We start from the raw sequence: 288,358 nt of genomic DNA, 5'->3' as shown, positions 1-288,358 counted from the left end.
AATGCTGGAATATGGGATTAGAGTAGACAGGGTTGATGGCCGGCGCGGACACGATGGGCCGAAGGGCCTCTATCCGTGCTGTATAACTCTATGACTCTATGACTCTCTATGGTACAGAGGAGAGGGGTCTACTGAGACTAGTAGAGAGGAGTGGGGTATCCTGAGACTGGTACAGAGGAGTGGGGTCTCCTGAGACTGGTACAGAGGAGTGGGGTATCCTGAGACTGGTACAGAGGAGTGGGATATCCTGAGACTAGTACAGAGGAGTGGGGTCTCCTGAGACTGGTACAGAGGAGTGGGATATCCTGAGACTGGTGCAGAGGAGTGGGGTATCCTGAGACTGGTACAGAGGAGTGGGGTATCCTGAGACTGGTACAGAGGAGTGGGGTATCCTGAGACTGGTACAGAGGAGTGGGGTCTCCTGAGACTGGTACAGAGGAGTGGGGTCTCCTGAGACTAGTACAGAGGAGTGGGGTATCCTGAGGCTCAGACAGAGAAGTGTTGTGGAGATGGAAGGAAATGGCCTTGGTAATGCAATGGCTGTGGGAAGAAAGCTGAGCTCGATGACTAGCAGTACACCAAGGTTCTACAGCTCTTTACTAAGCCTAAAATGGCAGCCTGGGAGGTTGATGGAGTCTCGGCCAGAGGCACGCAGGTGCTGACGGGAGTCAAAAAGGGTAGTTTTGATTTTACCAACACTAAGCTGGAGAAGATCTTGTCTAATCTAGGCTGTGATGTCAGACAGATAGTTGGAGAGTGTAGTAACAACTATTGGATTGATGGAAGAGGCAGAGGTGTTGAGTTGGGTGACATCAGTGGAGGGGTTCCTGAAAAAACAAGGCATTGGTGCTAACACCGAGACCCCCGTGGACTGGCTAAGATGCCCCAAAATACACAAGCAGGATTGTGCCAATAGTCCAATCATTTCAGCCTGCCCCTGTCCCACCAAACTAACTTTCTCTTATCTTGGCTCTTTTATCCCCCTTTCTCCAATCCCTACCCACTGACATCCAAGATTATTTGAACGCCCTTCTGCCACTTTGACAAATTCCAGTTTTTCAGCTCCAAACATCTTTTTACGATGGATGTACAATCACAGTGCACGTCTATCCATCACCTGGATGGCCTGCAGGACTCCACTTCTTCCTTAATCAGTTGCCAACCACCACCTCGCTGAGCTTGTTCTTCACCCTGAACAACTTCTGCTTTAACTCCATTCACTTCCTTCAGATAAAAGATGTTGCTATTGGAATCTGCATGGGTCCTAGCTAAGCCTATGTTTTGTAGGATACTTTGAACACTTTTTTTTCCCGGTCCTATTCAGGCTGCCTCCCTGACCTCTTTTTCCATTACATTGATGACTGTGTCAGTGCTGCTTCCTGCTTTTGTCCTGATTGAGTGAGTTTTATTAACTGTGCTTCAAATTTCTACTTATACCATACTTTGGTGAGATCCATCTCTGACACGATGGAAAGGACTAACTGCAGCCAAGCCCCCTCCATTGATTGAGGTCCTAAACCCAGGTACAATGAAAGCTGTGGCTGTGACTGCAGATTCCAATCTACAGCAGTCTCTCTTATCTGGTTTCACTATGCGGGTGGATTGGATTGAGAGAGCAATAATGAATGGCTTCAGCAACTTTGATACCCAATGGACTGCTCCCACACAGATTGTTGTACATGATGCTGGATAGCAGGGGAATGACAGGAATTGACTCTGATGATGGAACTATTTTATCGGGTGATGCCACATCCATCCAACCCAGTTGCCTGTTCAAATGATTCATAATCTGCCAGATACAGTTTAGGACCAGGCAGCTACTACAACATTATACACATTCCAGCAGTTGCAAGGCCATCTCATAACCTAGCACAAGGAGGTACTTGATCATCTCTATCTCCAGAGCCAGCCACCGGCACCCTGCAGACAGCCACCACACTTCCTACCCCCACTGGGGAATCATTGAGACAGAGGTTGGGAATGCAAGACACAAACCATATAATTTCACCAAGAGGCAGCACCAGGGTAAGACACAGCGCGGCACCTCATGTGCACCTCATAATTTTAAGGACAATAAAATGGGTTTAAAATGGAAATAAAATTATTTGAACTGTGTCTTGAGACTTCTCTTAAGCTGGTGCAGAGTAGGATAGCAGCAGAGCAATGGATTGATATTGATGGTATTTGATATAGGGCAATGGTGGGGATAGTATATTGGCTCATTTAATGGGGCAGAAGTGGACATCACCAATTGTACTTTGGACAGGACTGGCACTTAAGTAATGGTCTCACCAATTAGAGCTTGTCTTAAGACTCTTCCTGTCCACAACTGGGGTTCAGCAGGCATGTCTACTGGCTGCATCTCCTCTATCAATGGGTGCACCTGGCCATCCTCTTCCACTTGCTCCATGGTGATGCATCTTCGGATGGTGAGTTGTGCAATAGACTACAGTACGTGCCATCAGTAATGCCCTGCACTTTGGAGAAGCCTGAGACACAGAGGCAATGTCACTCTCTGACACTGATAGTGTTTTCTATGGGGAAATGGATGCAGAGGTTAGCCCTGGCAAACAATGCACTTGTCATCGACTTGTTGTATCAATGTATTGCTGTTTGCAAAATTTGGTATGTTGGCCCTTTGTTGCTTGAAAGAATTCAGTAGCATCGACGTTCAAGACTGTGATCATCCTGACAGGCATTGGCAGAACTTTTCTGAAGGTCAGGCTCAAGGAGACGGCATTATCCATGACTGCCTCCCGAGTGAAGCATATATGGTATAGGAAGAACCCATCAGACGTATCTAGGTCGGTGTGCTTTGATCTGCAGATCCTCCTTTTCCACTTCCAAAACCAGAAATGACAGAGTGTAGTATATTTCGCGGGATACCTAGCCTCAAAATCGTGATTGTGGCAACTTAAATAGGAAGCTGCTGAAAGATCCCCCAAAATGCAAATGCTCAGCTATAACAGATGCAGCAAATACAATGCAAAAAAAACTGAATGAAGAATGAGTGCTGCAGCAAAACAAAGTTCTCTCGTTAGTAATGACATTCCCCTTTAAGGGTTCAATCTCTGAAATGGCTGAAGGGGCTTTTAAAGAAGCACTTGTTTTAAGTGGATGCTGAATGACTGACACTGAATATGGGAAAATATGGAACTTTCCTTCTCATTGTGCTTGTGTAAAGGATCACTTGGATCAGTGCATAAAAGAAGGATGATCACACGCCCATAATGGGCCCATCCAATTTTCTGTGCATTGATTTAAATAGATGGAAAATCGGGAAGGTTCTGTTATGAATGTGCCTTCTTTCCTGCCCAATTTTCAGCCAAGCATATTAAGATGAAAATCTAGCCCCAAATGTGTTTGCATCATTTTTAAAGGAGACTGCATCATGACCCAGCTGAAGAATGGCTCTTTGTATGCATTGGGTGAGAACCAGGTCTACAATCGTTTCCACTATGATAACCCTGATCACATATGTGGCCCTGGTATTATTGGCAAAACTGTGAAAAGCTTATATAGACAATGGTGGTAAGCATCAGAAGTGCTATTTTACCACAAGTACTAGCACACTATATTCAATAGTTAATGAGCAGTCATAGTATCCTAAACAGGACAATCCAGCAGCTATTTTTATTCTCTTCAGTAACGAAAAAGTGCATGAAAATAAAAATCAGTTTTAAAGTAGGATGCTGCAGGCTGTTACAAGCGGCTGAGACCTGTAAAAAATTGTGCTTTGTAGGTAACATTTTCAGTGGTTTTCAGATAAGACACGTCTGATTTTATGTCTTATCTATTTTGATTGTTATTACATGTAGAAAACAGAAACTCAAGATTGCTGGTTGGACCTTAAAATAAGTACTTGGTACATGAAAAGAAAAGGTAAGGGAAGTATTCCCCCTTAAAAAATTATTGTGAAATTTTCTAACTGCAGGGATTGTTCCTATCTTAATTGTGTATTTTCAGCCTCATGGAAACCCACTATTGTTTTGCTACTTTTATCTTTTGGGTGATCCTGTATTTTGATTTTAATAGTTTATTGTCACAGCTATGGAGATCCACCATTTTGGATCTGCATTTCCCTCCTTCATCCTCACAGGCTGCAATGATTATTTAGTTTACACTAAAGCTTTCATAATTTTTATTGTCAACACAGGCTTTGAAAATTGTTTCTTGTTCATTTTTTGTATTGTTTTGAAAGAATTATTGAGGTATCTTTCCCCTTTCAGCTCAAGTGATTTCTCTCACCAACTACAATTTGCATTTATATAGCATCTTTAACATAGTAAAATGTTCTAAGGCGCTTCACAGTAATCAGACTAAAAACACATTTAAACCAACCCAAAAATGGAGACATCAGGACAAGTGACCAAAAGCTTGGTCAAAGAGATAGGAGTGTTTAAGGAGTGTCTTAAAGGAGGAGAGAGAGGTGGAGAGGCAGGGAGGTTTAGGGAGAGAATTCCAAAGTTTAGGGCCTGGACAGATGAAGGCAAAGCCCCCATTGGAGGGGCAAAGGAATTCAGGGATGCACAAGAGGTTAGAATTGGAGGAATGCAGAGTTCTTGGAAGGTTATGGGGCTGGAGGAGGTTACAGAGATAGAGAGGGATGAGGCCATGGAGGGATTTGAACATGATAGTGAGAATTTTAAAACTGAGGCATTGGGGGATCGAGAGCCAGGGGTGATGGGTGAATGGGATTTGGTGCGAGTTAGTATACCAGCAGCAGAATTTTGGGATGGTTGCCTTTGTAAAGTGCAGCCGTCGCACAGTCAGCTCCTTAGACATCTCCTGGAATGTCAATCGAGGTTTATACACTCTCCAGGCTGGGCACTTGCATGTGGGGTACTGTCTCTGCTGGCGGTGCATCACTATCTGGCCTCCTGTTTCTGTTTCTCTTCCTCCTGTTCCTCCTCCTCCATTATAATAGCAAGCAGAGGTAGAGACAGCAAAAGGACCATTTTTATTTCTCAAAAGGGCTGGAAATTGGCTGTATATTAATAGGATGAAAATAGCTTCAATGCTTCCAGGAGCAGCCTGCTTCAGGTGACTACGGGTGTCTGTGCACCTAAATACTGGGTGGTAATTTTAAGAGAGCCTCTGAGCAAGCGCAATTGCAAGAAATTCGCGTAGAAGGCTCTGTAACTTGGGGGCGGGGCCATTATTGTGAGCGGAGATGCATTCAGGCGGAAGGATCGATTGACGATAGGAAAAGATCAAGGAGATTTGGGCGTTTTACAATTTTGCACGTAAATAAATGACATGCCCAATTTTCAGCGATATTTTCTTTGCCCACGATTGTGTGTGTCTGGGCACAAATACGCAGGAAATTCCAGGCCTTTATCTCTATATGTTGTAATGGTTGCAACTAAAGTAGCTGGACAAAGTACAATTCACATTCAAATCATACTTGTTACCATCACTTTTACATAAACATGAATAAGAGCTGTTTTGCTGATCAAATGTACTGGTAATAAATTTGCTGCTTGGTGTGTTGTGCTGTTGCAGTGCAGTTTATGCCTATGAATCAGTGAATAAGTTGAGTGAGTAGGATGAAAAATGGACGGTACTAGCATCAAGTACACGGAAAAAGGAAGCCAATGGATAATAGTTAGCTCTTCTTGTGGCCCATCATTGTTTTCACCTATTATGAACGGTCTTTTCATGTAAGCAGGTACAAAAAACACATATGATGGAATTTAGAAGGGCAGAGAGGCTGTCATCCAAGTGTCCAGCCCACATGCCATCTTGGATGAGTCCGTGAATATATAGCACACAAGTAGCTTGTGTTGACAGTGTCCTTGGTGGTCTTAACTTGCAAGATTTACATGCAACATTGGAAATATATTTCTCTGCCAGCAACAAAGTGTGTCCTGTAACAACATGAGTATGCATGTGCATTTATCAAAGAGCTGAAAAGTTGTCTGAGTCTTTGTATGCTGTTTCAGTGAAGCTGTACCAAGTTGAGAATGAACTTTTGCTGGCATTCTTCCTAAGACCATACTAAAAGTAGACAAAGTGTGGGTAATCTTAGCTTTCCAATTGCATCAGTCCAGGAAATTTACGATCTATGGTCGTACAAGAGTGTGATTATTCTTTCTGCCATCTTTAACCAAGAATTTCTTATGTTTTCTCTGATCTAAGGGTGGCCTCCAGCTCCAAAGAGGGCTTTTAATGGACCTCCGGCAGTAGGACTTTCACAGCAGCACCCTCGAAAGAAGCAGACTTGCTCCTGTTCATCCTTGCTTCAATATTAAACTGGAAGCTCAATCCTTCAAATGTCTTCAGTTTGGAGCCCTTAAGGGCTTCTGACTCACCTGATATCCTGAGGGTTCTGCAGTGGTCACCCTCTCCATGTTGGCCTGCAATTCCGTCAAGTGGGTGTGCAACGCTACACAGATATGGGTTATGTACTCTGCTATCGATGCCCCCAAACTGTACTGGCTGTTTGAACAAATGATTGCAAGAACTGTTGATGGGTAACTACCAAACTGTTTGCAGGCAGGCCCTGTGAACTCCAAATTCCTGGGCCCAGCTGCTGCTGGAGCACTCAAGGTGATGCAGAAACACCTGCCTTTTGTTTCGGTGGCTTCAAGGTGGCTTGACTAAGATTGAAAACAGGCGCTGAAATTCTTTGGGGTCCGCTTTGCCAATGCAATGCTGTGGAGCAGAAACACCGCCCTCCTTAGCCCCAAATTGGAGACCCCATTTCAAATTCCGGAGATGAGATTATTTGCATATCCAGGGAGGGCACTGGTGTCTGCGAGGGTGCATCAGCGGCACCCTACCCAATCTTCCCTTGTAAGGTGAAGTGGCGCACATCCTGAAGTCCAATAGGGCCGAAGAAAAAAATTAACTTTCTGCAGCCTTCAGTCAAAAGGAAACATTTGGCCTCCAGACAAGGTAATTAATCCCCTCAGGGAGCAATTACTTTAGTCTACTAAAGGTTTGAAGCCTTTCAGAAGACCTCAAAAGGACTCATGGCAGCTGACTGTTGGCATGAGTTCCACCGAGGCCTTTCGAAGGCGTAAAAGGGTGGAATTTCCTGGGGAAGCCCGGGATCTTCCGCCATCACGTTCTCTTCAGGGGTGAGTGGAAGGTCTCTCTATTGGAAATTAAAGGACCACCTGAATGGAGCGGAATGCCAGAGTGACTCAGTTCTCCCCTGAATTCTTGCCCCCTCCCCGCAATCAGGCTTTCTGCCCTCTGCTGTCCCAGGAATTTCAGGGCCTGAGTGTTTGGTGCATCACTGTGCATTCAGGAGGATTTGTTAAGTGGATTCTAAGCCTGTGGTGTACATTGCCCGAAACAATGTTCCCAATTTCAGCTGGAATATCTGAGAGGCAAGTAAGCGGGGTGATGAGAGATTTCACTACAGAGGGAAATTATGAGTCCATAAACGCTCTGACTTGCACTTAGCAACCAGATACAGAGAAACGTAAAAAGGCACCTGGATTGTCTGCCTAAATTTTAAGATACACACAGTTCAATGTAAAAGGACACAATTTCAGGCAATATAGTTTGAACCAATACAATGTACACACTATGATCTCATTTTTACAATTCAGAACACGGTATATATCTTCTAAAACATTCTGTACAATACAAAGTGGGTCGGCCCTACACTGTGGCCTTTCCCCACAGGGCCTTTGCGTAGGCCGCACCTCGCTTCAGTGCGTTCCGCTGCACATACTCCCGGACCTTGGAGTGTGCCAGTCGGCAACACTCTGCCGTGGACAGCTCCTTCAGCTGGAAGACCAACAGGTTTTGGGCGGACCAAAGGGGCTTCCTTCATAGAGTTGATGGTCTCCCAGCCGCAGGTGATATCTGTCTCGGTATGCGTCCCAGGGAACAACCTGTAGAGCACTGTGTCCTGTGCTACCGAGCTGTTGGGGATGAACTGGAACAGATACCAACGCATCTCTCTCCACACCATCTGCACGAAGGTGCTGTCCATCAAGAGGTGGATGATGGCCTCCTCCCCTCCACAGCCTCGAGGGAGCTGAGATTGCGTGTTGGAAGGACTGCACTGGGAAGCCCTTTCTCACCACCATCCAAGCTACATCCTAGTGCTTGTTGGTCAGTTCTGGTGACGCGACGTTCTGCCAAATGGCATCGACCGTCTGGTCAGGGAACTGCCCGATCAGATCCACCCTCTCCTTTCCCTCATAACGTTCCATGTCAACCACTGCCAGAGCGGCATTGGGGATGATTCTCCCCCCTTTGTCGGGGGGCTTATACATGGTATCCCTGCGGTCTCGTTCTACCTTGGATCTTCAGACAAAGTGGAAGATAGCTCAGGTGACTGTGACGGCGGATTGGCGGGGAATAGGCCAGACTTGATTACATAGAGCAATGCCGCGAGTGCCTCACACCTTATCGCCGATTACGGAGAGGGAGCACCCCACCCACGTACCAAGCTTCTGCTTGGCCTTAGCGATCCGTTCCTCCCAGTTCTTGGTGCAGACCTGGGGGCCCCCGAATCAATCCCTAGCACCTTCAGGTAGTCAGACCTGATGGTGAAGGGGTCAAAGGATCGAGTCTCCCACCTGCCAAAGAAAACGGCCTCGTTCTTATTTCAGTTCACTCTGACCCCCGAGGCTAGCTCAAAATGGTCGCAGATGCCCGTCAGTCTGTGGACTGACTGTTGATCAGAGCAAAAGACGATGACGTCCTCCATGCACAGGGAAGTCTTAACCTGAGACCCTCCACTGCCTGGGATCGTTACTGCCGTCCGCACCCACCTCCCCCCCACCCCGATACCTGCGTCCTTCCTGATGGAAGTGGCAAACAGCTCGATATAACATACAAACAAGATCGCGGAGAGAGGACAGCCCCGCCTGACTCCAGATCTGATCAGAAAGCTCTCCGACTCCCACTCATTGATTAGGACTGCGCTATGGATGTCCGTGTGGAACAGTCGGATCCAATTGCGGATTCCCTCCCCAAATGGGCTAGTGAGTATAGAAATAGGAGGATAGAACAGATGAATGCGTGGCTAAAGAGTTGGTGCAGGAGGGAGGGTTTCAGTTTCCTGGATCACTGGGCCTGCTTCTGGGGAAGGTGGGACTTGTACAAGTCGGACGGGTTGCATCTGAACCAGAGCGGGACAAATATCCTTGCGGGGAGGTTTGCTAGCACTGTTGGGGGGGGTTTAAACTAACTTGGCAGGGGGATGGGATACAGAGTGGAGCTACAATAGGGGGTGATGTGCAGCCAAATATAGAGAAAAAAACAAGTCAGCTTGGAAGACAGGGCAAATATGTGAGGGCAAGGCTGGATGGCATCTATTGTAATGCAAGGAGTCTTGCGAATAAGGTGGATGAACTGAAGGTGTTGATAAACACATGGGAGTATGACATTGTTGCTGTCACAGAGACATGGTTGAGGGAGGGGCAAGACTGGCAGCTCAATATTCCGGGGTACAGAATCTTCAGGCGAGACAGAGGGGGAGGTATAAGAGGAGGGGGGGTCGCAATATTAATTAAAGAATCAATTACTGCCATAAGGAGGGATGATATATTAGCAGGTTCCTCAAATGAGGCCATATGGGTGGAGCTTAAAAACAAAAAGGGGGCAAGCACTTTGATGGGAGTGTACTATAGGCCCCCAAACAGTCAGGGGGAGATAGAGGAACAGATATGTAGGCAAATCTCAGAAAATTGTGCAAATAATAGGGTAATAATAGTGGGGGATTTCAACTTCCCCAATATTAACTGGGATACTCAGAGTGTAAAAGGCTTAGAGGGTACAAAATTCTTAACATGCATCCAGGAGAGCTTTTTGAGCCAGCATGTAGAAAGTCCTACAAGAGAGGGGGCGGTACTGGACCTAATTCTAGGGAATGTGGCCGGCCAAGTGGAAGAAGTGCTAGTAGGTGAGCACTTTGGTGACAGTGACCATAATTCAGTGAGATTTAAGGTGGTCATGGAAAAGGACAGGGAGGGGCCGGAAATAAAGGTTCTAAATTGGGGGAAGGCCGATTTTAATAGGATAAGGCAGGATCTGGCCAAAATGGACTGGGATCAGCTGCTTGTAGGAAAATCCGCATCGGAGCAATGGGAGTCTTTCAGAAGGGAGATTGAGACCATACAATGGCAACATGTTCCCGTAAAGGTCAAGGGTGGTTCCAAGAACTCCAGGGAACCTTGGATGTCAGGGGATATACGAGAATGGATTAGGAAAAAAAGGAGGGCTTTTGGCAGATACAAAAGGCTAAAGACGGAGGAAGCCCTAGAGGAGTACAAAAAGTGCAGGGGGATACTTAAAAAAAGAAATTAGGAGATCAAGGAGGGGCCATGAAATAACACTGGCGAGCAAAATAAAGGAAAATCCTAAGATGTTTTATAAGTATATTAAGGGTAAGAGCATGACTAGGGAAAAAATAGGCCCCATTAGGGACAAAAATGGCAATCTGTGTGTGGAGCCGGCAGATGTAGGAGGGGTTCTAAATGAATTTTTTGCATCTGTTTTCACTATGGAGAAGGACGATGTAGACATAGAAATACGGCAGGGGGACTGTGATATACTCGAACATATTAACATCGAGCGGGAGGAGGTATTGGCGGTTTTAGCAGGCCTAAAAATGGATAAATCCCCAGGCCTGGACGAAATGTATCCCAGGCTACTGTGTGAGGCAAAGGAGGAGATTGTGGGGGCTCTGACACATATATTCAGAACCTCTCTGGCCACAGGGGATGTGCCAGAGGACTGGAGAACCGTTAATGTAATACCATTATTCAAGAAGGGGAGTAGGGAAAAACCGGGGAACTACAGGCCAGTGAGCCTAACATCAGTGGTAGGAAAATTATTGGAAAAAATTCTGAAGGACAAAATTAGTCTCCACTTGGAGAAGCAAGGATTAATCAGGGATAGTCAACATGGCTTTGTCAAGGGAAGATCATGTCTGACTAATTTGATTGAATTTTTTGAGGGGGTGACTAGGCGTGTGGATGAGGGTAACGTAGTGGATGTGGTATACATGGATTTCAGTAAGGCCTTCGATAAAGTCCCCCACAGGAGACTGGTCAAGAAGGTACGAGCCCATGGAATCCAGGGTGCCTTGGCACTTTGGATACAAAACTGGCTTAGTGGCAGAAGGCAGAGGGTGATGGTCGAAGGTTGTTTTTGTGACTGGAAACCTGTGGCCGGTGGGGTACCACAGGGATCGGTGCTGGGTCCCTTGCTGTTTGTGGTCTACATTAATGACTTGGATATGAATGTAAAAGGTATGATCAGTAAGTTCGCTGATGATACAAAAATTGGTAGGGTGGTAAATAGCGAGGAGGATAGCCTCAGTCTGCAGGACGATATAGATGGGTTGGTCAGATGGGCGGAACAGTGGCAAATGGAATTTAACCCGGAAAAGTGCGAGGTGATGCACTTTGGAGGGACTAACAAGGCAAGGGAATACACAATGAATGGGAGGACCCTAGGCAAGACAGAGGGTCAGAGGGATCTTGGTGTGCAAGTTCACAGATCCCTGAAGGCGGCGGAACAGGTAGATAAGGTGGTAAAGAAGGCATATGGGATACTTGCCTTTATTAGCCGAGGCATAGAATATAAGAGCAAGGAGGTTATGATGGAGCTGTATAAAACACTGGTTAGGCCACAGCTGGAGTACTGTGTGCAGTTCTGGTCGCCACACTACAGGAAGGATGTGATCGCTTTGGAGAGGGTGCAGAGGAGATTCACCAGGATGTTACCAGGGCTGGAGCGCTTCAGCTATGAAGAGAGACTGGGAAGATTGGGTTTGTTTTCCTTGGAGCAGAGGAGGCTGAGGGGGGACATGATTGAGGTGTACAAAATTATGAGGGGCACAGATAGGATGGATACTAAGGAGCTTTTTCCCTTCGTTGAGGGTACTATAACAAGGGGACATAGATTCAAGGTAAAAGGCGGGAGGTTTAGAGGGGATTTGAGAAAGAACTTTTTCACCCAGAGGGTGGTTGGAGTCTGGAACTCACTGCCTGAAAGGGTTGTGGAGGCAGGAACCCTCACAACATTCAAGAAACATTTGGATGAGCACTTGAAATGCCATAGCATACAAGGCTACGGACCAAATGCTGGAATATGGGATTAGAGTAGACAGGGCTGATGGCCGGCGCGGACACGATGGGCCGAAGGGCCTCTATCCGTGCTGTATAACTCTATGACTCTATGACTCTAATCCCATTTTGGAGAGAACGTCCATTGTGTGCGTGTTGGATATTCTGTTGAAGGCCTTCTCCTGGTCCAGGCTGATGAGGCAGGTGTTCAACCCCCTGACCTTCACGTAGGCGATCGTATCCCTGAGCAGCGCAAGGCGATCAGAGATCATCCTGCCGGGTACAGTACAGGTCTGATCCGGGTGGATCACCCGCTCCAGAGCAGAGTCTGTTGCCGATGACCTTAGACAGAATCCTATAGTTGACATTTAGCAAGGAATTGGGTCACCAATTTCTGATTTCTTTCCTCTCCCCCTTCCACTTGTAGATGAGGATGATGATGCATTTCCTCATGGACTCTGACATGCTGCCAGAAGCATACCTCCCCGTACACTTCCAGTAGACTTGGGCCTATCCAGTCCCACAGAGCCGAGTACAACTCAACCGATAAGCCGTTGCTTCCGGGAGTTCTACTCTTCTCGAAGGATCGGACGACCTTTGTCAGCTCGTCCAAAGTCAGCGGCCGATCCGTGATCACCCGCTCCCTCTCCTCTAAGACCTCCGTGATGGACAGGAAGGACTGGGAGGCCGTGCTGTCTGTGGGCTTCAGGTCATACAGCACTGCCTAAAAGGATTTGCTCATCCTCAGTATGTCAGCCTGTGAAGATGTCACCGAGCCATCTTCCTCCTTCAGGCTGCTGATCACAGAGGTCTCTCTGTGCAGCTTCTGGAAAAAGAAACACGAGCACTTCTCGGCCTGCTCCGTTGAGTGGACATTGGACTGGAAAATGATCTTTGAGGCCTCGAAGGCGAAGAGCGAGGCTCGCTGGCCCTTCACCTCTCTGAGTTCCCCCCCCGACACCGACCACCATTGATTGCACGCTTTTTTGGAGCTGTGACACTTCCCTCTACATTGCCTTCTGTACACCTTTGAGGACGAAGAACCTTTTGATGTTGGCCTTGATCGCTTCCCACCAGTGCACCGTGGAGTCGAAGAGGGGCTTCACGGTCCTCCAACCTGTGTAATCCCTCTTTAGTTCCTCGATGTTCTCCAGGGTCAACAGTCTTGCGTTCAGCTTCCATATCCCCCTGCCCACCTTCTGGTCTTCCTGCGATTGACAGTCGGTCAGTAGGAGGCAGTGGTCAGAGAAGAACACCAGCCGGATGTCGGTGGATCTGACCTTGAGCACTGGGGTCACAAATAGGAAGTTTATCCTGGAACGGACGGACCCATCTGGCCTGGACCAGGTGTATCTCTGCGGCGCTCCGTCTGCAGGGATGCCGAAGACGTCGCGAAGCTTTGCGTCTTTCGCCGCTTCCATCAGGACTTTAGTTGTGGTGTCCATATTCCACTAACCCTGCTGGATCATCTAGCCACATCGGTGATGCAGTTAAAGTCTCCGGCGAGAACAACCGGCCTGGAGCTTCACGAGATGCTGGAAGACCTCCAGCCGCTCGCTCCTGAGTGTCGGGGCGTACACGTTGATCAGTCGGAGTGGGGCGTTCTTCTTCACAACGTCCGCTCCGAGCAGGCGGCCCCCCACCACCGCCTTAACCTTGGTGATGGTGAATTGGCCTCCTCGCAGCAGAATCCCCAGGTCCGAAGAACGACTATCGTTGCCTCTCGACCAGATTGACTGCCCCAGGTCCACATACGTGACCACTGCCAGTAGTTGCTGAGAACAGCAGGTCCCTCTTGATCCTGGACAGCTCGTTGAGGGTTACAGAACATTGTGTAGTTGATTTGATACTATGCATGATACGATGCAATTTTTAACGTCATTTTAAAAATACAAAAAGGCAACCATTAAGGTCTTGCAATCGCATCAATCCAGGTTCTACGTTACCGTCCATTTCGAACCCTTGGCCCAAATTCTGCATTTGTGTGGTGTGCAGGAACTTCTGGACAGTCCTTGGGCTAAGGAAGGAGGCCTGACCTCCATTGGGGGAGGGTCAGCGCTCGGGGGTCGATAGTGGTGTCTCGTGGGGTGGTATGACTGTGAGATCTGTGGCCAGGTCCGGCTCCTCGGCCTTTGCTCGTGGTTCGCTCTCCGCGACCGTCGTGCTGCTCCTGGTTTCCCGGAGTTGGGAAGCCTCGCTCTCCGCGTCACTACTCCTGGCATCCTGGAGTTGGAGTGTGCTGGGTGCGACGCTGCTCCCAGTTCCCTGGAGCTGGAGCGTGTTGTCAGTGTCATTGGTCATCGTTGAGTTTTGATGCTTCCTTTGGTGAAGGTGGGATTTCCTCCCTTTCCCTTGTTCATCTTCTGAGGAGTGGTCGCTGTTGTCCTTTGGGGACTCGAAGCTCCTCTTGTTGCTGGTCCCACCTTTGGTGTACGTACCCCTGATCCAACGGGACTTCCTCTTTTTCTTTCCCTGTGTCATCCATCCTTCTTCAGCCCCTGGGTCACTTTCCATCGACTCTGTATTCTCAGGAGAAGTCTCGGGGCTGAGAGTTGGGGTTTGGTTGCTTTCCTTGACTCTCCCTTCCTGCTTTTTGTCCTCCTTCTGGTCTTTGACTCTTCCACGGGGGACCACGGCAGGCGGAGGGGGAGGGGTCTGACCTACTTTGGGGCAGTCACGACTGCTGCTCTCTTCTCCTGCGGTTACCTCACCTCTCTCTGCCTGTGCATAGCTGTGTCTGCGGTTTGGGCAGGTCTTGCACAGGGACCAGCCTCTCCACGCAGGTTGCAGCACTTGGCCTCCTGACAGTCCAATGTCTGGTGGCCCTCCTTCCTGCAGTTTCTGCAGATCACCACTTTGCACGAGGCCACCTCGTGCCCGGGCTTGCTGCAGGATCGACACACTCTGGGCTGCCCCGGGTACACCACATACCCACAACACGTCCCAATCGCGAAACTTGACGGAAAGTGGATGATGTTTCCGTCGGCATCCGCCCTCAGCCTCGCCTTGAAGCTCCTCCTGCTGGTCCAGATCCCGTGCATGTCCTGGATGTCGATGCTCCGATCTGCTCCGTCCAAGTATCTCTTGAGGAACATCAGCACATCCATGACGGGCACACGTGGGTTGAACAAGTGGACTGTTAACGTCCGTTCCTTCTCTTGCGGGAGCATGAAGAGTGGCTTCGCAGTTAAGTGCAACAATGGCGCTTCCTTCTCCTTCTCCTTGAAGGCCTGGAGCATCTTCAGGCATTCTGCAACATCCCTGAAGATCACATTGAAGTATCCGCTCCTCGGGAAGTCCTGCAGGCAGAAGACGTCTGTGGCCTTAAATTCACAGGCTTCGAGAAGAACCTTCTTCGCAAAGATGTTCTGTTGCTACAGCGAGGTTCCTTCACCCATCCTTGCAGTCAGCCTGACGATATTGTGCACCCCATGCCCAGGTGCTCGGGAAGCTTTGGCTGCCATGTCCGCTGTGAAGAAAAAAACGTTTTCAACCTACTGTTGGACTGGTCCCCGGCCAGCATTGAGATCCACCTGTATGTCAGCAAAGCTACAAACAGGTTCTAGCTGTTTCGACTTGTTCTGGGTGATGTGGATAACAGACTTTGAACTTTGGAATGCTGTTACAATGGTAAAATTTTGTTATTGATCCAAGCTTTTTGTTCCTATAATCACAGGACCACTCCATCAACATGTGATGAGTGCGACAGCACAGAGTGCGGCAGGACAGAGTGATCTGCTGAGAGTTTAGTAAGTGTGGGAGTTTAAGGGTTAATCTCTTTAAAATCTAGTGTATATTGCTTTCAACTGTTTAAGTTCAATTTTAAAGTTTAAATTTTTAAGTTTCTGTCAGGCTTCAGCAGAGAGAGCTGCTGTAGTAAGTTAATTGGTTAGCTAGATTAAACTGGTACCTGAAGGTGGGGCAGGCCTGATTCATCTGAGTCACAAACTGTAGAAATACAGGGGCCTGTCAGTGCGACAGCACGGAGTGCGGCAGGGCAGAGTGACCTGCTGAGAGTTTGGTAAGTGTGGGAGTTCGGTGATGTGGGGGAAGGAGGTGCTGCTTTTCCTAACTTTTTCCACAGAGCGGCAGTGGACCTGAGCGTAGAAGACTGAGATTGGGGAATAAAAGCAGCAGCAGACCTGCAACAAGAGAAAATTACTGTGCGACGTCACAGGTGAGGCAGGAGAATCCGAGAGGAGAGCACAGTATAAAAGGAGAGACTGAGAGCGGGAGGAGAGTCTGAGAGTCTAAGGCAAGCCATAGCAGCACAGCTCGCACCCGTGATATGCTCCTCCTGCACTATGTGGGAAGTCATGGACACTACCAGTGTCCCTGGCGACCATGTGTGCAGGAAGTGTGTCCAGCTGCAGCTACTGGCTAACCGTCTTTCGGAGCTGGAGCTGCGGGTGGACTCACTGTGGAGCATCTGCGATGCTGAGACTATCGTGGATAGCACGTTTAGTGAGGTGGGCACACTGCAGGTAAAGATTACGCAGGCAGAAAGTAAATGGTTGACCGCCAGGCAGAGTAAAAGGAGTGGGCAGGTAGAGCAGGAGTCCCCTGGGGCCATCTCCCTCTCAAACAGATATTCTGCTTTGGCTACTGTTGGGGGAGATGGCTTATCAGGGGAAAGCAGCACCACGGGTGGCTTTGCTGCACAGGAGGAGAGGAAGAAGAGTGGCAGGGCTATAGTGATAGGGGATTCAATTGTAAGGGGAACAGATAGGCGTTTCTGCGGCCGCAAACGTGACTCCAGGATGGTATGTTGCCTCCCTGGTGCTAGGGTCAAGGATGTCGCGGAGCGGCTGCAGGGCATTCTGGAGGGGGAGGGTGAACAGTGAGTAGTCGTGGTCCATATTGGTATCAACGACATAGGTAAAAAAAAGGGATGAGGTCCTGCAAGGTGAATTTAAGGAGTTAGGAGATAAATTAAAAAGCAGGACTTCAAAGGTAGTGATCTCAGGATTACTACCAGTGCCATGTGCTAGTGAGTATAGGAACAGGAGAATAGACAGGATGAATGCGTGGCTGCAGGGATGGTGTAGGAGGGAGGGATTTAGATTCCTGGGACATTGGGACCGGTTCTGGGGAAGGTGGGACCTGTACAAGCGGGACGGGTTACACCCGAGCAGGACCGGGACCAATGTCCTCGCGGGGGTGTTTGCTAGTGCTGTTGGGGAAGGTTTAAACTAGAGTGGCAGGGGGATGGGAACCTGAGAGGGGAGTCAGAAGGGAGTAAAGTTGAGAGCAGCAACAGAGGGGAAGACCCAGGCGAAATTTACAATACAAATAGTACAAACAGTTGTTCAAGAACAAGTGAAAGGGAAAAGCGTAGAGCAGCAGAAAGAAAGTGTACTTTAGACATTACAGATAAAGTGAAAACTAGAAGGTGTAAGGCGATTAACCCAGCATCAAAGCTGAAGGTCAGGCTGGGGTGTGTGGTCCAACTAAGAGTTCTATATACAAATGCACGGAGTATAAGGAATAAATTAAATGAACTACAGGTTCAAATTCAAATTGGAGGTTATGACATGATAGCTATTACTGAGACATGGCTGCAGGATGGTCAGGATTGGGACCTAATTATACCAGGTTATAAGGTCTACAGGAGAGATAGGGAAAATGGAAGAGGGGTAGGAGTAGCCTTAATGATTAGAGATGAAATCACTTCAATGATAAAGGGGGATATAACGAGAGGTAAGCAGCCAACAGAGACCTTATGGGTTGAATTGAGAAATAGGAAAGGATCTAAGACTATAGTGGGAGTTGTATATAGGACCCCTGGCAGCAGCTCTGAAGTGCTAGATTGTATAAATGCAGAGATTAGACAAGCGTGTAAGAAAGGCATAGTGGTCTTAATGGGGGACTTTAACCTTCACATAGATTGGGAAAAGCAGACTAGCAACTGTCAGGAAGGTAGTGAATTTATTGAGTGTGTCCGGGATAGTTTTCTACAGCAGTATGTCCTAAAGGCAACAAGGGGGCAAGCCATACTAGATTTAGTAATGAGTAATGAACCAGATTTAGTTAACGGCTTAACTGTGCGTGAACATCAATCCAATAGTGATCATAACATGATCGAGTTCAATGTCGTGTTTGAAAGGGAATAAAGTGAATCAGCTGCTAAGATTCTAGACTTGGGCAAGGCCGACTTCAATGGGATGAGACAGAGACTGTCCACAGGAAACTGGGAAAACCTGTTAATGGGTAAAACGACTGATGATCAGTGGGAAATGTTTAAAGAAACATTTAATGTGATACAGAATCGGTTAATACCCCTGGGGGGCAAGAACTCTACTTGCCAAAAAAAACAGCCATGGACAACTAAAGAGGTAAGGGACAGGAGAAGACATAAGGAAAGGACATAGAAAAAGGCAAAAAATGGCACAGATCCTGGCGAATGAGAAAGATATACAGGGGCCTGTCAGTGCGAACAGCACGGTGTGCGGACAACACAGTGTGAACAGAGAGTTTGGTACGTGTGGGAGTTTAAGGGTTAATCTCTTTAAAATCTAGTGCATATTGCTTTCAACTGTTTAAGTTGAATTGCTATCAACTGTTTAAGTTCAATTTTAAAGTTTAAATTTTTAAGTTTCTGTCAGGCTTCAGCAGAGAGAGCTGCTGCAGCAAGTTAATTGGATAGCTGGATTCAACTGGTACTTGAAGGAGGGGCAGGCCTGACTCATCTGAGTCTCAACTGTAGAAATACAGGGGCCTGTCAGTGCGAACAGAGAGTTTGGTAAGTGTGGGAGTTGGGGGAAGGAGGTGCTGCTTTGCCTTGCTTTTCCTAACTTTTTCCCCAGAGCGGCAGTGGACCTGAGAGTAGAAGACTGAGATTGGGGAATAAAAGCAGCAGCAGACCTGCAAAAAGAGATAACTACTGTGCGACGTCACAGGTGAGGCAGGAGAATCCGAGAGGAGAGCACAGTATAAAAGGAGAGACCTAGAGCGGGAGGAGAGTCTGAGAGTCTAAGGCAAGTCATGGCAGCACAGCTCGCACCCGTGATATGCTCCTCCTGCACTATGTGGGAAGTCATGGACACTACCAGTGTCCCTGGCGACCATGTGTGCAGGAAGTGTGTCCAGCTGCAGCTACTGGCTAACCGTCTTTCGGAGCTGGAGCTGCGGGTGGATTCACTGTGGAGCATCCGCGATGCTGAGACTATCGTGGATAGCACGTTCAGTGAGGTGGTCACACCTCAGGTAAAGATTACGCAGGCAGAAAGTAAATGGTTGACCGCCAGGCAGAGTAAAAGGAGTGGGCAGGTAGAGCAGGAGTCCCCTGGGGCCATCTCCCTCTCAAACAGATATTCTGCTTTCGATACTGTTGGGGGAGATGGCTTATCAGGGGAAAGCAACAAGAGCCAGGTTTGTGGCACCACGGGTGGCTCTGCTGCACAGGAGGGGGGGGAAGAAGAGTGGCAGGGCTGTCGTGATAGGGGACTCAATTGTAAGGGGAACAGATAGGCGTTTCTGCGGCTGCAAACATGACTCCAGGATGGTATGTTGCCTCCCTGGTGCTAGGGTCAAGGATGTTGCGGAGCGGCTGCAGGGCATTCTGGAGGGGGAGGGTGAACAGCCAGAGGTCGTGGTCCATATTGGTACCAACAACATAGGTAAAAAAAGGGATGAGGTCCTGCAAGGTGAATTTAAGGAGTTAGGAGATAAATTAAAAAGCAGGACTTCAAAGGTAGTGATTTCAGGATTACTACCGGTGCCACGTGCAAGTGAGGATAGGAACAGAATAGACAGGATGAATGCGTGGCTGTAGGGATGGTGTAGGAGGGAGGGATTTAGATTCCTGGGACATTGGGACCGGTTCTGGGGAAGGTGGGACCTGTACAAGCGGGACGGGTTACACCCGAGCAGGACCGGGACCGATGTCCTCGCGGGGGTGTTTGCTAGTGCTGTTGGGGAAGGTTTAAACGAGAGTGGCAGGGGGATGGGAACCTGAGCGGGGAGTCAGAAGGGAGTAAAGTTGAGAGCAGCAAGAGAGGGGAAGACCCAGGGGAAATCTACAATACAAATAGTACAAACAGTTGTTCAAGAACAAGTGAAAGGGAAAAGCGTAGAGCAGCGGAAAGAAAGCGTACTTTAGGCACGACAGATAAAATAAAAACTAGAATGCGTAAGGCGATTAACACAGCATCAAAGCTGTGGCAGGGGGTTGGGATCCTGAGCAGGGAGACAGAGGAAAGCGTGTCAGGAAGGGACAGAAGGTATGGAGTAAAAGGTGAAGTGTTAAAAAAGGAAAAAGCAGGAACTAAGGGCTCGATTTTAGGGTCGGGTTTCCTGTGGGTTTCCAGCGGGGGGGCCCCGAAAATCCCGATATGCGGTCACGTGACCGGATCGCGCCGCGATCCCGACCACTTCCGGGTTCCCCGATGACGTGCAGGGCTGCGTGCGTGGCCCCCGCTGGTGGGAATCCCGCAGGCAATTAAAGCCAGCGGGGTTCCACTTGAGAGTACTTACCTTGCTTGTTGAGGTCAGTTAATGAGCTGAATCAGCTGTCAAAAGAGGAAGTGTGGGATTTTACCTGCATCGCAGAGTGTTTCACACACTGGGGGATACAGTCTCTCTCCAACCAGGCGTGTTGCAGCCAGCAGCCTGTGGCAGCTGCCAAGGTGCACTCCACGGGGGAGAGCCCTCACCCACGCAGGAGGACACCGCGTCACATAGGGCAACCCCTGCCCCCCACCACCCCCCGCCAAGCCAGAGGACAGACCGACACGAAACCGCAGCCCCAGTCCGAGGAACCACCCACCTACCCTGCACAACCCCTCAGACCAACACCTGCCAGATGGGTGGTGCGTGGACACCCTCGAAGGACGAACAGCATGACCAGCCCCAGCAGCCTCGCAGTCCACGCCGTCCGCCGCAGAGACGTGGAGCCCCCCAACACGGTGTTGTTGCACGCCCACCTGCACAGCAGGAGGGAGGGCTACCACAGAGAGAGACGCATCGCAGAGGGCACTACCCTCGCCACAGGGTCCACAGACCGAGGCGCAGCTCCCCGGACCTCTCCGAGCAGCAGTGCACACGAAGGCGCAGTTTCGCTCGACATGTAGTCGTGGAGATCTGCAGGCTCTTTCATGCCGAGCTGCTCCTGGCTGGCCCCAGCACCAACTGCTTACCTGTCGCTGTCAAAGTCACCACTGCCCTCCACAACTTCTCCTCCACATCCTTCCAGGGTGCAGCCGGCTACGCCGCCGATGTCTCTCAGTGGTCTGCGCGGAAGAGCCCTGCAAATACACCTGCACCTACTCTGCAGTAACACGATGGGTGGCATCAGTGGTGGGTCCTCATAGTGATACCCAGGAGCGGGCATTATTGGACACAACAGACAGGATTCGCGGAGACATGGCAGTGGTGGTGCCAATATAATGTGTGCTGTTTGTTGCTCTGAAATTCAATATAGGTAACACCCATGGCAAACCCTCCGACACCCTTGTGCACCCCCTTCATGCTCACGAAACATTTGCCTTACGCTGCCTACTGCACATATGTGATGCATGCCCTGTGGCTGCAGCACAGGTGGTGGCAGGTTGAGTGAGGCTGGCCGTGAGGGAGATGCACGAGAGGGTGAGTATGGGATAGAGCCATGAGATTGTATGAGGATTGGGTCGCATGTTAGTGGCAGGATGAGTACTGGCGAGGTGAGTAGGTGGAGGTAAGATGAGGATGGGGTTTGAGTGGGTATGAGGGGTGATGTGACAGAGTAGTGTTGGCGGTGCCGAAGGAGATGTGGGGTTGGGGCAGTGTTGTGGCAGATGGAGTGTAGGGGAAAGACTTCGTGTTCTCACTGTGGCTGACCTACTGAGGTCATTGCAGCGCCTCCTGCACTGTATGCAGGTGGGCGATATGTTGGTGGCGCAGGTGACCCCCTCTGCCACCTCGAGCCAGGCCTTCTTGGTGGCAGAGGCTGGCCGCTTCCTCCCGCCCGCCGGGTGGAAGATCTCTGTCTTCGCCCTCCTCCTCACCCCATCTGATGATACCTGGGGTGAGGCATCATTAAACTGGGAGCAGCCTTCCCCCTGGGCTGCTCCATGCTGTAATTTGTTCCATTGGTTGCAGCATCTGTCAGTGGAGGACTGCCCCTTTAAATAGAGCGCCTCCAGCTGACAGATCGTACTGCGCATGCGCAGCCCGCCTGACGCGCAGACCAGCAGCGCGGATCCTGGAGGAGCAGGTAATTGATTCCTATTAGTGTGTTGCCTGCTACGATCGCGCGGGCAACCCACTAATTTCACCGAGCGTGTTGACCACGCTCCCGAAACCCAACCCGCCGGAAACCCGCAGGCCTGGTAACATCGAGCCCTAAGTGTCACAAAACATATTTGAAAGTTCTTTATCTGAATGCACGTAGCATTCGTAACAAAATGGACGAGTTAACGGCACAAATAACTACGTATCGGTATGATCTTGTGGCCATTACAGAAACATGGCTGCAGGGTGACAACGACGGGAATTAAATATGCCAGGGTATTGAACAATCAGGAAGGACAGGCAGGAAGGAAGGGGAGGTGGGGTGGCTATGTTAATAAAGGAAGGAATCACTGTAATACTGAGAAATGATATTGGGACAAAGGATCAGGACAACGAAACAATTTGGGTAGAGATAAGGGGAAAAAAACACTAGTGGGCGTAGTATATAGGCCTCCTAATAGTTGTAACACTGCTGGAAGAAGTATTAATCAGGAAATAGTCGGGGCATGTAATAAGGGAACAGCTATAATTATGGGGGATTTTAACTATCATATCAACAGGACAAATCAAATTGGGCAGGGCAGCCTTGAGGAAGAGTTTATTGAGTGTATTAGGGATGGATTTCTTGAGCAGTATGTAACTGATCCTACAAGGGGGCAACCAATCTTGGACCTGGTCCTGTGTAATGAGCTAGGATCAATTAATAATGTCCTAGTTAAGGATCCCCTTGGAATGAGTGACCATAACATGGTTACATTCCATATCCAATTAGAGGGTGAGAAGGTTGGTTCTCAAACAAGCGTACTGAGCTTGAATAAAGGAGGCTATGATGATATGAGAGCAGAATTGATTAAAGTGGACTGGGAAAATAGATTAAAGGGTAAGACGGTACATGAGCAATGGTGTTCATTTTAGGAGTTATTTCACAACTTTCAAAAAATATATATTCCACTGAGGAAAAAAGGGTGTAAAAGAAATGACAGCCATCCGTGGCTAAGTAAAGAAATTAAGGATAGTATCCGACTAAAAACAAGGACATATAAGGTAGCCAAACTTAGTGGGAGGATAGAAGATTGGGAAGTCTTCAAAAGACAGCAAAAAGTAACAAAAGGATTGATTAAGAAAGGGAAGATAGATCATGAAAATAAATTAGCAAAAAATATAAAAACAGATAGCAAGAGTTTCTACAGTTATATAAAAAGAAAAAGGGTGGCTAAGGCAAACGTAGGTCCCTTAGAGAATGAGACCGGGAAATTAATGGTGGGAAACATGGAGATGACAAAAATGCTGAACAAATATTTTGTTTCAGTCTTTACGGTAGAGGACACTAAGAATATCCCAACACTGGACAAACAGGGGGCTCAAGAGGGGGAGGAGCTAAATACGATTAAAATCACTGAGGAATTGGTACTCAGTAAATTAATGGGACTCAAGGTGGATAAATCCCCTGGACCTGATGGCTTCCATCCTAGGGTCTTGAGGGAAGTAACAGTAGGGATTGTGGATGCTTTGGTAATAATTTTCCAAAATTCTCTGGACTTGGCAAAGGTTCCGGCAGATTGGAAAACTACTAATGTAACACCCTTATTTAAAAAGGGTAGTAGGCAGAAGGCTGGAAATTATAGACCAGTTAGCCTAACATCTGTGGTGGGTAAAATTTTGGAGTCCATTATTAAGGAGACAGAAGCGGAACATTTGGATAAACATAATTTAATAGGACAAAGTCAGCATGGCTTTACGAAGGGGAAGTCATGTCTGACAAATTTGCTTGAGTTCTTTGAGGACATAACGTATAGGGTGGATAAAGGGGAACCAGTGGACGTAGTGTATTTAGACTTCCAGAAGGCATTCGACAAGGTGCCACATAAAAGATTATTGCTCAAGATAAAGAATCACTGGATTGGGGGTAATATTCTGGCATGGGTGGAGGATTGGTTATCTAACAGGAAGCAGAGAGTTGGGATAAATGGTTCATTCTCGGACTGGCTAGTGGTGTTCCACAGGGGTCGGTGTTGGGTCCCCAACTCTTTACAATCTATATCAACGATTTGGAGGAGGGGACAGAGTGTAACATATCAAAGTTTGCAGATGATTCAAAGATGGGAAGTAAAGTAGAGAGTGAGGAGGACATAAAAAACCTACAAGGGGATATAGACAGGCTGGGTGAGTGGGCGGAGATTTGGCAGATGCAATACAATATTGGAAAATGTGAGGTTATGCACTTTGGCAGGAAAAATCAGAGAGCAAGTTATTATCTTAATGGCGAGAAACTGGAAAGTACTGCAGTACAAAGGGATCTGGGGGTCCTAGTGCAAGAAAATCAAAAAGTTAGTTTGCAGGTGCAGCAGGTGATCAAGAAGGCCAACGGAATGTTGGCTTTTATTGCTAGGGGGATAGAATATAAAAACAGGGAGGTATTGCTGCAGTTATATAAGGTATTGGTGAGACCGCACCTGGAATACTGCATACAGTTTTGGTCTCCATACTTAAGAAAAGACATACTTGCTCTCGAGGCAGTACAAAGAAGGTTCACTCGGTTAATCCCGGGGATGAGGGGGCGGACATATGAGGAGAAGTTCAGTCGATTGGGACTTTACTCATTGGAGTTCAGAAGAATGAGAGGCGATCTTATTGAAACATATAAGATTGTGAGGGGCTTAATCGGGTGGATGCGGTAAGGCTGTTCCCAAGGATGGGTGAAACTAGAACGAGGGGGCATAATCTTAGAATAAGGGGCTGCTCTTTCAAAACTGAGATGAGGAGAAACTTCTTCACTCAGAGGGTAGTAGGTCTGTGGAATTTGCTGCCCCAGGAAGCTGTGGAAGCTACATCATTAAATAAATTGAAAACAGAAATAGACAGTTTCCTAGAAGTGAAGGGAATTAGGGGTTACGGGGAGCGGGCAGGAAATTGGACATGAATTTAGATTTGAGGTTAGGATCAGATCAGCCATGATCTTATTGAATGGCGGAGCAGGCTCGAGGGGCCGATTGGCCTACTCCTGCTCCTATTTCTTATCTTCTTCTGTTCTTATACAAAGATCAACAAAGGGTCACAAAACAAATAGTAAGAGCTACAAAAAGAGAGTATGAAAAGAAACTTGCAAAGGATATCAAAACCAATACGAAGAACCTTTATAGTTATATTAGGAAAAAGAGGGTGGTCAGGAGCAGTGTTGGCCCCTTAAAAACTGAAAGTGGGGATATTGTCATTGACATTGGGGAAATGGCGGACATGTTGAACAATTACTTTGCGTCAGTATTTACAGTTGAAAAAGATGATAGCATGCCGGAAATCCCAAGAAAACTAATATTGAATCAGGGACAGGGACTCGATAAAATTAACATAAGTAAAACAACAGTAATGAAGAAAATAATAGCACTGAAGTGTGACAAAACCCCAGGACCAGATGGTTTCCATCCCAGTGTTTTAAAGGAAGTAGGTGAGCACATTACGGATGCCCTAAGTGTAATCTTTCAAAGTTCTCGAGATTCAGGAACTGTCCTTCTAGATTGGAAAATTGCACATGTCACTCCGCTTTTTAAGAAAGGAGAGAGAGGGAAACCAGGGAATTTTCGACCAATTAGCCTAACATCTGTTGTGGGGAAAATGCTGGAGTCTATAATTAAGGATAGGGTGACTGAACACCTCGAGAATTTTCAGTTAATCAGAGAGAGCCAGCATGGATTTGTGAAAGGTAGGTCGTGCCTGACAAACCTGATTGAATTTTTTCAAGAGGTGACTAAAGTAGTGGACAGGGGAATGTCAATGGATGTTATTTCTATGGACTTCCAGAAGGCATTTGATAAGGTTCCACATAAGAGACTGTTAGCTAAGATAGAAGCCCATGGAATCGAGGGAAAAGTACGGACTTGGTTGGGAAGTTGGCTGAGCGAAAGGCAACAGAGAGTAGGGATAATGGGAAGGTACTCACATTGGCAGGATGTGACTAGTGGAGTCCCGCAGGGATCTGTCTTGGGGCCTCAATTATTCACAATATTTATTAACGACTTAGATGAAGGCATAGAAAGTCTCATATCTAAGTTTGCCGATGACACAAAGATTGGTGGCATTGTAAGCAGTGTAGATGAAAACATAAAATTACAAAGGGATATTGATAGATTAGGTGAATGGGCAAAACTGTGGCAAATGGAATTCAATGTGGACAAATGTGAGGTCATCCACTTTGGATCAAAAAAGGATAGAACAGGGTACTTTCTAAATGGTAAAAAGTTAAAAACAGTGGATGTCCAAAGGGACTTAGGGGTTCAGGTACATAGATCATTGAAGTGTCATGAACAGGTGCAGAAAATAATCAAGAAGGCAAATGGAATGTTGGCCTTTATATCTAAAGGACTGCAGTACAAGGGGGCAGAAGTTATGTTGCAGCTATACAAAACCCTGGTTAGACCGCACCTGGAGTACTGTGAGCAGCTCTGGGCACCGCACCTTCGGAAGGACATATTGGCCTTGGAGGGAGTGCAGCGTAGGTTTACTAGAATGATACCCGGACTTCAAGGGTTAAGTTACGAGGAGAGATTACACAAATTGGGGTTGTATTCTCTGGAATTTTGAAGGTTAAGGGGTGATCTGATCGAAGTTTATGAGATATTAAGGGGAACAGATAGTTTCTCTCTATCCACCCTATTTCCGCTGGTTGGGGATTCCAGGAGGAGGGGGCAGAATCTAAAAATTAGAGCCAGACCTTTCAGGAGTGAGATTAGAAAACATTTCTGCACACAACGGGTTGTAGAAGTTTGGAACTCTCTTCCGCAAACGGCAATTGATACTAGCTCAATTGCAAAATTTAAATGTGAGATAGATAGCTTTTTGGTAACCAAAGGTATTAAGGGATATGGGCCAAAGGCAGGTATATGGAGTTAGATCACAGATCAGCCATGATCTTATCAAATGGCGGAGCAGGCACGAGGGGCTGAATGGCCTCCTCCTTTTCCTATGTTCCTATGTTACCCGCCTTTAAAATGACATCATCCTTTCCTTTGTTTACATACACAGGAATTCATGCACCTCTGCTACCAACAGATTTTTATCACTTGTGAACACCTCCACATTAATTTTTATGATTGACTTACCTTTGCATCCAGAATGCAGTGAAAAAGAGAGAAGTACCATCTCCAGCTTGTGTGAGCGTTGTAGGAGAATGTCTTAATCAGGCAAGTAGGCCCAAATGCCCAATTTGTTGTGCATCAATTTTAGCAAGCTGCAAATTCAGCTCTTTTTTGGAGGTGTCATACAGAGCATACGTGAGCCTCATTACACCTCATAATTGTAGTCAACTGTATGTAAATTTGATATGTCCAGGAAGCCAGACTACAGCATAAAGGGTTTTCTGTTTGGCTATTGATTCTGGCTAATTTACTAAGGTATTGGGCAGGAAAAGGCACTGTTTGTAAGGATGCAAGGTCCACTTATGGCAGTGGTCAGTCTTGCTGAACACCACCACCACCACCACCACAACAACAACAACTACTCTCATTTATATAGCAAAACATCTAAAGGCGCGTCACAGGAGCATTGTCAACCCAAGCCTCATAAAAAGATATTCGGTCAGGTGACAAAAAGCTTGGTCAAAGAGGTAGGTTTTAAGGAATGTCTTAAAGAAGGAGAGAGAGGTCGAGAGGCGGAGAGGTTTAGGGAGGGAATTCCAGAGCTTAGGGCCTAGGCAGCTGAAGTCACAGTCCCCAATTAAAATTGGGGATGCGCAAGAGACAAGAATTGGAGGAGCGCAGAGATCTCGGAGGGTTGTAGAGCTGGAGGAGGTTACAGAGATAGGGAGGGACGAGGCCATGGAGGGATTTGAAAACAAGGATGAGAATTTTTTCATCGAGACGTTCCTGGACCGGGAGCCAATGTAGATCAGCAAGTACAGGAGTGATGGGTGAACCAATTTTAATATCTAGCATTAAAACCTCAAAACATAACATGGATCACTACTTTGGACAGCAGTGCATACTTTTGGTCCTCTAGAAACCTATAGCCCATTCCCGCAGCTCCATCAAGTAATGGTGACACAGCGGACTGTCACAAGATTAAGGCATTTTGGCTGCTGCCAGGATATTGTACCATTACTTTTATTATTCCATTCCTGCGATCCAATCCCTCCTGCACATGAACAGAACAAAATCTTTCCTAGTCATACATATCAGGATTTTCCAACTAGTGAATTTAATCAAGTACTGCCATGCTATCTACAGTGTAGTTGTTCAGTGACCTACCTGGCACAATGCTCCTGATCTTGCCCTGACACTATGAGTTCATTGTCCTTTGTAGTGCAATGCATTTTATAACCAATGTTAAATTTCAAAGAATGGATTTTTTCTTTTTGTCTTGAAGTCTGTGCTTTTTAAAACTTGTCCAACCAAGTCTAAATTCTGCAAGAGGTGGAATACTGAAACTATGGTGAAAGATTGCAATAAGCTTAATGTTAATTGGTAGAGCTCCCCTGAAGGGGTTTTAGTTGGTTAGCAACCTCTCCAGTTTGAATCGAACAATCCAGTTTCAGAGAGACCACCCAACAATTTTAATAACTGAAAACTAGATGGTAAAGGCCCAATTTTAACCCTGCCCGCTCCAAGGCGGGCGGGTCGTTAAATGGCAGTTGGACGCTTCCCGCAGTGTTCCCGGCGCCTTTGTGCCCACCACCATTTTAACCCTGTTGATTCTAGTCACGGGAAAGACGCTCGGCACAGGCACATACGGGCCTCATCAATATTTACATGTCGGGGTTCAATTACATCATTTGCCCCCCAACACGATTTTTACTCCAGATCGTGGCTGTGATGCCCAGTGCCAGAGTTGCCAGTGAAACTTAGCGGCAGGAAAAAGAAAGAAAAAGAAAGAACCTGCATTTAGGTTGTGCCTTTTACGACCTCAGGACATCCCAAAGCGATTTACAGCCAATGAAGTACTTTTGAAGTGTAGTCACTGTTGTAATGTAGGAAACGCAGCAGCCAATTTGCACGCAGCAAGGTCCCAGAAACAGCAGTGAGATAATGACCAGATAATCTGTTTTAGTGAGGTTGGTTAAGAGATAAATATTGGCTTCAGGGAGAACTCCCCTCCTCTTCTTCAAAATAGTGCCATGGGATCTTCACCTGCGAGGGCAGACAGGGCCTCGGTTTACCGTCCATCCATTGTGGTACTGAGCCATACAGACTGGAAATGTCCCACATTCAATTCCTGGTTTGTGCTGATTGAAGTTGGAGCAATAATTGAGTCTCTACAATTTGATTCAACACCAATCACCCAGGGTTTCTATTCATTCATTTCTGATCACTATTCATTGACCCCTGCTGGAAAGTCCTTGGTCTAGAAATTGGTTCGTGCCAAGGAGCGGGCCCGGGAGTAATGAGCTCATGCTCCTTGCCTTCCATGTTGGATGCTTAGGCTCCTGTTTTGTGCCTGAGAAAGAGGCATGCGCCATCGAATTCCTAGGCCCATATGTAGATGTCGAGTGAGGACAGGATCAAATTTGATTGTAATGCCTTCCCTTGGAAAAATAGCTGGTTGATACTCGTGTAGATTTACACATTGAGATATTGGAGTGCTGCCAGTGCACATGGAACCATACCCCAACAAGGAAGAAAAATAGTACCACTAATAATTCATTGAATTGGGAATTTTTGACACGGTGCAGAAAATTAGATGGAGAATTTATTTATACTGAGTAGTTAGCTCCCTCTCTCAGGTGACAATGAACGACTTAAAGGGAGAACGGGTCAGAGAATTTCCACTACATCATTGGCCCTTTCTGCAGTCTGGCAGCTGCAGAAGAAAAATCCACACTCAGTGTGGGTGAACCAAACAATGTCCAAATTGTTTTCTTCTGGCAGAGTCAGTGCGCTGTAATTAAGAGCCCATATCTTGATAGCAGCACTGACAGTGGTCAACAGAGAATGCTGGTCAACAAAGAATGCTGTTCTGTGTTTGGTCCCTCACTTCTTTGGCACTCCTGTGGGAGAACCTTCACCACACGGACTGCAGCGGATCAAGAAGGTGGCTCACCACCATCTTCTCAAGGGCAACTAGGGATGGGCAATAAATGCTGGCCTTGCCAGTGATGCCCACATCCCATGAATGAATTAAAAAAAAAGGTGGCTGTGAAGATATCATTCACTCCATGGTACTGTAGGTTTCAGCAAATCCCTCCTGCACCATTCCAGTGATATTCAAAATGCTCTGCTGAGTAGTCTCGGACAAGTGCTGCATGCAGCTCACAGCAAACACCAAAATAGAACCTATTGCCTTGCGCTATTGCATTGTCTCACATCTGAAGGCTGACCCAGTGGGATATCAATCCCTTACCCATGCTGCGGGGACACCGCACGAACTGGCAACCTGCTCTGATGTCTTCTGCTTCCTCCACTTGCTCCTTCTCACTTGTGAATAGTGCTTCACCCCATGCCTCTTCCTCACCCTCACTAATTGCTTGCTCTAGGGCACTGCTGACTGGGCTGGTGCTGGATGCAGGGGGCGGGCTTGACACACTGGGGGTAATTTTGACTTTGAGCGATAGCATATAACAGTTGCTATCGAATCAGCCGTCTGTTATACATCTCTCCCAATTTTTAATGGGGAGAGATGCATAACAGGTGGTTGATTTGACACCTGCCATTTTACACTATCAACCAAAGTCAAAATTACCCCCAATTTGTTGGTGCAATGTGAGAGCGTGTGGTGGCACTTTGTTCTGCGCCTTCATCTTGTAAAGAACCTACAAGAAGAGAAAAGGACAGGCTGGCACTAAGCTTCCCAAGACAATGGGGCAGAAATTGCTCAGAGCGGTGGACCAACAGTGCTCACCACTCCATGGATTTACATTAATGGTCTTTCCGTCGGCTATTTCCTCGAATAGGAAGTGGAGAAGAGCCCAGCATCAGTTTAGGTGAAGCTAAAACCCTGGGAGATGCAAGAGAAGCGATCTCATTCCTCAACCAATCAGATAGTAGCATTTTTGACGCGTTCACTATCTCTGCAGGCTTGAATTGTTAAATCAGGAAGTGAAAGGTACAACATTAAAATCAATGTAAAAACTGTTAGAGAGCAAAAAAAAAGGTAAGAAATAATTGAATTAAGTAAAAGAGACAAAAGGGAAAGGCTAAAAAAATGCTTAATTTTTTAATTTTTAAAATTTCCTTTTGAATGACCAAAAACTAGTAAAATAAAGAGCAATGAGACTCCACATTTTTAAAAGTTAATTTTTAGTTGTTTTTTTATTCGTTCATGGGATGTGGGCGTCACTGGCAAGGCCGGCATTTATTGCCCATCCCTAATTGCCCTTGAGAAGGTGGTGGTGAGCCGCCTTCTCGAACCACTACAGTCTGTATGGTGAAGGTTCCCCCACAGTGCTGATGGGTAGGGAGTTCCAGGATTTTGACCCAGCGACGATGGCATTAAGACTTACAGCACTTTTAAAATTTAGATTAGACCAGTATTTTTAAGGGTACCTGTTTTGTGGGGTAATTAGTTACTTTCTAGCTGGGTAGATAAGCAAGTTTGCACTTTTTCAATGATTTCTCTGATTGCAGTGTGCGATATCCCTTTAATTCGAGGCTGTCATGTTGCCGGTGAACCAGTAGGAGCAAGTTTCACTGTGCATGTGCGAACGCCGGAACTTGCTCCTCCATTTTGCCACTAACAATGATGAGCGCCATTGAGCTCATCGTTATTTCACAAGCGATTTCTGCCCTAATGTTTAAGTAAGAACATTAGATTTAGTGAGGTAGATCTTGACTTTGTGCACTAGTGTAAAATGGGTAATTACGAATCGGCAGCCCATTTTACATCTCTCCCGATTTTTATTTCCATTGAAGTCAACGGAAGTAAGAATTGGGAGAGATGTAAAATGGGCTGCCGACTCACTATCACCCGTTTTACGCTAACGCACAAAGTCAAGATCTACCCCCATGTATGATTAAGCTGCTTAGCAAATAAAGGTACAGATAGGAGGGAGACAGGCAATGTGGGAAAGACATTGAAGAAATGAGGTTACTTGCACAATGCAACCAAACATGGTGGCCCCCATGCCTATTCTATCAGGATTCATGGACCCAAGCGATAGAGAGCCAAATAATACAATACAATACAACTGTTTCATATTTCATAGACAACAATATGTACAACCTGTTCCTTTGATAGTTCCATGTCAAGGCAGTGGAGCAATCAGTTCCACGGCGCTTGAGGTCTTTCTTTCCTTGGACGTCCTTTGAGATGGGTCTTGGTCTTCCATCTTCCCCACCGACTGGGGAAGATGGAAGACCAAGACCCATCTCAAGTGCCGAGAGTCCGGATAAGATATATCTTTCTGATGCAGGCAGGTGTCAATTGATTGACATGTCTAGTTACAAAGTTCTTTTCCTGGTTGCAAAGCCTTTCTCTTATTGCCTACTGGATTACAATCTGCCTTCACATAGTTACCCTTAAATATATGTATACCTTGATATAATAATGATGTGGAGATGCCGATGATGGACTGGGGTGGACAAATGTAAGGAGTCTTTCAACACCAGGTTATAGTCCAACAGCTTTATTTGAAATCACAAGCTTTCGGAGCTTTCCGAAGGAGGAAAGCTCCGAAAGCTTGTGACTTGTTATAATAAGCCTACTTGATTTGAGAGCTTTACAAAAGCAATTTAGAGTATTGATTCAGGGAATATAATATTTCAACCCAAGTGTGATTAGTAAAATTGCAGACTCCTGAAGTCATGGTAAGAGCCTCACTAACAGTTAACCCAATTAACACAGTCACAGAATCAGAGCCAAGCTCCACATAGGATAATGGTCAATATAAACAATAGGGCCTCAGTGCCTGAGACCAGACCTGGATTGTGGAATGTGGAATGTGAAGGAACCAGCCTGAGAACTGCTGACTCCAGCCCTGAGCAAAGGACAAGACCAGATAAAATGAGGGAAAACAAGCATCTCCAGTACTGCAAGCCCACGATTGGCTGGGCCCAGGGGTGGGACTGCAGTGCCACCGGGCATCCATGAGAGGTGGAAGATAAGGAGCAGGACGACTCTTCTTTCTTGATCCAACAAAGAACTCGAAGCACCATTTTGGGAGACCCCAATAGGGTAGAGTTCCATGTCAATATCTGACCCTGGGTAGACCTGCAAAAGTCACATAAAAGAAGGACCCCCTTCTGAGGTTCATTTGTGGAGACCTGAACAGGAGTAAGGGCTGACCCTGGAGCAAGCCAGGCAGCAACGAACAGACATCAAGAAGATCGGATCAAATGAGGAAAACCCAGGCGGGGTGAAGCAGAGGCCGACAACTAAGAGGAAACCCCAGGCGGGGTAAGGACGATCAACTGAGGAGATCCCAGGCGGGGTAAAGAAAATCGACTGAGGAGGTCCCAGGCGGTGTAAGGACAATCAACTGAGGAGATCCCAGGCGGGGTAAGGACAATCAACTGAGGAGATCCCAGGTGGGGTAAGGACAATCAACTGAGGAGATCCCAGGCGGGGTAAGGGCAATCAACTGAGGAGATCCCAGGTGGGGTAAGGGCAATCAACTGAGGAGATCCTAGGCGGGGTAAGGACGATCAACTGAGGAGATCCCAGGCGGGGTAAAGAAAATCAACTGAGGAGGTCCCAGGCGGGGTAAGGACAATCAACTGAGGAGATCCCAGACGGGGTAAGGACGATCAACTGAGGAGGTCCCAGGCGGGGTAAGGACAATCAACTGAGGAGATCCCAGGCGGGGTAAGGACGATCAACTGAGGAGATCCGAAGCGTGGTAAGGGCAATCAACTGAGGAGATCCCAGGTGGGGTAAGGACGATCTACTAAGGAGATCCCAGGCGGGGTAAGGATAATGGACTGAGGAGCTCCCAGGTGGGGTAAGGACGATCTACTGAGGAGATCCCAGGTGGGGTAGGGACGATCGACTGAGGAGATCCCAGGTGGGGTAAGGACGATCGACTGAGGAGATCCCAGGCGGGATAAGGACCATCGATTGAGGAGATCCCAGGTGGGGTAAGGACGATCGACTGAGGAGATCCCAGGTGGGGTAAGGACGATCGACTGAGGAGATCCCAGGTGGGATAAGGATCATCGATTGAGGAGATCCCAGGTGGGGTAAGGACGATCGACTGAGGAGATCCCAGGCGGGGTAAGGACCATCGACTGAGGAGATCCCAGGCGGGGTAAGGACGATCGACTGAGGAGATCCCAGGCGGGGTAAGGACGATCGACTGAGGAGATCCCAGGTGGGGTAAGGACCATTGATTGAGGAGGTCCCAGGTGGGGTAAGGACCATCGATTGAGGAAATCCCAGGCGGGGTGGAAGCGCTTCCTTCAAGACTCCTGAAAAGTGGACACGAACTCTACCCAGCACGGAATGGGTTATATGGTTTCTTGTTCATCCTGTAAACTGCTGCTTAAGCACGTACAAGTGCCAACCCTTGTGTGAAACTTAATGAAACACCATTGTACAATATTGGAGTCAAATCGATCATTGGAAAAGGGTAAAATACTCGACACAATTTTTGGGCATGAGGTCCTGCACCCAATCTGCACCGGCGGCATAGCTGCTGCCATGTCGGTCCTTGCTGTTTTTAGGTGTCCTGAGCGGCTACCTGAAAGCAGTGCTCCTCCTGGCTCCACAGCAAAACTGCAGCCTGCTGCCGGCCTATGTTCTCCCACCTTCCATTTGCCCCCAACCCCCCCCCCCCCCCCAACACCGCCCCCCGGACTCACCTACAAGTCAGCTCGGGCAACCAAGCACACCGAAATTGGGACGGTCCAGATCGGCCTGGGGGGCACTTGATTGGTTGCTATTCTCTTGCAATCCTTGGGCCTCTGTCTTCTGTCTTTGGTGCCCAAAAGCTGACCCAAACCATTATCTACCCCACTGACCCATGTTAGGGTACAGTTCTATAAGTGCTGACAGCCCCCTAGTACCTTGTCCATTCTTTATGTGTCAGCTTAAACTGTTGGCAGGGTATCTGATCATGACTCACATCACAGCTGAATCCAATCCTATCCTCAGCCAATATCCACATTTACGCTCTTTCTGGCAGGGGTCATTGGATAGCGATCAGCAAGGGGAACAGAAGCTGACTTTTTTTTCCTCTTTCCTATGCTGGGAGCACTGTGTCCAATTGGAGCACTCAGCTAACACAGCACAAACAGCATCGACACTGGGGACTTCCAACTCTGCAAGGTTCATTTCTACATTATTAAGGAAGTGGTAACAGGGCACTTAGAACATCATAATATGATTAGAGAGAGTCAACATCGTTTTTTTTTATTCATTCATGGGATCTGGGCATAGCTAGCAAGGCCAGCATTTATTGCCCATCCCTAATTGCCCTTGAGAAGGTCGTGGTGAGCCGCCTTCTTGAACCGTTGCAGTCCGTGTGGTGAAGGTTCTCCCACAGTGCTGTTAGGAAGGGAGTTCCAGGATTTTGACCCAGCGATGATGAAGGAACGGCGATATATTTCCAAGTCGGGATGGTGTGTGACTTAGAGGGGAACGTGCAGGTGGTGTTGTTCCCATGTGCCTGCTGCTCTTGTTCTTCTAGGTGGTGGGGGTCGCAGGTTTGGGAGGTGCTGTCAAAGAAGCCTTGGCGAGTTGCTGCAGTGCATCCTGTGGATGGTACACACTGCAGCCACGGTGCCCCCGGTGGTGAAGGGAGTGAATGTTTAGGGTGGTGGATGGGGTACCAATCAAGCGGGCTGCTTTGTCCTGGATGGTGTCGAGCTTCTTGAGTGTTGTTGGAGCTGCACTCATCCAGGCAAGTGGAGAGTATTCCATCACACTCCTGACTTGTGCCTTGTAAATGGTGGAAAGGCTTTGAGGAGTCGGCACGAAGGTGGCAGATGGAGTATAATGTGGGGAATTGTGAGTTTGTTCACTTTGGTAGGAAGAATAGAATAATTGAATATTTTTTAAATGGTGAGAATCTATTAAATGTTGGTGTCCAAAGAGACTTGGGTGACCTGGTACAAGAAACACAAAAAGTTAGCATGCAGGTACAACAAGCAATTAGGAAGGCAAATAGCACGTTGGCCTTTATCGCAAGGGCATTGGAGTACAAGAGTCAGGAAATCTTACTGCAATTGGACAGGGCTTTGATGAGACCTCAACTAGAGTACTGCATACAGTTTTGGTCTCCTTTTCTAATGAAGGATATACCTGCCTTAGAGGTAGTGCCACGAAGGTTCACTAGATTAATTCCTGGGACGAGAGGGTTATCCTATGAGAAGCGTTGAGTAGAATGGGCCTATACTCTCTGGAATTTAGAAAAATGAGAGGTGATCTCATTGAAACATTTAAGATTCTGAAGGGGCTTGACAGGGTAGATTCTGAGAGGTTGTTTCCCCTGGCTGGAGAGTCTAGAACTAAAGGGCATAGTCACAGGATAAGGGGTCGGCCATTTAAGACTGAGATGAAGAGACATTTCTTCATTCAGAGGTTATGAATCTTTGGAATTCTCTACCCCAGAGGGCTGTGGATGCTGAGTTGTTGAGTATCTTCAAGGCTGAGATATATAGATTTTTGGATTCTAGGGGAATCAAGGGATATGGGGATCAGGCAGGAAAGTGGAGTTGAGGTTGAAGATCAGCCATGATCTAATTAAAGGGTGGAGCAGGCTTGAGGGGTCGAATGTCCTACTCTTGCTCCTATTTCTTATGTTCTTATGTTCTTACACTAGGCAGTGCACTAAAATGAGCCATCTGGAGAGCATGCTAATTTTCAAAATTCTCAGTACAAATACCTAGTAGAGTTACCCACTGGTATAAATGAGTAGGTCCTCTCAATTAGCACATACAAAATGAGCATGTACAGTAACCCCAGGTTATTCCATGGTGGTACCAAAGAGGCATTATCTACATGTAAAATGTATAACAAGATTTCTATCTTTGTTTCCAAATGGGCGCCACTATTATGTAAATTTTGTCAAAATGAAGCAATGTGTCTCTTTCCCATGATACTATCATGATGAAAATGGCATACAATTCTCCTGTTATATTCATCCACCCAAAAAAAGCTTGCTAAGTAATTTTCCATGAAGGCAGTGTCCCTTTTAACAGAGTTAAACATTTCTGCTTCACTTTGTTACATGAAACTTTAGATGTTTACCAAGCTATCTCTGAAGATTGATGCCAACCCTTAGAGCTCCTGGGAATATTTAGTCCTTGCTCATCATTCCCCCCACCATATCCTTAGTGAAGTATTGCGCTCATACCTGACTACGTCTTGGTTTCTTTTTATTCATTCATGGGATGTGGGCGTCGCTGGCAAGGTCAGCATTTATTGCCCATCCCTAATTGCCCTTGAAAAGATGGTGGTGAGCCGCCTTCTTGAACCGCTGCAGTCCGTGTGGTGAAGGTTCTCCCACAGTGCTGTTAGGAAGGGAGCTCCAGGATTTTGACCCAGCGACGATGAAGGAACGGCGATATATTTCCAAGTCGGGATGGTGTGTGATTGGAGGGGAATGTGCAGGTGGTGTTGTCCCCATGCGCCTGCTGCCCTTGTCCTTCTAGGTGGTAGAGGACCGGGGTTTGGGAGGTGCTGTCGAAGAAGCCTTGGCAAGCCTTGCTGACCATCATGTTAACTCTATAGGAGGAATTTTAACCAGGAGCGGATTTTGGGTGGGCTAAGTGCCAAACGAATTCAGCCTAGGTAGTGTGAGACCCAGGTAATTTTAACTCCTGGGCCTCATCTATGAGCCACCGGTCAGCTGCCCACCCAAAATGGTGAGTAGGAGCAGAGGTTCGGGTGGCCAGAGGCCACAAGCTGGCTCCAAAGGAAGGCTTGCCAGCAAGGAGGGAAGTTGCAAGGAGGGGATTTCAGGAGGGTCTCACAGGAAGGTAAGAGGGAGCTTATGGCAGGGATAGCCTAAATTCTCCTTCTAGGGCCAGGAAGAATTAAATAAAAGTGACAGTAGGGAAAAGTTTCTTAAAAATTAATTATTTAATTTAAAAAAATGTTAATGACCAAAAACTATGAAAATAAGGTGTAATAAGTAATGAGGCTCCACATTTTTAAAAGTTAATTTTTAGTTTTTTGGCAGTCATTCAGACTTACCGCGTTGTTAAAACTCAGTTTAGACCTGGTATTTTTAAGTGTGCCTGTTTTGTGGAGATATTACTTACTTTCCAGGTGGGCAGGTAAGCAAGTTGCCGCTTTTTCAATGACTTTCCTGATTGCAGCGTGCGATTTATCTCTTTAATTTGAAGCTGTCATATCACTGGAGGACCAGATCTTTTCTCACTACTGCCTTTATCCCATCCTTTATAATCAGGGCTGCAACCCCCCGCCCCCCCAATCCTTTTCCATTTCGCCTATCTTTTCTAAAAGTCAAGTACCCTGGAATATTTAGTCCCCATCCTTGGTCACCCTATAACCATGTCTCAGTAATAACGACCGGATCAAACCCATTTGGCTCTATTTGTGCCGTTAATTCATCTATCTTGTTACGAATGCTTTGTGCAATCAGACATAGCGGGCCCGGTGTTACCAGGGCTGCGGGTTCTCGACGGGGGGGCTATCGGGCGCGTGGGTAACGCGCCCGGCGAAATCAGTCAGCCACCCACCGATCGTAGCCCAATTGGATCCACTTACCTTGTCCTCCGGGTTCCCCACTGCTGATCTGCGCGTCGGGCGGGCTGCGCATGCGCAGTAAGGTCTGTCAGCTGGAGGAGCTCTATTTAAAGGGGCAGTCCTCCACTGACAGATGCTGCAACAAACAGAAAAAATTACAGCATGGAGCAGCCCAGGGGGAAGGCTGCTCCCAGTTTAATGATGCCTCACTCCAGGTATCAATACATGGGGTGAGGAGAAGGGGGAGGACAGAGATCTTCCTCCCGGCGGGCAGGAGGAAGTGGTCTGCCTCTGCCACCAGGAAGGCCTGGCTCGAGGTGGCAGAGGAGGTCACCAGCACCACCAACATAACGCCCACCTGCATACAGTGCAGGAGGCGCTCCAACGACCTAAGTAGGTCAGCCGAAGTGAGTCCGCTTACTCATTCCCCTACACTCTGTCTGCCACATCACCGCCCCCACCCCACATCTCCTTCTGCACTGCCAACACTACTCTGTCACATCACCCCTCAGACCCACTCAAACCTCATCCTCATCTTACCTGCACCTACTCACCTCGCCAGTACTCATCCCGCCACTACCACTCAACCCAATCCTCATACAATCTCATGGCTCTATCTCATACTCACCCTCTCATGTATCTCTTTCACGGCCAGCCTCACTCAACCTGTGCTGCAGCCACAGGGCATGCATCACATATGTGCAGTAGGCAGCGTAAGGCAAACGTGTCGTGAGCATGAAGGGGATGCACAAGGGTGTTTGAGGGTTTGTCATGGTTGTTACTTATATTGAATTTCTGACCAACTCACATTACATATTATATTGGCACCACTACTGCCATGTCTTCGCGAATCTTGTCTGGTTTGTGCAATAATGCCCTTTCCTGAGGATCACTATGCAGGGCTCTTTTGTGCAGACGGCTGAGAGACGTCGGCGATGTCCCCGGTGACACCCTGGAAGGATGCGGAGGAGAAGTTATTGAGGGCAGTGGTGACTTTGACAGCGACAGGTAAGAAGATGGTGCTCGGGCCAGCCAGGAGCAGCTTGGCATGAAGGAGGCTGCAGATGTCCACGACTACATGTCGAGTGAGTCTGAGCCTCCGTGTGCACTGCTGCTCAGAGAGGTCCAGGAAGCTGAGCCTGGGTCTGTGGACCCTGTGGCGAGGGTAGTGCCCTCTGCGACGCATCTCTCTCTGCGGTAGCCCTCCCTCCTGCTGTACAGGTGGATGTGTCACAGCACTGTGTTGTGGAGCTCCACGTGTCAGAGGTGGATGGCGTGGATGGCGAGGCTGGTGAGGCTGGTGATGATGTTCGCCCTCCGAGGAGGTCATGACTGCAGCTACGGCAGCCCCCATCCGGAAGATGTACATCTGAGGGGGTCCGCAAGGTAGTTACATGTCTCTGGACCCCGGGGTAAGTGTGCAAGTTGGTGACTTTGATTGTCAGGAGAAGGGTGGTGGAGGCCAAACTTTGTCCCAAGTGACAGAGTGGCCTCCTGCAATGAGTGAGGGTCTCCCCCCCCTCCCCCCACCTTTGCAGCTGCCACAGGCTGATGGCTGCAACACGTCCATTTGAACTGGGAGTGTTTCCCCCAGTGTGGGAAACGGTCCCAGTTTGCTCTGAAATCCCACCCCTCCTCACATAATCCCTTAATCAGGTCAGTTAATGACCTGAACAAGCAAAATAAATAGCTTCAAGTGGCATCCCGCTGGCTTTAATTGCCTGCGGGATTCCCGCATGCCGGCGCTTCAGTGGGGAACCCGGAAGTGGGCGGGTTGGAGTCGGGCTGCTGACCCACTCTGGAATTCTCCGATTTTCGGAGCCCCCCCCGGCAGGAACGCACCTGATAGCGGGTGCTAAAATGACGCCCAGCGTCCTTCATTTTTTACTATTTTTCCATTGGGTGCTTTTGGTGCATGCTCAGGAGCGCAGGTTAACAATCAAGATTCAAGGTCGATTTTAACTCCTCTGCTGGGCGGGTAGGTTTAAAATCGACCCTTGTACTTTTTTGTTATTTCAATTATTGTTATCTTGTGAGCTTGCAGTTTAATTTACTGTATTTTGCTCCTCTGAAGGTCAAACATTTATCTTTTTGACATGGTAAAACAGACTCAATCTAATTTATCAGTAATGCCACATATCGCAAAAATCAGAAAGGTAAGTACAGATGAGTGAAGCCATTCTGCCCATCTAGCTGTTCCTTTCATAGAAACCTCTGCAGAAAGGAATTTCTTTGAACTTCTTTCTCCACTCATTGACAATTTTAAATTGATGAACCCTTGTCAGTGAGTCCCCAATCAGCCAGTCTTCAGCCAATTCGATTCACTCCACGTGATATCAAGAAACGGCTGAGTGCACTGGATACAGCAAAGGCTATGGGCCCCGACAACATCCCAGCTGTAGTGCTGAAGACTTGTGCTCTAGAACTTGCTGCGCCTCAAGCCAAGCTGTTCCAGTACAGCTACCCGACAATGTGGAAAATTGGGCAGGTATGTCCTGTCCACAAAAAGCAGGTCAAATCCAATCCGGCCAATTACCGCCCCGTCAGTCTACTCTCAATCATCAGCAAAGAAATGGAAGGTGTCGTCGACAGTGCTATCAAGCGATAGCACTGTCAACTAATAACCTGCTCACCGATGCTCAGTTTGGGTTCCACTAGGACCACTCGGCTCCAGACCTCATTACAGCCTTGGTCCAAACATGGACAAAAGAGCTGAATGCCAGAGGTGAGGTGAGAGTGACTGCCCTTGACATCAAGGCAGCATTTGACCGAGTGTGGCACCAAGGAGCCCTAGTAAAATTGAAGTCAATGGGAATAAGGGGGAAAACTCTCCGGCTGGAGTCATACCAAGCACAAAGGAAGATGGTAGTGGTTGTTGGAGGCCAATCATCTCAGCCCCAGGACATTGCTGCAGAAGTTCCTCAGGGCAGTGTCCTAGGCCCAACTATCTTCAGCTGCTTCATCAATGACCTACCCTCCATCATAAAGGTCAGAAATGGGGATGTTCACTGATGATTGCATAGTGTTCAGTTCCATTCGCAACCCCTCAAATAATGAAGCAGTCCAAGCCCGCATGCAGTAAGACCTGGACAATCATCCATGCTTGGGCTGATAAGTGGCACGTAATATTTGCGCCAGGAAAGTGCCAGGCAATGACCATTTCCAACAAGAGAGAGTCTAACCACCTCCCCTTGACAATCAACGGCATTACCATCGCCGAATCCCCCACCATCAACATACTGGGGGTCACCATTGACCAGAAACTTAACTGGACCAGCCATATAAATACTGTGGCTACAAGAGCAGGTCAGAGGCTGGGTATTCTGTGGCGAGTGACTCACCTCCTGACTCCCCAAAGCCTTTCCACCATCTAAAAGGCACAAATCAGGTGTGTGATGGAATACTCTCCACTTGCCTGGATGAGTGCAGCTCCAACAACACTCAAGAAGCTCGACACCATCCAGGACAAAGCAGCCTGCTTAATTGGCACCCCATCCACAACCCTAAACATTCACTCCCTTCACCACCGGCGTACAGTGGCTGCAGTGTGTACCATCCACAGGATGCACTACAGCAACTCGCAAAGGCTTCTTCGACAGCACCTCCCAAACCCGCGACCTCTACCACCTAGAAGAACAAGAGCAGCAGGCACATGGGAACAACACCACCTGCACTTTCCCCTCCCGGTCACACACCATCCTGACTTGGAAATATATCGCCGTTCCTTCATCATCGCTGGGTCAAAATCCTGGCACTCGCTACCTAACAGCGCTGTGGGAGAACCTTCACCACACGGACTGCAGCGGTTCAAGAAGGCAGCTCATCACCACCTTCTCAAGGGCAATTAGGGATGGGCAATAAATGCTGGCCTCACCAGCGACGCCCACATTCCATGAATGAATAAAAAAAAAGAAATTGTCATTCCCTATTCACTCTGTCAAAGTTCTTCATAAACATAAAACCCTCTGTTAAAGCCACAATCTAATATTGGGTTGTCAAAGGTTCTGGGCACTAAATTGGGCTGTGTAGTGCCCATTGTTTCGGCGCTACACGGCCTCTCCGACATGCAAAATGGCGTTTTGGATGCACACGCACGTTTCCTGCATGACGTGTACCAGAAGCCATCTTGGTAAAGGAGTTAGTGCATAATCCCAAACGCTGGAAGCATGTAAAGTAGGGAGAAAATGGCTGCAATCAGTGTGCAATGATGATTTAAAGTGATACACACAATTTTGGACCTTAACGCTCAACTCAACGCACAGTCTTATCCCCGACCATCTAAATCTTTCTTACAGTGCCTGAAGGACCCCACCAGCGCTATTTAAAGGGCCATGCAGGTGTTGCAGGTTAGTTGCTGGATTATTGCTTCTGGCTACTGGTGGAGTAGGAAGTGTTTTTTGAAGGTCCCTATTCTTATTGAGAGTTCCTACTCTACTTTTGAGAGTGCTTTGGCAGGTATTGCCTTAAGGGTCGGAAAGTTACAATCTTGGTGGAACAACATTCCTGCCAACCATGGGCGGTGTGCTCGGGCTCCTGTTGGGCATTGAGCATGACTGGGAGGTCAAGCTGCGAAGAGACAGAGGACAAGGAGGCACAGTGCTCGGAGCAGGAGGCCCTATCCAATGAGGGCCTTCTGGGATCAATTCTCTTACCTCAACATGACCGAGGAGGATTGCATCCGACGCCTGAGGTTCGCCAAAGAAGCCGCCGCTGAGATCTGTCAACTGGTGCGGCCACAACTGCAGCCTCAGAGCAGGACGAGGACAGCATTGCCTGTGGCTGTGAAGGTCACCGTAGCACTGATTTTCTACGGCTCAGGGGCATTTCAGGCGTCTGCTGGCGACATGTGCAACATCTCGCAGTATGCAGTGCACTGCTGCATAAGGGAGGTCACAGACGCACTGTACCAGATGAGGAACAGGTTCATCACCTTCCCTCTTGACAAAGACAAAGACAATCAGAACGAGCGAGCACGGGGTTCGCCTGCATTGCTGGCTTCCCCATGGTGCAGGGTGCCATGGACTGCGCACATATTGCCCTGTGTGCCCCGCACATCAACTCGGCTCTCTTCGTCAACCGAAAGGGCTTCCACTCCCTTAACGTGAAGCTGGTGTGCGACCACACGCATCGCATCTTGAAGGTCGATGCCCGCTACCCTGGGAGCAGTCACGATGCCTTCATCATGCGGCAGTCTAATGTGCCAGCTATCCTTCAACCGACTCGGCAAGTCAAAGGCTGGCTACTGGGCGACAAGGGCTATCCCTTCACGACGTGACTCATGACACCGGTCAGGAATCCATGCACACGTGCACAGCAGGCCTATAATGAGAGCCATGCTGCCACACGCAACATCGTGGAGCACACCATAGGCCTCCTCAAACAACGCTTCTGCTGCCTAGGCCAGTCTGGAGGAGCCCTGCTTTACTCCCCTGAGCGGTGGGAAGATTTGTGGTGGTCTGCTGCATGCTGCACAACCTCGCCATCATGAGGGACCAGCCTTTGCAGAAGATCCTGAGCCAGAGGTGGAGGAGGAGGAGGCTGAGGAGGAAGAGATGGAGGAGCAGGAGGAGGAAGAGGCTGAGGAGGAGCAGGAGGAGTGGGTGGAGCCGGAAGAGGAGGTGGAGGAAGACGCAAGGGTGCAACAGGAACCACACGCCTTGTCTGCAAGGGCTGTGCGTGCTCGCCTGATCCGTGCCCACTATCAATAATTGGAACTACGTCCCCCAACTCACCAACAGTCCTACATTCACGATCTTTCCCCTCCCACAAGACAATCAAATTGGCCCCCATCAGATTACACATTGGTGTCCTTCTCAGCTCATTGCATGAATAAAAACATCACCAAATGCAAAATCAAACTCTCATTTATGGATTAATAAATGAAAAAATGCAAACATAACAGAACTATTCACCCTTGTGCATTCCCTTCGTGCCTGTTGTTCGTGTGCCTTTACCTATCCATGTGCTCCTACGAGGTGCTTCTCCAGTGGCTGGAGCATGGGTGGTGGGAGGCTGCTGGCTTTCAATGGAGGAATGTCCAGATGGCCTTGAAGGACAACCTCGAGCAGCTCTGGGCCTGGAGGGCCCGGCTTCAGACTGCACCATCTCAGCATGGGCTGTAGCAGTCTGGCCTGGCTGGCCTACAGACAACAAGAGGGGCACAGGGGGAGTGGCAGGGGTGGGTGCAGGAAGGCTGTCGTCTTGAGAGAGGACAGCAGGTCCGACTGCCATGGTGCCACTGCCACTCTCCCGGGGCGGCGCCTCAGCACTCCTGGTGATCGGCTGGAGAACGGATTGCTGGAGTGCTGTGATGCCCTGGAAGCCCCGTTCCACAGTGGTGCCCAGAGCCACGATAGCAGCAGTCTGAGCTTCCAAAGCAGCAGTCTAAGCTGCAAATGCAGCAGTCAGACCTTGGATGACAGATGTTTATGCTGCAATGGATGCTGTGACTTCAGTCATCAGACGCTGCATCATGGTGGGTTCTACAGGTGCACTGATGGAGGTGACCACCCGTTCCATGTTGGAAAGGATGGGCTCCAAGCTCTGAGCAAAGCCCTGCGCCAAGTTCGGAGCTGGACTCCTCCATGCCCCTTCTCATTATGCGCAAGCTTTCTGGCAGGCTTTCAAGTGCCCCAAGCATTTGTTGGTGTACGCCCATCAGCCGTCTTCTGTAGTCTGGCCCAGAGAAGTCCTCATCTGACTCCTCTGCAGCAGAACTAGTGAGCGACCTCGCCTGCTGATGAGTTGGCTCCTGTGGTATCCGTTCCCTCCGCCTCGGCTCCTGCGCACTTGTGCTCGGTGTCTCACCACGTGCAGATCCCTCCTCTAACCTAACCTCTAAAGGACGCACAGTGTCAGTCTCTGAGCTGGTGGAAGCAAGTGTCAGATCGAGTGACAGTGTGGCTTCAGTGTTCCCCTCCTCCTCCTCCTCCTCCTCCTCCTCCTCCTCGGGTGCCGCCACGTGTTCTTGGGTATCTGCAATGAAAAATGGAAACAGGTTGAGTTGTGGAGTGGGGAGAGGAGCAAGTAAGACGTGCGTGCTGGCAGCATGTGCAGCACGTGAGTCAGAAATGATTATGGGAGAAGGAGAGAGATGTGGAAAAGGAGAAGGAGCATTAGATATGCAGAGACCCCCTTGACTGGGACCTCCAGCGTGGTTGCAGCGACGGCCTGCCCAATGATCCGCAGCACCGTCTCCTCTAGGGGGGTTAGGACGTGTGGACGTGCCCGTCCAGCCTCAGGTCCCACCTGCTGGCGGGTGTTATACGCCACCTTCTCCTGCAAGACAGAGGACTTTGTGTCAGTGAGTGTCCTGCAAGGTGTGTGGGTGATGTGCCTGTCATGATCGAATAGCTGCCAGTTTGTGTGACTTGAGTGGCAGTTGTGTGGCCTGCAAGTGTGGTACTATGTGAAGGTGAGATGCAGCATTACTTATGAATGGGCAGAGTTTGTTGGTGGGTGGGTGGGTGAAGGGAGGTGTTGTGCATGGAGTATTGGTGCAGTTGGTGGGATGTGACGCTTGACACTTGCATTCACTCACCTTGACCATTCGTGTCAAATCATTAAATATCTTGCGGCACTGCACCAACGTGCATGGTGCAATGCTCCTGGCATTCACCTCTTGCGCCACAGCCTGCCAATGCATCTGCAGCTGTAGTCTAGACGGTCTCCGGCCACTCTGCGGGTACATGCCTGCCCTCCTTTGGTCCACGCCTTCCACCAGGGCCTTCAGAGCATTGTGGGAGAATCTTGGTGCCCATTCTCTTGCTGATGCAGCTACTCGCGATGCCATTCTCCCTTCTCCTACTGCCATTGGAAATGTGCCTGCAGCTTTAATTAGTGCAGGCTGCTGATGATGTGCTTTGTCCAGGCCCCATTTCCAACTTCCTCATTCTCCGTGCAGCCTCTCAGCAGCGAGGGCTGCGCTTGTTGCACGGAGATTTCAGGTGAGATATCAGGCAGCACGAAGTTCACATGCTACCTGCGTAGGGTCTGTCGGGCCCAGGGTGGTAGCCCAGAACGGACCCTTATCCGATTTTTCCCTTGTTAAGAGATGTTAAACTAAGTCTGCCCATTCAAGTGGTCATAAAAGATTCCATGGCACTATTTGAAGAACAGCAGGGGAGTTCACACCATTTATCCCTCAATCAACACCTCCAAAAGCAGATTAACTGGCCATTTTTCTCAATGTTGTTTGTGGGGCTTTGCTGTGAACCAATTGGCTGTTGCATTTGCTGACAAAACAACAGTGACTGAACTTCAGTGACTGTGAAGTGCTTTGGAATGTCCTGAGGATGTGAAAGGTGCGATATAAATATCAAGTTCTTTCTTTTAAATCTCCTCTTAGTCTTCCCTGCTCCCGTGTAAATAATTCCACTATCTTAAGTCTCTCCTCATAACAAGTTACTCAGCATGGTATCATTCTCGTGAATCTATATTGTACATGCTCTATGGCTATAATGCTCTTTCAATAATAGGTTTCCCAAACTGCTTGCAGTACTATGACTGTGGCTTAACCATTGTCTTGTATAAATTTGTCATAACCTATTTGCTCTTATACTCTATGTCCCTATTTATGAATGTCAAAATGCCATTATCTTTTTAATGACTTTATTAACATAAATAAGAACTTTCAATGATTTGACCATTTCGGACCCTATTCCAATCCAAGCAACAGCCATTCATCACTAACCATTTGTTTCCTGTCTGTCAATCAACTTTCTGTACCCTGCTGCTACATTTCTTCATATACCATACACCTGAATTTTGTAACAAGCCTCCTTTGAGACACCTTATCGAAAGCCTTCTGAAAATTCATATACATAACATCTACTGAATTCCCATTATCTTTCTAATTAGTCACCTCTTCAATATTTCAATTAAATTTTCCACACATGACTTGCCTTTAACAAATCCATTCTGGTTGTCCTTAATTACCCAATGCATCTCTATATGCTTGCTAATTTGATTTTGAATTATGGATTCTAAGAGTTTTCCCACAACTGATTTTAGATTTACTAATCTAGTTACCCAATTTATCCTTCTCCCCCATCTTGAACGAGGTGTTATATTGGCACCCCTCCAGTCCCCAGTACAATTCGCAAACTAAGGAAGATTGGAAAATTTTAGCCAGAGCCTCTGCTATCTCCCTTCTTACTAATTTCAACAGCCTAAGGTGCATTCAATCAGAACCCCCCCAGTGACCTGTCCACATTGAGCTCTACTATTCTTTTCAGATATTCCTTTTCTGCTTCAGCAATTGTTCCACATCCTCCAACTGTACAATGACATTCACACTTCCACCATTAGTTTTAAACATCGAGGCAAAGTATTTATTTAATATACCCACCATACCGTCATCAGTCACAACTGTTTCCCTTCATCCTCAAGCAGTCCTAACCTCTCGTTTAATGTATTTTTAAAAGCTCGAACTATTTCCTTTCAGTTATTTACTAACCTGTTTTCATGTTTCCTTTTGGCCCTTTTAATGTTTGTTTCAGCTCTTTAGTTTTATTATATGTCTCCCTTTTAAATTTCAGTTTAATTTTGACCTCTACTTAGCCACAGAACTCTAACCTTTGATATACTCTCTTTTTGCCTTGAAGGAATATATCTATTTTATAATCTATCCATCTTGTATTCAGACATATCCCACTGCTGATCTATTGTCCTGTTTGCTAACATTTTGCTCGGTTAATGTGGGTCAGATCCATTTTGCTTTTTTCCAGTCCAACACCTTTATTTTTGACTTTTCATTATCCTTTTCTATTTTCACATTGAACCTAATTACGTTATGGTTGCTATTTCCTAATTGTTCTCCAACTCTCGCATTGCTAATTTGTCCCTCTTCATTTCCCAGAACTAAATCAAGCAATGCTTCTTCCCTTGTTGGACTACAAACATACTGATCTAGGATGCAGTCTTGAATGCATTCTGAAAAGCATTCCCCACTTTGATTCCGATATTATCTTAATCTCAATCTATTTTTGCCATTATTTGCCATTAACTGCTTTTGATCAGAATGTTAAAAGGTATTCAGTGTTTCACACTTTAGTTTGTGCCTGTATTTCTCACCAATGAAAGAGCTGCTTTGTTTCAGGAAGCGGGGAGATGGTGGTTAACATAGACATGGTTATTAGCAGTGAAGAGGAATTTGCAATTGTGGAGATTTCAAAGGTCTCAGCTTGTAGGATTTTATTCCATAAAATGACATGATACCATAATGGAATTTATTTTCTCCAATTTTTCTCAAATCCCTCAATACCCCTGAGGATGGAGAGGAAGCAAGAAATCTCCAACAGTTGCCCGCAGCCAGAGCGCTTTGGCAGCAGCTCTTAAAGAGCGCTTCAGCTGAACAATCCCTGCTCCCCTGCATTGAGAGTCCTGTCTCGTATCACTCCCAGTCCTTCAACCCCCAAACCAAAAAGAACTTTCTGCACTGATTGCTTACAATTTCAGTCTGAAAAGAAATTACTGATTTTTGAATCTCAAATGAAGAAGTCATCCAACCACCCAATTAGCAGAGAAAATAAACCACTCTAGCTTCCCTCGAAGCTTTCTTTCACTTTTGCTGATTAAAAAAAATCATGATGTTACCTAGTATTCTTGCGTTGCCTTCGCCTCTGCGCCCACTTCTTTGGCCAAGAGTCTCCCCACTGCACAATGACCCCAAATTCTCGTTCTACCTGGACCCCTTCCTCTGGCCTCTTACCCTCTCTTGATCTTTTCACTGGCAACTGCTGGCGTGACATCGGCCATCTCAATTTCTCTGCTCCCCTCACTTACACTAATCTACCTCCCTCTGAACTCGCAGCACTCCGTTCTCTCAGGTCCAACTCTGACATTGCCATTAAACCTGCTGACAAGGGCGACGCTGTGGATGTTTGGCGAACAGACCTCTACCTTGCGGAGGCTGAACGCCAACTCTCCGACACCTCCTCTGACCACCCCCTGGACCATGACCCCACCGCCGATCATCAAGCCATCGTTTCCCAGACCGTCACTGACCTCAACTCCTCTGGAGGTCTTCATTCCGCGGCCTCCATCCTCACTGTTCCTCAACCCCGCACAGCCAGCTTCGACCTCCTTTCCAAGATCCACAAACAGGACTGCCCCGGTAGACCCATCGTCTCAGCCTGTTCTTGCCCCACGGAACTTATTTCTTCCTATCACAACTCTTTTTTCTCCCTTTCTCCAGTCTCTTCCGACACCCTCTGCCACTTGAACAGTTTCCAGTTCCCCGGCCTTAACTGTCTCCTTTTCAACAAAGACGTCCAGCCGCTCAACACCTCCATCCCCCATCAGGACGGCCTGCGGGCCCTCCACTTCTTCCTTGAACGGAGGCCCAACGAGTTCCCATCCACCACCACCGTCCTCTGCCTGGCTGAACTTATTCTCCCATTAAACAACTTCTCCTTTGACTCCACTCACTTCCTCCAAAGAAAAGGTGTCACTTTGGGAACCCATATGGGTCCCAGCTATGCCTGCCTTTTTGTGGGATATGTGGAACATTCCTTGTTCCAGTCCTACTCAGGTCCCCTCCCTCACCTCTTTTTCCGGTACATTGATAACTGTATCAGTGCCGTTTCCTGCTCCCGCCCCGAACTGGAAAATGTCATCAACTTTGCTTCTAATTTCCACCCTTCCTTGCCTTCATATGTTCCATCTCCGACCCTTCCCTTCTTTTCCTCGACTTCTCTATTTCCATTTTTGGGGATAGGCTGTCAACCAATATCTATCATAAGCCCACAAACTCCCACAACTGCCTTGATTACATTTCCTCCCACCCCGCTTCCCAAGAGGACTCTATTTCGTTCTCCCAGTGTCCCCATCTCTGTCGCATCTGTTCTGACAATGCCACCTTCCGCACCAATGCTTCTGATATGTCTTCCTTTATCCTCAACCGAGGATTCCCCTTCACTGTAGTTGACAGGGCCCTCGATCGTGACCGTCCTATTTCCTGCACTTCTGCCCTCACCACTTCCCTTCCCTCCCAGAACCATGCTAGAGTCTACCTTGTCCTCACCTTCCACCCCACCGGCCTCCACTTTCAACGTATCATCCTCCACCATTTCCGCCACCTCCAACGCGATGCCACCACCAAACATATCTTCCCTTCCCCTCCCATTTTACCATTCCGAAGGGTCCGCTCTCTCTGTGACACTCTGGTCCACTCTTCCTTTATCCCCAACACCCACTCTCCTCCCCAAGGCACCTTCCCGTGTGAGTGCAGGAGATGCAACACCTGCTCCTTCACCTCCTCCCTTCCCACTGTCCAGGCCCGCAAACACTCCTTTCAGGTGAAACAGAATTTACTTGTACTTCTTTCAATTTAGTATACTGTATTCGCTGCAAATAATGTGGTCTCCTCTACATTGGGGAGACCAAACGCAGACTGGGTGATCGCTTTGCTGAACATCCCTGTTCTGACTGCAAGCGGACCCTGACCTGCTGGTCGCTTGCCGTTTTAATTCCCTGTCCCACTCCCACTCTGATCTCTCTGTCCTCGGCCTCCTACACTGTTCCAATGAAGTTAAGGAGAGTATTAGATTGAAAAAAAAGGCCTATAATGTCAGAAATAAGAGTAATAAGCCTGGGAAATGGGAGAGTTTTAGAAACCAACAAAGGTAGACCAAAAAATTGATAAAAAGGGAGAAAATAGAATATGAAAGTAAACTAGCAAGAAATATAAAAATGGATTGTAAGAGCTTCTACAAGTGTGTAAAAAGGAAGAGAGTAGCAAAAGTAAACGTTAGTCCCTTAGAGGCTGAGACAGGAGAAATTATAATGGGGAATCAGGAAATGGCAGATGCGTTAAACAAATATTTTGTATCTGTCTTCACAGTAGAAGATACAAAAAGCATACCAGAAATAGTGGGGAACCAAGTGGTAAATGAGAGTGAGGAACTTAAAACAATTAATATCACTGGAGAAAAAGTACTGGACAAACTAATGGCACAAAAAAACGACAAATCCCCTGGACCTGATGGCATACATCTGAGGATTCCAAAAGAGGTGGCTGCAGAGATAGCAGATGCATTGGTTGTGATCTTCCAAAATTCCCTAGATTCTAGAATGGTCCCAGTGGATTGGAAGGTAACAAATGTTACCCCTCTCTGCAAGAAGGAGGGAAAGAAAAAACAGGGAACTACAGGCCAGTTAGCCTGACATCAGTCGTCGTGAAAATGCTGGAATCCATTATTAAGGAAGTGGTAACAAGGTACTTAGAGAATCATAATATGATTTGGCAGAGTCAACATGGTTTTGTGAAAGGGAAATCGTATTTGACAAATTTATTAGCGTTTCTTGAGGATGTAACTAGCAGGGTAGATAAAGGGGAACCAGTGGACGTCGTATACTTGGATTTTCAAAAGGCATTCGATAAGGTGCCACATAAAAGGTTGTTACACAAGGTAAGGGCTCATGGGGTTGGAGGTAATATATTATAGCATGGAAAGAGGATTGATAAACAGAGAGTAGAGATAAACTGGTCATTTTCAGGCTGGCAGGCTGTAACTAGTGGAGTGCTGCAAGGATCGCTGCTTGGGCCTCAGCTATTTACAATCTACATTAATGACGTAGATGAAGGGACCGAGTGTAATGTATCTAAGTTTGCTGATGATACAAAGCTAGGTGGGAAAGTAAGCTGTGAGGAGGACACAAAGAGTCTGCAAAGGGATATAGTCAGGTTAAGTGAGTGGGCAAGAAGGTGGCAGATGGAGTATAATGTGGGGAGATGTGAGGTTGTTAACTTTGGTAGGAAGAATAGAAAAACAGAATATCTTTTAAATGGTGAGAAACTATTAAATGTCGGTATTTGGAAAGACTTGGGTTTCCTCGTGCAAGGGTTAAAAGTTAATATGCAGGTACAGCAAGCAATTAGGAAGGCAAATGGCACGTTGGCCTTTATTGCAAGGGGGTTGGAGAAGAAGAGTAAGGAAATCTTACTACAATTGGACAGGGCTTTGGTGAGATCTCACCTGGAGTATTACGTACAATTTTGGTCTCCTTATCTAAGGAAGGATATGCTTGCCTTAGAGGTGGTGCAATCAAGGTTCACTAGATTAATTCCTGGAATGAGAGGGTTGTCCTTTGAGGAGAGGTTGAGTAGAATGGGCCTATACTCTCTGGAGTTTAGAAGAATGAGAGGTGATCTCATTGAAACATATAAGATTATGAGGGGGCTTAACAGGGTTGATGCTGAAAGATTGTTTCTCCTGGCTAGAGAGTCTAGAACTAGGGGGCATAGTCGCAGGATACGGGGTCGGCCATTAAAGACTGAGATCGGGAAGACTTTCTTCATGCAGAGGGTTGTGAATCTTTGGAATCCTCTACCCCAGAGGGTTGTGGATGCTGAGTCATTGAATATATTCAAGGCTGAGATGGATGGATTTTTGGATTCTAGGGGAATCGAGGGATATGGGGATCGGGCGGGAAAGTGAAGTTGAGGTTGAAGGTCAGTCTTGATCTGATTGAATGGTGGAGCAGGCTCGATGGGCCGTTTGGCCTACTCTTGCTCCTATTTCTTGTGTTCTTATTTCTTATGTTCTTATGAAGCTCAACGTAAGCTCAAGAAACAGCACCTCATCTTTTGTTTAGGCACTTTACAACCATCCGGACTCAACAGTGATTTCAATAACTTCAGATCACAACCACTGCTCCCATTTTTTCGGTCTGCTAGTGCTGGTAATGGTTCTGCTGCTGCCATTTACAGCTACTCCTGACCAATCTTTTGTTTCTTAACCTGTCCCATTACCACCCGCCTTGATTTGCACCATCATCCCTTTTGTCCTTTAATTTCTCTTGCCCTCTACCCTATCACAGGCCTTCCCTTTTGTTCTTTCCTCCCCTCTCCCGCTTCCCTGGCTCTGTACTTGCTTAAAACTTTACCTCTTTTAACATCTTCCAGTTCTGATGAAAGATCTTCAACCTGAAACCTTAACTCTGTTTCTTTCTCCACAAATGCTGCCTGACTTGCTGAACTTCTCCAGCATTTTCTATTTTTATTACAGCATTTCTTTTGTTTGAAGGTCTCTCTTAAAAATGTGTGTGTGTGATGTTTGTTTTCAGGGTCAGCTCCACCCTCTTTTATTTTCACAGAACTGAAAGCAGTATAACCCTCTGTAGTCTTGTCATAGAATCATAGAATGGTTACAGCACGGAAGGAGGCCATTCGGCCCATCGAGTCCGTGCCAGCTCTTCGCAAGAGCAATCCAGCTAGTTCCACTCCCCCGCCCTTTCCCTGTAGCCCTGCAAATTTTTCCCCTTCAAGTACTTATTCGATTCCCGATTGAAAGCCATGATTGAATCTGCCTCCACCACCCCCTCAGGCAGTGCATTCCAGATCATAACCACTCGCTGTGCAAAAAAGCTTTTCCTTATGTTATTTTTGGTTCTTTTGCCAATCACCTTAAATCTATGTCTTCAGGTTCTTGACCCCTCCACCAATGGGAACAGTTTCTCTCTATCTACTCTGGACAGACCCTTCATGATTTTGAATACCTCTATCAAATCTCGTCGCAACCTTCTCTGCTCTAAGGAGAACAACCCCAGCTTCTCCAGTCTATCCACATAACTGAAGTCCTTCATTCCTGGAACCATTCTGGTAATTTTTTTCTGAACCCTCTCTAAGGCCTTCACATCCTTTCTAAAGTGTGGTGCCTAAAGTTGGACACAATATTCCAGCTGTGGCCAAACCAGTGTTTTATAAAGGTTCATGATAACTTCCCTCCTTTTGTACTCTATGCCCCTATTTATAAAGCCCAGGATCCTGTATGCTTATTTAACTGATTTCTGAACCAGCCCTGCCAACTTCAAAGATTTGTGCACATATACCCCCAGATCTCTCTGATCCTGCAACCCTTTAGAATTGTACCACTTAGTTTATATTGCCTCTCCAATGTTGAAGCTAGGTATCCCGCTAAATATACTACACTCTGTCATTTCTAGTTTTGGAAGTGGAAAAGGAGGATCTGCAGATCAAAGCACACCTACATCCAATGGGTTCTTCCTATACCATATATGCTTCACTCGGGAGGCAGTCATGGGTAATGCCGTCTCCTTGAGCCTGACCTTCAGAAAAGTTCTGCCAATGCCTGTCAGGATGATCACAGTCTTGAACGTCGATGCTACTGAATTCTTTCAAGCAACAAAGGGCCAATATACCAAATTTTGCAACCAGCAATACATTGATACAACAAGTCGATGACAAGTGCATTGTTTGCCAGGGCTAACCTCTGCATCCATTTCCCCATAGAAAACACTATCAGTGTCAGAGAGTGACATTGCCTCTGTGTCTCAGGCTTCTCCAAAGTGCAGGTCACTACTGATGGCACGTACTGTAGTCTGTCACCTATTGCACAACTCACCATCCGAAGATGCATCACCATGGAGCAAGTGGAAGAGGATGCCCAGGTACACCCATTGGTAGAGGAGATCCAGCCAGTAGACATGCCTGCTGAACCCCAGTTGTGGACAGGAAGAGTCTTAAGACAAGCACTAATTGGTGAGACCATTACTTAAGTACCGGTCCTGTCCAAAGTACAATGGGCCAAGTCCACTTCTGCCCCATTAAATGAGCCAATATCCCCACCATTGCCCTATATCAAATACCATCAATATCAATCCATTGCTCTGCTGCTATCCTACTCTGCACCAGCTTAAGAGAAGTCTCAAGACACAGTTCAAATAATTTTATTTCCATTTTAAACCCATTTTATTGTCCTTAAAATTATGAGGTGCACATGAGGTGCCGCGTGACAACAGTGTGCTTCAAAATATCATTGTGGAAAGCACTTTGAGATGTTTCAATGTATAAGTTGCTTTATCAATGAAAGTAAAGTCTTCACCACTGATAGCAGCGCGCTGTGTCTTACCCCGGTGCTGCCTCTTGGTGAAATTATATGGTTTGTGTCTTGCATTCCCAACCTCTGTCTCAATGATTCCCCAGTGGGGGTAGGAAGTGTGGTGGCTGTCTGCAGGGTGCCAGTGGCTGGCTCTGGAGATAGAGATGATCAAGTACCTCCTTGTGCTAGGTTATGAGATGGCCTTGCAATTGCTGGAATGTGTATAATGTTGTAGTAGCTGCCTGGTCCTAAACTGTATCTGGCAGATTATGAATCATTTGAACAGGCAACTGGGTTGGATGGATGTGGCATCACCCGATAAAATAGTTCCATCATCAGAGTCAATTCCTGTCATTCCCCTGCTATCCAGCATTATGTACAACAATCTGTGTGGGAGCAGTCCACTGGGTATCAAAGTTGCTGAAGCCATTCATTATTGCTCTCTCAATCCAATCCACCCGCATAGTGAAACCAGATAAGAGAGACTGCTGTAGATTGGAATCTACAGTCACAGCCACAGCTTTCATTGTACCTGGGTTTAGGACCTCAATCAATGGAGGGGGCTTGGCTGCAGTTAGTCCTTTCCATGGTGGTCTGCAATTCACTTGGACAGTTAAACATTACTGCACAGACACAGCAAGTGGATTTCTCCATTGATGCCCCCAGACTTTGCAGAGTGCTTGGCACATACTAAAATAACTAATATTAACACTCATGCTCAGATGTAAGACTTCATTTCAAAGCAAGCTCCATGAAGTCCCAAACACCAGGTTCAGCAGAATTTCATTTCATGATTAATTTACTGTAAAATAAAAATACTTTTAAAAAGTGGAGAGTGAACCGCTATTACATTTACTTAGCTTCTGCTTCAAATTAGACAAGTTATGACACTGAAACAAAAACAGAAAATGATGAAAACTCTCAGCAGGTCAGTCAGCATCTGTGGAGCGAATGGACAAGTTAACAATTCAGGTATAACCCTTCATCAGAAATGGGAAAAGTTGAACTGCATTTACAAAGAAACAAACAAGGGGAGGGGAGAGGGAAAAACACACACATATAAGAGAGGAAGTAGAATGACCTGTAAAATGCTTTAATGGAAAACAGGAGATAATTAAATGGCTGAAGTGATATTAACATGAGACAATAGGAAAAATCATAACAAAAGAAATTAAAGACATTTAAGAGATACAGAGAGGAGACAGGAAGATGTGTCGTGGGATGAAGTTGGAGATGGTGGCAATGGTGGAAGATGATCTGGTGAATGCGAAGGCTGGTGGGATGTAAAATGAAAACAAGCTGGACATTATTGCGGTTGTAAAAAGGGGCAAGGGGTGAGAGCAGAAGCACAGGATAAGGGATGGACCCCGTCAAGGGTCCTGTCTACCGTGGCAGAGGGGAGTCTGCTGAGAGAAAAGGAGGAAATTTCAGAAGCCCCGGTATGGAAGGTGACATCATCAGGGCGGATGTGATGGAGAAACTGGGAGAAAGGAATGGAGCTGTGAGAGACGGTGGGTTTCTAATAGATGTCTGTGGAAAGTCCATCCCCAGAGATAGAAAAAGGGAAGGAAGGAAAGTGTCAGAGATGGATCTCACCAAAGTATGGTATAAGTAGAAATTTGAAGCACAGTTAATAAAACTCACTCAATCAGGACAAAAGCAGGAAGCAGCACTGACTCAGTCATCAATGTAATGGAAAAAGAGGTCAGGGAGGCAGCCTGAATAGGACCGGGAAAAAAAAGTGTTCAAAGTATCCTACAAAATATAGGCTTAGCTAGGACCCATGCAGATTCCAATAGGAACATAGGAATATAGGAACAGGAGTAGGCCATTCAGCCCCTCGTGCCTGCTCCGCCATTTGATAAGATCATGGCTGATCTGTGATCTAACTCGATATACCTGCCTTTGGCCCATATCTCTTAATACCTTTGGTTGCCAAAAAGCTATCTATCTCAGATTTGAATTTGGAATTGAGCTAGTATCAATTGCCGTTTGCAACACCTTTTATCTGAAGGAAGTGAATGGAGTTAAAGCAGAAGTTGTTCAGGGTGAAGAACAAGCTCAGCGAGGTGGTGGTTGGCAACTGATTAAGGAAGAAGTGGAGTCCTGCAGGCCATCCAGGTGATGGATAGACGTGCACTGTGATTGTACATCCATAGTAAAAAGATGTTTGGAGCTGAAAAACTGGAATTTGTCAAAGTGGCAGAAGGGCGTTCAAATAATCTTGGATGTAAGTGGGTAGGGATTGGAGAAAGGGGGATAAAAGAGCCAAGATAAGAGAAAGTTAGTTTGGTGGGACAGGGGCAGGCTGAAATGATTGGACTATTGGCACAATCCTGCTTGTGTATTTTGGGGCATCTTAGCCAGTCCACGGGGGTCTCGGTGTTAGCACCAATGCCTTGTTTTTTCAGGAACCCCTCCACTGATGTCACCCAACTCAACACCTCTGCCTCTTCCATCAATCCAATAGTTGTTACTACACTCTCGCACTATATGTCTGACATCACAGCCTAGATTAGACAAGATCTTCTCCAGCTTAGTGTTGGTAAAATCAAAACTACCCTTTTTGACTCCCGTCAGCACCTGCGTGCCTCTGGCCGAGACTCCATCAACCTCCCAGGCTGCCATTTTAGGCTTAGTAAAGAGCTGTAGAACCTTGGTGTACTGCTAGTCATCGAGCTCAGCTTTCTTCCCACAGCCATTGCATTACCAAGGCCATTTCCTTCCATCTCCACAACACTTCTCTGTCTGAGCCTCAGGATACCCCACTTCTCTGTACCAGTCTCAGGATACCCCACTCCTCTGTACCAGTCTCAGGAGACCCCACTCCTCTGTACCAGTCTCAGGATACCCCACTCCTCTGTACCAGTCTCAGGAGACCCCACTCCTCTGTACCAGTCTCAGGATACCCCACTCCTCTGTACCAGTCTCAGGATATCCCACTCCTCTGTACCAGTCTCAGGATACCCCACTCCTCTGTACCAGTCTCAGGAGACCCCACTCCTCTGTACCAGTCTCAGGATACCCCACTCCAGTATGCCAGTCATAGGGTCCCCCACTCCAGTGTGCCAGCCATAGGATACCCCATTCCAGTATGCCAGTCATAGGGTCCCCCACTCCAGTGTGCCAGCCATAGGATACCCCATTCCAGTGTGCCGGACATAGGGTCCCCCACTCCAGAGTGCCAGTCTCAGGATACCCGAATCTCAAAATTATAGTCTCCTTTACACCAGACTCAGGAATAACCATCATGTTGCAATCAGTCTCAAAATATTTCATTTTATTTTGTACCAATCCCAAGGCAGACTATTCCCTCCCAATCAGTCTTGGCTTTGCTATGCTTTAGCAGGGAGCATGCGCGAGGTTCAGAGAGTTGAAGAAGCAGAAGGTCTTGGTGGTAAGCAGACTGGTCCTGATCTCACGCTCTGAAATCTGTGATAGAAATGTCGTTCATCGTTATTCTCTTCCTTGTTGCTGTAGTTATTCTACTTGTAAAGCGTCTGGAAAGGAAACGCAGGTAAGAGAAGCTCTTCTCCCAATGGATCTTTGTGCCCTGTCTGTGTTGGAATTGTTCACTCAATATTGAGGTGTTTGTAAAAGAGAATTTTTGATAAAAATTGAGAGAGGAAGTGGAGACGGCTCGGAGTGAAACACTAAACCACTTTGCGGTGTAAAGTGAAGTATTCCAGACTAACAGCGGTAAACTTGAACCTTCAAAGGCTGCTTTGTGCAAATTGAATGTAGTTTCAGTTTTGTGTAAAAAAAATTAGCGTCGAGTCGCGTAGATCAAATGTTAATTTCGGAGAAGTTGGAAGGCTTCTTCCTGTTTTGAATGGTTAGAATGATACTGACATGATGTGGAGATGCCGGTGATGGACTGGGGTTGACAATTGTAAACAATTTTACAACACCAAGTTATAGTCCAGCAATTTTATTTGAAATTTACAAGCTTTCGGAGACTTCCCCCTTCCTCAGGTAAATGTCAGGAACTCCTCGAAGCCTACGCTTCTGACATTTACCTGAGGAAGGAGGAAGCCTCCGAAAGCTTGTAAATTTCAAATAAAATCGTTGGACTATAACTTGTTACTGACATGTTATGGTTGGAGCAAGTGAGTGAGGGTCAGTTATCATATCAAAGTATCATCGTCAGTTCAGCACAGGAGGAGTCCATTCCACCTTATCGCGCCTGCTCTTTGAAAGAGGTATCCAATTAGTTCCATTCCCCAGCTCTTTTCCCACAGCCCTGTAATTTTTTTCCCCTGAAAGTATTTATCCAATTCCCTTTTGAAAGTTACTTTTGAGTCTGAGCATCGCCATCAGATCTTCTCCTGAGAACGGAGAAAGTTAGGGGAACAACTCCAGTTTCTCCAATCTCTCCGCATAACTGAAGTCACTCATCTCTCGTACCATTCTAGTAAATCTCTTCTGCACCCTCCCTAAGGACTTAAGATCCTCCCTAAGGTATGGTGCCCAGAATTGGACACAATACTTCAGCTGAGCCCCAACCAGTATTTTATAAAGTGTATCTGGGGGTCAGTGGATCAACTGCAGGCTGATGAGGGTCCTGATCCATTAATAAATAAACTTTTAAGAAACCTCCCCTTTTTAAAAAAAAACCTCAACTTTTGAGAAGTAATACTGGGTGGAGACTTTTCCCCAGGCAGGTGAGAGTAAAAGGGTGAGGCACAAGAAAAACTGGGCTGAAACAGAGCCCCTGAAGAGGAAGCTGGAAGGCAACTAAGGCTGGCCTCAGCTCTGAGTCCTGAAAAAAGCTGATAAGCTGAAGAGCAGCTGAAAGATGGAAAGTGCTGTCGGCGTCGCCTGGCTCATTTCGTCTTATAAAAATGTTAGAAATGGAGGGAAAAATTGCTGTTTGACTGGGTGGGGTGGTTGGATCCGGGAGGTTATCTGAGGAAACCACCTTGGAAGGCATAAAAAAAACTAAGGGTTGGAAAGGGGAACTAAAGCCCACAATGACCAGTGAACTTTCAGAACAAGTCGCAGTGGAAAGTGTTGACAATATTTGATGCAAATATTATATTTCACTGACTGGAACTGCCAAGACATGTTGACTGTCCTAACAAACCTGCAACTGGCCAATCTCCTGCATCTCAGACATCTACTGCTCCAGGGCTTCCTCTGCAAAAGAAGTGATTGGAATGTGTATGTGATTCTTTGCCTTATTTTAGTGAATAGGATCTGCACAACTGGGTCAGTAAATCTGGGAGCTCTGTAGCCTAAAGAACCAGCTCAGACATGCTTTTCAATTGAAATGTTTTGGAAATGGCTTCCCTGGGCCTTCCTGCTGCTGCATCCACTTCAATGCTGCAACAACACTAGAGTTTCCCTTCTCTTTCTCTTCCACCCCCTCTCCCAAACATAAAGTAAGAAAACTTTGGTGGGTCACCACTGCAAGCAAAATTGCATTCCTGGCAGTCACCCTCCCACTTGAGAAAAATCTGGCTGTCATCTTTTTTGCAATTGACAGCTTTTTTGAAGCTGCTGGTCAGCATTTGCGAGCCTTCTAGGTTGGCAAGGTACAACATACGAACTAAGAGCAGGAGTAGGCCATTCGGCCCCTCAAGCCTGCTCTGCCATTTGATAAGATTATGGCTGATCTGATTGCGATCTCAACCCTACTTTCCTGTCTACTTACTATAACCTTTGACTCCCTTGTTAATCAGGAATCAATCTAACTCAGCCTTAAAAATATTCAATGACCCTTCTCTGGGGAAGGGAGCTCCACAGACTCGGGACCCTCTGAGAGAAAAAAATTCTTCTCGTCTCTGTCGTAAATGGGAGACCCCTTATTTTTAAACTGTGGCCCCTAGTTCTAGTCTCTCCCACAAGGGGAAACATCCTCTAGCATCTACCCCTTCAAGTCCCCTCAGGATCTTATACGTTTCAATAAGATCACTCTCGTTCTTTGAAACTCCAGTGTATACAGGCCCAACTTATCCAACCTTTCCTCATAAGATGACCCCCTCATCCCAGGAATCAGTTAAGTGAACCTTCTCTGAACCGCCTCCAAAGCAATGATGTCCTTTCTTAAATAAGGAGACCAAAACTGCACACAGTATTCTAGATGTGGTCTCACCAATGCCCTGTACAACTGTAGTAAAACATCTCTACTTTTATATTCCATTCCCCTTGCAATAAATGACAACATTCGATTTGCCTTCCTAATCACTTGCTGTACCTGCATACTAACTTTTTGTAATTCATGTACTAGGACACCCAGATCTCTCTCTACCTCAGAGTTCTGCAATCTCTCTCCATTTAAATAATATGCCGCTTTTCGATTCCTCTTGCCAAAGTGGACAAGTTCACATTTTCCCACATTATACTCCATCTGCCAAATTTTTGCCCACTCACTTAACCTGTCTATATCCCTTTGCAGACTCCTTATGTCCTCTTCACAACTTACTTTCCTACCTATCTTTTGTGTCATCAGCAAATTTAGCGACCATACATTCGGTCCCTTCATCCTCGTGATTGATACAGATTTTACCAAAACAACTTTGAGGAGAACTGGAACAAGAAAAGGAGAGACTAGGTTGTGACATGGGAAGGAGATTTCTGGTTAGGGCAGTTAAAGTTTTTTTTCACTGGGGAGAATGTGAAAGCAAGAGCAATCTATTTGCTATTCTTTGGCATTTCCTGCTTCAGACAACGACGCACACAATACATGTGGGAGATACAGTTCACATAAGAAAAGTTTTTTTTTATATATATAACTTTCTGACTAAATGCTGGAATATTGCAAAGATCATCCCAGGGGAGGCTGCAGGGACCACTGCTTTTCTTGATCTATATTAATGACTTGGACTTGGGTGTACAGGGCACAATTTCAAAAATTGCAGATGAGACAAAACTTGGAAGGGTAGTAAACAGTGAGGAGAATAGGTATAGACCTCAAGAGGATATCGACAGGCTGGTGGAATGGGCGGACACATGGCAGATGAAATTTAACGCAGAAAAATGCGAAGTGATACATTTCGCTAGGAAGAATGAGGAGAGGCAATATCAACTAGAGGGCACAACTCTAAAAGGGGTACAGGAACAGAGAGATCTGGGGGTGTATGTGCACAAATCGTTGAAGGTGGCAGGACAGGTTGAGAAAGCGGTTAAAAAGCATATGGGATCCTGGGCTTTATAACTAGAGGCATAGAGTACAAAAGTATGGAAGTCATGACGAACCTTTATAAAACACTAGTTCTGCCACAACTGGAGTATTGTGTCCAGTTCTGGGCATCACACTTCAGGAAAGATGTGAAGGCCTTAGAGAGGGTGCAGAAGAGATTTACTAGAATGATTCCAGGGTTGAAGGACTTCAGTTACGTGGATAGACTGGAGCACCTGGGATTGTTCTCTTTGGAACAGAGACAGTTGCGAGGAGATTTGATGGAATCGTAGAATCATAGAAGTTTACAACATGGAAACAGGCCCTTCGGCCCAACATGTCCATGTCGCCCAGTTTATACCACTAAGCTAATCCCAATTGCCTGCACTTGGCCCATATCCCTCTATACCCATCTTACCCATGGAACTGTCCAAATGCTTTTTAAAAGACAAAATTGTACCCGCCTCTACTACTGCCTCAGGCAGCTCGTTCCAGACACTCACCACCCTTTGAGTGAAACAATTGCCCCTCTGGACCCTTTTGTATCTCTCCCCTCTCACCTTAAATCTATGCCCCCTCGTTATAGACTCCCCTACCTTTGGGAAAAGATTTTGGCTATCTACCTTATCTATGCCCCTCATTATTTTATAGACTTCTATAAGATCACCCCTAATCCTCCTACTCTCCAGGGAAAAATGTCTCAGTCTATCCAACCTCTCCCTATAAGTCAAACCATCAAGTCCCGGTAGCATCCTAGTAAATCTTTTCTGCACTCTTTCTAGTTTAATAATATCCTTTCTATAATAGGGTGACCAGAACTGTACACAGTATTCCAAGTGTGGCCTTACTAATGTCTTGTACAACTTCAACAAGACATCCCAACTCCTGTATTCAATGTTCTGACCAATGAAACCAAGCATGCTGAATGCCTTCTTCACCACCCTATCCACCTGTGACTCCACTTTCAAGAAGCTATGAACCTGTTCTCCGAGATCTCTTTGTTCTATAACTCTCCCCAACGCCCTACCATTAATGGCCCGATTCGATCTACTAAAATGCATCACCTCACATTTATCTAAATTAAACTCCATCTGCCATTCATCGGCTCACTGGCCCAATTTATCAAGATCCCGTTGCAATCCTAGATAACCTTCTTCACTGTCCACAATGCCACCAATCTTGGTGTCATCTGCAAACTTACTAACCATGCCTCCTAAATTCTCATCCAAATCATTAATATAAATAACAAATAACCGCGGACCCAGCACCGATCCCTGAGGCACACCGCTGGTCACAGGCCTCCAGTTTGAAAAACAACCCTCTACAACCACCCTCTGTCTTCTGTCGTCAATCCAATTTTGTATCCAATTGGCTACCTCACCTTGGATCCCGTGAGATTTAACCTTATGTAACAACCTACCATGCGGTACCTTGTCAAAGGCTTTGCTAAAGTCCATGTAGACCACGTCTACTGCACAGCCCTCATCTATCTTCTTGGTTACCCCTTCAAAAAACTCAATCAAATTCGTGAGACATGATTTTCCTCTCACAAAACCATGCTGACTGTTCCTAATTAGTCCCTGCCTCTCCAAATGCCTGTAGATCCTGTCCCTCAGAATACCCTCTAACAACTTACCCACTACAGATGTCAGGCTCACCGGTCTGTAGTTCCCAGGCTTTTCCCTGCCGCCCTTCTTAAACAAAGGCACAACATTTGCTACCCTCCAATCTTCAGGCACCTCACCTGTAGTTGTCGATGATTCAAATATCTCTGCTAGGGGACCCGCAATTTCCTCCCTAACCTCCCATAACGTCCTGGGATACATTTCATCAGGTCCCGGAGATTTATCTACCTTGATGCGCGTTAAGACTTCCAGCACCACCCTCTCTGTAATATGTACACTCCTCAAGACATCACTATTTATTTCCCCAAGTTCCCTAACATCCATGCCTTTCTCAACCGTAAATACCGATGTGAAATATTCATTTAGGATCTCACCCATCTCTTGTGGTTCCGCACATAGATGACCTTGTTGATCCTTAAGAGGCCCTACTCTCTCCCTAGTTACTCTTTTGCCCTTTATGTATTTGTAGAAGCTCTTTGGATTCTCCTTTGCCTTATCTGCCAAAGCATTCTCATGTCCCCTTTTTGCCCTCCTGATTTCTCTCTTAACTCTACTCCGGCAATCTCTATACTCTTCAAGGGATCCACTTGATCCCAGCTGCCTATGCATGTCATATGCCTCCTTCTTCTTTTTGACTAGGGCCACAATCTCCCGAGTCATCCAAGGTTCCCTACTTCTACCAGCCTTGCCCTTCACTTTATAAGGAATGTGCTTACCCTGAACCCTGGTTAACACACTTTTGAAAGCCTCCCACTTACCAGACGTCCCTTTGCCTGCCAACTTCTGAAAGTTCCTGTCTAATACCATCAAAATTGGCCTTTCCCCAATTTAGAATTTTAACTTTTGGGCCAGACCTATCATTCTCCATAGCTATCTTAAAACTAATGGAATTATGATCACTGGTCCCAAAGTGATCCCTCACTAACTTCTGTCACCTGCCCTTCCTTATTTCCCAAGAGGAGGTCAAGTTTTGCCCCCTCGCTAGTCGGGCCATCCACATACTGAATGAGAAATTCCTCCTGAATACACTCAACAAATTTCTCTCCATCCAAGCCCCTAATGCTATGGCTGTCCCAGTCAATGTTGGGAAAGTTAAAATCCCCTACTATTACCACCCTATTTTTCTTGCAGCTGTCTGTAATCTCCTTACTTATTTGCTCCTCAATTTCCTGTTGACTATTTGGGGGTCTGTGGTACAATCCTATCAAAGTGATCTCTCCCTTCTTATTTTTCAGTTCTACCCATGTAGACTCAGTGGGCGAACCCTCGGATATATCCCCTCTCACTACTGCCATGATGTTCTCCCTAATCAAGAACGCAACTCCCCCTTCTCTCTTACCTCCTGCTCTATCTTTCCTATAGCATCTGTACCCTGGAACATTGAGCTGCCAGTCCTGCCCCTCCCTTAGCCATGTTTCAGTAATAGCTATAACATCCCAGTCCCATGTACCCATCCATGCCCTGAGTTCATCTGCCTTGCCCATCAGACTTCTTGCATTGAAATAAATGCAGTTTAATCTAGACTTCCCTTGGTCTTTGCCCTGCTTTCTCAGACCATCTGTCCAGTCATGTTTTGTACACTCTCCCTTACTGCCTTTTGTTTCTGTCACCACTTTACTTCCCACTGACTTCCTGCATCGGTTCCCATCCCCCTGCCACATTAGTTTAAATCCTCCCCAACAGCACTAGCAAACACTCCCCCTAGGACATTGGTTCCAGTCCTGCCCAGATGCAGACCGCCCGATTTGTACTGGTCCCACCTCCCCCAGAACCGGTTCCAATGGCCCAGGAATTTGAATCCCTCCCTCTTGCACCATCTCTCAAGCCACGTATTCATCCTAGCTATCCTGCCATTCCTACTCTGACTAGCCCGTGGCACTGGTAGCAATCCTGAGATTACTACCTTTTGAGGTCCTACTTTTTAGTTTAACTCCTAACTCCCTAAATTCAGCTTGTAGGACCTCATCCCGTTTTTTACCTATATCGTTGGTACCTATATGCACCACGACAACTGGCTGTTCACCCTCCCCCTCCAGAATGTCCTGCAGCTGCTCCGAGACATCCCTGACCCTTGCACCAGGGAGACAACATACCATCCTGGAGTCTCGGTTGCGTCCGCAGAAACGCCTGTCTATTCCCCTTACAATCGAGTCCCCTATCACTATAGCTCTGCCACTCTTTTTCCTGCCCTCCTGCGGTGTGCAGCAGAGCCAGCCACGGTGCCATGAACCTGGCCGCTGTCACCTTCCCCTGGTGAGCCATCTCCCCCAACAGCATCCAAAACGGTACACCTGTTCGAGAGGGGGATGGCCACAGGGGACCCCTGCACTACCTGCCTGCACCTCTTACTCTGCCCGGTGGTCACCCATTCACTTCCTGCCTGTACACCCTTTACCTGCGGTGTGACCAACTCGCTAAACGTGCTATCCACGAGTTTCTCTGCATGGCGGATGCTCCACAGTGAATCCACCCGCAGCTCCAGCTCCGAGATACGATCGGTCAGTAGCTGCAGGTGGACACACTTCCTACACACATGGTCGGCAGGGACACTGGTAGTGTCCGTGACTTCCCACATCTTGCAGGAGGGGCATATCACGGGTGCGAGGTCTGCTGCCATGACTTGCCTTAGCTTAGTTACCCCTTTTAAATTACGTTGAAATTAGAAAATGTTAACTATACTAGGGACCTAGGTTCACTAAAAAAAAACACTACCTGCTATAAAACCTGCAGACCTTAAGTTTAGTTAATTAGTTAATTATAGAATAGAATCATAGAAGTTTACAACATGGAAACAGGCCCTTCGGCCCAACATGTCCATGTCGCCCAGTTTATACCACTAAGCTAGTCCCAATTGCCTGCACTTGGCCCATATCCCTCTATACCCATCTTACCCATGTAACTGTCCAAATACTTTTTAAAAGACAAAATTGTACCCGCCTCTACTACTGCCTCTGGCAGCTTGTTCCAGACACTCACCACCCTTTGAGTGAAAAAATTGCCCCTCTGGACCCTTTTGTATCTCTCCCCTCTCACCTTAAATCTATGCCCCCTCGTTATAGACTCCCCTACCTTTGGGAAAAGAATGTGGTTATGTTACCTGGTTTTATTGTAACTTAGCCCACAGTTCTAAGAAAAAGAAATACTCACCACCAACCACCCACCTGCTTTACCTGTGACGTCACTCTTTGATTTTTTTGATCAGAACCCGGTTGGTCCGCTCTCGCTCTGCGCTGTTTTTATCCCCGCTCCTCTCTCACTGTTTCCCGCCGCTCTGGTGAGCTCTCGCTCTGCGCTGTTTTTATCCCCGCTCCTCTCTCGCTGTTTCCCGCCGCTCTGGTGAGCTCTCGCTCTGCGCTGTTTTTATCCCCGCTCCTCTCTCACTGTTTCCCGCCGCTCTGGTGAGCTCTCGCTCTGCGCTGTTTTTATCCCTGCTCCGCTCTCGCTGTTTCCCGCCGCTCTGGTGAGCTCTCTCTCTGCGCTGTTTTTATCCCCGCTCCTCTCTCACTGTTTCCCGCCGCTCTGGTGAGCTCTCGCTCTGCGCTGTTTTTATCCCCGCTCCTCTCTCACTGTTTCCCGTCGCTCTGGTGAGCTCTCGCTCTGCGCTGTTTTTATCCCCGCTCCTCTCTCGCTGTTTCCCGCCGCTCTGGTCCGCTCTCGCTCTGCGCTGTTTTTATCCCCGCTCCTCTCTCGCTGTTTCCCGCTGCTCTGGTGAGCTCTCGCTCTGCGCTGTTTTTATCCCCGCTCCGCTCTCGCTGTTTCCTGCCGCTCTGGTGAGCTCTCGCTCTGCGATATTTTTATCCCCGCTCCGCTCTCGCTGTTTCCCGCCACTCTGGTGAGCTCTCGCTCTGCGCTGTTTTTATCTCCGCTCCTCTCTCACTGTTTCCCGTCGCTCTGGTGAGCTCTCGCTCTGCGCTGTTTTTATCTCCGCTCCTCTCTCGCTGTTTCCCGCCGCTCTGGTGAGCTCTCGCTCTGCGCTGTTTTTATCCCCGCTCCTCTCTCGCTGTTTCCCGCTGCTCTGGTGAGCTCTCGCTCTGCGCTGTTTTTATCCCCGCTCCTCTCTCGCTGTTTCCCGCCGCTCTGGTGAGCTCTCGCTCTGTGCTGTTTTTATCCCCGCTCCTCTCTCGCTGTTTCCCGCCGCTCTGGTGAGCTCTCGCTCTGCGCTGTTTTTATCCCCGCTCCGCTCTCACTGTTTCCCGCCGCTCTGGTGAGCTCTCGCTCTGCGCTGTTTTTATCCCCGCTCCGCTCTCACTGTTTCCCGCCGCTCTGGTGAGCTCTCGCTCTGCGCTGTTTTTATCCCCGCTCCTCTCTCGCTGTTTCCTGCCGCTCTGGTGAGCTCTCGCTCTGCGCTGTTTTTATCCCCGCTCCGCTCTCACTGTTTCCCGCCGCTCTGCGCTGTTTTTATCCCCGCTCCGCTGGAGGTATTCAAAATCATGAAGGGTCCATACAGGGTAGATAGAGAGAAACTGTTTCCATTGGCCGAAAGGTCAAGAACCAGAGGACATAGATTTATGGTGATTGGCTAAAGAACCAAAGGTGACATGAGGTAAACTTTTTTTTACACAGTGAGTGACCAGGATCTGGAATGCACTGTCCGAGGGGGTGGTGGAGGCAGATTCAATTGTGGTTTTCAAAAAGGAACTGGATTAAAAACTTGAAAGTTAAAAAGAAAAATTGCAGGGATACAGGGAAAGGGCGGGGGAGTGGGACTAGCTGGATTGTTCTTGCATAGAGCTGGCACAGACTCGAGGGCTCCTTCCACACTGTAATCTTTCTATGATTCTATGATTTAGGAACATAGGAACAGGAGTAGGCCATTCAGCCCCTCGTGCCTGCTCCGCCATTTGATAAGATCATGGCTGATCTGTGATCTAACTCCATATACCTGCCTTTGGTCCATATCCCTTAATACCTTTGGCCAAAAAGCTATCTATCTCCAATTTAAATTTAGCAATTGAGCTCGTATCAATTGCCGTTTGCGGAAGAGAGTTCCAAACTTTTACAACCCTTTGTGTGTAGAAATGTTTTCTATTCTCGCTCCTGAAAGGTCTGGCTCTAATTTTTAGACTGTGCCCCCTACTCTTAAAATCCCCAACCAGCGGAAATTTCTGTGATTATCTGAATTTATACAATGCCTAAAGAATTCACAATTCATTAACTTTTTGTAAATAATTTCCTCTGAAATCCTAGATGTAATTCTAAGCTAAACAACAAAATAAATTTGAGGCCATTGAGTGGATTCACTCTTTTAAAAAAAATCAGAAGCGCTATCCTTTTTAGGAGTGACGTGCCCTTCTAAGAAAAATACTGAATACAGATTCTAGATTGATTTGTTTTTGCTGGTGACTTGATTGTGCTCACATATCTCACTAAGACTGCACTAGAGGTTTTCCTTTTTCCTCATTTAGTCTAAGGACTCATTACCACAACAATTTTGATGTTGGTAGGAGACTTTTTTCTTCGTTCATGGGATGTGGGTGTCACTGGCAAGGCCAGCGTTTATTGCCCATTCCTAATTGCCCTTGAGAAGGTGGTGGTGAGCCGCCTTCTTGAACCACTGCAGTCCGTGTGGTGACGGTTCTCCCACTGTGCTGTTAGGAAGGGAGTTCCAGGATTTTGACCCAGCGACAATGAAGGAACGGCGATATATTTCCAAGTCGGGATGTTGTGTGACTTGGAGGGGAACGTGCAGGTGGTGTTGTTCCCATGTGCCTGCTGCCCTTGTCCTTCTAGGTGGTAGAGGTCGCGGGTTTGGGAGGTGCTGTCGAAGAAGCCTTGGCGAGTTGCTGCAGTGCATCCTGTGGATGGTACACACTGCAGCCATGGTGCGCCGATGGTGAAGGGAGTGAATGTTTAGGTTGGTTGATGGTGTCGAGCTTCTTGAGTGTTGTTGGAGTTGCACTCATCTAGGCAAGTGGAGAGTATTCCATCACACTCCTGACTTGTGCCTTGTAGATGGTGGAAAGGCATTACCATCATCGAATCCCCCACCATCAACATCCTGGGGGTCACCATTGACCAGAAACTTAACTGGACCAGCCATATAAATACTGTGGCTGCAAGAGCAGGTCAGAGGCTGGGTATTCTGCGGCGTGTGACTCACCTCCTGACTCCCCAAAGCCTTTCCACCATCTGCAAGGCACAAGTCAGGAGTGTGATGGAATACTCTCCACTTGCCTGGATGAGTGCAGCTCCAACAACACTCAAGAAGCTTGACACCATCCAGGACAAAGCACCCCATCAACCAACCTAAACATTCACTCCCTTCACCACCGGCGCACCGTGGCTACAGTGTGTACCATCCACAGGATGCACTGCAGCAACTCGCCAAGGCTTCTTCGACAGCACCTCCCAAACTCGCGACCTCTACCACCTAGAAGGATAAGAGCAGCAGGCACATGGGAACAACACTGCCTGCACGTTCTCCTCCAAGTCACACACCATCCTGACTTGGAAATATATCGCCGTTCCTTCATCGTCGCTGGGTCAAAATCCTGGAACTCCCTTCCTAACAGCACTGTGGGAGAAACTTCACCACACGGACTGCAGCGGTTCAAGAAGACGGCTCACCACCACCTTCTCGAGGGCAATTAGGGATGGGCAATAAATGCCGGCCTCACCAGCGATGCCCACATCCCATGAACGAATATTTTAAAAAATGAACTCTTGTTAAATTATTAAGTGAGAAAATGATTCTCTGAAATACTCCAATTGTAATAGTATTGAATTGCAGTTTTTTTTTCCTGTGAACCTTCCAGATTTGTTTAGTTACAATCAACATCATTTGATATCGCATGCATTCCAGCCACCTCCTGTCCATGCCTGCACAACTGTGGCCTTGGGGATGCTTTTGCGCTTGTGGGAGAAAGGATCTCCCTTCCTGCCCTCCCTTCCTCAATGGGGTCTCCAAGGAGGCATCTGAAAAGCAGGGGGCAGACCTTGTACTCATCTCAGCAGCGAACAAATCCTCCAGAGTTTTACAAGCAATAATCCAAGCACAGATGCAATTTCGCTGAACGAAGTGCATCCCTACTTTAAATATGCCACAGGAGTCGCGCAGGAAATTACGCGCTGCAGGTGGGTAGGCTGGCTGATTCCTAACAAGTTTGATGGTTTGGGCAAGTGTCAGGTGGGACTACTGCCTTGGATGTACAAATTGGGGCAAGACTTTGCATGCTGCTGCAGTCCTGCCATAGTGTCAATTCACAGTGTAACTTTGGCCGTGCTGCACTTAACAAAACCAAAAATGGATCTACCTGAGGCAAGAGGAGGTTGCTGATTGCCGCTTTACAGATCATCTGATCTAAACCCCGAGTTTCCATGGGTGGGTGGATTTCAGCCCAGGTGTCCGTCCACCAGTATCTCTAGAGTTATAGTACAGAAGGCATTATAATGACCTGTCCGCATCTTTTAGGTGGGATTCAAATGCTCCCTTCCTCCCCACCGATCTCCATCCTGGAAATACATGACATGTGCATTATGGGTCTTGGCCCCCTTTTTCCTGTCCCTATTGCCCTGGGAGTTGGTGCACAAAGGGTGTTGGGGAGGGGAAATTCAGCCTCATAGTCTCCTCCGTACAGAAATCCCAAACAAATCAGCAGCAGATATCTGCAAGCAATCCTGAAGCAAGGAAAATGCTGCGATGATTACCTGGTTGCTGGAATTGATCATATTATTATAATTATTTTGAGTGTCTGCAGGCACTTTAATTGTTTGGGTTCTGTATTTAGAAATACAGAACCCAAAGTAAAACTCCTGGTTGCTGTACACGGTTAGTTCTTCCACTATGCTATTTTAGTAGTGGTAAATTTGGCAAACTTAAGTTATTTGTCTTGAGCCACTGTGAAGGCAGATTGGAAGAAGACAAATTTTAATAGGTCCAATACTGTTTTGAAGTTGGTCACTATTTTTGGATGTTACCTATTTATAGTTTGCAATGAATCTTGAGCTAGCAGTTCAAATTGTTTTTAAACCTGAGTTGTACAACACAATTAATTTTTCTTCTAGACTAGCTATTTGATGCATTAGATAAATAAATGGGTAAATTTTCCAACTTTGCACACTGGCCTGTGGAGCATCGCCTGCATAGGATCACATATCCAGAGCTGGATAGGATGGATCTTGTTGCTGGGGGGGAGAGGGGATGCAGGAAATGGCTGTTGTGGGAGTGTTACACCTGCAGCAGTTATTGGTGTGTACATAAAAGGCGTGCACTTCAGCTTTTCTTCAATCAAGATGTATAGAAAAAGGGGAGAAGTTTGCTTATATGCTTTCCTTGCTATTTCACTTCAGGTGAAGCTGCAGCTTGCTACTTTTGGTTTGTGCCAAGTGAACTATTGCTCAATAGTAAAATAATGTAAATAAAGGTAGGTACACATACTTTGGGACTCCTGATAGCACAAAACATCTTTATCAGACACTATCCCATCAAACTCCATCCAAGCAGCTGTAACGACTTCTTTGACAGGAGAATGGCCTTCACCTCCATCTCACAGCCATCCTCCTCTACTGGACCTCTTGCAGCAAAACCTCTGAGGTGTCATCGTCAAAAGTGGGAGTTTGCCCCTGTTTCTCCTTACCTTCGTTCGCCTCACCAGCAAGTGATTTTTCTGTTTTTTTTTGTGTATGCAAATATAATAACAAGACCCTAGTGTATTACAAGGCAACAGCAATATAGGGTGTAATTTTAACCCCAAAGAACAGGTAGGTGGGGGGGTAAAAATGACAGTTTTTTGAAGTGAGATCGCAACCGGGCTCCAACGCGCCCACTTCCAGGTTTGGATGCATGCATCGGAAAGCCAGAAGTCCTGTCCCCATTTAATGGCAGCGGGCAGATTGTTAAAGGGGCAATGTACCTCATTATGATAGTTGAGGCATTTCATTTTTTGTGTATTATAAAGGTGAAACAAATTTAACCTTGCCTGCACGGGTCTCCATTGCTTCTGATTCTCGTCGGGTGAAAGCAGGCAAGGAGGGCTGGATCCATGAGGTGAGAGCCTTTTATTGCACTGCTTGTGGGCCAAGAGGAGCAGGAGTGCTCCATCAAGTCCCAAGAAGCTCACATGGCACAACCGGACTCCGCTATCAGCTGGCCCGACCACCACCTTCGATCTATTCACCCGATCTGCGACCTCTGACCTTTTCGCCCGAACTCCGACTCTTCTCCTGGAGATTTGGCAACAAATTTGACTAGGAGGAGTTGTATTAATTATGGGATGGAACTATTATATAGGAAGGTGGAGGGTGGGTCCTGTCATTTGATAGCTGCTCTGGAGAGAGCTAGGCAAACAGCTTCATCAGCTGTCAAGAGGGAGTATAGTAGTTGCTCTTCATCTGCCCTCGATCGCCACCTGTGGCATCAGCCGCTCCTCCCCCCCACCCCTGATCTCTGCCTTTGGCATTAGATCCCTCCCTCCCCACAGCCAGCTAGCCTGTCAATCTGGCTGGCTGTCATGCGCAAAACCTGGAAACAAAGATAATTGATTGCGTTTGAAATCTGATCGCAGATTTAAACACGCTCACTTTGCTTCCGGGTTCCCCATTGTGCAAATTAGGGATGGACAATAAATGCCGGCCTTGCCAGCGACGCCTCCACATCCCATGAACAAATAAAAAAAAATCCACCCACCCATTGAGTTCCCATCTCGATGTTAAAATCCAGGCCATGGTGTCTCAAATAGCACAAATGAGCCATTGTCTGATTGCTAGACCTTTGATCTGTTTTATAGATTAATAAGTTTTACCAAGCAAGTTGCATAGGGTTTTGAGGCAGCCTGTAGTGAAAGCAGCTATCAGGAACAACCATGGCAATGTAATGCTTGTATTGCAAAATATGTTCATTTTCTAACATCCAAGAGTGAGGCAAGAAATATCATGTCATTATTCTGACCAGGACTATTTCCAAAGATTTGCCACATTCAGGTGTTTTGGAGAACTTGCACTATATTAACGACCTGCTGATTTGAATTGAAGTTTTTAAAATGAATTTCTTGCAATATTTAGGATTTATTTTCAAAATTTTAATTTTTTTTTTACTGTGCCTGGAGCACCCACTTTGGAAAAATCAGCCCTATACTTCATATCAAAAGCATTTCCCATTCAGTATTCTCGTCCTGGAGCAGGAGTGATTTTCTGCTGAATAATTATTTAGTGTTATCATATAGAACTGCTGGTTACTGACTGGGAGCAAACATTTTTGTCCAGGACTCAAGGGCCAAGATTTAGACCCCAAAAATCCATTTCAGTTGTGGCATAATGATGCCTCATTTTGAGAGGACCGAAGCATATGTGGTCCTTACTCCTAATATTATGAAGCAGGCATATGTAATGCGCCAGGATCTTATCCTGGTGGAAATGGGGCCAATAAGGTTTTGAAATGCCAAGTTCCTTTTGCGCAGCCGATTGTGGAGTGATTGCCCAAAAGACCAATTTCCTTACAGCAAGCAAATGAGCTGCTTTAAGGATCTTCATCCCGCACCGTTAACTCTTAGATGCAGTAGCCCAGCTGCACTGCGAATAGTGTAGGTGCCCACCTACTTTATGCTAATGCACTTGATCTCAGGAATTTGGACGAGGTCAGGAGCAGTACTGGCCAATGGCTTGAAGTCCCACGCCATCATTTTTATTGTAAACAATTTTACAACACCAAGTTATAGTCCAGCAATTTTATTTTAAATTCACAAGCTTTCGGAGGCTACCTCCTTCGTCAGGTGAACGATGTGAACCGAAGACCCCAGTCCATCACCGGCATCTCCACATCATTTTTATGGCAGCAGAGCAGGACTCGTCGATTTTCAGGGCCAAGCTATTTGATGTTTTGAGTTTAAATAGCTTTAAGAATTCGCTGAAGTAAGTCATTTACCTTCTGTATCTTATTTCTGGTATATTAAGTGACTCCTATAGACAACAACATATATTTATATAGTATCTTTAATGTAGAAAAACATCACTAGGTGCTTCTCACAGACATAATTAGACAAATATGTTCTCCAAACCAAAGAAGGGGTGACCAAAAACTTGGTCAAATAAATGGAGGCAATTAAGGAGGGTCTTGAGAGAGGTGGGGAGGTTTAGGGAAGGAATTCCAGAGCATATGGCCTACATGGTTGATGGTATGGCCACCAATGCTGGGGTGGAAAGGGGGAGGCGGGGGTGGGGGGGATGGACAAGAGGCCAGAGTCGGAAGAATGGAAAGTTTGGTGGGATTGGAGGAGGTTAGAGTTAGTGAGGGGTGAAGCCATGAAGGGATTTAAAAAGGAGGGTGAGAATTTTAAATTGGCTCCTCGCTCCCCTACTGCCTCCAATGTAAGTCAGCAAGGACAGGTGTTGATAGCTGAGCAGGACTGGATGGATGGGATATGGGCAGCAGAGTTTTGGATGAGCTGAAGTGGACCTTTCTTAAAAAAAATATTTCCACATTACATATTAATGAAAACACAGTCCTTCCTGTTGTGTGACTTGTATGTTTTTTCTGCAGATATTGATTTTCAAAATGCATTTATGTTTGGAGACTTTGTGTAATATATCTATAGCATTCCAATTTGTGTTCTGAATTGACCTTTATGTTTCAAAGGAAAATCCCAAAGCTATTAATAATTAGGAGCAAACAATATGTTGGCGCTTTTTAAAAAAAATATTGAGTTTACCTGTTCATTACAGCGCTTTGATTTGTGCTGTTGTCAGTTCCCCGTCATATTTAATATGGTAAATAAATAGATTGAATTGCCTCCATTATGAAGAATATTTCGAAAGTTATTTGCTGCTGTCTCATGCTGACAGATGTTTCCTTTTGGTGGTCTCCTATGGATGTCACATCTTGGAGTCTACTCAAATACCCCATTTACATGGCAGCTGTTAAATAGATTTTGCACAGAATTTGCAGCTGTTTTCAAACAAATTGTACCATGTAAATTTGTTTACTGTGGAGTGTGAATCTGCCAGTTTGAAACCAGCTGCCAATTAAATGTGTATAAATTGGGTTGTGATTTTTAAATTGTTTAATAGTTTCCAATTCTGTGGTACACAATAGGTACACATCTGGTTGTAAGTTCCATATTCAGATGATCAGTTGGGTTCAGATCAATAGATCCAATCTCCAATTAATCTGTATAACTGTAATTAGAAGGTTGGACTGTGTTTGTACAAGTCCTTCCATACAATGAAGTGGCTTAAAACATGTGCAAACTCCAAAGGGAACTCAAACTTATTTTCAAAGGGTCATTGTGTAAAGTGAGATACAGGGAAGTTATCTCATTGCAAATTCTACTTGCTGTCAAAAATGTCACACCTTAAAATGTAATAATACAAATGATGCTACCGGTATTGCTCCCTCTAAAAAAACATTGCAAAGGTCTGTGCAGTAGAAGAGTTATAGACAAGACATCCTCTACAATGCAAATTCCCCTGGTGATAAAGCTGCTTTTCAGGAAGGCTATTGTAGGAACTAATCCTACATGAAAACTTTCTAGTGACAATGGTCCTTTTTTTAAAAAAAGTCTATCTTTTGATATTGTTTTTGTCTGTTTTTATAACTGCTGTGGAAAAATGCACCCCGTTTCTGTTTTGCTGTTTACATTTTGATGTCATTGCTGGCAAGTTTTCCTTCAACAGGATTCTCAGATTGTACATTCAAAGTACTTTCAACAGTGCTTTTACAATCCAGCATTCTGAAGAACTGGATGTGACTAGATTTTTTTTTAAAAATAGTTGATCTCCCATTTACAACAAAAATAAAAACAAAAATTGTCCCTCTTCCAGTAACTGTCTCCTTGCTTGTTTCGTACTCTGATTCTTTGTGACTTTCTCTGCCTCACACATTTTCTCATTGTCACCACTGTTTGTCTCCAACTCTTTCATTCTTTCTTTTTCTGTCTCTATTCCTTCGGTCTCTTTATGCTTTATATCTTTATGTAGTTCACTCTCTCTATAGGCTGTATTTCCCAATGGGTGGGAAAGGTTTTATTAGCATGAAATCGATGAGTTGGAGCCAAGAAATCATGAGTTCATAAACTTGCAAGCTCCCTGTGCTTAGTGAAGTGTGCCATTTTCCATACTCGATTATCAATCAGGTATCATTGCTCTAGTAAACAGTGTTTAATTTAACACAAATAACCAATCCTGTTTTTTATGCAGTGCACTTGGCCAACTACTTACTATGTATATTACAGACCAGTCACTCTGAGGCCTCTAAAGCTGGACTGTTCAATTTATGGTTACTCCACTTTAATTTAAAGTAATGGCTGTTGTTTTCAGTGCTCCTCACTGCTTGTGTTTGTTGGAAAAGGAAGAAAAAGAAATGCCAGAGAGATTGGTTTGCAGCAGAGGTGGACTGTCTGCATCTGTCATTACTCCAGGAACTCTATATACAGATCCAGGCACAGCCACCTGGTAGTGTTGGAGGAGAAGTGACTTCAAAGGCTCAGTTTTAGCAGAGAAGCAGTTGCGGACCACAGCATTGGCACTGCTGTTGGCAGTCAAGGTGATCACCATCAGCAATTTATGTGCCTTTTAGCTGCTCCCAGCCTGCCACTGGATACATTGGGAATTAAACCAATTTGTAGTAGAAAGATGCATCAAGCAGGTAATTGATGCATTGTTTAACAGGGCAAAGACCTTCATTGCTTTCCCCAACAAAAAGCCACAGCAGTGCAATTCCATTATATTACTAGATTTCCCCAAGTACAGGGGGTAATTGATGCTTATTTAACCTCTCAGGCCTTAGAAACCAGGCTATGGCCTACATGAACAGAAAAGGCTTTCACTCCATCAATGTATAGCTGGTCAGTGACCAGCAAACTCAGGTCATGCAGGCCAATGTATGCTTCCCGGCAGCAATCGTGATGCTTTCGTTTTAAGACAAGGTCATCCTTATTTGAAGACAGACTTAAAGTATGATGCCTTGGAGATGAAGACTGTCCTCTTCAGTCATATGTAAGGAGTCTTACAACACCAGGTTATAGTCCAACAGCTTTATTTGAAATCACAAGCTTTCTGAGGCTTCCTCCTTCGTCAGGTGAGCTTGTGATTTCAAATAAAGCTGTTGGACTATAACCTGGTGTTATGCGACTCCTTACATTTGTCCACCCCAGTCCATCACCGGCATCTCCACATCATCTCTTCAGTCATGACCAGTAATGCTCACAAATTTCCCGTCTGCTTAGATATTTTGATGGGTACAGTAGTGCTGATCACACCTGTAAATGGTCCAAACGTCCTATGTTCACGAGTGTGCCTGTACTGCCTAATATCTAATTACATGATAATGTAACCTAGGAGTGTGATCTGAACTGGATATTGTGTCTTTCACATGTGCCCTTGCATGCACTTCTCCAATCTTCCTGTAGACAGACTGAAAGCACTTTAGTGAAACAATAGAATCGCTAAGCTGCTTTATTTTACAGACAGCAAGTGAACATACAGAGTAACAGTTGTAAACAAATCTTACTTCACTCATTTTTTTCAAGGAAGAAGTAAAATTATTAAACCACCACTCTGCCCTTCTTGAGGCTAGACTTACTTGTTTTTGGTATTGTCTTTTTTTCTATACAATTTCTAACTGCAACAACTGACCTCTTACATTTTAGCTTCCAGGCCCAAGACTGCTCCTATTTTGAAAACTGACTGACTATCAACCAGTCTTTGTCCTTTTCTCTCTGCATTCATTAGAAGGACGGTAGTGCCTCCAACTCCTTCTCTATTCAGGGATTCACTGTAGGTCTGTAAACCAAACCAACTTCCCTCTCTCCCAAGATCAGTTCTCAGCAGACACCTTAGGGTGATTTTAAACCCTAAGAATGGGTGGGTTGGGGGCAGGTGGGATTTGAAAATAGTTGTTTTTTGGGTCGCGACCGCAACCGGCTTTATTTCTGGGTTTAACGGTACGTAAAAGTACAGGCTTCCCACTGGGAATGCAAATTCCAAAAATGTTGTGGTTGAGACCCCAAAAAACAACTATTTTTGACTCCCACCTGCCCGCAATCCACCCGTTCTTGGGGTTTAAACTCACCTCCCTTCTCTTTTCTTTCCTCCCCCCAATAATGTGAATATTTTGCTAGGCTTTTTGAAACAAGATAACAAATTACTTAATGTCCCCAATCACTGTGGAAACATCTACAGTACCTGACTTGTTAATGTCTCAACTCCTCACTCCACCCCACACTGTCTCCGAGGCTGCAGCCTGTGGCATTTTAAAACTCAGCAAATTCTCATATTTTAGTTTAAACACTTGAGCATAACTCATTCCCAAATACTTTCCGTGAAAAAAGATCAAATCCCAGAATGTGATAAATGCCCTGTGCCAGCCATGCACAGATTATCAAAAGCAAAATATTGTGGATGCTGGAAATCTGAAATAAAAACTGAAAATGTTGGCGAAGCTCAGCAAGTCAGGCAGCATCTGTGGGGAAAGAAACATTAATATTTCAGGTCGAAGAACTATTGTCAAAACTCGATGATGTTAGAGTTAAACTTTTTAAGCAAGTACAGAGCCAGGGAAAGGGGGGAGGGAGAGGAGGAAAGAATAAAAGGGAAGGTCTGTGATAGGGTAGAGGGCACGAGTGATTAAAGGACAAAAGGGATGATGGTGCAAGGCAAGGAGGGTGGTAATGGGACAGGTTAAGAAACAAAAGATGGGTCTAGAGCTGTAAATGGGAACAGCAGAACCATTATCAGCAACTGCAGTGCCACAAAAAAAATGTAATGGGAGCAGTGGTTATGATCTGAAGTTATTGAAATTGGTGTTAGTCCAGAAGGATGTAAAGTGCCGAAACGAAAGATAAGGTGCTGTTCCTTGAGCTTATGTTGAGCTTCATTGGACAGAGTCTGACCACCTCCCCTTGACATTCAACGGCATTACCATCGCCGAATCCCCCACCATCAACATCCTAGGGGGTCACCATTAACCAGAAACTTAACTGGACCAGCCATATAAATACTATGGCTACAAGAGCAGGTCAGAGGCTGGGTATTCTGCGGCGAGTGACTCACCTCCTGACTCCCCAAAGCCTTTCCACCATCTACAAGGCACAAGTCAGGAGTGTGATGGGACACTCTCCACTTGCCTGGATGAGTGCAGCTCCAACAACACTCAAGAAGCTCGTCACCATCCAGGACAAAGCAGCCCGCTTGATTGGCACCCCATCCACCACCCTAAACATTCACTTCCTTCACCACCGCCGCACTGTGGCTGCAGTGTGTACCATCCACAGGATGCACTGCAGCAACTCGCAAAGGCTTCTTCGACAGCAGCTCCCAAACCCACGACCTCCACCACCTAGAAGGACAAGAGCAGCAGGCACATGGGAACAACACCACCTGCACGTTCCCCTCCAAGTCACACACCATCCTGACTTGGAAATATATCGCCGTTCCTTCATCGTCGCTGGGTCAAAATCCTGGAACTCCCTTCCTAACAGCACTGTGGGAGAACCTTCACCACACGGACTGCAGCGGTTCAAGAAGGTGGCTCACCACCACCTTCTCAAGGGCAATTAGGGATGGGCAAAAAATGCTGGCCTCGCCAGCGACGCCCACATCCTGTGAACGAATAAAAAAAATAAAATAAATGCTAGCCTCGTCAGCGACGCCCACATCCCATGAACGAATATAAAAAAAACATACCATTTGCCTTCCTAACTGCTTGCTGCACTTGAATGCTTGCTTTCAACGTCTGGTGTACAAGGACAGCCAGGTCTCTTTGTACCTCCCCTTTTCCCAATCTATCACCATTCAGACAATAATCTGTCTTTCTGTTTTTTACAACCAAAGTGGATAACCTCACATTTATCCATGTTATACTGCATCTGCCATGTTCTTGCCCATTCACCCAACTTGTCTAAATCACATTGGAGCCTCTTTTTGCATCCTCCTAACAGCTCACATTCCACCCCAGCTTTGTGTCGTCTGCAAACTTGGAAATGTTACATTCCGTTCCCTCATCCAAATCATTGATATATATTATGAATAGCTGGGGCCCAAGCACTGATCCCTGCGGTACCCGACTAGTCACTGCCTGCCACCCGGAAAAAGACCCATTTATTCCTACTCTCTGTTTCCTGTCTGTCAACCAATTCTCAATCCATGCCAGTATATTACCCCGAATCCCATGTGCTTTAATTTTGCACACTAACCTCTTGTGTGGGACCTTATCAAAAGCCTTCTGAAAATCCAAATACACCACATCCACTAGTTATTCTACTAGTTACCTCCTCAAAAAACTCCAGTAGATTTGTTAAGCATGATTTCCCTTTCATAAACCCATGCTGACTTTGTCCAATCCCGTTAATGCCTTCTAAGTGTTCTGTTATCACATCCTTTATAATCGACTCGAGCATTTTCCCCACTACTGATGTTAGGCTAACTGGTCTGTAATTCCCTGTTTTTTTTCTCTCCCTTTTTTAAATAGTGGGGCTACATTTGCCACCCTCCAATCTGTAGGAACTGTTCCAGAGTCTATAGAATTTTGGAAGATGATCACCAATGCATCTACTATTTCCAGGGCCACTTCCTTTAGTACTCTGGGATGTAGATTATCAGGCCCTGGGGATTTGTCAGCCTTTAACCCCATTAATTTCCCTAGCACTTTTTTACTAATACTGATTTCCTTCAGTTCCTCCCTCTCACTAGACCCTTGGTTCCCTAACATTTCCAGGAAGTCATTTGTGATCTCCTTATGAAGACAGAACCAAAGTATGTGTTTAATTGTTCTGCCATTTCTTTGTTCCCCATTTCTGACTGTAAGGGACCTACATTTGTCTTCACTAATCTTTTTCTCTTGACATATTTATAGAAGCTTTTACAGTCAGTTTTTATGTCCCCTGCTAGTTTACGCTCATACTCTATTTTTCCCCTCTTAATCAATCTCTTTGTTCTCCTTTGCTGAATTCTAAACTGCTCCCAATCCTCAGGGTTGCCACGTTTTCTGGTAATTTTATATGTCTCCTCTTTGGATCTAATACTATCCCTAATTTCTTTTGTAAGCCACGGTTGAGCCACCTTACCTGTTTTATTTTTGTGCCAGACAGAGTTGAATAATTGTTGTAATTCCTGCACACGTTCTTTAAATATTAGCCATTGCCTATCCACCGTCATCCCTTTTAGTAAAGTTCCCCAGTCTATCCTAGCCAACTCTCACCTCATACTTTCGTAATTTCCTTTATTTAGATTCAGGACCCTAGTTTTGGATTCAACTACTTCATGCTCCATCTTAATGAGGAATTCTATCATGTTATGGTCGCTCTTTCATAAGAACATAAGAACATAAGAAATAGGAGCAGGAGTAGGCCAATCGGCCCCTCGAGCCTGCTCCACCATTCAATAAGATCATGGCTGATCTGATCCTAACCTCAAATCTAAATTCATGTCCAATTTCCTGCCCGCTCCCCGTAACCCCTAATTCCCTTTACTTCTAGGAAACTGTCTATTTCTGTTTTAGATTTATTTAATGATGTAGCTTCCACAGCTTCCTGGGGCAGCAAATTCCACAGCCCTACTACCCTCTGAGTGAAGAAGTTTCTCCTCATCTCAGTTTTGAAAGAGCAGCCCCTTATTCTAAGATTATGCCCCCTAGTTCTAGTTTCACCCATCCTTGGGAACATCCTTACCGCATCCACCCCTTCACAATCTTATATGTTTCAATAAGATCGCCTCTCATTCTTCTGAACTCCAATGAGTAGAGTCCCAATCTGCTCAGCCTCTTCTCATATGTCCGCCACCTCATCCCCGGGATTAACCGAGTGAACCTTCTTTGCACAGCCTCGAGAGCAAGTATGTCTTTTCTTAAGTATGGAGACCAAAACTGTATGCAGTATTCCAGGTGCGGTCTCACCAATACCTTATATAACTGCAGCAATACCTCCCTGTTTTTATATTCTATCCCCTGAGCAATAAAAGCCAACATTCCGTTGGCCTTCTTGATCACCTGCTGCACCTGCATACTAACTTTTTGATTTTCTTGCACTAGGACCCCCAGATCCCTTTGTACTGCAGTACTTTCCAGTTTCTTGCCATTAAGATAATAACTTGCTCTCTGATTTTTCCTGCCAATGTGCATAACCTCACATTTTCCAATATTGTATTGCATCTGCCAAATCTCCGCCCACTCACCCAGCCTGTCTATATCCCCTTGTAGGTTTTTTATGTCCTCCTCACTCTCTACTTTCCCTCCCATCTTTGTATCATCTGCAAACTTTGATACGTTACACTCTGTCCCCTCTCCAAATCGTTAATATAGATTGTAAAGAGTTGGGGACCCAGCACCGACCCCTGCAGAACACCACTGGCTACTGGTTGCCAGTCCGAGAATGAACCATTTATCCCAACTCTGCTTCCTGTTGGATAACCAACCCTCCACCCATGCCAGAATATTACCCCCAATCCAGTGATTCTTTATCTTGAGCAATAATCTTTTATGTGGCACCTTGTCGAATGCCTTCTGGAAGTCTAAACACACTACATCCACTGGTTCCCCTTTATCCACCCTGTACGTTATGTCCTCAAAGAACTCAAGCAAATTTGTCAGACATGACTTCCCCTTCGTAAAGCCATGCTGACTTTGTCCAATTAAATTATGTTTATCCAAATGTTCTGCTACTGTCTCCTTAATAATAGACTCCAAAATTTTACCCACCACAGATGTTAGGCTAACTGGTCTATAATTTCCAGCCTTCTGCCTACTACCCTTTTTAAATAAGGGTGTTACATTAGCAGTTTTCCAATCTGCCAGAACATTTGCCGAGTCCAGAGAATTTTGGAAAATTATTACTAAAGCATCCACAATCCCTACTGCCACTTCCCTCAAGACCCTAGGATGTAAGCCATCAGGTCCAGGGGATTTATCCGCCTTGAGTCCCATTAATTTACTGAGTACCAATTCTGTAGTGATTTTAATTGTATTTAGCTCCTCCCCCCCCCCCCCACTAGAGCCCCTTGTTTGTCCAGTGTTGGGATATTCTTAGTGTCCTCTACCGTAAAGACTGAAACAAAATATTTGTTCAGCATTTTTGCCATCTCCATGTTTCCCACCATTAATTTCCCAGTCTCATCCTCTAAGGGACCTACGTTTGCCTTAGCCACACTTTTTCTTTTTATATAACTGTAGAAACTCTTGCTGTCTGTTTTTATATTTTTTGCTAATTTATTTTCATAATCTATCTTCCCTTTCTTAATCAATCCTTTCGTTACTTTTTGCTGTCTTTTGAAGACTTCCCAATCTTCTATCCTCCCACTAAGTTTGGCTACCTTATATGTCCTTGTTTTTAGTCGGATACTATCCTTAATTTCTTTTCTTAACCACGGATGGCTGTCGTTTCTTTTACACCCTTTTTTCCTCAGTGGAATATATATTTTTTTTAAGTTGTAAAATAACTCCTTAAATGAACACCACTGCTCATGTACCGTCTTACCCTTTAATCTATTTTCCCAGTCCACTTTAATCAATTCCGCTCTCATACCACCATAGTCTCCTTTATGAGAGCGGAATTGATTGAAGTGGACTGGGGACCCCGCGCAACAAGATTGTTAATTAATCCTTTCTCATTGCACAATACCCAGTCTAGGATCGCCTGTTCTCTAGTTGGTTCCTCAACATATTGGTCTAGAAATCCATCATATACGCACTCCAGGAATTCCTCCCCCACAGTATTATTGCTAATCTACATTTATTAAGCACATAGGCTCAAAGGGACAGATATGGTGTCATCTGAGCGACAGCTCACTCCATTCTGCTGGGCACTTTTCCAGCATGCCCAATGACCTGTATGGGAGCTGGTCTCTGGACAGCAATAAGGTCAGTCTGACCCTATGTCATGGCTGTCTCCATCCAATCCACCAGCATATTGAAGCCAGATGAGATCCTGTTGTAGTTTGGAATCCAAGGCCTATATAGCAGCAGTTTGGGCACTTTCCTGATGCACTCTGAGCTTAGGATGCCTGGTCCTGGGGTCTTTATAGATGCCCTTGGAATTGCCACCACTTGATGGTAGACTGCAGTGTTGAGTAGCCCTCCTGCATGATGAGCATAAACACTTCCACACTGTTAGCCAGATCTTGAACGGTGCTTTAGGCTGACTCAAATGACTCCAGTAGACAATCATCAACAACTTTATAAGTACTTCACAGTGGCATCAGGAAAAACAGATATTGAGCCAATGAAGCAGAGCGATCGGGAAATGAGTTCTTAAACTTGTATGTTTTATTGCAATGATATAATTCTAAATCTTGGAATTGATCGGGCTGTCCCACCTATGGTGGTTTATTTTTTGAACGTGGCAGAAGTTGCCAAGAGAAATACAGGGTAAATTCACTTGCACCAGAGGTGGACTGCTGTTTGGGTCTCTCCTTCCTTGATGTTGCTGAGCTCTATCTCCGTCTCGCTCTCAATGCTGTAGCATAATACACTTCAAAATGCTGAAAAATGTACTTTAAAAAAAAAAGTCGATTTCCCAGGGGACATTGCTCCTAGGCCCATCTAGAAAATACATTTTGCTTTATCAGAGCTTACGTTCTTCTTCCAAAATTACTAATCCACCACTACAAAAATTGTAATCTTTGTCCCGAATTTCCTTGGGGGCTCTGCCAGATTCCTAGCTTCATTGCTGATGCAACCACTGGAAAATGACCTCTACTGGTTGCAACGATTATTTTCCAGTGGCAGAAGGGAGGATGGGAGCAGTTTGGGGGTGAGTACGATGACTCTCTCTATTAAGAAGTGTGCAAAGTTAGGAGATTCATTTTAGCTAGATTGGAACTGATCTGTTGGTGAAGTGGGGTAGCATTAAACTTGCAGTTCTTTTAAATATAACTTCTTAGAATTTTCCACTTAGTAAGATTCAGATTGGTATTATATTTGGCTGATATTGTTATGGAAAGTTTTGGGCCTTTAATGTACCCAGGGAACCTTTCTGTAGAAGGCAAAGCTTAATACCCGTTCTCATTGAATAATAGATCAGTGCCTGAGTGAGCTTTTAAATTTGGCAATGGTTCTGGAAGCGACCAACCAAAAACTGGTGCATTGATCATTAATGATGGCTGAGAAACTGGAGAAAAATTTAGCTAACATACAGTACATACCAGAAGGCAGGTAGATGAGACTTGCATCATCTGAGCCGAACAAATCCCCAAACTGCTTTCATTGCTTTATAGATACTAGTTTATACCATCAGTAATCCAGCTTGCTGCACATTCATGCTGGCTCCTTTACTGTTCTGGCCATATAATTCACTCAGTTTACAGAATGTATCTGCTCCACAGATAGGTGCTGACAGTAATGTAGTGTAGTGCCTGACATGTATAATTTGTTACAGGTAATTAGTCTATTGCAACTGTATTACGGCCATTACAGATAACTCACGTGATGAAACAAACCACGTTCATATGAAATATTAACTGAATTCTATCATTCTAGACCTGGTGCAAATGAAATACCAAATTGTTATAACTGGTACTCCAGAGCTGTGCAGCTTTTACTAGGGCTGAAAATTCCATGAATTAGAAGAGGGTTTTCTGCCAAGTCCAATTGTTTGTTTTAAAATAAATTGTGACATGAGTTGTGAATTTGCAAACTTCATGGTGGACAGCGCAGTATTTTGTCATATTTTGAGTGGTAAAGTCTTTTATGGCAGACATGAAAAGATGCCAAAGTGCAAAACTTTAGATAAAGTGGAACTGATCAATATACATCGAGCATAATTTTTACATGGCAGCGTGAACTCAGCTGGGCGGTAAATAGTTGTGTGGGAAATCCGGAAAAATTTTCCGTGTGTCTGTTTGAGCGATCGCAACTAAATTGAAGGCCCATAAATGTAACTTCCAGGTTTCACGTCTCCAAGCTGCGCAGCAGGTGTACTGCGCACCTGAGTGACGTGCTGGGAACTGGAGTATATAAAGGGCCATTGCAACCATGGATTTTGAGGGAGAAAGGAGGAATGTGCAGAGATGCAGCACTCTACTTTAATGACTCTTCTCTTGAGTTACTACTGGTTGGTGTGAGGAGCAGGAGGGAGATACTGTACTTGGCTGATTGGACGAAGCGCCCTGCCTCCACCACAAATAACTGGTGGCTTGAGGTGGTAGAGGAGCTGAGCAGCAGGAGCACAGTGGCAAGGTTGTGGGTAGTGCAGGAAGCACTTTAATGACAGATCAGGAAAAGGGTGTACCGTTACTGATTCACCTACATCCTGTGGTGTACATTGCTCCCCCCGCCCCACTCTTTTGCCAAGCCGACTCCATCTCATCACTCCTCAAACACACTTAAGTCTCATTATCAACTTACCTTCACTTTCTGTGCACTTCCTCACCACCCCATTTGTGAACCCACCACTCCCACTCACCCTAATCCTGATGCAATGTTATGAATCTGTCTGATCGTCTCCCTCTGATGCATCTCTTTCATTGTCAGCCTCACACAAAGCAATGTATCCATCGTGTGACCCTGTTACCCTCACTCACATGTCTGTTCTTTCTCCCCTAGTAGGAGAAGAGAACGCAAAATGCATGGGAGAGGTATAGGATTGGAGGGGGGCCATCACAGATAGTGCCCCTGACAGAGGTGGTGGAGGAGATGTTGGAGCTCAGCCACACGGTTGAATGCCTGGCCGTCTGAGATGGAGAGACTGGCAACCACATATGGCAGGTGACAGAACATTAACATTCTTCACACACATCACGAATAGGTGTTATCAATGATTGACCTGTTCCAGTATGTTCATTGCAAACTAATTTCTGCGATGATTGATTGTTAATATTGCTTTATGTTCTCTTCCAGGGCCTTCAAGGATTCATGAGGCATGGGCCATGGAAGAGGGCAATTCCTCTGAGGGTGCACTGTCACATCATATCCAGCCATGCACCAGCGCAGACACTGTCACTTTGGTGGGTCCTGTTAGGCAGATAGTTGGGTTGTCACCTGGTGATTCACCACTCGAGTGTGCATGAGCAGACACTGTTGGCAGAGGTAGCTGTGGAGAGTCCCCGTCAGAGGGTGCACTCCTCTCCAAGCTCTGCTCAGCTGGACACAGATGCTGAACCCCGGGGGCCATCGTTGAGAATGATCGAGGTAAAGCTGCACCGTTGCGAGGTACTGGAAAACGTGCCATGCACATTCTCCACAATAGCAGATAGGATGGAGGAGTCTACCTCCAGCATTCGTGGACTGGTGGTGCAGGTAATTGTGGGAATGTCTGTAATGGAGAGAATGGAAGCCTCGATTGAGCTTCAAGCATGGCTCACAAATGGGTCCATTCAGGCCATGACAACGGCCATGCAGACTTTAGATGCCAGCATGTCTGCTGCCTTAAACAGGCAGGCAGGCAGACAGGCAGACAGAAACTTTAGCCATGGCCTACGAACGTGTCACAGATCTGCTCTAAGCTGTTGTCCAGCAGAGTGGTAGGAGTGATGTTAAGCTGGCCCAGGAAAGGGATGATGGTGAAAGGGGACATGGAAGTGGGAACTCCATTCAATGTGCTCCCATTTGTCAACCGTTGGGCAACCCCCCCCCAACAGCCAGTACCTGCAATGCTGCCTCCTCTCCCGATGGCTAAGTCTGCCCCTGCACAGGTGCAGGTGGAGCATTATTTGGCGAGGCCCTCACGGGCTCCAAAACCCAGAGACCATAGGCCGAAAGCATCACAGCAGTCAGGACAGGGATCTGAGCAACCTATCACTACCTCTGCTGAAGCCACAGGGGATGCACCACGTCGAAGCGCCAGGAAGGAAAGGCTAAGATTTCGTAATCACAGAGGGTATGCACGAGGGTGTCTGATGCAATGTCGCAGTTTTCATTTCTATTTTTTTTCTTAAATGCACGATAAATGTCACAATTCTCACCACCACTGCCACGTCTTGTCCATTTTTGAGTCCCTTTTGTGACAGCGCCCTTTCATGTGCTTCATCATGAACGGCAAGACGTGATGCCACCCATTGGGCGCGTTTACAATGGGTGTATGGGTGTTTGAAGAACTGTTTTGTGCAAATGGAGAGAGGGTGGGGGTTGCTGGTGTTGGTGGTCGTTCCTGGCAGCCTGAATAGTTCACTATCTTCACTTTGTGGACCACATTATGAGAACCTGTTAGCGATGAGTGACTCCCTGGCATTAAGAGCAGCCATGTGGGCCGCTGCTCTGGAGATGGGTTGCCTATCTTTATCCTCCTCCCCCTCCTTCTGGTCCTTCCCCTCCTTATTGTCGTCTTCAATGTTGCCGGCAGATGAAGATCTTTCATGAGCGCATTCGAGCTCCTCCACCTGTAACCCTCTCTGTTGAGCGATGTTGTGCAGGATGCAATACACGACTGTTATCCTGCATACCCTCGCCGATGAGTACTGCAGGGCTCCCCCAGATCAATCCACGCTCCTGAAGCGCATCTTCAGCATTCCTATGGCTTGTTCAATGAAAGACCTGGTGGTGATGTGACTGTTGTTGTACTGCTGCTGTGCCTCGGTGGGGTTTCTCACAGGTGTCATGAGCCATGTCTGCAGCGAGTATCCCTGGACTCTGGCGGGACTTCCGGGTGTCAGAAGCATGCCCGCGTCCAAACGCGTCTGGGTCAAACCTGGAATTGGGTGCGTTGGAGCTGGGACATGGTCCCACTCTGAAAACGGGCTCTTTTCATCTCTCGCTTTTGCTCTCGCAACAAAGACCAATGGATGCAAATTTCCTCAGACCTGCTCTGTTGCCATAACTTCACTAGAGATATGGCAGAAATCTCGTTTACTTGCACATGTAAATGGGGTTTCTGCTATACATCTGGTGAAGTTGTGGCGGAGTAGGCCTGATTGCCATCTGACTCCAATTACAGATTGATTATGCGAACTAACAACTAAAAGTAGTATCTACAAGTAGGAAGACAGTCATGATTATGCCTTACTTCAGATCAAGCAGTCGCTATCTCGTTACACGGTAATGGTTTATTTTGGTACCAATAGGCCAATAGAGAATTATGTTAGTGCCAATCTGGTGAGCTTAGGAATTAATCTTACGATCTTGGTGCAGCTAGAACTATCATCTACGCTAGACATTCACTCAATTCCACAGAACGATGTTAGTCAGCCGTGGCTCAGTGGGTAGCACTCTTGTTTGAGTTGGAAGGTTGTGGGTTCAAGTCCCACTCCAGAGACTTGAGGGAGTGCTGCACTTTTGGAGGTGCTGTCTTTCAGATGAGATGTTAAACCGAGGCCCCATCTGCCCTCTTGGGTGGATGGAAAAAAATCCCATGGCACTATTTTGATGAAGAGCAGGGGAGTTCTCTTGGTGTTCTGGCCAGTATGTATCCCTCAACCATTATCACATTTAAAAAAAAATTATCTGGCCATTATCTGATTGTTATCTGTGGGAGCTTGCTGTGTGCAAAGTGGCTGCCACGTTTCCTGCATTACAACAGTGACTACACTACAAAAAGTACTTTGTTGGCTGTAAAGCTCTTTGGAATAAATGCAAGTTCTTTCTTTACAGTCAGATAATGTGTTGACGATTACATAGGCTGTGCAATAATTCCATCAATACATCTGTGATTTATGGTGTTTAGAGATCATAAACCTTTAATTCCCATATTCTCTACGCCACAGTTTAAGCCGCCTTCAAGAATCCAGGTCCAGTCTTATGATCGTTAACGATCACTCTGGCTCTGATAATGCTGACTACATATCATGACACCCTGATCCGGATTCTGCCATTAATCATTATTTGGATATAGAGTTGAAGGAATTAATTAATTTGGTAAGTCAACATTCTACCCCCAAGGCACTCAAATAAGAAACACAGAATCTTACACAAAACAGCCATAGAATGCAAATCATTGAAAGCAGACTACCTGCAGCTATGGCTGCTTTGTGCTATCTATCACTAAGGATGATGTCATTCTAAATGGTGAGGCATAGTCATCCCAACAAAGCTACAGAATTGAATGATATTTCTCATCACAATGGATAATCAAAACCAGAGCTCTCATCAGAGCCAAATTGTGGTTCTGAGGTTTAGACAGAAAGGTAGAAGAAGCTATTAAAAGATGTCTCAACTGTTAGGTGACTATTGTTGAGTATAAGATAGCATTGCATGCACGTCAGATCTATCTGATAATCCGCAATAGAGAATTAGTGCTGATTTTTATTGTGAACCATTTTCTTCAGGAGACTATCTCCTAGGAATGATTGATTTCTCCTAAATTTCAACAGTTGAAATAACCAAATCTATGAAGGCTAGTGCCACTTTTCCAATCTAGACAAGATCTTTGCAGTACACAAAAGCCGCAATGGACAGTCCGATTCTGAGGCTGAGAGAATCATGAGAAGTGCATCCAGACTGCTCAATTGGATGGTTTATCTTGTCAGCAATAATTTTGGACATTCGTACATAACTACTATGCTACGCCTCACTCCACCACAGGTGAAGCAACTGCAACAATGTTCCATCACAAATTGAGAATCGCAGTGCCTCCTGCTATCCCTTCAATGTAGATTGATAAGATTTTGAAGAAAGATCCCAATGCTAAGGCAACGCTGAAGGAGCATGCCGATCGGAAATATCATCTAGTAAAATCGAAGTTGGTGATCAGATCCTATTAAATGAGCAATAGAAACCTACAGGTCTAGACAGAGTAGATAGAGAAAAACTCTTCCCATTGGCAGAAGGGTCGAGAAACAGAGGATACAGATTTAAGGTGATTGGCAAAAGAACCAAAGGCGACATGAGGAAAAACTTTTTTACGTAGTGAGTGGTTATGATCGGGAATGCACTGCCTGAAAGGGTGGTGGAGGCAGATTCAATCATGGCTTTCAAAAGGGAAATTGATAAGTACTTGAAGGGAAAAAAATTTGCAGGGCTACGGGAATAGGGCAGGGGAGTGGGACTAGCTGGATTGCTCTTGCAGAGAGCCGGTAAGGCCTCAACGTTCCAAATGGCCGCCTTCTGTGCTGTAACCAGTCTATGATTCTGTGAAACCAATTGTCTGCACAGTGATTTGCAAACTTGGTTCCACTATAACTGCTCAGAGGTCCATCAAATGACTAGAAATGCATCTTCAAGATATTTATTATGATGTGGAGATGCCGGTGATGGACTGGGGTGGACAAATGTAAGGACTTGCACAACACCAGGTTATAGTCCAACAGTTTTATTTTAAATCACAAGCTTTCGGAGCTTTCCTCCTTCATCAGGTGAGCTTTCGTCACCTGACTAAGGAGGAAAGCTCCGAAAGCTTGTGATTTTAAAATAAAACTGTTGGACTATAACCTGGTGTTGTGCAAGTCCTTACAAGATATTTATTAGCTTTGCTAGAATCTTAATGTATATAGATCAAACACAATGTTAATTTTAGTGGTTCTGAATCAGACTATGTAACCATCAATATCTAGATCAGCCATCCCCACCTGCATTCTCTCTTTTGGGAACAGGAGACCCTTGCTGTATCTGAAGGACTATGCTGTTCAAAAGTTTGGCTGTTACATTTTAGAATGCCTAAATAAATAACTAGACTGTCAGTCTATTGCGAAGGAAGGGAGGGATACATGGGGTAATGCAGCAAATCCACGCTCTCTCGTGAATCCACTCACTGGGAGTGCAGGTCGGAGTACCGGGCTTACACTGTTGTAGCACTATCTCCAACTGCTAGCTCCCTGCTGGGACAACAGGGTTGTGGAATTACCCCTGTAGTATATCCATCCAGACACTAGAGGGAAACAGAGTTTTCTGTTGGAACAAAGAACATGCAGTGATTGTGTCACTTGTAATGAAAAGGATTTTTCCTACAAATAAATAACCAATATTTATAAAGACAAGTATAACAGCAATGTATTTTTCTACTTAATTTTTCCCTTTGCTCTCCTGAAGATACTGATCCCTTGCTGCTGTTCGATTCCATCAGTGCTGGGCACCTCTGGTGCCTTGCCCAAGTGACCATTACATGTATGAGCCTTGACAGTGAGTGTCAGCAAGTTAGTCAACTATAGAAAGTCTCATAGCTGAGCCCTACCTAGACCTCACCTGATGTCAATACATGTACACTTTCACAGGGGTTGCTAAACAGCAATCAGGAATATGAACCCTGGGCAATTTTCCTCTCCTGAACCCAGGGACATTGAGGCCAATTGAAATGCTCTTACCTATTCAGACTAAGGTCAACTTACTCAGCAAGCCTGGAACCATTCTGGTCTGTACAGCTTAGTTACTCACTGGATAAACTCTGAGACTGTGGGAGTCCAGCAGCATTCTTTTAAATCCACCCTTAGTTTATATTCTATTTTTTAAAACTTTAATAAAGAAGACTACTCTGTAAAACACCTTTCCCAGGTATGTAAATATCTATTTCCACTCCTGGTCTTTCATCCATGAACAAGCCTAACTTAAGCAGAAATGAGCTTTTGGCTACAATAGACTGTATGAAATGTGTTAGCAACAAATCTGTGAAATCCGGAGCTCTGGTCATTTTAGAAACCAGTGTGGTGAATATCAGAAATTCTGAGTGCATCCAGATGGCTTGGAGTACAGCCACAAATAACTGCGATTGTTCTTGGAATTGGATAATACTGAAAATAGCCTTGGCCAAGATTTTCTCAATCCATCTGAACTGCAATCATGTTCCTGGACTGCATTAGGAAACAGAAATATCTCTGGAAACAGTCCAATAAATTCAGAGGATAAGAAAAGCTTTACACCTGGCTTTTTTGTTTTTAAGGGACAAAAAGAACCATGTACTTCAAAGTATTTATGCATATGATGCAAAGATGTACTTAGTAAAGCTTTTCTTAAGTTGAACCCGTTTTCCTCACTAGGAATGTTACACGTTTTATCTACCCTTGGTGTGATAATTTAGTGCAGACGAGCCCTACAAGAGCACGAGTTTGGATTGTGCAGGTGTGCTTGAATTTAATCATGTATCAGTCCGTGAAATTAAGGCCTGCCTACTGTCCATGGACGACTGACACTAATGGATTACAGGCTAAATAATGTGGACATACATCAAAATTGACCAATCAGTTTAATGCAGCTTGAGCTAGGTTTACTGTCTACTGATTACATTGGCTTTGCATTTTTATTTGTAATTTGCATGCAGTGACTTTTTGGCTGTTAATTTTTCATTGAAATTACAGCTTTGCTTTTAAACTGGGTTCATGTATTACATCAAGCTGCAGCACATCTACATTATGATGCTAAAACATTGTTTTATTGGGCAATATTAAAATAGCTTGTTTCTGTGTATGTTGGAAATCTAAAATGTGTAAATGACTGGCTCTAAGAATTTTAAAATGTAGCATATAGCACATTGCATTTTTTCCTTTTAATTAAATAAGCATCAGTACTCATATACAGGTATTATAAAATCTGTATTTTTCACTCGCTTTCAGATTCAATGCATTGTTGAACATTACTGTTCATTACCGTCGGTGTACATTACCTAATGGTCACTGCAGAGATTGAGAAATGTTGTATTTGGAGCCATGCTTGGCTTTTACCTCATTTGAACTCTTTTTACTTGGCCTTGAAATTACATTGTATGGATATTAGTGTATGAACCAATTAAATTTAATGCCTCCATCAAAGTACTAGGGAAAGAAGTGTCATTTTAACATTTTGTATCCTAAAATTCACACTACAAAGCTTATATCCACTTTAATCTTTTTTTTCAAACCAAATTTTAGAATGAGGTAAATCAGACCTGTCTGATGTCCATGAACGAAATTTATACTTCAGTATGTATATTACTGCTTAATTGATTTTAATAGCGATCTGCCTTGCAGTAAGCAAATCTCACTTCAGCATTTTTAACCATGTTGCTGGTCACTGGGAATGCTACAATGGAGGTTTTATAATATTTTGTCCTCTAGTCTCTCTCGCACTGTGGTGTTTATTTGATTGTTCACTTGGCTAATTTGTGAGTTTCGGCTTCGTAAAGGAAATGGATTTGTCCCTTTTTGGCACAAGTCAAGTGAAAGAACAGGAAGGGTAATGAATTTTGCCATGTTGCCTGTGCATCGACCACAGGCTTTGTAACGGACTGCTGTCTGAGCTCTCTACTTCAGCCTTCAGACTTTGTGATTGCTTATTTCAGACATGTCACTTGGATATTGCTTTACCCTATGAACAGAGAAGTCTAGCAATAAAAATACTGTAAAAAAAATTAAGTCAATTTTATATTAAAGCGCACACTTAATCTACACTGCAGTAATTAGGATGTGAAGCACACAGCCCATTTATGATGGTCTTTCATGAGTTCTGTGAACATAGAACTTTAATGGCATCAAAATTTTATACTTCTAGTGTGCACTATACAATAATGGTGCCGGTGAGCTACCATTTCCTGCCTGTTTCAGGCAGGCAGCTGACTGGTGCCAGGCAGATGAAGCCCGGGAGTTAAAATCACGTGAGCACCAAACGTCGGGTACGTTTGGTGCTCACCCTGCTCTGAATCTCGCTCCTAGTTAAAATTCCCCCTTTTGTATGGTGATGGTCATGTGACACATCAAGCACAACAGCAATTTCTGCAGGCTTCTGAAGGTGTTGCATTTCTTCCTAAAAAAAAAAGACTGACACAACTTCAGTGTTTAATCTGTAAAACCTAGGAAGAATGGTGGTTGTTTCTATCTGCCTTCTTCAAAGCATATGGAGTTGGAACAAAAATGGATAAAATTGAAATCGCAGCCAACGTGCACATATGTGCATTTTCCAACTGGAGTAATTGTGCAGTGATCAGATGTACAAATACTAGATGAATTATTTTATTTCCCGCTCTCATGGTGTAGAGTCCAATTGTAGTGCAATCAGCCTAGTCTTTGTTCCTCCATTCACCACGACATTTCTGCAGCTACCGATCTGCTCAATCACACCTTTTACTTTCACCTTTTGATGCCCTTGTCCCCATTAAAATCATTCCTCTCTCTCTCATCCTGGTCATTCCCTGTGGTATGGCCTTCATCTCTGCTCCTTTAAGTCCAACGGATGCAGACTTGAACGTTTATGGTGCACAACTGGTTTAGCCATTCATCACCAGATCTGGCTGACCACATAAAGCACTATTGGGTCCTGCTTTCCTCTGCCAAAACTGCTCACTATTCCAGGATCATCCTGGAATGCAAAGATAACCCCCGGCTTCTCTTCACTAATATTTGCCTCCTATTTGACCCTGAGATGAGTTCCTGACCACATAACCGCTCCACCGCCAAGACCGCCTACTTCCGCCTCTGTAACATCGCCCATCTCCGCCCCTGCCTCAGCTCATCTGCTGAAACCTTCATCCATGTCTTTGTTACCGCTAGACTTGTATATTCCAATGCTCTCCTGGCTGACCTCCCATCTTCCACCCTCCATAAACTTGAGCTCATCCAAAACTCTACTACCCGATCCTAACTTGCACCGAGTCCAGTTCACCCATCACCCCTGTGCTTGCTGACCTATATTGGCTCCCGGTCCGGGAACGCCTCGATTTTTAAAATTCTCCTCCTTGTTTTCAAATCCCACCATGGCCTCACTCCTCCCTATCTCTGTAAACTTCTCTAGCCCTACAACCCTCTGAGATCTCTGCGCTCCTCTAATTCTTGCCTCTTGCGCATCCCCGATTTTAATCGCTGCACCATTGATGGCCGTGCCTTCAGCTGCCTAGGCTCTGATCTGTGGAATTCCCTCCCTAAACCTCTCCACCTCTCTACCCCTCTCCTCCTTTAAGACGCTCCTTTAATACCTACCTCTTTGACCAAGCATTTGGTCATCTGTCCTAATATCTCCTTATGTAGCTCGGTGTCAAATTTTGTTTGATAATTGCTCCTGTGAAACACCTTGGGATGTTTTACTACGTTAAGGGCAATATATAAATGCAAGTTGTTATTGTTTGTGCCTCATCAACAGGTGTGTTATTGTTGTCTAGTAAATAATATTTTAGGTTCAATTAAAAAAAAATCTCTTAAAATGATGTATAGAATCTTTTCATGCCCTTACCTTTATGAAATCATTGGTTTTACAGTATTAAAAACTCACTAATATTAGGTTTTGATTCTTTATTAAATACCCAACTTTTCTTCCATTTCACCTCAAAATATCGTAAACGTAAGATGATTTGTGAGACTGCATTTTGCGTGTGTGCTTTGCCAGTGTGCACAGGCTGTATGCAAGGACCCGCTGGCACTGCACGGACATGCAAAATTTATTCTACAACCTCTTAATTTTAATCTATACAGAAAAAAACAATTTAATATTTAACTGACCAAACTTGAGCACTGCCTATCTGCTACATTACAAGGACATTTCGGGGCAGATTAGTGCTGCAAAGCTCTGCCACTAAATGCAATGCTTATTTCTCTCTCTATCCATACTTCGAAATTTCCAAAAAGCTCAATAACCATCTAAGTTGTTGAATTAGAACAATGTAAAATGTAATAGTGATTTATTAGAAATTGTTCAGATTTCTTGATAGTATATTGCATAAAACTGAGGAAAATTATTTGTTACAAACATTAAAGCTAATATTGTATTTTTTTTTTCTAAATACAAATAAAAGAAACATATCCTGTATTCTTCAGTGTAGGAGAACTTGATTGTTTTTCCTTTTATGGACAACCTTTTATACAGGTGTAAATTTAAAAAAAATACTTTAAAGCTAGAATTATAATACTGTCAATGTATTCGGATGGATATAGTTTAAGTGCTGTTACTCATCGAGACTAGTTTAGTTCAGGTGTATTATTACTGATTTTGCCTTGTGTGGGTGATCTCTTCCTTTTTCAAAATAATTTTTTTTTTTTGAAAAAGGGACTGGTCTAATCTTTCCACCAGAGTAGAAAGACTCATTATCAAATTGATGACAAAAAGTCCCCTGAATAGTTGACTCTTGGGCTTCCACAGAACCAGTCATGAATACTCAAACCATCTGTTTTGCTGGAAGTTTGTCAGCATGAACGTAGTAGAGGCAGCTGCTTCAATAGGGACGTCCCGGATAATGGACCACGTCTTTGTCTCCGAGCAATTCACTTGTATTCACAGGCATTGCCCAAGCATACTATAGTGCAATGAAAATCAAACTCTTGTTTGTAGCACTGTTACCAGTCCGAAAAAGTATAGGGCGACTTCATTGTTGACTGATAGTTTAGAGATGCAAATAGGTTTAGAACATTTGTGTGCTAGTATACTATGGCATGATTGAAAGCCAGAGGGTTCTCTAAACAGCTTTGGATTTAAAATAGGTTTTGACAAAGGCTGTAAATGTTATTTTGGAGTACCACAGAAGTAAACTTTATGATAATGCAGTAACCTCCCCACTGTAAGCTACTGATTTAAAAAAAAAATCTACAGGGCCTGAGATTCTGGGTTCCCTGCTCCACTGGTGGAAGAGATGTGGAGTGGGACTCCCAGTTGCTTTCAGATATGGACAACGACCTTATAGGGTCATTAGCCTGTTCAGAATGTGCCTGGTGCCCATAAGGGCGTATCAGTAGAACCCACCCTATGGAGGCCCAGGATGTTAGAGTGGCTCCACGCCTTTCTGATGCAGCAGAGGAGGCATGGGAAAAGCCCCACAGAAAAAGGGGCTGCAAAATCTTCAGCTCCCAAAGGAGCTATCTGCTCATTCCTGCAAGGAAATCAAAACCCTTTAGGATAATTTCCCTCAGGTATTTCAGGGCCTTTTAAAAAGCCCAAAACAGCACCTACACATGATCTCAGCAGACACGAGTGCTATTGGGATTGAAATAGGCCAATTTTTAAACCTCCTTCCCCTCCCCTGCAGTTACACAGCCAGAGTGGAAATTTGGGTCTACATTGCTTATGGTTCCTCAATTAAAAAAATTTCTTTAAATACTGTTCTGCTTTTGTAAGGCTCCTCATTTACTGTAAGATTTTTATATGGGACCCTGGAAGAAATTTCCAAATTATTTTTTTAATAATGATGCATCCAAGGTTGCTGAGGGAAGTAAGGGTGGAAATTGCGGAGGTACTGGCCATAATTTTCCAAACATCCGTAGATACGGGGGTAGTGCCAGAGGACTAGAGAATTGTAAATGTTACACCCTTGTTCAAAAAGGAGTGCAAGGATAAACCTGGCAACTATAGGCCAGTCAGTTTAACCTCAGTGGTGGGGAAACTTTTAGAAACGATAATCCAGGACAGAATTAGCAGTCACTTGAACGAGCATGGATTGAATAGGGAAAGCCAGCACGGATTTGTTAAAGGCAAATCGTGTTTAATTAACTTGATTGAGTTTTTTGATGAGTTAATAGAGAGGGTAGATGAGGGCAATGCAGTTGATGTGTATATGGACTTTCAAAAGGCATTTGATAAAGTGCCGCATGGTAGGCTTATCATCAAGATTGCAGCCCATGGAATAAAGGGGGCAGTAGCAACATGGATACAGAATTAGCTAAGGGACAGGAAACAGAGAATAGTGGTTAACAGTTGTTTTTTGGACTGGAGGGAGGTGGACAGTGGTGCTCCCCAGGGGTCGGTGCTGGGACCACTGCTTTTCTTGATATATATTAATGATTTGGACTTGGGTGTACAGAGCACAATTTCAAAATTTGTACATGACACTAAACTTAGAAGTGCAAGGAATCTTACAACACCAGGTTATAGTCCAACTGTTTTATTTGAAAATCACAAGCTTTCGGAGGCTCACCTGACGAAGGAGAAAGCCTCCGAAAGCTTGTGATTCACTTTAAATGGATTATGATCAGAAAATTTAAGATCATTGGGTCTAGAGGTAATGAGAATGGATGAGGATTTCAGGAGTGGTAGGGGTGAAGAAAGGGTGGTGATGTGGTAATGAAAATAGGCTATTTTGGTGATAGATAGGAAATGGGATTTGAAGCTCAACTTAAAGTGAAACAACAAATCGAGATTGCGCATCATCTAGTTCAGTCTGATTGAACAGTTGGAGAGAACAGTGAAGTCAAGGGAAAGATTGTGGAGGTTTTTGTGCAATCCCGATAAAATGGTTTTGGCCTTCCCAATGTTCAATTAAGGGACATTCTGGCTCATCCATGACTTGGGATGTCAGAGATGGTTATGGTGTTGAGAGTGATGGTTGAGTGAGAGAGCTGGGTGCGATCAGCATGCATATGGAACTGCCCATGCCTACAGATAATGTTGCCAAGTGGCAACATGTAAACAAGGAAAAGGGGCAGACCAAGAATGGTACTTTTTGGTACTCCATGGGTAATCCAGCAGTGACTGTGTGCAGGATGGGAGAAGAAGCAATTTTGACGCTTTGTTAGCTTGGTTGGGACAAATAGGAATGGAACCATGCAAGGGCATTCCTACAGAGATGTATGATATAGCCGAGAGGTGGCACTACTTGCACTATCTAATTAACTGCTGCAGTCTGGAGTGGTCGATCATGTTGAATGCTGTGGAGAGCTGAAGGAAGGATAATGTGCTAAGGATGTCATTGGTGACTTTGACCAGGGCAATTTCAATGCAGTGGGCTGAGAAAGCAGGCTAAAGGAATTCAAACAGGGTGTGAGATTGATAGCTGCAGTATGGGTTCCAGCCAAGCAGTATATCATTTATATTGCATGGCTGGAATTTCAGTTCCCCTGCCCAGAAGAGAACTCTGCAGATATGTGATTGTGCACACATATGCAGAGCTCTTTTCCTAACAATTAAAATATATAAGACGGATTTTCCTCAATCTGCGCTTGGGCCCTAATGGATTGCCTGAGTACAATGTGTAGAGGAAATTTGGGTTGGGAGGATAACTGCCTGTAACCGAGCCTGCCCAACTTTCCACCATTAATTTAGATGGATGGATAATTGGGTGGGCTCATTTCACGCATGTGATTTTCCCCGCCGGATCTAACGGACCCACTAAGCACATTTTAAGCCTGATTTGAAACTGTACTGGAGCTACGCCATGCAGTGTCAAACCTAAGCAGTGTGAGACTAACCCCCCAGGGGCTCTCGCACTGCTTTTGGAGTCAGATTGGGCTCTGGTTCCAACTTGAACATCATTTGTGAACTAGAAACTGCTTTGCGGTATGTTGTAGTTGCACCCTTTAACTTCATGTTAACTGCAGCAACATTGTGCATCTTTTTTCTGAATTATTTTCTAATCGCTTCTCAAGTACCCACCTCCTAGTTGCTAACTGGTGTTCTAGTTGCTTGTTTTATTGAACACTTCATGAGATGCATCCTAATCTTATCATATTACAGATAACTACTATGGATAAATCTTGGGATCAGTATGCTAGTGATGATATTCATTAATCAATTAAATTAGTCCTTTTGAAAGAGACTTCAGCAACATATGTATTAATTGCATTGTGTACTTTGACAGTGAAAGTCAACTTTATTTCAGAATTCCTCCTTGGAAATATTGCAGATATAAAAATATCTTTCCAGAATATAAGAAACTGTCCATTTCTGAAAATAAATATCCAAGTGTTAACTGTACATCTGCAATTGGCATTTATTTACCATGTATTTCTGTGTATATAAAGATTACTTCCTGATTTTTTAAATCAGTGTTAATCTAAAAAAGTTTTAACATTCTTGGCAGTCCTCACATTTTATTGTCATCTTGACCCCAAACATAGTAATCTCGGGATTACTACTATTGCCCTAAGCTAGCTAGTAGAGGAATAGTCTCACCTAGGGAGGCAAATCTATGGCTAGGGATTTGGGCTCAGCAAATCTGCAGGCCATTGGTCCAGGCATAATTGCTGGGATCCACCCACCAGTGACCTCTGGTGTTGACCCCATCAAAGTGCGAAGAACTCATAAACTTTTTTGTCACTAAGATTGAGACCATCCATTGAGTTGCCTCTGCCCCTTACCTCCCTTCCCCAAACCCACCAAGCCAACCTTCCCCTAAGGTTCCCCCCCGTCCTGCCCTGAACTTGCATCTTTCCCTAGTTTCTCTCCTATCTCCCCTCATGCCCTCTCAGAGATCATTTTGACCATGAGACCCACCTCCTGCTCCCTCGACCCTATTCCTACCAAACTGCTGACCACCCAACTTCCCTTCTGGCACTCATGTTAACTGGTATTGTTAATGGTTCCCTCTTGTCAGGTACTGGCTCCCTCCCCTTCAAATCTGCCATTTTCACCCCATCCTCAAAGAAACCATTCTTGACCCCTCTGTCTTTGCAAACTACCACCCCATCTCCAACCTTCCTTTCCTCTCCAAAGTCCCTTGAAAATGTTGTCACCTCCCAAATCTATGCCCATCTTTCCCACAACTCCATGTTTGAATTCCTCCAATCAGGTTTCCGCCCCTTCCACAGTACTGAAACGGCCCTTATCAAAGTTACACATGGACTGTGACCATAGTGGACTGTGACCATAGTAAACTATCCCTCCTCATCCTCTCGACCTGTCTGCAGCCTTTGACATGGTTGACCACGCCTCTCCTCCATTGTCCAGCTGGGTGGGACTGAGCTCACCTGGTTCCATTCTTATCTATCCAGTCGTAGCCAGAGAAGCACCTGCGATGGCTTCCCTTCCCGCTCCCGCACCATTAACTCTGAAATCCCCCAAGTATCTATCCTTGGCCACCTCCTATTTCTCATCTATGTGCTGCCCCTTGGTGACATCATCTGAACATACAACATCAGGTTCCACATGTATGCTAACAACACCCAGCTCTACTTCACCACCACCTCTCTTGACCCTTCACAGTTGCACTGCTTTTCCGACATCCAGTATTGGATGAGCAACAATTTCCTTCAACTAAATATTGGGAAGACCAAAGCCATTGTCTTATCATGAAGGGAATCAAGGGATATGGGGTTAGGGCGGGAAAATGGAGTTGAGGTAGATGATCAGCCATGGTGAATGGTGGAGCTGGCTCGAGGAGCCTAAAGGCCTACTCCTGCTTCTATTTGTTATGTTCTTATGTCCCCGCCATAAACTCTGTTCCCTAGCCACCAACTCCATCACTTTCTCTGGCCACTGAAATAGAGAAACAAAAATAGAACAGCAGTGGATAATATTCCAAACGGTGATCAATAGCATTCAGGAGAAATAAATCCCACCAAAAGCAAGAACAAACTAACTAGGGATGACACACCATGGATGAATAAAGAAATAAGGGCAAAATTGAAACTAAAGAAAAAAAGCATACACTAGGTACATAGACAACAAAGGAGAGGATGAGAAAAGGGAATATAAAGAGGTTAGGAAAGAAGTCAAAAAACCAATTAGGAAAGTAAAGAGGAACTACGAGATTAAATTATCAAGGAATATAAAAATAAACAGTAAAGTATTCTATAGACACATAAATAACAAAAGAAAAATCAGATTAGGGATAGGACCACTAAGGGACGATAAGCACAAGATAAACTCACAGGTAACAACAGAAAAGTGGCAGAAGTATTAAATAGTTACTTTGCCTCCGTATTTACCAGGGAAACACTCAAGGTGGGCAGGACATTAGAAGAAGAGATCGAAAAAGATATTATAACATTTAAGATAGAAAGTGGGGTAGATAATAAACTAATAAACTAAGGGAGGATAAGACACCTGATCCGGATGTAATGCATCTGCGAATATTAAAAGAAATTAGGGAGGAGATAGTAGAGGCACTATTACATTATATAATCAAATTCACTAGAAAAGGGATATGTGCCAGAGGAATGGTGGGCAGCTAATATTCCTGTATTAAAAGAGGGCGATAGAACAAGTCTATGAAATTAGCTTAACGTCGGTGGTAGGAAAGATAATGGAATGTTTTCTTAAAGATGTAATTGAAAGATATCTTGAAACAAATAATATAATAAAGAATAGTCACCTCGGATTTCAGAAGGGTAAGCCATGCTTGACCAACCTTATTGAATTCTTTGAAAAAGTAACAGTGTAGACAAGGGTAATGTAGTAGATGTAATATATTTGGATTTTCAAAGGCCTACAGTAGGGTATCACACTGTAGACTCATGACTAAGGTCAGAGCATGTGGAGTCAGGGGACAGTTAGCAAATGGATATCAAGTTGACTACAAAACAGAAAACAGAGAATAGGGATTACGGGTAGCTACTCAGACTGGCAAAAGGTGGGAAGTGGTGTTCCACAGGGATCGGTGATGGGTCCACTGTTGTTCACAATTTACATTAACGATTTGGAATCGGAAGTGCAATTTCAAAATTTGCGGATGACACCAAATTGGGGGGTATAGTTAACACAAAAGAAGAATGCATCAAAATGCAAGAGGACATTAATAAACTTGCAGAATGGGCATGTAATTGGCAAATTAATTTCAATATAGATAAATGTGAGGTGATGCATTTTGGTAGGAAGAATAAGGAGGCCACACACTGCTTGGATAATAAGAGTTTAAACGGGATAGAGGAGCAAAGGGATCTGGGGTTAGATACACAAATCACTATAAAAGTAGGGATGCAGGTTAATAAGGCCATAAAAAGGGCAAATCAAGGATGAGGGTTAATTTCTAGAGGGATAGAATTGAAAAGCAAAGAAATTATATTAAACTTGTACAGAATCTTGGTTAGACCACATTTGGAGTATTGTGCACAGTTCTGGTCTCCATAATATAGAAAGGATGTAGAGGCATTGGAGAGGGTGCAAAAAAGATTCACAATGATGATACCAGAACTGAGAGGATATACTTATCAGGAAAGGCTGAACAGGCTTGGGGCTCTATACTCTAGAAAAGAGAAGGTTGAGGGGTGACCTGATAGAGGTCTTTAAGATAATGATAGGGTAGATGTAGAGAAAATGTTTCCACTTATGGGGGAGTCCAAAACTTGGTCATAAATATAAGATAGTCGCTAATAAATCCAATAGGTAATTCAGGAGAAACTTCTTTACCCAAAGAGTGGTAAGAATGTGGAACACACTACCACAATGAGTAGTTGAGACAAATAACATAGATGCATTTAAGGGGGAGCTGGATAAACACATGGGGGAGAAAAGAATAGAAGGGTATGCTGATAGGGTTAGATGAAGTAGGGAGGGAGGAGGCTCGTGTGGAGCATAAATGCCGGCATAGACCAGTTGTGCCGAATTGCCTGTTTCTGTGCTGTAGTTTCGATGTAATTCGATATTTGACCCTGAGATGAGCTTCTGACCACACATCCGCTCCATCACCAAGACTGCTTACTTCCACCTATGTAACATCGTCCATCTCCACCCCTGCCTCAGCTCATCTGCTGAAACCCTCATCTATGCCTTTGTTACCTCTAGACTTGACTAATCCCATGCTCTCCTGGCTGGCCTCCCATCTTCCACCCTCCATAAACGTGAGCTCATCCAAAACTCTGCTGCCCATATCCTAACTTGCACCAAGTCCTACTCACCCTTCACTCCTGCGCTTGCTGACTTACATTGGCTCCAGTTCCAGCAAAGAATCGATTTTAAAATTCTTACCCTTGTTTTCAGATCTCTCCATGGCCTCTCCCCATCCCATCTCTGTAACCTCCTCTAGCCCTACAACCCTCTGAGATCTCTATGTTCCATCAATTCTGACCTCTTGTGCATCCCCAATTTTATTAGCTTCATCTTTGGCAGACGTGCCTTCAGCTGTCTAGGCCCTAAGCTCTGGAATTCCCTCCCTAAACCCCTCTGCGCCTCTCTCCTCCTTTAAGACATTCCTTAAAACCTACCTCTTTGACCAAGCTTTTGGTCATCTGTCCTAATAGCTCCTTATGTGGCTCGGTGTCAAATTTTGTTTGCTAATGCTTCAGTGAAGCGCCTTGTGATACTTTACTGCATTAAGGTGCTATATAAATGCAAGGTGGTGTTGTTGATGAGGCACAGGCAGGTGCGCTATTGTTGTCTAGTAAATAGTATTTTGGTTCAATTAAACAATCTTTTCTTGATATATATTAATGACTTGGATTTGGACGTGCAGGGTACAATTTCCAAATTTGCAGATGATACAAAACTTGGAAGTGCAGTGAACAGTGAGGAGGATAATGATAGACTTCAAGAGGATATAGACAGGCTGGTGGAATGGGCAGACACATGACAGACGAAACTTAACACAAAAAAACGCGAAGTGATACATTTTGGTAGGAAGAATGAGGAGAGGCAATATAAACTAGAGGGCACAATTCTAAAAGGGATACAGGAACAGAGAGACCTGGGGGTATATGTACACCAATTGTTGAAAGTGGCAGGGCAGGTTGAGAAAGCAGTTAAAAAAGCATATAGGATCCTGGGCTTTATAAATATAGCCATAGAGTACAAAAGCAAGGAAGTCATGATGAACCTTAAACACTGGTTCAACCACAACTGGAGTATTGTGTCCAGTTCTGGGCACTGCACTTTAGGAAAGATGTGAAGGCCTTAGAGAGGGTGCAGAAAAGATTTATTAGAATGGTTCCAGGGATGAGGGACTTTAGTCACATGGATAGACTGGAGAAGCTGGGGTTGTTCTCCTTGGAACAGAGAAGGTTGAGATGAGATTTGATAGGGGTATTTGAAATCATGAAGGGTCTAGACAGAATAGCTGGAGAGAAACTCTCCAGCTATTCTGGTGGTGGAAGGATCAAGAACCAGAGGACATAAATTTAAGGTGATCGGCAAAAGAACCAAAGGCGACATGAGGAAAAACTTTTTTACGCAGCGAGTGGTTAGGATCTGGAATGCACTGCCAAAAGGGGAGGTGGCGGCAGATTCAATCGTGGCTTTCAAAAGGGAACTGGATAAAATATGCAGGTCCATGGGGATAGGGCAAGGGAGTGGTACTAGCTGGATTGCTCTTGCGTAGAGCTGGCACGGACTCGATGGGCCGAATGGCCTCCTTCTGTGCTATAACCTTTGTTTCCAGGATCTCTTAAAATGATGTATAGAATCTTTTCATGCCCTTCAGATCAGCCATGATCTTATTGAATGGCGGAGCAGGCTCGAGGGGCCGATTGGCCTACTCCTGCTCCTATTTCTTATGTTCCCTTTATAAAATCATTTTTATACTGTAAAGCCAATCACTAATACTAGGTTTTGATTCTTTATTAAATACCCAACTTTTCAACCATTTCACTTCAAAATATAGCAAACTTAAGATGATTTGTGAGTCTACATTTTGTGCGTGTGCTTTTCCAGTGTGCACAAGCTGTATGCAAGGACCTGCTGGCACTGCAGTGTTGGGCTGGAAAAATAGGCTTGTGATCAGAAATTCAAAACCTCCAGCCTCCACTTACCTAACCTGATATGTATGTATGTGAATGATTAGCCACTCTTATCCTCACACTCATAAGTAGTTAAATCGCACATGTAGCATTTAGGTAGCAGCAAAGCATGATGAGATACTTGACCATTATGGGAGCAGCTTGCAACCCACACTGTAAAAGCTGACAAAGGCAGGTTTGTTGGATTTGTGGCTACTACCTCGCTTATCTCCAGAACACATTAAGGAATGTTTACCTAGGGCCGAAGCCGACATTGTTATCTTAACTAGCTCACTTCGGATGATTAAGGGAGGAGCGGTGGATGTCTCCAAGGTTACCCCAGCTCAAAAGGGAGTCAGATAGGAAGCAGCTGCTCAGGACTTTGTGAAAACCCTTTGTGTAGTTTCAATGTCTGGGACTTGTGTTTATTGATAAGGGTCCTCCTCAGGAATGAGATGTTTATTGTCATGGGACGACCCAAGGTAGCCCTGACAAGTGAGTGGCAGGCTATACCACCCAATGAAACCCACTGTAGTTACGTAGACCTGTACCCCTTCCACAGCAGGTGGGTGTTGCTTATTGAAAGGTATAAACATGCTTGTAGTGCTGACGTTCCTTTGAGAGTAGTCACGAGCCTGAGGAAGCTTGCCACTCTCCCTTTGTGCACAAGGTTTTCTAATAAACTTTAACTTGGTCAGCATTTCCGTCTCCGTCTGGTTTTGCTCCAAAAATTCGAGTCCAACAGTTGGTGTCAGAAGTGGGATACTGCGCTGCAGGTAGGCTAACGGATCCTGTATTGGAGGGTACGTGGTAGTATAGTGAGACAGGTTAGACCTGTGCTCAAGACAGGGGGTGCCCCTGTATAAAGCCCTCGAGGGTGAGGCCGGTAGCCTATGGTAGGGGCTCGGCTCATCATTGGAGACAGGATTGGCAGTAGCACTTGCCACAGTATTAAAATTATCCACGCAGTAAAATTCCTCACGGAGACCACGGATTGACGGAATTGACTAGACCTGTAGTTATATAAGATATAGTGTATAAGTGTTTGTTTGCTTAGAGTATAAGTTTATGCCGCTATTCCGATAGAGTATAAGGTTGGATTTTGAGAGTCACGAGGTGATCGACACGGACAAGGGTGGTGGTTTATCTCAAACACCTAGCCTGAGCCTGAATTAAGAGGACGTAGTCCCATGTGACGGCCAGGATTAAGTAGGTGTGGGGAACTAAAACCACCACAGGATTGTGATCCCGTGACCAGTGAGTGTGTATAAATTAGAGTATAAGGTGATACGTTTGTGCCGATTTAAAGTATAAGATTAGAGTAAAATAAATTAAAGTATAAGAGAGCATAAGGATATACCTAATGATTGACATGAGTAACGAGGGGAAACCCCTGTCTCCGGACGTCCCGGCTATGCCCACCAGTGTCTCTGTTGTAAAACGAGTCCAAGAGGCTAATTTAATATATCAAAGTGAAATGATCAGAAACGGATGGAAGGAAACTAGTCCAGTAGTCGATCAAATAGAGTGGTGGGCGGGGCAAAAGGCTGCTAAACAAGCTAATTATGGTACTGTTCTGCTCGCTAGTTGGGCAGATCAGACAGGACCTTTAATCGTGGACAAATGGGGGAGACTGCATCATCTACAGGACTTTTTGAGACCTGTACAAGAGGCTAAAGTTCGAGTTAGCGGTCTTTTGGATCTGGAAGTGCCAGCAACGGAGGAGTTAGAACGATTTACAAGATTGGGGGGGGAATTGTTAATGCAATGGAGGCCCAGCAGCCCCAGCCTGAGTGCCTGCCCGAATACAACCGTATCAGCCCTTCAGCACCAGTAGAACCTGGAAATGGGGAGCCGAAATCCATGGCCCCTGTCCAAGTAAACCCAGCCGGAGGGGCAGCAAATAGGGAAATGGGAGGCAGGGGCACACTGGGGGAATCTCAGCCTTTCACACCACAGGAGAGATCCAGCGTGATCCTTCTCATTCCCGACTTGAAGCGACATAACCCCAATGTCGATGTATGGGCAAAGATACGAAGCGCCGCCCGACATTTTAATCTGTCTATACAGGGCATTAAGATATCATTGAGGTTAAGTGCCCCTCCACTGTCTATGGGGCGTTTCCCCCTTGGAATTTGCAGGTCCCAGCCATTATGGTCGAGTATAACACCCAATTTGACGTTCTAAAGACCTGGGTTCAAGATGGATTGGGTAACTGCACTGCCACCTGGACAGAACTCACGGCCCTATGACAAAACCCGGGGGAAGACCCCAATGCGTATATTGACCGGGTAATTGAACGGTATGAACATTGGGGACTGATTATATAGATCCATCCTTGGATTAGATTAATTTCACATGTATTAGTCATAGTGCAGTTTGTTGTAATGTGCTTCTTGATTTTCATGGCATGTAATAAATGTCGTAAGCAGAGGAAGAAGTGTTTGGCAAAGGCAGTAAAACAGAGCCTGGGTGAGAATGTCCTCAGTGTCTCTGATTTTAACTAAGAACACATCTGAATGGTACCGGGAGTAGCACCCGCTGGGGTAAGGTGCATGTAAAAGGGGAGACAATCATAGTTTGATAGGATTATCAGATACCCTGCCTCTCTTCCACCCGGACTGGTGGCCACCACGAAGGGAACCTGGTTAAGATGAGGTACAGCATCTTGCATATGTAAATATCCAGGGGATGCTTAGGTGCTTGCAAGAGGGCAACACTGAGCGGGGCATACCTCTGGGCAACCATGTGTGACGGATAAAGGTTGGCTATCTTGAGCTTAGCCAAGATCCCAAGGGGGGATATTGTAGGGATAAAATTTGGATTAAGGGATATAAAGGGGTGGGCCCCAATTCACCGGCATAAAACGGTCTGAAAGGTACCATTCAGTCTAGTTAGGCTGGAAACAAAACACAAAGCACCATGGGATACTTGACTGTTAGCCCTTTTCAAACTAACATGGATAGGTTTAGCTGACCAAGGACATTCCCAGCTTATTTGATAAATGTTTAGAAGGAGTCTGTTCCTGAGAAGAGACAAGAGTACAAAGGTGTATTGATGAAACATCTGCTGATGGCATGGGAAAGAAGTGAGTTTGGCTGCGTAACTCAATAAAGCTTTGTATTCCAGCAGACCATGTTCCCACTGGAGATACCTCCCTATAGTGATAACAAGGGTAAAAGATAGCTCAAGAATGCGAAGTTAGAGTGAAGCCTCTGCAGCCCATAAGCTTCTCACAGGAGGTACTAGTGTTCAAAGGGCAGGCCTAGTAGTTGATTAACCCTATAAACCAATCAATGATGTATCAATATTACCATGTATATACCCCCTTTAGTAATTAGTGGGTGTTGTCTAATAAACTGTATAAACTAAGTTGTATTGTCACTTTTCCTTCGAGAACGAGGTCTCCAGCTGGGGTGGCTGAGACTGTTCTCCCGTGTGCACTCGTAATAAACTATTGATCTGGGTAACACCTGAGTCTGTTAGTTCTGTTTTACCTTCCAGATTTTCCTCGCTTACAGCAGGGACACGCAAAATTTATTCTACAACCTGTTAAATTTTTTTTCTGTATAGATTAATATTAATATTTCACTGATCAAACTTGAGCACTGCCTATCTGCAACATTACAAGGACATTTCGGGGCAGATCAGTGCTGCAAAGCTCTGCCGCTAAATGCAATGCTTATTTCCCTCTCTATCCATACTTTAATATTTCCAAGTAGTTCAGTAACCATCTAAGTTGTTAAACTAGAACAGTGTAAAATGTAACAGTGATTTATTAGAAATTGTTCAGATTTCTTGATAGTATATTGCATAAAACCGAGGAAAATTATTTATTACATATATAAATGCAAGTTGTTGTTGTTTATTACCTCTCTTTTGTAATTGAGTTCCAGCGTTAAAAGTACTCTTGTGTGAAGCTATTTGGACATACATGACTGTCATCCTCTACCTGCTTTTAATAGGCATTTCTCCAGTGCAAGATAATTGGCGCTCACGGCAAAGTAAAGTCATTAACATTGTAAGTTGACGGGAGGCGGCCTATTTATTAGGGATACAGTTAGGGCCAGCTTCATGCAAGATTCTAAATTGACATGATGCAAAACAAATAGAAACAGTCAGATGTGAAATTTTTAAAGCAATTAAACAAAGTTTAATTACAACAACAACATAAGTAGTTTCTTCCCTAATGTGCTTCAGTCGAGGTACAGGCAAGGATGGAACTCCCCCAGAGCACTGAGGGGAGTAAAAGTCGTCTTCAGCAGGCCCATTATCAGGGCTATCTCAGTTATGCTCCTGTGGGGTTGATTTTAATTGTTCCTGCCAGGCGTGAAATGGACGGCGGCAGGTTGGCTGTCCATTTTACAGCCCGCTGGATTTTCCTTTCCATTGAAGTCAAAAAACACAGTAAAGGGTTTTACACCCTTTCAATATACCCCTGCCAGGGGTCTCTCCAATTGCGAGAGAGGGATCAGTATGGACCCTCTCTTAGGATCAGCATAGACCCTTAGGATTGCCAACTCTGGTTGGCTGTATTCCAGGAAGTTTCACCACGTGAACTCCCTCCTCCAACTGCGCCGCCCCCCACGCGCTTCTGCCATTGGTCAATCCTCACTGCGCACCCATGCCAATTGGAATGCGAACAACCAATAGGAATGATTCACGACTGTTAGTCAAACAGCCTTTTCACCACCTCCAATATTTTTATCATTAATAATCAAAAGTGTTCAAAGAAGATTAAAAATAATCTTTTTCTTCTTAGTGCCTTTTGATTTTTCTCCTGGGTTGCTTCCATGCAGTGTCCTGGAGATTAATCTTTAATTCCTGGAGACTCGAGGACAATCCTGGAGAGTTGGCAACCCTACTGCCACTCTGAACCATTGCCCTGGACCTGGGGTCCATGGCCTGAAGTCTAAAACTTTTGGAGCCTGCTTAAAGCAGCACTTCCTTTCATGTGGAAGGTGAGGAGAATGTAGTGCACAGCCAGCTCTGTCGTTCACACAGCATTGTTTCAAAACAAGTAACATTAACACAAAGGCACTGTTTCAGCCTTAACAGCTCTATTACTGTCACATTAATACAATGTAATACTTAAACTCCAAACAAGAAGGTCTCTATTTTAACCACCCTCGAGGGGCAGGAAAGGGCGATGGGTTAAATTCTTGAAAATCGAAATCCTGCCTCCGACCAGACCCCCTTCCCAGCCGCCATAATATTAATGGCGCCGATTCAGGCCCTTGACACGGCTCTCGCTAAAAGCAGGCAAGGACCTACTTAAGATGCAAAAGTCACGGCGTGATGACATCATCAGCACCACAACATTAACATTAATGTCAAGCCAAGAGAAGTCCTGCACTGTCTGCTGCCCGGCAGCAGAATCATGGCAGGAGGAGCCAACTGGCCAGAAGTGGCCAAGGTAAGTTATAAAAAATTCCTTCTCTTTGAACTCCATGTGGGCCAGGAGGAGCAGGAGTGCTCCACAGCAGGATTAATGAACTGACCATTATATAGCTGTTATGTGCCAATTAAAAGGTTCGATGGGTGATTTGATGACATTATTGCAGATTTTATCTCCTTGGTTCTTCGTTAGTTGGAATGCACCTGAGTTCCAAGAATGTGCTATGAGTAAAATTGTCTATTTCTAACAAACGTGCCAAAAAATAATGGGACAAAAAATCTCTAATTTAACAGTCAATCTCTGCACTAAGAACAAACTAAACCCACTAATAATCATGAATGGCATTCTTCAGTCACCTGATCCTGACAGCTCTTGATGCATTTGTGGTCTACAAAACAGTAAAGTGCCATTGTGGTTACTACCTGATATAACATAGTGTAACAATGATTTGACAGGCTACATCAATGTAAAATATCTGAATATGTTAAGGATACTTAACTGTGATGGATGAGTAGATTCATGAGCTCCTTTACTGTAAAGCTAGTGCAAATACAGATTGGTTTACTTTATTGTATTACTGCATCTACAGTTTGCCTCACTGGGAAAATATTGTACTTGAAGGCTTCTTTACTATATTCACAAGCTGCTTTTCAGAAAATAAATGGTGTATTTACAGGCTATTTTAGTATAACTACATATCGGTATATTTGTTTTTTATGGTAAGAAAGCTGTGAGTAAGCTGGTGCCTTGCAATTAGTAAATCTGTGTTTATAGTATATGAAAATCTACTACCTCTTTAGGTACAGTGTAGTAACCAAGAAAAACACATATTACAGAAAGTGAGCCATTGATACACACTTTACAGTAAAGAAACTTTAAATAGATTTAGCCAAGGGAGTAAAGCACCTATTATTTTTTTTAAATTTTGGATATAAACTTTTTTTTTTCAAGTACTTTTCAATGAACCTTGGTCTGTACATACATTGGAACTTGGCACTTAATTAGCCTATACATACAATAATGTACTGTGTAAACACAAGTACATTGTAGTAAAGGAACTTGAGGGTATGTAAGGTTGTAATTGGTATGGAATAGATAAATCCAGAAAATCACTTCAAATGAAATTACAAAGGGACATAAACTAGTAAAAGGCAAATTTAGGACTGCTATCAGGATGTTGTTCACACAAAAGTAATCAATACATGGAATGGACTCCTGCATAGAGTAGTGGAGACAAAAACCCTAGATCACTTGGATGCTGCAGTGGGAGAACTTTAGGGTGTTTCTGGATGGAAATGGGCAGAATGGCCTCCCTCATCCGTAGTTATCTTATACACAAATGCCTAACATTCATGCAGGCTGGAAATGCAGAAGCGTATTACACTGCCTGGAACAACCCATAAACACATTAAACATGTTGCCATACAAGTCCATGCGAAGGCACTGCTTATTTTCAGTACTTTGACCTATAAATATATTTATTTGAACATTATGGTGAAGCAGTAAAATGTACCTATCTGCTCCACTTTGGCTGGGCCATCTGTTGATGCTGGGCAGAGTGAGAACGATGCATACTCTGCCCAGTACTCTCCTAAAATGACAAAGGGGGTTAGCCTAACGTTAGTAGTAGGGAAAATGCTAGAGTCGATTATAAAGGATGCGATAACAGGACACTTAGAAAATATCAATGGGATTAGACAACGCCAACATGGATTTATGAAAGGGAAATCATGTTTGACAAACTGACAGGAGTTTTTTGATGATGCAACTGGAAGAATAGATATGGGAGAACCAGTGGATGTGGTGTATTTGGATTTTCAGAAGGCCTTTGATAAAATCCCACAGAAGAGGTTAGTGTACAAAATTAAAGCACATGGGATTGATGGTAATATAGCGGTATGGATTGAAAATTAGTTAACAGACAGGAAACTGAGAGTAGGAATTAATGGTTCTTTTTCGGGGTGGCAGGCAGTGACTAGTGGGGTACCGCAGGGATCAGTGCTTGGGCCCCAGATAGTCACAATATATATCAATGATTTGGATGAGGGAACCAAATGTAATATTTCCAAGTTTGCTGATGACACAAAACTAGGTGGGACTGAGAATTGTGAGGAGGATACAAAGAGGCTTCAAGGCGATTTAGTCAAGTTGAGTGAGTGGGCAAATACATGGCAGATGCAGTATAATGTGGATAAATGTGAAGTTATCCACTTCAGAAGGAAAAACAGAAAGGCAGAGTATTATTTAAATGGTGATAGATTGGGGAATGTTGATGTACAAAGGGGCCTGTGTGTCCTTGTACACCAGTCACTGAAAGCAAACATACAGGTGCAGCAAGCAGTTAGGAAGGCAAATGGTATGTTGGCCTTCATTGCAAGAGAATTTGAGTATAGGAGCAAGGATGTCTTCCTGCAGTTATGCAGGGTCTTGGTGAGACCACACCTGGAGCATTGTGTGCAGTTTTGGTCTCCTTACCTAAGAAAGGATATACTTGCCATAGAGGGAGTGCAGTGAAGGTTCACCAGACTGATCCCTGGGATGGCAGGACTGTCGTCTGAGGAGAGATTGGGTCGACTCGGCCTGTATTCACTCGAGTTTAGAAGAATGAGAGGGGATCTCATTGAAACATATAAAATTCTGACAGGGCTAGACAGGCTGGATGCAGGGAGGATGTTTCCCCTGGTTGGGGGGATCCAGAACGAGGGGTCACAGTCTCAGGATACGGGGTAGGATATTTAGGACTGAGATGAGGAGAAATTTCTTCACTCAGAAGGTGGTGAACCTGTGGAATTCTCTACCACAGAAGGCTGTGGAGGCCAAGTCACTGAATATATTTAAGAAGGAGCCAAATAGATTTCTAGACACAGAAGGCATCAACGGGTATGGGGAGAGAGCGGGAATATGGTATTGAGAGAGGATCAGCCATGATCATATTGAAAGGTGGAGCAGGCTCGAAGGGCCAAATAGGAACATAGGAACAGGAGTAGGCCATTCAGCCCCTCATGCCTGCTCCGCCATTTGTTAAGATCATGGCTGATCTGTGATCTAACTCCATATACCTGTCTTTGGCCCATATCCCTTAATACCTTTGATTGCCAAAAAGCTATCTATCTCAGATTTAAATTTAGCAATTGAGCTAGTATCAATTGCCGTTTGCGGAAGAGCGTTCCAAACTTCTACAACCCTTTGTGTGTAGAAATGTTTTCTAATCTCACTCCTGAAAGGTCTGGCTCTAATTTTTAGATTCTGCCCCCTCCTCCTGGAATCCCCAACCAGTGGAAATAGTTTCTCTCTATCCACCCTATCTGTTCCCCTTAATATCTTATAAACTTCGATCAGATCACCCCTTAACCTTCTAAACTCCAGAGAATACAACCCCAATTTCTGTAATCTCTCCTCATAACTTAACCCTTGAAGTCCAGGTATCATTCTAGTAAACCTATGCTGCACTCCCTCCAAGGCCAATATGTCCTTCCAAAGGTGCGGTGCCCAGAACTGCTCACAATACTCCAGGTGCGGTCTAACCAGGGTTTTGTATAGCTGCAGCATAACTTCTGCCCCCTTGTACTCTGGTCCTCTAGATATAAAGGCCAGCATTCCATTTGCCTTATTGGTTATTTTCTGCACCTGTTCATGACACTTCAATGATCTATGTACCTGAACCCCTAAGTCCCTTTGGACATCCACTGTTATTAACTTTTTACCATTTAGAAAGTACCCTGTTCTATCCTTTTTTGATCCAAAGTGAATGACCTCACATTTGCCTACATTGAATTCCATTTGCCACAGTTTTGCCCATCCACCTAATCTATCAATATCCCTTTGTAATTTTATGTTTTCATCTACACTGCTTACAATGCCACCAATCTTTGTGTCATCGGCAAACTTAGATATGTGACTTTCTATGCCTTCATCTAAGTCGTTAATAAATATTGTGAATAATTGAGGCCCCAAGACAGATCGCTGCGGGACTCCACTAGTCACATCCGGCCAATGTGAGTACTTACCCATTATCCTTATTCTCTGTCGCCTTTCGCTCAGCCAACTTCCTAACCAAGTCCGTACTGTTCCCTCGATTCCATGGGCTTGTATCTTAGCTAACAGTCTCTTATGTGGGACCTTATCAAATGCCTTCTGGAAGTCCATATAAATAACATCCATTGACATTCCCCTGTCCACTACTTTACTCACCTCTTCAAAAAAATTCAATCAGGTTTGTCAGGCACGACCTACCTTTCACAAATCCATGCTGGCTCTCTCTGATTAACTGAAAATTCTCGGTGTTCAGTCACCCTATCCTTAATTATAGACTCCAGCATTTTCCCCACAGCAGATGTTAGGCTAACTGGTCTATAATTCCCTGGTTTCCCTCTCTCTCCTTTCTTAAAGCAGAGTGACATGTGCAATTTTCCAAACTGGAGGGACAGTTCCTGAATCTAGAGAACTTTGCAGATGGCCAAACTATAATCTTTCAATGTGCTCACCTACTTCCTTTAAAACCCTGGGATGGAAACCATCTGGTCCTGGGGATTTGTAACTCTTTAGTGCTATTATTTTCTTCATTACTGTTGCTTTACTTATATTAATTTTATCGAGTCCTTGTCCCTGATTCGATATAAGTTTTCTTAGGATTTCCGGCATGCTATCCTCTTTTTCTACTGTAAATACTGACACAAAGTAATTGTTCAACATGTCCGCCATTTCCCCATTGTCAATGACAATATCCCCACTTTCAGTTTTTAAGTGGCCAGCACTGCTCCTGACCACCCTCTTTTTTTTCCCTAATATAGCTATAAAAGTTCTTCGTATTGGTTTTGATATCCCTTGCAAGTTTCTTTTCATATTCCTTTTTCTAGCTCTTACTATCTGTTTTGGTGATCTTTGTATCTTTCCCATTCGCCAGGATCTGTGCCATTTTTTGCCTTTGTGTATGCCCTTTCCTTATGTCTTATACTGTCCCTTACCTCTTTAGTTGTCCATGGCTGTTTTTTTTGGCAAGTAGAGTTCTTGCCCCTCGGGTATAAACCGATTCTGTATCATATTAAATGTTTCTTTAAACATTTCCCACTGATCATCAGTCGTTTTACCCATTAACAGATTTGCCCAGTTTACTGTGGACAGTGTCTGTCTCATCCCATTGAAGTCGGCCTTACCCAAGTCTAGAATCTTAGCAGCTGACTCACTTTTTTCCCTTTCAAACACTACGTTGAACTCGATCATGTTATGATCGCTATTGGATAGATGTTCGCGTACAGTTAAGCCGTTAACTAAATCTGGTTCATTACTCATTACTAAATCTAATATGGCTTGCCCCCTTGTTGCGCCTAGGACATACTGCTGTAGAAAACTATCCTGAACACACTCAAGAAATTCACTACCTTTCTGACAGTCTGCTTTTCCCAATCTATGTGAAGGTTAAAGTCCACCATTAAGACCACTATGTCTTTCTTACACGCTTATCTAATCTCTGCATTTATACAATCTAGCACTTCAGAGCTGCTGCCAGGGGTCCTATACACAATTCCCACGATAGTCTTAGATCCTTTCCTATTTCTCAATTCAACTCATGGTCTGCTCCTGCTCCTATTTTCTATGTTTCTATGTACGTCATAGGAACGCAATTTGTAAATTAAAAGGGTCAGCCACCTGACTCGGGTGGGCACTCAGCGGTGGGCCGGGGGAAGATTGTTGCGGCAATACAGTAGCGGGAACGCGGTTGTAAGTCATTCCTCACCATTTTTGGGCGCTACTGCCTATTTCTGCCAAGAGGGAGGCCTCAAAATCTCCTCCTATGTGTTCTGAGCAAAGGAAAATTGAAGTTGACGTGCAACTGAAATCTTTTTAAAGAGTAAGTTTCAACAGAATCCACATAATAACGTCTGACTTGGGTGCAGGTAGTGTTATTTATTCTCTGAACTATGAAAATAGCACTGCTTTTGAAATGTTGTTCAGCATTGATGGTATTTCAGTGTCAGTAAGGAACTATAGTTGCTACAATATTTTACGACTTTGCATAGCTGGAATTTTAACAGTTTGTTTTAAGATTTTTGGTCATTCTTGGTAGGGCAGTCTGGAGCTTATTTTTATCTTGAATAATGCACAATGTTGTACTTCAGACTTACGTTTTTCCTGAAAGCTTGAACATGCTCCAGTAATAAATAGCCACTTTGTTGGCTATTAATTTCCTATATTCTGTTTGAATGCCCAACAGTCAAATAGCCTGCTGATACTGTCTCAGCTTATAGCTCGTTGAGCTGGCTGTATTGCTAGTTAGAATTCTTGTTCATAGCACATGTTCTGTATGGAGTTCAAGGTTCACTTTTCTTTATCTTTGGCTCTGTGCAACTTTGCATGATTTTTCTCAACGTAGTCCATTAACCACATTCTACCAGTCATGCTCACTGATTATTCAGGTCTACTTTTTGTTTTTGACCAGAAGAAAATATCCTCCCATATTGTTTCAATGAACTAAAACTAAAATGTTTTATTTTGGTGCAAATGCTACTACACTCTGGATTACTGGAGCGATGATTGATTTTTACTTCAACTATTGCATGCACTTATTTAATTTTTGTTAGTTATAAAAACTTTTCAGCAGTTCTCCCATCTCTTTGCTTTTGAAGCAGCTTTCCCTGTAAAATTTCCCCCTCCAGTCTCCAAATTGCTTATCACAGTTCACCTCATTTTGTCCACGATTTCACCAGAAGGGGCACTCTTTGTTCGCTACAGCGTCTCACACATCAGTTCACCCTTCTGGAGAACTGGGATTGCATGTTCAGAAAAAAGGTTGTAACTTTGAAGTACTATGTGGTACTTCATACAGCGCATTGTTGTAAAATGCACCAGCTTGATGATATTTATTACTTACCAGGGTAAATGTTTTGAGGTGAATTATTTTTTGGATATGAATCACCTAGTTGAAGGGCACTATCTTTGTGGGTTTGGTGGACTTTCTCTGTTCAGGGAAAGAGAGATGAGACTGAAGAGTTTTATGCCAATGTGACATCACATAAAAATGACACAGTTAAGTGCTTTGATGTGCTGTACACCATCATTTGATGTGTTGGCAAATAAAGGAAATGACTTATCAAAAAGTTATGAAGACAATGCGCATTTTAATTTGAATGTGTAAGTGGTGCTGCAAGTGCTCTGATGTGAAAGATACATTCTCTGTGTTGATTATGAAACACTTTTATATTAGAATAAATATATTTTAAGAAACATTAGTGCATGGTTATCACCTGTGTTGGGTAAATACTGCTGCCCTCAGAAACAGAATAACCTTGGAGAAATTAGTGTCTCAGATTATACTGGTGAAGCAGCGATATCACTGCTGCTGCTCGGGTTGATGCAGTGTCTAATGTTATACGCTGACACCTGATCACGGCTCTATGTGAGAGTCACTTTTGATAGCAAGTTGACCGTGTAGACGTGAGTATGGACATCTGGTGGCCAGCAAAATCAAAGAGGTGCATTTTTAAGTTGGAGTAATGGACTGATAATACTGCTTAATAAAAATGCATCATTTCTTTTGTGGTTCTTTTTGAATTGTTTAAAGGACTGTTGGGAGGAACCAAAAGTTAAAATTCACATAAAGGCACAAGGCAAAAGCAAATGAATGTATGGCTCAATTATGCACTTTTCACCAGCAAAAAGAAAGCACATCAATTCAATTGCAATTGTGAAGTCTTTCCATTAAAAGTTTATTTTAATGAGTTTCAGTTTTTTGTGTTTTTGTTCTTTAATTGATGCTGGTCAGTTGGAGCTTTACCCAGTACAGACACAAGACAGATTGTCCAGCCTCACAACCATTGTGAAGAGCTGATGGAGTGAAATGGACCGTATGGTTGAAAACTGAGCAAGATATTTAGCGCCAATAAATAAAGCGTTAATTCGATTGTTCAGTCTGTGTTAGTGAAAGGCTTTTTATTAGCATGAATCTTGGGCTGTTTGAGGCCTGTGAACCTAAAAGCTGCTCATTGCTCACTCCCTCCAAGGGTAATCAAACAGATAAAATCAGTCAGACATGTAGCAATCTGTCCCATCTAATGAAAACAACCTTTCTCAATTGCATACATTAAATTTTGTTGGTCCTTTTTTCTCTTGTCAAGTCTATGCATTTTTCTGTGTGCTGAGTGCAGTGTGGCCGTCTGTCTTTATTTCTAACTTTTTAGAAGTTCCTGCAGGTTTTCTTTTATGTGTTATACTTTTCTGTAATGGTGATTTACTCATATTGCTGTATGAAATCTTATTCATTTTTGTTGTGTTGAACTCTGCTTCTTTACTTTTTTTAATTTTCAGACTTTTTCAAATTTTTAAAAACTTGTTATGATTCCCAATAATGTTGTAATAAAGATTATCTGTTCTCATGTAGTGCTTATGTGCTGTACCAGAAATTTGATGTGCTTCTGTCCAAACTTGAAGATTGCAAACATACTGATTTGGTTCCTCTGCTTGATTCTGACAAGCCACTGACAATTTTTCGAGATGCAGTGGAAGCACAAAAAGGGCAGCACAGTTCTGTGTGTTGTCAGCTCACAAACCTTCACACTGCACATCACAAAACTTCAAACCTTCCACACTGCAGCAATGAGGTTTGCTGTGGCAAGATCTGAACTGTTTCATTTATCTCTGTGCCTTTTCCCAACTTAAAAAAAACATTAATTGAGAAAAAAATAAAGCACCCTTTAAAATATTAGCATAAAGAGCAAATAAACTGTTTGGCTTTAAAGTGATCTACAGCATTTAATCCTGTTTGTAAATTCTATGTTTGCTTTGATATTTAAATGTTTCTCTTTACTTATGAAAAAGCAAGCAATATATTGTTTAAAAATATATACTATATAATATTTTAAAATTGGCTATTCTTCCTGTTTTAAAATAGTTGGGAGATTTCTAAGAATGAAAAGTGATGCAATGGTCCAACCAAGATTTTACCACTAACCATAGTTGATACTGAACCCTGTCATTTGTAGTCTGTTTTTCTCTCCCACTACGACTGCATATACAAAAGTGTTTCAATATTAAAAAATCAACAGTAAATCCTATGGAGTTGTTATTTCAAACTTCCATGCAGTCAACAGTTATGATCATTAAAAGAGTTGGTAAATGTCTTGGCAAACACATGGGAGCAAGATTCCCTCAGTGTGTAATAAACTTGTAAATCTGTTTATAAAGAACCCCTTTATGATTTTGTTACACACAGCACACAGGAAATCTACCCCCATACTGGTCTAAACCAGGAAGACTGTGTTGACCATCATAATATTGTCATTGCTGATTGCATTTAGAGCCACAAATTTCTTCGGTTTCGTTACAGCTAAAAATAAGAATTTGGAAATCCTAAAAGTTTAATCTGCATATTTTTTTCCTGGTTTTCAATGTGAGAGGAGTTTGTTCTGCTGAAAACTCCCTAGTGAATCAATAACAGAGCTTCAGTGGTTTTGGGGGGTGAATTTCCGTGGGGTTTGCCCCACTTGTCCACCATAACTTTGGTGGAAGAGCTCTTCTGCCAAAGTTACAGCAGATGAGCAGGGGAACCCCCCGCTGGGAATTCACCCCCTTTGTGTTCCTAACTAAATACTGATGCACTGAAAATCCATTCGGCACAATTTTCTACTTCTAAATCCTCTTCAGTTGTACCTATAGTTGTGTTGGGCTATGTGTTGGGAGATATTAAAGTGGGTGGGGGTGAAAGAAAAGCAGAGCAGTGTTACTGGACAGTATTTATTACACACAGAATTCCCTTTCTTTCTATACTAATTGCTCCTTAAGCTATCGTCAGACTCTATGCTCTTAAGCATTCTTATAGGTTATTTGGATGTAATTGAATTGTCAGTGATAGTCCAGTTGTATAAATGCATTTATAGCGATACAATAGTACTGGTAAGTGTTATTGAAAGTAAGCACTGATAATTTTCCTCCAGTGTATTTAAATAAAATTAATGTTTATTTCTGTCAAAGGGACAAATTAGACTAGGTTATCCAAATCAGTTTTTAGATACTTTGTTCTTTGGGTAATTCAATAAGAATGCTAAAGGGAGCAATGTCTTGCACATTATCCTTTTTTAATGTGATTAGAAGCACTACACGTCTCATAATTCCACATCAACATGTCACAAAAATGTTTTTAAAATTTTTAATGTGGCCATTTTACTGTTCTGAATTTTTTTTCAACCATTGGGAGTAAGTAACACATTCAGCACTCAAATAGTTAATAAGTAAAAATAAATGGATGACTGCTTTGTTCTCAGTTTTCCCTTTACTTGTCCTGTCCATTGCAGTATTGGTTGCCTGGCAGTCATGTAGCTCCACTCATGTTCAGAAGTGTGTCTTTCAAACACCCCCTGTAGACATTGATTTGACAAACAATTTCTTTTGATTCTTTAGGCTAAAAAGCAAAGACGGTTCCATTTTGGTTTGCAGGGATCTGTGATGCCAAGAACATGTCATATAAAGCTGTGGTTTAATTTATATTTTGCACTATTAAAACAAGTTATCTGCATTTGCTTTTTTTGAGCTGTTCATTACCGAGGCTACGGACTATGAAGGTCCAGGTAGAGAACCATGACAGCCAGTAAATCAGAAAGTTACCAGTTTGCTAGTGGCTTGCTAGTCAAAAGGTTATAATGTTTGCTTCACATCCCTGGGTTCACAGGGTTGGGCCCCAGGGCTGCCTAATGCTCAAATCCACCAGCCACATGTGTAATGAGGTTTGTCAGTGCTTGGCTGGGTGGCTAGATGTGGCACTCCATGGAAGTAGAGTTTCTTATCTCAGAGGGGTGATAAACAGACTTTATCCATCTTACCCTGTGGCAAGTGGGCCTTCTGTTGCACTGTGGTTGTCGGGAATGTGTATATATGTATTGAGGGCTTATTTGGTTTAAGTTGTGAATACTTTAAAACATTATTAAGTGGTGGTCACTTTTTTTTAAAAAAAATTTTAATTTTCAAATCTGTGTTGCTTTATAAGCTTCAATAGGGTAATGTATTTGATATGGCCAGTTAGGATTAAATCTCTGCAACCGAGTGTACACTCTTAACCTGTCCTAACACAATATCCCGACAACTATCTGATTCAGAAAATCAAGGGCTTGATTTGAACTCAAAGGTGGGATTGGTGAGTGTGGGGACAGTGTCAAGCTCCCATGCTGAGCCCTGGTGGGATTTTAGCGCCTGGACCTCATTTCCATATTCAGGATCAGACTCCTGCCCGATCCTGGCAGACATCACTGCCTGTCCAGCGGACAGGAGCAGAAATTCAGGTGGCAGCAGGCCGCCGTTGGGACCCGTGGGAACGGTCCCTGGTAGTCGGGTAAGTTTTGGGGAGGGAAGGGGTGGGACTGCTTCTCCTGGCCCACAAAGAAACAGGAAAAAAAAATGAATAAAAACTTACCTTACTGGGTCTCTTCTGGCCTTAGCTGATGTTCCCGGCTGGTTTGACCTGATGGGGGAGCCAATACTGCTCCCTCACCCTGGCCTCAGGTTAAAATGGCAAATTGGGGCCGATGACACCATCTTTAAGGATTGGGGTGGGTGTCCATGCCTCCTGCAATTTAAAATGGCCAGATCAGGGTGGGAAAGGAGTGGGTAAGTCCCCGCTCCATTTTAACTGCACGCCCTGCCTGGTTCCTACAAAACATGATTCTGTTTTGCTTTATTTAAAAATTTAGGTTCAGACTATAAACCTATTAAAAGGACTGCAGTTTTAAAAATTGACTGCAGTAATACGATATTAGCTGCAAACATTGCATGAATCCAAAACTCAATACTGATCCGTCTTTACTCTGGTTATGTGGCATCCTTAAACAGGATGTGCTTTATTTTATCTGGTGAAACTTTGAGGGGGTTGAGTTTCCCCGGAGTCCTCCCGATTGTCTCTTGTAACTTCGGTGGAAGATCCGCAAACACCCTGGAGAACTGGCATAAATGTATCTACCACGGTTTCCGGGGATCTTCTGCCAAAGTTATGGAGGACGATTGAGAGAACGCCTGCAGAATTTCAACCCCTTAACGCTTCTAGTAATGTTACAGCAGTCGGCATTAAAGTAATGCGAAAAGGACCAGTAAAATACAGCTATTAAGAAAACCATAGAAGTTTACAGCACAGAACTATTGGCCCATAGTATCATTGTCAGCTCCTTCCTAAAGCAATCCAAAACTGATCCCACTGCTCTTCACTCTCCCCATGGGCTCTCTTTTCCTCTGCTTCAAATATTTATCCGAATTTCCCTTAAAAGATGCAAAGGTTTCTGCCTCAGCTGCTCCCTGTGGCAAAGCATTCCATGCTCCAATAACCCATCGAGGTAATTTTAACCTAACCCGCCCGGCAGGAAACTGACTGAATTAGATCAGCCATCTGTTTTACACCTTGCCCCATTTTACTTTTTTCTTCATTTTTCAAGATTATGTTACCTATAACTAAGTCCATATCACCTGAGAACAAAGGTGGACCCAGCACTGACCCTTGGGTGGTAATTTTAAACCCGAGGAGGAGGAGGAGGCGATCGAGACCGAGGCCCCGACCCCGACCCCGACGCGCCCAATGCCGTGTTTAACAGAGGCACGTTTGGAGGCGGGCGACTAACCTGCTGTCCGGGGGCACGTCAGTCCTTGAAATATTTTAAAGACGCTGCTTGCCTCCAATTTAACCAGTGTTTCCCATTTAACTCCTGGGGGCCCGGGTTTCCTGGGAGGAGAGAACAGCTGAATGGAACAGGTAAGTGCCTTTCTAGCACTGCTTGCGGACCAGGAGGAGCAGGAGTGCTTCCCTGCATCTCCCCACCCCCAAGCTTACCGGCTTCCATCCCTGCGATCAAACACCCCCCACCCCCCCCACTCCACGCGTGATCGAATCCCCCCAACATTAGGCCAGCCTCGGACCTCCTGGTTGGAGCGCACTACTGGTTATGGCCAAAAACCAGCCACAACCAATTTCCACCCCATTGACTGAAGATTATAGTAGTGGGGTAAAATTACCCAATGGATGGTTCAAATCCAGATCCAATAGGGATGAAAGTTTCCTCTTTCTGCTACCTATAAGGGTCTTGGGTGAAATGAGTCAGGCATTGTCGACCCAGTTTCTAGTAGGCAGTGGTTCACAACACAAAATTGTACACAATCGGTACTAAAGATTGAGAAAGTGATAGCTGAAGTTGGAATTAGAAATGTTACATTGATGCTAAATGATGCTTACAGTCCAAGGTCCCTTCCAAAAAAACCTGCTGTAATCTATACTATTGTATTTATAATTTCCTTTTTTTGCTAGCTGCTGTGTTGTATGTAATAATGCTTGACCCCACATAAGCTCCAAATTAACCAAAACTCTTCTGCATATATCCTGCCATTCACTAAGTCCTGCTCCCCTATTATAGCCTCCCTCCAATGTTCCAAGTTTTCCCAACACTTGGAATTCACGGCCTTGCCCCAACCAAACTCTCCAACCTCCTCCAGCCCCATGCCTCAACAAGTGCCATCCACTTCTCAGATTGGCCTTCTTTGCACACTTTCCTCCGTTTCATATCTGTAGCAGAGCCTGCACCTGGGTCCTACACTATGGAAATCTCCCCTGAAACTCCTCTGCCTTGCTATCACTCTCTCCAACTTCAAATGCACCCTCAGAACCTACCCCTTTCGCTGCACTTTCAGCCACCTTCCTAATTTTTCTACTAATGCTCAGCATCCCTTCTGCATTTGTGAATTGCCTTGGGACATTTATTACACGAAATCCACTATATAAGTGCAAGTTGTTGTAATGAGCAAAATCAAGCTTAACGTGTAAAATAAATTATAAAAATGAATGCTGAAAATCTAAAAGAAAAATAAAAAGCTGGAAATATACAGCATCTGAAAAGACAGATTAACATTTCAGGTGAGATCTTTCATCAGAACCTGAAGAACATAATGCATTTTTTTTTTAAATGTGGTTTGAGAAATGATTGCTTTCCTTAGCAAAGTAGATTTAGCATTTTAACATACCTCTGGGCTTCACTTGCAGGCCAAGATGCAGTGGTTTCTAAGTGAGTGGGAGTGCAGGGTTGAGGCCAGGGCAAGGAACAACCAACAGGCAAGGGTTGAGATCCATCACAGTGTAGGCAGTACATATAATGAAGGGTAGAGAAGCACAAGGCTGCATGTTGAAATCCTAGGATGGCAGTAGCAGGTCAGCAGGGGTGGACGGACTGCGATTGAAAGAGCCAGCAAGGCTGCTGCAAAGATTAGTGACTTTGGGCATGATTTTAACATGATGGCAGGAAGTCGGCGTTTGCCTAAGTAGTCGCATGGGAAACTCGGAAAAATTTTCTGCACGTCTGCTCGAGCGATCGCAACTAAATTGAAGGCCCTTAATGTTACTTCTGGGTTTCGCGTCTCCAAGTTGCGTAGCGGGCGTACTGAGCAACTGAATGACATGCTGGGAACTGGAGTATTTAAAGGGCCATTGCAACCATGGATTTTGAAGGAGAAAGGAGGAAAATTGAAAAATGCAGCATCACAGGTCTAAGGCAGCACCCCGTTTTAGAGACTCCTCTTGGGTTGCTACTGGCTAAGTGTGAGGAGTGGGATGGAAATGCTATACCCAGCTGATCGAAGGAAGCACCCTGCTTCTGCCTCCAAGAAGGCATGGCTGGAGGTGGTAGAGAAGGTGAGCAGCAGGAGCATGGTGACAAGGTCATGGGTGTAATACAGGAAACAATTTAATGACTAAACCAGGTCATGCAAAGTGAGTACAGTTACTGATTCACCTACATCCTGTGGTGTACAACACCCCCACCACCCCCCACCCCCCCAACTTTGTGTTGCCAAGCCTTCTCCATCACATCACTGCTCATAGCCACTTAAGTCTCATCATCAACTAGCTTCACTTTCTATGCTCTTCCTCACCACCCCATTTGTGAATCCACCACTCCCCACTCACCCCATTCCTAATGCAATGTTATGAATCTGCCTGATAGTCTGACCCTCTGATGCCTCTGTTTCATTGTCAGCCTCACGCAAATCAATGCATCCATCGGGTGAACACGTCACCTTCACTCGCTCGTACATCTGTTTTTTCTCCTCTAGTAGGAGGAGAGAGCGCAAAATGCATGGGAAAGAGTAGGACTGGAGGGGGGGCCACCACAAATAGTGCCCCTGACAGATGCAGAGGAGGAGGCGTTGGAGCTCAGCCACACGGTTGAATGTCTGGCCGTCGGAGATGGTGAGACTGGCAACCCGCAAATGACTGGTGAGAGAACTTTAACATCCTTTAACATCAATTCATGATGTGTGTATCAATGATTAACCTGCTGCACAACTCAGTATGCTTATTGCAAACGAACTTCTGTGATTTTTTTTTACTATTATGTTCTCTTCTTAGGTCTTCAAGGATTGATGAGGAGGCAGGCGCCATGAAAAAGGGCGATTCCTCACAGGAGCTCCATGCCTCTGAAGGGGCACCGTCACATCAAATCCAGCCATGTACCAACGCAGATATACTCACTTCGGTGGGCCCTGTTAGGCAGATAGTTGGGTTGTCACCTGGTGATTCAACACTCACAAGTGAGCATGAACAGACACTGGTGACAGGAGCAGCAGTGGAGAGTCCGCATCGGGGGGCGCACTGTACTCTAAGCTCGGCTCAGATGCTGAACCCTGGGGGCCATCGTTGAGATGGAGAATGATCGAGAGACAGCTCCACCTTTTGCGAGGTAATGGAAAAGGTGTCACACACATTTTCCACAATAGCGGAGAGGATGGAGGAGTCCAACTCCATTGCGAGTGGATTGGTGGCGCAGTTAAGTGCGAGAATGTCTGTGATGGAGAGAATGGCAGCCTCCATTGAGCTTCAAGCACGGCTCTCAAATGAGTCCATGCAGGTCAGGACAATAGCTGTGCGGACTCTGGATGCCAACATGTCTGCCGCCTTAAACGGGCAGACAGATACTTCACTCATGGTCTTAGAAGGCAGCACATCTGTTCACCAGCCTTCTGGTCAGCAGAGTGGTGGGAGTGATGTTGCCCTGGCCCGGGAGAGGGATGATGGCGAAAGGGAACATGGAAGTGGGGACTTCACTCAAAGCGCTCCCACATCTCACCTGTTGCACATACCCCCCAACCAGTACCCGAAATGCTGCCTCCTCTCCCGATGGCCGAACATGCCGCTGCACAGGTGCAGGTGGAGCAGTCTTTGGTGGGGCCTTCACGGGCTCCAAAATCCATAGGTCGTAGGCTAAAAGCATCTCAGCAGTCAGGGCATGAATCAGAGCAACCTGCCACTACCTCTGCTGAAGCCTTAGGGGGTGCACCACGTAGAAGCGCTAGGAAGAGAAAGGCTGAGGTTTTGTAATCACCAGGGGTATGCATAGGGGTGTTTGGAATTCTCACCACCACTGTCACGTCTTGCCGATTCTTGAGTCCCTTTTGTGAAAGTGGCCTTTCATGTGTTACATTATGAACGCCAATACATGATGCCACCCATTGGGCGTGTGTACAGCGGGTGTACGTGGTTGAAGGACTTTTTTTGCAAAGGCGGGGGGTTGCTGGTGGTGGTTGTTCCAGGCGGTCTGATTAGTTCACTATCTTCACTTTGCAGATCTCATTGTGAGAACCTTTTTAGATATGAGTGAAACCCTGGCATCAGGAGCAGCCATGTTTGCTGCTGCACTGTTGCCCATCTTCCTCTTCCTCCTCCCCATCGTCGTCTTCAATGTTGCCGGCAGATGCAAATGCTTCATGAGCGCATTCGAGCTCCTCCACCTGTAACCCTCTCTGTTGAGTGATGTTGTGCAGGATGCAGCACATGACTCTGTTATCCTGCACACCTCACCAGTGAGTACGGAAGAGCTCGCCCAGGTCGATCCAGGTACCTGAAGCGCATCTTCAGCATTCCTATGGCTTGTTCAATGACAGATCTGATGGTGATGTGATTGTCATTGTACTGCTACTGTGCCCCATTGGTGGGGTTCCTCACAGGTGTCATGAGCCACGTCTTCAGGGGTTATCCCTTGTCTCCAAGGAGCCAGCCCTTAAGTCTGTCTTGTGCGTGGAAGAGGGCTGGGATGTTGAACTTGTGCAAAATGAAGGAATCCTGGCAGTTGCCAGGGAATCTGGCACACACCTGCAGAAACCTCTTCCGGTGGTCGCACACTAGCTAAGCATTGATGGAGTGATAGCCCTTTCGGTTTATGAACAGTCCTGGCTTATGTGGAGGTCCTCGGATTGCTACTTGTGTTCAACCAATTGCACCCTGCACCCATGGGAAGCCAGCCAGAGAGCTGAAACCCACTGCCCTCTCAGTCTGGCTGATGTCGTCACGGAGGAAGTTGACTTAGTCGGATGCCCTGGTAAACAAGTCATCCAACACCTGTCGTATATACTTATGTGCAGACCACAGAGAGACCCTGGAGATGTCACTGGTGGCACCCTGGAAGGGTCTGGAGGTGAAGAAATTGAGGCCAGCAGACAATGCGTGGCTACCAGGCCCAGCCAGGTGTAGCTCTGCATGAAGGAGCGTGCAGATGTCTGCGACCACCTGGCAACTCAGTCTGAGCCTGTGTAGGCACTGCTCCTGAGAGAGATCCAGGAAGCTCAGCCTCTGCCTGTAGACTCTCCCACCTGGGTTGTGCCTCCTGTGACCTTGGCCCCTCTAGTTGTCCCTTCTCTGCTCTTCTCCAAGTCCTTGTGGCGCACCTCTGTCTTGTGCACCTGCAGATCCCAGAACTGCGCACTTTGTCTGCTGCGGATAGTGATGTTCCTCCTCCTCGGATGTCCTGTGGAATAGATCCATTGCGCTCCCCATCCTGATGTCAGTTTGAGAGGGTCCAAAATGTAGGTTAAATTTGTCCGATCTCAAGAATTCTGAGTGCGAACAAAGAAATCTCAGTCTAAACACAAAGAACTCCCAGCCAAAGGTTTGTCTGAGAGACCTGATTGCCCAGCTGCAAAAACTCACCTTTTCTTCACGTGTCAATCACTGGTTTAAAGCTCCAAATGAGGGTTGGCTGTAACTCGCTTCCATTTCCATGGCGTGTTTGTGGCCACGGGAGACACATTCAGAGAAAGTTAAAATGGTTTGTGTGGCTCAATACACAAACATTTCATCGCCTTAAGTGGTTTAAGTACGTTAATTTGCCCTATAAATATTGGCCTGCCAGCTTCAATGCCAGTGAGACTTTCGGGTGTCAGTAGCACGTGCGCATCCAAAGCGTCTGGGTCAAATCTGGAAGTGGGCGAGTTGGAACTGGGATGTGGTCCTGCTCTGATTTCTAATTTTCACTGCCCACCTGCCCCCAGCCCACCTGTTCTTGGGGGTTAAAGTTACCCCCTTTATTGTTGCTGGGCTGTAAATAAGAAACAGTCATGATGGCTACAATAACTATTTCTGTTTCTATAATGCCTTTAATGTGGAATACTCCCACGATGCTCCATTGGGTCATGACAGACACTGAGCATTAGTAGAAGAGTTGGAAGAAACCACGAAAAGGTAGGTTTTGAGGAGGCTTTAGAAAGGAGAAATAAGATGCACAGAGAACAGGGAGGGACAAGTAGCACTAGAGAAAAGAATAGTTCAGAAATAGGAGCGATCAGACGGGGCAAATGCGAGGCAATTTAAGATGAGTTTGGAGTGCATGTGCGGTAGTGCACATAGCTTGGTGAATAAGGTTGGTGAGCTGTAGGCTCAAGTCGTCACATGGAACTATGATATAGTGGCAATAGCAGAGACCTGGCTCAAAGAAGGGGAGGATTGGGTATTGAAATTCCTGGCTACAAGGTATTCAGGAAAGATAGGGAAGGAAAGAAAGGAGGGGAAGGTGGTAGCATTGATCAAAGAAACTATCATAGCACTGTAAAGGGATGATTGGGGTCAAAGAGAGAATCTATTTGGTTAGAATTAAGGAACAATAGAGGAGCTATTACACTACTGGGTGTATACTATAGGCCACCAAATAGTAGGGAGGAGATAGAGGAGAACATTTAGGATCATAGATCATAGATCATAGAAGTTTACAACATGGAAACAGGCCCTTCGGCCCAACATGTCCATGTCGCCCAGTTTATACCACTAAGCTAGTCCCAATTGCCTGCACTTGGCCCATATCCCTCTATACCCATCTTACCCATGGAACTGTTCAAATGCTTTTTAAAAGACAAAATTGTACCCGCCTCTAGTACTGCCTCTGGCAGCTCGTTCCAGACACTCACCACCCTTTGAGTGAAAAAATTGCCCCTCTGGACCCTTTTGTATCTCTCCCCTCTCACCTTAAATCTATGCCCCCTCGTTATAGACTCCGCTACCTTTGGCAAAAGATTTTGACTATCTACCTTATCTATGCTCCTCATTATTTTATAGACTTCTATAAGACCACCCCTAAACCTCCTACTCTCCAGGGAAAAAAGTCTCAGTCTATCCAACCTCTCCCTATAAGTCAAACCATCAAGTCCCGGTAGCATCCTAGTAAATCTTTTCTGCACTCTTTTTCTAGTTTAATAATATCCTTTCTATAATAGGGTGACCAGAACTGTACACAGTATTCCAAGTGTGGCCTTACTAATGTCTTGTACAACTTCAACAAGACATCCCAACTCCTGTATTCAATGTTCTGACCAATGAAACCAAGCATGCTGAATGCCTTCTTCACCACCCTATCCACCTGTGACTCCACTTTCAAGGAGCTATGAACCTGTACTCCTAGATCTCTTTGTTCTATAACTCCCCCCAACGCCCTATCATTAATGGAGTAGGTCCTGGCCCGATTCGATCTACCAAAATGCATCACCTCACATTTATCTAAATTAAACTCCATCTGCCATTCATCGGCCCACTGGCCCAATTTATCAAGATCCCGTTGCAATCCTAGATAACCTTCTTCACTGTCCACAATGCCACCAATCTTGGTGTCATCTGCAAACTTACTAACCATGCCTCCTAAATTCTCATCCAAATCATTAATATAAATAACAAATAACCGCGGACCCAGCACCGATCCCTGAGGCACACCGCTGGTCACAGGCCTCCAGTTTGAAACACAACCCTCTACAACCACTACATTCTGTCGTCAATCCAATTTTGTATCCGATTGGCTACCTCACCTTGGATCCCGTGAGATTTAACCTTATGTAACAACCTACCTTGCGGTACCTTGTCAAAGGCTTTGCTAAAGTCCATGTAGACCACGTCTACTGCACAGCCCTCATCTATCTTCTTGGTTACCCCTTCAAAAAACTCAATCAAATTCGTGAGACATGATTTTCCTCTCACAAAACCATGCTGACTGTTCCTAATCAGTCCCTGCCTCTCCAAATGCCTGTAGATCCTGTCTCTCAGAATACCCTCTAACAACTTACCCACTACAGATGTCAGGCTCACCGGTCTGTAGTTCCCAGGCTTTTCCCTGCCGCCCTTCTTAAACAAAGGCACAACATTTGCTACCCTCCAATCTTCAGGCACCTCACCTGTAGTTGTCGATGATTCAAATATCTCTGCTAGGGGACCCGCAATTTCCTCCCTAACCTCCCATAACGTCCTGGGATACATTTCATCAGGTCCCGGAGATTTATCTACCTTGATGCGCGTTAAGACTTCCAGCACCTCCCTCTCTGTAATATGTACACTCCTCAAGACATCACTATTTATTTCCCCAAGTTCCCTAACATCCATGCCTTTCTCAACCGTAAATACCGATGTGAAATATTCATTCAGGATCTCACCCATCTCTTGTGGTTCCGCACATAGATGACCTTGTTGATCCTTAAGAGGCCCTACTCTCGCAGAAAAATTACAGAAAGATGCAAGAACTATAGAGTAGTAATAATGGACTTCAATTATCCCAATATAGGCTGGGACAGTAACAGTGTAAAGGGCAAAGAGAACTTTCTGGAACAGTGTGTTTCCACCCCAACCAGGAAGGTACAATGCTGGATCTAGTTCTGGGGAATGAAGTGGGGCAGGTGGAGCATGTTTCAGTCGGGCAGCATTTGGGGAACAGTGATCATAATATCATCAGGTTTAGAATAGTTATGGAAAAGGAAAAGGAAGAAACAAATGTGAAAATGCTTAACTGGAGGAGGGCAAATTTCAGCGAGTTAAAAAGGGATCTTGCCCAGGTGGATTGGAATCAAACATTGGTGGGTAAAACATTAATTGAACAATGGGAGGCCTTCAAGGAGGAGTTGGTTCAGGTAAGAGTAGACCCATTCCTACGAGGGGGAAAGGAAGAGAGCATCCAAAGTTAGAGCTCCCTGGATGATTAACGATATAGAGATTAAAATGAAACAGGAGGCTTATGATGAATGTAAGGTTCATAATACAGTAGAGAACCAGGCTGAATACAGAAAGTACAAAGGAGATCTAATAAAGGGAATAAAAGGGGCAAAGAGAGAATATGAGAATAGATTAGCGGCTAACATAAAAGAGAACCCAAAAGTCTTTTATAAACATATAAATAGTGGAAGGGTGGGACCGATTAGGGACAAAAAAAATCTTCTTGTGGAGGCAGAAGGCATGGCTAAGGTACTAAATGAATACTTTGCATCTCTCTTTGGTAGAGAAGAGGATGCTGCCATTGAAGCAGTAAAGGAGGAGGTAGAAGCAATATTGGATAGGATAAAAATAGATAAAGAGGAGGCACTTAAAAGATTGGCAGTACTCAAAATAGAAAAGTTACCTGGCCCAGATGGGATACGTCCTAGATTACTGAGGGGAGTAAGGGTCGAAGTTGTGAGGCTCTGGCCACAATCTTCCTTAGATACGGGGTTGGTGCTGGAGGACTGGAGGATTACAAATGTTACATCCTTGTTCAAAAAAAGGGAGAGAGATAAACCTGGCGAATTACAGGCCAGTCAGCCTAATGTCGATGGTGGGGGAATTCTTAGAGACAATAATCCGGGTCAAAATTAATTGGCACTTGGAAAAGTATGGGCTTAGAAATGAAAGCCAGCATGGATTTGTTAAAGGAAAATCATGTTTGACTAACTTGATTGAGTTCTTTGATGAAGAAATGGAGAGGGTTGATAAGGGTAGTGCAATTGATGTTGCATAAATGGACTTTGAAAGTACCACTTAATTGTCTTATTGGCAAAATTAAAGCCCATGGGATTAAAGGGACAGTGGCAGCTTGGAAACTAAATTGGCTAAGGGACAGGAAGCATGTGTAGTGGTGAACGGTTGTTTTTCAGACTGGAGGGAAGTATACAGTAGTGTTCAGTATTAGGACCACTGCTCTTTTTGATATATATTAATGACCTGGACTTGGGTATAGAGGGTATAATTTCAAAGTTTGCAGATGACACGAAACTTGGGAAATGTGGTAAACAATGTGGAGGATAGTAATAGACTTCAGGAGGACATAGACAGACTGGTGAAATGGGCAGACACGTGGCAGATGAAATTTAATGCAGAGAAGTGTGAATTTATGCATTTTGGTAGGAAGAATGAGGAGAGGCAATATAAACTAAATGGTACAATTTTAAAGGGGGTGCAGGAACAGATAGACCTGGAGGTGCACATACACAAACCTTTGAAGGTGGCAGGACAAGGTGAGAAGGCTGTTTTTTTTAAAGAAAAAAAGCATATGGGATCATGGGCTTCATTAATAGAGGCATAGAGTACAAAAGCAAGGAACATAAGAACAATAGGAGCAGAAGTAGGCCATATGGCCCCTCGAGCCTGCTCCGCCATTCAATAAGATCATGGCTGATCTAACACCTCAACTCTACTTTCCCGCCCTATTCCCCATATCCCTTCCCTTTGTATCCAAATATCCATCGATCTCAGTCTTGAATGTACTCAATGACTGAACATCCACAGCCATCTGGGGTAGAGAATTCCAAAGATTCACAACACTGAGGGTTGTGAAATTGTGAACTTTTTCCTTATCTCGGTCCTAAATGGCTGACCCCTTATCTTGAGACTATGACCTCTAGTTCCGGACTCTCCAGCCAGGGGAAAGGGCCTCTCCGCATCTACCCTGTCAAGCCCTCTAAGAATGTTATGTTTCAATGAGATCACCTCATTCTTCTAAACTCCAGAAAATATAGGCCCATTCTACACAATCTCTGCTCGTAGGCCAACCCTCTCATCCCAGGAATCAATCTAGTGAACCTGCGTTGTACCCACTCTAAGGCAAGTATGTCCTTCCTTAGGTAAGGAGACCAAAACTGTACACAATCTCCTGGTGTGGTTTCACCAGACCCTGTATAATTGCAGCAAGACCTCCTTATTCTTATATTCCAACCTCCTTGCAATAAAGGCTAAGATACCATTTGCCTTCCTAATTGCTTGCTGTACCTGCATGTTAACTTTCTGTGATTCATGTACAAGGACACCCAAATTCCTGACTACCAACATTTTTTCGTGTCTCAAATTTTAAAAAGTATTCTGCTTTTCTATTCTTCCTACCAAAGTGAATAACCTCACATTTCCCCATATTATACTGCATTTGCCACCTTCTCGCCCACTCACTTGACCTGTCTGTATCCCTTTGCAGCCTCTTTGCAACCTCCTCATAGCTTACTTTCCCACCTATCTTTGTATCGTCAGCAAACTTGAATACATTACACTTGGGCCCCTCATCTAAGCCATTGATATAGATTGTAAACAGCTGAGGCCCAAGCACTAATCCCTGCAGCACCCTACTAGTTATGACCTGCCAACCCAAAAATGACCCGTTTATTCCTACCCTCAGTTTTCTGTCCGTTAACCAAGCTGCAATCCACGCTAATATATTAACCCCAATCCCATGATCCCTAATCTTGCGTAACAACCTTTTGTGTGGCACCTTATCGAATGCCTTTTGAAAATCCAAATATGCTACATCCACTAGTTCCCCCTAATGTACCCTGCTAGTTACACCCTCAAAAAAACTCTGATAGATTTGTCAAACACTATTTCCCTTTCATAAAACCGTGTTGACTCTGCCTAATCATATTATGATTGTCTAAGTGCCCTGTTACTACATCTTTAATAATAGATTCTAGCATTTTCCCGAGGACTGATGTCAGGCTAACTGGCATGTAGTTCCCTGTTTTCTCTCTCCCTTTTTTGAATAGCGTTGTTAAATTTGCCACCTTCCAATCCATGGGGACCGTTCTAGATTCTAGGGAATTCTGGAAAACCAAAACCAATGCATCCACTATCTCTGTAGCCACCTCTTTTGAAACTATAGGATGTAGGCCATCAGATCCAGGAGATTTGTCGGCTTTTAATCCCATTAATTTCTCCAGTACTTTCTTTACTAATATTAATTACTTTAAGTTCCTCACTCTCATTAGACTCTTGGTTTCCCACTATTTCTGGTATATTTTTTGTGTCGTCTTCTGTGAAGGCAGGTACAAAATATTTGTTTAACATCTCTGCCATTTCCTTATTCCTCCATTATAATTTCTCCTGTCTCTGCCTGTAAGGGATCCAAACTTGCTTTTGCTAACCTCTTCCTTTTTACATACTTGTAGAAGCTCTTACAATCTATTTTTATATTTTTTGCTAGTTTACACTCATATATTCAATTTTCTTCCTCTTGATCAATTTCTTGGTTACCCTTTGCTGATTTTGAAAACCATCCCAATCCTCAGGTTTACTATTTTTGGCAACATTGTAAGCCTCTTCTTTTAATCTAATACCATTCTTAACTTCTCTAGCCATGGTTGGATCATTTTTCCCATGGAGTTTTTATTCCTCAAAGGAATATATATTCGTTGAGAATTATGAATTAATTCTTTAAATGTTCGCCACTGCTTATAGGCCATCATATCTTTTAATCTATTTTCCCAATCTACCTTAGCCAACTCATGCCTACTGGCTTTGTTTAAATTAAGGCCCTAGTTTTGGACTTAACTACATCACTCTCAATCTCAGTATGAAATTCTATCATATTATGGTCACTCTACTCCAGAGGATCCTTAACCATAAGATTACTAATTAACCCTGTCTCATTACACAATACTAGATCTAAAATAGCCTGTTCCCTAGTTGGTTCCACGACATATTGTTCTAGAAAACTGTCTCAAATGCATTCCATGAACTCGTCCTCCAAACTACTTTTGCCAATTTACTTTTGCCCAGTCTATATGAAGATTAAAGTCCCCCACGATTATTGCATTACCCTTGTTACATGCTCCTCTAATTCCTGATTTATACTCTATCCAACAGTACAACTACTGTTAGGGGGCCTATAAACTACTCCCACCAGTGTTTTCTGCCCCTTGTTATTTCTTAGCTCCACCCATACTGATTCTTTATCCTGATTTTCTGAGCAAAGATCCTTTCTCACCACTGTCTTTATCTCATCCTTTATTATCAGGGCTACCCCTCCCCCCCCTTTTCCATTTTGCCTATTTTTTCTAAAAGTCAAGTACCCTGGAATATTTAGTTCCCAACCTTGGTCACCCTGCAACCATGTCTCAGTAATGGCTACTAGATCAAACCCATTTATCTCTTTGTGCCATTAATTCATCAATCTCGTTACGAATGCTTCGTGCATTCAGATATAATGCCTTTAATTTTAACTTTATACTATTTTCTCTGATGTGAATTTGGTCACTAATGCCCTATTGCCTTTGTTAAACTCTCTGTCCCTTCCTGCTTGGTTTTACCTAAATCGCTACTCTGCTTTACAGCCTTGACTTTTCTCTTTAGACGTAAATTTACCCTTATCTGAACCCTCCCTGCTCTTCTCTTTCTCCCCCCCCCCATCTTATTAGTTTAAAGTCCTATCCACTTTAAACTAAAGCACTTGTTATTTGATTTACCAGGACACTGGTCCCAGCCCAGTTTAAGTGGAGCCCGTCCCAATGGAACAGTTCCCTCTTTCCCCAGTACTGGTGCCAGTGCCCCATGAATTGAAAGCCCTGCTTCCTACACCGCTCTTTCAGCCATGCATTTAACCATCTAATCTGATTGTCCCTATGCCAATTTGCACGTGGCTCAGGTAGTAATCGAGAGATTACCACCTTTTGAGCATCTACTTTTTAATTTGCGCCCTAGCTCCTCAAACTCCCTCAGCAGAAACTCATTCCTAGTTCTACCTATGTCATTGGTTCCTATGTGGACCACGACAACTGGATCCCCCCGCCCCTTGCTTCAAGTTCTTCTCGAGCAAAACCTTTATAGAACTCTGGTTAGGCCTCGGCTGGCGTATTGTGTTCATTTCCGGGCTCCACATTTTAGGAAAGATGTCAAGGCCTTAGAGAGGGTGTAGAAGACATTTACTAGAATGGTGCTAGGGATGATGGATTTCAGTAATGTGGAGAGACTGGAAAAGCTGAGGTTGTTCTCTTTAGAACAAAGAAGGTTAAGGGGAGATTTGATAGATGTGTTCAAAATCATGAACGGTTTTGACAAAGTAAATAAGGAGAAACTGTTTCCAGCGGCAGAAGAGTCGGTAACCAATGGACGCAGATTTAAGGTTATCAGCAAAAGACCCAAAGGTGACATGAGGAAACATTTATTGATACGATTTGTAATGATTTGGAATGCGTTGCCTGAAAGGGTGATGGAAACAGATTCAATAGTAACTTTCAAAAGAGAATTGGATAAATACTTGAAGGGAAAAAATTAACAGGGCTGTGGGGAAAGAGCAGGGGAATGGGACTAATTGGATAGCTCTTTCAAAGATCCGGCAGAGGCACGATGGGCTGAATGGCCGCCTCCTGTTTTGTGCCTCCTATGATATAGCAAGGCAAGCGATTTAGTGACAGAGTTCCAGAAAATAGGGCTAAATGGCTGAAGGCCCTGCTGCTGATGGCAGAGCAGATTGGAGGGGGTATGCAGGGAGATCAGAGTTGGAGGAAACAGGCTTGGGGGTAGAGATGGAAGAGGTTACAGGGATAGGGTGGGGTGAGGCCATGGAATGATCTGTAAGCGAGGATCAGGATTTTGAATTTCATACATTGTGGGACAGGGGCCAATGAAAGTCAGCAAAGCAGGGCTGATAGGTGGGACTTAGTATAGGACAGGATTGAGGCAGCTGAGGTTTGGTTGTCAGTTTGTGTAGAGTGGAGCTCAGAAGAGGGTGTTGGAGAAGTTGACTCTGGAGGTAACAAATGCATAGATGAGGGTTTCAGCGGTGGTAGGGATGGCATAAGGCAGCTACAAGTGTTGCTTTGGAGGTGGACTTGGGGAGTATTGGTGAATACAATTAATTTTTGACACTCATTTCAGAGCCAAACAGGACACCGAGGTTGTGAACCGTATGGTTCAACCTGAGCTAGCGCTGGGGAGCAAAAGGGAATTGAAAGCAAGGGTGCTGAGTTTTTGGCAAAGGCGAATAAGATGGCTTTGATCTTCCCAATGTTTAATTAGAGGAAGTTGTGATCATCCATGACTTGTTGTAAAGACGAACACATTGACAACACCGAAGCGGCTGTGGAGTCAAGAATGGTGATGCAGTGTGGAGCTGGTCATCATCAGTATTCCCCTGTAAACTAATTCAGTTCCCACACATGATGTTACCAAGGACACATAAGTGAGTGGAAGCCATTGCTGGAAATGTGCTGGCTGCATTGGGAAAAGTAGGAGTGGAACCACACAAAAGCATCCCTTAGAGGTGGACCACGGAGGAGAGATGGTGGAGGTGGCTGGAACATCAAGGAATGATGAGTTAAATGGAAGGAAACTGAGATTTGTTTCTGAAGCCCCGATTTTAACCTAACCCACTAGGCCGATTAAGTTTAGCTGCCTGTTTTGCACCATGCCTGATTTTACTCCATTGGAGTCAATTGAGAGTAAAATCAGGCGGGCTGTAAATGGGCATCCAACCCAAACACGCCCCATTTCTGCCGGGTGGGTTAGTTTAAAATCGGGGCTCAGAGGTGGGGGGATGGACTTTAACTCAGAGCCGGATACCAGCGGCAGCAGGAGACCTTTACCAATTTTAACCACTGGTCCACTTTCCGCCTGAACCAGGTGTGCAAAGGATGCAGAGTGACTGCCTTGCGTCAAATATTGGGCAGCACTGGGCTGTCTGCCGGCTTGTAGGTAAGTGGTGGGGAGGGGGTTTTGGGAAAGTCTCGCGGGAGGGAAGGGGGGATGACGGGAATCTGGGAAAGAGGAGGCCATGACTTTCCTTATGTGGCCCATGTTCTAAACTGGATAGCCCGGAGGTGAAAGATATAATACTAGAGCTTGGTCTTCAGTTGCTTCCAAGCCTTTATTCACAGAGCTTCACATTACACATCCACACCCTAGATAAGCTCTTACATCTGGATAGAAGAGAGCCCCAATTGATGCACACCACCTGAATACAATTAACATTAATTGATATAAAGCACATGAGTACAGTTAACAGCCCTGAGAAGCATGCCGGCTCCTTCTGACCCACAAAGGAAAGTTTCTGACTTATCTTTTGGGCCTCTTCAACCTTCTCGTCAGCTACCGATCTGCTTTCACCTGGTGAGAAAACTGCAGTGGCTTCCCACTCAGGCTCAGGTCAAAATGCAATCAGGGTCCCTTTGACGTAATAGGTCCCCGATTTCCATGAATTCATGTGGCCTCCGGGTGCCTCAGCTACATGCAGATTGAGACCACAGATGGCGGGAAAGGGGTGAGTTCCGAGCGGGTAACTAACCTGCTTGGTCTTTGCTAGGTGGGTAGAGATTAAAATCGACCTCTAGTTGCAGAGTATCGAATTCGCAAACTAGAATGATTTTCAATTATATTTTGAAAACCCATGAAAATGCACTTTTAAAAACAAACAATTTGATAATTCTGCTGCAAATGGAAAATTATATAGAATCCATGAAGTCTGTAAGAAAATGACCACAGGTACATGCACTGGTCCCACGCTGTCAGTGGAGAGCCACGCTTCAAGATGCATGAGTTGGAAATAGGACTACAACAATGCAATTCTCTGGCACACACACTCTTCGACTGTGGGATTGCTGTGTTTACCCTCATGTGTTTTCCTGGGAGGACAGTCTGTTTACTGTACAAGTAAAGGTATGTTCAAAAAATCAAATCAAACTATTCTAAAAACAATGAATATTATTTGCGAGTAGTAAGAATGTTACTGTTTTATTTTAAAATGTTCTCCTTTTCATATATTGCTGCACAAAGTTTCTATCGTAGAATCATAAAAATTACAAGGAATCTTACCACACCAGGTTATAGTCCAACAATTTTATTTTAAAATCACAAGCTTTCGGAGATTATCCCCTTCGTCAGGTGAATGAGTGGAAGGTTCTCAAATCGCATATTATAAAATAAAATTGTTGGACTATAACCTGGTGTTGTAAGATTCCTTACATTTGTCCACCCCAGTCCATCACCGGCATCTCCACATCATAAAAATTACAGCATGGAGGGAGACATTCGGTCCACTGTGCCTGTGCTACTGGTAGCTCTTCCACTGGAGCTCCCTACAGTAATAACATTTCCCTGGCCATACCAGTATTCTTTTATATTGTTACTTTTCAAGGAATTTCATTTTAAATTATATTATAGTCAACATGTGATACAGTAATTTTGTAAGTAAAATATTGATCTGAAACTCTAAAATATATTTGGTGCGTATGGTAAACTAACTTTGCTGTAGTTCTCTGCCCAATGTCTTAAAGTTGAGCTTGGAATTGCTGTGAGCAATGGTATTGCATGAATTCTTAACACATTTGTATTCAATTCCCCTCTTTGTATTTTAATGGTAGCATTAACCCATTTAAAATAAACCAGTTAATGCATCAGTTAAAATAACAGCGTAAAGTTTGATACAAGAACCAGAAGCGTTCATACAATAACACCGCTCACAGTAATTTCCAGACTTTGATCTCTTGCTGATTTCCCACTGCCCAGACCTTATTTGGTTTTATTTGGAGTTGTTTGTTGTCTTTCTCTCTGTTTGACTTATCTGACGTTACATTTCTCCAGGCTGTCAGTCCTAACTGACACTAACCTGCCATGTTACATCTGACCTCTGCTGAGGAGACTGTCATGTCTGTATTTGAGGACTCTTTTGTATCTCACTGCTGATTCCATATGGCTGACCCAGCAATCTTACCACCCAATGTGTCAAAAACTTAATTGTAGGTGCCAGTGCTTTCTATGATCAATTAATTTCAATTTTTAAAAATTATTTTTAACCTAATTTTTTTTTCTTGCATCAATAAATTAGAGACCTGTCTTACAGTTCTTTTCTGTTTCAAAGATTAGGAGGATTGTATGGAAATCTGTCAAATGAGAAACAGGATTGAACAGTAACTGCTGGAGGGTATGAGTTCTATTATGGGGTGCCTATTAGACAAGGGTAGAATCCCTTCTACAGGGTATGTGCCACTTGTCTGCAGCTTCTGTGACATTGGTGCAGACAGACTTTGTCAACCATGAATTTACAGCTTATTCTTGACTTCTTGTAAACTCCTTTTTTAGAAAGAAAAAAAATATAGCTATATAAACTATCCAGTTACAGGATGTGTTCCATTTAGTCCTTGATTGAAACGTATTGCTCACCAGTATCGTCCAGCTATGAAAATTATAATATGGAACAGAGATTAGAATGAAATTATCATGGCTTGAAGGCATTTACTCAGTGGCAGCAGTAGCATAAACCTGTATCTGAGATAATACATTAGGTTCTGCATGTGCAGTATTATTGCTGCAGATTATGTATGTTTCATTTATACTACTTCGCACACACCAGCAATGCTGACAGATAGGTAATTACTCTCTGCGCCAATGAACACTTATCAGCAGACTGCTGTTTATTGCTGAAATGAAGTGTGCTTGTCAGTCAAGGTCACACGTTTGTGTGTCCTCTTTTAATAGTTGTTTCACAGTTGTTGAACTTTGCTTACATTTGTTGTTTCAGGGTACTGGAGGTTATAGTACCATAATGCACATTGTCATCATGATAATAGGTCGCAACCATTGCTATTTACCACATTTATTATTAAATTGGCTAGGAGGTGAGAGGAGGCAGGTCTTTAGCCTGATTGTGTGTGCAGCAGCTGTACTGAAGCGCTGTAAGCTGCAGTATGTGGTTGAACTTTTATACTCAAATTAATGTACAACTACCTCACTTAAGAGCAAGTTTGATTCATATGCAGTTCCACTGCATTACATTTCTGCTCAGAGCAGGTGCTTTTTGTTTCTCTATTTTTAAAACTTTTTTTTTCATCTTATCAATCAAGACAAAGGTTTATTCTTAGGTTGCATGCACTAATAATAATCTATTAATGATCATACTATAGTCACCTCAAAAGTCTATATCAGTGTCTTAATAGCCTTTTATTAAAAGCAGTGTCTCCTCCAAAGTACTTTATGGCCTTCCCAAGATTTTCTCTGATGGGGCAAGTTTAGCTGTTAACTGGTGGTTTTCTTCAGTTTTTAAGTCATGTACAGGTAACTAAAGTGGAGTAAGTACAATACATATTAACCCTTTGATTATTAGTACATCCCTTACTTGGGTAACATGAGAGATACTTGTGTCTAAAATGCCACATAATATTCAAAATAATGACTTTTGTATCCCCAAATTTCAAAGATTAGTATAGTAGTTACAACTACTGTAAATCTCTGGGTTTTGAACTGGTTTCTAACCTACTGGTTCATGTGTCTTGCTTGGACCTCGTTCCACAATAGTAACCTTTTTGGGTCAGTTCAGAGTGTTGGCAAAGGTCCACACTCATTGCTGGATGTCTTAATTTCTAATGGTATTGATCTCACCCACTGCTGATGATCAAACGTTAGCGTTCGCTTTTTTGAAAACCCAGGTTAAAATTAATAGTGAATGAGTAATGCCTGTAATGATTGAAATGCATGGACCGCTCATTTATTTGTCTCCACTCTCACACATATGTCACGTACCTGTAACGTTCATGACCTAGGTACATCTTAGAATTGTAAAACTTCTTGATTAAGCAAATTATACTTTCGGAATTTTTTTTTAGCCATTTGAGGAGCAGTTTAAAAATATATTTTTTTTAAAAATAAGATTCGTGTCTTTGAATTGAATTGAAGATGGGTGTGGAAAAATATAACTTTTTGTCCTAAAACTGTAGTTTATAAGCTATTTTCCTTAAGAACAAGAGTTTGATTGCTGTCGTTTTTAAAAATATATTTATTTCTACTCTTTTTAACCATACATCACCAGATATTAAGAAAACTTTAGAATTGTATGTATAATTCTAACATTTGTTGTCTGCACAAATGACATTCACTGGAATTGCCTCACTTATAACATCCTTTATAAATTGCTTCAAAAGATAGTATTGTAAGAGTTCTAGTGGATTTGTAGACCTGTTTTAACCTAGCAACATTTTTTTTATTAGTTCCTGTAGATGGCATAGCATTAATTACCCTGACACTAATTAAACTGCATCAAACAAATACCACAGAGTTCCTCAGGGGACAACAGAAGGCTGTTTAAAATAATTATTGGAGCTTCATGCATGTGTGAAGTTTTCATTACTCTTAGGATCATACCAGGAGAGAGTTAATGTCATTAATACTCTTCCTCGCATTCCTGCAAAATTTTTAAATCTCCCTTTTAGCACAGAACTGTTATAGAATTGATGTAGTCAGACAAACAAAATCAGGACTTCTTTAGTCACAAAAGCTGATTTTTGAAGACGTGGAACAGGGTGTTCCTATCCAGCCTTTGATATGATTATGCATTAGCTTATGGTGGCAAAGCTTTCATTAACCACCTACTGACAGCCTATAGATATATACTTTGTTACTTCTGAAGCATGAAACGAAAAGTGTGCATCAGAAACTGATGCACAGTTTAATTAGAATGAGTAGTCGATTTTTTTTTATTGAAGCCCTTTAGTCGTCTTGTATCCAGACATTCTCTCAATAGTAAGGGAGAATAAAACAGCATTTTATTATGGTCACGATTTCTTCAAAGTGAGAGGCTTTGTTTAAAAATGGAATCCATGCCAAAGTTTGAAATCTATCACTGGTTTGTATCTTTTAAATTTTGTGATTTTCTAATTATAACCTAATGGCAGTTAAATTAAAATACCAGGGAAGCAATGTAAACTTTTGGAACAAAACAGTGTAAGGTGAAAGAACATTTAAAGAAATAGACATTGTTAAGGAATTTAAACCTTGGTTCCAGGAACTAAAAAAGGGCATTTAGTTTCTTTATCACTAGGTTGTTTTATTGGAATGAATGCACCATGTGTTGCTTTTTAGTGAGGCAGTTAAAATCTCCTGGATATTGCAGGCGCAATAACACCTCAGGTTGGAGTGCTCGCTTACTACAACCAAACCTCTGGATTGTAAAATCCCAAGACTGCTGGCCACTTGATCCTGCTAATGGCAGTAGTGGTTCATTTGCTCTCGGGTGTATTGTGTTTTGCATTTACTGGAGTTTGGGATTTACTGGGAGGCAAGGGGTAGAATAAAGAACAAAGAATTACTGAAAAATGACATGCTCATCTCCCAGTTCTTCATCAGCTGGTCATTAAGAAGCATTAGCAAAATACAGAGAAAAGCTTGTGTTTCACTGTTCTACTCTCCTGGTAGAAATATGGTGGGAAAAGGATAGTGTCCTTTCAGTTTTTTCCTGATTTCTTACGCGTGGTTCTCGGTTTCACTTCTTCTCCACTGTCCTTTCTGTCAAAATCATCTTATTCTATCTGCTATCTTTTACCACTCACTAATGTGATTTTGTTGCTAGATTTCTACAGTATTATTTTACGAGGTTTGAATATTTGTTCCATTTCACATCTTGATGGTTGATCATGGGGAAAGGGAAGATGGCAGGATGGAGGAGGGAGGCACTTAAAAATTAGATTATTCATAAGTACCTACTGATAAGAGTGGCATTGACTTGATTATAATTTTGAAGACAGGTTGTCTGCCTGATCACTTTGTTTGGAATAACGTGTGATGTGGGGGGAAGCTAAAAAATAAATCACTGTTTAAATGGTTGGGCAGCCCAATTAAATGTAAAACTTTGGGGAAATTGTCCAGTCAATTTGATTTTGCTGAATTTTCACTAGGAATTTAAAGGAACATAGCATTCGTGAAAAAGCATTTGGCAAACCTTTTTATATTTGTTTATAAATGTATGATGTAATAACTTAATTTAAACTGAAGTGCATCGCTTGTGCATAATATTATGATGGAAATGATACATGGATCTACTGCCTCCTCACCCTCATAGTAAGAGGTTGGTCGATCTTTTTCATGAAGACACTGGGGGAATTTTAAATCCCGCAGGATGGGTGGGAGGGGGGGTGGGAGGTTTCAAAAATCGAAAAACCAAAAGTGGGCGGGTTTAACTGAGGCGGGATTGGCGACAAACCTGCTCTCCAGAGGCGAGTCCGTAATTTAAATATTTTAATGAGGCTGCGTGCCTCAAATTTTAGCAGGCTTTTAGATTAACGCCTGCGGGTCGGGTATCCCAGGGCTCAGGAAATCTGGCAGCTGGCGAGAGCCGAGAACGGCCGGATCCATTAGTATGTGCCTTTCCAGCACTGTTTGTGGGCCAGGAGGAGCAGGAGTGCTTGCCCCAGCCCCTCAAGCCAACCTGCTTCCCACCACCCCCCCCCACAAATGATGGCTGGCCCCCCCACCTCTGCAATCGGCCACCCACCTGCACACCCCAAATTCCCCAATGATGGCTGGCCACCCCCACCTCAGCGATCGGCCGCCCCCCGGTGATCCAATCTCTTTGTTCCCCCCCCCAACCGGCCTCCGATCTCCCCAAGACATCTGATTCCCACCTGCCAGCTGCGGCCTGGTGCTGCACGGTGCCGTTAAATTCGGCAAGACCTCCGGGTTACCTACGTTTCCGGGTTTCCAGCCCCATACAAACCCCCCAATTCCTCCCTGCCTCCCCATAAATATTGGGGCCTTTGTTCTTTGCAAATTTATGTACTTAAATTTAATGGGAGGAGTATCCAAGTCTTTTATATATTTTTGATTTCTAAATGGCGTGTGAAGTGTCTTTTGAAATTTTTGTCATTAGGAAGGAATAGCTGCAGTCATCTTCCTCCTGGATACCGTAGAATTCTAATCTGAAAGCTGGGTGAACACCCAATTGAGCTCGTTCTTCAGTGGTCAGCATTAGGACGGGTTTTGCCCTGCAGAATGCAGCTAACTTATGACCTTGAAGCATGATGTGTCAGAGGATTGCAGAGAAGAAAGAATAGCTGTGATCACAGTCACAGCAGAGAAAAATCTGAATGAATACCCCACACAGTACCATTAACTCTAGAATACCAACATTTAAGAACCTGAGGGTGAGGGGAAGAGGAGGGGGTTTCTGCTCCCTACTCTTGGCAATTTCTGCACCAACCTACTGATATGCAGTAAGTAGTATTGTAACTATTGAACGATTGAATCAGCCAATCAGTTACGTAGCCCCCAAAAATGAGGACACTTACAGGTATTGACTCATGGTTGTCTTGAGTATCAATTTGCACATGGTATAGTAAGCCACCTCATAAGCCCATAGTTCTTGTGAGAGATTTGATTCTTGTAGTAGTTTTGATGCTTTTATACTGCATTTGCATTAGCTCTACAACATCACCCACATCTGCCCTTACCTCAGTTCATCTTCCACTGAAACCCTCATCCATGCCTTTGTCACCACCAGATTTTGTCAATGCTCTCCTGGCCGGCCTCCCATCTTCCACCCTCTGTAAACTTCACCTCAAACAAAACTCTATTGCCTTTATCCTCCAAGTCCTGCTCACCCATCATCCCTGTTCTCACTGAATGACATTGACCCCTGGTCCCCCAATGCCTCAAATTTAAAATTTTCATCCATATGTTCAAATGTCTCCATAGCCTCACACCGTAAGAAATTATTTGTAAGCCAAGACGCCCTCTGCATGTTAATGACATCAGATGCCATGGGACAAATGACATCAATCGCCACAGGATAAAATGTAACTGAACAGAAACCGTTACAGTGGCACCCAGGATGGTAAACTTATAACCCAAATGGTTATAAAGATTAAACTGGACAGGAGTGAGAAAAAGAAGCATCTTTCACTTTAACAACTAGAAATTTATTACAAGGACATCAAACATCAACTTATTATAAAACCAGTATACATATCCTTGTAGTCATCGTTATAACCTAAAGTGGCCGGTATTCACATGCAAGCCTGGGCAGGGAATTTAGTAGGTTATTTGATCATGGAGGCTATCACAATGAAGCCTGCCCCTGACCATTCCCAGTAACCATGTGTACTAAATAATCATAAGTATTAGTCTCAGTCTATTTTATTCCCCCACCCTATTTCCTTGTCTGCAGAGCTAAATCAACAAAGGATTGAATATAGAACCTTCCTGATCTTTATGGTACAATGCAACACCACACTGTCCCATTTGCCAATGAGTGAAGGAGAGTGACCTGCTTTTTTTCTTTTGTAAACAATTTTACAACACCAAGTTATAGTCCAGCAATTTTATTTTAAATTCACAAGCTTTCGGAGGCTTCTTCCTTCCTCAGGTGAACGTTGTTGGAAAATCAACGTTCACCTGAGGAAGGAGGAAGCCTCCGAAAGCTTGTGAATTTAAAATAAAATTGCTGGACTATAACTTGGTGTTGTAAAATTGTTTACAATTGTCAACCCCAGTCCATCACCGGCATCTCCACATCATGCTTTTTTTCTGATTTGGAGCAATTAGACATCATACAATGTTTGAGAAGTTCCCTTTTTGGGGATAACCTACTGGTCAGATATGGAAGAGTAATCTGTATAGTTGTGAAAGTATGAATTCTGAACACGTGACCACTCTGCCAATAACTGGTGTGTGCATATTTCATACCCGAGGAGCAGAAGTAAGCTACAGAAGAGGAGGAGGAGATAGCTTCTGGCACTGTATCCAACGTATGTGGGGCATAACCTAGTGCAAAAGGGAGAAAGCCTGGAGAATATCACCATTTCTTCCTTCCCTATCGTATCTAAATATATTATAGCCTACAATATTTAACTGCCAATCCTGTGCTGTCTGCAGCAGTTATCCCTATTACATCTGTTTCCTCATTTCTAATTATTGTCTCCAATTCCCCCATTTTGATGCTAATGTTCTGTAGGTTGCTATACTGGCAATTTAATATGCTCATATTTTCATTACTCCTGTTTTATTTTTAACTGGTATTTTATTATTACTTCCTATAACCTTTTCCATTCCCTGAGTATTTGTTATAATTTTCTCCTTTTGTACTCTTAACCTTTGCCCTCATCCCTTTTTTAAAATCTTATTATTTCCACCCAAACTCTTCCCCTGCACCCCCCCCCCCCCCCCCCCCCGCCCACAACCCTTTATTAGTTCAATGTCTTTTCCACATTCTTATTTATCCTTTCTGCTCGGACCTTGGTCCCAGCCAAGGTGCAGGGGCAGCTCGTCCCTACGATACAGTTCCTCCCTGCCCCAGTACTGGTGCCAGTATCCCATGAGCTGGAACCCCTCCTTCCCACGCTACTCTTTCAGCCATACCTTCACTTTCCTGATCAGTTCACCCCTATGCCAATTAGCGTGTGGCTCGGGTAGTCATCCAGAAATTACCACTCTCAAGGTCCTTTTTAATTTAGCTCCTGATCCTTCCTTAGCAGGACCCCCCTCCCAGTTCTTTCCTATGTTGTTAGTTCGGACATGGAGCACGCCAACTGGTTCTTCCACCTCCCCTTTCTAGCTGCTTCAAAATATCCCTCACCCGGCCACCACATAGGCAACATATCCTTCTGGATTCTTGATCGTGACTACAGAAGATACCCTCTAATTATCGAATCCCATAAGGCTACAACCTTTCAATCTGTTCCCCCGCTTGAATTGCCTCCTGCTTCATGGTGCCTTGGTTATCATTCTGGCCATTGTCCCCGCAGTCTTGTTCCTTATGCTCGCAGGTAGCGAGCACTTCATATCTGTTGGACAGGACCAGTATCTGCAGTTCCTCCTTTTTTTTCTGCCTCCACTAGATTCCCCGTAACGTGCTGGCTGTCGGTCACATGCTCCTCTTCCTGTACCTGTAGCGCTCTATGTGATGTAACTATCTTCTGGAGTAAACTATGAAGATAATTCTCCCTCTCTCATGTGTCAGAGTGTCTCTATCTTGCGTTCCAACTCAATGACTCTGAGCTGAGTGGCTCAAGTCTTAGACATTTCCCACAGGTGTGGTCATCCGGGACAGTCTCACCGTCGACAAATTCCCACATTCTGCAGTCCTGACACACTACCTGTACTGCCAATATCTACTTTATGTATTTATTTATTTATTGTACAGCAGATGGTTTTTTCTATTTCTAGTGCTAACTGATTCACCTTTAATACTAAATTATGATTATCAGATGGATTTAATTTAATTTCTTTTAGTTACTTCTATTGATCAGTTTGGCTTATTTAGCCTATTACATCTATTGGTGATGTCATTTTTTATTTATTTAATTGTCTATTTACTTATTTATAGCTGATAGATTTTTGCCCTTCTTATTTAATTCCTATTTTTTTCAGTTAAGTAGCCCCTTAATCTCCTGTACAGTTAAATATTAAAGTGTGAATAAATAATTGAACATTTAGCTTTCATTCCTCGGGCTCTGCTGCTCCTTACTCTGCATCAGCTATGACGCCACTTTTTCAAATTCTTCCCTCCATTTGTTTCAGTCCTGTCACATGTAATTTGAAAAATCTCACTATATGCAAATAAGCAAATCTGAGTGTTGGAGGGAAAAAGTCCAGCATTCAACCACTCTGAAATACTCTCTCCATATAATATTTATTATAGTCATATCAATGGTCAGAAAATCAAGTGCAGCACGAGCCCATGCATTCCTGGCAGGTAAGGCTCGCGCCAGAAGCAAGAAGTCAAGAAATTAACCCCTAGTGATCAACACCACTCTCATCCCATAGTTTGAGATTGGGGGTGGGTCATTTTAATCACAAAAAACGGGTGGGTTGGGAGCGGGTGGGAGGTTAAAATAACAGCTTTTTGAAGCATGACCGCAACCGGCTCCAGCACGCCCGTTTCCGAGTTTAACATGGGCGCGTTTGGATGCGTGGGCGCGTTTGGATGTGCGTGCAGCCGAAAGCCGGAAGGTAGGTACGTGAGGTAGGTACTTTTTTGTTCATTCTGAACCTGAAACTGATTTTACTTCACCTGCACAGGTTTCCCAGGGCTTCTGAAACTCGCCATTGAAACGGAGGCGAGAATCAGCCGAAGTTAATTTGGCCCTTTAAACCTGTGATTGACACATCTCCATAAAAGCTCAGGCATTGCAGCTCGTCTCTCAATGTTCTCAGACAAACGTTTGGCTGAGAGTTGTTTGTGTTGGGTCTCTATTCACTCTTCCAGCTATCACTCAATTAAATTAAAGATTCAGAAAATAATCACTTGTTAGCATCCTGAATCAATCTAGAGTATGTGCACAAGCTTATATTTTTAAGAGTGATGACAAAATCTGAAATATTGGAATATTCTGCAGTCAAGTTACTTGAAAGAATCATAAAATTTTATAAGAACTTGGCTCTTTTGCTAATATAAATTATACCGCTCCAAATATGTTTCCAATTCTCATCCATTCTTTGCCTTTGTGTGTTCCATCTCTTCCCTTATTCATCCTACCAAAATGTGATACATCACTCTTGACTATATTGAAATTCACTTGCCAATTACACGCCCATTCTGCAAGTTTACTAATGTCTTGTATTTTGACGCAGTCGTCCTCAGTATTAACTATACCCCTAATTTGGTGTCATCTGCAAATTTTGAAACTGTACTTCTGATTCCCATGTCCAAATTGTTTATGTAAATGGTAAACAAATGTGGTCCCAACACCGATCCTTGTGGAACACCATTTCCCACCTTTTGCCAGTCTTAGTAACTACTTTTAACCCCTACTCTCTATTTTCTGTTTTGTACCCAACTTGCCATCCATTCTGCTACTTGTCCCCTGACTCCACATGCTCTGACCTTAGTCATGAGTCTACTATGCAGTACTTTATCAAAAACCTTTTTAAAATTCCAAATATATTACATCTACCACATTAACTTTTGACTACTCTTTCTTTTACTTCAAAGAATGCAATAAGGTTGGTCAAGCATGACCTTCCCTTCTGAAATCCGTGCTGCCTATTCTTTATTTTTGGTTTCTAGATTTTTTAAAATTACATCTTTCAGTAAGGATTCAATTATCTTTCCTACTACCGACATTAAGCTAATTGGTCTATAGTTTCCTGGACTTGTAATTTTTATATTTAAAAAGGGAGATAGAACATTAGCTGTCCGCCAGTCCTCTGCCACTATTCCCTTTTCTAATTAATTTTTAGATATGTAATAGTGCCTCTGCTATCTCTTCCCTAACTTCTTTTAGTATGCTGCACAGTCCTTGTGGAGACAAAGTCCCGACTTTGCATTGAAGACACCAACCAATGTGTTGTGTGGCACTATCACCGTGCTAAATGGGATAGATTTAGAACAGATCTAGCAGCTCAAAACTGGGCATCCATGAGGCGCTGTGGGCCATCAGCAGTAGCAGAAGTGTCTTCCAGCACAATCAGTAACCTCGTGGCCTGGTATATTCCTCACTGTAACATTACCAGGGGATCAACCCTGGTTCGATGAGGAGTGTAGAAGAGCATGCCAGGAGCAGCACCAGGTGTACCTAAAAATGGGGTGCCACCCTGGTGAAGCTACAGCACAGGACTACATGCATACTAAACAGTGGAAGCAACACGCTATAGACAGAACTAAGCGATTCCACAACCAACGGATCAGATCAAAGCTCTGCAGTCCTGCCACATCCAGTCGTGAATGGTGGTGGACAATTAAACAACTAACGGGAGGAGGAGGCTTTGTAAACATCCCCATCCTCAATGATAGCAGAGTCCAGCACGTGAGTGCAAAAGACAGGGCTGAAACGTTTGCGACCATATTCAGCCAGATGTGCCGAGTGGATGATCCATCTCGGCCTCCTCCCGATATCCCCATCATCACAGAAGCCAGTCTTCAGCCAATTCGATTCACTCCACGTGATATCAAGAAACGGCTGAGTGCACTGGATACAGCAAAATCTATCCTGATTTTTCTTTTGTTATTTGTGTCTGTAGAATACTTTACTATTTCTTTTTATATTCCTTGATAATTTAATTTTGTAGTTTCTTTTTGCTTTCCTAATTGTCTTTTGACTTCTTTCCTAACCTTTTCTTCTTCCCTTTTGTCATCCTCTCCTTTATTGTGTATGTACTCAGTGTATTGCCTTTTTCTTTAGTTTCAATTTTACCCTTATTTCTTTATTCATCCATGGAGCGTCATTGCTGACTACTTTGTTCTTGCTTTTTAGTGGGATATATTTCTCCTGGACTCTCTTGATCGCTGCTTTAAATGTTTCCCACTGCTATTCTATCTCTTTGTTTGTCAGTAAGTTTTTCCAGTTTATTTTCCCCAGTTCTGTTCTCATCCCCTGAAAATCAGCTTTTTATTCAGTTTATTACTTTGGTCTTTGTCTTACTTATGTCCTCCTCAACTTTATTTTAAACCTTATTATGCTGTGATCACTATTACCTAGATGTTCCCCTAAGCTTACTTCTTTTATCTGTTCTGCTTCATTTCCCATTACGAGATCCAGCTTCCTCTCTTGGGCTTTTTACATACTGGGTACGAAAGGAGTCTTGCACACATTGTAAAAACTCCATTCCCTTTACCTACTACGTCTTGCAAGTTTATTTGGGGATAGTTAAAATCTCCCGTGAATATTATTTTATGTCCTTTACTCATTTCACATATTTGCTTACATATTTCTTCCTCCACCTCCTTTCCACTATTAGGTGGTCTGTAGTATACCTCTATTAGTGTGATCGATCCCTTTTCTTTTATTTCAATCCATATAGATTCTATGTCTATCCTTCTATTAATTATGTCCCTTTTTTCTACTGCTATTATGTTATCTCTAATTAGTACAGCTACTCCACCCCCCTCTTCCTTCCCTATCCTTTCTGATTATGTTATAACCTGCAATATTTAGTTGCCAGTCCTGTTCTTTATGTAGCCATGTTTCAGTTATTCCTACTACAGATGAAATGATAAATTGAGGTGCCGTCTGCCTGATCTGTTGGTTCAGATGGACATTAAAGATCCCATGGCACTATTTGAAGAAAAACAAGTAGTTGTCCTGGCCAACATTCCTCCCTTAATTGAAACCAGCAGAAACAGATTAACTGGCCTGTTTTGGTAATTTGCTGTGTTTGGTTTCATAACAACAGTAGCCACATTTCAAAAATAATTTATTTGATGTAAAGTGCTGTAAACATGGTAAGCTACGATATAAATGCAAGTTCTTCCTTTTTTATTGAGTAAATAAAAAGTTTATTTTCATCGTTTCATGTCCAGTTCTATTTACTTGAAGTTTAAAAGGAACATTGTTTGTCATTTAAATTTATCGGACTGCGACTGTTATGCTGTGAGATAGCCTTGTGACATATTCTTTTAGGTCATCTTAAGTGTTTGCCTTTATCGTTTGGGACCTTAATTCCTTAATGTCACATGGAGCAGGTCTTGTGCCAGGCAATTCATCAAATGATGTAAATAGACTGCTGCTCTATCCATATAATATTTATAAAAGTCACATTAAGTGTAGCACATAGTACACTTAGTACGTAGTACATCATTACAGCAAGATCAACGCTTGCTTACAAATCATAAAACTCCTCTGTACCACAGTCATTGTTGATGATTTCCAAATGTTCCATAAATGTCAACATTTTCACGGGTAGTAGGAGCTGTATGAAGATTTGTTGTGAAGCTTTACTTTTATAGGGGACAGGTATTAAACCATAAGTCAAAAAGAACCCAATCATATTTAATGATCAAAAAAGGAGCTAAAAAATACATGGAAAAAGAAAAAGTCACTTGGCCCATTATGCCCAATGCTTCTAAATACCGTAAGGCCAATAATGCAATATTAAAGCTGCAGTGCAATGGGTGCTAGGACCCCGTATTACCAGGCACTGAAACCTGCTTAGCAATTAATGCGCCCAGCACCCCAAAATGTGGCAGATGAGCACTGGTGATTACACTGCTTTGAAGTGCCCTGGGATAGTCTACTACGTTAAAGATGCTGTATAAATGCAAGTTATTGTTGTTGATGCTCTCAGCCAGTGCACAGACTGTACACAAGGCTGACGAAGGCCCCAGCTTTTATTTAAATTTAGCCATCTGCCCCATATGTGGCTGGAGCTCCTGAGCAGTGCTATATGCAACAGGTTATTCAAGGGAGGCCTGAAACTGAAAGAAGGAGCACAATGTGGAAAATAGCTGCTGCAGTCTTGTAGCCTTATCCACGTCCCGCACTCCCTTCCAGGCTCCTCACAATAAGTGCAGGACTGGTGAATTTACCTTAACATTTCTAGCATCAAAGCAATACTGTTCCAAAACCATTATAGTATGCTTCACATCACCAAGTCCAGTGGAACAATCAGTGGGGGACTGGAAAATCTGTCTCTGATCCATATAGCCTGCTTGATGCCACTTTAGTATTTAGTTTTAATGTTTTTTTTGGCATACCTTTCAGACTGGCCTAAAGTGGTCTTGCTGAAAGTAACCATGGTTAACTTAAATATCATAACACATTTCAAATAAATCAGTGCAATTTTCTGTCAGCTTAGGACGGGACTACACTGAGCACTTCCTTCTCTCATCCAAGATGGGACTAAAGGAATCTGTATGAGCGGTGGAGCTCTTAAAGGGTCCAAGAGTTTTTAGCCTTTTTTATTTTCCAGTTTTTAGTACTGGCTTCTGTTATTAATTGACAAAAGAGATGGAGAGTAAGATGAAGCAGAAAAAAGGGGCATATGACCGATATCAGGTTGATAACACAAGTGAGAACCAGGCTGAATATAGAAAGTTCAGAGGGGGAGTGAAAAAGGAAATGAGGGACAAAGAGAGGATATGAGAATAGACTGCCGGCTAACATAAAAGGAAATCCAAAAGTCTTCTATAGTCATGTAATCAGTAAACGGGTAGTAAGAGGATGGGTAGGGCAATCAGGGACCAAAAAGGAGATCTATGCATGGAGGCAGAGGGCATTGCTGAGGTACCAAATGAGTACTTTGCATGTCTTTACCAAGGAAGAAGATGCTGCCAGAGTCTCAGTAAAGGAAGGTGTAGTTGAGATACTGGATAGGTTAATAATTGATAAAGAAGAGGTACTTGAAAGGCTAGCTGTACTTAAAGTAGATAAGTCACCCGGTCTGGATGGGTTGTATCCTAGGTTGCTGAGGGAAGTAAGGGTGGAAATTGCAGCGGTACTGGTCATAATCTTCCAAACATCCGTAGATACGGGGATGGTGCCAGAGGACTGGAGAATTGCAAATGTTACACCCTTGTTCAAAAAAGGGCGTAAGGATAAACCCAGCAACTACAGGCTAGCCAGTTTAACCTCGGTGGTGGGGAAACTTTTAGAAACGATAATCCGGGACAGAATTAGCAGTCACTTGGACAAGTGTGGATTGATTAGGGAAAGCCAGCATGGATTTGTTAAAGGCAAATGGTGTTTAACTAACCTGTTGAGTTTTTTGATGAGTTAACAGAGAGGATTGATGAGGTGTGTTTGGACTTCCAAAAGGCGTTTGATAAAGTGCCATATAATAGGCTTGCCATCAAGATTGAAGCCCATGGAATAAAGAGGGCAGTAGCAGCATGGATACAAAATTGGCTAAGTAACAGGAAGCAGAGAGTAGTGGTGAACGGTTGTTTTTTGGACTGGAGGGAGGTGCACTGTGGTTTTCCCCACGGGTCGGTGCTGGGACCACTGCTTTACTTGATATATATTAATGACTTGGACTTGGGTGTACAGGGCACAATCTCAAATTTGCAGATGACACAAAACTTGGAAGTGTAGTGAACAATGAGGAGGATAGTGATAGACTTCAGGAGGACATAGACAGGCTGGTGGAATGGGCAAACACTTGGCAGATGAAATTTAACCCAAAAAAATGCGAAGTGATACATTTTGGAGGAAGAATGAGGAGAGGCAATATAAACTAGAGGGCACAATTCTAAAAGGGGTGCAGGAACAGAGAGATCTGGGTGTATATGTGTACAAATTGTTGAAAGTGGTAGGGCAGGTTGAGAATGCGGTTAAAAAAGAATACAGGATCCTGGGCTTTATAAATAGAGGCTTGGAGTACAAAAGCAAGAAAGTCATGATGAACCTTTATAAAACATTGGTTTGGCCATAACTGGAGTATTGTGTTCAGTTCTGGGCTCTGCACTTTAGGAAAGATGTGAAGGCCTTAGAGAGGGTGCAGAAAAGATTTACTAGAATGATTCCAGGGAAGAGGGGCATTAGTTATGTGGATAGACTGGGGAAGCTGGTGTTTTTCTTCTTGTATCAGAGCAGGTTGAGAGGAAATTTGATAGAGGTATTTAAAATCATGAAGGGTGTAGACAGAGTAGACAGAGAGAAATTGTTCTCATTGGCGGAAGGATCAAGAACCAGAGGACATACATTTAAGGTGATTGGCAAAAGAACCAAAGGCGACATGAGGATAACCTTTTTTACACAGCCAGTGGTTAGGATCTGCACTGCCAGGGTGGGTGGTGGAGGCACATTCAATCGTGGCTTTCAAAAGGGAACTGGATAAGTACTTGAAAGCAAAAAATTTGCAGAGCTACGGGGGTAGGGCGGGGGAATGGGACTAGCTGGATTGCTCTTGCATAGAGCCGGTAAGCACTTGATGGGCAAATGGCCTCCTTCCGTGCTGTGAACTTTCTATGCTTTTGTGATTCTTACATTTTTAAATGCCAACAAAAGTGTGTGTGTGTGTGTCAGTGGTCAATAATTACATGGAAGCTAAAATAGCCAAATATTAGCTGCTAATTCAGTGGGAAGCTGACTGTAATTTAAGCATTTCCAACTTCAGTAGAACTTGCAGAAAGATGAGACATGGGGGAGAAAAGGAGCTCTTGCAATACAAACGACAAGGAGACAAGACATCAAGATGAGGAGTCTTATGGTGGTCAGCAAGTCCATTTAAAGTTAATGATTGGGGTTGGTTTTAAAGCAAAACAAATACAGTATTTGATGAAAGAATGCGTACCAAGAAGATCAGCAGGCATCAAAGCCAGTTTGTTTTTATCAATAATTATGCCACCAAATATATCTATAGATAGACCCTGTTGCACCTCCGTGGTAATGTCAGTAGGGACTGGCTTTTACAAATTCCAGATCAGCATGGAACCAATTGTAGATCAGTGCCATAAACTGCAAGAAGACTTTCAGCCAATCTCCCCATCGGGATGGCACTACCAATGACAGTTAAGGTTATCTTCTCCCTCAATATTTTTGCCTTCGGTTCCTTCCAGGCTAGCATAGGAATCATCTGCAATATTAGTTAACTTGCTGCACACATATATACCAAACATGGTGCTGAGGTTAGCATAGCCAGTTCTTTATCTCCATACCTACTGTATAGTTATATGGTGTCAAATATAACTGAACTGCTGCATTTTCTCAAAGTAGAGGGGTCACTGATGGCAGCCATGTAGTCATCCTGCACATTCATCCTGTGTCCCAGTTAATGACCACACATCATGAAGCTCTGTTGTATCATAACTTTTTTTTGCTACAGGCCTTTGAATATGAATGTGCCAAGGCAGTCAGTTGTAAGTTGTAGCTTGAATTTGTGCCTTACTCGAGTATGGGTATGAATGATAAGCAATGAAACACTTGGAAGGTTTGTCTGAGGACTTGGCAAGGAACAGGTTGTAAATGTGGAAAGGGTTGACAGGCAACACTTTGTGGCATGCATTTTGGGCCATCCACCTACTAAATGGTACTGTGTGTTGTCTATCCTGGTAAGCTTCCTTGAGTTATGCCATATTCTTCTGCATTCATTCCCAGATCCTACAAGTGGTATATGCAGTGTTGATCCTGCCTTGCATGTCCTGTCAAGCGTGCTGCACTGCTCTCCTCTGGGGAGGGTGCTATAGCGTATCAAACTACCTTCCTATTTCTTTAAACTTAAAAACACTTTTACTTACCTGTTTTCTTTTCCATTTGGATTATTACAACCCACTTTGAAGGAGGGACCAACATTGTAAAAGATGACCTCTAACTAGTTGAAAAACTAGCTCCAAGGATTCATTTTCCGATGAATCAAATGCCAAAACTTCTTTTGTTCTGGTACCTCTTTTGATAACAGTTTCACATTGATTGAAAATGTTCAACAAAAGGTCAGTGGTTGCTCCAAATCCTTTTACTTTTCACCTTTGTGAATAAATAATGGTAACCCTTTGATGCGATTGCGTGTATTAAATTTGAAAGGGTGCTGCAGGCTAATTGCATCTGTTTCACTGCACAGTAAAATTTAAGTTTTATACTTTGGTTTTCTGACTTTTTAAATTTTTGTTTAGTGCTGATGTCTTCACTGAGGGGAGATAGGCTGGGCAGATTGAGACTGATAGCATGAGAGGCTGTTCACCTCCTTTGTACTACTGAGTTTAGTAACTCACCCACCACCAGGTTATCAGGGCTGAACACTTAAATAAAATTATTACAAATACTGAAATAGGCAGATGCATTTGTTATAATGGATGGCAATCATGGGGCTGCATGATTTCTGTGATATCTGCTCACAGTGGACTAGGCTCCATGCTGGTAGTGCGCAATCAGAAGTTTTACCCTAGAAATGTGGAGATCTATATGGAACCCTTCACTCACCTGACGAAGGAGCAAAGCTCCGAAAGCTTGTGATTTCAAATAAAGCTGTTGGACTATAACCTGGTGTTGTACGTCTCCGTACATTTACCCTATAGAGTTAGGGATATACATGTAATACTCCTAAGTGACGACAACATTATGTTTCTGCTATTAGTTTAATTACAGATAGGGACCAATAATATGCTGTTGGACACGGGGTCCTCATATTCTTGAGCACCTGCAGTCCATAATTGTATTAAATGGGTAACGGATGAATTTCTTGCCAGAGGCAGGAATTTCATCACGTTTCCTATGGAAAGCAGCCATCAGCAAGAGGGGTGCATGTCTACCATCTGGGAGGATTCTTAACACGTGCAGGATATTATTGATTGCACTGATGAACAATCCCAGCTTCTCCACATAACTGAAGTCCCTCGTCCCTGGTATCATTCTAGTAAATTTCCTCTGCACCCTCTCCAAGGCTTAAGCACACAGTTGAGACTAGGAATTGGCACTTGACTGGCTATCCTTATGATTTCAATAAAGGCACTGAGATGTCTAGGGAGAAGACCGCTGTGCAGAACACCAAATAAAAATAATAAATGCACAGCTGGGACAGGCAGCAAGACAGAAAAATCCCTGACAATCTCAAAAATGTAACTAAACATCAAAGTGCTGACCGATACTCCAAGGAGCCTAAAATCTGGAGGGTATGACCAGGGCAGGCCCATGGGAGGACTTGTATTACTGAGTGAATTCTAGAGTATTGCTAATGAGACAAGACTCCTCTTTTTGGTGCTTTGACTCTCTTAAACAAAGGATGTTATAAGCCTTCACATACTTTCCTTCCAACAATAATAAAGTTCTTAGATAATTGAGGCCCTATTAAAATCATTTTAAAGTTGGTCATAAAATTCAATGTACCAATTCCATTTCTTTTGGCTTTTTATCTTTCTTTGACATTGAGATATTAACACTAATAAAACAAAAAATGAAGAACACACATTTTACTACAGGTCTTAAAATGCAGCATTATGCTCTAGCTGTACTTGAATGTTACCCGAGCACTTCATTAGAGTCTCTATACTAAAAAAGGTTAGAAAGTCAACACGTAACTCTTGGTTATCACAGAGCAGTGCACCAACTAAATCTATACCACTCTGTTGTGCTGATGATGGAGAAGAGTTAAGTCTGGAAATTGCTATTCATATGCCATTTGATGGTTAACTGTGGTTGCTAAAAATACTTAGGAGTAAAAAAAGAGCTTGTGTGTTCATTTTGAAATTTGATATCTTTTAGTCTATAGGCTATAATATGGTCTATATTTCCATCACAAAGAGCCAGTCAATGAAAAGGGGAAATCCTCTTAGTCATCTGTGAACTGCAATTAAGAGCTAGTTAAACTTTAAATCACACTGGGGCGGCAAGGCCAGATGGTTACTCAGTCAGATTGATAGAGCATTGAATATTATGGAGTGTAGAAAAACAGGGGCTTAAACCTACCGCATGGAGTCAGGGAGAGGAGGTGCACAATTTAGGGGACTGATGCCCCTCCCAAGAAACATGTGCCTCACCAGGCAAAGGAGGAGGTGGCTGAAATCGGATAACACCACTCAGCCACCACAGTCCGAGACATGGCTGACTGATATGCAGGGCCCTCAGAATGCACAGCCCTTTATTTCAAAATATACTTTATTTCACAGAATTTAAAGGTACACACTGTTCAATGTAAATATCACAATTCCAAACCAGTACAATTCAAACCAAAACACTACAGATCGTACACAAAGCAATTTCATTATTACAATTCGAGCACGGTATTTCTTATGACTCATGGTGTACAACACAAAGTGGGATGGCCTTAAACGATGGCTTTTCCCCATAGAGCCTTTGCTTCAGTGCTTCCTGCAGCACATACTCATGGACATTGGAGTGTGCCAGTCGGCAACACTCGGACGTGGACAGCTCCTTAGCACAGCCCTAGGAAGTGTAGGGCAAACAGAATCCCAGCAGGCTGTCAGTGAGATTCTGCAACCAGGCAACACATTCACTATGGAATCACTTAGAAGGAGTGGTAAGTTCAGTGCCACACACCAGAAATAAAACACAAGCACCAATGGGCAGTGCTGTGCCAAATGAAGCTGCCAACATTCACATGCCACGTAGTAGAGGAAATAATTGCACTGCAATGGATTTGAACATTGTGTTGAACAATTATTTATCATTGATTGCAATATAGCAGGAACTGATGCAGGACCCTGATTTGTATCTTTAAGCAGCCTCCTGCCAGAAACAGGTGGGTGTGCTGCTCACCCATTTACAGGCCCACCTGAAAATTGCATCAGGTGGCCCTTGGGCATCAATGGGGCAGCTGAGATCCCCCCCCCAACCCTGATTTTCAGGCATGAAGTGGAAGCACTACAAATAAATCTTTTGTGAGCCATGTAGCTTTGGCTTTGCTTTCTAGTCACCGTCTCATAGAACCCCTGTGGTCTCAGCACATGCTTTAGTTGAAATGATTTTACTCCATAATGTCTTCCTGATGTGTACTTACTTTTAACACAAACAAAAATAGAGTAGACGTGACAAATACGCAGAAAAGAAAGCAAATTCATGGTGGAAAAATAAGGGATGAGAAACTCAAGAAAAAACAGGAAAACCAAAGGAAGTGTCTTATGTAGTTTTGGCTTTTTATTTATATTATTGATGAAAGCTTACGCTAATTGAGATGGTGGGTGTTGATATTGAGCACTCCCAGCCCAAGTATACGATAGTAAAACTTCTTCTACTCTTAATCCCATCCTCAAGAGAGTTGATCCTTCTGTATTTGTGTCCTTTTTTTCATTTCGCACACCAACCATCTTTATGACCTTCTGAACGAGACTGCCAACTCATGCCATTTAAGGGCACTGTACATAATTGACTTTGATCCTCATTACTTCCTTTGGCACTTTTCTTCAAATCGGACATCTTGAGGCCTTACTTCCTCCATCAGTGCTCCCGTTTGTGCAATCTGCAGCTGGGTTAATGGACTGAGTTATTTATAGCACTTATTTGCCTATTATGAGGGTTAATGGATAATTCAGCGTCATTGTTTCTGTTTTTTTCTGATTGATTAGCTGCGTTTTGCACTAGTTATAATGCATCCTAGCTCCAAGAATATGCTATGAGTAAATGTACTTATTTCTGTGTGTGTAGTAAAAAAAAAGAAAATAACTCTTATTTAACTTGCAGTCAGTGCCATAAGAACAAAATAAACCCCCAAAGAGACAGCCATAAAGATTTCACTGAGTCTTTCCTTTCAACTGTGTATATTTCTACTTCTTTGCACTGTTAGATTCAATAACTCTTTCAAGATAATATCCTTGATCTCATTGGTACTCTTTGTTTGAAGGAAGCTATTTTTTAAAAAAGAAAACAGTGAAAAATACATTCCCTGAATTGTTTGGCTTTTGTTGTAAGAGGAAGATTGATGGTGAAACCCCTGTATTATGAAGTTGATTTTAAGACAAACCAAGTTCTGGGGCTAGGTATTTGTGTGTGGTTATTTTTTTTATGCCATTATAACCAGAAACATCAGTAATGAGGACAAGCGTCAGGAAAATTTGGCCATGGTGACCCTGGGAAACACAGAAAGATTTGGAGACATTGCACTGGGATACTAATGAGCAAGTCAGATTTCTCCAGCAACCATGGTTCATCAAGTGATGGTTAGTACTGCATCTGAACTTCTTTATGTAGGGGACAGAGTTCCAGGCAACTACACTGTCTGGGCGTAGAGTTCCACAGACAGGAGAAGCAGTGCATGAAGCTTCACTACTGATATCCTGTGCAAATTGAGGTCCAGATTGAGGGTGAGTATAGACCTAGCTGTTGTGATAGAAACATGGAAGTATGATTTAAGAGCTAACCCCACTTTTAGATCTGCTCCAGCCATTTTTAAAAATTATTCGTTCATGGGATGTGGGCGCCGCTGGCGCGTCCAACATTTATTGCCCATTCCTAATTGCCCTTGAGAAGGTGGTGGTGAGCCGTCTTCTTGAACCGCTGCAGTCCGTGTGGTGAAGGTTCTCCCACAATGCTGTTAGGTAGGGAGTTCCAGGATTTTGACCCAGCGACGATGAAGGAACGGCGATATATTTCCAAGTCGGGATGGTGTGTGACTTGGAGGTGAACGTGCAGGTGGTGTTGTTCCCAGGTACCTGCTGCCCTTGTCCTTCTAGGTGGTAGAGGTCGCAGGTTTGGGAGGTGCTGTCGAAGAAGCCTTGGCGAGTTGCTGCAGTGCATCCTCTGGATGGTACACACTGCAGCCACAGTGCGTTGGTGGTGAAGGGAGTGAATGATTAGGGTGGTGGATGGGGTGCCAATCAAATGGGCTGCTTTGTCCTGGATGGTGTCGAGCTTCTTGAGTGTTGTTGGAGCTGCACTCATCCAGGCAAGTGGAGAGTGTTCCATCACACTCCTGACTTGTGCTTTGTAGATGGTGGAAAGGCTTTGGGGAGTCAGGAGGTGAGTCACTCGCCGCAGAATACCCAGCCTCTGACCTGCTCTGGTAGCCACAGTATTTATATGGCTGGTCCAGTTAAGTTTCTGGTCAATGGTGACCTCCAGGATGTTGATGGTGGGGGATTCAGTGATGGTAATGCCGTTGAATGTCATGGGGAGGTGGTTAGACTCTTGTTGGAGATGGTCATTGCCTGTTACTTGCCACTTATCAGCCAAAGCCTGGATATTGTCCAGGTCTTGTTGCATGCGGGCTCGGACTGCTTCATTATCTGAGGGGTTGCGAATGGAACTGAACACTGTGCAATCATCAGCGAACATTCCCATTTCTGACCTTATGATGGAGGGAAGGTCATTGATGAAGCAGCTGAAGATGGTTGGGCCTAGGACACTGCCCTGAGGAACTCCTATATTGTATGGTGCATGTTAACTGAGGGAACACTTGCTTCATTAGAGATTGATTGCTATGGTACCAGCTTTGATGGCTGACAGTCCTGTTTTAAGGAAGACATTGGTTTGTTTATGGAATATCCTTTGGAGGGTCTGAAATTCATCTGAGATATAGGGCATGATTTTTACTTGGAACCGGAGACTGAGCAGGAGGGTAGATTATCGCGTCGGAAACCTGGAAGTGAAGTCAGTGCGTTGGAATCTGCGATCGCAGCTCAATTGAAGGCAATTATTTTTGCTTCCGGGTTTCCCCGCATGACAGCCAGCCAGATTGACAGGCTGACTGCCTGTCAGGAGGGAAAGTAGCTGGGGAGTGGATGCCAGGTAAGTCTGAGCTGGAGGGAAGGCGGCGACATCGCGGGGTGGGGGGGGGTTCAGAGACATTGCGGGAGGGGGGTCGGCCACTGTGGGGGGGTGGGGGGGGGTGCTCTGAGTGAATGTTGGTTTAAATCCTAAGCAGCAATTTCTGAGATGGGGTGGTTAGAGGTGAATGAGAGTTTGTGATCCTATGCCAGAATTTCTGCTCAGTGGTGGGGAGAAGAAGGTTTGTTGTCCTATCCTGGAATTTCTACTATGTGTTTGTGGTCCTATACTGTGGGGGATGGGTTTGGGCTAATGGTCATTTTTTGCGGGTTGTTCTTGGATATATACTCATTGGACTTGGTTCCCAATTTTTGCTCAATGGGTGGGGTTTGATTTGTTTTTTTTTGCTCAGTTGAGTGGGCCACATTTATTATTCTACTGGGGGATGTAGAAAGTGATGCAATGGTGGTGCTGCGGGGAGAGATTTCTTTCCGTTGGTTGCAGTTTTTGCTAGCTGATCTCCCATGGCATTGCACAGGGAAATCAAAACTAAGACAACTTTTCAGGTCAACCAAGGGAGATAATTGAACCAAGACAGGGAGGGGAGGGGTGAGAGAGAGTGAGAACAGTTAAGGCAGACTGAGTGAGGGAAAGATGAAGGGTAGGGAAGGACGAGGCAGCGAGGGGGTAATAGGGAGGGGAGAGAGTGCGGATAGAGGGTGAGGACAGGGGTGGGATGGAGTGAGGGAGAGGAGGATGATGGAGAGAAGAGAGAGGGAAAATGAAAGATGAGGGGAGGAATAGAGAGTGAGCAGGAGGAGGGAAGAGAGAGAAGGTGGTGAGGTGGAGCAGAAGAGAAGTAGGTGAGGAGGAGAGCTGGACGAGTGGGGGAAGGGGCAATGAGACAGAAGCTTGAGATTTATCCAATTTCTGGATAGGATTTCTTGGTGGTTCCCAAGAACTCAGCAACACGTCCGATTGGTAGTTTCCTCGGCCGGTTGGAAGTTTGCCGAGCTATATGCAGGACATGTACACACGCCGCCAGACACAAGTGTAATTCAAGCAGATTTGTTAACAATCTTTTTCAATCATTTCTGGTTGGCTTCTGTGTTTCATGTTATTTGGGATTCATTCTTTGGAGTTGCCTATTGCTCTGAGGATTCTATTGTTGGTTCTGGGAGTGTTTCCACCATCCTGGATTTCCACGGACCTTTACTCTTTGCAGGTTACACGCCTTGCTGTATTTTTAAGGTACTCTACACTTCCTTATGTTTACAAACAACTTTAGGTTTTTTATTACTGAGTGTATATTAGTGGGGAGAAGCCAGCAGACAACATATACCAATATTAAACAAGGAAAGATCTACAGCCAATGTACTGAAGTTGAGCAGGAGTCAATGGGAGCCACCTGCATCTCGCACCCACTGCAGTACATGCTGGTCTGCATTGAGGCTGCACGGGGAGGAAGGCATAAACAGCAGGCTTCAGATTCAGGCCAGGAATAAGGAACACCAGATTGAGCAGGAGAGAAGCGATTTGATGATCATTGCAATATGAGTGACATTCATATTGTGAACTTCCTAACAGCACCAGCATTAGCAATAGCATTAAAAGATGAAAAGCATAAAGGATGTCCCTGGCAGTTATTTTCTGCTGCATAAGGGAAATACGGTGGATTCAGTCAAAGGGCCTGTCAATCACGGCAGAGGGAAGACTCGGCTGAGGAAAAAGAAGGACCTTTAGGAACGCGTGTGGAAAGTAGATTTATTAGAGCAGATATGATGAGAAGGAGAAAATTAGAAAAAGGGGTGAAGTATTGACTGGAAGTGGGGTGGGAAGAAACACAATCCAAATAGATGTGGGAGTCTGAGCTTGTCATAAATATCTATGGAAAGCCAGAAACAGAAGGGAAGAGATGGAACACACACAGGCAAAGAATGGATAAGAATTGGAAACATATTCGGATTGCTATAATTCATATTAGCAAAAGAGCCAAGTTCTTATAGAATATTATGATTCTTTCAAGAATACTCCAATATTTCAGATTTTGTTATCATTCTTAAAAATATAAGCTTGTGCATATACTCAAGATTGATTCAGGGTGTTAACAATTTATTATTTCCTGAATCTTTAATTTAATTGAGTGATGGCTGGAAGAGTGAATAGAATTGCCTGAGAGAACTGAGAGACCAGGAGCTCAATTTTAAAATGGCAGCGGCGGTGGGGGGGGTCGTCAATGTGCGCATGGCAAACCCAAATAAAAAAAGTTTACCTTTTCCCACGCGATCACGAGGTAATTGGTGGCCCTTAACGTGACTTCCGGATTTGCTGTCCGAAAGCTGCGCAGTAGTTGGACTGCGCACCCGCATGACAGACTGTCAACTGAAGTGTCTGGATTTAAAGGGCCATTGCTCCAATGGCTTTTGCTGGAGCAAAGACCAACAACACAGAATGTGGAGCAGCAAAGGGACAAGGTTGCTCCAAGGTTTAATGATGCCTCACTCCAGGTGCTACTGGGCATCGTGAGGAGGAGGGGGAAAATGATTTACCCGGAGGACAGGAGGATGCGCCCTCCCTCAGCCACCAAGAAGGCCTGGCTCGAGGTGGCAGAGGTCACCAGCAGCAGCAACATCTCCCGCAGTTGGGTCCAGTGCAAGGAGCGTTTCAATGACCTAACTAGGTCAGCAAAAGTGATGATAATTCTCTTGCATTCTGTGTTGCACATCACCACCACCCCCACCCCCTGTCAACATCATTCTGCACTGCCAAGACTACTCCATCATGTCACTCCTCACCCACTTAAGGCTCATCCTCAACTTACCTGCAACTCCTCATCTCCCAATTTGTGACCCCACCCCTACCACTCGCCCCAGTCCTCATCCAATGTGTTATCTCTCTCTGATACTCACCCTCTGATGCACCTCTTTCACGATCAGCCTCACCCAAAGCAGTGCATTCATCGGTTGGCCACTTCACCATCACTCACTCACACATCTGTACTCACTCCCCTTCTAGAAGAAGAGAGTGCAAAATACACGCAATAGGGCGAGGACTGGAGGGGCGCCTCACAAATAGTGGTCCTCACAGACCCGGAGGAGGCGGTGTTAGAGATCAGCTGCACCTTCAAGTGCCTGTCCGTCAGGGACGCCGAGACTGGCCCCCCACAATCATCTGGTGACACAACTTTAACATTCATCTCACACACAATATAAATTGATGTTAACAATGATTGGCATGTGAACACCTCAGTATGCTCATCGCAACATGACACATCTCTGTTGAGGCTTAATATTGCCTTCTGTTCTCTTACACGCCCTTCAACGACTGCAGTGGCGGCAGAGGGCGATTCCTCAGAGGAGCTCCAGGCCTCTGAGGGCACTCCATCATATCTTAGTGAGCCATCCACCAGCGCATATACTCACACCTCGGTGGGTCCTAGTAGTCAGTTAGTTGGGTTGGCACCTGATGAGTCACCACACGCAAGTGAGCACAAGCAGACACTGATGGAAGGGGCAGCTGTGGAGAGTCTGCGTCAGTGGGCGCACTCCTCTCCAGGCTCTGCTCAGCTGGACCCAGATGCTGAACCCTGGGGGCCATCCATTAATAGGAGAATGATCGAGGGACAGCAGCACATTTTTGAGGTACTGGAACAGGTGCCATGCACACTCCCCACAATAGTGCAGAGGATGGAGGAGTCCAACTCCTGCATTAGTGGAATGGTGGCACTGGTACAGGAGGGAATTTCTGAGATAGTGTCACAGGGACGTGAGGGAATGTCTGAGATAGTGTTGCAGATAGCTGCGGAAATGTCTGCGATGGAGAGAAGGCTAGCCTCCATTGAGATTCAAGCACGGTTCACAAATTAGTCCATTCAGGCCCTGACAACAGCCTTGCGGACTCAGGGTGAACAACATTCTGCCGTCTTAAACAGGCTGACAGATACTTTAGAAGTGGCCTTCCAACACATCACATGTCCACCACACTGTTGTCCAGCAGGGTGGTAGGAGTGATCTGGGCCTGGCCCAGGAACTGGGTGATGGTGAAAGGGGACATGGAAGTGGGGAAGCCTCTCAAAGCGCTCCCACGTCTCACCCGTTGCCCCCATCTCAACCAGTACCCGCAATGCTGCCTCCTTTCCAGGTGGCTGAGTCTGCCCATGTACAGGTGCAGGTGGAACAGTCTTTGGAGGGGCTTTCACGGGCTCCAAAACCCAGAGGGCGTAGGCCCAAAGCATCTCAACAACCAGGGCATGAACATGAACAACCTGCCACTACCTCTGCTGCGGCCACAGGGGATGCACCACGTAGAAGTTGTAGGAAGAGAAAGGCTAAGGTTTTGTGATCACGAAGGGTATGCACTAGGTTGTCTGACAGACTGACATGTTTTTCATTTATATTTGTTTTTTGTTAAAGTCACTTTAAATGTTATTATTCTCACCACTACTGTTACGTCTTGCCCGTTCTTGACTGCCTTTTGTGATAGCGCCCTTTCATGTGCTTCATCATGTACGGTGACATTTGAAGCCACCCAGTGGGTGACTTTACAGTGGGTGTATATGTAGTTGCAGGACTGTTTTGTGTAGGGGGGGAGCTGCTGGTGTTGGTGCTGCTCTTTCCAGGTGGTGTGAGGACCAGACTCTTCTCTCTTTCTGATCTTACGAGAACGGTTCACATATCAGTGACTCCCCGGTCTCACGAGCAGCCAGGTGAGCCGCTGCTCTGCCCGTGGGTTCATCCTCCTCCTCCTCCTCCTCAGTGTGGATGGCACATGTGGATGATGGATGAAGGGATGGAGCCTCCTCAACCAGTACCCCTCTCTGTTGCGCCATGTTGTGCAGGACACAACACACTACTATAATGCGACCCCCTCTCACTGGTGCGTATTGAAGCGCTCCCCCAGAACGATCGAGGCACCGTGAAGAAATCTTTTCCTGTGGATGCAAACAAGCTGAGTGTTGATGGAGTGATAGCCCTTTCTGTTGATGAACAGCCCTGGCCCGTGTGGAGGTGCTCAGATTGCTATATTCGTGCAATCGATTGCACACTCTACCCGTGGGAAGCCAGCCACAGAGCGGAAACCTACTGCCCTCTCTGACTGGCTGAGGTCGTCGATGGGGAAGTTGACGTAGTGAGACGCCCTGCGAAACAAGCTGCCGGTGACCTGCCTTATGCACTTGTGTGCAGACAACTGAGAGACCCCGGCGATGTCCCCGGTGGCACCCTGGAATGATCCGGATGCAAAGAAGTTGAGGGCAGTGGTCACTTTAACAGCGACGGGTAATGAGATGCCGCCAGGCCCAGCCGGGAGCAGCTCGGCATGAAGGAGGCTGCAGATGTCTGCGACCACCTGGTGACTCACTCTCAACCTTGGTATGCACTGCTCCTCAGAGAGGCTCAGGAAGCTTGGCCTCGGTCTGTAAACCCTCTGACAAAGGTAGTGCCACCTGCAACGTTGCTCCCTCTGTTGTTCCCCTCTGTGCTCTTGTGCAGGTGCCTGTGGCGCAGTGTGTTGTGGAACTACAAGTGGTGGAAGTGCACGCCGTGCCTGGCGAGGCTGGTGATGTACCTCGTCCTCGGATGTAGTGGTGAATGTAGCCATCACGCCTCGCATCCTGATAGTGTCAGTTTGGTGGGGTCCGAAAAGTTTGTAAATATGTGTAACAGAACAATTCTGAATGGAAACCAAGAATTTTCAGTCTAAACACAAAGATCTCCCAGCCAAAAGTTTGCCTGAGAGAACTGAGTGCCCTGCTGTAATAACTGACCTTTTTTTCCCCTATCTGTCAAACAGCCATTTAAATGTCCAAATGGCTGCTGACTGAAACACGGCAACTTCAACATGGAGTTTTTCAGACAGCACGGAAAACACGCTGAGGCAGAATTAAAATCCTTCCCCTGCCTAAATCACAATAAAATTAACTACTTTAACAAGTTTGAGTACCTTAATGACAGGTTTAAATATCAGCCCGCCGGCTTTAATTGCTGGTGGGACTTCCGGGTTCAGGAACGGTGCGTGCACACAGATGCGTCTGTGTGAAACTTGGAAGTCGGCATGTTGAAGCTGTTTTCAGTTCCCGCTCCTCATTTTTGTGATTTTTGAAGTCCCCCCCCGCCCCCAACACACCTACACGGCCGTTAGAAAATTACGGCCCAGGTGTCAATTGCAGGTTTAAAGGACAAAATCAACATCGCGCCTCCGTTTCAATGGTGAGATTCAGAAGTCGTAGGAAACCCGTGCAGGTGAAGTAAAATCAGTTTCAGCCTCAGAATCAACAAAAAAATGATCTACCTCAAACATCTGAAGTAGGTAAATTGCCCCGTTAATGATCAGCCTGCTGACATTAATAGTGACTTCTGTGTTTTGGCTGCGCACATGCATCCAGAAATGGGTGCATTGGAGCCAGGTTGCGGTCGCGCTGGAAAAAGCTGTTATTTTAACCTCCCACTCGCCCCAACCATCCGTTCTTTGGGGTTAAAATTACCCCCATGGTGTTTTGCATATTATACTGATTATTTAGACTCTTGTCACCTACAGACTGCACACTGAACTATAAAAAAAGAACAGTTCTTTTTTCCCCATTCTGACGTGATGTTGACAGAAGTCGGTTTGATGTATTTTAGAGCCACACATTTTCTATCTGTTCTGCTTTTTTTCCTGGGGCTCCATCTATTTAAACATCCTGAACTGTCATTTTGCAACAGTCTGCAACATCCTTGACAGATACTTGTTTTGACAAGTGCTGAGCATCACCCGTGTTTCAGCACGGAAAATTTTTATTTCTCCAGGTAAAGTGACAAAGCATCTGAATTCTTAAAGCTACTTAATTTATAAACCATTGCAAAATTCAGTTTTATATTCACACGTTGCCCCTTAATTCATTCAACTAGGAATAATAATTATAGTTTTTATAGAAAATGTGTTTCTTTTGTTTACTTTAAATTAGAAGTGTGTTATTAACTATAATATTTATTGGGATTTGTGTGATCTCCTCCATAATGTGTACCTCAGCACATACAATGAAAAGTAACATTCTCTACTGAGATGTGTAGTACCTGGAATACACTTTATACCTGTGTCATTATAAGTGGAAGTGGACAGTTTTTTCCACCTGCAACATGATTTCAAACTCCAGGGTAATTCTTAGCTTTATAGTTCATTTCAAGTTCAAGCTGGCTCATTCAAAGCAACATTACACCAACTTAATTTTGCTCCAGGTACTGACTACATTTAACTCCTTCCCACCTAAAAAAAAAATCTTATGGAATTGTTACTTTAATGGAGTCTTTTTTTGTTATTGTGAGTAAGAAAGGGTTAAATACAAAAAGCTACTACAAAACCTTGGGTAGGCCATAGTGTGTGCACAGGATGATGCCAGGGATGGGAAACTATAATTGTGAGGCGATGAATGAGATACTGAGACAATTTCCACTGGTGCAGAAAAGGCTAAGAGATGAGAGATTTTCTAATTTATGAAGAGTTTTGATAGTGAATGGGGAAAGATTATTTCCTCTGTTTGGGAAGTCAATGACCAGGGGTTACTAATTTAAAATTGTCACTGAGAGCATAATGAGAGAAGTTAGGAGAAATGCAGAGGACTGCTGCAGTACTGAATGCTTTGGCACAGGGGATCATTGAGTCAGAGACAACTGGATCTTCTAAGGGAAAATTGTATAAATATTTGAAGCAGAGAAAGATATAGGGTGATGGGGAGAGAGTGGAACATTGGAATTAGTATTGTTTTGCTTTAGCAAAGAGGCACAGACATGATGGGCCAAATGGCCTCCCTCGGTGCTGTAAATATCTATGTTTCTAACCTACTGTATAATTTAGAAAAGCAATACAGGTATGAAGTGTATACCAGGTACTACACACCTCAGTAGAAAATAGTTTTATTCATTGTATGTGCTCGGATAGGCATTATGGAGAAGACCACACGAATCCCACATGTCACTCCACTTTTTAAGAAAGGAGAGAGAGGGAAACCAGGGAATTATAGACCAGTTAGCGTAACATCTGTTGTGGGGAAAATGCTGGAGTCTATAATTAAGGATAGGGTGACTGAACACCTCGAGAATTTTCAGTTAATCAGAGAGAACCAGCATGGATTTGTGAAAGGTAGGTCGTGCCTGACAAACCTGATTGAATTTTTTCAAGAGGTAACTAAAGTAGTGGACAGGGGAATGTCAATGGATGTTATTTATATGGACTTCCAGAAGGCATTTGATAAGGTCCCACATAAGAGACTGTTAGCTAAGATACAAGCCCATGGAATCGAGGGAAAAGTACAGATTTGGTTAGGAAGTTGGCTGAGTGAAAGGCGACAGAGAGTAGGGATAATGGGAAGGTACTCACATTGGCAGGATGTGACGAGTGGAGTCCCGCAGGGATCTGTCTTGGGGCCTCAATTATTCACAATATTTATTAACGACTTAGATGAAGGCATAGAAAGTCTCATATCTAAGTTTGCCGATGACACAAAGATTGGTGGCATTGTAAGCAGTGTAGATGAAAACATAAAATTACAAAGGGATATTGATAGATTAGGTGAATGGGCAAAACTGTGGCAAATGGAATTCAATGTAGACAAATGTGAGGTCATCCACTTTGGATCAAAAAAGGATAGAACAGGGTACTTTCTAAATGGTAAAAAGTTAAAAACAGTGGATGTCCAAAGGGACTTAGGGGTTCAGGAACATAGATCATTGAAGTGTCATGAACAGGTGCAGAAAATCATCGATAAGGCAAATGGAATGCTGGCCTTTATATCTAGAGGACTAGAGTACAAGGGGGCAGAAGTTATGCTGCAGCTATACAAAACCCTGGTTAGACCGCAGCTGGAGTACTGTGAGCAGTTCTGGGCACCGCACCTTTGGAAGGACATATTGGCCTTGGAGGGAGTGCAGCGTAGGTTTACTAGAATAATACCCGGACTTCAAGGGTTAAGTTACGAGGAGAGATTACACAAATTGGGGTTGTATTCTCTGGAGTTTAGAAGGTTAAGGGGTGATCTGATCGAAGTTTATAAGATATTAAGGGGAACAGATAGGGTGGATAGAGAGAAACTATTTCCGCTGGTTCGGGATTCTAGGAGTGGGGGGCACAGTCTAAAAATTAGAGCCAAACCTTTCAGGAGGAGATTAGAAAACATTTCTACACACAAAGGGTTGTAGAAGTTTGGAACTCTCTTCCGCAAACGGCAATTGATACTAGCTCACTTGCTAAATTTAAATCTGAGATAGATAGCTTTTTGGCAATCAAAGTTGTTAAGGGATATGGGCCAAAGACAGGTATATGGAGTTCGATCACAGATCAGCCATGATCTTATCAAATGGCGGAGCAGACACGAGGGGCTGAATGGCCTACTCCTGTTCCTATATTCCTATGAAAAGGGTTGAGGTCCTATAGTCAGTTTCAGGAGCTAGGGAGGAAGCAGGACCTCAAAGATTAGTGTTTTTGGTGGTTAGTGTTTGGTTACTGTAGGTGTTTAGTTGATTGGTTAGTGTTTTCAGTAGTGGCTAGTGGATTTTTTAGTGGTTAGAGTTTTAGTGTTAGCTAAACAGTTAAATAGCCATAAAGCTAAATAAAAACAGTTTTAAATAAGTGTTAGGTAACTTGGCAGGACGGCTGGGGCCCGTCACATGCACATCCTGTGCCATGTGAGAACTCCAGAACACTTTGTGTGTCCTAGAAAACCACATATGCAGGAAGTGCCGCCAACTGCTCGAGCTCGAGCTCAGGATTTCTGAGCTTGAGGGGCGGCTGGCGTCACTACAGTGCATACGGGAAGCTGAGAGTTTTGTGGTTAGCACTTTCAGGAGGTGGTCACCCCGCAGCTACGGAGAGTTCAGGAGGAGAGGGAGTGGGTGATCACCAGGCAGACTAGGAGGAACAGGCAGGCAGTGCAGGAGTCCCCTGGGAGTGTGGCACTCACAAACCAGTATTCAGTGTGGAATATCAGTGAGGATGATGTCACCTTGGGGGAGTGTAGTCAGAAGCAAATCCATGGTACCGTGGGAGACTTGGCTGCAGGGAGGGGCACAAAAAAGTGTAGAAATGCAGTTGTTATGGGGGATTCGATAGTCAGGGGGATAGACAGGCGTTTCTGCGACCGCCGACGTGAGTCTCGAATGGTGTGTTGCCTCCCTGGTGCCAGGGTAAAGGACATCACTGAACAGATGCAGGATATTCTGCGAGGGGAAGGGGAACAGCCAGAAGTCATGTTCCATGTGGGAGCCAATGGCAGGTAGGAAAAGGGTTGAGGTCCTGCAGTCAGAGTTTCAGGAGCTAGGAAGGAAGTTAAAAAGCAATAGTTAGTAAATTAGTAAGTAATCTCGATAACTCCCAGCGTTGCATGCTAGAGAGTATAGGAATAGTAGGATAAGACAGGTTAATGCGTAGCTGGAGAAATGGCGCAGGAGAGAGGGCTTCAGATTCCTGGGGCATTGGGATCAGTTCTGGGGCAGGAGGGACCTGTACAAGATGGACGGATTGCACCTCAACAGAGCTGGGACCAGTGTCCTCACGGGGAGGTTAACTAGTGCTGTGGGGCAGGGCTTAAACTAAATTGGGAGGGAGATGGGCACCAGGATGAAATGGGAGGAGTAACAAGGTGCACAGAGGACTGAGAGAGGCAAATAGCACTATAGTTCAGAAATAGGAGGGATCAGACAGGGGACAGATGCGAGGCAGTCAAAGGTGAGCTTGGAGTGCATGTGCGTAAATGCAAATAGCGTGGTTGGTGAGCTACAGGCTCAAGTCGGCACATGGGACTATGATATAGTGGTATATGGGCTTTCAAAAGGCATTTGATAAAATGCCACATAATAGACTTGTTAGCAAAATTAAAGCCTGTGGGATTAAAGGGACAGTGGCAGCGTGGATACAAAATTGGCTAAGGGACAGAAAGCAGAGAGTAGTGGTGAACGGCTGTTATTCAGACTGGAGGGAAGTATACAGTGGTGTTCCCCAGGGGTCGCTATTCAGACTACTGCCCTTTTTGATGTATATTAATGACCTGGACTTGGGTATAATTTCTGGGATATGGAGATGATAATGTTCTTGATAAAGAAATGTCGTCACAGCACAGACAGAACCTGGCAGGTATTATGGAAGAAGATTCATGACAAGACCACCAAAATAAGGCTACAATTTATATATTAAAAATCTTAGGTCTGCATGCACTTCCTGGCTACAAACCTTATCTTATCAACTTTTCCATTTATAAATTCCGATGTCCACATTTAAAATGGAAACTGCCTATGTAAACTTTGAGTGATGTAATTGCACCCTTTTACTATTGGTGGCGCTGTAATGCCTCAGTATTGAGCCTCCCAACTCCTCGGTCTGTACTGCAGAGAAACTCTGATGCTCCAACCAATTCTACTCCTCTGCTTCCAAGATTGCTGTAAGTTTTGCTATTTAACTCTAATTTATCAAATAAAATAATAGTATTAGACAAAATAAGTACAGAATGTATGACTTTAAATTCCGTCTGCATGCTCTGATCCAGTTATTCCCCAGTCTCTAACCCCTTTTCATCTGAAGACTACACTTGGTCTTGACTGTGTGCAACACCGTAGAGGATCGACTAGTGTTACTATAAAAATATTACTGAAGGACAGATATGATTGTGACAAACATATATGGTTTTGAAATTGACTCATTGTTACTGATTGAAAAATGAATGAATTTCAAACAACAAGTTCACCCTGCCTTAATCAGAACTATTCTTATAGTAAAAACTGCACATATTAGAATGACAAAGACTGCAAGGTGATGGATCCTTTTAAGGCGGGGTTGCCAACTCTGGTTGGAGGTATTCCTGGAGGTCTGACCACGTGACAGTCTGATCACATGACATTTGATCACCTAACTTCTACAAATGTTATTACATTGACCTTATAAAGGTTGGGTCCCCTGTACTTGAGTATTTTTGTTTGTGGTTTCGTGCCAACAGCTGTTGTGCAATAAGTTCCAAGAACCAAGAGCAGGCGAAGAGGGGAAACCGTGGGTTGGGAAGAGGGGAAACCGAGGAACTCCACCCTGATTGTCAAGACCCCCCCCCCCGATTCCCGACTCTTCAGTCCCCTCCCGACTGCGCTCCACGAGGTCGCAGCTCTCTGTGGGGGACATCACTGAGCCAGAGGCTTCTCCAACAGCAGCTGGTGATGTCTCGGGGTGGGGTGCACTGCGGCAGGAAATTTAAATCGCTGAATTTCCTGGGTTGCTGGAGTCAAGCGCTCAGGGGAGGGACCCCCGATTCCAGGAAACGGCTGGTCATTTGGGAGGGTTTTTGTGAGACTTGCTGCAATAGAACAAAGGAAGGAAGTCTTTCAAAGACAGTAGGCTTAATGAAGTTAGAAAGGTGCAGACCAAATCCATTGGATAGATTTTTACAGATTTGTACTCCCAGTTCAGAGCTTCCAGAGAACCAAAGAAGTTTACAGTACAGAAGGAGGACACTCGGCCCATCGGGTCTGTTCTGAATCTTTGCTCCCGCAATTCAAAACTAATCCCACTGCCCTGCTCTTGCCCCACTGCCCTATATCTTCCTCTGCTTCAAATACTTATGTAACTTTCTCTTTTAAAGATTGCCTCTGTCTCATCTACTCCCCGTGGCAAAGCATTCCATGATCCAACAATGTTCTACACAAAAAAAAATGACCTAATGCCTCTCCTCACACTCTTGATGGCAATTTTAATTTGATGACCCCTTGTCACTAAATGCATATCGGGAATTTGGATGTTGAAGTCAGTGGACTTGAGCCCTCCAGTTGCATTTTGAGGTCCTAATGAGCCTTGCATACTACTTATGTGCAGGATCCTACCACCGTTCATGCTGGCCAGCCAAGCTGTGCTGAGCCCATCGGGCGTGTCATAGACCTCAAGCCTTCGTGCTTAATATGGGGTGCCTGTCATTGCATTATTAACCCCTTTAACTATGCAGAAAAACTTAATAGTTCATGTGATAATAAAGTAGCCAAATCGATAAGCGTGCTTATGGACTCATGTAGTCCCCTGTGCTCTATTCACGTGCGAGGGGGAATCAACAATCTGCAGCACCAACAGCACAAGAACAGCCAGAATAGCAATGACTATTGCTACACACTTTACTAAACACCAGCTCAGATATAAGTACCTCTCAACACTTGGATAATAATGTGTTTTAGGAAACATTACACAAAACACACGGCACTAGTAATGAAAGGGTAGAAGAGGTAGGGGATGATAAAGGCTAAGCAGGGACAAGGTGAAGATCCAATGGATTTCATCCTCTTCAGTTGTCTCAGGATACAAATGTTATGGGCTCTGCTTTCAGACATATGATATTAGAAAGCATTGACTTTGTTGAGAGTCATTTGCCTCCATAAGGTTGATACTCATGCAGTGGAATGTGGTATGGATAGTTCACCGCAAGCATCTTCAATTTGATCGAAGAATGCATAGCGGCAACCATGAGGGAGGAATTTAAAGATTCACAGCTGCTACCTTTCTAAGCTCAGGGAGATCAGGGGACCTCATGAGAACAAGTCCTAAAGTGGCCTGCTTGCAGAAGCACAAAAGCAGCCAGTTGCCTCCTGTGATAACAACAGATTTGTGCCATTACATAGCCCTGCATAAGGGACTGCAGGCACCACTTCCAAAAGCAAAAGCCCCCAGATACTGATGCAAGTCCATCAGAGGAAGTCATAGATATAGGCAATGGTTTTCATGATTCCCATACAGCTGGCAAGTTACCAAGTGGACACCTACCAGTTTTACCCCCTCACCTGGGGGAGATTAGGGCATCCGGAGAAGGAACAGAAGAACTGTATGACTGAACAGTGGTAAATGTGCCAGAAAAACATACTAAACACTTACAGCATATTCACTGGAACAGCACAGGCACTAAAACAATACATGCACTCATACCACAGATGCTGAAAGATATTGGGCCGGAAATAATGGTGAGCCCAACAGTGCTCACCGTAATTAGTGGCGAAATCAAAGAGCAGGTTCTGGCGACCACACATGCGCAGTCAAACATGGAAATGTGGAACTTGCTCTTCCTGATTTGCCGGCGATCTGACAACCTCACCTTAAAGGGGCATCGCCGGCTGCAATCAGTAGAAACAACGGACCAGCGCCAACTTGCTTTCCTGCCCAGTCTCGTTACTCCTGATTTTAATAGTTTTTGGACATTTAAAAAAAATTAAGATGTTTTCTTTTACTTTTTCCTTCTGTTTCTTTATCTCAGTCTTTAATCTTATCCTCTCTTTGTTTTGCTTTCCCTAAGTCATTTTATAATACCTTAACGGGCACATCCGGGTTTTTAATCTGCGCTGTTTGTCTATGAACTGCACTTCCTGGTTCTCATAGCGTTTGCTTCAAGCTGATTGGTTAAGATTGGTTGCCTTAGAGATCCTTTCACCCCTCACACAGCCTGGGAAAGAACGCCAGTGTTATTTGAAATCGCAATTCAAGGAAGTTGCCGCCTAAAAGAATACAGTAGCTTAGCGGGTGAATTTAAATTTAATGAGCAGTGACCACTGCTGGTTCGCCGCTCGGAGCAATTTACGGGCCAATAAAATTATGTTGCTTTGAATGCATGTTGCATTCTGTAATTCTTTTACTGTGAGTCAGTGTCAAGAAGTAAAGACAATTGAGCATGTTCAATTATTGGCAAGTAGTACACAGGAAAGCAAGTAGCGGTCCCATCAATGAAACTATGTCTAATAGAAAGCAATAGTGTCCAATTACAGAGTTCACTGAGCTGAGGAAAATAAATCAGGTCTTCCTTCACCTTTCTGCTGGCTGCAGTGGTTGGTACAAAGCTGGTGGTTGGTGTGCAGCATTTCCTCCTGGTCTTTTCCATGGTTTGTTACTGTTCTTCATTTAAGTCCATGGTGCGACCTCTTTTCAAAGAAATATGGTGGAAATACTATTACAATTTGTCATCTTTCTCACGGGCACATTGTAAGGCTCTCCATTGTTCCAAGCACCAAAAATGCCTGCTTAGTGAGGGCCCTAGTTTCCCCATGTGCCTTATTGAATGTATTTTTAGTTGGGGTATAGAGTTGCACTGAGTAGGGCATCTCTCATCAAGTCAACTGCCCATCCCATCTCCATTAAGGAACTGTGTGGCTTTTGATTCTCTCTGAATGAAAGCATTGTGCATCCTCTCCAGAAAGTGCGATATTTTCCAGCAGGGGCTGCCATTTCAATGATGATAGATATAATAGATATAAGAATAGCCCTTCTTATTGAAATATGTTATAGCATAATATAGTCGATAGATGCACTTAATGATGTCCTTTAGCTTAGAATGGCCACGAATGGTGAAAACGCTTACTACTTCTGCTCCTGGTGGTGTTTTGAATATAGGTTGGTGCATGATCGAAACAGGGTGTGCACCTCTACAATGTAACAGTGGCAGCATAGCGAGTGACTCCTGTGATGTCCCTTGTGGATGCCTGAAAGGATCCTATGACTTAAAAGTTGAGAGTAGTGGCGACCTCCATTACAACTGGTAGCACAGAGTAGATGGTTGACGTTGTCTTCTGGGCTTTGTGGACCAGATGGCAAACCTCAATCCCAATGAAAGAATTCACTTCCTTCATCACACTAACTTCTGTGTGTATACCCTTTGCACAAAAATATATGTGTTCCTTAACATAGGCCTTCACAAGGAATATATTTTTTGTTGCTCTCTGCTCATTTTACACTGTAAGGATCACTTAGATTGGTGGTAATAAGGCAAGAAAAGTCAATTATTGCTTTTGCTCACCCGTTTAGTTTCATCTATTTTGTTCCCATGAACACCTAGATGAAAATATACCCACTAGTTTTTATTACATATACACTATGGTATCCATTATAGATTGTGTAAATTATTGCGTTTTATGATAGTACTAATTTCATAATTTTCCAAATCAGCAGCTCAGAAATTGAATGCATATTGCACCCTTATTTTTATATCGGTGGATGAGATTGGTAATTTCACTGCCTAACTGTTTGATTTTGTACATGTGAAAATTTCACTCAATATTCAGCAGTATTTCAGAATGAATGGTTAAGCTTTAAGAGGAGATGTATGTAAGTCAGTCAGTTTAGGGTCTTTTTGTTTGTTCAAAACTCGCCATGGCTGACATATGTGAGATATATGTTTTTCACATTCAAGAAGAAATTTCCAGTGCCAGGCTGATGCAGTATTTTTTTGTGCTAATTTTGAAAGAAGAATGTAGTACTGTTTCACAAATCATTGTACATACATGTATGAAACTTTTTGTCAAGACTTTTGCGCTTGATAAAATTGTGTAGTATCCACCAGTTATAGCTGTTATCAAAACATGATAACTTTTGTTTCTTTCTATATGATTTAGATGCATTACTCAGTATAAGTGACTGAAAGATGACAAGTTCTTATACAACTGCTGACATATGCACCTTATCTTAAAAGATTACCACATCCATGCATAGTTGCCCTATCTTTTCTAATAATTATTGTAAATCAGTATTCAAACAAAAAAAACCTGTTACAAAGTTGAGGGGGATGCAGATTGGCACAGCCGCAAGATGTTTGTGTTCATTCAAGTAACTCTTTTTGATGTAATACCTACTGGCAGGATTGCATGGTGAGTTCTACATCTTTGACAGACATCAGCCCCATCGACCAATACTTCTAAATTTTGTTTGAAGGGGATGCTGGGAAGAGTTTTTCTTTACCTTCTGCTTTTCCTGCTACTGGGATAAAACCCCCTGCCAACAACTATCTAAATCAATGCCATGTCAGCATGTTCCTCGGTCCGAAGGTCACTTCAACATCTGGCCACACTGTTTTCTCCTTTAAGGTTTGTGATTGGGCAGCATCTGTTTATAGATCCCATTTTCAACCTCCCTTTGATCACTTTGACAGCAAAAAGAAGCTTCTATTACATTTGACATGCTAACAGTCAGACCTTGGAATACATTTATGGTGAAGACAAGGAACAAGTAAAAAAAAAATATTTTTGTACTGTAGAGAATAAGAGGTTAACTGAAATAGGCTATTCCCGCTTACTCAAGGGAAAGGTCAATATATTCTGGCCAGTTACTGTTGTCATCTCACACTATGATGACATTGTAAAATAAGTGGTTTTATTAAAGAAACTTTTTATAAAACTGTGCAAAACATTTATGCTTTCAAATAATATAAACATTTAAGGGAGCATTGTCTCCATGAAAAAGTATTTGGCAAACATTTTTTGTTTGGGGGAGTGAGAAGATTGTATAACATTTTCATTAAGATATTACGTGGTTATGTATTTCAACATAATTTACTTCATTATGCCTTGCCGGCGCAAAAAAAGTTTGCCAAACACATTATCATAAATGTAAATCCAATTTTAAAATCCCTCTATTTCACATCTTTATGGAGGGGGATGGTAGAGTGGGGGCAGTTAGGCTTTAAGGTAGTAACATACAAAGCAGGGAGCAGCAGCTAGAGAAAGAAAGGAGTCATCCGTAATGAAAACACTTGCATCCTGTACACGCTGGCATATTGTACACTTCATAGTAAATTGAGACAAATCATGAGAGCAAAATACAAGAAGTTAGTATAACTGAATAGTAAACATATCTGTTAGTGTACAAGTATGCAATTTAACATCTTGTAATATTCAGAAATATAATGGTTTTAAGGAGACATAGGTCTAGAAATTGGTTCGCAAAATAAAAATCGGGAGAGATGTAAAATGGGCTGTCGATTAGCCATCACCCGTTTTACACTATCTCACAAAGTTAAAATTATCGCCAACATTTCCACTTTGAATCTAAATCTTAGTAATGGAGTCCTTCAGGTTAGCCATTAATAGTTTTGAATCCTAGTACCATCTGACCTCAGAGCATATTCTTGTCACTGCCACATTGACATTAAAGTATTCAAGAACCAGTTTTATATTTTATGAAAGACATGTTTTTTGAAAAGATAATTTAACATTCCACTTTTTCATAATTAGTTATTTTTATATTTTTGCACTCCAGAGCTGAGGAGTGCTAGTGCTGAGAGATGAAATACTTTCAACACCCAGTGTGAACATCAAATATTCCCAAGTCCAGTAAATGCACATAGCAGATGCAGAGTTCAGCTCCCAACATCAGAAGATCCCATACCTCAGTCTGATTTTTTTTCATTTTCCACATCGACCATCCTTGTAGCCTCATTAAGTAATTTGTCCAGCTTTGTGCTGTGAACACATGCCTATTAGGAATGAGGTTGAAAATGTTGTAACTCATTTCATATAGCATGCTTCCAGGCAGCAGAGAAAGAAAACTTGCACTTTGGATTGGATGTAAACTCAGGCCCCAAAGTTGAAAGGATAATTTAACAATCTAGTGAACCACCCAGTTCACTTATTCTGTAAAAGTAACAAGAATATAATATAGCCCTGATTTTGCACTCCTGATAAAGCAGTTACAGGAATGATTAACAGCCTCGGTCAAGCTAGCCCACAGAATACTGAATGAGCTGTGTGCAATTTTGTGAGGTTAGGTCACTTGACTAACTGGTATAAGATGCCAACACATGGCCGATAACCTAAGGCAGGGATATCCAAGAGGCAGCTCTCAGGCCATATGTGATCTGCAAGCTTCTTTGATCCAGTTTGCAAAGCTCCTGTTGGTTCCTCAAAAGCAAAATACTGCAGATGCTGGAAATCTGAAATAATAGAAAATGCTGGAGAAGCTCAGCAAGTCAGGCGGCATCTGTGGAGGAAGAAACAGAGTTAAAGTTTCAGGTCGAAGACCTTTCGTCAGAGCTGGACGATGTTAAAAGAGTTAAACTTTTTAAGCAAGTACAGAGCCAAGGAAAGCGGTGGGGGGGCGGGGGGTGAGGAAAGAACAGAAAGGAAGGTCTGTAATAGGGTGGAGGGCAGGAGTGATTAAATGACAAAAGGGATGATGGAGCAAGGCAAGGAGGGTGGTAATGGGACAAGTAAAGAAACAAAAGATTGGTCAGGAGTAGCTGTAAATGGCAACAGCAGAACCATCACCAGCACCTGCCCCCCCGAAAAAATGGGAGTAGTGGTTATGATCTGAAGTTATTGAAATCAATGTTGAGTCCGGAAGATTGTAAGGTGCCTAAACGAAAGATAAGGTGCTGTTCCTCGGGCTTATATTGCAATTCATTGGAACAGTGTAAGAGGCCGAGGTCAGAGTAGGAGTGGGACGGGAATTAAAATGGAGAGGTTGAGAGTGTGGATGCAGCAGTGCATGGTGCTGAGTGTGGGTCTCAGGAAGTGGCGAGGGCCTGTCATCTTTGTGCTTGTGCGCAAATCCAGTTTCAGTTCTTTAAAGTTCTCGGGCTTGAATGACTGGAAAAAGCTGCTCCCTGATTGAACTTGAAGCATCCAACGTTTCAGGCTTGGGGGGAGGGGATGGACAATGATGGGGCAAAAAGCGAATAGGAAGGCCCTGGTTTTTTGCATATGTGTGATATCTCTCTTTGTGTATGGTGTGTGTGGGGGGGGGGTTCACATTTTTATGTAAATTATTATAGATAATGTATATTAATAATCAATTGTAGCTCACTCATTGGTTTGCCACATGAATCTGGCCCCCAACACCAAAGGTTAGACGTCCCTGACCTAATGGGCTATGGAAAATCTTTCTAGCAACTCAAAATTGAAGCAATCTGGCCTCTTAAAGGTAAGTTCAAGCTTGTGGGGACTAAATATTGTTTCAGCCATTACGAAGGTTCAAAATGAATTTAAAATATTTGTCAACCTCTGCCAAGGCTTGGGTGGGAGGGTCGGTAGGAGAGGTGTAGGAAAATTGCTGTTCCTCTTTCATATCTAAGAGCTTCATTAGAACTCCCAAAGGAATTTACATCCGGGCCTTTTAGTTGCTGTCAGCAAAGGAGCAACTAGAAACAAGTCAGTGCAAGGAATGGATTGGGCAATGCAAAAAAAAATCAGACCTAAACAGCAACAAAAGGTAATTCACTAATAAAAATTCAGATAAAATAATACACTAAGCAAAAAAAAATTGACTTTCAAGCCAAAAAATAAAAATGTCACTCACCTTTAAGAAGCCAGGCCATCCATACACAGCTGCTCAGATTTCAATGGACAAGTGGTATTGCCAGCAGAAAAGATGCAGTGTGGCACCAATTATATTTTTAACCTGCAAAAAGTTGACTGCATTTTGCAGTACAAAAAACAGCGCACTACAGATCAGGTACCCTGGTTGCACGCCCAATTTTGCAGCACACTTACTTAGCCATTGAGGCTTTGCACCGCCAGTGGAAACTCAGAAATCAACCCTACACACTTATAAGTGGAGTTTGTGTGGGTGATTTAATTCCCTAATTGAAAACAAACCCCTCACCAATCAATAATAAATGTCAGGGAAGATAGCAACTGATGCCAGGCTCCTGCGGTTCTGTGATTTAATCACAGGATTTCTGCTATTCTGCTACATAGTTTGAACAACAGAGATACGAATTGGTTGAATATTGGAAGGAATGCAATGTGTTATATTCCAAAAGGTGACTGTATAGAAATGAAACTGACTACTGCATATATTACTTGCATTTGCTAAAGCCGTAATGGATCAGTTGTAATGTTGCCTAAGAGTCGTATCTGTAATATGAAGCACCAGCCAGTAAAGGAATTGTACCTAAGAATCAGATATTGTGCAGTGCTCAATAGCGTTCAAAATATTTGGCATTCCCTCCCCCCTTATCCATGTCATGCAGATGATCTAGTGATTCCCATCAACTTGGGTGTTTGGCCAGCCTATAATAGGTGGTGCTTGCCCCTTCTTTCTGATGGCTATTTATTTGGTAATAGTCAGATAACTAAATAAACTGGAAGCAAGTTTGATGGGGAAACTTTAGAATGAGAACCTTCCAAGTTTGTGGGTGAGTAACTTTGCCTGTGCCTATATTGCACTGGTGCCAAGCACATAGCTGTCCTTGCAAGCATCAATAGTTCAGTATCAGTCTCCAGGACAACAGAAAGGATATAAGGATGTCACCCATCCTTAGGAGTATGGATGGTCCTGAGATTAGGGTGGTATCGGATTAAGTGGTGCAACATGAAAATTTATATTGGCAGATTAGTGGGATTGCTGTAGTTTTTGTTCAATGAATGAATATTTGGATGCCAGGAATACTTGAAACTTTTCAACAAAGGTGGAGAATTACTTACCAGTTTATTTTTGCAGCGTCAGTCTTTGTGTATCCTAAGCAGTCAACAGCATCAGCATTTGGTCACCAACATGAATTGGACAGACAACAGTGTAGGACTGGAACATTTACCTTATGTGATAGAGCTGATGCCAGAAGGAAATCACAGGTTAATTAATGGATGTGTTCATGTGATGTTTTTGAAAGGCAGCAGCTCAGACAAACAAGAATCTTGTTTAGTGGCTGAAGACTGCAGGATGTAGACATTAGTAATAGTTTTCAGTACATGTATTATTGCACGGCAACTCTCCTCGCACCCTCCTCATGCATCATAATATCCACTTTACTAGCCATGAAATGGGGTCAAACGCTGGGCTTTTTCCTCACTTGCCCACAGACTGTTTTGTTCCTCCATATTGGGTTTCCTTTCAGTTCATTTTTGCCTCTTCCCCTTCAGCTTTGCAAAGGCTGCTAATGTGTAGAAATGTTTTTTGAACCTTTCCAAATAGGTAGCCTTTAAGGTGGCCCTTCAACTAATTGTGACACATACATTGGACGCTATGATGGCCTGCAGAGTAATCAGAATGGAACAAGCTGGATCTTGCTCTCGTGTGCATTGTGTAAGGCAGGTTATGGTTTTATATGAGATTATAAAGTGCAATAAGGTTCAGAAGAAACATTACTTTCATTTTTTTTCTAGTGCCTCATGCAGCCTTCACGAAGAAGCTGTAAGCTATGGGAGTACAGAGCAAAATCTTGGACTTTGTCTGAGATGTGTACTCTAGCTCCATAATCTGTGTCAAGGAAGATGGGAGATTCACTCAAAAGAGGAATCAGGCAAAGTTGTCCATTGTTACCCATCCAATTTAATGTCTTCCTCAGTGATATGTTGGACAGTGTTATAAGGGACAGCCTCAGAGTGCCTGTTCTTGGCATTTCTGAAATGTGCTCCGCTGGGCAGATGATATTTTGCTGTTTCTGAACTCACCTAGGGATCTAGTGCACTCTACACACTTATCATTTTTATAGTAGACTCCAAAATGTTGGAAATTGCAGCAACACTATGTTAAAATTCCAAATTTCCTGGGACAGGAGCATACTAACCCTAACTCTAATGCAGGAAATCAATTTTACACAATCAATGCCCATTTCCCTTTTGAGAAATTTGTAAATCCACTGCGGCAAAATTTGAACTTTTGTGTACTTTTGCTTTTTCCCCTGTTGGAAGATTGGATAAAGCAGCTTAAGTCAACAAGCTCATTGTAAATTGGTGACATTCACAAATGCTATAGGTAAGGCCACTGGGTTTCAGTCTTTATAAAAGAATAAACTAAATTGCAGAATGCATTCCCCAAACCCATTGGTAAAAATCCTGAAATCCATTGTAATAAAAAAGGAATTTAACTTATTCAGTTACCTTAAAGCAGTGCCCTTGACAACAGGACTATATTCAGTGCTGCTTCTAATTATTGATTTTTTGAGTTGTCAGATTTTTTGGAGCTGTGCTGTGCCAGTTTTTTTGAAGTTATTCATCAACTTTTGTGAGATTTCTAGATTGGTGTGTTTGGCCTAGCAATTCTCAATGAAATTTGCCCAGGACAAGAAAATCTACCTTAAAATCTTCATATTATAGTAACACTGTGAGGCTGAGTTTCCTCTGCCTTTCAGTGCGTGCGTGCACGCATGTGTTTGTGTTCGTTTACTGTTAACCCGTCTTGCGCTACTGGGGTAGACCAATTTTCCACCCTCCCCCCCCCCCCCCCCCATTCAAATTACATTAATGTGGTCTGCAAGTTATTTCTCTGAGGCCTCAGCATTGATTACCTCCATTTCTATTGATCGCAGATCATGTGTTCACAGCACCCATATCAACTCGTGTTCTGGTCAGCAACAATGTGCTTCAAATGCCCAAGAGACAGGCAGCAAATTAAATAGACAGTGAGAAATTAATGTTTGGCCACTGAGGTGAGAAAACTTCAAAAGTTTGCCATTACAGAAAGGCCACACTGTAGCCAGGAGCTCCAAATCTGGGGAGTTCGGTGCTCTCACCATCCCCTTTAGCACAATGAGTGTCCCATTTGGAATTCCTTTGTATTCATGTTACTTGGAGAAAAGGAGGAAGAGGAAGAATAAGTACGTTTGGATGCCAGGGCAGTGAAGCATCATCATAGGGGCAAGTATGTGCCCTCCTACTATCATGCCACCTGGATGTCCGACCCATAGGAATTATTTGGACCTTTCAGAGGTCTGTGGAGACTTCAATTCACCAGGAGGCAATGGCAGGATTGTGAAACATGCTGAAGGAGGTACTGCTAATGGAAGTCAAGCTGCCTTGGGCTCTTTCTTTTGAATGGATCTATGCTAGTGCTGGGCCATGAGATTGAGGTGGGGTGCCAGCTGAGGTGCTGGTAGAATCAAGGTGTGAGAGCCCCAAGCCAACTTTTTTTCCATACTTGTAAACATAGGAAGAGGAAAAGTGTTAGGAGTACCTCCGCATAACAATTTATTGATGAGCAGCCTTTGCCAAACAGCTGGCATGGAGCTCCTGATCTATGCAAGACTGCATGTCAGTGATTGTCTTCCTAAATAGGATGAAGTGGGAAGGAAGGCTAAGTGTTGTATCTAAGATAGATAGCATTTTGTCAACCAAAGGTATTAAAGCATATAGGCCAAAGGCAGGTATATGGAGTTAGATGACAGATCAGCCATGATCTTATCAAATGGCGGAGCAGGCACGAGGGGCTGAATGGCCTACTTCTGTTCCTATGTTCCTATGTATAGACTTTGAGCTGGGACCATGCTCCTCCATCTCCTGTCTCCATCTGTAGGTCCCATCCTTGAATGGGGTCAGAGAGAATGAGAGAAAGAAAGAGAGAGTAAGAATCAACTTCTATGGGGTGATATTAAACCCCAGGAAAGGGTGGTTTGGGGGAGGGTGGGAGTTGAAAATAGTTGTTTTTTGGGTCACGACCGCAACCCGGCTTTATTTCCGGGTTTAATGTTGGCGTGTAAAAGTACAGGCTTCGCACTGGGAATGCAAAGTCCGAAAATTTTGCGGTTGCGACCCAAAAGAACAACTATTTTCAACTCCCACCCACCTGTTATTGGGACCCACCCGTTATTGGGGTTTAAAATCACCCCCTTGATCTCACTTCTGATCATACTCCTGTACCTCTGCTGGAAAATGCGCACGTGTGTTAATGGGCTGAACTGTGATGCCCTCCCGTGGTTAGATAATTCACCAACACTCACTGCCAACCCTCATACTTTGGCTCTTGATTATGCTGCGTGCCCATAAAATTGTAGCTCAGCAAGGAGCTAATGCTTTTTCAAAAAATAGGCAAGGCTGGGAGAAAACTGACAGGAAAAGAAAATAAGGAGGTGAAAATAAATATAAAGAAAGAACTTGCATTTATATAGCGCCCTGCATGACCTCAGGACATCCCAAAGTGCATTACAGCCATTGAAATAATTTTGAAGTGTAGTCACTGTTGCAATGTAGGAAACGCAGCAGCCAATTTGTGCATAGCAAGCTCCCACAAACAGCAATTAAATAAATGACCAGATCATCTATGTTAGCTGTTGGTTGAGGGATAGATGTTGGCCCGGACACCGGGAGAACTTCCCTGCTCTTTGAATAGTGCCCAGGGATCTTTTATGTCTACCTGAGAGGGCAGACGGAGCCTCAGTTTAACATCTCATCTGAAAGACGACTCCTCCGACAGTGCAGCACTCCCTCGATACTGTGCAGAAATGCTAGCCTAGATTATTACAGAAACATGGCTTAAAGAGGGGCAGGAATGGCAGCTCAATGTTCCTGGTAACAGGGTTTCCAGACAAGATAGAGAGGGGGATAAAAAAGGAGGGGGGGTGCAATATTGGTTAAAAAAACAATTACAGCTGTGAGGAGGGATGATATGTTAGAAGGATCATCAAATGAGACAGTATGGGTTGAGCTAAGGAACAAAAAAGAGGCAGTCACACTACTATCATAGAGTGTACTATAGACCCCCAAACAGTGAGAGGGAGATAGAAGAGCAAAAATGTAGGCAAATTTCTGAGAAGTGCAAAAACAATAGGACAGTATAAGTAAGGGATTTCAACTACCCTAATATTAACTGAGATACAAACAGTGTGAAGGGTATAGAGGGCACAAAATTCTTAAATTGCATTCAGGAGAACTTTTTTAGCCAGTATGTAGCAAGCCCAATGAGAGGGTGGGGGGGGTGGGTGGGTAGTAGAGGTTTTAGTTTTAGGAAATGAAGCTGGGCAGGTGGAAGGAGTAGCAGTGAGAGAGCATTTTGGTGATAGTAATCATAATTCAGTTAGTTTTAGCATAGTTATAGAAAAGGACAAAGATAGAACAGGTGTAAAAATTCTCAATTGGGGAAGTGCCAATTTTACTAAGCTGAGAAGTGATTTAGCAAAAATGGACTGGAAACAGCTACTTGACCTTAAATCAATGTCAGAGCAGTGGGAGGCGTTCAAGGGAGAGATTCAAGGGGTTCAGAGAAAAAGGGTGGTACTGCCAATTCTAGAGCCCCCTGGATGTCAAGGAGCATACAGGGTAAGATGAGGCAGAAAAGGAAAGCTTATGTCAGACATCGAGAACTCAATACTGCAGAAAGCCTAGAAGAGTATTGAAAGTGCAGGGGTGAAATTAAAAAGGAAATTAGGAAAGAGAGGGCATGAAAAAATATTGGTAAGTAAAATCAAGGAAAACCCAAAGATGTTTTATAAATACATAAAGAGCAAGAAGATAACTAAGGAAAGAGTAGGGCCTATTAGAGACCAAAAAGGTAACCTATGTGTGGAGGCGGAAGATGTTGGTATGGTTCTTCATGAATACTTTGCGTTTGTCTTCACAAAAGAGAGGGACAAGGAGGAGTGTGAAATATTGGATGGGATAAACATAGTGAACGAGGAAGTATTAAGGGGATTAGCATCTTTGATAGTAGATAAATCACCAGGCCCGGATGAAATGTATCCCAGGCTGTTAAAAGAAGCAAGGGAGGAAATAACGGAGGCTCTGAGCATCATTTTCCAATCCTCACTGGATACAGGGGTGGTGCCGGAGGATTGGAGGACTGCTAACGTTGTACCATTGTTTAAAAAGGGAGTGAGAGAGAGACTGAGTAATTACAGGCCAGTCAGTCTAACATCGGTGGTGGGCAAATTATTGGAATCAATTCTGTGGGACAGGATAAACCGTCACTTAGAAAGGCACGGAGTAATCAAGGACAATCAGCATGGATTTGTTAAAGGAAGGTCATGTCTGACTAACTTGATTAAATTTTTTGAGGAGGTAACAAGGAGGGTCGATGAGGGTGGTGCATTTGATGTATTCTACATGGATTTTAGCAAGACATTTGACAAGGTTCCACTTGGCAGACAGGTCATAAAAGTAAAAGCCCATGGGTTCCAAGGGAAAGTGGCAAGTTGGATCCAAAATTGGCTCAGTGGCAGGAAGCAAAGGGTAATGGTCAACGGGTGATTTTGTGACTGGAAGGATGTTTCCAGTGGGGTTCCGCAGGGCTCAGTACTCGGTCCCTTGTTTTTTATGGTATATATTAATGATTAGGGGGCACGATTAAGAAGTTTGCAGAAGATACAAAAATTGGCCGTGTGGTTGATAGTGAAGAGGAAAGCTGTAGACTGCAGGAAGATATCAATGGACTGGTCAGGTGGACAGGAAAGTGGCAAATGGAATTCAATCCAGAGAAATGTGAGTTAATGCATTTGGGGAAGGCAAACAAGGCAAGGGAATACACAATAAATGGGAGGATAGTGAGAGGTGAGAAGTGAGGGACCTTGGAGTGCATGTCCATAGATCCTTGAAGGTAGCAAGACAGGTAGATAAGGTGGTTAAGAAGGCATATGGAATACTTTCCTTCATTAGCTAAGGCATAGAATATAAGAGCAGGGAGGTTAGCTGGGACTGTATAAAGCACTAGTTAGGCTACAGCTTGAGTACTGCGTACAGTTCTGGTCACTACGTCATAGGAAAGATGTGATTGCACTAGAGAGGATACAGAAGAGATTTACGAGGATGTTGCCAGGACTGAAGAATTTTAACTATGATGAAAGATTAGATAGGCTGGGGTTGTTTTTGTTGGAACAGAGGAGGCTGAGGGGAGATTTAATTGAGGTGCACAAAATTATGAGGGGTCTGGATAGAGTGGATAGGAAGGACCTATTTCCCTTAGCAGAGGTCAATAACCAAGGGGCATGGGTTTAAAGTGATTGGTAGAAGGATCAGAGGGGAGCTGAGGAGAATTTGTTTCACCCAGAGGGTGGTGGGAGTGTAGAACTCACTGCCCGAGAGGGTGGTGGAGACAGAAATCCTCAACTCATTTAAAAAGTACCTGGATGTGCACCTGAAGTGCCGTAACCTACATGGCTACGGACCAAGTGCTGGAAAGTGGGATTAGGTTGGGTGGCTTATTTTCGGCTGGCGCGGACACGATGGGCCGAATGGTCTCCTTCTGTGCCGTAAATTTTCTATGATTCTTCTATGTGCTGAAGTTTCTGGAATGGGGCTTGAACCCACAACCTTCTGACTCTGAATGCAGGACTGCTGCTCCCCTTCTAGTTGTGGAGCTCTGCCTCTGTTGTGCGATGTCTCATCTTACAAAAACAGAAGTGTATATTGATCATGTAACATAAGCAGCATGGAATTTCCCTACCTCCATTTATGAAGGTGCTCTCCATAGGTATTGTGGAAACAGAAAGTTGTAACATGCTGGTCATGAAGAAGTTGGCGGTGGGTTGTGCTGGGCAGCCTTCTGCTGGAGGAGGTGGTGCTGCTGTAAAATACATAGAACAGCATAATGGGCACCCATGAGAAGACAGAGAAAGTGAAGGAATTCATGAGTAAAAAGGAAGAGGTCATGATTGTACTGGTTGGTACAATGCTTAAATATGAGCTGATATCATAGAATCGTAGAATGGTTACAGCACAAAAGGAGGCCATTTGGCCCATCGAGCCCGTGCTGGCTCTTTGTATTATGGAATCCTACCTTGCCACTCTTGATGAAGTCATTGAAATTTTTCCAGCACTGCAGCCACTTCTTCTGGACAGTGCTGCTGGTATTGATGCTGTCTGCCAGTTACTGCCATGCTCTTTGTCCCACAGTCTTAGCAACCCTACAGCCACCTTAGGCCTTTAAGGCCTGCAGCAGCAGACAAAGCTCCTCCGCACCCATACCCACATGCTGTACATCCCAGGCCCATGTCCACTGTATGTTAATGACCTGAAACTGAAAATATGGGGGAGGTCCAGGTCTGTTGGAGTTGGACGCATTCAGCTAGCGAATCGCTTAAGTTGTGTTTGTGGGGGGAGGGGGACATTTACTACAAGTGAACTTAACACAAGAGAGCCAATAGTGCGATCTGAAGCATGGCGGAGCCCTGCATTATTATGAGGCCAACTCTATCCCTCATGCACAATGCAAGTGTAAATGCAAGTCTGAAGCGTTTTGAGAGCTCGGAGCCTGCGCGTGCACCTTGTATAAGACACAATAAAGATCACGGTGTAGAATTTCCACCAGGGTTCCCCAATCTTCCACCATAAGTTTGGCAGAAGATCGATATCAATCCTGGAGAAACAGCATGACTGACCGTTTACATCAATTATCTGGGCTTCCACTGACCTTCTGGCGAAGTTTTGGTAGACAGTTGGGCGATCCCCACAGAACTTATTGCCGCATTTTGATGTTCTTGAGGGGAGTTCTTCATAACACAATGCCCATGCTAGAATAGCACCTAGACTTTGTGAATTCTTAAGAATTCACAAAGTCTTGGACAAAGGATAAACTTCATGTATAGAAAGAACCATCAAAAGATATCGCTGCAGGAGTTCCTCGTGGAAGGGTCTTATCCCCAAATTTCTTCAGCTGCTTCATCAACGATCTTCCCTCCATCATAAGGTCAGAAGTGGGGCTGTCTGCTGATGATTTCACAGTGTTCAGCTCCATTGGCAATTCCTAAGATAATGAAGCAGTCCATGCCCACATTCAGCAAGTAACATTTGTGTTAGGCAATGACAATCTCCAACAAGGGAGAGCCTAACCACTTCCCCTTGAAATTCAATGGCATCACCATTACCAAGTCCCCTACCATCAACAGTCCTCTGCAGTTGTGACTGAAAGTCCAGGAGGGTGTGTTGCCTACCTGGTGCAGGGGTAAAGGATATCTCGGAGCAACTGGAGAAGAACTTGGAAAGGGAGGGGGGGATCCAGTTTTTGTGGCCCATGTCGGCAACAATGACATAAGGAAGAACAAGGATGAGATCCTGCTAAGGGAATATCAGGGACCGAGTGTAACGTATCAAAGTTTGCAGATGATACAAAGATGGGAGGGAAAGTAGAGAGTGAGGAGGACATAAAAAACCTACAAGGGGATATAGACAGGCTGGGTGAGTGGGCGGAGATTTGGCAGATGCAATACAATATTGGAAAATGTGAGGTTATGCACTTTGGCAGGAAAAATCAGAGAGCAAGTTATTATCTTAACGGCGAGAAACTGGAAAGTACTGCAGTACAAAGGGATCTGGGGGTCCTAGTGCAAGAAAATCAAAAAGTTAGTATGCAGGTGCAGCAGGTGATCAAGAAGGCCAACAGAATATTGGCTTTTATTGCTAGGGGGATAGAATATAAAAACAGGGAGGTATTGCTGCAGTTATATAAGGTATTGGTGAGACCGCACCTGGAATACTACATACAGTTTTGGTCTCCATACTTAAGAAAAGACATACTTGCTCTCGAGGCAGTATAAAGAAGGTTCACTCGGTTAATCCTGGGGATGAGGGGGCGGACGTATGTGGAGAGGTTGAGTAGATTGGGACTCTACTCATTGGAGTTCAGAAGAATGAGAGGCGATCTTATTGAAACATATAAGATTGTGAAGGGGCTTGATCGGATGGATGCAGTAAGGATGTTCCCAAGGATGGGTGAAACTAGAACTAGGGGGCATAATCTTAGAATAAGGGGCAGCTCTTTCAAAACTGAGATGAGGAGAAACTTCTTCACTCAGAGGGTAGTAGGTCTGTGGAATTTGCTGCCCCAGGAAGCTGTGGAAGCTACATCATTAAATAAATTTAAAACAGAAATCGACAGTTTCCTAGAACTAAAGGGAATTAGGGGTTATGGGGAGCGGGCAGGAAATTGGACATGAATTTAGATTTGAGGTTAGGATCAGATCAGCCATGATCTTATTGAATGGCGGAGCAGGCTCGAGGGGCCGATTGGCCTACTCCTGCTCCTATTTCTTATGTTCTTATGTTCTTATTGGGTGGTAAACTCAGGATTACTACCTGAGCCACGTGCTCATTGGAATAGGGATAGGCAGATCAGAAAATGAATGCGTGGCTGAAAGACTGATGTGGGAAGGAGGGGTTCCATTTCATGAGACACTGGCACCAGTACTAGGAAAGGAAGGAGCTGTACCTCTGGGACGGTCTCCATTTTAACCCGAATGGGACCAGAGTCTTAGCAGAAAGAGTAAATTGGAAGGTGCATTGGGCTTTAAACTAGCAAGATGGGGGCAGGATCTGGTAGCAATACAAGCTTAAAAATAAAAGAAACAGGAGATGAGTGTAAAGGTCAGATCAGGGTAAGGAATAAAGATAACATAAATGGTCACGGAACAAATAAAACAGAAGTATAAAAGGACTGATGAAAATAAAGTAAAAGGAACAACTATTAAAGATGAATTAAACTGCCTGTACAGCAATGTATACATCCAAAATAAAATGAGGGGACTGGAGGCAATAATTTGCAGAGAAGAACCAGATGTAGTAGGAATAACTGAAACATGGCTACATAAAGAACAGGATTGGCAACTAAATATTTCAGGTTATAACATAATCAGAAAGGATAGGGAAGGAAGAAGGGGGTGGGGAGTGCAGTGCGGTGGAGTAGCTGTAGTGGAGTAGAGATAACATAATAGCAGTAGAAAAAAGGGACATAACTAACAGAAGGATAGAAACAGAATCCATATGGATTGAAATAAAAGATAAGGGATCAATCTCGTTAATAGGGGTATACTACAGACCACCTAATAGAGGAAAGGAGGTGGAGGAAGAAATATGTAAGCAAATATGTGAAATGAGTAAAGGACATAGAATAATAATCATGAGAGATTTTAACTACCCCCAAAATAAACTGGCAAGAAGAGGTAAGTAAAAGGGTACAGGGAATGGAGTTTTTACAATGTGTGCAGGACTCATTTCTTACCCAGTATCTAAAAAGCCCAACAAGAGAGGAAGCACTGCTGGATCTAGTAATGGGAAATGAACCAGAACAGATAAGAGAAGTAAGCATAGGGGAACATCTGGGCAATAGCGATCACAACATAATGAGGTTTTAGATAAAGATTGAGAAGAACATAAGTAAGACAAAGACCAAAGTAATAAATTGGGGGAAAAAATTGATTTTCAGGGGATGTAACTGGAACTGGAGAAAATAAACTGGAAAAATTTATTGAAAAAAACAAAGAAATAGAACAGCAGTGGGAAACATTTAAAACGGTGATCAGTAGAGTCCAGGAGAAATATATCCCACTAAAAAGCAAGAACAAACTAGCCAGTAATGGTAGACCCTGGATGAATAAAGAAATAAGGGCAAAATTGAAACTAAAGAAAAAGGCATACACTGAGTACATAGACAACAAAGGAGAGGATGACAAAAGGGAATACGAAAAGGTTAGGAAGGCAAAGAGAAACTATGAAATTAAATTATCAAGGAATATAAAAAGAAATAGTAAAGTATTCTACAGGCACATAAATAACAAAAGAAAAATCAGCATAGAGATAGGACCACTAAGGGATACTCAAGATAAACTCACAGGTAACGACAGCAAAATGGCAGAAATATTAAGTAATTACTTTGCTTCATTATTTACCAGGGACACTAACATGGTGGGCATGACATTAGAAGAAGAGATCAAAAAAGATATAAAGACATTTAGGATAGAAAGGGGGGGGGGGATAATTGATAAACTAATTAAACTTGGTGAAGATGAAACCTCTGGTCCAGATGGTTTGCATTCGCGCATGTTAAAAGTTAGGGAAGAGATAGCAGAGGCACTATTACATATATGTAAAATTCATTAGAAAAGTGAATAGTGCCAGAGGACTGCCAGACAGCTAATGTTATTCCTGTATTTAAAAAGGGAGATGGAACCAGTCCAGGGAACTATTGACCAATTAACTTAACATTGGTGGTAGAAAAGATAATGGAATCCTTACTCAAAGATGTAATGGAAAAACATCTAGAAACCGAAAAATGTAATAAAGAAGTCAGCACTGATTTCAAAAGGGAAGATCATGCTTAACCAACCTTATTGAATTCTTTGAAGAAGTAACAGAAAGGGTAGACAAGGGTAATACAATAGATGTAATATATTTGGATTTTCACAGGGCCTTCGATAAGGTACCACATAGTAGATTCATGACTAAGGTCAGAGCATATGGGGTCAGGGGACAAGTAAGAGAATGGATAGCAAGCTGGCTACAAAACCGGAAAAAAAAGAGTAGGGGTTAAAGGTATTACTCGGACTGGAAAAGGTTGGAAGTGATGTTCTACAAGGATCAGTGATGGGGCCACTGATGTTCACCATTTACATAAATGATTTGGACTCGGGAATCGGAAATACAATTTCAAAATCTGTGGATGACACCAAATTAGGGGTGCAGTTAATATCAAGGAGGACTGCGACAAAACACAGGAAGACATTAATAAACTTGCAGAATGGGCGTGTGATTGGCAAATAAATTTCAATATAAATAAAAGTGATGTATTACATTTTGGTAGAATAAGGGGGCCACGTACTGCTTGGACAGTAAGTCTAAATGGGATAGAGGAGCAGAGGGATCTGGGGGTACAGATACACAAATCACTAAAAGTAGCGTCGCAGGTTAGTAAGGCCATTAAAAAAAAGCAAACCAAGCACTGGGGTTCATTTCTAGAGGGATAGAATTGAAAAGCAGAGAAATTATATAACTTGTATAAAACCTTTAGACCACACTTGGAGTTCTGTGAACAGTTCTGCTCTCCATATTATAAAAAGAATATAGAGGCACTGGAGAAGGTGCAAAAAAGATTTACTAGGATGATACCAGAACTGAGAGGTTATACCTATCATGAAAGATTGAGAATGCTAGGGCTCTTTTCTGTAGAAAAGTGAAGATTGAGGGGTGACCTGACAGAGGTCTTTAAGATTATAAAAGGGTTTGAGACCAGAACTAGGGGCCATAAATATAAGATGGTCGCTAATAAATCCAATAGGGAATTCAGGAGAAAATTCTTTACCCAGAGAGTGGTTAGAATGTGGAACCTGCTACCACAAGCAGTAGTTAAGGCGACTAGCATTGATGCATTTAAGGGAAAGCTAGATAAACACATGAGGGAGAAAGGAATTGAAGGATATGCCGCTAGAGTTAGATGAACTAGGGAGGGAGGAGGCTCATGTGGAGCATAAACACCGGCATGGACCCCTTGGGCCGAATGGCCTGTTTCAATGCTGTACGTTCTGTGTCATTCTATGTAACATCTTGGGGGTCACCATTGACCAGAAACTCAACTGGACTAGCTTTATAAATGCCATAGCTACTAGAGCAGATCAAAGGATGGGCATTCTGCAGCGATTGGCTCACCTCTCGACTCCCCAATGCCTTTCCACCACCTACAAGGTGTAAATCAGGAGTGTGGTGAAATACTCTCTACTTGCCTAGATTCATGCAGCTTCAGCAAGATTTAAGAAGCTTGACAACGTGCAGGACAAAGCAGTCCACTTGATCAGCATCTCATCTACTAGTTTAAATATCCACTCCCTCTACTACCGGCGCATTGTGGCTGCAGTGTGTACTACCAATAGAATGCACTGCAGCAAGTTGCCAAAACTTCTTCGGAAGCACCTCCCAAACCCGTGATATCCACCACCTAGAAGAATTGAACAGAATGTTCACAAACTCGGCGTCCTATTTGAAATTAGGCTGAGCTTCCAACCCCATATCCTCTCCATCAACAAGTTCGCCTACTTCCATCTCCGTAATATCGCCTATCTCCACCCCCACCTCAGCTCATCTGCTGAAACCCTCATCCATGCCTTTGTTACCTACAGATTCATCTATACCAATGCTCTCCTGGCTGGCCTCCCACCTTCCACCCTCCATAAACTTGAGCTCATCCAAAATTCTGTTGCCTGTATGCTACCTCGTACCAAGTCCTGTTCAACCATCACCCCTGTGCTCGCTGCCTACATTGCCTTCTGGTCCGGGAATGCCTCGATTTTAAAATTTTCATCCTTGTGTTCAAATCCCTACACGGTCTTGCCCCTCCCTATCTCTGTAACCTCCTCTAGCCCTATAACCCTCAGTGATGAGATACATCTGTGATCATTTGAATGAGGTGGTAGGGAGGTACAGGTGTTTCATCATCTTGAGAGACATCTCCATCCATACTGCAAACATACGAAATTGACGGGCAGGAAAAGACCAGCTAGTCCATCAAGCCTGCCCCAAACTAGTTCTTATCATTTGCCTGCTGCTAGGGACTCCTTCGGTCTGTGTGAGAACAACTGCCGCACACCAATAAGATTGCTGAAGCTCTGAATGATGTCTGTCTCGAGCTGAATCCCCAATTTAGTGAACCATACAAGACAAACAGCTGTAGATTGGAGCCTGAGGACTGTATAGCCCCAGTCATGGCATTCATGATGATTGCTATGCCTGAGCTTATGATCTTGGCCAATGAGCCATCTACTGTAGAGGGCACTGGAATGGCCATGGTAGTGTAGTGGTTATGTCACTGAATTAGTAATCCAGAGGCTTGGACTAATAATCCAGAGAACCCACCATGGCAGTTAGAGAATTTGAATTCAGTTTTAAAAACCGGGAAATAAAAAGCTGGTACCAGCAAAAGTGACCACTGAGAGTTGCCCTCTGAAGCAACCTCACAAGCCTCTCTGTTGTATCTAGGGATGGGTAATATAGGCTGGCCTTGCCAGCGACGCCCCATATCCCAAGAATGAATTTTAAAATAATATTCTCCACAGCGGACTGCTGCTCAATAAGGCAGGCATTAGTACTGCCCAGAAATTGATAGTGGTCTCTTTAATGATGCTACCACAATGTATATGCTACTTGGCAGATTCTCAAGTGACTTCCTGAAGTGCTGATATTGAGTTACCAAAGTATGTTTGTATACAGGTCCACTGAGTTATGAATCCCTGGGCTCAGCAGTTGAAGAAATCCTCAAATCAAAAGCAAAATACTACGGATGCTGGAAATCTGAAATAAAAATAGAAAATGCTGGAAAAGCTCAGCAAGTCAGGCAGCATCTGTGGAGAAAGAAAGAGTTAATGGGACTCTTTCTTTCTCCTGGAACTCCCTCCTTAACAGCACTGTGGGAGAACCTTCACCACACGGACTGCCGTGTTCAAGAAGGCGGCTCACCATCAACTTCTCAAAGGCATTTAGAGATGGGCAATAATTGCTGGCCTTGCCAGCGATGCCTGCATCCCATGAACAAAATTTTTAAAAAGATGCTGCCTGACTTGCTGAGCTTTTCCAGCATTTTCTGAAGAAACCCTCAAGCTGGCTTCTCGCCAGCAGATTGTGTCTCTTGCGATTCTATCTACACTTGCTCTTCCTCAATTGTGCTCTGTACTTCACCAAGTGTTCTCTTCTATAACTCAGTAATTTGACTCCTCCACAGTAGAGACATCTGTGATGGTGCTTGCCACTGTAAGAGTGGTGTGAAGTTATACTTTCCTCTTGGGCACCTGGAAGAGCAGAAGAAGGACATACTTTACAATGCAGCAAGACCCCCCTTGAAACATTGCTTCACATGGCAAGAAATTGCAGTTACACTGAAAGGCTGCAAGGACTACCTATATGTGAGGGAGTGCATGAGTGAGTGAATAAGAAGATAAGGAATAAAATGCAAGGGATACTAGCCACAATCTATGGGGAGACCTCTAAGCTGACCATCTACCATTCCTTTTATTGCCTCAATGCCCAGAGGAATTCTCATATGGAGTCAAGGATTGCATCTTTGGTGAATCCTCTCCTGTTTGCATGTGCTGCCTCCTGTTATGTGCAGACTTCTTTTGCAATCAGATGTAGAAAGGACATTAGTTGGAAAGACAAATGTGCAAGAAGATGTGTGCAATCCAAGTGCAGAGGACACGAGTTACCTTATATGAGCATGTGAACATGCAACATTGAACTTAGTGTTGTTACTTGTCACATTTAATAGGCAACACAGTCAGTTTTTTGATATGGTAACATTACACAGTGTCTGTGCATTTCAAAAGATTAACATTTGACAAATTTCACTGCAATCTCCCTCTGGGATACCAAGTTGACAGTGAGGAGCAACAATGATGCCTTGCAAGGCAACCTATTAAGACGTTGCCACATGTTAGCACACTTAGCTTGACAACCTTTTGCAACCCAGGGAATTTCTTCCTCACCTACTCCCAGGTTTAGGTCACAGGTGAGATTAAATTGTTTTGCTCTGTCCCCTCCATCCATGCTGCTGTTTTTATTGCAAGTTGCCCTCTCCTCCACTGAAGTACCTCCAACACCTGATCACTGAATGTGGCCATAATTCCTCAATCATTCTGAAACCCAGCAGAAGCACAGTTTTAAGGCCAGCCTTCAGCCTTTTTAAGAGCTGCTGGTGCAAGAAATCCTGCTGCAACTTCTGAGCACTTCCAACTGCATCAGGACGAGTTTGTTGGCCTCATTCAATGAGAATGAGCACAACTTTTGATCTTTCCTAAATCATTATTGGCTACATCAGATAAGTCGTCCTCATTTTCGTTACTGTATACCAGTGCCACTTTGTTAAATTAGTTTTGAATTTGAAAGATTATGCAAATTGAGAATGAAACCAGGCTTTCCCAAAAACTCAGCAGGGAGATATACCAGTTAATATGATACTAACAATGCAGCCCTTGAAGTTTCAGTTGCTGGTGTTGCCGAGTTAGCTGATTTTACTTGGGGCAGCAATGGGCAGGCTATAGTTGTCCTCAATGTCTTCAGGCTAGGGAAAGGAAAAACTTGGCGGGGGCTTTACTCCTGATGGGTACCCAGTGACTGCTGCTGGAAAGTGCATGTATATGGATCATCAGAGGACTGAGGTATGAGTAAGGACAGGGAAAGATTGAGGGCAGATTTTCATGCTCCCCCCACCCCTGCTCTGGAGTATTCCTGAAGAGTATTGATCTTGTCCAGGCTCAGAAGCACTTGGATTTCCTGTCATGGGTCATTAACATGGTCAGGGTGCTGACCCCCCCCCCCCAGGGTCTGGCAGAACATAATATTGAGAGATGGGGCAGGAGATTTAAGTACAACTGCAGGCTTCTCCAGCTGTGTGCTGGGCAACTGAGCTTGGGGCCATCTAGCTACTTATAGAGATCAGCAGCTAGAAATCCACAGTAACACCCAACAATACTGAGAAGGGAGTGTGGGGACTAAAAGAAAGGTCACTTGACTTCCTGTCTTCAGCTTGTCCCTGGTACTCCTACAGACAAGCCACATGTTATGTTTCACTGGGTGACCAACAGTGCAGTGTTGAAGGGTTACTTCTGTAGTTATTAATTTTTGACAGTGAACCATTTTTTGGGTGCCTATGGTAGCCAAGAAAGAAAAGACAGAATAGCTGGTGCATTACTTTGCCTGTCTTCATCAGGCTATTGAACTTTTTCCAACACAGGTCTATTATCATGGGAGTGAGAGAGGTGCCACTCAGTGTCACTGCCATTTCCCTCCACTTGACATGAGGTATTTTTCTGTGATTTCCTCCATGGTCTTTCTCTACTTTGCAGCATCTGACCTAGGAGTGTCTCAAAGTTGAAGTGGTTCTCTTTTTTTGCTGCCTTCTTCCAATGCCCTGCACCCTTCTTTCGGTGCCTCTGTCAGGTCCTCGAGACTGCTTTAACGCAGTGAACTGACTATATGAAACACTTCCTACTTACCTGCTGCTCCCTCAGATGGTTGCTGTAGTTATCAATCTCTCTTGGCTTTGTAAAGGCTGCTCTTCTAATTTCCAAGCCCCCTTCCCTACCCTGTGCATTACTCCCATATTACCCAGGAGTTGCACTACTGAAATGCCATAAGGCATGTAAATAAATTGACTCCGCCATTTATGGCAGGGCAAGCTTCGGAGAGGATTATCGGCAGAAGTCCAACACCGCTGTAAATGGCCTCATGGATTTTTGGTACTATTGTACTTAATTCAGAAATCAGCTGACAGATTGGGGGCAATTCTAACTTAACCCACCCAAGTCAATGGAGAGTAATATTGGGCGGGGTGTAAAACCAGCGTTCCATCGATCCCTTGGGTTTCCCACCCGGTGAATTAGATTAAAATTACTCCCATTGTTTTCCTAATTTGTTCACAATTTTGGCCTGTATTTAGCTGTGCACGTCAAACATTCCAGATAGATAAGATTTATTCTGCAACTTATTCTTTAAAAGAAAATTTGAGTGTAGTTGGATAAACTTCTGTACTAAGATAGATGGGGACGTGTTGTTGTATATGTATAAATTTTGAAAATGAATTATGTATATTAGTATTAGGCTGGGTTCCCCCTCCATATAAACTCCTGAATACGTATAATAGCCACCAGTAATAAAGGGTGAAGGTGGGGAGGAAGAGAGAGCGAGGCAGGCAATTAAATTCAGGGGAAACACAACTCCCTTTGCATATCTTAGATTGAAAACTTTCATTATTGATATGTATAGGTGATCTTATAGAAGTCTATAAAATAATGAGGGGCATAGATAAGGTAGATAGCCAAAATCTTTTCCCAAAGGTAGGGGAGTCTATAACGAGGGGGCATAGATTTAAGGTGAGAGGGGAGAGATACAAAAGGGTCCAGAGGGGCAATTTTTTCACTCAAAGGGTGGTGAGTGTCTGGAACGAGCTGCCAGAGGCAGTAGTAGAGGCGGGTACAATTTTGTATTTTAAAAAGCATTTGGACAGTTACATGGGTAAGATGGGTATAGGGGGATATGGGCCAAGTGCAGGCAATTGGGACTAGCTTAGTGGTATAAACTGGGCGACATGGACATGTTGGGCCGAAGGGCCTGTTTCCATGTTGTAAACTTCTATGATTCTATGACTGCATAGGGAAAATTCAGGGCTAATACTACAGGATTTCCCCATGAATGTTACCTTGTTGTGGAATGTATTTCCCTGTAGGTTTATTTTCTTTTTAAATGTCAGGAGTCTAAAACATCAGTTTCTTCCATTGAAGTACGTAAACATAACCATTGATTTTTGATTATATGATGATAAGTGAAGGCAAAGAGCAATCTGACTAACCACTCACTTGTCTGAAAATGCTGCCTAATTTCAATATATATTTCTGAAACCAATGTGACCTGACCCAGCATGAATATTGTGTCAAACTACTGTTTTCAAATGCACAGACTGCATTTTGTAATGGATTTTTATCTTTTATTTTTATGTGTATTTGTTAATTATGACACATTTTTGGGTTGTGGATTAATCACGACATCAAAAACATATGAGGTGACAATCTTTTATTCTGCAATAAAAACAGACTTGACAGGTGACAGCAGTATGTACACTAAGTTCCTCGCCCATCAACGTCTCCCTGTTCTCGCTTTCTCATTAAATTTAAATTACTCCTGTTAGTGAAAATTTGACAACAGACTTGAAGTCAATAAACCTTTCAGAATATCATTAGATTAAAATTTCTACTGCGTGTTACAGGATACGCAAAACTGGTGGATTGTGTAAATAGGCCTGGTTCATTTCTTATGAAATCCATGACAGTACAGTGTTTCCTAGGGCCTTGGTGTGCAGAATTAAAAATATATTCTGGTGGTCTGCCTGAAAATACTGCCTAATTTCCATGTATATTTCTGAAAGCAATGTGGCCTGACCCAGCATGAATATTGTGTCAAACTATTGTTTTCAAATGCGCATTTTGTAATTTTTTTGTTTAATTTTTGTATGTATTTTTTAATTATGATACATTTTGGTTGTGGATTAATCATGGCATATAGCTGCTAATATAGAGTGCCTACTGTACTGTTGTAAGCAATGTATCAATTTGAGACATTAGTCACTACTTGGTTACTGGTGAAAACTGATGATCTGTAAACACATTGGGGTAGATTTTGACTTGTGGGCTGTTGACCAGCAGAGCGCATCAGCCACCGTCTGTTCTGATGGCGAAGAGGCCGCCATGATTTTGAGGCCCGGGCCTCATTTGAATCTGATCGGCGAACCACAGAAGCCAAATAAGTGTCCCGAGGCAGCTTGCCAATTTTAAGCCACAGGAATGTCAGCCGGTTAGGATGCTGGTAGATCCTGGGAGAGGAGGGGAGGCAAGTCCACAGTCATTTTGTGTGGCCTGGAGGAGCACTTACCATTCCAGGGCCTCTTTGACTCTATCGCCAGTAGAACTAGTTGGAGCGTGCGCAGCACACTCCTAAAATGGCAGTTGGGGTCCTATGTATGTCCTGGGGTCCTGGTTTGTATATTAAAAGGAGCCTATCGCCTGAAAGGAGCAGTTGCTTCAGCCATTCCCAGCGGTGGGCCCCTGTGAAAGTCGCAGCGGGCTAATCGATCGGGTAAGGCTACTGGCTCCATTTTGAGCCTTTTGCCTCCCTCCTCCCCTTGTTAACGCCAATGTTGGCAGGTTAAAATCAACTTCATATATAAAAATGAAGGGAATGCTGCGTTGGTCATATTTTATACTGTAGGTGGAGCAATATTTGCCAAAACTTAGTGATTTCATTTGTGGGATTTTTGCACTTTAATTGTGGTAAGAATTAGTGTGATCAGGAATTTCTAGCTCTGTTGTCATATAATGTGCTCCAGTACTAGCCATACCTCTAGCCAAACTGATCCAGTACAGCTACAACACTGGCATCTACCCGACAATGTGGAAAATTGCCCAGGTATGTCCTGTCCACAAAAAGCAGGACAAATCCAATCTGGCCAATTACCGCCCCATCAGTCTACTCTCAATCATCAGCAAAGTGATGGAAGGTGTCGTCGACAGTGCTATCAAGCGGCACTTACTCACCAATAACCTGCTCACCGATGCTCAGTTTGGGTTCCACCAGGACCACTCGGCTCCAGACCTCATTACAGCCTTGGTCCAAACATGGACAAAAGAGCTGAATTCCTGAGGTGAGGTGAGAGTGACTGCCCTTGACATCAAGGCAGCATTTGACCGAGTGTGGCACCAAGGAGCCCTAGTAAAATTGAAGTCAATGGGAATCAGGGGAAAACTCTCCAGTGGCTGGAGTCATACCTAGCACAAAGGAAGATGGTATTGGTTGTTGGGGGCCGATCATCTCAGCCCCAGGACATTGCCCTGAGGAACTCCTGCAGCAGTGTCCTAGGCCCAACCATCTTCAGCTGCTTCATCAATGACCTTCCCTCCGTCATAAGATCAGAAATGGGGATGTTCGCTGATGATTGCACAGTGTTCAGTTCCATTCACAACCCCTCAGATAATGAAGCAGTCCGTGCCCGCATGCAGCAAGACCTGGACAACATCTAGGCTTGAGCTGATAAATGGCAAGTAATATTCGCGCCAGACAAGTGCCAGGCAATAACCATCTCCAACAAGAGAGAGTCCAACCACCTCCCCTTGACATTCAATTACCATCACCGAATCCCCCACCATCAACATCCTGGGGATGACCATTGACCAGAAACTTAACTGAACCAGCCACATAAATACTGTGGCTACAAGAGCAGGTCAGAGGCTGGGTATTCTGCAGCGAGTGACTCACCTCCTGACTCCCCAAAGCCTTTCCACCATCTACAAGGCACAAGTCAGGAGTGTGATGGAATACTCTCCACTTGCCTGGATGAGTGCAGCTCCAACAACATTCAAGAAGCTCGACACCATCCAGGACAAAGCAGCCCACTTGATTGGCACCCCATCCACCACCCTAAACATTCACTTCCTTCATCATCGGCGCACCGTGGCTGCAGTGTGTACCATCCACAGGATGCAGTGCAGCAATTCGCTAAGGGTTCTTCGACAGCACCTCCCAAACCCCCGACCTCTACTACCTAGAAGGACAAGGGCAGCAGACACATGGGAACAACACCACCTACACGTTCCCCTCCAAGTCACACACCATCCTGACTTGGAAATATATCGCCGTTCCTTTATGTTCGCTGGGTCAAAATCCTGGAACTCCCTACCTAACAGCACTGTGGGAGAACCTTCACCACACGGACTGTAGTGGTTCAAGAAGGCGGCTCATCACCACCTTCTCAAGGGCAATTAGGGATGGGCAATAAATGCTGGCCTTGCCAGCGACGCCCACATCCCATGAACGAATAAAAAAAATATTTCTACCCCTCATAAGTCAAGTATTTTTTTCTATTCATCAGATGTAGAGGATTTCTTGGTATTTGATTCTTCAGATCCAATTATCTCTAGGGTTAATTCCATGATCCTGCGCTCCCAGCAGGGAGCCATGCTGACAGCAAATGCAGGTCAGAGAATTGGGGCAACACTGTTGTGGATATTTCAAACAAGCACACTCTTCAAGCATGGCTTTGCCACTGAAAATCCAGAATTTACCCTATAAATTCAAAGAGCTTCGGATAGAATTGATGCAAAGTTCTCCTAACGTCCTGCTGTAACTTTGGTAGAAGATCAGCGGAAACCCTGCAGATGTTGTGTAAAAGGCCATTTAAGTAATTTCTCTAGGGATTCCACAGAGATTCCAGGCACTTGCATCTAGCATGCATTTGTCACCTTACGCCTTTCAAAGGTGTCACACTTAAGGAAGTCACATATCAGTCTGTCATCCCTCCAAGCATCATATGGGTTAAATTGGTTAACCCCCAAAACCGGACGCGGGTATCGTGATCCGTGATTAACCTGTACCCGGTGCTTCCTGCGCAGGAAGGACGAGACTTTCGTCCTGCCTGAGGACTTACCTTCAAGCAGCGTTAAAAATTGGCCTGACGCAAGGATTCAAGGAAATGCGCACTTTCCACCAGCAGGGGGAGCCCGAATCTCTTAAAAGGAAGATGTCTCTTAAAATCTCTCAAAGGTAGCCGGTACCTGTTATTTGCTGAAAAGTAACAGTCTGCTGTCTGAATGGAGATCAGACGTCGCACATGTAAAACACAGATGCGGGTCCTGCCCCTACGTTTACAAACTGATGAGTTATGTTAAAACATTGAGTAAAGGTTGCGCACTACTAAATCCCACATTTTCCAATCTGCATGCCCGACCTCACCAATCTGCTGATCTGAGTTTGTACCAGGCCTGCGAGAGTGTGTGCACCAAGGTTCTCTGCTGATGCACTAGAGTCCTTGGTGCAAGAGGTGGACAGAAGGAGGGACATCCTATATCTGCAGGGGGGCGTGGGGGGTGACAAGAGACCCTCCAGACATAGGCCCAAAAGGCAGTGGGAGGCAGCGGGGGATGAATTGAATGCCAAGCGCACAGCCTCATGAACATGGATGCAGTGCAAGAAGAAGTTCAATGCTTTGACATGAGTGGTCAAGGTGAGTGAGGTCAACTGTCAAGTGGTGTCTCCCACCAATTGCACCATTAGCCGCATCTACTGCTCCACACACTACACACCCCCATCACTCACACACCAACAAACACTTTCCATCAGTACTCAACTCTGCCAATCAGATGCTGCTTCTCACCCTTACACATTACCACTGTTGCAAGCTGCCCACCCACAACTCACAGGCCACACACTCTGCCAGCTATTCAACCATGACAGGCACATCACCGAGACACACGTTCCACTTGCTTGCAGGAGAAGGTGGCACATAACAGAAGGTAGCAAGCGGCAGTGGCATTTAGCCCCTCGAGCCTGTTCTGCCATTCAATGAGATTATGATGGACTTGTGACCTAACTCCATATATCCGCCTTAGCCCCATATTCCTTAATACCCTTGGTTTACAGAAATCTATCAATCTCAGATTTAGAATTTACAGTTGAGCTAACATCAACCGCCGTTTGTAGAAGAGCGTTTCAAACTTCTACCGCCATTTGCGTGTAGAAGCGTTACATAACTTCACTCCTGAACGTCCTGGCTCTAAATGTTAGGCTATGTCCCCGCGTCCTGGTATTCAAGTGTAGGAGACCTCCAAAAACAGTTATAAATGCATCGGCAGCCAAAAGCAATAATCCATCAACTAACCTGTAAACCCTGTATAGTCCCTTTAAATAGCACTGGTGGGGTGTCCTCCATGCACTCTAAGATATGTTCAGAGGGTCGTGGTTAAGACTGTGTGTTGAGTTGAGCGATAAGTTCCAAAATGGTATCAGTTTAAATCAGCGTTGCACACTGATTGTATCCATTTTCTCCTTACTTTACATGCAGCCGGCATTCATTATTTGCAAATACCTATACCAAGATGGCACATGTCACGCTAAAAACATGCGCGCGCAGCCAAGACACCATTTTGGCTCTTCAAGAGGCCGCATAGCACCGAAACAATGGGTGCTAGATGGCTCAATTTCTAGCCCTATATCTCCGGGCATCTCACAGCCATGGGTAAAAATTAGTTATTGCCTGAAATGCACACTTACCTGTTAAGTCACCATTCAGATATCTAATTGACCAAACATGAACAAAGCATTTTGTCTCAGTTGGTAAGTACCACTGAGGAACAAGCGAAGAGCAGAAAACTAAGTGACTAAATCACTCCATTGTATTTTGAATGTTACTAATCCCATATTGGCAAGTAGAGGGAAATACCAATCAAATTGCTTTACAAAACGTTTGTGAAGTTGGTTTAAGATGTCATGATGAATTTTTCAGCTACCATGAAATTTACCTGTCTGTTCTTGTCCAGTGCCTCTGGCCTGCTCCCCATCTGAAAACATCTTCACACCCTCTTCTTTCCCACTGCAGCTCTTGCCCAGTGCCTAATACTTCCCTGACCATCACTATCAACTGTGCTCTGCACTTTTATTGTACTCCCAGCTGCTTCCTGTGCTCCATTGTCAGGTTTGGTGTTCCTGGACTTGGGTCTGTACTCAGGACCTGGCTGTGGCTCATGGACTGCTTTCAACACCACTTCCCAACTTCCATTTCCCTTCTTTCCCCATCAGTGGTTCCAGTCCCTATCTGCCGCCTCATTGCTTGTAGTTCCCCCATCAATGCCCCTCACACTATCAATGCTAGCAGTTCTCATAGACCCATCAGTAGTTCTAGTGCCCATCCCTTCCTCACTGGCCCCACAGCCATGTTCTTCTCTAATGTGGCTAGAGTTCATAAACTCTTCTAAAAGGGAATTATATAATGACTTGAAAAAGAATATTAAAGGTCTGGCGAGCGAACAGGAGAGTGGGATTAGACCACCTGGCTTTTGTGGATAAAAATATTAGCACAGACTTGATGGAAAGTGACATGTTTCTATACTGTTACATTCTATGAACCCTGGTTTTGTTTGTGGAAGGCTTAGTGAAGAAGCTGCAGCTTTTTGGCTCCAGCATTATGTGTGATTCAGAAATGCACATTATGCATCTGGATTATGATGTGTGGAGTGTTAATGTACCATTTCTACTATATTACTAACAAATCTCCCATACTCTGTTTTGTAATAGAGGTGTCATGCCATGTTGAGCATAACATCAGGACCACTGCGGTGGATATTCCAGTGATGGAATATCTACTGTTTTTTGCTACAAATATACTTTTGAGTTATTTTCTTTATAAAATAATTGTAGTTTAGGCTAATACAATGTGATTGCCAATACCATATTACATAACGCATGACTCGTGTAAAGCTCCACTCCATGCAATTTGGTAAGCAATCTAGCTCAGTCTAAAATGCAGCAGAGAACAAACCCTCCTCAGATGACGCAGAGTCATCTGTTCATAAATCATACTTTCATATTTGCACAAATAATTCATCCACAACTCAAATCACAGCTGATTTATTGGTGGAAGGTGCTATTGCCTTGTCTGAAGAGGGAGATGAAAAGGAGGGGGTGGATACCACTGGCACCTTGTAGTACCATCCATCATCCAAGGAATATTTTTTACTGAAGGCTTCTTAAACAGAAGGTTATTTCTCCATCACCTCTCTGTCCAAGGCCTTTGTCCTTGATATGGGAAAGTAGGTTACTATTTCAGAAAATAAATTAAGTTGCTTTTAAACTGACGTTCGTTTAGGTTAGATTCTAACATACCAGCATCCATGATCCAGCTCCTGATGTTTATGTTACTAAACCCCGGCTCCCTTATCCTGGCAGCAGTTTTCATGAGTATTATTCTGCTGCTGGGTTCGGAGCCAGATTTAGTAGTGTAAATGTGGTACATAGATTTTGGTCTCTTGGAATATGTACTAAATGAGTGACAGTGTAAAGGTGGCTTTAGAATCTGTGATGAGAGTCAGCCCTGTGTCCTTACATTAATTTTCTGAAATATCTTAGTAAATATGTTCCATTTTTATTCTGGATCCTCATTTCCTCACTGACATGTTATTCAAAATCACTTTTAAAAAGAGGCCCTTTAATTGTCATACTCTGTAGATTCTGATGCGTGCTGAAGTTCAGATGTACCATCAGTTTTATTGGCCTTTACTTTTGAGACTTAAAGTTGCACTTTTCATCTCATCATAGGTATCGAATTTTCATAACAGTCGCTGGAACTTTCAACATCAGTGGGGGCATAAAACAGGCGATATAGGATTAGCCACCCGTCAACTTCAATGGAAAGGACAATTGGGTGAGGTGTATAAGGGGTGGTCTATTCGACATCACCCAATTTACACTCATGCTGAAGTTGAAAGTTGCCCCAGTAATTCCACAAATTGTAGCGGTGACTGTTTCAGCTGTCTGAGCCTTTCCTCACAGCTTACAGCAGGGATATCCAACCTTTCACAGCTGGGGGCCAGGTACATGTGTCAAAACCAGTGAGTGGATCACATATGATTACACAGAAATGCAAATTCCCATGCAGAAAAATACAAGAGTCCATGCTAAGGACCCACTATACACAAAATAATGCAAGACCCCCGTATGTTAAAAAGTGAGACCCCCAATGCACAAAAATTCCAACTACCACATGCTCAGAAAACAAAATGCAAGCCTTCCCCTTCCTTCCCCTATTTTTGCCCTATTGCCTACATTCCCCCCTTTCTTGAAGCTTAAAAACTTGGTAGCTTCAGCTTTTTAAAGTTCCTGAGGCAGAAAGAGTGGCCCATTCGTTAAACAGAATGCTCCTCCCTGATTGATCAAAACCAATTGATGAGGAACCTATTGTTCCCAGTTATCCAGGCCCAGGAAGTTTCAAGAGCTGAAGTCAAAATCATCTTTGTATAGAAACACACAAAAGAGAAAGCAAGGGCTTTGCAGGCCAGATCAAAGGAGTTCACAGAGTTCATTTGACAATCTCCAATGCATCAATGTTTAACATGGTGTTAGAAGAGCTTTCCCAGATATCGATACATTCAGCCTTAGATGGACTTGCATTTTATATAGAGTTAGGAATTGTTAAAGAGAAAAACATAAATGGCACAAAAGACCAAACCCACGTCCCGAAATTGCTGGGTTCCCCCTCCACTGGTGGTTCAGTGGGGGAGCCTGAGTTCCTTAATGGCCCAAAGAGAGGACAATGTTCATAGTTTGCAGAAGGAAACCATTCTGAAGTAACTGATCCTCTCTGAGACTGACTACCCTTGCTCCTTGCCTCCTTGGGGCATTCAGAAGGCCCAGAACAGAACCCACACCAGCTCTGCTGGGTCTAAGAGAGGCAAGCTGGGCAGAATTTCCAAGATAACCGGAGAACATCTCTCAGACATACCCCCAAACTGCTACCAGTTTGAAGCGGGAACAGGTGGAAGATGCACCCCCACCCCCCATCATTCCCTGAGGCAGGATTTCTGATGGAGAACAAACCCCAATCTGCCTGAACCCCAGGAGAAATGGCCGATTTACACCCTCCCCCATCATCTTAGGCTTGATTTAAGTATGATGTGGAGATGCCAATGATGGACTGGGGTGGACAAATGTAAGGAGTCGTACAACACCAGGTTATAGTCCAACAGCTTTATTTGAAATCACAAGATTTCGGAGCTTTGCTCCTTCGTCAGGTGAGTGACTCACCTGACGAAGGAGGAAAGCTCCGAAAGCTTGTGATTTCAAATAAAGCTGTTGGACTATAACCTGGTGTTGTACGACTCCTTACATTTGATTTAAGTAGGCCAGGGGAGGAGGTAGTAAGTGTTAAAACTAATTGCATAACACCAACAGTAACAATAGAAAGCTCTTAAAAGCAGTTTTGCATTAAAGCAACCAAATGCTGCAACGCACCAATGCAACTTTAATCAGAACAGCAGATTCCACTGTAGTGAGGCACACAGCAAGAAAAGCACTGATTGAAGGAGGGACTATACCCTAGAAAATATTGTTGTCAACATTAGCAAACAGACAATTAATCCATTTGAATGACATTCCTCTGTCCACTATATTAAATAACACATTTATTTTAAACTAGTCCATGCCTCCGCTAAAAAAGAAGACTGCTATACGCAATACAGGTTAGTTCACTATTATCACCATCAATGATTTCTAGTCTTAGAATACCAAGGATTCTTCTGTCACACGGGTCATAGGCATTTCATACACATTTCTTGAAGATGCAGAAAGAGAGTTTAGTATAGGTTCACTGTGACCTAAGGCACTGTCTTCCTTTCGATCAGTTAATTGCAGAAGAGCTAATTACATTCTTTGGATGGGCAGGGGAGGCGAGCAGTGTAAAGCTGCTTCATCTGTCATCTCTCTTTTGTTGCTTCTAGGTGAGCAAGTATTATAACTAATTCTGTTAATAGTCCCTGACTGAAGGATGGATTTTAATGCCCAGGTGGGGAGTCGGGGGAGAACTGACAGCCTTCCCGCCCGGGAGCCTCTGTGGGAAGCCTTAGCCAATTTTAACGGCCAGGCCTCATTTACATCCCTGCCTGGAATAAACGGAGAGAGGCAGCTGGCTGGCTTTCGGCAGGTCAACATTATGGGGTCCAGAGGCCACTCGCTGGCACCAAGGTTAGCTGCAGGAGGGGGAGGATCGGGGCAGCAGAGGCCCAGACTTTTCTATGGGCCCCAGAGGATCAATCCTGCTCCCCCTGGCCCCACTAAGGAAAGTTTTTGATATCCCTTACAGCACCTCTACTTCTTCTCTGCCAGATTTTACTGAACTAGGCGCCCATGGCAGGCCTGCCATTTAATAGGCCCTTAAAATGCTATCACAGTCCTATCGATGTCATAGGACCCTGATTAGCATATATTAATGAGGCTCCTTCCTGAGTCAGATGGGCAACTTGGCTGCCTAAAAAAAGGGCCCAGTTAAGATTGTGGCAGGCGGGAGTGGGATGGTAAGTCTTAGCATAGCCATTTTAACTGTGAGTCTACCCCATTCCTGCTGGTCAGGGGTGGGTTAAAGTTCCCTTGAGTATTTGTATCTGCTCTTTTAACAGTGCTCTGATAGTAAGATCAGGTGACTTGGTCTTAATAAAATTACCAATACTGTTGAACTTGTAGAGGAAATTTTCATACCTGATATTATGACCATTTAAAACCTCAATTAAAGGGAACTGTTTTTGTGTTGATTACATTGTAATCATAAACATTGTTATAAAGAGGGGATATCTGCATTCTTAGCAATGTTTCACAGTTCAACTTGTGTTACTGTTATTGAAAAGCAAACTAGCAATACTCAGTTGGTGGAGAATTTTGTGTGCTAATAACATCAGAAGGCTCAGTTCAAAACATACTAGGTTATATTTTAAACAGGTTAACTTCTTCATTAGAATAACAGACAGGAATTTTACACAAATGTGTTAACACATTAATTACTTATATCACACAGCCAAACGTCAACCCATTAACCATTTATAAACACCTTTTGGATAAAGATATCAGGGGCTGGATTTTCCTGTGTTATACCACCTGAAATCTGGAAATGTTTTTCCGCCGTTCCCAGCAGGGATCTTAGCTGCCCGACTCTTTATCAACATGCCACATTTAGATGATGGTAGAGTGGAGAAATCATGTGGTTTCGTTGCTTCCAGCCTGAAATATATCCAGCCACAGCTACCATCCGGAGAGAGGTCGCGGTATATCCTGTGGCAATGAAAGAAAGCCCACTGAAGACCCTTTTGGAAAGAGAGGGCTTAGTAGTGGTTACCTCACCCTCTTCTCTGCCTCCTGTCATGAATCTTGTATCAGCCTTGGCTCAGTCTGAGGCAGTAAATTAAATCACAACGGTAAAATTCAGGACCATTCTGCCCCTTTAAAGCTAACTCTTCCTCTTTATGTGCTGCAGCGAATATCCACAGCAGCCCCCACTGAGTTTTCCTCCCTATTAGTGGTGAGCTTTCCCATGTGGCCGAGAGTTGGCTGGGAGCCTGCTCTGCCTGTAAAATTAGGTTCGGCAGAAAATGGGTTGGGGTAACATCAGGGTTGGGGCACCGAGCAGCTGTCTTCCCCCAACCCATCTCCGGTGGCAAAACAGCTCCAGAGGAAAACTCCAGCCCCAGGATCATTCCAAATGGCTTGGTTTTCACAAGGATCTTTTCCATACTTCTGACCGAGCATCCTTGTATATCCATTTGTGTGCAAGCTGGATGAAAGCAATGGTAAGCTCAGCTGTGATGCCCTTCTGGTAAATTATCCTGCAGACATTCACGGTCTGGAGTGACATGAATAGCCACATGGATGAAGCACTGTAGCCATGTTTTGAGGTGCTTCTTTGAGAGAAGAAGTAAGAGTAAAAAACTGAAGGAGAAACCCTTGAATATTTGCAGTGGAGAAATAAGTGTATAATAATATGGACTAATCAATTTATTAGAAATAATCCATTATCATCCAGAATACTGTTTTGCATATCTCCTTCCCAAAATATACTGCAATGGTAATGAAAATTCACCATAATTTTTGTGTACATTTTTAAAAGTGTAAAAGAAACATTACCCTTCTTTCCTTACCTTCCTTTTCTATTGTGAAAATGTTGACAATTGTAGATGGATACATTTCCAGACTATTCAGCAAATTGCAAGATTGTGATTTGTTCATGAAACATAGTCATTCAGAACAAAGAATTACATTCCTTTGGCAGCTCAAAAGCTAAGAGTTAATGTTAAAATTTACGTTATGCTTTTGGAAGGGTGTGTAGATTAAAGTATGCCTGGAAACATTGCATGACTTCACTATGTGTATAATTTAAACTTCAGTAATATAAATTGTAGAAATAAGCGGCAGGAAACTGTTGCGGACCATCAGCTCTCTGCTCGAGTTATGCTCTGAAGCCTCTGCAGTAGGTGCCTCTTTTCTATGGAAAATCTGAACAGTGCGCAGCTGAATCATCGGTGCCCTGTGGAGTGACATTTCCGTGTGAGGCCAGAGAAAGTGTCTCTCTTAGCCACTTCTACATGCTGTGAGGGTGGTCTTAGCACCAGATACCAATCACAAAATACTACTGGATAGGTAACATTATAGGACAGGGGAAGATGAAGGTTATGCACACAGGACGCAAGAAAGATTACTATAGGGTAATGAATTGCAGAATTCTTCCAGACAGATCTGGATTAATGTTTTCTCATACTGGGGAAAGATTAGATATTTTGAAACATTTTTTTTGTGAATTGCTGCTATTTATAGTAGCAATTAAAAAAGGATATAACTACATGAAAAGGAGAACTAAAATATATATATATTTTAAAATCCTTTCATTTATATTTAGGGGACACAATGAGCCCTCATTTTTGAGTGGGAGATAATCTACATGTGAAGTGGCAGTTTCTTTGGGATATACTGGAACATTCTCATGAGACTGCATGCATGTCGCTTTGTATTTCTTGACACTTAATGGCATCAGAATGATCTTTGTTTGTAATAAAAAGGCTGAAAAATTGAGCTGCATTTCTTTGCTAAGTGAGCATCGTAAGTTGAATTAGCATTAGATTTTCTCCGTTGGTACACACATTCTTTGACATGGTGTTTAATAGTGTTAAGCCTATCGCTGCTGATCTAAACGTGTCTGAAGTAAACGATGACCCTCGCGTCTCCATGATAGCGAAACATCTCTCTGATGTGAGTTCATGGACCTGGAGCATTAAGTTAATTTTCCCCTGGATTTTTGAGTTGCGTCTTTTTTACCCCGCGGAAACACTGTGAAGAATACAGCTTTTGACCGAATGACAGAGCGTGAAGGGTACAATTAGGTGCATTAAATTAGAATATGACAAAAAGCCTATCTAAATATTTGTCACAATGTTACCTATTCAATGTAATGCTCTGTTCATAAAGTGAAAGCAGACAACCACAGGCACTTAATTTTCTAAATAATAGGTGAGTTTTCATGATCCTTTATCAGCTTTGAAGGGATAATTGAGGACATGGTGTAAGTTGTCATAGGTCAAGATTTGATGATTTGATCTATAATCTAGGATTAGACTTTGCTTCATTTCCATTTTGCCCAGAATTAACCCTGTAAATACTGGGTGTGTATTGCTGTTTTTGCAGTACAATCCACTCACCAATTGCAATGCTGTTGTGGAAAATGTATCTGAAATATTACTTTGATATGCAGAGAAGAAAAACTGCTAAACCTGTTAGCATACAAAATACTTTGTTTCTCACTAGCACCATAACAGCAAATTCAGAACTACTGTCATTTATGTGATGGTCTAAGTCTGAAAAAGTGTTGTTTATACTAATTGGAATAAACGTTTGCTGTATTAATTTCTTACATTACAACAGTGGAGATGCCGGTGATGGACTGGGGTTGACAATTGTAAACAATTTTACAACACCAAGTTATAGTCCAGCAATTTTATTTTAAATTCACAAGCTTTCGGAGGCTTCCTCCTTCCTCAGGTAAATGTTTCAGGTAAATGTAAATGCTTCCTCCTTCCTCAGGTAAACATTTACCTGAGGAAGGAGGAAGCCTCCGAAAGCTTGTGAATTTAAAATAAAATTGCTGGACTATAACTTGGTGTTGTAAAATTGTTTACAATTACAACAGTGACTACTCTTCAAAAGTGCTTCATTGGCTGTAAGTGCTTTGGGAAGTCATGAGGTCGTGAAAGGCACTATATAAATGCAAGTCTTTCTTTTAATATAGAAGCCCTGCATCAGTCTGTTGTTAAGTGCTGGTGTTTGAATTTAAAGAGAACCATAGCAAAGTGATCTGAAGGTACTGTGATCTAGAGCTGTAGTATGTGGCTTCCATTCTCAATTCTCTTCATTGTGAGCCTGATATCAGCAAAGCCCTTAGAGATGAGGAACCAAGTATGGGTGAGACTCCTTCCCTCATGATAAAAGAGAAATCACCCAAGGAAGGCTTAACCAAGACTGTTCCCAGGTACCTCTAAGGCTGGCTCAAGACAGGCATGGACAGGGATCTAATGGAAGATCAGCTGCCCATATTCTCAGTTGGGGAATGGCATGTAGTACAGGGAAAACTGAAAGATGAGTGGGGGAAAAACTCAATGTGAAACAAAAATGTATAAATACATTTTTTACAATAGTAAATGGGTGTAATTTCTTTGTGTTAAAAAAATTCAGCAAACACAGGGTTAATGTGGCTACATAAATTCCCATGCAATGTATAGTAGTAAAACCCTATGATCCCATGATCTTTGATTAGATTTGAGCCAGTAAATATCTTGTGATTAATCAAAATGGGTTGTTCTGCATGTAGTATAAGTCACCTTCACAGATGGGATGTAAATGTCTGTATTGTTTGCTGAAATTATTTCATCTCTTGCCATCTATTTCTGTAGCTGTAATAGATTGGCAAGCGGAATGAGTTATTTGCTATTTCTCTGTTTAAACTAGCAGACCATTAAGTGAAGCAAAGAGAAACACCCCCTGATGTGACAAGCACAGTCCAATACTGCCAAGCTGAGCAGGAACTCAAAGATTGTAATACTCAGGCTATTTGGATGGCTTCAATGTACAGCAGTGTTTCCTTTGCCAAAGTACATAGCAAAATATTAAGGATGTATGTTCAAGAAATATTGATTAAGAATACAATAAAATTCAGTGCTTACATCAGGCAGAGTGTAGAATCCCATGAACCCAGCGAGGTGCAGTATATGTTTTGCTGTTTGGATGGGTGTGACTTTTAAACTGATTATTTCAATAATTCTTCCATGGCAGTTGAATAATTTGTTAATACTGCAACAGAAGAGAAAAGTCAGTTGGTACATTACTAAATCCCAATTTAAGAGGAGCATACTTTAATTTAGTATTAGTTTAGTTTAGTGAGAGGAGGACTGGTCCTGGGTACCTCCTTAAGGCTGGCTCAAGACAGACATTGGCAGGGATCTAACAGCACATCAGCTGCCAATATTCTCAGTTGGGGAATGGCATATAGTACAAGAAAATCTGAAAGATGAGTGGAAAAAATCCCTTCAAAATGTGAAACAAAAATATATAAATTGTATAAAAAATTTTTTTTACAATTGTTAAGTTTATAAATTTCTTTGTGTTAAACAAACTCAGAAAGCACAGAGTTAATGTGGCTACAAAAATTCCATTTTATTCTAATGGACAAAATTAGGAACATTTTTAATATTTGCCATTCTTCATATAAATACCCCATGCCATAGCATGTGCTGAGAGAATCTTAACAATGTCAGCATTTTCACCATATATTTTCATTAAACTGGCATGTGCAAACAAATGGCAATCCTGAAATGTTGATTTTTGTTTTTGCTAGTACTGTCTTAAGTAGCCCGAGTCCCGAGCTCTACTGTTAGTCGCACTGCTGGTATCCTGCAGCAAACACAAAAATGCGAAACAAAGGGGAGGAAATTAAAGAGAAAAATTACATAAATATGTTTATATAAATAAACTGCTGAAAATAATTTTTAACTTTGCACATTTTTACAGATTCAACCTGTAACCATTGCAACATTTGTGCATGGTTCACAGGTTTTTTTCAACATTTTGAAAAATTATGTTGTGACACACACCATTTATATAGTAGCAACAGCGAATATAGAATCAGTCTGTTAAAATGTTTTACTGTACTTTATAAATATGCTAAACCTCAGGTTGTCAAAATTGAATATTTGCAAATGGACCAACATCATGGGTAAGTGACAAAACTCAGGATCAAACTTTTTGCCTCTCCCAGGAGATTACATGGTTGTGGCAAGGGTGGGGGGTGGGAGAGAGGGGAGAAGGGAGAAAGGAAATGTTCAGTCATGATGTTTCGGCCATCATGGTGTGGGGCAGACTTAATGGACCAGCTGGTCTTTTCCTGCCCAGACAATTCTGGTTGAACATTTCAGCAGCAGACTGGGAAACAGCCTGATAAGGAAGGAAGGAGCCTGGATCACTCACTTAACTCTCAGATAACTTCACTGCATGACTCATCAATCCAGACATAGAAGAAGAACCCAGAATTTTACAGACTCGGACCTCCAAGCCCTGCTGGAGGAAATTGAGCTAAGGAGACACAGACTACTGGGTGTCTGTGCCAGCAAACCTACCAGGAATCACACTTGTGCCATTTGAAGGGAGGTGGCACTCGCACTAAGTGCCAACTCTCTCACCCCAAGAACTGCAAACCAGTGCTGTAAGAAATTTGATGACCTCACCAGAACAAGCAAGATAACACACTGGACATTCTTCCTTGCCTATACTGAATGCCAGCACATTACCACCCTCTGAAAGCAACACTTGTACAACTAACCCTTCTCAATACACTCTGGTTAAGGAGGGACTCGAACTCTGGATCTTGCTCTATGGCTACTCAGTTCCCCTAACAGCAATTACTTATATGCACAACCCTATAACCCTTTCCTCCACTTTAACTGGTTGATACACCCAAGTCTTTTACTTCAGCTCTCCCATGATGCCACATGGCACACACTCCTGAACTTTCAGCTTTTTTCTCATTTACTCGGTCTTCTTGCAGGAGAAATTGCCGCACAATGTTTGAGAGGTGGACCACTGGAGGGGACATCCCCTCCCTAAAACAACTCGTGCCCTATGAGGAGAAGGCCATGGAGCCAGTGGGGAGGCACTCTGCTTTTGATGTGGAAGATAGTAAGGTTGGTGCCATATTGCTGGCACTGTCAGTAACTGAGCACCTACATTGTTGCCTTGGCATCCCTGTGCAGGTTTACACAGACACAAGCTTCCACCCACCTCTCTGTGTCCTTAATCCCAAGGGGGTAATGCTCACTCATTCTTACCTTCAGCTGTCCTTTCCTGCAGATCCTGAAGATGATGAGGAAGAGGAGAAAGAATAGCACAAACGCAACTACCTCCTTGTCAACTATGATAGTGATAAAAATGAGGAGAATCAAGATGAAGAGGGAGCTGAATATGGACTGAAGCCCATCCAAGAGTTCCTGCACAGATCTCCTGCCCCAACTTCTTCTAACTCACTCCCTATGGTACTTACTACTTCACCCCCAGGCACCAGCTCAGATACTTTCACCTGAGGGCAATTAGAAAGTGCTAGTGAGAATGTGGCACCAGGTGATTACAGAACATGATGGAACTAGAGGAGAGAGAGAAAGACTTTCATGACCTCATGATGTCCCATCTCTTTGAACGTCTCATCTGAAACCTCTGACAGTATAGCATTTCCTCAGTACTATACTGAGGTGTCAGCCTAGATTATGTAGTCAAATCTCTGGAGTGGGATTTGATGCCACAACATTCTGATTCACAAGTGAGATTGCTGCCCTTGAGCCAAGGCTGATACTACAGCTCCAGTTTTCAGGTATCATTGGCCCTCATTACTATATATTTGAATAAAGGTGCTTGGGACTCAGCGGAAAGAACAAAAAGTGCAAGGGAACTTAGGGAAAGCGATTTAAATGTTGAAAATCGACGGAAATGACTTGTATCCGATTTTCCTGCCACAAAATTTTACTTGGCCCAATTATGCACTAGAAATACACCAAAAACACTGAGGAAGTTGACCCCCGATGTGTTTAATATCTATCTATTATATATCATTATTACATTTTGGTACGTGTGATTCGTGCTTCATTGAAAACGCATGAGTACCTGCAGTACCTATTATTTTTATAGACACTGCGATATGTATTTTCAATGTTAAATGTGTCATGCTCTGTGACACATTATAGTTATTTTAAATTGAGAGTATATCACCCTGTGATTGGGAACCTGGTCAGATTGCACACAAATTGCTTTTTGAAAATTTTTTTCATCTACAATTTTTTCCCAATAACTGAAATTTTTTAAGGACCAGTAAAAATCTCAGATTACATTTTAGAAAATGTGGAATTTGTCTCATGCAGTCGCTCTAAATCAGTTGCCCTGATGTTATGCCTTAGGTGGCATAAGCACATCTATTTTTATAAAACCAGAGAATCTTGTGCCTCATCATGAGCAACCCCACGGGAGGTCTAGTGGTAATATAAAAGTTTTGAGATGTGCCTATTACACTTCAGGTGTTACATATGCTATTTTCTGTGTAACACTTAAAAAGTGTTTAAAAGGGAGAGCAGAAACAAAGGAACATCCCCACCAACAGAAAATGCTTTTGATATGGCTTCAGGAGCCACACTTTAAAAAAAAGTGTTTTAAAAAAAAAGTTGGTCTCAACTGACGATTTGCGTAACAACAATTAGCCTCTCATTGACCCAGTAAGGCACAGCAATTACACCTCATGGCCTCAAAGGAACATACTAGGCTACACTAAACTGCACTTCAGCAGCAGAATAATTTGTGCATTACATGGTATAATGCTCCTGATCTACCATGAATAGTGCCACGGCGTATTCACTAGTATCCGTTAAAGCTCAGTACTGGAAACACACTAGCAGTACAGTTATGGAACAAAAAGAATTACTGGATAGTGCTGCAGTAGCAGACTCAAAATACAATATATCTCTTTTTTTAAATATGTTAACAAAACAAGAACACTTAGATTTTTTAATAGAAGTTAACTGTTTTTGCAATGGTTTATTATTTTTTGAAAATAAAGTCAAAAAATCAAAACACAAGCACCAATGAATAGGTACATAAAGGAAAATATTTGAGCAGTATAAAGGAACACTGTAGATTCAATCGAGTTAAATTGATAGTTAAAGAACAAGGCTGATTGTCAGATGTTGCCAGAGTAATCCTATCTATTTCTACAGTCCATACTGCAGGTTGTAAAGGGGGCTTTGAGATAAAATCCATTGGCTTGATGCTTTTATTATTTAAAATCATGCCACAGAACGTTGTTTTAATTACTGATTCATGCAGAATATATAAATACTAAAATTTGAATGCATATTGAAAGATTCAAACAAAAATCTTTTAAATAATAAGGTAAGCTGCCCCTGTATATTTTACATGGGGGTATTGAAAGTAAATCACTACACTGCTAAAGGGAAGAAAAAAATACATAAGAGCCACTGCCTGAGAACACATCAACACAGCAGGAAGAAAAGTATGGTCCCAAAAGGCTGCATGAACTCTGCTAATTCACACAAATAAATCTACTATATCAGGAGGGTGACTAAAGCTCATTAACAACAGAAGTCAGGGTAATAAATTTACTAATGAAAATGGTGAAACAAAGCAATTCTACGTACGAGGCACAACATGTAAATTAACATTGTTGAAATTCAGTATGATTTCAGAGCAGTAACATGGAGTGTAAAATGATTATTACCTTTATAGGGTTTGAATGTACCTATTTTATACACAACAATTTTCTTTGCTGGTATTTGTAATTTCTCCCTTTTGCACTGGCAAAACCGATCTCGAAACCATGCTGATGCCAAACTAAACGAGTAATTCTGGGTTGACGAGACATCAAATTGTTCCTCTTTCTAAAAATATTATCATAATGGTTAGAATGGAAACCAGTGAAAATCTTCCTACAGCTATCCATTGAAAGCTGCATCTTTTAATTTGCCCTGTTGTTGGACCTTTATAAATGAAATTTTTAAAATGCATTAAAGCCTAGATTTTACTGAAAGTGGAATGTATAATCTTATTTCATTAACTTACTTTAACCTCCAGTAGTAAATCCATCTAATTGCAATTTTTTGTTATCACTTTTCCTTGAATCTCATTTCGAAATTACACGAAGGGAACTTTAGAATTAAGTTCACGAAAATTATTTTGTTTTAAATTTTCAATAAAACTGCATTAAACATTCCACTAAAATGTTAAATCAGCTTCTCAATTATTTTATTTTTTTTTACCAGTTGGATCATAAAATGACCTACATTACATGCAGCAACATTCAATTATCTAACATCAATAAAACATTTGGCTGTGTTTAAGTTCAAAATATTAGAATTTCATATGTTTGGTCACTTAATATTGGATAAATAATAGATAATGTCCAGTACAGCTTTTATTGAATTGCCCAAACTGTGAGTATTGGATTTTAAAATTCTAATCCCTAGAATAATATTTCTTGTTTTTTTTATATAAAACCTGCAGAAAATACTGTAAAGCAGAGATATTTATCTGGATCACACAGGATTTTAACAAAAATGGGCAAAATGCAATCTTGTGATTATCTTAGTATTCATTATGAAATTTGGATTTATTTTAGTATTCATTATGAAATTTGGATTTATCTATCTAACTAGTACCTCCCTTTTGTTCAGTGTTATATATTTATAATTACAAACACATTTTTATATTTAATTTTTTGTTTTTAAGTTCTTAAAATATAACACGATCAGCTGTAATTACGTGTTGTATTACATTAGAGTTAATCGAGAAATAATGTCATGCTATGAAGGAGCAGCAGTAACCTTTTTAAATTGAACAGTTATACTGAACGTTATTGAACTAATTAAAGGCATTGATTCATAGCTTTCTGTTACCACTTGACGGTAAAATTAGCTTATTAAAATGGTGAAAGTTGTAGTAAGGTTGGAATTGGATCAAAAGCATTCTTTTTTATCAGCACAAATATATCAGATGTAAAATTGGATGCTACTTTCAATTTTTACTAATCAAACCTTACAAATCCTCAATTGTATTATAAGTACTAAAATCTGGTAACCTTTTTAGGTCATTCTGCTAACTTGCATTATTGTATGAGTTCATTTCACTGTATGTAGAAGGCCAAAGTATTAATATTAAAACAGTACTGCCCACTTATTTTTCAATTTTAGACCAGCTACTGAGCTAGTATAATATGGCAAATGAGATTTATTTTGTACTTTTAAAAATTTCTTGGAGAAAAAGTTTTTGGGGACGGAAGGAACGACCGAAGCACTAACCCAAGCATTCCCTTTTTCTGCACCTAATTTGTTTCATCCTGTTACACGGATCGTTCAGAGGCCTGCTAATTATGCATTAAGAACATTTATGGTATAAATTCCATGACTAGCTGCCCTGATCACAACCACCCCTGCTAATCAGGCCTAAAAAAACTTCATATCGTTCTCTTTGCCTCAGTCCTTGTTGAAACTCTCACCATACTACCTCTTGTCGTGGTTTTATGTGAGCTTTTGAGTGTACTGTTAATTGTCTAAACCTTGCCCCCAGATGCTTAACTTGTACTTAAGTTTGCTATTGATGCATTATTGCTGTTTTGCTGTATAAAGTGTGAAATTCGCCTTTTTTATTTATATTTTTGCTTTTTTCTCCTCGCATATTATTATTGTTATGTAATTTTAAAATGTCAAAAATAGGTTAAAAAAAGACACAAATTTTGGACTAAATATTAAACTCCTTAATTTGGCTTTGGAATTCACAGGAAGCATGGCAGCAAGCAGCAGTTAGTGCCCTTTCCGTAGAAAACACATGATTTGGCTCACTCGGTAGCTCAGCAGGTTAAAACACTGAGCAGCTAAGCCATACAAGCCAGAAGGTTTCTGATCCTGATCTCCAATCTGTACTCATTGATCTGATCTCAGCCAGGACAGTAGGTGGGTGGTACAGTTGGGTTCAGCATCCCTGGATTAGGGAGGGGAAGATTCAACCACCTATCTCACTTCTGACCATGATCCTGTTACCTCTCTGGAAAGTGTGTGTGTGTGTGTGTGTGTGCTCAACTGTGATGCTCTCCCATTAGGTAGTCCACCAACACTCACTGCCAACTCTTGTACTTTGGCTCTTGATTTTGTTGTGCATGTGTAGAATTGTAGCTCAACAAGGAGCTAATGCCTTCACAGAAGGAGGAAGGGATGGGAGAAAACTGACAGAAAAAGGAAATAAGGAGGTGAAAAAACACATAAAGGAAGAACTTGCATTTATATGGAGCCTTTCATGACCTCTGGATATCCCAAAATGCTTTACAGCCAATGAATTGTAGTCACTGTTGTAATGTAAAGAAACATGGCAGCCAATTTACGCAAGCAAAATCCCATAAATAGCAATAAAACGATTCCACAGTTTGATCTCTTTTGCAATATTATTTTGTTTATCAAATTTTAAATTGCATTTCGAAAATTGAAAATTGAGTCATGGGGCATAGGAGCTATAATGGAAATCACAGTGAGTCTGTCAAAAGTAAGCTGTCCATAGCAAACCTTCACATAATAAGAGTGCAGAAGGCACTTTTATAATCTGGCTCTGTGGTTTGAGTTGCAAGAGAGCAACATCTGCACATTAGGTCCCGCATTTAAATTGTCAAAACTGCCTCCCCTATGCTGACAATAGATTTGTGGACGCACATTTTCATGGGCCTATAATTGTGTCAGCAGGATAAGGTTTTAGTTTTGTAAAACTGAGGAGGTGGTGCATGGATATCATTCTCCTGTACCTATACAAGTACCAGATATAAAAGTACCTAAAAGGAACGCACAGTGTTATTGCTGTGTTAAATTTTGAACTCTTTGAAGAGTCATCTTAAGTGGTGGCTTGTAAAATACATACTACTCCTTCATCAGTAGAAATATGTTATCATTCAACAATTCCAGACTAATTACAACTTTGGTGACCGTGTAAAGGAAATTTTATCTTAATACATTATGGTGTTAAAATAAATTTAAAAAGAGGGGGTCAATAAGCATTTGGACAGTATTTGCTGAAACAGGCTGAATAGTACAAAACAGTATCAGTAATTTAATCAAAAATATTTCTTGACTTATTTATTGTCTGGAAGGAAAGAATGCTACAAGAGTTCTTAGAGAATTAACTCATTTTACAGCAATTTTCTGTTGAATTAAAAAAAAATTATGTTTTCTCTTTTTTTGAATATAGACCCGGAGAGCCTCCACTAGAACAAGGCTGGATTCCATTTTTGGGCAAGGCAATTGAATTCAGTCAACATACTCCTGGACTTCTTAGTTCTTGTCAGCAGAAATGGGGAGACATCTTCACGATTCATATCATAGGTGAGTTTTCAAATAGAGTGCAGCCTGAGCCGCCACTGACAAATAGGGCTGTAAATTCTTTTTACTTTTGTTGTACAGCCACATGACCCAGCAATTTCCTGGTAACTGGTGTATTTAAGGAAATGGCAATAACGTTTTCTCAAAGGCAGTTGCACAAAGCACTCATGAAAAAGCTGAGAGAACAACATTTGAAGATTAGCTTTGGGAATAAAGCTCAAACGTCTTGCAGTCCATGCCTGGACCGCTCTGAATGTGGAAAGCTGTGCTGATTCTGCCACGGAATCTTTTGTTTATTTTCTATCTTAAAAAGATCTTGTCAAAAATCTAGGGGAAAATACGTATTTTAAAAAAATAATTAATGTTTTCCAAAGCAGTTCACTTGGAAAACACAAAACGATGCTTGGAGTTGCTGGCACGGCGTTGTCTTGGAATGCGATTTCGCTGATTGCAGTTTCCGACATGACGAGCAAATGATTGTCGTGCTGAAAAGTCGCAAGGGACATGAATGTCATCTTAATAAAGAAATTAAAAAGCACATCTTTCTGCGAGAAACAATGTAAATTTCTGACCTGTCGCGGAAAATAGTTCTCTAATTGGTATTGTGTGGTGGTGCAGCAGAATCGTTTTCCCCAAACGTCATTCCAGCGAAGCAATACTGTACATCATTGTCAACAGTTCAGCAAGATCTTCCTAATAAGAGAATGATTACGTAAATGCTGTGTTTCACAAAAAAAACCTACCTTGTTGAATACATCTACCAGAAAGGTTTTTTTTTCCTATTTTGTTCCACTAGAAATAAAGTATAAATGCCATGGAAGATAAACTATTTTCAGCTGATGCATACAACATGCATTCACAGTTTTTAGCAGGTGACAGGAAAACAATTGACTTATTTCTGAAGAATTTTTAGATTTTGTTATTTAAAATATTCACCAAGTATAAAAATAGACACTGACTTAATATTGCTTAAAATGTAGCAAATAACTGTTTTGGCTTCAATAATTAATATTTATTGGATTCTCCTTTTTATGTTAGAAGCACAAACCACATTTTTTACTTTTAGTTTAAACACCACAGAGCCAAAATTCCATGCCTCCTGATCCCAGGTGCTACACCAGCATCGTACCCTCCAGATCTGACCCCAGTGGAATTTTTGCGGACATTAGAAGAGCACCTCTTTTGCATGGGGTAGGCAGGTGCAAGCGCCACTTCAGGCAGGTCTCCAGGGCTCGCCCTCCCCATGCAGCCAGAAAATCAGGGACATGATTTTCACTTGAACCCGGGAAGAGAGCGGGTGAGCAGATTTTCGTATGGGAAACCCAGAAGTGAAGTGAGTGCGTCGGAATCTGTGATCGCATCTCAATTGGAGGCAATTATTTTTGCTTCCAGGTTTAGCGTCTCCAAGCTGCACAGCAGGTGTACTGCACAACCGCATGATGCAATCTGAAGTCCACTATTTAAAGGGCCAATGGAGAAATGGATTTTGGAGGAGAAAGGGGGAAGTGAAGACATGGATTCCAAGAGAGCAAAGGCAGCGCCCAGATTCACGGATGCTTCATTTGAAGTACTGCTGGGTGCAGTGAGAACCAGGAGGGAGGTAATTTACCCAACTGATGGGAGGAAGAAACCTGGTTCTGCCACCAAGAAGGCTGGAGGTGACAGAAGAGGTGAGCAGCAGGAACGTGCTGCAGTGCAGGAAGCACTTTAATGACCTAACCAGGTCAGGAAAAGTGAGTACAGTTGCTGATTCACACCTCCAACACCTCACTCTGTCTTGTCAAGCGTACATCACTCCTCACACCCACTTAAGTTTCAGCAGTAACCATCCTTCACTTTCTATGCACTTCCTCACATCCTCATTTATGCACCTTCCACTGCCACTCACCTCAATCCTTATGCAACGTGATGCATCTGTCTGATAGCCACCCTCTGATGCATCTGTCTGATAGTCACCCTCTGATGCATCTGTCTGATAGTCACCCTCATCCAATACACTGCACCCATTGGGTGAATACGTGACCTTCAGTCACTCATAGTTCTGTTCTTTCGCCCCTTGGAGGAGGCGAGAGTGGAAAACGCAAGGAAGAGGTCGAGGACTGGAGGTGGCCCTCCACAAATAGTTCAGCTCACAGATGCAGAAGAGGAGGCCATGGAGATTAGTGGGTCATCTGGATCCCTATCCATTGGAGATGGAGAGACTGGGAACCCGCATGTGCCTGGTGACAGAACATAAACATCTTTCGCACACATGTTGACTTTATTTCATCCGGGACTGAACTATAAGAAATCTGAGTATGGTGATTGGCAAGATTGTTACTTAGCCAGGACTTCACGCGTAGAAGAAGAATGTGCGGAGATGTATGACAGTGATTCTGCAGAAGACCTCATTCCTTCTGAGGGTGCACCATCACATCACATGCAGCCATGCACCAGTGCAGATACTGACACTTCAGTGTGTCCAGGTAGACAGTTAGTTGGGTTTTCACGTGGTGATTCACAACTCACAAGTGAGCACGAGCAGACACTGGTGGCAGGGGCAGCTGTGGAGAGTCCGCGTCGGAGGGCGCACTGCACTCCAAGCTCGGCTCAATAGTGGAGAGGATGGAGGAGTCCAACTCCAATGTTAGTGGACTGATGTCGCAAGTAAATGCGAAAATGTCTGCCATGGAGAGAGAAGCCACCTCCATAGAGCTTCAAGCACGGCTCTCAATGAGTCTATGCAGGCCATGACCACGGCCGTGCATACTTTGGAAGCCAACGTGTCTGCTGCCTTAAACAGGATGACAGATACCTTATCTGTGGCCTCACAATGTGGCACATATGTTCACCAAGCTGCTGTCCAGTAGAGTGGTGGGAGTAATGTGGCACTGGCCCGGGAGAGGGATCATGGCGAAAGGGAACTTGGAAGTGGGAACTCCACTCAAAGTGCTCCCACATCACACCTGTTGCCAGTACCCGAAATGCTGCCTCCTCTCCCAATGGCCAAGTCTGCCCCTGTGCAGGTGGAGCAGTCTTTGTCGAGCCCCTCATGGACTCTAAAACACAGAGGTTGTAGGCCGAGAGCATCTCGTCAGTCAGGGCAGGGATCTGAGCAGCCAGCCACTACCTCTGCTGAAGCCACAGGGGATGCACCACGTAGAAGCGGTAGGAAGTGTAAGTTCAAGCACTTGTAGTTCACCAAGGGTACGCACAAGGGTGTTTGAAGAAATGTTATGTTGTTAAGTTTCCATTTTTTATATATTGGCATGTTAAATGTATTGGCACCACTTCCACGTCTTGGCCATTATTGCGTCCTGAGTGTTAAGTCGCCCTTTCATTTGCTTCATGATGAATGTCAATACATGACAGTACCCATTGGGCGGAAGTGAAATGGATGCTTGCGTGGTTGAAGGACTGTTTTGTGCAAAAGGTGGGGGGGGAAGTGGGGAGAGGTAAGGGCATCCCTGGCAACCCGGGCTAGTCGGGCAATGGATGCACCATCGTCATATTCCTCCTCCTCATCCTCTTTCTCTCGTTCAATGTTGTTGCCAACAAAGGATGATAGATGAGTGCCTTCATCCTTCTCCATCAGTAAACCTCTCTGCTGTGCTACATTGTGCAGGATGCAGCACACCACGACTATTCTGGAGACCCTCGCTGGTGAGTACTGAAGGGCACCTCCAGACCTATCCCAGCACCTGACGTGCATCTTCAACATGTCGAAGTCTTGCTCACTGACACACCTGGTCGCCGTGTGGCTCTGGTTGTATCGCTCTTGTGCCTCATTGGTGGGGTTCCTCACAGGTGTCATGAGCCAAGTTTGTAGGGGTGTCCCTTTCCTCCAATGAGACAGCCCTTCAGCCTGTCTCCTGTTTGGAAGAGGTCCGGAATGTTGGACTGGCGTAAAATGAATGCATCATGACAGCTGCCAGGGAATGTGGTGCACAGCTACATAAATATTTCCTTGTAGTTGCACACCAGCGTTGCATTGATGGAGTAATAGACCTTTTGGTTTATGAAGACTCCTGGCTCAAGTGATGATCCTCGGATTGCCATATATGTGCAATCTATTCCGCCCTGCACCCGTGGGAAACCCACTACCCGCTCATTCTGGCTGTTATCGTCGCAGGGGAAGTTCACGTAATCGGACGCTCTGGCAAACAACCCATCCATCAACTGCCTTATAGGCTTATGTGCAGACAATTGACACACCCTGGAGATATTACCAGTGGCGCCCTGAAAGTATCCAGAGGCAAAGAAATTGAGGGCAGTGCTTACTTTTACTGTGACGGGCAATGCGTGTCCAGCGGGGAGCAGCTCTTCCTCAAGGAGGCTGCACATTTCTGTGACCACCTGCTGACTCAATCTGAGCCTGCGTAGGCACTGCTCCTCAGAGAGGTCCAGGAAGCTCAGCCTCTGCCTGTAGACCCTCTCACGTGGGTAGTGCCTCCTGTGACCTTGGCCCCTCTGTTGCTCCCCTTTCTGCTGTTCTCCAGGTCCTTGTTGCGCACCTCTCTCTTGTGCACCTGCAGATCCCAACACAGCACGACGTGGCTGCCGTGGATGGTCATTTTCCTGCTTCTCAGATGTCCTCTGGAATGCATCCACTGCGCCCCCAACGTAATCTTGTCAGTTTGAGAGGCTTCAATGTTTTGCTATAGATGTCACAATACAAGAGCTCTCAGTCTAAACACAAGAACTCTCTGCCAAATGTTTGTCTCAGAGAACTGAGAGACCAGATGCAATACCTACTTTTTGAGATATGTCAATCACAGGTTTAAAAGCCCCCCAAAAAAAATCAACTTTGGCTGAATCTTGACTCCGTTTCAATAGCAAGGTTCAGAAGCCCCAGGAAACCTGTGCAGGAGAAGATAAATTTGTTTCTGTTCAAGAATCAATTAGAAAATACCAACTGAAGTACCTCAACGATCTAAATTGATGCACTAATTACTCGCCCACCTGCAACAATTGGGGACACGGCTCCTGAGTTTCAGCTGCACGCCGCGTTCAAACGCGCCCACATTAAACCCGGAAGTGAGCACGTTCGAGCCGGGTAGTGGTCGCATGACAAAAATCAAGGATTTTCACTACCCAGCCGCCCCCAACCCACCTGTTCTTGGGAGTTAAAATTGCCCCCCAGGTGTTCGCCTGTCATTGGGGGGAAAGGATTGCCTGGGCTTCTCCCCCCGCCCCGACCCCAACCATATTCTCCTCCGTCCTCTGCATAAGGAGGCCGATCATTTAAAAACTTTATGAAAAGCTTTTCTTTTCTTCGGAGTTCAGGGACACTTCCCTAACCTGGGGCACGATTTTAATAAGGCAGCAGGATGGCAGGAGCAACATATCCCGCACTTGGGGCCAGTGCAGGAAGCATTTCAATGACCTAACTAGGTGAGCAAAAGTGAGTACACTTAGCCCCGATATTACCAGGGAGGCGGGATGGCAGCGGGGCGGTGACTGGGCGAGTGGATAGCCCGCCCAGTGAAATCAGTCCATTCCCCACACAATTGTGGGTGAATTGAAGACAATTACCGTGGCTTCCGGGTTTCCTGTCGTTAACCTGCGCAGCGGGCGGACTGCGCACCCGCATCACAGGCTGTCAGCTGGAGGAGCCCTATTTAAAGGGGCAGTCCTCCAATGCTGCTCCTGCAGCAACCAACCAAAAGTACAGCATGGAGCAGACCAGGGGAAAGGCTGCTCCCAGATTTAATGATGCCTCACTCCAGGCCCTACTGGATGGGATGAGGAGGAGAAGGGAGATGTTGCTCGTCCTTGGATGAAGTGATGAATGCAGTTATGGCGCCCCCCATCCTGACAGTGTGAGTGTGAGTTTGAGGGAGTCCGCAAAGTAGATAAATGTGTTTGCACAGCAGAATTTAGGGTATAAATTAATAATTTTGAGTGGAAAGACAAAGGTGTTGCAGCCAAAACTTTGTCTGAAGTGACACAGTGCCCTGCTGCAATAAATGAGGTATATTGGTCAGAAAGGTAAAAGCCCACGCGATACAGGGAAATGTGGTGAATTGGATTTAAAATTGTCTCAGTAACAGGAAACAAAGGGTAAAAGTCAATGGATGCCTTTGCGAATGGAAATCCGTTTCCTGTGGTGTGCTACAGGGTTCAGTGTTGGGTCCCTTGCTATTTGTGGTATATATTAATGATTTGGACTTGAATGTAGGGGGCATGATTGGCAAATTTGCAGACGACACAAAAATTGGCCGTGTAGTTGATAGTGAAGAGGATAGCTGTAGACTCCAAGAAGATATCAACAGGTTGGTGGAGTGGGCAGAAAAGTGGCAAATGGAGTTCAACCCAGAGAAGTGTGAGGTAATGCACTTAGGGAGGGCAAACAGTAAAAGGGAATACACAGTAAACAGGAATATATTGAGAGGGGTAGAGGAAGTGAGAGACCTTGGAGTGCATGTGCACAGGTCCCTGAAGGTGGCAGTACAGGTAGATAAGTTTGTGAAGAAGGCATACGGAATGCTCTCCGTTATTAGCCAAGGTATAGAATACAAAAGCAGGGATGTAATGATGGAACTGTATAAAATGCTGGTAAGGCCACAACTGGAGTATTGTGCACAGTTCTGGTCACCACATTACAGGAAGGATGTAATTGCTCTGGAGAGTGCAGAGAAGATTTGCAAGAATGTTGCCAGGGCTTGAAAATTGCAGCTACGAGGAGAGATTGGATAGGCTGGGGTTGTTTTCCTTGGAGTAGAGGAGGCTGAGGGGAGACTTGATTGAGGTGTACAAAATTATGAGGGGCCCACATAGAACAGATAGGAAGTACCTGTTTCCCCTAGCAGAAAGTTCAAGAACTAGAGGACAAAGATTTAAGCTGATTGGCGGATGGATTAGAGGGGACATGAGGAAAAATGTTTTTTACCCAGAGGGTGGTGGGTGTATGGAATTCGCTGCCTGAATTGGTGGTAGAGGCAAGGACCCTCAACTCTTTTAAAAAGTACCTGGACCTGCACCTAAAGTGCTGTAAGCTGCAGGGCTACGGACCGGATGCTGGAAGGTGGGATTAGAATGGGCACCTGGTTGTTCTTCGAGCCAGCGCGGACACGATGGGCCGAATGACCCCCTTCTGTGCTGTATCTTTTCTATGGTTCTATTCCCCACAACTGTCAAATAATCCTTTGCATCTCCCACTGGCTGCTGGCTGAAACACGTCTGCTCCAACAGGGAGTGTTTCCCACAGCACGGGAAACTTGCTGAGGATCCTTCAAAATTGCACCCCTGCCAAAATCTCCAGTCAATGAGGTCTGTTAAGTACCTCAAGTATCTAAATAACAATGTAAATTATCATCCCGCCAGCTTTAATTGCCGGAGCTGCGCGTGCACCCAAACGCGCCATTGGGGAACCCCGAAATCAGCGGGTTGGAGCCGAGCTCCAAACCCACTCTGGGATTCCGCCATTTTAGGAGTCCCAAGCACCCACTTGGCCATCCGAAAATCGGCCCTTTACTGATTTTCCTGCATTCCGTGTCGCACGTCACCCCCCACCCCCACCACCCCTTATCATTCTGCACTGCCTGGACTACTCCATCGCATCACTCCTCACACCCCCTTAAGGCTAATCCTCAACTTACCTTCACTTCCTCACCTCCCCATTTGTGACCCCACCACTACCACTCACCCCAATCCTGACCCAATGTGATGTCTCTGTCTCATACTCACCCTCTGATGCACCTCTTTCACGGTCAGCCTCACCCAAAGCAATGCATTCATTTGCTGACCACTTCACCCTCACTCACTCTGTACTTTCTCCCCTTCTAGGAGGAGAGCGCAAAATGCACGCGAGAGGGTGAGGACTGGAAGGGGGCCACAAAAATAGTGATCCTCATAGAGACAGAGGAGGAGGCCCTGGAGATCAGCCGCACCCTCGAGTGCCTGTCCGTCGGGGACGCCAAGACTGGTACCCCACAAACGTCTGGTGACACAACTTTAACATTCATCACACACAACATAAATTGATGTTAACAATGATTGGCATGTTCAACAGCTCAATATGCTCATCACAACATGACACATCTGTGATGATGCTTAATATTGCCTTCTGTTCTCTCACTGGCCCTTCATTGACTGCAGTGGCGGGAGACAGCGATTCCTCAGAGGAGCTCCCGGCCTCTGAAAGTGCACCGTCAATCTTAGCGAGCCATCCACCAGCGCAAATACTCACATCTCGGTGGGTCCTAGTAGTCAGTTGGGTTGGCACTTGGTGAGTCACCACTCACAAGTGAGCACGAGCAGACACTGGTGGCAGGGGCAGCTGTGGAGAGTCCGCGTCGGTGGGCGCACTCCTCTCCAGGCTCTGCTCAGCTGGACGCAGATGCTGAACCCTGGGGGCCATCCTTTAAAAGGAGAATGATCGAGGGACAGCAGCACATTTGCGAGGTACTGGAACAGGTGCCACGCACACTCTCCACAATAGCGCAGAGGATGGAGGAGTCCAACTCCTGCATTAGTGGAATGGTGGCACAGGTACATGAGGGAATCTCTGAGATAGTGTCACAGGGATGTGAGCAACTGTCTGAGATAGTGTCACAGGTATCTGTGGAAATGTCTGAGATAGTGTCGCAGGTAAGGGCTAAAATGTCTAAGATAGTGTCGCAGGCATGTGCAGGAATGTCTGCGATGGAGAGAAGGCTAACTTCCACTCAGCTTCAAGCATGGCTCACAAAAGGGTCCATTCAGGCCCTGACAGCGGTCGTTCGGACTCACAGTGAACAACACACTACCGCCTTGAACAGGCAGACAGAAACCTTACAACTGGGCTTCAAGTCATCACACATGTCCTCCAAACTGTTCTCCAGCAGGATGTCAGGTGTTATGTGGACCTGGTCCGGCATGATGGCGAAAGGGGACATGGAAGTGGGGACGCCACTCAAAAGTGCTCCCGTGTCTCACCTGTTGCCCCCCTGTCAACCAGTACCCCAAGTACTACCTCCTCTCCAGTAGCTGAGTCTTCCCCTGCACAGGTGCAGGTGGAGCAGTCTTTGGCGGGGCCCTCAAGGTCTCCAAAACCCAGAGGTCTTAGGTCGAAAGCATCTAAGCAGTCCGGCCATGTACATGAACAACCTGCCACTACCTCTGCTGCAGCCACAGGGGATGCACCACGTAGAAGTATTCGGAAGAGAAAGGCTGAGGTTTTGTGATCACGAAGGGTATGCACAAGGGTATCAGACAGACTGTCATGTTTGTGATCTTATGGGAACCGTTCACATATCAGTAACTCCCTGGCCCCACGAGCAGCCATATGAGCTGCTGCTCTGCCTGTGGGTTCATCCTCCGCCTCCTCCTCTGCTTCCTCCTGCTGCTGCTGCTGCTCCTGCTCCTCCTCAATGTGGATGGTAGACATGGATGGTGGATGAGGGCATGGGGCGTCATCAACCGGTACCCCTCTCTGTTGCGCCATGTTGTGCGGGACACAGCACACTACTATAATGCGACCCCTTCTTGCTGGTGCGTATTGAAGTGCTCCCCCAGAACGATCAAGGCACCGAAATCACATCGTCAGCAGTCCTATCACATGTTCAATTATAGACCTGGTGATGATGTAGCTGTCGTTGTATCGACACTGTTGCTCGCTGATGGGGTTCCTCAGAGGTGTCATCAGCCATCATGCAGGAGGTATCCTTTGTCCCAGAGGAGCCAGCCCTTAAGGCTGTTTGGTGCGTGGAAGAGGTCTGGAATGTTGGATTCCCTCAGAATGAACGAATCGTGGCAGCTGCCAGGGAATCTGGTGCACACGTGAAGAAATCTTTTGTGGTGATCACAAACGAGCTGAGTGTTGATGGAGTGATACCCCTTTCTGTTGATGAACAGTCCTGGCTCATGTGGAGGTGCTCTGATTGCTATATGCGTGCAATCAATTGTACCCTGTACACGTGGGAAGCCAGCCATACAGTGGAATCCTACTACCGTCTCCGTCTGGTTGAGATCATCTATGGGAAAGTTGACGTAGTGCGAGGCCCTGCAAAACAAACCGTTGGTGACCTGCCTTATGCACTTGTGGGCAGATGACTGAGAGACCGCGGCGATGTCACCGTTGGCACCCTGGAATGATCCGGAGGCGAAGAAGTTGAGGGCAGTGGTGACTTTAACAGCGACGGGTAATGAGATGCCGCCAGGCCCAGCCTGGAGCAGCTCGGTATGAAGGAGGCTGCAGATGTCTGCGACTACCTGGCGACTCACTCTCAACCTTGGTATGCACTGCTCCTCAGAGAGATCCAGGAAGCTGAGCCTTGGTCTGTCGACCCGCTGACGAGGGTAGTGCCTCCTGCGACATCGCTCCCTCTGTTGTTCCCCTCTGTGCTCTTGTGCAGGTGCTTGTGGCGCAGTGTGTTGTGGAGCTACAAGTGGCGGAAGTGCACGCTGTGCCTGGCGAGGATGGTGATGTTCCTCGTCCTCAGATGTAGTGGTGAATGCAGCCATCACGCCTCCCGTCCTGATGGTGTCAGTTTGAGGGGGTCCGAAAAGTTGGCCAATATGTGTAAACAGAACAATTCTGAGTGGAAACCAAGAATTTTCAGTCTAAATGCAAAGATCTCCCAGCCAAATGTTTGTCTGAGAGAACTGAGTGCCCTGCTGTAATAACTCACCTTTTATCCCCATCTGTCAAACAGTCCAAATGGCTGCTGGCTGCAACCCGACGACCTCTCCATGGCGTGTTTCACACAGCGTGGGAAACACGTTGAGGCAGCGTTGAAATCGCTTGCTTTCATAGTTATGGATTTTTTAACTACTTTAACTAGTTAAATTGCTGCTTTAAATATCATCCCGCCGGCTTTAATTGCTGACAGGACTTCCGGTTTCGGGAACGGCGAGCGCACCCAGATGGCTTTGGGTCATGCGCATTCTTCGACGTGTTGGAGCCGGGATTTCTGTTTGTTTCCTCAAAAACACGATTTTATTTGCCCCAACGCACCTGCAGATTTCTTATAAAATCGTGCCCCTGGACTCCACGGGTGGGGCCCACTTTTGCCCATCCGGAGGCTGGTGCATCTCATTGCATTCAGCATCCACAGATAAGCTGGCTCCTGTCTGAGCCAGACTAACAGAAACCCCTGTTGTAAGAAGTCCCTGTCCTTGGCTCTGCCCGTACATGACATTTGCCTTGTAAGGGCAGGTGGAGGCTACCCCTTACAAGGTAAGTAGGTCTGCGCCATTTTCTGAGGGATTCTGCTGGTGTCCTGCTGAAATTACGGTGGAAGACTGGCGAATTCCCAGAGGAATTTCAGCCCCTATGTCTAGTTAGGTTACCAAATCAACCGTAACCATAATAGTGCAGTAGATAGCTTTAATACAGTGGGCATTCATGATGAGGCACTGCTTTCTATCAGAACTTAAAGGATGCTACTCCTAGTAACCTACCAAGGTTACATACAGCTTTTTGAATCCCTCTACTGGTCTGTTGACGATGACATCTGTAATTCTTTTCTTATCCTATTGTGAATGTGGAATATAGAGCTTCTTAAGACTTTCCAGGTAATTGAGATAAGCCATACACAGGACAAAAAGAATGAATTCCGAACAAATGTAACCACAACTCTAACCAACCAGAAGTTGTTTAATTACCGCCTGATATACTGAGTGCAGGTGTTTCTGTAAACTACTACTCGCAAGTTACCCCTCCCCCAATCTAGTTTAATCTACTTGTTCATCTGGTTTGGAGAGAAGTGATGAAGAATTGATAGTACTGCTGATGTTTATAATCTGAAATGAGCTAAATGAAAATCAAAAATAAACCCTAGTTTACAGGCCACGTGCGTTTCAATTGGTGCAGTTTTGATGTGTAGCGCACATCAGGCAAGCCATGGGCAGAGCGCGCGAGATGCTCGCCCGATGTCACCAGCATGAGGCCTGAACCATTTTGATGGTTGTTTAAATTTGCAAGGTGAGCTGCCCACCTGTATCTGGCGCTGATGGGCATTTTGTGGATCGTTTGAGGGGCAGGGGTCGAATCTGGCAGCTCAAGATACAATGTTGTCAACAAGTCTACATATTTACAATGTCTCTCCATATGATAAAACTGAAAGTAATATCTTTAAATGAAAGATTTCCCCTGATGCTCTGTCATGCTTCTTACATTTTTTGTTTTATTTTTTGCAGGCAAGTACATGACCTTCATTTTAAATCCACTCCATTATCCATTCGTGCTTCAGCACAAGAAGAAATTAAGCTTCAATGAGTTTTCCACGATGGTGTCATCAAAAGCTTTTGGCCACCCTCCTGTAAATGATCTCAAAATACCAGGATTCAGTAAAGAGATCCACAACTTCTACCATTACCTCCAGGGCAATGAGTTAAATATTTTGAATGAAAGTACGATGCAGAATCTTCAGAGTATACTGAAGAAGGAACAGATGTGGACAACAGAGTGGAGAACGGAAAGTATGTATGATTTCTGTTGTCGTGTCATGATTGAAACCAGTTACATATCTCTGTATGGAAAGGCTCCCAATGATGAACAAAAACAAATCATTGAGTTAAACAAGAAATTTCATAAGTTTGACAGAATGGTTCGCTATCTGTTTGCGATGATCCCCATTGAACTTCTAGGCAACACCAAAACGATTCGCAAAGAACTGATCAATTACTTCTTGGGTGAAAAATTGGATCAACGGCTAAATATGGCAAATATAATCCAAAAGAGGAAGAATTTGCTTGAGCAGTGTTCACATCTTCTGGATCATCAAAGAGCAGGTAAGGAAGAAAAATGAATATACATAGTTGTGTAAAAACAATCTCTCGCCAAACTATTATAATCTTTCAAAAATTACAAAAGAAATTCAATCGCATTTTGCTCGCCTATCCAGGCCATATTGAAAAACGTAAGAATACTGAACAAGTAAAATTGAAGGTTTCACATTTTGTTGGACTAGGTGTCACAGTGAGTTAGAATACTATTCCTTTACCACTGGGCCTAGCTTTGAATCCCCCCTCCCAGACTAATGGAATGAAAGTTGCCTCTCTAATAAATGATCGGTCCTGATTGAAATGAATCCGCATGGACTGAACAGCACACCCCAAAATGTTCTATATCTCAGCACTAATTGGCTATGTCCCTCAGGGAGACAGTAAGAAGTCTAGTGTAAAGAATGGAAATGCATGTAGTTGAGCTGACTTCCTAAGGATAAAAATGAGGACACACAGGAGGAGGATGTGGTTGGTGTTGAGGCTCATTGTTTGGATAATGCACAGGAAGCTGTACCCAGTAAAAATATTCACTTCTCCAATAGTGACATCACTCACGATGATGAGCATAAAATTCATCTACCCCATTTTTTTTTAACATAACATACACACAAATATAAGGCCTGGTTTTAACACGGCCCTCCCAGCACAAAGTGGGCAGATGAGCGAGGTGGCTAAAATGACGGTTGGGGGAATTGCACTGCTTTCCCGATGTGTTTGCGCCAGCTACAATTTTAACTGCTGGGATTCCAGTAGCATGGAGGCCTCTGGTCTCAAGTAGGGGGCGTAATTAAAATGTGAAAATCGGGGGAGGCCCGCACACAGCCAAAGCCACCAGTGAAACCTGGCGTGAGGCAGCGGACTGGTCTGGAGAGACCATGGTCATTTAAATTGTTTAATTTTTGAAAGGATTCCTTGGGGGCCAGGAGGAGTAGGAATAATCTTCTGGGCCACCCCTGTTGTGAGCTTGCCTCTCTATCCCCGACCAGCATTGGCTCTGCAACCCCTCCACCCCCAGCACTTAACTTATGTCAGGGACTGTACCCTTGGGTACCCGGAGACAGTTCTGAAATATTAAAATGATTCCCAGGAGTTAAACTGGCCCGGTCCTCATGTAATGAGTCCCTGAGGAATTCCTGTCTGCCTGCTCAGCGCCTTCCCTCCACCCCGAACCCTCCCCAGATTAAAATTGGGGCTGTATTGTAGTTACCACATGTACTTTCATTCAGTACATTTTTTTAAATGAACTTGAGTTTTGGTGTATTTGTGTATTTCTTTGTGAATTAAATTAATTCCAGGGAGTGTAAAATTGCCTGAGAGTAGAGCTAATGAAAAGAATGTGTGATTACATTTTTAATATATGCCCCATGACCTCCCATGGCATTGCTCACTGATTTATAGGGATTGGACTCTTCTCCCTAATTGCTGCCATGCTGGTAGTGGTGCTCTTGCTGTGTCTCAACTAACTCCCTCTACATGAAAAACTATCTCCTTTCTGTGTGAGCTCATTGTCTGCCCCTCTCTCCCTCTCTCATTTTATTATTTTAGTTACCAATTCCTCATCTCCATTCCATGGTTGTGTCATAATTTGAGTTGCTATGCATTTGTATTTTTTCTATCCTGGTTGCTATCTTGTTTTGCTTTCGATTTATTTTTCTCAACTGGTAGTTCAAAAAATAATTGAATAAAATTGGGAATACAGCTAGCCATTTTTCACATGGATTGGAGGTATTGGGTGGTATCCAAGTGTCAGGAGTTAACTGACAAGTTTATGCCTGCTTTGAGGCACAGTGCAAGGTGGCGTCTGGGAATTGTACTCCTCCTGGAGGGGGTGCGCAATTTTGTGAGTCAGGTGCCTGGTTTGTGCATATGGAAGGAAGCAGCAGGAGGGCTTGCCTGTGTGTTGCAGGTTTTAAGAGGCCTCTGAACATCAGAACTCAGTAGGCCAATTTGTACATGTGTTGGAGCCACAGCTGCATGACAGCTCCTGGCCTTGTCGTCTTGTTGGGAGATTTGCATTAGAGTTGTTGGAAGGCCTTCAAACCTAAGAAGTCACCTGGCCAGGTGGAAATCATTAACTATGGGGAAAAGGTGGTTTACCCTGAGTCCACGATGTTTAGTGGCCCAGTGAGGTATGTCATGTTGTTTCTGGAAGGTGAGGAAGTTGTTGGAAACAAGTTTACACTTGTGAAGTTTTGGGGTTATTTTACATTTGTTATGTGTAAATTTTTGGGAAGAATTTCCTGTTCCTATGCCTGGGTCTATTGGTTCACCTGGGCATCCTGAGTACAGGGAAATCAGGAGGAGAGGAGTGCACATCTCCAACAGAACCATCCAGCTTTTTATGACTCAAAATAGTTAACCAATGAAGAAGAAGATAATTGATTCATGGCCTGATGTACATGACCTACCCAACATTCATGACACAGAAAATCATATTATAAAGATATTTTAATTCATCCTGAATAAATTAAAGCACAAAAACATTGAATTGTTATGTTCAAGAGAAGACAAATTTCTGACCTTGAATGTTTTTATAATCTTTGGAAGTAGCCGATATTGTAATATTTTCACCCTGCGAAAGCCTTCTGAGATAATTGAATTCAACTTTTTGCTGATGTGGTAAAACAAGGCACTTATTGCTGATAATGAGGCAGATTTAACGGAGCCACATTTATTCTCTCCCCGCCCCCCCCCCCCCCTCATGTAACATTACTTTGAAACTGTCCTCATTAAGCAGAAAATTAGACTTCAGAAGCCTATTGGTCCTCATTAGCATTCACTGATCCTTGGCTGGGTCTTTGTCCTAACATCTTTTAATTAGCACACTGCAAATCTAATCAGTGTAATAAATGCTATTAATCTTCCTTTTCACTTATTTTCTCGCAGCACATCATTTTACCTTACTGTGGGCTTCTCTCGCAAACACAGTTCCAGCATCGTTCTGGGCCCTGTATTATCTAGTGAAGAACCCAGAAGCCCTTGCAGCCGTGCAGAATGAAATTGACCATGTGTTACAGGCAACAGGTCAAAGAGTGGGCCCTGACTTCAATATCAGCCTCAACAAAGAAGATTTAGACAGCATGAGGATGCTAGGTAACTCATTTCAAAGTGCAACTGGGAAAGAGTGTGTCAATTTCTGTTATCCCACTTTTGAAAAAGGTGGAGGACACATCTCTTTATTTGCTCAAACACCCACTTTCATCAATTATAGATTATGTACTTCCTTATATACAATGCAGATAATTTTATTGTTTGTAAACATTAGTAGGTAAATTCAGTGATTCTACTCTCTCAGGGAACACAAGGCAGAACTCGGGCTCCAGTATTGTAGCCAGAATTCTCCAACCCGTGCTCTTTTTGAGCACAGCTCAATGCTGGGAGTGCGGGATCATGGAATTTACCCTCAACAATTAAGGAAAAGTTCGACATCAAATAACCGGGTGAGCTTTTCTTTCTGATAAAAATTAGGGCAGCTTTTTAAATGTTTAATATTTTTTTTAAAAAAATTTAAGGGGCCTGACAATATGTTGTGAACATAGTAATCTAGCTGTTTTCTGGTGTTAATGCTGTTCTTGTGGTATATTCATCACCTTTTTATAAGGCTAAATTATTCAGGAACCTTCCAGGTCTAAAGTCCCTCACTATATACTGCTGCCTAAAATGTAATCAATTGAGCCCTGAATAAAAGGCAGTAATGTTTTGTGATTTGCTCTTTTAAATATTAACCAAATTTATAGCAAAGAAAGTAATTCTCAAAGTAATCATTTTTAGGAGCTTGATACATTAGAAAAATCATGAAAGTGAGTGAATGTCCTGAAACTTATGGAAAAATAGTGTCTACAAAGCCTATTCCCTCGCTCACTGTTTTACTTGTGTTTTGTTGCCTCCACTATTAAAGAACATGTCTCCTCACTTTTATGATTGCACACCTTTTGACATGATAGTTATGATTCTTTGAAAAAGGACTTGATCACATGTACCATAAACCCCACTTTAACTAAAAGCATCTAGTACACAATGTGTTAAATCTGTATATTGGATTTGACATCCATTTTGGAATGAGAAATGAAGACATATGATCCTTTTAATCTTGGGAGTCAGCAAAACGGGAAAAAATCCTCTGAGGAAATGCATGATCTCATTTGAGAACAGTAATCACACCTTATCTGACATTAGCTTCTAGTCTGCTTCAGGAAACAGTGTAATTTCAAATGCCCAGCATTTTAGAATTGGGACATTCAAGAGGCATCGAAATGGAAGCTGACTGCTGAAAATCATGACATTTCAGGGTTACTAAGTACAGTAACCTATCACTGTTAAATTTCCTCTTGTCCTTTATGTATGTGGCTAAGTGTCAGCCTAGCTCATCTGGTAGCACAATGGGGCATGATTTTAACCCCAAAGAACGGGTGGGTTGGGGGCAGGGGGGGCAGTAAAAATTTTAAAAGTTTGGAGCGGGAATGAGGCCCAGCGCCAATGCGCTGAAAAATGAGTTTCACCCAGACGCATCAGGGTGCACGTGCTCTTTGGAAACCCGGAAGTCCCGCCGGCAATTAAAACTGGCGGGATGACATTTAAAGGGGCAATTAACATCGTTGAAGTACTTAAATCAATTAAATTTGTGGGGATTGAGGCAGAGAAATGATTTTAACTCTGCCTGAATGTGTCTCCCGTGGCCTCTGAAACATGCCGTGGAAACTGAGGCGAGTTGCAGCCGGCACCCATTTGGATTTTTAAACCAGTGATTGACAAATGGGGACTGAAGGTGACTTTTTGCAGCAGGGCAAGCAGTTCTCTCAGACAAACATTTGGCTGGGAGTTCTTCGTGTTTAGACTCAGATTTCTTTGTTCACACTCAGAATTCTCTGATCAGACATATTTGCCTGCATTTTGGACCCCCTCAAGCTGACACCATCCGGAATGGATGTATTCAGCACTACATCTGCACCAGGCATGGCGTGCAGTTCTGGGAGTTGCAGCTCTACAAGACAGAGGTGCATCATAGGGACGTGCAGAAGATCAGAGAGGGGAACATCGGAGGGCGTGACGTCACAGGAGGCACTACCCACGTGAGAGGGTCTACAGGCAGAGGCTGAACTTCCCAGACCTCTCTGAGGAGCAGTGCCTACGAAGGCTAAGATTGAGTCGCCAGGTGGTCGCAGACATCTGCAGGCAGATCTGATCATGCAGAGCTGCTCCCGACTGGGCCTGGTGACCTCGCATTGCCCACCGCAGTTAAAGTCACCACTGCCCTCAACTTCTTCACCTCCGGATCCTTGCAGGGCGCCACCAGTGACATCACCAGGATCTCTCAGCCTTCTGTCTATAAGCGTATACGACAGGTCACAGATGGCTTGTTTGCCAGGGCATCCCACTACGTCAACTTCCCCATGGACGACATCAGCCAGACTGAGAGGGCAGTTGGTTTCCACTCTCTGGCTAGCTTCCCACGGGTACAGGACGCAATTGATTACACACACATAACAATCCGAAGACCTCCACATGAGCCAGGAATGTTCTTCAACAGAAAAGGATATCACTCTATCATTGCGCAGCTGGTTTGCAGGTGTGTGCCAAATTCCCGGGCAGCTGCCGTGGTTCCTTCATTTTGTGCAAATCCAAAATCCCAGCCCTCTTCCACGTACAAGACAGACTTAAGGGATGGTTCCTTGGAGACAAGGGATACCCCCTGCAGACGTGGCTTTTGACATCTGTGAGGAACCCCAACGAGGAACAGAAGCGGTACAACAACAGTCACATCACCACCAGATCTGTCATTGAACAAGCCATAGGAATGCTGAAGATGCACTTCAGGAGCCTGGATCAATCTGAGGGAGCCCTTCAGTACTCACCGGTGAGGGTGTGTAGAATAATAGTTGTGTGTTGCGTCCTGCACAACATCGCTCAACAGAGAGGGTTACTGGTGGATAAGGTCCCATGCGTTCCAGAAGCAGCCACACCTGCCATCAACATTGAAGAAGAAGATGAGGAGAATGAGGAGGACAATGATGGACGAACCATCGGCGGAGCAGCGTCTCACCTGGCTGCTCGTCGTGCCAGGGAGTCACTCGTATTTGATAGATTCTCACAGGGAGATCTGCAAACTGATTACAGTCAAGTACTCAGACGGCCTGTAAGGACCACTGCAACCACAAGCCTCGCCCACCCCCCCATGTTGCACAAAACAGTCATACAACGACACACACACCCATTGCAAACGCACCCACTGGGTGGCATCAAGTCTCACCATTCATGAACAACCACATGTAAGGGTGCTTTCACAAAAGGGACTCAAGAATGGGCAAAATGTGGCAGTGGTGGTGAGAATCATATAATTTAATGTGAATTTAACATAAACCAAATATAAATGAAAAACATGACAGTCTGACAGACACCCTTGTGCAACCCCTTGGTGATTACAAAATCTTCGACTTCCTCTGTGGCTGCAGCAGTTGCAGTGGCAGGTTGCTCAGATTCATGCCCTGACTGCTTAGATGCTTTGGGCCTATGCCATCTGGGTTTTGGAGCCCATGAGGGCCCCTCCAAAGACTGTTACACCTGCACCTGTGCAGGGGCAGACTCGGCCATCTGGAGAGGAGACAGCATTGCGGAAATTGGTTGAGAGGTGGGCAACGGGTGAAATGTGGGAGCGCTTTGAGTGGCGTCCCCACTCCATGTCCCTTTCATCACCATCCGTCTTCTGGGCCAGCAAAACATCACTCCTACCACTCTGCTGGACAACAGTTTGGAGGACATATGTGATGCCTTGTAAGACCAGTGCTAGTTTATCTTTCTGCCTGTCTAAGGCAGCAGAATGTAGTTCGCCCTGAGTCCGCACGGCCATTGCCAGGGCCTGAATGGACTCATTTGAGAGCCGTCCCTGAAGCTCAATGGAAGCTGCCATTCTCTCCACCGCAGATATTACCGCACTTACCTGCGCCACCAATTGACTAATGATGGAGTTGGACTCCTCCATCCTCTCCGCTGTTGTGGAGAGTGGGTGCGTGGCACTTTTTCCACTTCCTCGCAAAGTTGCTCCTGTACCTCTATCATTCTCCTTCTCAGGGTTGGTCCCTGAGGTTCATCATCTGTGCCAAGCTGAGCAGTGTCCGGAGAGGAGTGCGCCCACCGACGCGGACTCTCCACCACTGCCCCTGCCACTGGTGTCTGCTCATGCTCACTTGTGTGTGTTGATTCACCAGGACAACCCAACTACCTCTCTAATAGGACCCACCAAGGTGTTAGTATCTGCGCTGGTGGATGGCCAACTAAGATGTGACTGTGCACCTTCAGAGGCAGGGAGCTCCTCTGAGGAATCGCCTCGACCATGTCTTCGCTCTGTGACACCCCGGAAGAGAACATACAGCAATATTAATAATCATCGCAGAAGTAATGTTGCGATGAGCATACGAGGTGCGCAACAAATCAATCTTTGATAACATCAATCCATGTTGTGTGTGAGGGATGTTAAAGATCTGTCACCAGACGTTGGTGCCAGTCTCAGGATCCCCGACAGCCAGGCACTCCACCGTCCGGCTTATCAGCAGTACCTCCTCTGCCTCTGTGACGGCCACGATTTGTGGAGGCCCCCCTCCAGTCCTCGCCCTCTCCCTTGCATTTTGCGCTCTCTTCTACAAGGGGAGAAAGTACAGACGTGTGAGTGAGTGAGGGTGAAGTAGTCATCCGATGGATGCATTGCTTTGGGTCAGGATGACAATGAAGCAGATGCATCAGAGGGTGACTAACAGACAGATTGATCACATTGTATCAGGATTAGGGCGAGTGGGAGAAGTGGATGCACAAATTGGGGGTAGAAGAACTGCACAGAAAGTGAAGGCAACTTGACACTGAGCCTTAATTGGGTATGAGGACTGTTGTGATGGGGTAAGCTTCGCAGGACAGTGTGAGGTGGGGGGGGTAATGTTCACCATAGAATGCAGGTGAATTAGTGACTGTACTCACTTTTCCTGACCTGGTTAGGTCATTAAATCTTTATGCGTGCAGCCATAACCGAGGCACCGTGCTCCTGCTGCTGACCTGGTTTACCACCTCCAGCCACGCCTTCTTTGTCAGAGAGCCAGGATTCTTACTCTTGTCTGGTGGATAAAGCACCTCCCTCCTGCTTCTTACTGTGCCCAGCAATGTCTCCAGGGCGGCGTCGGAGAACCTAGATGCTGGCTTGGCTCTGGAACGTTGCATACACATTGTAGCCTCTTTTCTCCTTCAAATTGCATTGTTGGAGTGGTCCTTTAAAGAGTGGGCTTTAAATGCATCATGCGGGTGCACAGTCCGCCCGCTGTGCAGCTTGAGGATGCAAAACCCAGAAGTTGAGTTAAGTGGCTTCAATTTAGTCACGACCGCATGGGAAACCGCACTGTTTTTTTGTCTGGGTTTCCCACCCGATTATTGATGCCCCTGCTGAGATCCCGCCTCCTAGTTAAAATTTCAGCCATGATCTCTGAGTCAGAAACTTGTGGGTTCAAACCCCACTCCAAAACTTAAACATACAATCTAAATTGACACTTCAGTGCAGTACTGCATTGTCAAAGCTGCTGTCCTTTGGTTGAGATGTTACATTGAGGCCCTGTCTGCTGGTTTAGGTGGATATAAAAGATCTCATGGCACTATTTTAAGAGCAGTAGTGTGTTCTAGCCAATATTCCTCCTTCACAGAAATAGATTAATTGGATATTCAATGCATTTGCTATTTTAGAATCTTGCTTGAATTATCACTGCATTTATCCACATAACAATGTAATTCATTAGATGTGAAGTGATGAAATGCTTTGTCCTGAGATATGTCATAAGATGTTATATAAATGTAAATGTTTTTTTATGTGAGTAACTTCATGAAAGCCACGTGAAACACTCTCTTTAAGTTGTCCTTTGCTACAAGAATACTTTATGCTCCTGTAGACACTTTCCTACAGGGCTTGCTGTAATAAGTGAAATCATTTTCTTCTAATTAAAGCTGTGGTGTTCCATAGCTGCGATATTTTAAATGTTGAGTTTTAAAAGTCCACACCCACAGGATGTTTCTCCAGAGAAAACCCATGCTTTAAAACCCATCATTTAGATATTTTAAACAAAAGTAACAGTACCCTGATTTTTGACACACGCCAAAAACCATTTGTAAACTCTGGCTCTCCTGTCAATCACATTGCCAATCTGTCATCCACCATTTAGGCAGCTGCTTTACTAACGTGCTGCACAGTGACATCAGGCATCGTTGACATCGTCATGATTGACAAGTGGCCCACTATTCACAAATAGTTTTGGGGGGTTTTGATACTTTCTTTAGAATGGGTAAAACAAACGGATCAATGCATGGATTAGAGGGGAAGGAAAGCTAGTGGTGAACAATTTTTTTCGGTTATGCTGTGACAGTATGGTAGTCATGTAGGTAGAAAATACTAACTATTAAGAGTAGACCTTTCCCCCGTTTATAGTCCTTCCTGATCTATAGTACCACTACCACTGATTTATGTACACTGTGACTTCCTTATTAATCAAGAGCTCATATAAAACATCCATTTTATAATGCACCACTTTCATCTTAAAGCCAGCTTTGCGAACGGTCCTTGAAAATTGATGTGGAAATGTTAGACCTGGCGCAAAAGGCATATTTCCCAGTATGCTGTTTCTATGACACTTTTTCTTTCATGCTGGCTAAATCATACTTCGCTAATTTCCATGAAACAGGCATTAGCTACAACATGCCCTGGGATAGACTTCTCCATGTAAAACCAGACCTGCCTTTAGAATCAATCTGTAATGGGTCCACTCAACTCTTCTACTCACACTTTGTAAGATAGCAGTTATTTTCAATGGATCAGGATTAGTTATTGGCCTGATAATGTGTCAATGCTCTTTTGTGCTGCGCAGTATTGCCAGAACGAGCATAATGTAATACCAATTTCTTGTCACACTTGCCAGAAAGAATATGTTAGAACTTTTTTCTGAGTAGGCAACTTATTCAAAATCTCAACATAATTTATACAGCAAACTGATGGAATTATTTTGACTGTGATTTTATTGCACAAGGATTCTTCTTGCATTTTTCTTTATGGAAAACTCCATTATCCCAGAGCGAATCCTGCTTATTGTCACTTTCCTTTTATTGTCAGTTTATTGGCTGACAAATTGAAAATGACAACAATGGGGATCGACCGCTGTGGTATTTCCAGTTGATCATGATCATTTACTGTTGAGTTTTATTGCACTGGCCATTCCTCCTACTCTTTCTAAATCTTGAGTCAGGTGTTAAATATTAAAAGTAGTTGAGAATGACCTTTAGACTTTTTGCAGTCCTTTGTTGCAGTATTTGATTGGCGGCTGGGTATCTAATCACCATGTTGTATTTCAAGCTGACAGCTTCATTTTAGGTCAGTTTATCTGCCTGTCAATGGTGGCAATACAGACTCAAATTAGCTAGTTTCACATCTGTAACTTGCTTCATTTCTCAATTTTTCAAAAATGGCATTAATTTCATGAAAATTAAAAGAGAATGTTTGTGTGTTGATTATGGCAAATGTGTTGTCTCATCGAGTTTTAAAAACAGTGAAATCCTGCTTTGTACAATAGACCACGATGAACAGAACAGTAGTATGTAACCAAACTTACATAAGGTAGGGCAGTTACACCATTACTTACTATGTAAGGAACAAAAATAAGATTTGGTTGCAATTTGAATGCATTAAAGCATTGCTGTAAATTGACTTCTATCAAGACTGTACATAAGTAGATATAATCATATTTAAACTTTCACTTTAAAATAATCTAAATGATAAGATTATTATACAAGACAGGCCTGCAACCTCAACATAATACACATATCCTTACAAGAAATAATAGGAAGCCTTTTACTGATGCTGGCAATGTAGTGTGTTTCCAGAAGGGACTGTGAATGTTTCCTCTAACCTGAACATGCACCCTGCAGTTTAGTCTCCAATGTGTTTGGGAAAGCTAAGGGCTGTGTTCACTTACTGGTTATCCTGAAGAAGACTTTAAATTGCCTTGTTTGTTTGGTACTAGCACAGAAACAGATGTTGCTCTACTGCACTGGATAATTTACTATACCTCTTGATACTGAATGGAAGACCTCCCAAGCTACCAGCTGATCTGTCTGTAGCATTGGATGGCTGCTTCTGATATATGTTAAATGCGTGCAAGAAATTGTAAGCAGGTTGTTTAGATTGATGAGATTTTCTGCATTTTATTTTTATTTTGGATATGTGTTGCAGGCCTTCCCTGTTTTATAGAAATGCGTGTCTTTTAATTTGTCAGTTCAAACCCCATAGGCCTGTGTTTCTCCCTTGCTGATCATAATCTGACTCATTACTTTTGTCATTTAATAATTATCATCATGATTGCTCAAAGCCAAACCAGGCTAACCTCCCACATGTAGCTGGTACTGTAAGGTAAAACAGATTTGTCATTTATGATCTGACCACGAAGACACACTTTGTGCTCCATTATCGTGATTAACTTCTGCATAAGATATGCTTGCCCAATTGTCATTTGTGATACTACATCAGGCACTGACTGCCATGCTGCCAGGGAGAATGTCAACCAATGGAATGTGACCATGTTGCTTGTACGATAACTACTACAGTACCGTTTCACAGTTGTGTGCTGCAATCATCAGATTTTTATTTGTTTCTTCTGATTTCTTAGGCAAACAGTAATGTTTCACGGTCATCTATCATTTTCCAAGCACATACTAAAATGGTTTATACACAGTGTCTTTCTTGTGGCTGCGCACAACATGAGGGTAGGGGGTAGACATTTTTTTGTACATTGCAAAGTTTCGCTGCCAGAGCACTGCCAATTAGAATCTATCGTGTCAGGTGCCTTGTGGCAATCCGCAATCCAGGCTGCACTCTGGATCCGCAGTTCTGTTCTGGCTTCGTCACCAACAAACCGATTTGACTCTGCCTGATTATAGTAACGAAGGCAGTCCAAAAGAATATGCACAGACTCACTGTACGTCACATTGAATCACAGCGCTGACCACACAGAGCTGACCGAAGCTTCATTCCTTTAGACAAATGCACGCTTAAGGAAAAACCTCCTGCGAGAATGCATCCCTTGCCACTTTATTTTCTGTGCACGCTGCTGCAGATTTAATGTTTATTGAAAGAACAGTTGCTGTTTACTTCAGATTAGCACTTGCAGCTTTTTTTCAAGCTTCCTTTTTTAACAATACGACGGTGTTCGGGATTCGCGAGTGAATTACTTTATGCTGCTACCTTTAACACAGGTGATGAGTTCTGTAAATTTGTATCATCTGATGGGTGGATACTCAATATTTCTGTTTTCACATTGACGATCAGATAGAATCAAGTCGCTAAATGCAGTATCCAGATATGCTGTTGGAAAGAAGTCAGTTTTGATTACAATGTGAGTGTTGCAACCCTAGACAGGAGCTACATGCTGATATGCATTCTATCAGAATGATTTATGCAAATTATGCACATTATTCCCATAGGAATTCTTCCTCAAACTGCCAGGATAAATTGCCGGAAATTAGCCATAAAATCTGTCGAGCGGGGAACAAAAGGTGAAGGCCACTGGGATAGCAAGGACGTTGGGTTTCTGGAGCCTTCTAGGATAGGCTGGTGCCTTCAGATTGAAAAGGTTTTCTAACAGAATCTGAAAACCTGTGATTGTCATTTTTACTGAAAGAAAACCACATCTCTCTTTTTGTGTTGAAATCAGAAAATTCTAGCTCTTAATCATGTACTGAATACAGCCAATGTACCATTCACCATGTTAATATTTTTAAGGATTTTTCCATAATAAATTTTAAGCTGTGGACACAAAAGATGTGACAGTCTGAATCAGGACCGTTCTAAAATTCATGATGGTAACACTTTTTTCTCTCTCTCTGCATTCTTTCCCATTGTCTATTCTTATCACCACCTAACTTTAGGAAGTGCAGTAAATGAGAGCTTGCGCTTATGCAGTTCCTCTCTGATCATCCGAGTAGCCCAGGAGGATTTCACTATAAAGTTGGAGGAAGAAGAAGGAATCAAATTGAGGAAAGGGGATTTTGTAGTCTTTCATCCCATGACTATGCACATGGACCCAGAGATTTATGAAGATCCTGAAGTAAGTGGTGTGGTGCATGTGCTGCTCATTCAGTTCTGCAGTCATACAGCAACAACCAGGCTTTTTGTTCTAGTGCAGCTATTGCTCTTTCTTGCGTAAAAAAATCTTCCGTCTTTTGTATAGCGTGTGGTCGAAGACCTGCAGGTCATTGAATTCAGTGTCTCAATAGAGAATATGGGAATGAGATTGAGTAGTGTTACTTTGAAAAGGATTAACATTAAACTGTGAATTGATTGGCTTGAAGTCAAGGGAACTCTCAGCTTTGTCTGATAATGGATCACTTGGTGACCAAAAGAAAGAAAGAATAAAGAACTGCGTCGGTAACAAATAAGCTGCATCATTTAGATAATTGTGCCAGAACATCATTGATTCCAAAATTTCCAGTAATAGCCTATGTTGCTTCACATCACTTCATAAGGATTCTCCCCTTTCTTGATCAATTGATTTGGTGGCGTGAACTTGAGATTGTGAAGCTGTTGCTCTGCAGTGAAGCTCTGAGGGTAATTGTGTCATCTCCTTGTATTTTTTTTCTGCAGCCAGAGTTAATGAATATCAAAGACTGGAAATTAATCCACCCTGGCTCAGCCTTAATGTGGCTTCAGAGATTCGCCACCTGCATGCAAATTAAATGCAATCAGATTCTACGCTGCATTTGGTGAATTGTTGCTGGTACTAGCATTAACGCTAAATTATGAGCTGAAGTTGGAAAGGGGGGATGACTGTTTCAGCAGCAGCTAACATCGCTGCCTTTTTTCTCACTATGACCTTCCCATGTACATGTGTATATGAATACATTAAATTCAGTCATTAGTATTAATTGACAGATTTTCTTCAGGACAAGAAATTTGATCTGGCCAGCATTTAATCTATTATTATGCATACTTAGTACACTAAATCCTGGTCAACTACCACCTAATGCAACTAGTTAATATTGTTTACTTTATGCCTTATGGCATTAATACTCTTACATGAATGTTGTCATGAATCAATGCCCTGGATTACATTGACAGACACTGTATGTGCTGGTAGCTATAGTGAGCATTAAAAATAACCAAATAATTCTTCATGCCCCTCTCTCCAAAAAATAACTAAAATCATACAGATCATTAAAAACAAACACACAGAATCTGAGTTCAATTCTGTAAAGTGGTCTCAGGGTTCACATGTTGGTTGTAAACTACTCAGTCATTTTTAATGACACCTGAACCCTTGTAATTTACTTCCAAGTATTCATTAGTCTTTAGCAATAGCTATGCATGGAATGAACACTAATTCAAACTTGCAAGTATAATTTTACACGTTTCAAATATATGCCTAGGTACTTGATTTTGATATAGAGGAAGGGAAATAAAAATAACCGATATCTGGAAGAGAATTATAAGTCTGATTTATTTGAATGATTATGATGGTCCTAGAGTGCTTTCAGTATGTAAACCCATTAGAATCTCAAGACTGAATTATACTGAAGATATGGCATAGGAGTATGTCGAGCTCCTTGTTTATTCCACAAATGAAGGAGCAAGGCCTTTTAGGAGTGAAATCAGCAAGCACTTCTTCCACAAAGGGTAGTAGAAATCTGGAACATTCTCCTCCAAAAGGATGTAGATGCTGGGTCAATTGAAATTTTCAAGACTGAGATCGATAGATTTTTTTTGTTAGGTAAGGGTATCAAGGGAGCAACAGTGGGTAAATAGAGATGAGGTACAGATCAGCCATGATCTCATTGAATGGCAGAACAGGTTCAAATGGCTGAATGGCCTACTCCTGTTCCTATGTTCCTATGAAATATAGAACTCAGGAGTGACAAAGTCATGAGTTATATAGGTTTGCTTCACGAGGAATAAATACAAGTGCAACAAATTCTTATGTGATATTTAATTTATATGATGTATGTGTACAACTTTTGTGCTAAAAATTGAAAAGAAACTTGTGATTTTTGTCTAAGATGGTAGTCCTTTTTGGTGCACAATGCAAAGCAGTATGTCGTAACAAACCGGAATACTGGAACATCACGGTGCTTGTGAAGTCATTAGTTGCTATTTGGCTGTCAAAGAGTTCACAGTGATTCAGTGTGTGTACATTTGAGTTATTAGGCACGGCCTTACCGAAGAGTTTTGTTTGGAACTACTTTATTTAGAAGGTATTTGTACGTGTTCATTTTGGCTTGTACAGTTTTTTTTAATATAAGTGAATTGTGCAGCATGAGTGTTTGATTTTGTTTTTTGGTTGCTGTTTCAGAATACTTACAGGTAGTTATGACAAAAGAGTTGTGATGTTTGATATAGAGAGTGAGCGTACAGCTATATAATTTATTTTCCAAGTGATGGTGATTCATGGAATAAATCCATGTCCTATGTTTGTGAGATAAGAAGTATATATTACCTGCTATTCTGGGCCACATACATCATATGAAGCTTTATTTCTTTCCCAGATATCGGTTATACTTTGTTGGCTAAAAATAAACTCTGTGATGTACCCAATGAGTTGATAACTTATTCAGATTGACCTCTTATGGTTAAGTGGCAGGAAAAGGTTCTAATCACAAATTCTGCCATTTGACCTGGAGAAATATACCATCAGGTGCTGCAATGTATCCTTGTTATTTTTTTTCTACAGTTTACAGGATTCTATATAGTATGAGTACTATGACTGACTCATATATAGTATACTCATATATAGTATACTCATATATAGTATACTCATATATAGTATACTCATATAGTATTCTATATAGTATGAGTACTATGACTGACTCATATATAGTATACTCATATATAGTATACTCATATATAGTATACTCATATATAGTATACTCATATAGTATTCTAGCCGAGCTTCTTTTGCTAGTTCAAACACAGGTCTTGGGCATTGGGAATGACAGGAAAATTAATGTTCAAAGCACATATGTAATACAAGTCCAGATTTAAAACTTTATCTTTGCCCTCTCACCTAGGTAGTACATTTTATGTTTGTTTTCAAATCCTGGCAAAGCCTGTGTTCAGATTGTTCTTGGGGGTCACAGAAAGGCCATTAATGCCTTGATTGCTGTCATTATTTGACATATCGTTTATCACTATTGTATCCGCCAGGAATGATGTTTAATAAAATTACATTTTGGATTATTTACAAAAATGATTAAACCTCTGGCCGGTGGAATATTTACAATAGAGTTCTTTTGAGAGGGCAGTGCTCAAATTTTTGAAAATGTAAAGATAATGTAACTCTGTACGATCAATCTTTAAGCAGAACATTGAAAGTTGTCTTTTTGCTCGGCTTTCTATTTATTCAGTTTCAGTACGGCATAAATTATAACTCAGTCATGAATAACCAGTACATTAAAGAACAGCCTTCAAGAAAACTGATTAAATGATTGCCTGTGCAGACATAGACCAGCGATTACAGTATATTGGACAAAAATAACCTAAACAAACTAAAATATTCACATGCTTGGTTTCATTGGTCAGAACATTGAATGCAGGAGTTGGGATGTCTTGTTGAAGTTGTACAGGGCATTGGTGAGGCCACACTTGGAGTAGTGTGTACAGTTCTGGTCACCCTATTATAGAAAGGATATTATTAAACTAGAAAGAGTGCAGAAAAGATTTACTAGGATGCTACCGGGACTTGATGGTTTGACTTACAGGGAGAGGTTAGACAGACTGGGACTTTTTTCCCTGGAGAGTAGGAGCTTAAGGGGTGATCTTATAGAAGTCTATAAAATAATGAGGGGCATAGATAAGGTCAATAGTCAAAATCTTTTCCCAAAGGTAGGGGAGTCTATAACGAGGGGGCATAGATTTAAGGTGAGAGGGGAGAGATACAAAAGGGTCCAGAGGGGCAATTTTTTCACTCAAAGGGTGGTGAGTGTCTGGAACGAGCTGCCAGAGGCAGTAGTAGAGGCGGGTACAATTTTGTCTTTTAAAAAGCATTTGGACAGTTACATGGGTAAGATGGGTATAGAGGGATATGGGCCAAGTGCAGGCAATTGGGACTAGCTTAGTGGTATAAACTGGGCGACATGGACATGTTGGGCCGAAGGGCCTGTTTCCATGTTGTAACTTCTATGATTCTATGATTCTATGAATCTAAAATTACTCAAATACCTAGGATCACTACATTAAATTGTAGAGTGCCAAGTGTTTTCACAGTGGCTTAATAGATTCCTTGGCAATCAATAGAGAAGAGAGAAAGTAAAAAAGAGTTGGAGAACAGATTGTGTTCCACTTTGTGGTAGGCAGATTTGAATTTTCACAGTTAATCTGAATCTCCAGTTTCCTTTAGTGTCTTTTCCAAACCCAATTGAAACAACATAGTAATTTCTGACATTTACTCAGTTCAAGCTACATTTCACAGCAACCTATATCTTTTGCAGCAATAATATGTAAGATAATGAATATGTATGAAACTGACAGACCTTTACACAAGTTTTAAATTTAACAGTTTTATTTCTCTTATAGTACACAGAAGTGACTGCGTTCCACAAAACCCCCAATTAGCTTTTTACTTTCAAACTATTTGAAGTGTAATCAAAACACTTGCGTAAGTATAGGGTTGAATTAAAATATTTTATTTAATTTTGTTCTGGTTTTTATTAACAATATTTTACAACATTCTCCCTTTTTCTTCACAAGACGCTTTTCGATCACAGATGTTGCCAACTCTCTGGCAGCTCACCCAATTAGCCATTCTGCACGTGCAAGCCTAGCCAGTAAGTTTTGGCAGACTATTTGATTATGGAGGGCACCACAGCCAAGCCCAATCCTGTTCTCACCTGACAGTCATCCACGGGCATGTTCCATTAGTGGGCACTAGATAAAAATCAGAAGCACTGAAGTCTAAGGAAAAGAAAATCGGGTAGAGTGTAAAACGGGTTACCGATTTGCTGTAGCCCGTTTTGCACTACTGCCCAAGACAAATTTCACCCCTTTCTTACCATTATACTTGAAGACATTTTTTAAAATAATTTTTATTTTATATGTATTTCTAGGTGTACAAGTATAACCGTTTTGTAGAAAATGGAATGGAGAAGACTGCCTTTTACAAGGGAGGAAAGAAGCTTCGCCATTACTTGATGCCTTTCGGTTGTGGAATCAGCATGTGTCCTGGGAGACACTTTGCAGTCAGTGAGATCAAAATGTTTCTCTCATTAATGCTGGCTTCATTTGACATGGAAATAGTCCAAGGGGAAAAGTCAGTAGGATTTAATATTGCTAGCTCATGCCTCGGCGTGCTCTCGCCAGATTCTGATGTCCTTTTCCGCTATAAACTGCGTCAGTGAAGAAACACGCTAAACTTAGAATCCTAGGTTACAGCATGGAAGGAGGCCAATCGAGTCCGTGCTGGCTCTCTGCAAGAGCAATCCAGGTAGTCCCACTCCCCCGCCCTTTCCCTGTAGCCCTGCAAATTTTTTCCTTTCAAGTACTTATCCAGTTCCCTTTTGAAAGCCATGATTGAATCTGTCTCCACCACCCCCTCGGGCAGTGCATTCCAGATCCTAATCACTTGCTGTGTAAAAAAGTTTTTCCTCATTTCACCTTTGGTTTTTTTGCCAATCACCTTAAATCTATGTCCTCTGGTTCTTGACCCTTCCATCAATGGGAACAGTTTCTCTCTATCTACTCTGTCTAGACCCTTCAAGATTTTGAATAACTCCATCAAATCTCCTCGCAACCTTCTCTGTTCCAAGGAGAAAAACCCCAGCTTCTCCAGTCTATCCACATAACTAAAGTCCCTCATCCCTGGAATCATTCTAGTAAATCTTTTCTGCACCCTCTCTAAGGCCTTCACATCTTTCCTTAAGTGTGGTGCCTAGAACTGGACACAATACTCCAGTTGTGGCCGAACCAGTGTATTGTAAAGGTTCATCATGACTGCCTTGCTTTTGTACTCTATGCCTCTATTTATAAAGCCCAGGATCCCGTATGCTTTTTCAACCTGCCCTGCCACTTCAATGATTTGTGTTCTCTCTGTTCCGGTACCCCTTATATTTTGGAACTGAGAAAATTATGGGATAGAAATTTGGCCGTGTAACGCCCGTTGTTTCAGCATTATGTGGCCTCCTGAAGATCCAAAATGGCGTCTGGGATGCGCGTGCATGCTTCTAGCGTTACGTGCGCCGGATCCCATCTTGGTAAAGAGTTTCGCGCATGCGCAGATAACGAATGCCATCAGCATGTAAAGTAGGGAGAATATGCATTAGATCAACGTGCAATGCTGATTTAAAGTGATAGACTCCATTTTGGCACTTAATGCTCCACTCAACGCATTGTCTTAACCACGAACACCTGAACATGCCTTAGATGACCTGAAGGCCCCCCCGCCCCCCCGCCCACCCCACCAGCGTTATTTAAAGGGACCATGCAGGATTTACAGCTTAGTTGATGGATTATTGATTTTGGCTGCTGATGCATTCATACCTGTTTTTGGATGTCTCCTATGCTTGAATACTAGGACTAGGGGACATAGCCTAAAATTTAAAGCCACGACTTGCAGGAGTGAAGTTAGGAAATGCTTCTATACACAAATGGTGGTAGAAGTTTGGAACTCTCTTCAGCAAATGCCAGTTGATGCTAGCTCAATTATTAATTTTAAATCTGAGATTGATAGATTTCTGTAGGTATTAAGGGATATGGGGCTACGGCAGGTATATGGAGTTAGGTCACAGATCAACCCTGATCTCATTGAATGGCGGAACAGGTTGAGGGGCTAAATGCCACTGCCACTTGCTGCCTCCTGTTATGTGCCACCTTCTCCTGCAAGAAAGCAAGAAGTGTGTCACTGAGTGTCCTGTGGGATGTCTGGTTGATATGCCTGTCATGGTTGAATAGCTGCCAGTGTGTGTGACCTGTGAGTTGTGGGTGTGTGGCTTGCAACAGTGGTAATGTGTGATTGTGAGAGGAACCATCTGATTGGAAGAGTTGAGTACTGGTTGATAGAGTTTGTTGGTATGTGGGTGATGGAAGAGTAGTGCGTGGAGCAGTGGATGCGGCTAATGGTGCAGTTGGTACGAGATGCTACTTGACAGTTGACCTCACTCACCTTGACCACTTGCATCAAAGCATTGACCTCTTCCTGCACTGTATCCATGTTCATGGTGTTATGCGCCTGGCATTGACTACATCCCCTACTGCCTCCCACTGCCTCTTGAGCATATGTCTGGAGAGCTTCTTGCCCCTCCTGCGGATATAGGATGCCCTTCCTTCTGTCCACATCTTGCACCAAGGCCTCTAGGGTATCAGCAGAGAACTTTAATGCACGCACTCTTGCAGGCCTGGTACAAACTCAGATCGGCAGATTGGAGGATGTGGGATATAAGAACATAAGAATTAGGAGCAGGAGTAGGCCATATGGCCCCTCGAGCCTGCTCCTCCATTCAATAAGATCATGGCTGATCTTTGGCCTCAACTCCATTTTCCCGCTCGATTCCCATATTCCTTGATTCCCCTAGACCCCAAAAATCTATCTATCTCAAGTAGCGCGCAACCTTTATTCGCTGTTTTAACATAACTCAACAGTTTGTAAACGTAGGGATGGGACCTGCATCTGTCTTTTACATGTTCAGACTCCATGCGGACCCCTATCTTTTTTGCAAATAAGAGGCGCAGGCTGCCTTTAAAAGGTGCGAGCAAATTAAGCAATATTTGGACACCCCTGCTGGTCAGAAGTGTGAACCTGGTGCAAGACCTGATTGCTGCGCTTTGACGAGGTAAGTGACCAGGCAGCACGAATGTCTCATGCTGCCTGCATCGCAGGCACTGGGCGCGGGTTAATCGCGGACTGCGATGCTTGTGCCCGGATTCGGGCCATATTCAATTTAACCCCCTAAATATTGGTGAGTCAGAAAATGGGTTACAGTTTGATTCTTATACTGTCAAAACAGGAATGACGCTTGATGACTTAAGCTGTATCAAATCTGGGAAATTCTAACCAGCATGGAATATGTTATTTTCTGCCTTTGGTGAATTGACAAAGGAAGCAACTTTCCACTTGTATGTCCTGTAATATTGTTGTATTTTTCTCTGTGTTCACAGTGATGAAAAATTCCTAAAAAGTTCAAAAATGTCGTACTTCCCAAACGATGCATAACTTTCAGAGCGTTTTTACCGAGGCTGAATTCTGCTCATTTGGGAGAGGATAGATTGCAGGAATCCATATTGACAGTGTGGAGTTTCATGCAGCAAAAACACATATCAGGAATTCAGCAGGTGGAGGGGTGGATACTGGGTTAACATGAGCTCCATCCATTGAAAGTCTTGCAGGGTCTGCTAACTTCCCCACACATTCACAATATGTGCTCTCAGTACGTGAAGCTCCACACTGGGAATGTAAATTCATTAAAATCTACCCGAATATTAATTTTGGTCTGAGTGTGATAAATATATTTTAGCAAGATAAAACTCTGAAATACATTACTTTGCTGCATTTTATTAATTTCTCTAATATTCCTGTAGAAATTTGCAGTTACTGGACTGCCCCACAACGCATGCTCTCTCCCTTTATTTTCAAATGTTCTGTATATTACTGTTCTATTAGGTTATAAGAAAATAAAACTTGCATTATATATGCTCTGCTGAATATAGTATCAGATTCTCCAATGTTGCTAATGCCTGTTGTTAGAGATTAACATTGCAAAATAGTTTCAAAAATCCATTTTACGCTAAAGAATCTCTTGTATTAAGTTCCATTTTATATTAAGTTCTGTAGTTAAATCTTAGAATTAAAAAACATGCGAATGTAGCTGACAGGCAATATCTGTAGGGCTGCAGTCATGTGAAATAGTCTTGGATAATTCTAATCTTCTCATGGATACATCTATATGTTTATTCCATTCTGTGCAAGTAAATAGATAACAGTAGGTTATGTTATGTTCTGAAATCATGCTGTGGAGCCTTTTTGTGTCTTTGGTGTGTTAAGCTAATAATACCTAATGTAAAACCAAGAGTGAAGGTCATGGAGGAGGTGTTGCAATGACCTTTTAGCTGAGCTTAAAAGCAAGATGAGGTTGGGAGATGAAGGGAGACATCTGGAGGGTTGAGCTGTAATGTGTGTATCCTCTGTGGCAAAGCATCCTTTGTGATCTCGGTGTTGGTCGTGAATCCATGTATCATTTAATCTTTAATAAATATGACAAGTGTTTGACTTTGTGTCTAAAAATTTATCCTTGGCAGATAGATAGAGGACCACAGCTTTTGTCTATATTATTACAAAATTCACATTCCTAATACTGTAAGCAGTGAATGCAACTTACGTTTAGGAATGATGGCGGAGCTCAGTACGTGAATGCAAAAGACAAGGCTAAAGCTTTTGCAATCATCTTCAGCCAGAATTGCCAAGTGGATGATCCATCTTGGCCTCCTCCCGAGATTCCTACCATCACAGAAGCCAATCTTCAGCCAATTCGATTCGCTCCACGTGATATCAAGAAACAGCTGAGTGCACTGCAGCAAAGGCTGTGGGCCCCGACAACATCCCGGCTGCAGTACTGAAGATTTATCCTCCAGAACTAGCCGCGCCTCTAGCCAAACTGTTCTAGCCTACAAAGTGGAAAATTGCCCAGGTATGCCCTGACCACAAAAAGCAGGACATATCCAATCTGGCCAATTACCGCCCCAAATGTCTCCTCTCAATCATCAACAAAGTGATTGAAGGTGTCGTCGACAGTGCTATCAAGCGGCACTTACTCACCAATAACCTGCTCACCGATGCTCAGTGTGGGTTCCACCAGGACCACTCGGCTCCAGACCTCATTACAGCCTTGGTCCAAACATGGACAAAAGAGCTGAATTCCAGAGGTGAGGTGAGAGTAACTGCACTTGACATCAAGGCAGCATTTGACCGAGTGTGGCACCAAGGAGCCCTAGTAAAATTGAAGTCAATGGGAATCAGGGGGAAAACTCTCCAGTGGCTGGAGTCATACCTAACACAAAGGAAGATGGTAGTGGTTGTTGGAGGCCAATCATCTCAGCCCCAGGACATTGCTGCAGGAGTTCCACAGGGCAGTGTCCTAGGCCCAACCATCTTCAGCTGCTTCATCAATGACCTTCCCTCCATCATAAGGTCAGAAATGAGGATGTTCGCTGATGATTGCACAGTGTTCAGTTCCATTCGCAACCCCTCAGATAATGAAGCAGTCCGTGCCTGCATGCAGCAAGACCTGGACAACATCCAGGCTTGGGCTGATAAGTGACAAGTAACATTCACGCCAGACAAGTTCCAGGCAATGACTATCTCCAACAAGAGAGAATCTAACCACCTCCCCTTGACATTCAATGGCATTACCATTGCCGAATCCCCCACCATCAACATCCTGGGGTCACCATTGACCAGAAACTTAACTGGACCAGCCACATAAATACTGTTGGCTACAAGAGCAGGTCAGAGGCTGGTTATTCTGCGGCAAGTGACTCACCACCTGACTCCCCAAAGCCTTTCCACCATCTAGGTAGGCCTGACAAACCTGATTGAATTTTTTGAAGAGGTGACTAAAGTAGTGGTCAGGGTATGTCAATGGATGTTATTTATATGGACTTCCAGAAGGCATTTGATAAGGTCCCACATAAGAGACGGTTAGCTAAGATACAAGCCCATGGAATCGAGGGAAAAGTACGGACTTGGTTCGGAAGTTGGCTGAGCGAAAGGCGACAGAGAGTAGGGATAATGAGTAGGTACTCACATTGGCAGGATGTGACAAGTGGAGTCCTGCAGGGATCTGTCTTGGGGCCTCAATTATTCACAATATTTATTAACAACTTAGATGAAGGCATAGAAAGTCTCATATCTAAGTTTGCGGATGACACAAAGATTGGTCATGATGTGGAGATGCCGGTGATGGACTGGGGTTGACAATTGTAAACAATTTTACAACACCAAGTTATAGTCCAGCAATTTTATTTTAAATTCACAAGCTTTCGGAGACTTCCTCCTTCCTCAGGTAAATGAGGAAGGAGGAAGTCTCCGAAAGCTTGTGAATTTAAAATAAAATTGCTGGACTATAACTTGGTGTTGTAAAATTGTTTACAAAGATTGGTGGCATTGTAAGCAGTGTAGATGAAAACATAAAATTACAAAGCAATATTGATAGATTAGGTGAATGGGCAAAACTGTGGCAAATGGAATTCAATGTAGACAAATGTGAGGTCATCCACTTTGGATCAAAAAAGGATAGAACAGGGTACTTTCTAAATGGTAAATAGTTAAAAACAGTGGATGTCCAAAGGGACTTAGGGGTACAGGTACATAGATCATTGAAGTGTCATGAACAGGTGCAGAAAATAATCAATAAGGCTAATGGAATGCTGGCCTTTATATCTAGAGGACTAGAGTACAAGGGGGCAGAAGTTATGCTGCAGCTATACAAAACCCTGGTTAGACCGCACTTGGAGTACTGTGAGCAGTTCTGGGCACCGCACCTTCGGAAGGACATATTGGCTTTGGAGGGAGTGCAGCGTAGGTTTACTAGAATGATACCTGGACTTCAAGGGTTAAGTTACGAGGAGAGATTACACAAATTGGGGTTGTATTCTCTGGAGTTTCGAAGGTTAAGGGGTGATCTGATCGAAGTTTATAAGATATTAAGGGGAACAGATAGGGTGGATAGAGAGAAACTATTTCCGCTGGTTGGGGATTCTAGGAGTAGGGGGCACAGTCTAAAAATTAGAGCCAGACCTTTCAGGAGCAAGATTAGAAAACATTTCTACACACAAAGGTTGGTAGAAGTTTGGAACTCTCTTCCGCAAATGGCAATTGATACTAGCTCAATTGCTAAAATTAAATCTGAGATAGATAGCTTTTTGGCAACCAAAGGTATTAAGGGATATGGGCCAAAGGCAGGTATATGGAGTTAGATCACAGATCAGTCATGATCTTGTCAAATGGCGGAGCAGGCACAAGGGGCAGAATGGCCTACTCCTGTTCCTATGTTCCTATCTACAAGGCACAAGTCAGGAGTTTGATGGAATACTCTCCACTTGCCTGGATGAGTGCAGCTCCAACAACACTCGAGATGCTCGACACCATCCAGGACAAAGCAGCCCGATTGATTGGCACCCCATCCACCCCCCTAAACATTCACTCCCTCCACCACCGGCGCACAGTGGCTTCAGTGTGTACCATCCACAGGATGCACTGCAGCAACTCACCAAGGCTTCTTCGACAGCACCTCCCAAACCCACAACCTCTATCACCTAGAAGGACAAGGGCAGCAGGCACATGGGAACAACACCACCTGCACGTTCCCCTCCAAGTCACACACCATCCCGACTTGGAAATATATCGCCGTTGCTTCATCATCGCTGTGTCAAAATCCTGGAGCTCCCTTCCTAACAGCACTGTGGGAGAACCTTCACCACACGGACTGCAGCGGTTCAAGAAGGCGGCTCACCACCACCTTCTCAAGGGCAATTAGGGATGCGCAATAAATGCCGGCCTTGCCAGTGATGTCTCACTTCTCGTCTCAAAAAATTATAAAAATAATAAACCTTGTCCCTTTCGTGGGCTAAGTCGCTTCTTTTTTGGCATTACCTTACTTTCAGATTACTTTTAACTGCCAAAACGAACCACCTGCATTTTCAACTTCCAGGCCATAGATTGTGTCTGTCAGTCCTGTGTTCTAAACCTGACTGCCCATGTGTTCCTTTGTCCCTGTGTGTGTCCCCAGCTAGGGGGAGGGCTGAGATGCTGACTTCCTCCCCTTTAGTGATTCGCTACTAGATCTGTCAATAAAACCGGCTAACAATCCTCTTTCCTTGGGGTGTGAGTTTAAACAGAACATCTCCTGTTGTTCTTCAGATACTGGGAGCCTCCTGGCTATTGGGCTGGGATGAAACAATTAGGCCTCACTATAACAGTTATGAGTTCCACATACCAGCCTAACTGGTTTCAGTGCACATATAATGCACAATCCCTATAGCTTGTGACCTTTCTTTTTAAACCTGTGCGCATTCAATTTGTTTTAAAACACAACTCTTGAACATAACTAAATCCCACAGTCCTTTCTGTGAAGAGAAAAATGATCAAAAATCCTGAAATGTAGCAATATAACACCTATCATGTTGAAATATCTTCTAGCATGTCCCAATGAACTTTTTTTGAACTGCAGTGTTGTCATGTATACAGACTATGAATAGCCATTCAATCTGCTTTTAAGTGGTGGTGGTCCAGGACACTAGTGGAACTCAACAAGTGTGATTGGATTTTTAATATCTACCTGAACAGGGAGATAGGTGCTCATTGTAATGTCTAATTCAAGGTTTAGCACCTCTGACAGTGCAATATTCTCTCAAGGCTACACTGGAATGTCACCCTAGATTGTACACTCAAGCTTTGACCTAAGGCTTGATCCTGCAACCTTCTAACCCAAAGATGGGAGTGCTACCATCTGAGCTAAACTGACACACATAGGTTCTTTGATAATCTTTGCAAAAAAGTTGTCTGAAGTACAAAATGAGAAATCCCATGGAAGGCACGACGTAAAGGTGAAACGTTTTTACTTCACGTGATATTTTCTCAGAGTTTTTCTTTAGCAATGCATTTCCTCCTACCTATTGCCCCCCTCTTTGTGTGAACCCAGAAACACTTTTTCCAAATTTTCCAAAGTATAATGGAAAGTCTTCAGTTGGAGAAATTATTATTACTGTTTATAACAGCTACAGAAACTTTAATCATTGACAACCGCAAAAAAAAAGATTTTAAGGAAGGGCACTAGTTGCTTATAAATTTATACTACATGCTGGTTCAGCATGTTCTTTATTCACATCATATTTTAATACTAATGTCGATGTTACTTTTGACATTGCAAAGTGCTATTTTACCTAAGCTTCATGGACCACAGAGTAGATTTTGTAGACCACAGATCAGTGCATGTCAGAAATTGCAGTCATGGAGATGAGCGGATCCCACAAATTTTCTGTGAATTTAACCCTGTGTTTTCCATGCCTCTCAATGCCACCCTTGGGACCCAGAAAAGTCAGGTTCCTGGCATGGATTTTACCTCCTATGTATTGATAGTGTGTAATCAATATTAGGAGTACCAGATATCTGCCACAGACTGCACACTATCAGTTGTGAGTTCAACTACCACTCCAGGCTATGAGCACATAATCTAAGGTGACGGTTCTGTGGAGTGCTGAGGAAGTGCTGCATTGTTAAACGTGCTGTCACTCAGATGAAACATTAAACTCTCTGTCTATTCTGGTGGTTTGGTGGATGCGTGGAGCCCTTTAAAGAATAACAAGGAGTTTTCCCATTATCCTGTCAATATTCTTACTTAACCTGCACCACCAAAAACAGAATAACTGGTTATTCATCTCATTCGCTGTATGTGACATCTTGCCAAATTGGCTGCAACATTTGCCAGCATAGTAATGGTGGCTGCACTTGAAAAGTAATCCATTGATTATGACATGCTTTGGGACATCCTGAGGATGTGATAAGGGGCTTGTTACAAATTACGAGTCTTCCATAGATATTCTCAGGGGTCCAGTGGCACATGTTATTCCTATAACTGGACTGCAAGCCTGTTATGTCCCAGAGTTAACTTGCATTGTCCAATGTCTACTTGTACAATAGCATAACCTGGGGAATGTAACAATGCCTCTTGAAATATGAACTGGATACCATAAACTCACATGCCCCCACATGTCCTTCTCCAATCTTTCAATAGATGGGATTAATGAACACTCTGATAAAACGAAGTTAATGACAAATCAAGAAACTGGTTTATTTTGCAAAATACATGTAAGTGAACAAAAGTTACAATTGCAGACTTTTAAACTTTTCCCATAACGTTTCCTGTAACAACAAAAACACACTACACTATCCCAAATAGCAGACGGAATATTTATTGTTTTATTTCCTTTTGGGTCAGCTTCTCCCTGGGAAAGCTGACCTGCTATATCTTAATTCCCAGCTCAGGCCTAGACCTATCTTCTCTCAGCCTTAGGCAGTTAAAAGAGATTCCAGCGAGATTGCACGGTAAGGCTGAATGCTCCATTTTAAACACCCCCTTCCCACTCTGTTCATGCCGGGCGGGATGGGGTAAAATTCCACCCATGTTTTTCTCTCCTTTTTTGTTAATTCTATTCCCAGGAAGCAGAATCTTACCACACTACCCCTGGTAACTACCATTGCTGAACCCAGATGAATCAGGTCATCTCAAACAGAAATAGTGTGAGTCATCACTTAAATGTCCAAACTACCATTTTTGTCTGAAGCACGCAGGTTCTGACACCCTATCTGAATCTTAATCTACAACTCCCAGCCCTGCTGTCCTGTCAATTCAATCCCTAGACAGCTAAGTTTGACTCAACAGTAACATTGTTAAATATATTGCACCAAGGTCCCCTCATGGTGGCGGTCAGAAATCCCGAAATAGGACATTATATAAATGCAAGTTCCTTTCTTCCTACTCTCCACAATACTCTAACTTGAGTGACTTGGGGTGTTTGTTACAATAAAGTTGAAAAAATGCAAGTTATTTTATCTATAAAACTTTTCTGGATGAACCAGGAAATCGACATTTAAAAGTGGAAATTTCTAAGATAAATGAAAGCTGACGTGGTCACAGCATAGATATGTTCTGCCTTTTGATTGGTTTAACAAAAACCTTCAAAATAGGAAGCTAATCGTTCTTGCAGAAAATGGGCTCTTGCTCAATGTCGCAAGTGAACACGAGAAAACTGAAATATTTGCCCATTGTATGTTTTCAAATTTATAACAATACTTTAAACACTGAATCAATTCTCTACATTCTGTAGTTTTTGTTTTTCAATCATATTCTTTATTCTTTCATTGAAACAAAGTCAAGCTGCTTATTTTTCCTAATACACAAATTAATATTTCCCATGTGAATTATTCTCTTGCATTTTAATTTCAAGGAACAGTTAGATTGTTTGCCGATATTACCAGATTAGTAATCCATGTCATTGCACCTAAAGTAGCCAGACTTTGGCAATCCTAAAACTGCCTTAATCTTTGTCTCTCCATTGTCTTCCTAAAAAAAAATCCATGTTTTGATATTTCTGCAGATAACTGTCATTGCTGTTATTAGTTTGACATCTGGAACTTCTATTACCACCTTGGAGCTCTATATGGCATCTTTGATGCATGTTACCATAGACATCGTTTATAATTTCCTCTTGGGGTATTTACATGAAACCAATAATAGTTTATTTGTCGACCTGATGAAATTTAGTTAACAAAGAGAAGTAAGAAAAATCTTTACTCAAAAAAGGATTGTCAACAAATCTTGTGATAGTGACAAATTCTGAAATTACTCAATATCTAGTGTACACACAGTGAGAAAATATATTAAGAAATATCTGCCTCAAAGAGAATTACTTGTTAACACCTTATAAACCCAGACAACCTTTTTATTACAATATTTTTAAAGCTATTTTAATGACTAGATCATCGCTGTTGACAAATTCCCTAATTTACTTGTTAGAATAACAAGTAACCAGATCTTGCCAATGCTATTTGACTCCCAAGATGTGTTTGGCTCAGTATATTGCCCTCATTAAAAAGCTCCACTGATTTCTACCATAGCTACTGCTGTTGTTGCTGCTGCTATTGCTCTCACTCTTAGTACCTCTGCCTGTCTGTCTTTGTTTCTGTTACCCGTTCAACATATTAATAGAGACTTGTCTAACTTCAATCCGTCTCATTGAGAAAGCCATACTATAATAGATATTAAGCGAATTGTCAAACCACCATGAATTTAAACTGGTCATTATATCCATTTAAAATTCTTCTGTATTCTGTTGGCATTTAGCTGTCTACCAACAGCTAGCTGATCTAACCTACTGCTAACATAATTCCTGATGCATATGCACATTATTTGACAGCATCATAATTTTTTCCTGTATGGTGGTTACCAGCACAATATTGATTACTTTAACAATAATGGTCAGATGTGGAAATAGTCAATTAAAAAAAATACCAAATGCTGCAAACAATTCTCTTGATAAAGGTCCCCATTCTGGTATTTCCAGTCATTACAATATGACAGTCATTGTTCCAAAGATAAATCAAAATAGTAGAGTCTGTGAGAAATAAAATGTCCTACTTTCTATTGCTTTAAAACTAAACCAGGATGTTTTTTAACAATCTTTAGGTTGGAATTAGTCGAGCCCAATCCAGAGATCACTGACGTACAGTAGTCCATTTATGAATGGGGACTGAATTATTTATCATAAAGGTGAATTAAGAACATCCAACTATTACAAAGTGAATGGAACAAGACACCCCAGTCTGCCTTGAAACTTGCATGGCTATAAGTGCAGGGCAACATTATTTGTTTTGGTTCTCATCCAAGCTCATATTCTATCTCTTTGGAAGTATGAAAGGAGAAATATAATTTTTGATGCAGTGAACCATTTCATTGTAAATCACCTATTTTTGATCTTAGACAAGCTATTTAGAACTCATTTTGAGAATTATAGATTTATTTAAAGGTGCCTGTTGACCTCACTCCATTCTCAATCCATCGCTTTTCAAAATAATCTTTTTCTATTTAGCCCCATGTAGCTCAGTGGTATCACTCTCACTCTGTCAGAAAGTTGTGGGTTCAAGTCCCACCCCAGAGACTTGAGCACAGAATCCAGGCTGACACTTCAGTGCACTACTGTTGGAGATGCCGTCTTTTGGATGAGCCATTAAACCCAGGCCTCGTTTGCTCACGCAGGTGGACGATAAAGTTGCCATGGCACTACTTTGAAGAAGAGCAGGGGAGTTTTCTCTGGTCTCCAGGCTAATATTTATTCCTCAACCAAAACAGTGACTACACTTCAAAAGTATTTAATTGGCTATAAAGCACTTTGGGACTTCCTGAGGTTGTGAAAGGCGATTTATAAATGCAAGTTTGGGGGTATTATTTGTATTTTTTGGTCAAATGGGGAATGCGTTTTCATTAACCAGTTTCCTCATAGTTTTGCATATTTGTCTAGTTTCTGAACACTTTTATCTGTGATTTATATGACACTTTTAGCAGTGTGTTGACATCCGAGTTATATATTCCCATTCTGCTGAGCATTATTGTCAAACCATTGAATTACACCTGGCACCATCTGTTCTGGTTGGCAATCCAATATTATATCACTAGAGCTAACACACTGAGTAAAGTGACCAATTTCTAAGTAGGAATGGAGCACATGTATTCACAGTGAAATTACCACGAGGACCCTGAACGGCACACTCCAGACCATCGGCAGGGTGGAATAAGGTCTGTCAATTAGGCCATGACCCAAATTCTCCGGGTTCCGGTCTTTCTGGGGGCCTTGTAAGGGACAGAGACTCCACTGACCCCAAACACAGCTAGTGGCATAGAAGGGGGCATAGCTGGGATCCCACCCTAGACTCCCGAAGAAAGAAAAAGTTTCTAGGCAAAGTTCAGCCCCCTTACAAAGAGGACAGAGATGGCACTGAGTAGGACCTGTGGCACTGCCCCCTCTCCAAACTCCGTACCATTTGCACTATTTTGCAGCCTCATGGGGCAGGTGAGTGTGCGAGGTATGCCCCTAGTGACACAGGCACCCACCAGGGTTATTTAAATTAAGTGACCTCTCCCGACCGCGCAAACATTTACGAGGTCAGCGGTGGAGACCACAAATGGGCACATCCCAGCACTTTACACCAGAATGAAGGGCCCACAGGTTTTCAGCTTCTAAATGTTTTGTGCTGGTCTTGACTCTAGAGTTTCAATGGAACAGGAATCACTCTTAATTATCAAAGTATAGAGTTGGCTGCTTTTTATTCTAGAAAGGGAATATAGAAAGGGAACATAGGAACAAGAGTAGACCATTCAGCCCCTCGAGCCTCTTCTGCCATTCAGTTAGATCATGGCTGCTCTGTATCTTAACCCCATGTACTTGCCTTGGTTCCATAACCCTTAATACCCTTTCCTAACAAAAATCTATCAATCTCAGTTTTGAAATTTTCGATTGATCTAACCTCAACAGCTTTTTGGGAGAGAGTGTTCCAGATTTCTACTGCCCTTTGTGTGAAGAAGTGCTTTCTGACATCATCACTGAATGGCCTAGCTCTAATTTTAAGGTTATGCCCCCTTGTTCTGGACTGTCCCACCAGAAGAAATAGTTACTCCCTCTCTACCCTATTAAATCCATTAATCATCTTAAACATTTCAATTAGATCACCCCTTAATCCTTTTTATTCAAGGAAATACCATCCTAGTCTATGTAACCTGTCTTCATAATTTAACCCTTTTAATCCCGGTATAATTCTGATGAATCTGCGCTGCACCCCTCCAAGGCCAATATATCCTTCCCGAGGTGCGGTGCCCAGAACTGAATGCAGTACTCTAGAGCTCTGTACAGCTGTAACATAATTCCACCCCTCTGTATTCCAGCCCTATTGAGATAAAGGCCAACATTCCATTAGCCTTTTAAATTATTTTTTGTACCTGTCCTCTAGCTTTTAGTGATTTCTGTACTTGGATCCCTAAATCTCTCTGCTCATCCACAGTTCTTAGCTTCTTATCATATAGAAAATACTTTGATCTATCTTTCTTAAGTCCAAAGTGGATGACCAAACAATTTCCCACATTGAACTCCATCTGCCACAGTTTTACCCATTCACTTAATCTATCAATATCCCTTTGCAACTTTCTGCTCCCATCTACATTATATACTATGCCACCTAACTTACGGGGAAAAACTGAAGCCCGCATTCTTATCTATTCTAACATATTGTAATAATGAGATTAGAAGTCTAATTCTACATTAACTTTACCTCTATTTCCAAAGTCAGAAGTCTCAATGAAAATATGGGGGAATTCCCTAAATGCTAGAAGTAATTGCCCAGTCAGGCTGGGTTAGATATAACTCAAACTAAGCCTTCAGTCATTTCCAGGAAAAAACAAGCGACTGCATCCCAAAAGCTGCTCTCAGGAAATATCAACAACACCTTGCTTTTCTCATTCTATACCAGTAACCTCGTGCTGGCCACTCACAGTTTTTAGTAGGTACTCCAGCAGCACTGGTAATCATCATACACATTCCTAATGGGTGGATTGAACCCAGGATTGAGATACATACCAATAACAGAAAATAAAACTAACACAATCCTGGATCCTAATCTCCATTAATGAGGCTGCTCCCTAAACCTTAGCAATGTCAGGTTCCACCTTAAAATGCCAGTTTTCTCATGATGGATAAGCAGTATACCTTTCACTGTATGAATTCAGAAAATATGATTTTGTTAAGGGCATGATTGACCAGTTATTTGGAATTAGTGCTAGTAGTCTTTCAGAGTCAGAGTTCCGTTGAGTCAATTTTCTCCCTCTCTGACTTTCCCCATCCTCCAGGTATCAACTCTACAGTGGCAGCCTCTGTTCAGGGGCTGCCAAATCTGTATGTTAATTTTAGCCATCTCCTAGCCTAGTGATTAAACACACAGGGATAGCTCTGCATTTTGTTTTCAGTACAACATTTATTACTCAACTACAGTGAACAGCTTGTGAAGCATTAAACCTCTTGGATGAACAAATCTCTTTGTCCTGGGGCCAGATGCGGAGCACTGATGTACCAAAATTGTTACAAAACTAAAACATAGCTTACTATCCAAGTTAAAGTTGGTTCTCTTGAATTAATAGCAACAGTTAAATATGGGAGAAAAATCAAGTATTTGTCAAATTACTACTATCCTGCTGATTCTCCTGCCCAGCTCCAGTCCAGGTCTCCTGTCACGTGGTCTGGTGGTGCCCCCGACACAGGCCTATCCCTTGGCAATGCCAATGGAAAGGAAAGAAATTGAGGCACAGCTGCAGGCCTCTCATGCCTGCAACTGCACGTCAGACCTCAGAGAATGGGACCTCTTGACTGCTGATTGAGATCGACAGCCAGAAGGTCTTTTTCTTTTATTCATTCTTGGGATTTAGGCGTCTCTGGCATGGCCAGCATTTATTGCCCGTCCCTAGTTGTTCTTGAGAAGGTGGTGATGGGCTGCCTTCTTTTACGGCTGCAATCCGTGTGGTGAAGATACCCCCACAGTGCTGTTTTTGGCACTGTGATTTTTGACCAAGCAATGATAAAGGAATGGCAATATATCTCCAAGTCAGGATGGTCCTTCTAGGTGGTGTAGGTCACAGCCCCAAATGTTGTACTATCCAGATGACTACCCTATTTAAGTGCTCTGGCCATTAAGGGGCTGAAATTCCACTCCTGCTACATTCGAGGCACTGCCAGATTTTGCTTGACACATTTTACGTTGCCAATGCACAGTAGGGACTGTCTAGATTTTCCACTGTCCCCTCCTATTGATGCTGCTGGTAAGCATTTGTGTCCCCCTATTCATTTATTTTGCTGTATACAGCAAATTACTTTAACTCTCTCATTTCCAGACACTTAGCATTGTGTCATTAATAGAATTTCTCCTTTTACTCATTCTCAGGTTGTGGATGTTGTTGGCAAGCTTAGTTGCCCTGAGAAGGTGGTGATACAATGTGGCTTGCTATGCCACTTCATAGGGCAGTTAAGAGTCACCCACATTGGTGTGGGACTGAAGTCACATATAGGCCAGACCTTAAAAAACATTAGTGAACCAGTTGGGCTCCATGATCACTTTTACTGATACCAACTTTTTATTTCCAGATTTGGTTTAAACTGAATTCAAATTTTCAACCTGTGATGGTGGAAATTGAATATTCTTTGGATTAGTTAGTCTAAACATCTGGATTACTAGTCCAGTAACAACCACTAGGCAATTGTACCCTCTTCTCTACTTATGTAAGTATTTAGATATATAATACATGCACATTCCTGGTATTAAATGTATTAAACTACAAAGTATATTCCCTTTCAGATGTAACCTGTGGCTTTTTGCATGGTATTTACGCAGATTTAAAAATATATTTTTGTGCTTATTGTTGCTAGGGAATGGAAATTTTCTTTCCCCCCATTTAGGCATTCAGTGTCAGCTTGGCCACTCTCAGGTTAGGAATAGCATGGCTAGATTATAGTTAAGCTTCCTCTGTACCATGCCAATCATGTAACTAACCCTTGACCTCAGAAAAACAACAGACAGTTTGACTTTTCCCTTTGTGCAAGATTGCAAATGTGTGCCAATTATGGAATCTTAGGATGAGGACCCACACTCACTAAAAAGAAAAAGAAACACTTGCATTTATATAGCACCTTTTACAACCTCAGGATGTCCCAAAGCGCTTTATGGCCAATGAGGTACTTTTGAAATGAAATCATTGTTTTAATGTAGGAAACACAGCAGCCAATTTGCACACAGCAAGGTCCCACAAACAGAAATGTGATAATGACCAGTTAATCTGTTTTAGTAATGTTGGTTGAGGGGTAAATATTGGCCAGGACACCAGGGAGAACGTCCCTGGTCTTCTTCGAAATAGAGCCATGGATCTTTTACGTCCACTTGAGAGGGCAGACATAGAGGACAAACTCAGTTTAACATCTCAGCCGAAATTCTAGAAACTAAGTTAAGACTGCCAAAGAACATTTCATAACGCAGGGAGAGAAGACTTTAATCCCATTGGTTTGGGCTAGATTCAAACTCAGATGTTTGAGGTGAAATGGTAGTATGCTACTCAGTTGTACTAATATAAGCATTTAACTTTAGAGCTTGTTTGAGGACATCCCCTCCAGAATTTCAGTTTCTTTCTTGGAGAAGTTAACTAAATGTTATGAAGAAGCTTCAGTTGTACAGATCTCAGACCAAGATGTCACATATTGTATGTATGATACACTAATTTTTTAAAATATCAAAAACATACCATCACTTAGACCTGCAGTGTGTACCATCTACAAGAGGCACTGCAGCAACTCGCCAAGGCTTCTTCGACAGCACCTCCCAAACCCGCGATCTCTACCACCTAGAAGGAAAAGGGCAGCAGGAACATGGGAACAACACCACCTGCACGTTCCCCTCCAAGTCACACACCATCCTGACTTGGAAATATATCGCCGTTCCTTCATCATCGCTGGATCAAAATCCTGGAACTCCCTTCCTAACAGCACTGTGGGAGAACCTACACCACGTGGACTTCAGCGATTCAAGATGGCGGCTCACCACCACCTTCTCAAGGGCATAAATGCTGGCCTTGCCAGCGATGCCCACATCCCATGAATGAATTTTTTTTAAACTTGTAGGTTGTTTTCATCATTTCAACTAGACCTGGAGCAATCCAAAAAAAGTTATCAGAGCCTACTGCAGCCCACCAAAATGTAATTCAAAAGGAATTAATTTTATAAAGAAGTTTGATGCGGCACTATAGAAATGCAAATATTATTTAAGAAGGACTGCTTTACCCATTAAAAATTGGTTGCAGGGCAATCTGAGGCTAAGTGCCAAGAATCCCAGCCCCCAGGGACAGGTTTGCCCCTTCAGTCAATGAGACAGGTTGGCCGGTCAATCATCAACAGTATCTGGAAGTAGTGCAGACCTGCCTGACTCAGGTTTCGGATTGCTGAGTCTGCCACACAGGATCAACTATATTCCAATCGTCCATCATGAGGCACACTCAACCCCAAGGAAACACTGCTTACCTCTCATTCAAGGACAACAGTCACTTGTTGGTCATTAGACAACTGACAGCCGCAGATTTGAGTTCTTGCTAGGTGGATAGCAGGTATCAGGAGCTCTTCATGAGTGGCATGGTGAACAGCCCAACTCATTATAAAGTATGTCAGTGCATTTCCATCAGCCTTCTGACTGCAGCATGGACACACACCATACACACTGCTAAAAATCTTAAAAATGTGAAACCTGACCCCAACCCGCCGTGAATATGCCTATTTCTGGTTTAACCAGGGCGGGTTGGGGGGCGGGCGAGTAACCCGCTCTCGAGAGGCGGGTCAGTAATTCAAATATGTTAATGAGGCTGCGTGCCTCAGATTTTAGTAACCATTTAGATTTAACGGCTGCGGGCCGGATTTCCCAGGGCTTGAAAAACCCGGCAGCTGAAGGGAGGCAAGAACTGCCGGATCCAATTGATAAGTGCTTTTCCAGCACTGCTTGTGGGCCAGAAAGAGCAGGAGTGCTTCCCCCCGGCACCCCAAGCTAACCTGCTGTGATCTCTCACTCCCCTCGATCGACCTCCCTCCCTGCAATCTTCAGACCGAACTCCCCTCCGAAGCCCTCCCCCATGATGTCCAGGCTGACCCGTGATCACCAGGCCAACCCTGGTCTCCTCCTTCCACCCCACGATCTCTTCCCTCCCACAATCACACCCCCACCCCCCCACCACCCGTTCTCTCCCTCCATCCTCTCTGGACTCCGGCTGCGGCCTTCAAGCACAGACCTTCCCGCCTGACAGCCGGCCTCTCAATCAGGCTGACTGCCGACAGGGAAACGGACAAAACAATTTCAAATGAGGTTCTGCCAAAATTAAACGCAACCCGTATTTCTGGGCTGCTTAAAGTCGCCCCCGCTCCCTCCCCCCCCACCCCGTAAATATTGGGCCAATAGAGTACAAAAGCAAGGAAGTTATGCTAAGCCTTTATAAAACAATGGTTAGGCCCCAGCAGGAGTATCTCTTTAGAGCAGAGAAGGTTACGGGAAGATTTGATAGAGGTGTTCAAAATCATGAAGGGTTTTGATAGAGTAAATAAAGAGAAACTGTTTCCAGTGGCAGAAGGGTGAGTAACCAAATGACACAGATTTAAGGGAATTGGCAAAAGGACCAGAGGCAACATGAGGAAAAAAAATTTACGCATCGAGTTGTTATGATCTGGGAAACCCGGCCCGCAGCCGTTAAATCTAAATGGTTACTAAAATCTGAGGCACGCACCTTATTAACATATTTGAATTACTGACCCGCCTCTCGGGAGCGGGTTACTCGCCCACCCCCCAACCCGCCCTGGTTAAACCGGACGTAGGCCTGTTCACAGCAGGTTGGGGTCAGGTTTCACATTTTTAAGATTTTTAGCAGTGTGTATGGTGTGTGTCCATGCTGCCGTCAGAAGGCTGATGGAAATGCACTGACATGCTTTATAATGAGTTGGGCTGTTCACCATGCCACTCATGAAAAGCTCCTGGTGCCTGCTATCCACCTAGCAAGAACTCAAATCTGCGGCTGTCAGTTGTCTAATGACCAACAAGTGACTGTTGTCCTTGAATGAGAGGTAAGCAGTACCTCTCGGCTGTCGTGCTGAAGACTTGTGCTCCAGAACTAGACGTGCCTATAGCCAAACTGTTCCAATACAGCTACAACACTGGCATCTACCCGACAATATGGAAAATTGCCCGGGTATGTCCTGTCCACAAAAAGCAGGACAAATCCAATCCGGCCAATTACCCCCCATCACTCTACTCCAAATCATCAGCAAAGTGATGGAAGATGTCGTCAACAGTGCTATCAAGCTGCCCTTACTCACCAATAACCTGCTCACCAATGTTCAGTTTGGATTCCGCCAGGACCACTCGGCTCCAGACCTCATTACAGCCTTGGTCCAAACATAGACAAAAGAGCTAAATTCCAGAGGTGAGGTGAGAGTGACTGCCGTTGACATCAAGGCAGCATTTGACCGAGTGTGGCACCAAGGAGCCCTAGTAAAATTGAAGTCAATGGGAATCAGGGGGAAAACTCTCCAGTGGCTGGAGTCATACCTAGCACAAAGGAAGATGGTAGTGGTTGTTGGAGGCCAATCATCTCAGCCCCAAGACACTGCTGCAGGAGTTCCTCAGGGCAGTGTCCTAGGCTCAACCATCTTCAGCTGCTTCATCAATGACCTTCCCTCCATCATAAGGTCAGAAATGGGGATGTTGGCTGATGATTGCACAGTGTTCAGTTCCATTCGCAAACCCTCAGATAATGAAGCAGTCCGTGCCCGTGTGCAGCAGGACCTGGACAACATCCAGGCTTGGGCTGATAAGTGGCAAGTAACATTTGGGCCAGACTAGTGCCAGGCAATGACCATCTCCAAGAAGAGAGAGTCTAACCATCTCCCTTTGACATTCAAAGGCATTACCATCACCAAATCCCCCACCATCAACATCCTGGAGGTCACCATTGACCAGAAACTTAACTGGACCAGCCATATAAATACTGTGGCTACACGAGCAGGTCAGAGGCTGGGTTTCTGTGGCGAGTGACTCACCTCCTGACTCCCCAAAGCCTTTCCACCATCTACAAAGCACAAGTCAGGAGTGTGATGGAATACTCTCCACTTGCCTGGATGAGTGCAGCTCCAACAACACTCAAGAAGCTCGACACCATCCAGGACAAAGCAGCCCGTATGATTGGCACCCCATCCACCACCCTAAACATTCACTCCCTTCACCACCGGTGCACTGTGGCTGCAGTGTGTACCATCCACAGGATGCACTGCAGCAACTCTCCAAGGCTTCTTCGATAGCACCTCCCAAGCCCGCGACCTCTACCACCTGGAAGGACAAGGGCAGCAGGCACATGGGAACAACACCACCTGCACATTCCCCTCCAAGTCACACACCATCCCGACTTGGAAATATATCACCATTCCTTCATCATCGCTGGGTCAAAATCCTGGAACTCCCTTCCTAATAGCGCTGTGGGAGAACCTTCACCACATGGACTGTAGCGGTTCAAGGAGGCAGCTCACCACCACCTTCTCAAGGGCAATCATGAATGGGCAATAAATGCTGGCCTCGCCAGCAATGCCCGCATCCAATGAACAAATCGAAAAAAAGCAGTGTTTCTTTGTGGTTGAGTGGGCTCCAAGATGACATGCCTCATGATGGAAGATTGGAATATAGTTGATCCTGTATGGCCGACTCAGCAATCCAAAACATGAGTCAGGCAGGTCTGCACTACTTCCAGATACTGTTGATGATTGACCAGCTAACCTGTCTCATTGACTGACGGGGTAGATATGTCCCTGGAGGCTGGGATTCCTGGCACTTAGCCTCAGATTGCCCTGCAACCAATTTTTAATGGGTAATGCGATTCTCCTTAAATAATATTTGCATTTCTATAGTGCTATATCAAACTGCTTCATAAAATTAATACCTTTTGAAGTGCAGTGACTGTTTGTATGTAGCTGGACAAGCAGGGATTGTCTACCAGTGCTCCATCCTGGTAAGCTGTGCAGTTTAGTTAGTTAAGCACCAGGGCACCATTACCCACACTTGGGGGTCCCCTGACTTCTTGCCCACCTGCGCCCAAGTTCTCTGTAAGTGGGGTAATTTCTCTACTGGCACAGAGTGTGCACTAGGTAGCAGACAAACAGAAACTAATTATTTGGATTCATTAGTAGTTTAGATTTTTATGTATCGCGATGGCTTTCTGCAGACATCAAATATCAGGCTGGCCAAAAGACTGAAGTTTCTGTAACCTTTCCTCATAGCTCAGCTCCTTTACATTTGAAATAATTCAAGCTATTAAAGCCATCACTTTTCTACATGCAGCTGACTGCCGTTTTGCGAAAGCTCTGTTTACTACAGTTGTTAATTCAGATTTGTTCCAAATGTTCAATTATGCAAAATAATGTAAATAGACCAACTTTGACATGAAATTGGAATGTGATGATATTGGTTTCAAAATGATTTCCAAAGCAGGTGAATTGTAATCAGGATAGTGCCAAGATCTGTATCCCAATTCCAGCAATTTTACTCTGGTAATTTGGTATTTCTATGTATAATTTTGAACCATGGTTTTCTAAAATCCACACTTAACTGATATTATCACGTTATTAAACATTCATAAAATTCACTAAGGAAAAACCACTTTAACAAAAACAAATTTGACTTAAAAATCTTCGGTTTGATTTCTTCATTTTGATATTATAACAGTACATTTGCAAAATAACATTGAATAAATCAAATTATTTTTTGATCAGGGTTAAGCATTAGGGTTAATTTGGAAGATTCCCCATCTTGTGTTTATGAAGTGTTCTGGGGAACCCAAATTACAATTCCAGGGCTTGTAGCACTGAACAATACCTGACTGATAAATGAAAACTTCTGCAGGTAACAGATTTCATCCACATTGTATAGAAGTGAAATAAAAACAGAAAATGCTGGAAATACTCAGCAAATCAGGCAGCATCTGTGGAGAAAGAAACGGAGTTAACGTTTCAAGTCGATGGCCTTTCGTCAGAACTGTATAGAAGTGAACTGATCTTGGAGTGCACAAATTGACAGGTGTGGGATTGATGGCTATTTTTAAATTTGTAAGTAAAGAGATTTCTTACAGACCAATTCAAATCAGCTAGAATGGATCAGGAAACATTTCACCGTAAGCTTGCTTGAATAGCAGCAACTAACCTTAAATGGAAAACTCAGTGTACAGACTCAAAGGACCATTTAGAACCACCTACATCTGTCTCCCTCTATTATAACGTCTTTAAACATTTGCATTGTACAACAGACACTTTTAATTCTGCTATGTTGGTAGGAGATAATAATAGGGCTCGGTTGATGGTAGAAATTGTAAAACTATTGATAACTTGTGGTGGATCAAAAATATTTTGCTTGTTAAAAATGTTCGACATATTTAAAACACGTCATGGACTTGTTTGCAAAGCTTTAATTGTCGAAGAATTGTATTATTTGTCTTTTTTAATAATGTTACAGGATTGCTAACCATTAATTGTCAGTATGTGCTGTTGTCTAATAGAATAAGGCCCGCTCCTGTAGGATTGTTTAGCCAGTTGGAGCCCAGTATTTGCTCTTGATAATTAGTCGGAAATCTATAACTCTAATGATTCATTTTATGCTTCAATGTACCAACAGCATCAGAAATTGTTACAGGAACTATCAGCTCTGTTAGTTTGATTATCCGCGTACCTGGCTGAGGAAACTGGAGTTTGAAGAGAAATAGTTATTTTGTATATAAGTTGTTAACTTGTTAATCCTGTCTCTATTAATAAACTCTGAATTAAAATGTGCTTATAATGACGCTTTGAATGTATTATCTAAATACTCTACATCATTTATACCACATTTTGTATTTTACAGACCAGTGTCTGATTATCAAGAATGTAATTTTCAAAATGTCATAATAAAATGTTTGCCACAGATCATAAACTTCAGCTTTTTATTTCCCATAACGTGTCAGCCTTTCTGATTGGCTATTAATAAAAATAATTAACAGACTTTAGACTGGATGGGTGCATCTGAGTGTATTATAGCAGGCTAACAATGCGTTAATGATACAATAGGTAACATTGAAATGGAACTGGGTGAAGTAGAAAAATGTATCAAGACATGCAGCCATAATTACATCAACTACTGTAATCTCTCAATCAATTCTATCTGTACATGCAGACCGGGTGGCAAATCATATACCTCTCATAGTACGTGAGGTGAAATCATAATCAATTGCAAAACAAAATAGAAAAAAAGCATCGGTTACATCTTAACAAGCAAATATTTCTCACCCTGCCACTCAAAAAGACACGATCTAAGCAGAATCTATTCCTTGCCCACATTCCTGTCATGTTGTTGCTGTAATAGTTGTAATGGCCAATTCGTTACTCTCCAAATTCATGTATTTAAGATGTCTTCTTATTGAAAAGTATTCCCATTAATGTTCTCTCCACTTAAACTTGTTACAAACCCAGGTATGCTGCTTTGTCAATGAATAGGGGTTGGTGGCGGGGAACATATTCTCCTGGTATAGTGAAATGTTGTATCACGTTTTACCTAAATGTATCCTTGAACAGGCCCGAAAATTTACGGTGAACTGCTCATTCTATACTACTAAATGGAATAGCCAATACAACAATAATTTAAAACTAGCTTTATCATAAATAATTGTACATGTGGGACTGTATATCCAAGTGTATGCACGCCTATTGTGGGATTCTATCACATTCGACAGACTGAGAAATGTGTTTCCTATAGTAAATTTACATATTTTAAGTCTGTTGAAGTAAACAGTGTCTTATATATATATAGTTTATACCTTTATTTATAGTAATGAACCACGCCTCTGCCTGGGCCTCGAGGCCATGAAAACCGTTTCTCTTTTACTATCGCAGCGTCAAAAGTATATTCTCGACAATGGAGGTAAAGTAACGTTAACATCTGTTATCTTATCCTACAATGCAACTCGTTAATTCTCACGGTAGTGTTGCTAACTGTGGCTCGTCAAGACGAGGATGCTGGTAATTATTTCTCAAAGTCTGAAAGTGTTTTATCGTCTCTTGTTTCCAGCGGTACAGTAATTAGTTACCATAGCATCTAATACATAAATGTGCCCTGAGCACACCATTAACCGTTAAACGGAGGATTCAATTTAACACATGATTATATCTTTCATAAGTCATTACATTATGAAAGTCAATGTCACTCATGCTGGGACAACCATAGGATTAGAGTCGCTCGTCGACCAGGGACTCTGTTGTATCCTCGAAGGAATAACAGGCTTAAATATCCTCGTGATTTAAATTAAACAAAACAAAATCAACATGAAAGTAATAAAACACGAGTAGAAAGTAAATATCAGCTAAGCCACGGTTGGACACAGCCATCTATCGCGTAATGATCCGACAACCCAGTTGCGTCTCTCAGTTGGAGACTAGCCGTGGCATTGGAACTTGAAACGGTGAAACTAGTACTTGTGATCCTAGCATATAGAAAAAGTCAGGTAAAGATTATAAGGCCACAAGTGAAAACATGTCGACATTTACAAGGTGATATGAAAGGTATGCTTCATTCCAGTTAGTATTTTAGTTCTATCAATATGTGTGGTGTTTCAAAGTTTTAGTATCGTCGTTTTAGCACTTGAAGAAGTAATTAATCGTTTTATTTAGAATTTCAGTTGCAGTTTTCGTGTTGTAGTAAAATAGTTGGTATATTATTGCCGCGTTGTTACTTGTGGCAATTCCCCGCGGTATTCGCCGATATACATGTAATTACTGCGGTCAAACACAAGGATCTGACATCATTCGGGTTTTGTCAGTCCAATCAGCAGCGTCCAAACCTGTAACATACACGCCTGATGTACGTTCAACTTATTCTGTATTGATGACTTATCACTCCCACTGTAAATAATAATGATAATCATTATAACACTCAAGTTAAACTGGCAAGGGATCACTTTTGTAAAATAAACACGGATGGGGTTTTCGAGATCTGTCGAGTGTTACTTATGTCGGGTGAAAGGAATAAAAACAATTATTCAAACCCAGGTATGGTAAAGAAATATTAGGCAGCAAATCTTGCTTCAACAATGTCTAATTACTTTATTATACAAAAAGTCTGGTGGCTGGGAATAATTCGTAATCAGAGTGATGGACAGCAGAGTGAGAACAATATAAAGTAATGGCAGTGTTGCTCCTCACTATACCCCTTGATTAAAGACACCCAATTATGGCAATGAACAGTGTCGCAATTATGTTCCTTAATCACATCCAGGAGGTTTAATTGCCTTAACGATGTGTTTCATTAAATGAATTTAGGTATTATAGTCGACAGTTTTCATACACAGTTGTTTTCAAATTAACATAATATTAGACATCGTCATGGAAATTGTTTTAATAATCATAATTAGGTGCACCGAGGCTTTGTAATCTAATGCTGAGAGACATTTCATTTGGCCTCGGGCTAGTGAACCCTTCTGTGTCGGCTGCCGTGCTCTTGCTTTGTGGCATAGATAGTTATGTTTCCTGAAAAGTTACAGGTTCTGATTAATCTTTTGATAGTAAGTGGAGCAGAAAATATTCATTCCAGTTCTACCACGTTTAGCCTCGTCTAAGGCATATGGTTGGGGACTGAGGACCAACAGCTATGTTGAATATTAAAACAGTATGGACAACTATTACTTTAAACCCTGCCAACCAGACCCCAGAATCTTGAGGGGTTTTTTCAACCATTCTTTGTGTATTGCCTTAAGTGGTCTCGTACAGCAGAAGGACAATTTAAAGGGTTATATATTTTTTTTAACGAAACCGGCTTCAAGCATTCATAAATGACTCAAGAAATAACCGGGAAAAAGGGAATTATGCAAATTTCCATCAAGCGGAAGAGAACAATTCAGATCCACGCCATATGTCGTTATTCAACATTTTGTTCAGTCACGCCCTCCAATATTTTCCTTTAAAGATGTTTCCTTTTTCGTTTTCGAAATGATAGATTCGAAGTGAGGGTTTGAATCTTCTATCTGATGGACAGCCTATCAGAATCTCTCGAAAGCCGATAATTTCTTTACCGATTTCCCTCGTGCAACGATTATTTCACTCAAAAAACAATTACTACCGTATTATGTCACACTTTTAAGCCCCACATGATGTACAATCCAACCTGTGCCACTCACGCTACTTTTTAATTGCTTATGAAGCAAAAATTGAATAGATGTCGTTTGTTCAAAATATGTTTAATAAATTTGTCTTCCAACACGGATAACACATACAAATGGCTATATATTATAATCAGGGCCAAACTTGTACATCATCACTCTCATACATCATGAGCTGCCAACAGACCCTTTAAGGGAGGCAGTGGCACCAACTTGTCAACCAGAGTTCGCACAAACTGCAAATCAAACACACGACAGCAGTAAAAACATCGCAAGTCCGTTTTATACATACTCTTTATGATATTTATATATTTATATATTGCAGATGGACAGGCACTGTGCCGTCATGCAAACAGAAAGCTCACTTTGGGTAAATAGCGTTTTTGTCATAAGAAACGTAACAAAAATATTTTAACACATCTTAATCTGTACAGAGACCTGAAACACAAATAAAACCGTGTAATGTTACAGTATCATAAACCCCTTTTCTATAAAACCCAACTCGTTCACAGTTAAGAAATAAATTGACATCTAATTCCTTTGTCACAATAAATAATTGATTTCCGAGTTTCCTTTCCATTACCTTCCCAATTGTATATCTAGAAAACAAGAAAAGAAACAAGTTTTATGGCCGTTTGTAACTCTATTTCTACTCCGAGGACAGTTTTGAGAGCACATTGTTAACGAATGCAGTCTGGAATGTAGCTGTATCGCAGCCGTAATCACAGCGTACCGATTTTTTTAGAAAGCACTGGATGAAACTAATACAAATAATCCATAGTAGCTACTAACACTGATGGGACCTCTGAACCAACAAATATTGCTGAGGCCGGGCAGTTTTAACGCGAAGCGTTGTTCAAATCAACCCTTCAAAATGAAAAGATACTCCCCCTCCAAAACCAAAAAAACTTTTTATTGATCCTCTCTCCCCAATTCTTCGCCCAAACTTTTCCAACAATATTTATGTACAAAGAGTCAATTCTAGACACAACCTCCAAACAACAACAAAGTCCGTCCCAGTGACTTTAGACTCATTTTGTTGTCGATTTCCAATTTTGTTTTTTTGCCCCATCGCGATCGAAATTGTTCTTGCTTTTTTTTGTTGTTAAAATTTAAGGCTTGTCGCTGCACTGTTTGCAGAGACTGGACGTGACATTGTTGTAAAGAGCGGCGGTGGCAGCGCACTTGTCTGGACAGCTGGCCGCCGCAGCCGCCGCCGCCGCCAAGCCGCTGGCCGTGAACGTGTAGCCGCCGGCCGCCGCTTGCTCGTAGGCTCCCAAGCTCGGGGTGAGGGCGGCGGCGGCGGCGGCAGCGGCGGCGGAGGACGGCAGCGCTGCCGGCAAGCTCTGGCCCTGGTTGAGATACGCCACCAGCCTCCTCATCTCCTCCAGCGCCTGAGCCTGCATCAGGATATAATTCTTGGCCAGCAGCAGAGTGGCGATCTTGGAGAGCTTCCTGACGGACGGGCTGTGCGCGTAAGGGATCACCGACCTCAGCTCGTCCAGCGCGTCGTTTAAATCGTGCATCCGCCTCCTCTCCCGGGCATTGATGCTGAGCCGCAGGGCTCGCTGCTCCTTGTTCTTCTTGGTCGCCGGCCCGTCTCCCTTGGCCATCGCGGCCAGCGGGCCGCCCCGCTCCGACCCGCTCTCCCTCATCAGCATCAGCTCGCAGCGCTCGTCGCTGTCGTCGTCCAGGCTCTGCTCTCCGCCGCTGCTCTCCCGGCAGGAGGTGACATGGTGATCGGCGTACTGCCCGCAGCCGCTGCCCGCTCGCAGACCCCCTCCTCCCTCTCCCCCTGGCTGGTGATGGGCCGGGTCGGGGTCCGCTTGGTCGAAGCAGACCATCGGGGACTGAGGGTCGGGCAGTGACAGCTCGATCCCGGCGGCCGGGCGGAAAGTGCTCTCCAGCCTTTTAGCGGAGGCGCTGAGAGTTTGGTGAAAAAGATCCTCTTGTGGTCCATTGAGGTGGAGGCTCCTCTCCATTCTCGCCAGATCAAGTCCGCTAGCTGTGATTTTGTTGTTGTTGCATAAACTACTCCTTTGAATATTTCAAGTTGTCCTCCCCTTGATCTTTTCACCACTTGATCCTGATGTCTGCACTTTTTTTAACCCTGTGATCTGTCGCGATGTGCTGCTGCTGCTGGTGGTGATGATGATGATGATGGTGATGATGATGAGCACCTCGTAACGCTTATCTGCTTGGATTCACCTTCAAGATATTTCCGTGGCGATCAGCAGACGGGAGTCTTTTACATCATTAT

General features: G+C 43.6%; 2 protein-coding genes across 3 annotated transcripts in view; one reads left to right on the top strand and one right to left on the bottom strand.

Moving 5' to 3' along the window:
- The first annotated feature begins 59,026 nt into the window (after positions 1-59,026).
- cyp7b1 (cytochrome P450, family 7, subfamily B, polypeptide 1) lies at positions 59,027-263,039 on the top strand. 2 transcript variants are annotated; one of them, XM_067980173.1, is made up of 7 exons: positions 59,027-59,186; positions 75,098-75,262; positions 227,969-228,102; positions 240,202-240,795; positions 243,676-243,882; positions 253,723-253,901; positions 258,889-263,039. In XM_067980173.1, exons 1-7 carry the CDS (start codon positions 59,113-59,115, stop codon positions 259,177-259,179), a joined length of 1,644 nt encoding a protein of 547 aa, XP_067836274.1. In that variant the 5' UTR covers positions 59,027-59,112; the 3' UTR covers positions 259,180-263,039. The 2 variants fall into 2 exon arrangements, with proteins under 2 accessions (XP_067836274.1, XP_067836276.1); XM_067980175.1 differs by lacking the exon at positions 75,098-75,262.
- A 23,121-nt stretch (positions 263,040-286,160) lies between these two features.
- Positions 286,161-288,358, bottom strand: part of bhlhe22 (basic helix-loop-helix family, member e22) — a 2,237-nt gene continuing 39 nt past the window's right edge. Inside the window, exon 1 of the mRNA XM_067975781.1 lies at positions 286,161-288,358. This exon is cut by the window's right edge and continues 39 nt beyond it. Coding sequence (XP_067831882.1) covers positions 287,211-288,080 — 870 coding nt within the window. The 5' untranslated portion in view covers positions 288,081-288,358 and the 3' untranslated portion in view covers positions 286,161-287,210.

Source organism: Heptranchias perlo, chromosome 3 (genome assembly GCF_035084215.1).
Source record: "Heptranchias perlo isolate sHepPer1 chromosome 3, sHepPer1.hap1, whole genome shotgun sequence".
NCBI classification, from domain to species: Eukaryota; Metazoa; Chordata; class Chondrichthyes; order Hexanchiformes; family Hexanchidae; genus Heptranchias; species Heptranchias perlo.
The sequence above is the reverse complement of the archived record's forward strand: the minus strand, read 5'-3'. Positions and strand labels throughout refer to the sequence as shown.

Excerpts from the sequence above, each read along its gene's own strand:
- cyp7b1 (XM_067980173.1), top strand. The coding sequence starts at position 59,113 with ATGTCGTTCATCGTTATTCTCTTCCTTGTTGCTGTAGTTATTCTACTT. Across the intron at positions 59,187-75,097 it reads CGTCTGGAAAGGAAACGCAG|CTTTCGGAGGCTACCTCCTT; the intron begins GTAAGAGAAGCT and ends TAAATTCACAAG. Across the intron at positions 240,796-243,675 it reads TCTGGATCATCAAAGAGCAG|CACATCATTTTACCTTACTG; the intron begins GTAAGGAAGAAA and ends ATTTTCTCGCAG.